This window comes from Stenella coeruleoalba, assembly GCF_951394435.1.
Source record: "Stenella coeruleoalba genome assembly, chromosome: 10".
Lineage (NCBI taxonomy): Eukaryota > Metazoa > Chordata > Mammalia > Artiodactyla > Delphinidae > Stenella > Stenella coeruleoalba.
Genome location: NC_137156.1, coordinates 68,696,374 through 68,916,659, shown reverse-complemented (window position 1 = coordinate 68,916,659; position 220,286 = coordinate 68,696,374). Strand labels below are relative to the sequence as shown.

The window sequence follows — 220,286 nt, the reverse complement described above, 5'->3', positions numbered from 1 at the left end:
GAATGCTGGGACCCTTCAGAGCGAGACCCAGTCCCTAATTTTGTGGAATTTATAGTCAACTCAGGAAGACAAAGAGGGAGATGAGTGCAGTGAGGAAACCAACATAGTGCTAGAATGGGGACTGGAGAGGAGATGAGGCTGGTGAGATAGGAGAGAACCTGAGTGAGCAAAGGGCCCAAGGACCCAGGAGGGAAGGAAAGAGGCATTGAAGACAGCTGATGGCCCTGAAGCTGGGGAAATTGGAGGCCCCAAGGCCTTGGCCACCTGGACACAAGGGTTTCACTGGAACGGTGGAATGGGAGCTCAACTAAAAAGGGCCAAAGGAGTGAGGCAAGGTAAAGGGGAGATGGCAAATGTGGACAATACTGGTGAAGTTTTGCAAGGGCTCAGGGAACAGAGAGTTGAGCTGGAGAGGGGAGATGTGGAGTTCAAGGAAGTTCATTTAAGAAGGTGGGTCAGGGAGTGGCCTGTATGCTGATGGGCACAACCTAGTGAAGCTGGAGAAGGGTTAAAGCAAGATGTGGGGTAGAGCTGCACAGGGTGAGCAGCTAGGGTCTCCAGGAGTGTGTCAAGGGCCTGGTTATAGCTCTGGGACTGGACCCAAACTGGGCAAGGAGAAAGGAGGTCTTGAGGCAGGGAGGGAAGAATTGTGGCAGGGGAGATGCTGAGCACAAGGTGCTATAAGAGGAGGAACGTTCTGAATGGAGATGATGAAGGTCACGTCTTCATTGGTGGTGACTTGGAAGATGGGTGGCTGAGGTGGGGGGAGGAGGACAAGGACTGCAGAGGCCAGGGGTTCCCAGGGGGTATGGGATGCTGACGGGATCAGGGAAGGAGAAAAGGAAAGCCCCAAGAGTCAAGCCCTCTGTGAACAAAACAGGAGGATGACTGGGCCAGCTACAAAGTATAAGGGGGGCGGCTGGCTGGTGCCTTAAAGAAGGGGTCTACAGGTGGGAAGTCCTGTGAGATTTTCCCAATATCTCTGTTCCAGAATTAGGTTGGTGGAGGAGGGACTGAGGACATCCATTCCTTCCAGGCATTTCTACCCCAGAATTCTAGCTGGGAGAGGCTGGGCTGTGTCCCTTTCTTTATATGTCCACCTGGGGGCACATGGTGCATGACAGTACACATCACATATGTATACAGCCAAGGGCTGACAAGTTCCCACTAGCACATGCCATTGCGCTCCCCCCACATGCATCACCCAGTTCTGACTGTTTTGCTCTGTTCAGTCCTCTCCATTTCTTCTGGGCTGTGTCATCCTTTGCCTAGATAGTGCTTCCTCCATGAAGCCCCCCTTGATTTCCTCCACCAGAAGCAAGCACTAGATGCATGTAAATCAATGAAGTTAGAACACTCCCTCACACCAAACACAACAATAAACTCAAAATGGCTTAAAGACATAAAAATAAGACATGACACCATGAAACTCCTAGAAGAGAACATAGGCAAAACATTCTCTGACATAAGTAGTAGCAATATTTTCTCAAATCAGTCTCCCAGGGCAAAAGAAATAAAAGCAAAAATAAACAAATGGGGGGACTTCCCTGGTGGTCCAGTGGTTAAGAATCTACGCTCCCAGTGCAGGGGGCCTGGGTTTGATCCCTGGTCAGGAAATCGCAGACTGCGACTAAGAGCCCACATGCCGCAACTAAGACCTGGCGCAGCCAAATAAATAAATAAATAAACATTTTAAAAAAATAAACAAATGGGACCTAATCAAATTTATAAGCTTTTGCACAGCAAAGGAAACCATAAATAAAACAAAAAGACAACCTACAGACTGGGAGAAAAAATTTGCAAACGACACGACCAACAAGGGCTTAATTTCCAAAGTATACAAATAGCCTTTACGACTCAATATTTTAAAAAAATCAAAAAATGGGCAGTTCCTAGAGTGTCTTCCAGCAAACGATGGCAAACATAATATAAACACCACTTGCAGAAGAGATGGTTTTTTATTAGTTCTTAGAAAGGCCTTCATTTCCCTCCAGGCTCATCACTCTAAGTGGGAACCCGCTGATGGTTGGGAGTGAAGCAAATAGATCAGAACAGTAAACACCAGGTTTTCGAAATATGGTTATGCTTCTAATGGTAAAATAATTATAAGCTGGGACCTTAAAGCATGCTTCCATTTACCCCCAGGAAGAATTGTTCTATTACAGCGTGATGCTAGATTAAGACTGGAGTTTTAAAGGATTGAATTGTGTCTCTCTTGAAGTGGTGCCACTTTATCTCTAGAGATCGGGAGAAAATAAAATTTCATTTCATATTAAAAAAAAAATGGGCAGAGGGGGCTTCTCTGGTGGCACAGCAGTTAAGAATCTGCCTGCCTATGCAGGGGTCATGGGTTTGAGCCCTGGTCCGGGAAGATCCCACATGCCACGGAGCAACTAAGCCCACACGCCACAACTACTGAGCCTGCGAGCCACAACTACTGAGCCCACGTGCCACAACTACTGAAGCCCACATGCCTAGAGGCCATACTCCGCAACAAGAGAAGCCACCGCAATTAGAAGCCTGCGCACCACGGTGAAGAGTAGCCCCCACTCGCCACAGCTAGAGAAAGCCTGTGCACTATAAAAACCCAAAGCAGCCTAAAATAAATAAATTAAATGAATAAATTTTAAAAATAATAATAAAATAAATTTTTTTTAAAAAAAATGAGCAGGAGACCTAAATAGAAATTTCTCTGAGGAAGACATACAGATGGCCAACAGGCACATGAAAAGATGTGAAACATCACTATATTAGAGAAATGAAAATCAAAACTACAATGAGTTACCACCGCACACTGGTCAGAATGGCCATCATCAAAAAGTCTACAGGGCTTCCCTGGTGGCGCAGTGGTTGAGAGTCCGCCTGCCAATGCAGGGGACACAGGTTCGTGCCCTGGTCCGGGAAGATCCCACATGCCGCGGAGTGGCTGGGCCCGTGAGCCATGGCCGCTGAGCCTGCATGGCCGGAGCCTGTGCTCCACAACGGGAGAGGCCACGACAGTGAGAGGCCCGTGTACCGGAAAAAAAAAAAAAAAAAAAAAAAAGTCTACAAATAGTGCTACATGTATACAATGGAATATTACTTAGCCATAAAAAAGAACGAAATAATGCCATTTGCAGCAACATGGGTGAACCTAGTGATTGTCATAGTTAAGTAAGTCAGACAGAGAAAGACAAATATCATATGATATCACTTATAGGGGGAATCTAAAAAAATGATACAAATGAACTTATTTACAAAACAGAAATAGAGCCACAGATGTAGAAAACAAACTTATGGTTACTGGGGGAAAAGTGGGATGGGGGACGGATAAACTGGAAGATTGGGGTTGACATATACACACTACTATATATAAAATAGATAACTAATGAGGACCTACTGTATAGCAAAGAGAACTCTTCTTCTTTTTTTTTTTTTTGCAGTTCGCGGGCCTCTCACTGTTGTGGCCTCTCCCGTTGCAGAGCACAGGCTCCGGATGAGCAGGCCCAGCGGCACGAACCCGCGTCCCCTGCATCGGCAGGCGGACTCTCAACCACTGTGCCACCAGGGAAGCCCAAAGAGAACTCTTCTTAATACTCTGTAATGACCTATATGGGAAAAGAATCTAAAAAAGAGTGGATATATGTATAAGTGGTAGTTTCTGTACAGCAGAAACTAACACAACATTGTAAATCAGCTATACTCCAACCACAAAAAAAATTTTTTTAAGTCTACAAATAATAAATGCTGGAGAGGGTGTGAAGAAAAGGGAACTCTTCTACACTGTTGGTGGAAATGTAAAATGGTGCAGCCACTATGGAAAATAGTATGGAAGTTCCTTAGAAAACTAAAAATAGTTACCATATGATCCAGCAATCCCAATCCTGGGCACATATCTGGAAAAGATGGAAAACTCTAATTTGAAAACATACATGCAGATAGCTTCATCTACCAAAGGGCAGACAACAGAAGCAAGAAGAACTACAATCCAGCAGCCTGTGGAACAAAAACCACATTCACAGAAAGATAGACAAGATGAAAAGGCAGAGGACTATGTACCAGATGAAGGAACAAGATGAAACCCCAGAAAAACAGCTAAATGAAGTGGAGATAGGCAATCTTCCAGAAAAAGCATTCAGAATAATGATAGTTAAGGTGATCCAGGACCTCTGAAAAAGAATGGAAGCAAAGATCGAGAAGATGCAAGAAATGTTTAACAAAGATCTAGAAGAATTGAAGAACAAACAAACAGAGATGAACAATACAATAATGAAATGAAAAATACACTAGAAGGAATCAATAGCAGAATAACTGAGGCAGAAGAACGGATAAGTGATCTGGAAGACAGAATGGTGGAATTCACTACTGTGGAACAGGATAAAGAAAAAAGAATGAAAAGAAATGAAGACAGCCTAAGAGACCTCTGGGACAACATTAAACACAACAACATTCACATTATAGGGGTCCCAGAAGAAGAAGAGAGAGAGAAAGGACCTGAGAAAATATTTGAGGAGATTACAGTCAGAAACTTCCCTAACATGGGAAAGGAAACAGCCACCCAAGTCCAGGAAGTGCAGAGAGTCCCATACAGGATAAACCCAAGGAGAAACGTGCCAAGACACATAGTAATCAAACTGGCAAAAATTAAAGACAAAGAAAAATTATTGAAAGCAGCAACAGAAAAATGACAAAAAACATACAAGGGAACTCCCGTAAGGGTAACAGCTGATTTCTTAGCAGAAACTCTACAAGCCAGAAGGGAGTGGCATGATATACTTAAAGTGATGAAAAGGAAGAACCTGCAACCAAGATTACTCTACCCTGCAAGGATCTCATTCAGATTCAATGGAGAAATCAGAAGCTTTACAGACAAGCAAAAGCTAACAGAATTCAGCTTTACAACAAATGCTAAAAGAACTTCTCTAAGTGGGAAACACAAGAGAAGAAAAGGACCTACAAAACAAACCCAAAACAATTAAGAAAATGGTCATAGGAACATACATATTGATAATTACCTTAAACGTGAATGGATTAAATGCTCCAACCAGAAGACACAGGCTTGCTGAATGGATACAAAAACAAGAACCATATATATGCTGTCTACCAGAGACCCACTTCAGACCTAGGGACGCATACAGACTGAAAATGAGGGGATGGAAAAAGATATTCCATGCAAATGGAAATCAAAAGAAAGCTGGAGTAGCAATACTCATATCAGATAAAATAGACTTTAAAATAAAGAATGTTACAAAAGACAAGGAAGGACACTACATAATGATCAAGGGATCAATCCAAGAAGAAGATATAACAATTATAAATATATATATGCACCCAACATAGGAGCACCTCAATACATAAGGCAACTTCTAACAGCTATAAAAGAGGAAATCGACAGTAACAGAATAATAGTGGGGGACTTTAACACCTCACTTACACCATTGGACAGATCAACCAAACAGAAAATTAATAAGGAAACGCAAGCTTTAAATGACACAATAGACCAGATAGGTTTAATGGATATTTATAGGACATTCCACCCAAAAACAGCAGATTACACTTTCTTCTCAAGTACACACAGAACATTCTACAGGATAGATCACATCTTGGGTCACAAATCAAGCCTCAGTAAATTTAAGAAAAGTTAAATCATATCAAGCATCTTTTCTGACCACAACGCTATGAGATTACACATGAATTACAGGGAAAAAAACGTAAAAAACACAAACACATGGAGGCTAAACAATACGTTACTAAATAACCAAGATATCACTGAAGAAATCAAAGAGGAAATCAAAAAATACCTAGAGACAAATGACAATGAAAACACGACGATCCAAAACCTATGGGATGCAGCAAAAGCAGTTCTAAGAGGGAAGTTTATAGCTATACAAGCCTACCTCAAGAACAATCTCAAATAAACAATCTAACCTTACACCTAAAGGAACTAGGGACAGAAGAACAAACAAAACCCAAAGTTAGCAGAAGGAAAGAAATCATAAAGATCAGAGCAGAAATAAATGAAATAGAAACAAAGAAAACAATAGCAAAGATCAATAAAACTAAAAGCTGGTTCTTTGAGAAGATAAACAAAATTGATAAGCCATTAGCCAGACTCATCAAGAAAAAGAGGGAGAGGACTCAAATCAATAAAATTAGAAATGTAAAAGGAGAAGTTACAACAGACACCACAGAAATACAAAGCATCCTAAGAGACTACTACAAGCAACTCTACGCCAATAAAATGGACAACCTGGAAGAAATGGACAAATTCTTAGAAAGGTATAACTTTCCAAGGCTGAACCAGGAAGATACAGAAAATATGAACAGACCAATCACAAGTAATGAAACTGAAACTGTGATTAAAAATCTTCCAACAAACAAAAGTCCAGGACCAGATGGCTTCACAGGTGAATTCTATCAAACATTTAGAGAAGAGCTAACACCCATCCTTCTCAAACTCTTCCAAAAAATGGCAGAGGAAGGAACGCTCCCAAGCTCATTCTATGAGGCCACCATCACCCTGATACCAAAACCAGACAAAGATACTACAAAGAAAGAAAATTACAGACCAATATCACTGATGAATATAGATGCAAAAATCCTCAACAAAATACTAGCAAACAGAATCCAACAACACATTAAAAGGATCACACACCATGATCAAGTGGGATTTATCCCAGAGATGCAAGCATTCTTCAATATACACAAATCAATGGATGTGATACAACATATTAACAAACTGAAGAATAAAATCCATATGATCATCTCAATAGATGCAGAAAAAGCTTTTGACAAAATTCAACACCGATTTATGATAAAAACTCTCCAGAAAGTGGGCATAGAGGGAACCTACCTCAACATAATAAAGGCCATATACGACAAACCCACAGCAAACATCATTCTCAATGGTGAAAAACTGAAAGCATTTCCTCTAAGATCAGGAACAAGACGAGGATGTCCACTCTCACCACTATTATTCAACATAGTTTTGGAAGTCCTAGTGTCGGCAATCAGAGAAGAAAAAGAAATAAAAGAAATAAAAATTGGAAAAGAAGTAAAGCTGTCACTGTTTGCAGATGACATGTTATTATACATAGAGAAACCTAAAGATGCTACCAGAAAACTACTAGAGCTCATCAATGAATTTGGTAAAGTTGCAGGATACAAAATTAATGCACAGAAATCTCTTGCATTCCTATACACTAACGATGAAAAATCTGAAAGAGAAATTAAGGAAACACTCCCATTTACATTGCAACAAAAAGAATAAAATACCTAGAAATAAACCTACCTAGGGAGAAAAAACACTTGTATGCAGAAAGCTATAAGACACTGTTGAAAGAAATTAAAGATGATACCAACAGATGGAGAGATATACCATGTTTTTGGATTGGAAGAATCAATATTGTGAAAACGACTATACTACCCAAAGCAATCTACAGATTCAATGCAATCCCTATCAAATTACCAATGGCATTTTTTACAGAACTAGAACAAAAAATCTTAAAATTTGTATGGAGACACAAAAGACCCCGAATAGCCAAAGCAGTCTTGAGGGAAAAAAACGGAGCTGGAGGAATCAGGCTCCCTGACTTAAGACTATACTACAAAGCCACAGTAATCAAGATAATATGGTACTGGCACAAAAACAAAAATATAGATCAATGGAACAGGATAGAAAGCCCAGAAATAAACCCATGCACCTATGCTCAACTAATCTATGACAGCTACATGTAAAAGAATGAAATTAGAACAGTCCCCAACACCATACACAAAAATAAACTCAAAATCGATTAGAGACCTAAATGTAACACCGGACACCCTAGAACTCTTAGAGGAAAACATAGGAAGAACACTCTGACATAAATCACACATAAAAACAAAAATAAACAAATGGGACCTAATGAAACGTAAAAGCTTTTGCAAAGCAAAGGAAACTACAAACAAGACGAAAAGACAACCCTCAGAATGGGAGAAAATATTTGCAAATGAATCAACGGACAAAGAATTAATCTCCAAAATATATAAACAGCTCATGCAGCTCAATATTAAAAAAACAAACAACCCAATCTAAAAATGGGCAGAAGGGCTTCCCTGGTGGCGCAGTGGTTGAGAGTCTGCCTGCCGATGCAGGGGACACGGGTTCGTGCCCTGGTCCAGGAGCATCCCACATGCCGTGGAGCGGCTGGGCCCGTGAGCCATGGCCGCTGAGTCTGCGCGTCCGCAGCCTCTGCTCCGCAGCGGGAGAGGCCACAACAGTGAGAGGCCCGCGTACCGCAAAAAAAAAAAAAAAAAAAAAAAAAAAAGGGCAGAAGACCTAAATAGACATTTCTCCAAAGAGGACATACAGATGGCCAAGAAGCACATGAAAAGCTGCTCAACATCACTAATTATTAGAGAAATGCAAATCAAAACTACAATGAGGTATCACCTCACACCAGTTAGAATGGGCATCATCAGAAAATCTACAAACAACAAATGCTGGAGAGGGTGTGGAGAAAAGGGAACACTCTTGCACTGTTGGTGGGAATGTAAATGGTTACAGCCACTATGGAGAACAGTTCCTTAAAGAACTAAAAATAGAATTAACATATGACCCAGCAATCCCACTACTGGGCATATACCCAGAGAAAACCATAATTCAAAAAGACACATGCGGGAGCTTCCCTGGTGGCGCAGTGGTTGAGAGTCCGCCTGCCGATGCGGGGGACACGGGTTCGTACCCCGGTCCGGGAAGATCCCACCTGCCGCGGAGCGGCTAGGCCCGTGAGCCATGGCCGCTGAACCTGCACATCCGGAGCCTGTGCTCCGCAACGGGAGAGGCCACACAGTGAGAGGCCCGCGTACCACAAAAAAAAAAAAAAAAAAAAGACACATGCACCCCAATGTTCATTGCAGCACTATTTACAATAGCCAGGTCATGGAAGCAACCTAAATGCCCATCGACAGGTGAACGGATAAAGAAGATGTGGTACATATATACAATGGAATATTACTCAGCCATAAAAGGGAATGAAATTGGGTCATTTGTAGAGACGTGAATGCATCTAGAGACTGTCATACAAAGTGAAGTAAGTCAGAAAGAGAAAAACAAATATCATATATTAACGCAAATAGGTGGAACCTAGAAAATGGTACAGGTGAACCGGTTTGCAGAGCAGAAATTGAGACACAGAAGTAGAGAAAAAAACGTATGGACACCAAGGGGGGAAAGCGGCGGGGGGTGGTGGGGGTGGTGGGATGAATTGGGAGATTGTGATTGACATGTATACACTGATGTGTATAAAATGGATGACTAATAAGAAAAAATATATAAATAAAAAATAAACATTAAAAAAATGAAAAAATAAAAGAAAACATACATGCACCCCAATGTTCATAGCAGCACTGCTTACAATAACCAAGACATGGAAGCAACCTAAATGTCCATTGACAGATGAATGGATAAAGAAAATGTGGCATATATATACATATATATGCACAATGGAGTATTACTCAGCCATAAAAAAGAGTGAAATATTGCCATTAGCAGCAACATGGATGGACCTAGAGATGATCATACTGAGGGAAGTAAGTCAGACAGAGCAGGACAAACAATAATGATATTACTTATATGTGGAATGTAAAAAATAATACAGAGGAACTTATTTACAAAAGAGAAACAGACTCACAGACATAGAAAACAAAATTATGGTTACCAAAGGGGAAAGGGGGAGGGATAAATTAGGAGTATGGGATACACATTACTATATATAAAATAAACAAAAAGGATTTACTGTATAGCACAGGGAACTATATTCAATATCTTGTAGTAACCTACAATGGAAAAGGATCTGAAAAAGGATATATATATATATATATGTATGTATATCTCCAAATCACTTTGCTGTACATCTGAAACTAACACAACATTGTAAATCAACTAAGGAAAAAATAATTAATAAATTTTACAAATTTTTAAAAAGAAGCAATCACTGGAGCATCTCCCACTGTCCCTGCCTCTTTCTATTGAGGTTGCCTGGTTACTGCCTGCTGTCCTAAGAGGGTGTGGTTTCTGCTGGGTGGCCCTGCTGCCCATCACTTGGCCTGAGACAGCCGGCAGCTGTGGGACCTCCTGCAGTTCCTACTTTGTCCATTAGATGGCACAAGATGCCTTTGGCTGGGTCCATTGATCCAAGACACCAAGGGCACACATGGGGTCTTTTTCCCACCTGCAACCAGCAAGCAGAGATCTTAATTTTTTTTTTTTTTTTTTTGGTTGTGCCACGCGGCTCATGGAATCTTAGTTCCCCAGCCAGGGATGGAACCCAGGCCCTTGGCAGTGAAAGCACGGAGTCCTGCAGAGTCCTAACCACTGGACTGCCAGGGAATTCCCTGCAAGCAGAGATCTTCACAGAAGATTCTTATCCCCTTCCCAGACTGGGAACCAGACACAGAGAGGAAGAGCACCTGCTCGAGGCCACACAACAAGTTTAGCCCCTGCCACAGGCTGCTTTTCTGCGGTGTGGAACGGGCTGCCCCCACATCCTGTTCCAGTAGACCCAGGCCTCCCCTGCAGTCACAGCTGGGGGCTGGCTGAGCTTAGATCCCCAGGGTGAGCTGGCAGGTTGAGGAGTTGTTGGGCCTCCCACCCACAGCTGGTGGCCACATGCTGGTTGAGGGTCTGTCTGGCTCAATCTCTAGCCAGACATTGGCCCCCAGCCCGGGCTACTAGGCTGAAACATCTCCCCAGGGAGATGGACGCAGAGGGGCTCCACCCCTCCAAGGGCCTAGGATATGATCATCATCATGGCAGCTGCTGCACAAGCACCCCTCACCAGTTTATAGAGCCTGTTACACCTAAGGTGGCTGGTCCCTGGCTCTGGAAGGAGGAGACTGAGACCCAGAGAGGGAAAGGCCTTGGCCAAGTTTCTTCAGGGAATCCAGAGGCAAGGTGGCCTCCCTGAGTAGCACTTTGCCCAATCCCAGGTCAAGAGGCATGTATATTTTGAGGGGAGATGGGGACAGGGAGACAGGGCCCCAGGTCCCTGGGTCCTTCTCATGCTGATTCAGAGACTGAGCTGTTTCTCTTTCAGGAATGAGATAGGAAGGGAGGTGGAGTCCCAGTACCCTCAGGAGCCTGAGAAGCAAGAGAGGGTCCCAGGAAGGGGCAGGACTGAGCAAGAGCTGTTCTCAGGCTGCTGTGTGGCCTGGGCCACGTCCTTCATTCTCTGATGCCCCCAAGTTTCCTGACCACCATCTGAGGACCTGGGCTGGTAACTTGCAGGAGTTTCTAGAATCCTGGGAGTACCAGGATTCTTGCTCAAGGTGGAAATCTTAGCACCCAAGGCCTCAGATTCTGAGTGTAGGGGTCTGGAATGGGGTGGGGTGGCAGCTGTGGAGGGTGGAGACAGGGGCTGCTGTTGAGGGGGGGGAGGTCTCCCCACTTGCCCTACTCAACCCCTCAGCTCCATCTCCCGCCTTGTGCCTCTTCTGTGACTCTCCTGTCCCCTGGATCAGAGCTCAGAGCAGAGGGAGTTGGGGCATGAGCACCCACCCTTCACCCTTGGGAAGAACCCACCACTTCCCTGGTGACGCTCTGGGCCCTGAGGCTCAGTGAGGACTAGAGACTGAGGGAAGCAGGGCAATAAGGGCTTCTCTGGCACAGGGTGAATCCTGTTCCCTGCCCCAGTGGGCTGGGATGGGGCCTGGAGGCCAGACACGGACAGGCCTGAACAGCCGGCAGCCGTGGGACCTCCTGCAGTTCCTACTTTGTCCATTAGATGGCACAAGATGCCTTTGGCTGGGCCCATTGATCCAAGACACCAAGGGTGGAGAAGTCTGGGCATTCATCTATTGCCAATTGCAGATCTGTGAAGTGTGGCCAGACCTCAAGCCCCCATCCAGCCCCTTGGGCTGGAACGACTCCCCCCAGGCAATCGGGCCCTGCCTGGGGAACTGGGGAGCCTGACCAAGACTTCAGGGGGCTGGGCCCTTGGTGTCAGGGACCAGGGCCCAGAATCAGTCTGTAGGGGTCTCTTTCATGGGCACCAGAGGGGCAAGGAGCAAAAGAGAGCCCAGCTAGACCCCCCTACCCAGCCCATCAACCTCTGATTTCCCTTCCAAGCTATTTCCCCCCTTGACATTTTGCTAGAGCTTAGGGACTTGGGTTTGTGGACATTTCTGTATTAACCACCCACAGCGCAGCTGGGAAGGAGTCTCCCAAAATGGGGAACTAGCTATTGTGACACAGAGGCATCAGCTGGGCCAGCCGAGGTGGAATGAGAGGCTGCAGGTAGATGGCAGGGCACTTGCTCCCTCCCTCTTCCTCCCCGCCTTCCTGGCCTGGGACGGGGTGGAGCTGTTGCCTTATAAGTGGCAGGCCTGGCGGCGACGGAGCAAACTACAACCAGCAGCAGCGGCAGTGGCAGGACCCAGGGCAGCTCTACAAGCAGCTTGGTGCCCCAGTTCCCCAGCATGGCCCCCTCAGCCTGGGCCATCTGCTGCCTCCTGTGGGGCCTCCTGCTCCGCGGTGGCAGCCTCAGCCCTGGCCCCAGCGTGCCCCGCCTGCGGCTCTCCTACCGAGGTAGGGCAGTGCGTACCCTGTTTGTGTGTGTGTTCCTGGGAGCCCCAGACCCTGCCATACCCCAGCTATGGGACCCCAGCCAGCCCAGGGCAGTCTGTTCTGACAGCAGGAGGGATGCATTCACTCCCAGCACAGGCTGTGGGAAGGACTTTACAGTCACTCCCTGGCATGTGCTCCCCGCTGGCCGCCAGAGGCAGGAGCCTGGGAGAAAGGCAGGGGGAGGGGGACAGGTCCTGGAAGACATGGCCAGGGTGGAGGTGGGAGAGACAGAGACACACTGGAGGAGAAACTGAGGGGACTGCTGAGAAAAGGAGAGAGACCTCAGCAGAGATGGGCAGAGAGAGATGGGGAGGGGGCAGAGAGGGCAGGTCTGGAGCATCTGTCTGCTCTCAGCTGGGCCCCTTGCCCAGGGCAGACAGTGGAGAAGAGGGCAGCATCCTGTCCCTCTCGTCCGCCCTGAAGTGGGGTCCCTCACCCTATGCCCCAGCCCTGTTCCCCCTCCTGCCTCTTGCAGCCCACTTTGCAATGCTGGCCTTTCCTCTTCCCCTCCATCCACGAGGCTCTTTGTAGCCTCCCTTCTTTGCCCATCCTGGCCCAGGAGGTTCCTCTGCAGATCTAACCTGATATGTTGTGCTGCAGCTGGCACAGGCCTCTTCTGAATCAGATGAGACAAAGGCTCTCCACAGATTCTTCTTCCTGGGGAAACCAGAGGGGTGATCACCTTCCCCCAGGAACCCCAGTCCAAGGAGGGAGACCCAGGCCTTCTCTGGAGAGTCGGAGGCAGGAGACATGGCTCCACTCTGGAAGAGTCTGAAGGGAGTCACGGTGGGGGTGAGGGGGCTGGCGGTTGTGGAATGTGGTCCTGCCCTGGGGCTGTGGCTTTGGGCTAAGTCTGGCTACAAGAAAAGGTTCAAATAGGGCAAATCTCCTCCAAAGTACTGTCAGGCATGGAGGGCTTCCTGGAAGAGGCTGTTAATGAGTTTGGGGATAGAGTGAGTGTTTGGGGATAGAGAGGATGACCTTTTGGGCTTGGATACCTCACCTTCCCAGTGGTGGCCATCGCCCCTTCCCACCACATCCTGCTGCTCTGCCCTTGCCCACCCATCATCTCCAGCTACCTAGCTGGACCCCAAGGACCTACTTCAGAATCCCCACCTCCTGGGGTCACCATACCCAGAGAGCCACTCCCATCCCTGGGGCCTGGTGGGCAGCGTCTATGGAAGAGAAAACCCTCTTTAGCCATATCGCTGGACCAGAGCCTAGAGATCCACCTGGCCATACCTGGCCTCTCCCACACCCAGGCCTTAGCCAGGTGCTCCCTCTGATGGAACGCTCTCCCCTGTCCATCTGCTTGTCCCACTGAGTCAGCCTTGTACGCTTCTCAGACCACCCACCCTTGCTCCAGGCTCTCCCAGTACTTCACCCAGCTTGCTGCCATAAGTTCTGCCATGGGGCCATCTTCCCTAGGGACTGGGTAGAGCACAGATGGGCCGGGGGAAGGAGATGTTAACTGAATACCTGGGGGCCACGGAGTGAAGGTGTAGGGGGCAGGCCCCTGGGTAGTCTGGGCTGGGTGAGGGGCTCAGAGCCCCCTGTCCCACCCACCCCCAGGAGTCATTTCCCTGAAGCCCTCCAGCACCCCTTGCATGGAAACATTTTCCAGATGTGAGTGGGGGTGGGGATGGTGAATGCACAGCTGGGACACTCCACCTCCACAGACTGGCTAGAGAAGTGGGCTGAGCAGCAGGCCCTGACCCCCTCCCTCCCTCCCTCCTAGACCTCCTTTCTGCCAACCGCTCTGCCGTCTTTCTCGGTCCCCGGGGCTCCCTGGACCTTCGGGCCCTCTACCTGGATGAGTACCGGGACCGCCTGTTTCTGGGCGGCCGCGATGCCATCTACTCACTGCGGCTGGACCAGGCATGGCTGGATCCCCGGGAGGTGAGCTGGACTGACTGGGAAGCGGCTCTGTCTGAGAGCTGGGCAACTCCAGATGGGAGGCCAGCTGGGTCAACTGAGGCTATGAGGTCAGGGGTCATACAGGCTGTGTTTCAGGTGCTGTGGCCACCGCAGCCCGGACAAAGGGAGGAGTGTGTTCGCAAGGGAAGAGATCCTTCGGTGAGTGATGTCGGGAGTGACTGCCCCCCACCATGACCAACACCCAGCCCCTGATCCCCAGGAGAGCCTGGGGCTGCTCCCCAGGTGCCTGTTCTGGGGCCACTTTAAGCAGATCTTGAAGGCTCCTGATGGTGCTGAAGAATCTACCCCCCACCCCGCCCTAGATCATCCTCCCACCCCCCTCCTCCCCCTAGGTGGAGTGTGCCAACTTTGTGCGGGTGCTGCAGCCCCACAACCGGACCCACCTGCTGGCGTGTGGCACTGGTGCCTTCCAGCCAACCTGCGCCCTCATTGCCGTTGGGCATCGTGGAGAGGTGAGCCGGCGCAGCCCCGCAAGGGACTGGGAAGCAGTGACATTTCCTCCCTGTTGTCTGAACGCTCCCCATTGAGCCTGGGTCAGGGCAGAGGGGTCAGAGCCTGAAAGGCACCTTTGTGCCAGGGAGCTGACCCTGCCGGCAAGGTCCTGAATGAGGGCGCCTTCCGCCCACCCCCACTCTCCAGCCGCAAGCGATGGGCGATGGGCAGCAGCCGGGTTGGGGCTGGCTCTGCTTTCCTAGGTGACGCCTCTTCTCCCTCCCTCCCTCCCTCTCTCCAGCATGTGCTCCGTCTGGAGCCCCGCAGTGTGGAAAGTGGGCGGGGGAGGTGCCCACACGAGCCCAGCCGTCCCTTCGCCAGCACCTTTGTAGGTGGGTGATGCCCAGGTCAGGGCGGGCATGACAAGGGTGGGAGCCGGCCAATGTCACTGGGATGAGATGGGGTCTGGGTACAGGGCCTGGCCCTCCTCTCCTGACCCTACCCTCACCCTAGGAGGGGAGCTGTACACGGGCCTCAATGCCGACTTCCTGGGGCGTGAAGCCATGATCTTCCGGAGTGGGGGTCCCCGACCGGCCTTGCGTTCTGACTCTGACCAGAACCTCCTGCACGGTGAGCCCCGGGGTCTGCTGAGGGCAAGGCTGGCTGGGGTCTGCCCCTGGCACTGGCAGGGAGGTGGGAGAGCTGACGCTGGAGTGGGGACCAGAGGGGCAGCCCATCCCCACTCACTGCCTGGGACTCCGGCCTCCAGTGGGGTCCCTGCACCTCTTCCCCTCCTCACTGGCTCACCCCCCACCCTGTTCCTCCTCTGTGAGGCCCCTACCAGCTTCACCGTGTTAACTCACAGAGCCCAGGTTTGTGATGGCCACCCGGATCCCTGACAACTCCGACCAGGACGATGACAAGGTGTACTTCTTCTTCTCGGAGACAGTCCCTTCACCTGATGGAGGCCCGGGCCGTGTCACTGTCAGCCGCGTGGGCCGCGTCTGTGTGGTGAGAGCTGTGGCAGGGACAGTGAGGTTCACATCCTGGCCGTATGTGCCTTCCCAGACCTGTCCCAAACTGCAGCAGTAGGCAAACTGAGGCGAGGGTGTAGAGCCGACATCCATGCCTCCCCCACAAGGGTGAGGGTGGAGGAACAGGAGGAGGGGCCTGTCCTTGGGACACAAGGCTGACTGGTCCCCACTCCCCAGAATGACGCAGGCGGCCAGCGGGTGCTGGTGAGCAAATGGAGCACCTTCCTCAAGGCCAGGCTGCTCTGCTCCGTGCCTGGCCCTGGAGGTGCCGAGACCCACTTTGACCAGCTGGGTAAGGGCATGGCCAGGACAGCCTGGGTGAGGGCTGGGGAGGGCTCAGAGCCAGTGAGTGGCGGGCATTGGTCGTGGCCTTCTGTCTTCAGAGGACGTGTTCCTGCTGTGGCCCAATTCAGGGAAGAGCCTGGAGGTGTACGCTCTGTTCAGCACAGTCAGGTGGGCACACGGCCTCCCCTCCCCTCCACCCCGGCCCCGTCTCTGCACTGCAGCCTCCCCTGTTGAGCCCCTGCCTTCACGTCCGGCCTCGCCATGGGTCCCCGTCTCTGTCCCTGACTCGGTGACTCCGTGGCTGTACTCTCTGCCTGGGGGTCCTCGTTTTCTGGTCTCTGCTGACTGCAGGCACCATCATCCTCTGTCCTACCTATGGAACCAGGCTGCCCCCTTCCCGCCTCTGACAGCCTCCCTGGTCTGACTGTCCCTGTCCGCCCTTGGCAGTGCTGTGTTCCAGGGCTATGCCGTCTGCGTGTACCACATGGCTGATATCTGGGAGGTCTTCAAGGGGCCCTTTGCCCACCAAGATGGTCCCCAGCACCAGTGGGGGGCCTATGCGGGCAAGGTACCCTTTCCCCGTCCTGGTGTGGTAAGTATCTGCCTGGGACCAGGGCAGGGAAGAGGGCTGAGTAGATGCCAGGAGGGGCTCTGCCTGAGGACAGGCCTGTGTCTGCATGCAGCCCCAAGGCAGCGGCTGAGCTGGGGCTCCAGAGCAGCTGGGCTGGGTGGGGTGAGGATGGGAGCAGAGCCCAGACCACACTAAGGAGTCTCTCCTACAGCATGAAGGGTCCACAAGTGGTCCCTCTGAGGTTGGCGTGCCCAGCCAGTGGAGCCTAGAAACAGACTGGGGTGGGGAATGTGACATCACAGGAAGCTTCAGGCACTCCCTTTGCTGCTGCCCACAGTGCCCCAGCAAGATGACCGCACAGCCAGGACGACCCTTTGGCAGCACCAAGGACTACCCGGATGAGGTGCTGCAGTTTGCCCGAGCCCACCCACTTATGTTCCGGCCAGTGCGTCCTCGGCGGGGTCGCCCCGTCCTCGTCAAAACCCACCTGGCCCAGCAGCTGCGTCAGATCGTGGTGGACCGCGTGGAGGCAGAGGACGGGTCCTATGACGTCATCTTCCTGGGGACGGGTGGGTGGGCTGAGTGGGGTGGCCGGGCAGGGGAGGTGTGTGAGGACCTATGCTGCCCCTTCCTCTCCCACTGACACCTCCTCCCCTGCCCCAGACTCAGGGTCCGTGCTCAAGGTCATTGCCCTCCAGGTGGGGGACCCTGATGAACCTGAGGAGGTGGTTCTGGAGGAGCTCCAGGTGTTTAAGGTGAGTGGGGGCAACTGATGGGAAGGGTCCCCTCAAGCCCCGTCCCTGCGTCTAGGCCTGGCTACGAGAAAGCAGGAGCAAAGTACAGGAGGGAGATGGGCCTGCTGTACTGAACCTGCGGCCAGTGGGGAGTGAAAGTGATGACGCTCACTACTGCAGAGGCCTTGCCGATGCTTCAAAATGACTGCAGGGCCTGGAGACGCAGTCTGTGAGCTGAGAGCTGGGGGGCCCAGTGAGGGATGGCCAAGGCGATCACCCCTTGACAAAGCCCTGCCAGGGGCTGCCAAGTTGCACTGAGGGGCAGCTGACACCCCAAGTCCCCAAGGGGTTCTGTTGACCCCTCTATAGAGTCAGACAGGGGATCATCTGTGTTTGGGGAACTGTTGTGCTTTCCCGCATGGGATGGGTGATTTGGGACAGCTGCCTCATTGCTGGGGAACAGGACTGTGGGAGGGGACGCCAGAGCTTTGTGCTTGTAGCCAAGCCTTGGAGGCCAGCCAGGGAGAGAGGACCTTTCTAACGTAGGAGAGACTGTCTGGCCTTAGTTGCCAGGGAGTGCACTGACCTGGGAAAAAGATGGTTTCCACCCAGAGTCTGGAAGAGGCTGAAAACAGGGACGCAGGGGAGGTCTTCCTTCTTTCCCAGGTGCCAACACCCATCACTGAGATGGAGATCTCCGTCAAAAGGGTAAGAGTAGCTGACATCTCTCCCCACTCCTCCTTCCTCTCCACCTGTCTCCTGAAGTTTCCCTGAGCACTGCTGTTGTCTGATGGAAAGCTGAGTCACAGCAGGCCCTGGGGCTGCCTGATTAAGCCCTGCAATGAGGGTTGAGAGTTCAGCTGGGAGCTGAGATTCCCACGCATGAAACCAGTGGGAGTGGGAGGCCCGGAGTAAGTGAGCATGTGTTCAGATAAGGGGAGATCCACAAAGGCCGTTTCCTCAGGGGAGACAAAAACGTGCTTGAAAACAAGATGCAGATTTTAAATCAAATAGACTTTAGAGGCCTGCTGTGTGTCCTTTTGCAAGTGGCAAAATCTCCCCAAGTTCATCTGCCCCAGTTCATCTTTGGGTAAATCTCGACTTTTGTACTGGGATTGCTTAAAGCAGAGCTCACCTCCAAAGTCAGGGGCAAGACAGGATAAAGGCCATTGGGGTAGAGGGCAAAGGTCTGCTGCCGGGAGGGTCTGGAGAAGCCCCTTAGAGAAAAGACCCCAGGTGTGCCCCATTCCCTCCACGTCCTAACATAGGATCTGATGTAGATCAGGCGGGTGATAAACGTTTTTTCTTCTGGGAATGCACTCGGGAGGTTCTGGAAGACTCTTGCAAATGTCAGGGGTCTCAGGAAAGCCAAGGGAGCTGAGAGCCTAGCTGCTTGCAGGCAGAGCACAGGCTCACCTTGGGCTCTGCCTATGTTCCTCCCAGCAAATGCTGTATGTGGGCTCGAGGCTGGGCGTGGCCCGGCTGCAGCTGCACCAGTGTGAGACTTACGGCAGTGCCTGTGCAGAGTGCTGCCTGGCCCGGGACCCGTACTGTGCCTGGGATGGTGCCTCCTGTACCCGCTACCGGCCCGGCACCAGCAAGCGCCGGTTCCGCCGGCAGGACATCCGGCATGGCAACCCTGCCCTGCAGTGCCTGGGCCAGAGCCAGGAGGGTGAGTGGCAGCGGGCATGGGGGCGCCAGCTGGGCTCTCACAGGGCCCCCACTCACCCCTGTGGCCTGGGCTTGACCCCTGTGAAGTATGGCCTCAGGCCGTTCTTGTAGTAACAGGCAGTCCTCAGTTTCCCTATGTGGGCAGCTCCTGTCAGCATATAGGTTAGGGTCTTTGGGCAGAGTGAGCGGCTTAGGGATCAGTAGACACCTAGGTCCCTGTCGCATTCATGGGGGCTCCTGGACTGAGGGAGTCAGTGGGTGGTCCCAGGGGTCCTATAGTTCCTGAGCTGAGCCCACCTCCAAATCCTTCCAGACGAGACTGCGGGACTCGTGGCGACCACCACAATCTACGGCACAGAGCACAACAGCACCTTCCTGGAGTGCCTGCCCAAGTCCCCCCAGGCCGCTGTGCGCTGGTTCTTACAGAGGCCAGGGAACGAGAGGCCTGACCAGGTGAGCAAGGACCCTGGCTCCAGCCTGCCTGTGTCCTGAGGTCATACCCCTCCATGAACTCTGGGGGGAACTTGCCAAGATCAACTTAAGAAAAGTATGTATTAAAGCCCCTGGGGTGCCTAGAAGGAGGTGCCCCTGTTCCTGCCATCTGGGAACACCCAGGCCAGATGTGGTAGAACTTCTCCAGTGACAGGGAGCCCACAAACTCCTGGGCACTGAGCTAGGCTCTGTCTGAGAGCTGGGTAGCAGAGATAGAAGAGAGGGAAGGGGTCTAGGCTGGTCAGGAAGGCCCCCATGCTTACACATATGGCTCATCTTCGAAGGGGTCTCTTCCGCAGGGGTTCTTGGTCCTCCTCTGCCTTAGGCCTGGGCCCCTGATCACTGGCCGTTGCACACACACCTCTACCACACACACACACTCACACACTGCCTGGCCCCACACGTCCTCCCTGGAGTCCAGCTGTCTGCCTAGGCCCTCTCCTCCCCCATCCAGAAAAGTCTGTCAAGCCCAGAGATGGCTTCAGTCTGGGGCCTGAGGCTGGGTGTGGGTGGGGGCAGGGTGAAGAACCATTCACAAGCCACTCCCACGGGTAGGGAAGAGGAGGGAGTGGGTTGATTACAGGAGGGGCTCTCCTTCCAGCTTGAGAACTGGAGGAGGCCAGCCTTGGGCCAGCTGTTGGGCTGGGCACTGAGAAGTCTCCCCCAGTGGGGAAGGGGCAGGGGAGCGATGAGATGGAGTTACACAACACTCACCACCCAAGCAGTGCTGCCTCAAAGTACACATGTGCGGACTAAAGCCCAGACAGGGTCCAGGCCAGAGACAGGGCTGGATCGGAACCGTGTTCCACCTGTGATGGGGCTGTGGGCCCTGCACTGTGGGGGCAGTGGGCAATGCAGACCAAGACAGGGAGGGCTGTGTGTGTGTGTGTGTGTGTGTGTGTGTGTGTGTGTGTGTGTAGAATGGAGGGGAGCTCTTGTCCTTGGTCTGGGGGTATAGCCCCCCTGAGTAAAAGCCCATAAATACTCTTTAACACTCTGTTCCCTGGGAATATGTACCAGGGCCCCCCAAGGCCAAGACAGGGGATCCAGAGCTCTGAGTAGGGGAGAAACCAGTCAGTCAAATCTTTGAGAAGGCCCTATCCTGGATTATGGGAAGGTGAGTCCCTGCCTGCAATTAGCTCACGGTCGAGGATGCTGAGCCAGCCAAGCTGCTGGGAAGGGGAGAATGAGCCCTGAGATGGCAAATTTGGAAAAGCAGGGGCAGAGGAGCTGATGGTGCAGGCCCTGCTCCAGGCGCCCTCACGCCCTCCCACACCCCCAGCAGGTGAAGACAGATGAGCGCGTCCTGCAAACGGAACAGGGGCTGCTGTTCCGCAGGCTCAACCGCCTGGATGCGGGCACCTACACCTGCATGACGCTGGAGCACGGCTTCTCCCAGGTGGTGGTCCGCCTGGCTCTGGAGGTGATCATGGCTGCACAGCTTGACACTCTGTTCCCCGGGGAGCTGAGGCCAGAGGAGCCTGCAGCCCAAGGAGGCCCGGCCTCCACCCCCTCCAAGGCCTGGTATAAGGACATCCTGCAGCTCATCGGCTTCGCCAACCTGCCCCGGGTGGATGAGTACTGCGAGCGTGTGTGGTGCCCCTCCCGCAGCCGAGGCCGCAGCAAACAGGCCAAGGGCAAGAGCTGGGTGGGGCTGGAACTAGGCAAGAAGGTAAAGAGCCGGGTGCAAGCCGAGCGTAATCGGACACCCCGGGAGGTGGAGGCCACATAGAAGAGTGAGGAGGAGGGCGTGGTCGGGATGGGCCAAGCGGCCAGCAGCAGCCCCCAGCCTCTCCCACCCACCCAGCTAGGGCAGAGGGGGCCAACATGCCTGATTGCCTCTTAGAGATGGGAATCTCTGCCCCCAGACCCCTACCAGGCAACCCACAGGATAGGCTGGGGCCTGATGGAGGGCCTTATGTCCTGGGCCTGTTCCCTGCCGCTCTCTGTGCTCTCAGTCCCAGGCTGGAGCCAGCACCCTCGGGCTGCTGGCAACTCCAGTGGGCCTGCTGTTTGTTCTTGAACGAGGCCCCCAGAGCACATTTCCACTTGTGCCGGAGGCGAGAGGGCTGGGTGATTTTTACCCAGCCTGCAGAACAATGGCCATTCTGAGTGACTCTTAGACTGGGTGTGTGGGTGCAGCTGAGGAGGTGTCTGGGCAGGGGGCCCTCAGGCAGCTGAGGAGGGTGGAAATTGCCTCTAAGCTAGTACCTGCTAAGAAGACCTACCCTGACTGAGGTGGGGAGGGAAAGTGGAGGCGCTGAGAAGGTGGAACAGCAAGACCCCCTCACACTTTGTGCCCTGATATCTTGGTAGTTCCCTGCCACTCCACAACCCCTCTTCTGCATCTCAGAATCACAGAAGCATAGACTACTAGAGCTCCCTGGGACCTGGGGATGGTCTGGACCTCCCAGCCTGACATCCCTTCATCGGGTCTCGGAGCAGCCAGGCCAGGTTTCCTGGGATGCCCACACCCCCTGATGGGATTGCCCCTCCCCACCATCAGGGTCTCCATGTTGATGAGCAGGGAGGGGGTGAATTCTAGGAGAATGTTATCCCCCAACTCTGTGGACTAGAGATAGGGAGAGGGGAGCTGGGGAAGTGTGGGGTGTTTCGAGGAGTGGGCTCTCTTTCCCAGGGCAATGCAAGCTGACCCACAGCCTGGGAGGGTGGGGACGTGGCAGCTCTAGGAGCAAGCTGCAGCTGGTGGTCAGGACAAGGGGCAGGGCTTTGCCTGGGAGGCCACAGAAGACTGAGGCTTTTGAGATGGGGAGAGGGTGGGAGACCCTAGGACCGCCTATGGGACCCAGGGGCGGGCATTCTCAAGGACTCCAGAAGGCATCAATTAGCCCAGGAGCCAGATGTTTCCCACCCTGGGATCTTTGGTTTCTGCTAAATAAGGGTTTGTCACGGATGGTTCATTTATGAAGCCTTTTTTTCTTTTAAGGGAAAAAAAATGTAGGGGGAAGCTTCTAAGTCCTGCTGGTTCTTGGGGGGTGCTGCTGGCTCAGGTGGCCAGGATGCAATCTGTCTGGGCGTGTAGGGAGGTGTTTTTGCCATCAGCAGTAATGTGTTTCTTGGGCTGGGGAGCATGGAGGAGGAGGAGGAAGAGGACTAAATGAAAAGTTGTTCCCAGCCTGCATGTGAACAAGTCAGTGACGCACAAAACCGACAGGAGGGAGACAAGAGCATCAGGTTTGAGATTCCCTCCATTAAAAACCAAGATGAAGGAAGGAGGAAAAAACAGATAAAAAGCAAGACAGGGCTTCCTGCCCCACTGAACTCAAACCCAGACTCTGTCTGCCTTGGATTTTATCCGAGCCACCCCCGCACTCCTTCCCCCCACCCCCCCAGCCCCTACCACCTCTAGAGAACTGGAGTCCGAAAAAGGCCCCTCTTCCCATCTTTGCAGAGTGAGTGAACCGGAAGCACTGAGGTTAACCTGACAGCACTTTGGGAAGCCTCTGGCCTGGGGTAGCTGTGGCTGGGATGTCAGCACGTAAAAGCAGAGGAGGAGGACCGTGGCGGGGAGGAGGAGAGAGAGGCCATGGAAGAGGGTGGGGAGACAGCACAGAGCCCCAGGAATGGGTGTCAGAGCTGCAGCCAGCTCTGCCCCTCTATCCCAGGCTCTGCACTGGCCGCTAGGCTGGGTCCCCTGGGGAAGTTACTCTGGAAAACAGAGGGAGAAGGAGTTAAAAATCCTGAACAAGGAACACCTCCGCTTGGAAAATTGTGGACAGCTTCTACTGGTCCATACCCCACCCCCGCCCCGCTTCCACGGTACCGTGTGTTATTCACTCCTGGAAATGCTTCTATGTGTGAATTCTATTTTTGTATTCATATGTTGAGATGAGCCCTGTGGTTTCTCTGTCTTCAAAGCACGCTTCTCATAATTACTATTCTTTTTATCGTCACTACCCCTGAGAGCTGGTGAGGATAGCACAGGGGTTTTCCACACAACCTGCAAGGAAAGGAATGAAGTTAATACTTACATCACATAATTATTACCATTATTGTATCTGTGTATTTCTGTACTAAATTAACTGATGCCATTTGTGTGAGCTGGAAATGAGGGGCTTTCCCTGTCCTTTCCAGGAGGGAGAAACCACCCTGGGTGGCATTTTCTAGACGGGAAGGAGATGGGTATCAGAGGAAGGAAGGAGTCAGAGGGCTTTGCCTATGAAGCTGAGATTGCTTATTAAATTAGGAAAATCCTGTCCCGCGGGCTTCTGAGACTTCTTGGAACTTCAGGAAAACCTTGAGCCAGGGGTAAAAAATGCTGGCGAAGGGCAGCTGGGCACGTAGGCAGCACTGCTCCTTTTTCACAATAACACTTGACTTTGTGATAGCGACACTTGGCCTGGTGCCTGTCTTCATCAGCCACATACCAACGTATATTAAGACCACTGTGCTCTTGCCTGGGGGGCCAGGCTGTGCTGTGGGAGCTGCAGCTTTGGCAGAGGAGGGGGAGCCCCAGAGTCTGGCCTGCGGGGCAGGATGCAGGAGACGCCTCTCCCCCAGCCCCACTCCCCCAGTGACATCATGATCCTGCCCAAAGAGCAGACTCCACTGGTGCTGGAGGGAGATGGGTAAAGGCAGGGATGCTTTAAAGATGGGAGGGACATCACCCCACCTCACCACAGAGATTAGCCTCTTGCTTGGATGGCCTCCTCAATCTGTGCTATGGACTAGGGGGCTTAACAGTCATCAGTCCCATCTTGCAGCCCAGGCCCTGGAGCAGGACCCCTGCTTTCACCTCCTGGACCCTGCACAAGCACCCAGGCCTCACAGAAAGTGAAACCCTGTTGCCCGGCCTCGGGCAATCACCACCCATCTGAGAAGCATCATCAGAGCACCATTTGGTATGGAGTGCTGGGCTGGGAGGCTGTGTGAATGCAACCTCAGAGCCCCCTTCTCTCCTCGGGTGCACGGTGCCTCTGCTCCCACATCACCACCCCCCACACCCTGAAGACCCCTTGGGCATGGACTTCCCCCAGCCCCTCACCACCACCCTCATCTCCAGCCCTATTTCCTGCCTCAGGCATTTCACTCTATCTTCCTCTCCCAGCTTTTTCCTCTAAGTCTCATACTTCCCCTGGTCTTTGGTCCTGTTTCATGATTTCCCAAACAGGTTTAGAACTGGAAAGGGGCTTCGAGAAAGGGGCTAGTCAAAAGTTGTCCTTTGGAACAACTGTCTCATGAGATCCTCGACAATGGTCAAATAAACATGGGATTTCTCTCCCCTTAGCCCCTACAGAGCTGTGCACTGCCTGCTTGCTTGCCCTGTGAAAGCCCTGAGGAGCTCACAATGATTTCTCATTAATTGGCATGCCTACTATGTGCTACATGATCCTCCAAAACATGTGGCCCTCTATCCTTTTTTTTTTCCCATGGAGCAGTTACCACCTCATGTTTCTAATGTTTTGAAGAGCATACTTTGGGAAAATGCTGGTTAGATTAATTCCCTCCCTTTACATTTGAGATTAATTTATTAATCTCTGCCTTCTAAGCCTGTAAACTCTGGAGCCCCTGACTTCGCAGATGGAATAGCCACATCTTGGTTTCCCATGGCTGGCACCAGAGCAGGACCTGCCACCCCAGGACCAGGGCTGCCAAGCTGCCAGTCTGCTGTCCCTTGGGCCTGGACTCTGCCCTGCCTCTGGCTCCTGTTCTCCCACAGCCAGCCTGCCTCCCCAGCCCATTTCCTACTCCTCCTGTGTCTGGCATCATCCACTGTGGAGGGCTGGGATTTACCCCAAGCTTGTGGCTGTCCTGCAGTCCAAAAGACTAGTTTCTAAAGAAAGGTGAGGGGCAGGGTAGGGGCAGAATAAGGGCGGAAAACAGCCCTTTTCACTTTCTCAAATGGCTTCTGTGCTTCCCTTTCATTCAGCTAAACCTGGGTCAGGTCCCAGACACCCATAGAATCCTCCAGCTTCAGGAGTGGGCAGGCAGCAGCCATCAGGAGGCAGGTCTGTCTCCTGCCAGGTTATCTTCTCTGTGGGCTCACAATGGCCCCAGATGCAGCTAGAGCCAGGTAGGTCGCAGAGAACTCTCTCGTGCCTCTGCAGTCCAGCAAACTGAGGTGTCTCCAGCTAGCCACATCTCCTTATAAGTAGCAGACAGTTGCTCAGAAACAGACCAATTTCCACCCAAGTTAAGGATTAACCCCAGTACTAGTCTGCAGGGGCTCTGGCAAGGAGAAAAGTTCAATACACACCAGGACTAGTCTGCAGGGGCTCTGGCAAGTACTAGTCTGCAGGGGCTCTGGCAAGGAGAAAAGTTCAATACACACCAGGATCAAATCCCCAGGGATTTCTGAGATTATAAACTTGGCCCTGGTGTGCAGAAAGAAGGAATGAGTGGGGCTAGGTTTGGATATAATACCTGCTAAAGAGCTCAAGGATTGTTGGACCCCCACCCTGGCTCCTCTTCCAGACTCACCCACCCTCCTGGTGCACAGGAGATGAAGTAACAGCAGCTGTGGCCCTGTGTCCACTTCCCACTGCCCAGCCCCAGCCTGCCTTTGTGTGAGTACCACTGCTGGCCCCCTCTTCCTTAGAGGCTGTGTCCTAATGAAGCCTTTCACTTTCCCTGCTGAATTTTCATTAAGGAAACTCCTGGTTCCTCAATGATGCCTTTGAAAAAATCATTCTCCACTGAGGATTGGAAATGCTGCACAGTCTCTAGGGAGGCCTTGAAAGGGATGCCCACCTTCACCCTCACACCAGGCCCCCAGCAGTCAAATAGTAGCTTGTACTCAGGGATTCTGCTATGAGGAGGACTCAGGTGACCAGTCTTGACCCCTTTCCCCCAGGGACAAAGATGACTGGAGCACACCCTAATCCATCCCAATGGGGTGTGTTTCACCGCCAAGAACATCCCATTGGGCAGAGAGGGAAGACCAGGGCAAGGGGACAGTTGTGGGCTGGAGAGGATTCCGAAGTGAATCAAGAGACCTAAAGCAGAGTCCAAGTGTCTGCCATCAAATGGAGGAGACAGTATTAAGAGACACTTAAAGCCCAGATTTGCCTGTTAGAAGGACAAGGGGTCTCTGCTCTCACAGATAAAGGTATAGAAGAATGACATGGCAGACCAGCAGCTTGCTTTATGGGCATGACCTCATCTGTTCACTCTGCCCCCTCCCCACCCCACCCCCCCAGCTGATAAGAATCTGGTGCTGTTTCCTGTAGTCCAAGGGTCTCAGACAATGGTGTGAACGGCTGGCCCTACTGGAAAGGACCATTGTTCAGGGAAGAAAAAACAACACACTAGCACAAAGCCAGGGCAGGACCTGCCTAAATATAAGGGCCTGTTAACATATCTATGATTTCCAAGTGAGGGGACACAATGGGGAATTGTTTCTGGAGAGACTAGGTTCCCCTCCAGAATGCTCCTGGGGGCTGGGGATGGCTTTGATGGCCCAGACAGGTCTCAGATGCTCTGTGAGGGACAGACATTGATGGCGCAGATGTCTTCCTGTTTATTAGAGGTGCACTTCAGGGCAGGCCCAAGGAACAAGTTTATACCAAAGACAAGGGGGAGAAGCTCCTGGGCTTCACTCCCTCTGTGGAGGCCTCATGCTGTCACACTGCTCAGAGACCGCAGGGCTAGAGGTGGTTTGCTAGGGAAAAGTGAGATTATTTTCTGAAAAACATCAACTCTTTGGTTTATGGCCTGCAATTGCCATGTTGCTTTTTGGAAAAAATGTACAACGCATGAGACCCTTGCAAATAGCCAACGCCTCTGGAATGGGGCTCCCTGGCTTAGTCTGTTAGGGAGCCTTCTCATACCTAGGAGCCCTTGTGATACTGCAATTCACCTCCAGTCAGCCTGGAAGCACACAGGGAGCTGACGCTGTGTCCCTGGGGTCAGGGCCAATGGAGGTGCTGTTTCTCATAGCAACCTCCTGCCCTGCCAACAAGAAGTTAGAGCCTTTGAACCACCAACCAAAGTCCCTGATGTCAGAGAGAGAGAGAGAGAGAGAGAGAGAGAGTGTGTGTGTGTGTGTGTGTGTGTAGCAGGAGAGTAGGGCAGAAGAGGAACAGAATCATATTACCCATTCCCCTTGGGACTGGCAGTCCCCATTTTTAGGGGTGAGAGGAGGGCAGCTGGGGTTAGGAGGATCACTTTGGGTCTGGGAGACCATGAAGGCAGTCCTATCTGAGGACCTGACCTATGATAGAAGTGTCATTAGTAACATCTATACTAACCTCTAGATATAACAGGAGCACAACTCATGGATAAACTTGAATGGATGTGTTTAGAACAAGTGAATAGCAGTAAGTCCTGTGCAATCCCCAAATAGAAGCAAGTTTTCATAAGCCCTTCACAACCTTCCACACCTAAAGGGTTATAATCTTCTTCCTCAACATGCTCACAGTGCCCTCTGGTGTTTGACAGTAAAACATCAGGCTTATGAACGCAGGGTTTGAGCACATCCAACAATTCAGTAGACATCAGACTGCCTCTGCATGTGGGGTCCCGAGCCAGACACCATGAGGGGGAGAAAGGTTAATAAGACAGAAAGGTCCCTTCCCATAAGGGGCTTCCAATCTAGAGGGAGAGACAATTATGGGACCAGATGGAGAATGACATAGGCTATAATAGGGGTATAAGCAGAGCTCAGGGAGAGTGCCTAGGGATGAAGAAGTGGCCCTTATGCTGGATCCATCAGGCTGAGGATAGAGGTTATGGCTCTCCAGACTGCAAAGCTCATGCTCAGGGCCCAGTATTTCAGGGTAGCCATGGCAGAGTGCCCATGGAAGGGCTTAGATGTCCATCTCAGCGGGAGCCATCCTAAGTAAAGAGCTAGCAGATGTTTTATGGCAATTAACAGAAGAGTTAAGGATGGATATGCCAAGCAAAGCAAGTGGATATAGGAAACCATGCAGAGAGAAGGCTTTTGCTGCAGTCCTGTGAGGCACAGGGGTCTGAGCTCAACACTGGCAGTGGGATGGAGAGGAAGGCAAACATTTGAAAAATAGTCAAATTGACAAGAAAGAGGGTGGTTGAGCAGAAAAGGAAACATAAGGAGATTCTGAGGTTTCTGGCCCTAGTTCATGGTTCCCACAAAGGTAAGAATTAGAGGAAGCGGAGCAGGTGCTTTGGGGAATTTTTATTTGATGTCTATTCCTACCCTCCCCAAGTGAACTATATGTTCTAGGTCCTAGGTTATAAAATGGTAATTAATTCTAATAGACACATCATTTGTGAAAACAGGTATTTAAAATATACAAGATGAGGGCTTCCCTGGTGGCGCCGTGGTTGAGAGTCCGCCTGCCGATGCAGGGGACACAGGTTCGTGCCCCGGTCCGGGAAGATCCCATATGCCGCGGAGCGGCTGGGCCTGTGAGCCATGGCCGCTGAGCCTGCGCGTCCGGAGCCTGTGCTCTGCAACGGGAGAGGCCACAACAGTGAGAGGCCTGCATACCGCAAAAATTAATAAATAAATAAGTAAATAAAATAAAATATACAGGATGAGCCTGGGGCATCTTGTAGTGCCAAAAAGTAAAGAAGTGCTCAAAACCAAACCAAACCAAACAAAAATGAAACACACAATAATGGCAGTATGTGAAAAGGAATAGGAGTCCCAATGGCCAAAGCTAGAACAATCTGAGCAACAAAATAAAGTAGTATTGGATTATAAACCAAAGTATAATATACATATCCATGAGTCCACACTGATATACATGGTTGAATAAATAAATACGTGGGAGAGGATAGGTAAATCTCCCATGCTGAAGAATTCCAAATAATACATGTAGATAATCTGTCCTTAAAAAGGGAGGGGGCATAAATCCCCACTCATTAATTGTGGGCTGAACAGAGTGCCTTCTTTCCAAAATTTACAGTACATAAAGAGGGAAAAGGAGTAACTTTTTCTGGAAAAACTTGGCAAACACTAATTTGGCCAGATGACCAAGATCAACATCAACAGTGATAAGTCATGTTGATCGTATGTAACTTCAATTTGATGCGATGAAAATGGCACTTTACCTGTGTGGTCTTCCTCCCTCAAACCCAGAACTCCAGTCTAATCATAAGAAAAACATCAAGGACTTCCCTGGTGGCCCAGTGGTTAAGAATCCGCCTGCCAATGCAGGGGACACGGGTTCGAGCCCTGGTCCGGGAAGATCCCACATGCCACAGAGCAACTAAGCCTGTGTGCCACAACTACTGAGCCTGTGCTCTAGAGCCCATGAGGCACAACCACTGAAGTCCACGCGCCTAGAGCCCGTGCTCAGCAACAAGAGAAGCCACTGCAATGAGAAGCCCGTGCACCTCAACAAAGAGTAGCCCCTGCTCTCCGCAACTAGAGAAAGCCAGCATGCAGCAACAAAGACCCAATGCAGCCAAAAATAAATTTTAAAAAGAAAAGAAAAGAAAAACATCAGACAAATCCCAATTGAGGGGCACTCTACAAAACACCTGACCGGGGCTTTCCTGGTGGCGCAGTGGTTAAGAATCTGCCTGCCAATACAGGGGACACGGGTTTGAGCCCTGGTCTGGGAAGATCCCACATGTCACGGAGCAACTAAGCCCGTGCACCACAACTACGGAGCCTGTGCACTACAGCCCGTGAACCACAACTACTGAGCCCACGTGCCACAACTACTGAAGCCCGTGTGCCTAGAGCCTGTGCTCCACAACAAGAGAAACCACCGCAATGAGAAGCCCGCGCACTGCAATGAAGAGTAGCCCCCACTCGCCGCAACTAGAGAAAGCCTGCGTGCAGCAATGAAGACCCAACGCAGCCAAAAATAAAGTAAATGAATTTATTTTTTAAAAAAGGGAATAAACAATGAACAGGAGGACTTCCCTGGTGGCACAGTGGTTAAGAATCAGCCTCCCGATGCGGGGGACACGGATTTGAGCCCTGGTCTGGGAAGATCCCACATGCCGCGGAGCAACTAAGCCCGTGAGCCACAACTACTGAGCCTGAGTGCCACAACTACTGAAGCCCGCGCACCCTAGAGCCCATGCTCTGCAACAAGAGAAGCCACCGCAATGAGAAGCCCATGCACTGCAATGAAGAGTAGCCCCCACTCGTCACAACTAGAGAAAGCCCACGTGCAGCAATGAAGACCCAACGCAGCAAAAATAAGTAAATTTTTAAAAAAATGTACAGGTGAGGAAAAATAGTCATAGTGTACCACTTGACTCAGCACTGAAGGTTAATTTAACAAAAATTGTGATGCAATTATAAAAGATGGAAGGAATGGACATGGGAAGGTTTTAAAGGTGCTAGACCTTTATGTAATATGATAGTACGTCAAAAATGTCTAAGATTAATATATCAAGAAATGGCTAAAAAATGTGCAGAGTAGTTGCCTTTAGGGAATAGGACTGGGGGTAGTGAAGGATGAATCAAGAGAGTATTTTTCCTTATAATCCCTTTAGTATTTCTTGATTTCTTTTTAAAGTATTATTTTGACCCCCACCGCCTCCTTGTGATTCCAAATAAATCTGGTCAAATCCAAATCACTGTGCACATTCAGATGTAAGTCTCCGGGGGTCAGCAACATTTAAACCAAGTTCGCAGCGAGACCCTGCGAACTCGGCACCTGGCAATGGTCCTGAGTTTCCCCCACTAATCCAAATCCCACAAAATCATTAAAAACAAACAAATGTTCTATTCAATTTATCCCAAGACCTTCTGCCAGGTTTCTGTCCTAGCTGTCTTGCTTAATGTCCTGGCATGGCCCCCTTACCTGAGCTAGAAATGCCCGAGCCACCAGACAGGAGGGTGTGAGTGGAGGTGTGTTAGGGTTAGGAAGGTATGCTAAAGACCAGGCTGCCTGGAGTGAGTGGAGCCCCTTCTGTCTCACGTGAGCACGGCAGTCCCTGGCCTTTGAGTCCAGGGCGCCAAGCCTTGCAATAGTGGCCTATTCTCAGTCCAGTGTGTTCTCCTTTGCTGGCTCACTTTCCTGATGAGATCCTGTGTGTTTATTTGCACAACGATGAAATTTCTGTCCCCGCAAAGTCGATTTATCTGCAAAATACTTCCCTCCAAAGCAACATGTCTAATTGAAAGTTCTACACTTAATTCACTGAATTTTATAGAGTAGAAAGGTGCATTTTCCTATTCCTTCACTCTAACCTCCAGATTCCTTAGTATGCTAGATAAATTCCAGAGTGAATGCTTAAGGAGACACCAATGGAGAGAAAACGTTTATTTGTATAATAACAAACGTGGGTGAAGTCAGAAGAGGTATATGAGAACAAGATCAAGGTGGAATAATCTTGCTGGAAAAAGAAGAGTAGAAAAGGCCCTCTGGGAATCAGGCAGAAAGAGCAGAGGTGCTCTCAAAGCCACAAATGCATCCTGTGGTTGGCATCAGGACTCTGCTCTGAACTCAAGTTCCCCTGGGACTTCTCTTTCTTTGGTTCAGAGTCTCACTGCTAGCCCCCTTTCCTTGGCTCACAGTGCCAAAGTGTTCCCTCCCTCAAACCTGATGGAGGAACACAGCTTTGTACTCAAATGTGCTTGGCAGCGACTAATCAGAAACTGTTACTTGGACTTTTTGCAGCTCTTAGTGATCTTGACACCCTTGGATCGCCAGGAGTGGCCCCTCGTCCTGCAACCAGAGGACTCTGGTTTTTCTAATGAGGAAGAGCCTGGTCAGTCAGTCGAAGAAGGGCCCGGATTCTCTTCCAGGCTGGTGTCTCTGCAAAAATGCCCCCTGGAGTGGAAAGTGCTGTTGCAACAGGGGATGTCACCTGAGTTTTCAGGTGTGTAGTCTGTGGTGAAAGAAAGGTGGGAGAGGCAAACTCGACCCTCTGTCTCTCTCCCAGGCACAGGTCCTTATGCCCCTCCCTAGCCGCTTTCCTCCCCAAACTAAAGTACCAACTAAAAGTCCCCATCTGATAGCACACCCTCCTCCTTTCCCAGGCACCATAAGTCCCCCGGACCCCTGACCCCCACCCCAGTTCTGAGACCAGACCACCCCTCCAGTCCCACCTGTGGCTTCAGCAGCAGGCGCACACTCCTCGCACTCCCATTTCTTACAGCTGGATATGAGAGAGGAGCAGTCCCTATGGGTTCCGTGGGATCCACATGTAGCACACAGAATGAGGCTCCACCTCCTATAGGAAGAGCCAAGGGAGGGTTGTGGGACAAATTTAACACTCACTACCACTCTTGGAATGTTCGCTGCAGGCCAGGCCTTTGATGAGGGCTCCCTGGGTATCTTTACTACACATTTTACCCGTGACAGAGATGTGGCTGAGTGCTGATCCCAAGACCTGCCGTCAGGCACAGCCACTCGCAAGGTAGATCGTGGAAGGAACTGGCCCTGAGTGTCTCTCCATGGGGCACAAGGAGAGTAGACCCTGCAGAGAGACCTGTTCACTTGTACATGAGTGAGTCCTGAGCTGATTAAGGATGGGACTCAGCAGCTATGTTCATCCTGAGGTCTGTAGACAAAAGTAAATTTCTTGCGCTTGATAACTGTGCAAGATCTAAGATGGCCCTGATGAGAGATCTTTCTGGCTATGAGGCTTTTCCTACCCTTCATCCTCAAAGCTGTCTCTGCCTTGTTCATACACACAGATGGGGGCATCACAATGCTGATAGCGCTCATACAACTCCGAGAAAGCCCCTGGCTCAAGTTCCCAGGCAGCGTCTCTGCAGTGGGAGAAGAAACAGTGAGTAAGGGACATATAATCAGGTGGTAAAACTTTTGTTCAACAGAACAAAGAAGTTCAACAGATTGCCTGAATACTTTCAGCAAGGCGGGGCTAGTGGCCTGGCAGTGGGAGAGGGGTGAAGCAGATAAGTGGAACACAGGTGTTCCTTAGTTCCACACTGGAATTCAAGAACTCAAGGAATTCTGACCCCCAAAGCACCTTTTTCAGAAACACGCCCACCACCCCTGCTTCACCCTCCCCCCATTTCTTTTTATAATTGAAAAGCTCTCCCTCCACCCTTCCCTCTTCACTGTACATCAGTGCTTCTGCTGCTTCCTCATTCTCTGAACTATCTTCACACTCACCTTCTCTCTAGAAACCTAGGCAACCCACTTCCTGGCTCAATTCCTGCTGTAAAGTTTCTACTACCTGTCTGGAATATGAATTCCCATTCTTAGCATTTCTTGAGGAAATTCTTCTCGATTGTTGCAATGTGGACATTTGAAGAAATGCTTTGCTGATGTGTGGGCATATTTCTGTAAGATAAACATGGAAGATAGTGTTTGTAAAAACACTATCTTTGCACACATTCTTCCCACCCCGCACCCTCGTCTCACAAAGAGGATGTTGCTAGGAGAGCTTGACTAAGGGTTACAGGACAAGGAATATGGATGGGCTGAGGAGAGGGCTGCAAATCCAGGCGTCAGACCAGGGACCAAAAGCTCAAGAGAGTGCCCAGGAGTGCCTCAGCTGTCATCTCCAGTCATGGGGCCTGGCAGTGCTCGACCCAGTAGGGGTCAGGTACCAAGAATACACATTTCCCTTTCCTTCAATCCCAGGAAGCATGGCTGATTTTGAGGCTACTTGACTCATTCTAGGATAAACTCATTCGCTCCAGCCATCCTGAGGATTTTGTTCAGTCTAAATCTTATGATAAAGTCCTACAGGTCAAGGATACCCAGAGACCAGGCTAACTTTCCTCTGGAATCAGTCCTGTATACAGGCCTGCAGCACAGAGCACAAAGGCTGAGATTGCCTGTGCATTCCCAGGGTGCTCAGAACTGGGCCATTGTGGAGGGTCCCCAGTCCAGGGAAAGCCCCACCTGTATGCACTTGCGGTGGTAGATGGTTTGGCTACAGCACGGACTCTGGATGTTTCCAACACTTGCTTGGGCTAAGTCTTCGCAGCACAAGACACAGCTTTCCTCCCCCACATTCTCCCATCGGATGTCCTGTGTTGGGCGATGTTTCCCACAAAATGATCTGTGGTAGAGTAAATAGACTTGGTTTCTGGTTTGTCACTGATGCAGTTTTCCAGCTGCCCGGCCTAGGAAGGGCAATCAACCACCCAGGCCAGTGTCCACTGAACCTCCACGCTAATGGGGGAGGAGGAGAAGCAGGGCGAAGAACAGCCACATTCCTTCTCATAGCTGCTTTCCCACTGAGCAAAGCTCCCGGGACTGTCTCCACAGCCTCCTGCTCCTGAAAGCCCCACTTAGTTCTGAGCAGCTAAGAACCCCAGCTGTTTGTAATTTAAGGAGGGGATGGGAAGCAAGAAGCAACCCCTGTGAAATCGCCAAGTCAAGATACTGTTTCTCATTATTGAATGGAGGAACAGATTCTCTGGTGAATCAAAACATGAGAACTGGACTCTGATTTCATTAGATGCTAAATAACAAATAGCAAAAGGGCAGCCCAACTTTCCTCCTTCATCACTCACTTGTACTCTCCAAAAAATTGTGAAAGGCAACCCCTTTCCTGGCCACAAGGAAAATGGAAGTTCCTGAGGCACTGATCCTTCTGGCAGTTGATGGCAGCTCCCTTTTTCTTGCACACAAAGCAGATCTGCAAATGAGATCCCAGGCAGTGCTCAGGGCCCTAAAACAGACAGACATTCTGTGGCACATCATTCTACGGAACGGAAATTTTTTGAAGCAACAGCCATTCTTCTTCCTCAGTGGACCTAGAAGCTCTAGGGTATGCCGAAGCTGAGCTCCAAGCAGCACTGAATTCTTTTTGGCTTTCTCAGGATGTTGCTCCCTCTCCTCACTTAGGATACTACACCCTAGAGAAGCATGGAACTTAAGAGAAGGACCAGTGGGAAATTCAAGAGTCCTCTGACTTTTAAACTAGCAACTAGGGAAAAGAATAGAAACAGGGATGATGAGAGGAGTATGAGAAGAGGCCTACCCCAAGGCCCCCATTTCAGGGGATTCTAACCTTCTTAGAGGCCCGGGATGCCTCCTTTTTGATGTCCTCAGGCAGGAATCCATAGAAACCTCTATTGGACTGGCCCCTCTGAGGCAGCTTGCTAGATAGGATCTAGAAGGTCAGCAGAACCAGGCTGTCAACACTGATGATCAGTGAAACAGTGCAGTGAGTGATGACAGGGTAAGAGAGCTGAGAAACAGAGCTTGGTGGAATATATATGCATTTACAGGGTAATTTATTTACTTAACAAGCCCTTACATAGCATAAGTGTTGGGTGCTCTAAGTGCTTTTCAAGTATGAACTCATTTAATCCTTGTAACAACCTTAAGAGGTAGGTACTATCATCATCCCCATTTTATAGGAGAAATAACGTGACAGGATCAAGAGCCCAGAACCTGGGCTCTTACCCACCTTTGTGCTACTCTGCCTTTCATTCACTGAGCACTACTTTTGTGTGCTGAGCACTTTGGAGAAACATTCCCTGTGTAGTGACTCATTGTCTGCTCACCACAACCCTGTGATACAGATGCCATTGTGATCCTCATCTTAGAGCCCACTGAGGTGTAGCGCAGCAAGTGACCCGGCTGGGGTCACCCAGAAAGGAGGCAGCAGAGTCGCCTTCACATGTGAGCCCACAGAACCCACACTCTCACTCTCCCGCTGTACTGCCCCTCAGTACAGAATAAATACTCTTCTCAGAGTGTATTCTCCACAGAAAGGGAAACAGGGCTTTCAAATCTCCTGACTGTAGTCATTCTGCCTTATAGGGGAAGGGGAGGAATTGAACTTTTCTTTAAAAACATACTTTAAAGGACCTTTTGTTTCTGAAAAGCCCCCAAAGCAGAGTCTAGAATGGGAAATCAAGGGAAAAGAAGCTAAACTGTTAGGTACCCATGAACAATGAATGTGTACATACTTTGGAAGAATGTCATACCTGAGCCCCACCCCAAGAAGCTTCCAAAAATATTAAGGAGGGTGCTGGACCTACTGCAGCAGTTACATGTAATATGTAATGGGGGCTGAGGTTATCTTAACATTATAGAAAAAGTGAGCCTACGAGGTTATCTTATTTTAACATTATAGAAAAAGTGAGCCTACAAGGTTGGATGACTTGAGGATGCTTGAATTATATCCCAATCAGGCTTAAAACATATCTATGTTAACAGTCTCTCAAGGCTTTAGGACTATATGAGTCCTTTTAAGTGTTATTAATATTTTCTACAATGAACATGTATAATTTCTACAAACAGAGAAATCAGTAGTGAAAGATTAAAAATAATCTAAATGTCCTTTAACAGGAGTTTAATACTTTTTGGTACACCTGTACCATGGAATACCAATTAGCTATTAAAAAAGTGTTCTATATGGAAACAGCTCCATAAATATATGAGGTAAAAAAAAGTAAAATACAAAACACTGTGTATAGTATGTTGAAAATTATATGCTTATAAATGCATTGAAATTAAACAAGACCTGACACCAAAACAAGACAGAACTTACAGGAGTGTAAAAGCACACACCAATTTTTCTTATGAGCATAGATACAAAAATGAAACAAAATATTGAATCCAGCACCATATAAAAAGGATTATACATCATGACCAGGCAGAATTTGTACCAGAAATGCAAGATTAGTTTAACATTGAAGTATTCAATCAATGTAACAAACCACATTCACAAAATAAAGAAGAAAAATCATGATCATCTCAACAGATGCAGAAAAAGCATCTGACAAATTCAGCACACATTCATAATACCCTCAGCAAACCAGAAATAAAAGGGAACTTCTCCAATCTGATAAAAAGCATCTAAGAAAAACCTACAGCTGACATCATATTTAATGGTGAAAAATTGGATGCTGTCCTCTAATGTTAGGAACAAGACACAATATTCACTCATACAACTTCTTTTCAATACTAGATTGAAGTTCCCAGCTATTACAATAAGGCAAGAAGAAGAATTAAAAGACATAAAGATTGGAAAGAAAGAACTGCCTTTATTCACACGTGATTGTATACACAGGAAATCCTAAGGCATTTACAAAAAAATTAAAAAATAAAAACTACTGAACTAATAAGTGAATTTAACAAGATTGCAGATACAAAATCAATGTACAAAAATAAACTGCATTTCTGTACACCAGCAACAAACTTGAAATGAAATTTTAAAATACCATTTATAATAGCATAGAAATCACAAAATATTTAGGAATACATTTAACAAAATATGTGCAAGACTTCTTCACTAAAAAAAAAAAATTGCTGAGATAAATTTTAAAAGACACAAATTAATGGGGAAATATATCATGTCCATGGACTGGAAGATTCAATATTGTTTGTCAATTCTTCCCAAATTGATCCATAAATTCAATGCAATCCCTATCACTATCCCAACAGGCTTTGTTTTAAACGAAAAATTGACAAACTAAATATAAAATGTATATGGAAAAGGAAAGCACCCGATAGCCAAAGCAATCTTGGAAAAGACTGCAGAACAAGACTTAATTTCAAGATGCTGTAAAGCCACAATAATCAAAACAGTGTGGTATTGGTAAGGATCAACACACAGATCTATGACATAAAATAAATCATCCAGATCCACAGATACATGGTCAACTGATTTTGACAAAGGCACTGAGGTAATTCAATGGGTAGGCAAAGATTTCTTGGGACACACAAACAAGCACTAACCATAAAAGGAAAAATAGATAAACTGGACTTCATCAAAATTAAAAACTTTTGTTCTTCGAAAGACATCATTAAGAAAATAAAAAGGCAGGGGGAAGGGGCAGCAGGCACCATGTTGGGCCATGAAGGTGGCAAGAAGAAGTCCTTGAAGCAGCCCAAGAAGCAAGCCAAGGAGATGGGGAAGGAAGATAAGGCACTCAAGCAGAAAAAGGAGGAGGAGCAGAAGAAACTCGAGGAGCTAAAAGGGAAGGGTGCAGGTAAAGGCCCCCTGGCCACAGGTGGAATTAAGAAATCTGGCAAAAAGTAAGCTGTTCCTGGAATTCCTTGGTGGTCCAGTGGTTAAGACTTGGCGCTTTCACTGCCACGGGCCCAGGTTCGATGCCTGGCCAGGGAACTAAGATCCCACAAGCTGCACAGCGTGGCCAAAAAATAAGTAAAATAAAATTTTTAAAAAGTAAGCTGTTCCTTGTGCCTGAGGCAATGATGATTCCATTCCTGTTTAAACATCTGGATTCCCTGCCATAACATCTGTCACCACCTATAGCTATAGCTTGGAACCTTTTGTACATTTAAGAATAAATTTTTGTAAAAAAAAAAGAAAATCATACAGTGGCTCATCTTGTCTATAGTTTTTCTCAGCCATTTTCTACCTTAGCTATGAGATCCGCATAAACCCAGCGCAGAATCCTGCCAAAGTGTGTTCCTAAGTCCTTGTTCTATCCTGAATTCTGCATCACCTGGAATGAAACCAACTCATTTGAAAAATAAAAAGAAAATTAAAAGGCAAATCACAGACTGGGAGAAAACAGTAAAAACACACATCTCTGAAAAAGGATTTGTAGCCAGAATATACCTGTGCCCCCGGCAATGGAAGTGCGGAGTCTTGACCACTGGACTGCCAGGGAAATCCCAAAACAACTCAACTTCTAAAATGGACAAAATATTTGTACCTACACTTCACAAACGGAAATATGTGAATGGCCAATAAGCACACAAAAAGAAGCTCAACATTTTAGGTCATCAGAAAAATGCAAATTAAAACAGCAATGAGATACCAAAACACACTTAGTAGAATGGCTAAAATTAAAAAGACTAACAACAACAAGTTGGGACAAGAATATTGTGCAAACAGAAATCTCATAAATTGCTAGTGGGATTGTAAACTGGTACAACCACTTTGGAAAGTGATCTGTCAACTTCACACAAAGTTAAACATAGTTAGTAATTTCACTCCTAGACATTTGCCCAAGAGAAGTGAAAACATGTTTTCACACAAAAAATTGTACGTGAATATGCGTAGCAGCTTTATTCATAATAGCCCCCAAATGAAAACAATTCAAATGTCCATCAGCAGGTGGATAAATAAGCAAATTATAATATATTCATACAACAGAATATAACTACACAATAAAAAGGCACAAGCTACCGACGCATGCAACATGGATCAGTCTTCAAAACACTGTGTTGAGTGAAAGAAGCCAGACACAAAAGAGTACAAATTGTATGGTTTCATTTATATGAAGTATAAGAATAGGCAAAAGTAACCTATGGATCAGAACAGTGATCACCTCTGAGGGAACTGACTGGAAGAGGGTAGGAGGGAATTTCTGGCCTGATAGAAATAATTATTTTGATGGGGGTAGTGTTTACATGGGGACATACTTTATATCCCCATGATATATGAGTTTATCAAAACTCATCAAACTGTATTCTTAAATGGGTACATTCTATAGCATACAAACTATATGTAATTTTAAAAGAATATCAGGAAAAAATAGCTGGAAGAACTGTTGGTAGAATTTGCTGCTGGGGAGAGGGAGAAGGACTGGGAATACTACTAGGGGAAGAGACTTTCTATTGTACATACTTTATACTGTTAGGATTTTACACCAGGTACACACATTACTTTTTAAAAATTAGATTTTAAAAGAAAAAAGCCATTAAGAAAAACAAGCAAACAGGGCAATGGATCTGAGGCTGGATGCAAAAACAGAGCACAGACTGTACAGCAAAGCCATAGGACATTCAAAGCAAAGGGGGCCTTATACTCACAAGACAGAAATAATGCACACTGAGATTGTCTTTCTGAAGAAATTCCCCTAATTTTTCGGGATCCCCAGGTTCTTGAAGGCATAGCCGGCAAACTGGAAGAAAGGATGTTAGGAATTCATTTTGGGAGCATAACGATCTAAGTATAAGGAGGAGTACAGTACTGGGAAGAGGGTCATTTTGACAAGGAGGAAGTTGGGATGAAGTGTTATTTGATATCAGTTAGGTTTTCATATAATTTTAGCCACATCTGAGGGAGTTGGCTGCAACTGCTCACTGAGATAAAAGATATACTTTTATCTCAAGTGGCTTTAATTAACTTGTTCCTTGAACTTTGGACATGACATTTAAAAATTACAGTCTCTGAGTTCTTCAGGATCTTAGAGATTCTGGGAAGGAACTGACAGTGAGAAGAGCAAGTTTGCTGCCCTACACAAATGGCCTTTGCTGAGGTCGGGAGGCAGCAGCCAAACAGAACCTCCAGTCTTTCTTACCAGGCCCTGAAGAAGGCTTCCTCTGGGTTACTCTCCTTGTCTTGGCAGATTTTCTATACAAGAGATGGAAAAAGTACAAGGTAGTCTTTGAGGATCCTGTTGGCATCTCTTGTAACATTTCCCTCAAAATGCTATCCATGGGTCTGATGAAGGACCAAAATAGCTAAAGACTAAGACATCAGTTTTCTTCTTCCCTTTCATATTTTTTGAAAGCACAAAACATGCCCATGGAATTATGTGAATTAAGTGAGATCATAGCCATCTTTCTGTTCTAGTGCCTCTATTGCCTGTGTTGACTGAATGAATGCAAGAACAAACCCCCTTTTATTCTTTTACTGTTTCTCCTGTCACCTACCCTGAATCTCAGGTGGTACCATGTTCACAAGGCATAATAAAATGATACTAAAATTGATTAAGAATTTCCTATTGCTAGGCAATATTCTTGGCTCTTTATATGTATTAGCTCAGTGAATCTACAGAATGTTCTAAAAAGTGGGTGCTATTATTATGCATTTTCCAGATGAGGAAACTGAGGCCTAAAGAAATGAAATAACCTGTCCCAGGTCACCTAGTTAGCAAGTGTTAGAGCCAGGATATGACTCTAGGCAGAAGGGCTCCACAGCCAGGACTTTGCCAGTAGGGACATCCCTGGGAGGATAGGTTACTGGGCAGCTTCCCAGGGACCACTGGTGTATGCTTCAACACTAACCAACCTTAGCCTCCAAGACCAAGCAAAGGGGACAAAAAATGAAGCATATACTACAGGCCATTGGACAATTTCTCCCAAACTCTCTTAAGTTGCCTACTCTACCTCAATCTTTGATGTTGCTTCTTCTTTGCTTTAATAGGCTTCATTTGCTGCTGCCTATCTTGAATTCTTCTATACTATAATGAGAACAATACCGGCTCTTCCAGCTATAAGTATAAACAAGTCAGCAATTAATTCTACATTTGGTTATCAAGTTCCACAGGGTCAAAGCAACAGTGCGCTTCACCTCCCCATCCATGTGACAGAATAAAAGCGACACGCCCAGTATCAATGCCAGTAATAGCCAATAATTATTAAATCATGCCCAGAACTGTTCTGGGCATTTTACATTCAACTCGAAAACCCCCCTGGCAATAGGTACCATTTTATCCCTATTTTCAAGATGAGACTGAGGCACAGAGAGGTCACACAGAGGCATTTGCTCAAGATCACAGTTACTGATACACCACAGCGGTATGAGAACTTTGAACTATTGCTTGAACTGGCTAACTTGTTCTTTGTTCTCTTTGTGCCTACTAAATGTATGAGGTAGCACTCAGGAAAAATGCCTCCTTCTGCCCCCAAGTTTAAGTTCCTTAATTCCACCCAGGAAAAGCTAGATTAGGTAGCTCTTTCCTAGGAAAAGGAGCCTGTGAGATTCTGGCTGCCTAAAGCGAGAACTCCCTCTAGTGAGAGCCAAGATATAACCCTGACAAATCACCCCTTGGCTCCTATTGTTTCTTTTCACCAGGCTCAGATGATCACTGAGGTCTGGCCTGTTCTCAGCCTTCCTCTAGATGTAAACCAAGGTTAAAAGGCCCAGAAGTGGAAAAGACACCCTGCCACTCCTCCCCCGACCAATGTCAGCTGGCTATAAATTCAGTTTTCATTGGTTAAGGGGGAAATCCCTGAATGGGAAGGGGGACAAAAGAAATAGAAAGCACTCCTCTGAAAGAAGGACTGTGTCAAGTCAGGGGAGAGGAGAAGGATAGCATTTCTTAGGAGAATTGAGTGAATTAAGTCAGTCCAGGGACACACACTCCAGTACCCATGTCCTCAGGCCACAGCTGGAGAGCATGAACATCTTTAGGGACTGTCAACTATTCTGCATGAACGTAACTACTCTGGCAACTAGCTGTTCTGCAAACTAAGGCTCCATCTCCTCTTCTAACCCATGAGTTGCACTTGCATTGGTAATGACACTTGATGGCTTTTTACTCAACAAAAGCACTTGGACAGGCTGGAAGAGGAGAGAGAAGGGCGTGCACCAGGGGATCCACTTTAGCTGGCTACTGAACAGTTCCGAGTCATTGGGGAAATCCAGATCTAGCAATAGAAATAAAACCTTGAAACGTCAGTTCTTTGAATCGCTGGACCAAGACGTTCCTTGAGCGGGATCCTACACACAGTGGTAGTTACAGGAAGACGCAAGGATCTTCAAAGCATGCGAGGAGGACGTTGCAAATGCTGGCTTCCACAAGCTGCTCAGTCTGAGATTTCCTAACCGAGCGGATGCTCCCTTGAAACGATTACCGAGTTGTTTCACTGGGTAAGTGCTGGGTAAAACTTGTCGAGAAAGTTAAAAATAAATAAGCGTGTTCGGCCCCGCCACCGCAAGAATAAACAATGATTTATTTGGAAAATACGAGTCGGTGTGGCCACAACCATCCCCCAGAGGTAACAGCCGAAGAAGGGGCTCAAGGAGCATCCCGCAGATGCCAGACCAGGCTCATGTCGCGCCTGCCGGGCTGCTGGTGCGAGGCCGGGCCGGAGGTCGCCTCGGCCGCTCACTCCTCACGGTAGCGCACGGGCGGCCGCTCCCGGCCAGGGCCGCCCGCCCAGCTATCGCCCAGGGCGCCGCTGTCCCGGAGCTTTATTCGTTGCCGCAAGCCGTGGTAGCTACCTCACGGGCCGCCGCCCCGCGCGGTGACTGCGCCGGCAAAGGGAGTGACAACGCAAACGGACACTGGGTCACGCGGACTGCGACCCACAGAGCCTGCAGCCGCGGGGAGCACAGCGACGCTGACAGCTGCGTAGAGTGGGACCGCTAACGGTAGCGCGCTAACGGCCGCGCGCCTGCCCCGCCCCTTCTCGCGCCACCGGCGCTCTAGCTCCGCCCCGACCTCTCGCCCTGCACTCCCGCGCGAGTTCGCCGGCGTCTGGAGTCGAAACTGCAGAAGACGAGGCCAGAGGCGGGGCGGCGATCGTCGCGCAGAGGTGACGTAGTGCCGCCGGCGCGGGCGGGTGACGCGCGGGGCCCGTTGTCTGTGTGTGGGGCTAGGGGCCCCGGGGGCGGCGGGGGCTCCCGGCGGGGGGCGGCGGTGGGTCGGGAGGGCCTGGACATGGCGCTGAGGGGCTGCCCCGCGGGAAGATGAATAAGGGCTGGCTGGAGCTGGAGAGCGACCCTGGTGAGGAGGGGACCGGGCAGGCCCGGAGCTGGGGAGGCCGGGTGGGTCCGAGACGCGCCTTTCTGACCACTACCCGCTCCTCTTGTCGCCCCACCCAGGCCTCTTCACCCTCCTGGTGGAAGATTTCGGTAAGAGCCTCTCCTACGCGCCGGAACCAGGCTGTGGGGGCCCACTCCTGGGCCCTCGCTCCACAGCCAGAGGCTACCCTTCCCGACTTCTTTCCTTACCTGATCGCAGGTGTCAAAGGGGTGCAGGTGGAGGAGATCTATGACCTTCAGAGCAAATGCCAGGGGTGAGTGGCTTGGCACGCGGCGTGGCTTCGGTCGCCCCTTACACCCCGAGGGCTAGGGAGGGACCCGGGAGAGAGTGCTCCTCAAGGGAGGAAGTATCAGAGGCTCCAAATTGTAAAATCTCGTATAAGGAAGCATCCCTCCTCTTTGGGTGCCTTCCTGATGAAGCTGGTGCTGTGCTTTTGCTTCTCCCAGTTTTCCCTCAACACTTCCCTTTATGTGGTAGCCTCTTCCCCTCAATACAAATTCTAACCATCTCTTGGATTAAATTCATCTGCTTTCTGGGGCCTTCCAGCCAGAAACCCCCTGCTCTTGACTCGGGTCACACTGTGCCTTTTGTGCAGCTGTAATTTATTAATGACTGCTTTACTGTGCCCATGTGCCAGTGGTTTTAATCCCCATACAGGGGTCTCATATTGATTGGTTGGTTTGTGGCATCTGACAAGGACTCTCTTGGGTGACCAAGGTCAGGGTCTTGTCTTGGTGGTCCTACAGAATAGAGGTGTGGAGGAACTGCTACAATGACTAAACGGAGAAGTCTGCTTCTTTCCCTTCAGGAAAGAACAGACTGATATGGGTGTTCATTAACTTCCCTGATTGCACTGGGGCCCAGGCCCTGGGCTTCACAAGTGAGAATTAGTGTTTAAATTCCTCATCACATTTATTGTTCTCGCCTTACCTTCTGTTCCTACCCGGTCCTGAGCCATCGTTCCAGCTTTTCTTATCCCAGAACCATAGACTTCATAAGGATACTGGGTGACTCCTGGAGCATCACAGCCAGAGGCTGATGCTTGACTCTGCCTGCAGTGGGCTTCTGGGGTGCGAGGGCGCAGGGCCACTTTGGGCAGCGTTGGGAAGAAGCCAAGGGAGAGGTGGGATCACAGGAAGGGCACCTGAGTGGTAACACAGTGCAAAGGAATAGGGGAGAGGAAAGGGAATGCAGATTGCCTACCCCCACTTGACTGGTCTAGCTCTGTCCCTTACTTTCCCCAGCCCCGTGTATGGATTCATCTTCCTGTTCAAATGGATCGAAGAGCGCCGATCCCGTCGCAAGGTCTCTACCTTGGTGGATGATACATCTGTGATTGATGATGATATTGTGAATAACATGTTCTTTGCCCACCAGGTCTGCTGGGCTCTGTGTTCTTTCTGGAGGGTGGGATGCTGCCGTTTTCTTCGCTTGGAAAGTGGAAGTGGGGAAAGGCAGAAGGAACTGAGCTCTTATTCACTAAAAAAGGGAGTCTCTTTAGAGCAGGGTGATGTCTGAGTCCATTCTCCATGTCCCCAGACTCCTGATGGGTACATAGTTGAGTGAACAAATGTTGGGTAAAGATGAGGGGAGTTGATGAGGATTGTCCAGACATGACTGTCCCTCTCTGAGTCCCCATTCCTGATGAGTATGGGCTTGGGGTGAGGGATGCTGTGGATGGGTGACTGTTCTTTGTTTCACAGCTGATCCCCAACTCTTGTGCCACTCATGCCCTGCTGAGCGTGCTCCTGAACTGCAGCAATGTGGACCTGGGGCCCACCCTGAGTCGCATGAAGGACTTCACCAAAGGCTTCAGCCCTGAGGTAGGCCACAGTGCCTTAATCCTGACAGCTGACTAGGCAGATGTGACCACCAGATCTACCACTGATAATGCCACTACACGGCATTTGGCACTATGAGGCTTTTTCAAATGATATTTACATTATACTTGACCTGTAAATTAATTGTGTAAGTCAACTTTTTTTTAAGGCCCAATTGTCAGAAAAGGAGATAGACCTAGGGAAGAGAGGAACGTTCCTTAAGTGACACCTTATTAGGACTTTATCAGGCAATGTTGTTCTCCAGTGTCCACTGATTACTGTGCAAGGCCAGTACAGCCCATCTTTTGGGGGCTCCAGAGCTCTTTTCTGCCCCCACTAGGCCTTCAGGAGAGGCCACCTGTGCTTCTTCAAGTTCCTGGAATGCCCCCAGGCCTGCTCTCCTGAGCTCTGTTTCCCACCCGAGGCCTGCCTGAGAAGTTGCTCTGATGTGGCCTTATTTTCTTCCCTCTAGAGCAAAGGATATGCGATTGGCAATGCTCCAGAGTTGGCCAAGGCACATAATAGCCATGCCAGGTGTGTGGGAGCTGTGGGAACTGATGGGGGTGGGGGCAAGGAAGGGGGTTGTACCATTCTGGGCACTGACTGTGTCCTTCCGCAGGCCTGAGCCACGCCATCTCCCCGAGAAGCAGAATGGCCTTAGTGCTGTGCGGACCATGGAGGCATTCCACTTTGTCAGCTATGTGCCTATCACAGGCCGGCTTTTTGAGCTGGATGGGCTGAAGGTTTACCCCATTGACCATGGTAGGCACTCTGAGCTGGGGGCCCATTGGATTTCTCTGCTTACCTCCTAAGGAGGTGGGGCTCAAGGTCCTCAAGCACTTGGGACCCAGTGGTGGGGCGTGGCGGGGGTGTCTTGAAGACGTGGTTCTGGCAGGATGGCACCCTGTACTGCATTGTCCAACTAGCCCCTGATTCTCTGGGTCACCTTCTCTCCATCATCCTTCCAACTCCTGGCCTGCCCGAGCTCCGGGCTTCCTACCTACTGACTCCTTGTCTTGGTTTCCCCAGGGCCTTGGGGGGAGGATGAGGAGTGGACAGACAAGGCCCGGAGGGTCATCATGGAGCGTATCGGCCTCGCCACTGCAGGGTAAGGGCCCTGAGCCTGCCCTAACTTCTGGAGCTGTGCCCCCATTGGGAGGGACACAGAAGAGGGAACCAAGGCAGAGAGAGGCCAGATGGCTTGTGCAAGGCCACGTGATGAATCTGGCAAGATCAGGATTAGATCTTGTGCTCCCAACTCTTTGCCCTATTTCCCACTCAGGCTGCGTGTGGCCTGCTTCAGGATAGCCTGGGGAGGGGCAGGCCCTGGTGGAGCCCCGGGTGGCCCACGTGTGCTGGCTCACTTCCTGACAGGCCCCTCAGGCAGCTTGTTGGAAGGCACCAGCTCAGGTGCCTGGTGTGCATGGCCAGCTACTGCCCGCCTGTTGGGGTGGGGCCTGTACCTGTGGCTGCAGGTGTGACTTCAGGGAGCCCTGCCAGGAGATCTGCCTCAACCTGATGGCGGGGCCAGGGTGAGAGCTGCTCTCACGGCCACGGCTGTGACTGCAGGGAGCCCTACCATGACATCCGCTTCAACCTGATGGCGGTGGTGCCCGACCGCAGGATCAAGTATGAGGCCAGGCTGCATGTTCTGAAGGTGAACCGTCAGACAGTACTGGAGGCCCTGCAGCAGGTGGGTACCCCTCCTGCCCAGGCCCTGCCTAGCCCAGCCACCCACTCCTTCCCTCCTCTGGGTCATCGGTGTCTGATTCCTACATTACTCTGTATTGTGGATCTGGGCTTCAATTAACCACTCCTTTCCTTTGCTCCCTTTGTGGGAAAGGTGATAGGACTTGGCATGGGGAGGGGGAGAATAGCCTCTGAAAGGAGGTTTGACTGTTGTTATTTCCCTTTAAGTGAGTGAGTAGAGCCAAGACCCTTAGCTGTCCAAGGTAGAAGCTAGGGTCTGCCTTCACTCCTCCACACCTTGGATTTTGATTTCAGCTGATTAGGGTAACGCAGCCAGAGCTGATTCAGACCCACAAGTCTCAAGAGTCACAGTTGCCTGAAGAGACCAAAGCAGTCAGCAGCAAGTCCCCTCTGGCCCTGGAAGCAAGCAGGGCCCCAGCGGCCTCTGAGGGCACCCACACAGGTATTGGAGCCTCTCATGGGCCTCAGAGCCACCCCAAGCAGAGCAAGTCTTTTTCTGTGGAGGCACTTGGGCAGTGGTTCAGAGGCTCCTGCAGGAGGTCTGAAGCCTGGTACCTACAGCCCTCTCCCCTCGGAACATGGAGGAAGAGCAGTCCCTCCCTAAACAAAGGCACCTGGAAAGGGCTGCCATTACCACAGTCCCCAAAGCCTTCTCCTTAATGTATATTCCCTTTCTAGCCTCTCTAGAAGTTTTTTTCTTTCTGCCTCCTTTTTTTCATCTCATCCTTTTCCTTTCTCACTGTGGCCCCATGACTTAGAGCTTGCTGACTCCACCCATCAGCTGTCTCTGCTGTTCTTCTCTGAGAAGGGAAGGGGAGCAGTACTGTGCCCCAGGACTGGGGAGACAGTGGGCTGAGGACAGCTTTTCTTGAGGGTCTGGCTGAAAGTCCTGCCCATGCCCCTTGCCCTCTCAGATGGTGTGGAGGAGGTGGCTGGTTCGTGCCCACAAGCCCCGACCCACAGCCCTCCCAGCAAACCCAAGCTGGTGGTGAAGCCTCCAGGGAGCAGCATCAATGGGGTTCCCCCAAACCCCACTCCTATCGTCCAGCGGCTGCCAGCCTTTCTGGACAATCACAACTATGCCAAGTCCCCCATGCAGGTAAGCTGGGAGGATTCCCTCCAGGATTCTTTTGAGAGGTTGCAACAGGCACTTTCCTCAGGTGATTCATTGGTGTTTGCCTTCTGTCGGGGCCTAGGTAACCACGTTCCTCTGTCTGATTCTCAGAAGCCCCTATGATGGCAGGGGTTGAGGGAGGCAGAGAGAGCTCCTCTGACTTTAAACTCAGTCTCATGGCTGTGGGGCTAAATGTTTAGGGCATGGGGTTGGATTCAGCTCTGTGGGTTGGGTTCTACTGGCAAAATAAATGCAGGTGTTTCAGGGCACTCTGTTTCTCTTAGAAGCCCTATGTAGGCAGGTAGTGTGGGTGGGCTCTGGAGCACCTGGAGGGAGTCAGTGGACTGAACCCGGAGAGCCATGTTGGCTTCCTGGCTGTGGCTGCTGTGTCCAGCCTGGCTTATGGCCGCCCTGGGTCTCTGCCCCAGGAGGAGGAAGACCTGGCAGCAGGTGTGGGCCGCAGCCGAGTTCCAGTCCGCCCACCCCAGCAGTACTCAGATGACGAGGACGACTACGAGGATGACGAGGAGGATGACGTGCAGAACACCAACTCCGCCATCAGGTTAGCCCCAGCTCTGTAAGGCTGGAGGCTGAGTGTTGCAGATCCTATCTTGAATCTTCCAGCCCAGAAAATGCCCTTCAGCAGATAATGCTGAATGCCTGCTGAGTGCAGGGCCCCGGGGAGGCTGACGTGAAGGGGCCGACTCCAGGTCCCAAGAAATTTTTGGAGGGCTTGGGCGAGGGCCGTGCACATTTAACCAGACATCAAGGCCTTTTGTCTAGGCCTTGGGAGATGGGGTGGGGGATATCTTTGCTGGAAGAACTGGCATTGGCAAAAGGCCAGAAGTGAGACAGCTGGAATAGAGGAGGTGTCCTTTGAGGACACCTGGCTGCAGCTGTCGAAGCTCAGTGTGCCAGCCTTGGCATGGCCAGGTCAGGCTGCTGGAGCTTCAGGGTCAGTCCCTGGAGGCCAAGATGTGTTCAGGTCATTCTGGGCGTTGCTGAACGTGGTCACCTGGCCCATTCCCTTGGCTTACCTTTCCTTGGGCCCCACAGGTATAAGCGAAAGGGGCCGGGGAAACCAGGGCCATTGAGTGGCTCTGGGGATGGGCAGCTGTCGGTGCTGCAGCCCAACACCATCAACGTCTTGGCCGAGAAGCTCAAAGAGTCCCAGAAAGACCTCTCAATTCCTCTGTCCATCAAGACGAGCAGCGGGGCCGGGAGTCCAGCTGTGGCAGTGCCCACGCACTCACAGCCCTCGCCCACCCCCAGCAATGAGAGCACTGACACAGCCTCTGAGATCGGCAGCGCTTTCAATTCGCCACTACGCTCGCCTATCCGCTCGGCCAACCCCACGCGGCCCTCTAGCCCCGTCACCTCCCACATCTCCAAGGTGCTTTTTGGAGAGGACGACAGCCTGCTGCGTGTTGACTGCATACGCTACAATCGTGCTGTACGCGACCTGGGTCCTGTCATCAGCACGGGCCTGCTGCACCTGGCTGAGGACGGTGTGCTGAGTCCTCTGGCACTGACAGGTGGGCCTTGGGCTGGCTCACTGGCCTCCCAGTGGCATACTGAGGAGGGAGGTGGCCAAGTGACCACCACGTGTCCTGCACTCTGATGGGTCTTCTCGTGCCTTCTCTTCCCAGAGAGTGGGAAGGGTTCCTCACCTTCCATCAGACCGAGCCAAGGCAGCCAGGGGTCTGGTAGCCCAGAGGAGAAAGAGGTGGTGGAGGCTGTGGATAGCAGAGAGAAGCCTGGGCTGGTCAGGCCTAGTGAGCCCTTGAGCGGGGAGAAGTACTCACCCAAGGTGAGCCCCTCTGCAGCTTTCTCTTCTAATACTGACAAGGGAAGGGCCTAGGGCACTGCTGCCCAGGTGCTGGGTTCCTAGTTGGTATTTTGGTGTGAAGGGTGGTGGCTGAAGCCAGGTGCCAGGAAGCCTGTCTGGGTTGGGTGGTGGCTGGGGCCTCAGTAGGCTCCCGGGACTCTGGCTGCTCGTCCTTGCCTCTAGCTGCCTGCTGGTAGTGGGGCTTTGGTGCTGGCCAGCCCCTGCACCACGGGTGCAATTGTTGGGTTTTGGCAGGAGCTGCTGGCACTGCTGAAGTGTGTGGAGGCTGAGATTGCAAACTACGAGGCCTGCCTCAAGGAAGAGGTGGAGAAGAGGAAGAAGTTCAAGGTGGGCCCTCTCTCCAGCTGCCTGGTCCTCTGCCCACCTGTCTTCCCAGAGGTGCGACCTGCTGGGGTCAGCTGGTGGCTGCTCTGGGGAGATGGCTGCAGCGTCCTCATGTCCTCACTCTTCTCTCCCACAGATCGACGACCAGAGAAGAACACACAACTACGATGAGTTCATCTGCACCTTCATCTCCATGCTGGCTCAGGAAGGTGAGGGGTCTCGCTGCTGCACCTTACTTGGCATGCCCTGCTCAGAGCCCTGGCCCTCAGGCCCCCTCCTTCAGGCCTCTGCTGGGGCTTGAGCAGACTGTAGTCTCAGGGAGGGCCGAGAGACCCTCAGCTTCTGACCGGAGGCTGTGGCCCGTTGAGCGAGTGGCTGCTGGGCATCCAGCCACCCGCTCAAGGGCCTGCGCCTCTCCACAGGCATGCTGGCCAACCTGGTGGAGCAGAACATCTCGGTGCGGCGGCGCCAGGGGGTCAGCATTGGCCGACTCCACAAGCAGCGGAAGCCTGACCGGCGGAAACGCTCACGCCCCTACAAGGCCAAGCGCCAGTGAGGACTGCTGGCCCTGACCCTGCCGCTCACTCTTGCCACATGGCCCTCACCAGGGCCCTCCCCTGCCCCACTCTCCCTCTTCCCAGTATTACCGAATAGTTCCAGTCAGAGAGCCCAGACCCTGGGAATAGGAGCCAGGCCAGGATTCTCTGCACGGTACCCCAGTGCCTGCCAGGGCAGGGCTGCCCCGTCATGCTCTGGAAGCAGGAGCTGGGGCACAGGGAGGTGCTGCAGCTTCCTCCACAGCCGGCTGTGGAGTGGCAGGACCTGGCCTTTCTGCCTGGGCAGCAGAATATATATTTTACCTACAGAGACGTCTATTTTTCTGGGCTCTAACCCATCTTGCCACCACTGTGTTGACATAGTCAGCTTCCTGACTCTGAGTTCTCTCCTAACAGCTGTCATCCTGGAGGGCCGGGGTCACTCCTGCAGGGTCACAGCTGGGGGCCCTGCTGCTCTGGCCCCAGTTGTCCCTGTTGCGAGAAAGCCAGGTCTGCTCTCCGTTCCTCCTGGGAGAGCTCCAAACTCAGGGACCTGGCTGCTGGGCTAGACTGGGAGTGGGGTATTCCAGCGGGGGCAGGGTGAGCAGCCTGCTTGGGTCCCATGGCCTGAGCAGAGAGGAGTGTTTGAGCTGTTTGGTGGCCTGGCTTTGGCCAGGCTTGGTAAGACTGCTCTCTGTGGCAAGGCCCTGGGCTCTTTGTCTTCAGTGTTGTGGCCCTGGCAAGGGGCCTGCTTTGGGCTCCTGGGCTCAGAGGAGCCTCTGCCCGCCCCTCAGTATTACCACGTCTCCCTCTTCTTAGAGACAGCAGAGACAGGGCTGCTTGCAGGAAGCTGGCACCACTCAGCTCTCCCTGCCATGCCAGCTTTCTCAGCTTCTGCAAGGCACTCAGGGTGGGGGACAATAGGACCAAGACAACCAGTTGGAACCCCATGTTCCCAGAGGGCCTGATGCCAATGGCTGATGGGCCCAGCACTGCCTCTGGAGCTCAGGCCCCAAACAGCCCCATGGCCTCTTCTAGGTGGCTTTGAAGGTGATCCAGGCGGGCCCCTTATGTGTACATAGTGACCAGGGTGGGGGCCAGCTGCCTCTGCGCTAAGCATAGCCCGACCCCTCTGGCCCCTGTAAATATTGGACTAATGAATGAATAAAACTCTCCTAAAAAATTAGCCCTCCTGTACTTGCTGGCCTGAGGTTTGTAGGCCAGGGCTGTGGTGGGAGTGAGGACCTAACCAGACCTGGGCCCAGCGCCCTGTGTGTGACCAAAGAGGTAAGGGGAGTGCATTCTCGGGCATTCAGCCTTCTGGGGCAGAGGTTCTTGGGACCCTAGGCCTGGGACTTAGGGTCTGAACTGAGGAGGGGCTTCGGGTGGGCTGTGGAACCTGAGGAGTTGTGTGCAAGGTGTAGTGTGGGAGGAGAGGGCCATGGCTTTCACCAGATCTGACAGCTTTGCAACCTGGAGAGGTGTTGGGACTCAGTGGAGGTGGCACCTCTGTCTCTAGTCCTGCCTGGTGTGTAGTCCCTGGAGGGGCCCTGGGACCTTGCAAGGCTCACCTCTCTTCCCTTGTTGCAGGTAAAAGCTGCCAACTGTGCCACTCTTCCCCCTGCTAACCACATTTTCTCTTGAGGCCCCTGTAGCCTCTCACCCGCACCGTTTCCCTGGCAGTGGGTTCTACAGAGGGGGCCTGGTGTAAGCAGCTAAGGCTCAGCTGGACTGTTTAGGAAATGCAGCTTTAATGGCCCCAGCCCTTCTGTCTGGGTCTAGTAGTCCAGGGCACAGATGAGGGCCACACCACGCTTTACCCAGTGTCGCTGGGGCTGGTCGGTGGGGATCTCCACAGCAATGACGTAGTTTGTGGAGTGGCCTGTGGTTGATAGTGTTCCTAGAGCAGGCAAGAAGGGGGAAGGTTAAGTTGTCTGCTTCAGCTAGGGCAGGAACAGGGTATAAAGAAAGGCAGTGGACTTGGCAAACTGAGCTTGGGACAAGGAAGGGGACCTGACCCAAGAGGAAGCCTGTCTGGGGAGTGTGGCCAAGGCTCAGGCCTGCCCTAAGTTACTGCACTGACAATTGAGGATGGGAATGGGAGAGTTGACGCCCCTGCTCATTCCCTGTGGACCCAGCCCAGGCCCACCCCACCTCTCCAGGCCTCAGTTACCCCCTCTGAACCTCCATTGGCAGGCTGGGCCTCCCAGGACCCAAGGTGGGTCTGCTAAGGGAAGCAAGAGGATGGTGAGCTCAGGGGCCACTCCCCACAGACTGGGCCCAGCCCCTGGGCATCACCTTGCCTACTACTGGCCCAGCTCTGTCCTGGCCCAGTCAGTCTCAGGAGTGAGTGCTGACTGACCTCTGTCAGCCATCCTGTTCAGCTAACCTGGGTCAGCCTAACTGGCCCAACCCTGGGCCCTCACCTGTGGTGTAGGCTCCCCGCCCTGGGCCCCATACCAGCACGGGTCAGTGTCTTGTAGATGGGGCACAGGTAGAAGTCCTGGTTCTGGACCTTGCGGTTGGGCGTTGGCAGGAGCCAGATAACGGCCATCTCTGTGTATAGCTCCTTGGGCCGAGACTCAGCCAGCTGGAAGGCCAGAGGGTCCCATCGGGCACCTTCCAGGAACAGTCCATGGATGAAGCACCCCTCTTTGGGTCTTGTCTTGAGCTCTGATACCGACTGGCGCATCACCTGTGGTCGGGCACACAGATGCCCCCTCACATATAAACACCCAGAATCTCGGTTAGGATTTGGGTCAGGATGCACAAGCTCCCTCCTGAGGGCTCTGCCTGCCTCCCCCCTTCACCTGCTGTTTCAGCTGGTAGCCTACAGTCTGTGCTCTGCCCCTAGGGATTTCCCTGGGGCTTATGGTCTCTTCTGGCTCTCCCTGTCCCCCAACCCCCTCTCAGGGGCTCCCCTGATTCCGCCAGCCAGCTGTGGCCTCCGTGCTCCTCCTACCTGGGCCACACCCCAGCCTGTCACCTGACCTGGCCCTGGCTGAGTCCAGACCTTGAAATCGAAGGAGATGGTGTCGATGGAGATGATAGACTTGCGGGCATAGTTTTGCAGGGTGCCTGTCAGGAAAGCCTGGGGGAAGAAGAAGCCGCTGATCCAGAAGACGGCTGGGATGCCCTTGGAGATCCAGGTCTGCAGGAAGTCCAGGCGCTGCAGCAGGTCCATGACCCATAAGGACAGTGGCTTGAGTGATGGGTAGGCCTTGGCATTCCAGAGCTCGGGCACAGTGTTGTTGTATAGGCTGGCAGCCATCAGCTCCAGCTGCAAGGACATCACCACCAGCCCTTTGAGTGCTGTGAGCAGGTCTCTCAGCGTCTGTGTGATCACTTGCAGCAGCCGGTTGTACCTATGGAGGCAGTGGCAAGGAGAAAGGCAGTGGTCTGGGGCCGTGTGGCCATATCCGCACTCCCCAGTTGTAGGCAGTAGACAAAAAACCAATGGCAGAACATAGGGGCTAAGAGCATAGAGTGGGGTCGAGTGGCCTGAGTACCAGTTCCAGCTCTGGCTGTTAGTAAATGTATGACCTTAGACAAGTCATGTAACCTTTTTGGGCCTTGGTTTACTCATCTGTAAAATGGAATAAAAATATGGCTGAGTTAGAGAATGGGTTTATAGCACTTGGTGTAGCTTTTACTGTCATTACTCTACAGCCCAGTGGCCTGCTGACTCAGGGCTGGGGGTGGCAGGGGATTACCGAGTGACCTCCTGTACTAGCACCGTGTTCATTGACTCCTCATACAGCACAGGGTACTTGGTCATCACCCGCTGCAAGCTGATGGGCTCAGGCACCTTGAGCAGAATGTTCTGGGCCACATCCTCCACTATCTGTGGGCGCAAAGAATTCTATATGCACAGAGTTCCTTCCCACAGGGGAACAGGCATGATGGTGGATAGGAGACTGGTCCTGCTCAACCACTGGGCCCTTTCCCCTGCTGCCACTAACCTCCTCCCGGTGCTGGCCGCCTGCAGAGGATGATTTGGGTTGCAGCTGGACAATGGTGCCAAGCAGGGTGTAGGTCTCATTCTGGGCACAGGTGATATTGGCATTGTCATGCAGGCCAAAGATCTCAGGCATGTCGTTGAGTGGAAGGCTCTTGATGTAGGAGAGGTAGCCCTGGAGGGTAGGAGCGCTGCGACTGAAGCCCCTGCCCTGCTCTACCTCCAGCCTGCGGGACAGCCCTCCAACTGAGCACATCCACTACTCGTCTCCCCTGGTCGCAAGCTTTACGCATGTCCCTCTTACCGTCAGGACTCCATGGCCTCTGCTCCCTCCTAGCCCACTTCTCCCTGCTGCCTAGCTCCCTGCTTCTTCATTCAGCTGCTCAAACCTGTCACAGCCCCTCCTGCCACAGGCCCTTTACACTGTTGACCCACACTCTGGGGTGCTCCACCCAGCCCCTGCCTGCTCCTCACACATCTTAGCTGAAGCATCATTTCCTCAGGGAGCCCTCTCTGACTGTGGTCTGGGCTGCTTCCCGCCTCACCGCCTCACCTGGCAGCCTCAGAGGAGCCGCCCGGCCCCTCCCAGCCTCACAAAGTCCTCTCGGGCAGGGGCTGAGAGGCGGGAGTTGGCCTCTGCCCACAGAACCTGAGCTCCAGGGCTATCTTTGTGGGATGGATCAATCAATGAAAAGGAACTACTGGCCGGTTGGGGCCAAGTCTTCCAGCACCCAGGTGTTCACGGCACCCCAGGACCCCAGCCTGGCAGGCTGCCTAAAGCATAGCCCCGGTGTGTGCTCACGTTGAGGTCGTAGGTGGGTTGGATCTGGTGGTAGACGCCCGAGGCACTGTAGCTGTGCTCGGGGAAGAGCACGGCGGGGCTGTAGAAGTCCTCCAGGATGTTCATGACGCAGCGGCGGTCCCAGTCGTCAGTGACGCGGCCCCCGTAGTTGATCTCCCCTGCCGTGTACTTTAGGACCTACGGGGTGGGTAGGTCAGGCCCCCACAGGCGCCCAGCTCCCCGCCCTCAGCCCATCCCCAGCCCACCTTGTAGGGGATGTGGTCATACTCGTCCAGGAACATCTTGAGCTGGCTGATGCAGATGCGTAGGTCCCCGTCCGTGAACTCGTAGGGTATGTTGAAGCCCAGGGGCCCAAACTTACGACGCTCCAGGGCATTCCCATGGAACAAACACAGAGACAGCAGCAAGGACTTGAACTCCATCACCTGCCAGAGGTGGGGGCGGGGCGGAGGGGTGTGAAGGGTGGTGATGGAGATGGGGCAGGTTGGGGGTGCATGTGCCAAGTGTGTCTCACCTTGTGACAGGAGTTGAGGAAGTCATCGCTGAGGCTGCTGTAAGACTTGAGCAGGTTGGCCTTGACCCCGCGTGGCGGCTCAATGGTCACCTTGGAGCCATTCTGTAGGATGGACACTGGGAACTTGTTGCTGGGCAGGCTGGTGAGCCACAGGCGGAAGTCCCGGTGCACCTGGTGGCCACGCTCCACGTGAGCATTGAGACCCGTACCTGGTGGCTGCCCCAACACCAGGCTCCTTCCTACCCAAGGACCTTGAGCCACCCTCAGCCTGACTCCACCCCTGGGTTGGGCTGGGCCAGACCAGGCTGCAGGGACCACTGGTAAAGAACATGGGCTTCAGCAAGTTCCAGGGTCACCCGTCTGTGCTGGGTGGCCTTGGGCGAGTCACTGGTAGCAGTTACTTGAGGGGGCCACTGGGAAGATTAATCTAGTTGATACGTGTTACATATGTCACTTCCTGAGCGCCCACTGTGTGCTGGTGGCTGGGCTGAGTGCTCTGTGGGACGATCTCATTTAGCCTTGTCAGTCCTGGATGGATGTACTGTATTCCCTTGGTGTACCTTGTCGGGATTGATGTGCTCGATGAGGCGCTCCAGGACTGGCATCCAGCTCGGTGCCAGGTGGCAGTTCTGAAAGAAGACCCACTTGCCCCTCTCTATGGAGCTGCGCATCATGGCTTCCGCCCGAGGGCCCTGTGGGGACAGGAGTGCTGAGTGGTGGGGGACCAGCTGGCCCAGCCCACCAGCTCCCTTCTCCCCCACCCCCTCGCCCTTACCTGGTCCTGGCCCAGGGAGATGGCAGAGAGCTTCTTGGAGAACTTCATTTCTTCGGCAAACTTGTAGAGGTCGGCAGCCGGGTCAGTGCCAGGCGATAGCACAAAGATGAGGGGCGTGGTGGAGTTGGAGTCTTTGAACACCAATGACAGATTGGCTGTCTGCAGGGCAGGGAGAGATGCTGGGGCCACCTAGAGCTTCTCCTCAGGGACAGGCGACCAGGGCAAGGTAGGGGGGTCCTGGGGCCCCCAGAGTAGTCCCAGAGGGGCTTCCTGGTGGGACCTGGAACCTCTCAGAGCTTTTTGGGGTGGTTAGGGGTCCTGGCCTGACCAAGGCTGCAAAGTGGTCTGTCCAGGTACAGCTAGGATCCTGGGACCCAGGGTGGGGATTAGCCCAGGTGCTGGCTGACAGCACTTGCCTGGGGCTCAATGAAGCGTGGCTCCAGGTTGGTGGCCACGAAGTCCTGCATGGCATTGGTAACCTTGTCCCCACGTAGGCAGCGGAGGACCAGCAGCTTCTGGAACTGGTCCAGGTACTGGTCCCAGATGCCAGGCAAGGGCTCCCTGCAACAGTGCCCACGTCCCCCTGAGAGCCAACCTGTGGGAGGGCACTGGCCACAGGGTCTCTGCTTGCTGGACAGCAGGGGAGAATGGGGTGTCCAGGGGTACATGGCCGGGGGCATGGAAGAGATGTAGTCACAGCTGCAGGGCAACCCTGTGTGGCCCCTCAGAGAAGGCTCCAGGGCAAGCCTGTTCCTGGGTCTCAGCCCCTGGATGTGCCCACCCTGCTGTGCCCCGGGTCCCAGCTCACCGGTGGGGCTCAGGGCTATCAAAGATGGCCTGGAATTCCGACAGATGCTTCGTGAAGTCAAGGGCGAAGGAGGAGAAGGCCGGCAGGTTGGAGAGTGCCAGGATGTCTCGCCAGGCCCGGTCTGACAGCCAGTCCGGGGCAGGGTTCTCACTCATGACAGGGACAGAGCCCCCGGACAGGAGGTAGCGCCACTCGCTCTGGCAAGGGACAGGGGAGACTAGTGCCCAGGCCCTGAGGCCTGTCTCCAGCGCCCCACCTAGCAGTGCCTCCCCTACCATCCTCAGCCAGAGAAATGGAGTTCCCCTTAGGGGTGGCAGTTGCACAGGTCTGGGTTAGTGTCACCTCTTTCCCTTTCCCTGGCTGTGTGACCTTAGGCAAAGGATTTGACCTCTGAGCCTCTGTTTCCTCACTTGGAAAGTAGGAAGAATCAGAACTCTGCTTCCCAGGGGTTTTGTGGGGGTAGGTCAGAGGGTAGCTGTGATCCCAGCACCCGGCACACAGTGAAGGCTCAAGCAGTGGTGGCTGTGACTTTCAGTGCTTTCCAACGCACCAGGAAATACCTGGGGCTCATGAGACCATGAGCCGGGAGGCTCAGGACTGTCTGTGCTCACCAGCACTCTCAAGGCTCTGAGAAGACATGTGCACAGGAGCTGCTGGGCCATAGTTAACCCAGAGCCTCCTGGCTGTTTTCAAGAAGGGACCTGGCCGCCCCTCCATCACGCACCTGGTCAATCTTGCCCTGGTTCATCATGATGCGGGCACACAATAGGAAGGCGAACATCAGCTTGTGCTTCTCGAAGAGGCTGCGGCAGACATTGCTGTAGAGGTTGTAGGTCAGGTAGCGGTTGATGTTGGCGATGCGCTTCTTTAGGTTGTCTGCAGGGCAGAGGGGTGATGGCAGTGCAGGGAGAAGGGAGGGAAGCAAGATCCCTGAGGCCCAGCCCAGCCCATCTCCCCAGTAGCCAAAGGGGCAGTCTGGGCACCCGCTTGGGGCATTTGCTCCGAGGAGGGTAGGAGGGGCGTGTGTTCTTACGTAGTGTAAGCCTGACGAGGATGTGTATGAGTGGACATGGGTGTGAGTCTACGTGTGTGTGCCCGCTGTGGAAATGCATCCAGGTGTGTCACACCTGTGCCAGGGTAGAGCCTGGTGTTTATGTCAACATGTGCATCTGTGCCAGGGCTACCTGCCCTCTCTGAGTTGGCGATGCCTGAGAGGAAGATGTTGAGAAACCACTCGAGGGAGTACTGGTACATGGGGTCCACGTTGGCCAAGTCAGACATGCAAAAGAAGAGGATCTGGGTGCGGATGGCCACGGGAATGTACTCCATGCGCGTGAGGTCAATGTCCTTCTCTGTCTGCTCTGCAATCCTGACCTTGGCCTGGGGGTGCAGTACAGGGGGTGCTGGTCAGGCCCAGGTAGGTTGTCAAAGGGCACCAGGCAGAGGTGGGTGGCGATAGGGGGCAGGCCTGGGGCAGGTGGGGAGAGGCAGGCAGGGGTGGGCCGGCAGTTGCTGACCTGGATCTCAGCAGCCTTCAACTTGGAAGCCTCCAGCACCTTGATGAGCTCCACGTCATCCACAGGGTTGCCCTCAGAGGAGCTGAGCCGGTACAGGATCTGGTCTTCAATGTCCTTCAGCTCCTGGCGCATCTTGGCATTATTGACAATCAGCTGGTTCTTGGCTTCCTCAAGGTCAGGCCGCTCCTCAGCCACTACCTGGCCCAGCAGCTGGTCCTCTAGGCCACTGCCAGGGGTAGGGGACATTATGTCTGTGACACCTGGTGGGCCCTGGAGGGCCAGCCTTGAGCCTGCTGACCTATGTACCTGTGCTCCTGGGGCTCCAAAGAGCCTAGCATCCCTGTTGGTGTCAGCCTGGGAGGCCTGGCCTCTGTCTCAGGCTGCAGGGCTAAGGCAGAGCCTGGCTTCAAAGTGACCAGTTCTCAGCGAGACCTCAGGTGGCAGCTTGGAATCCCAGCAGGGGCCAGGCAGTTGAACATGTGAGTTGCTGGGGACTGAAAAACTCCCTCTCAGCAGGAGGGGGCTGGGGGTGATGGGGAGGGACAGGACTTAAGGATGTTTTCACCCCCTTGTCTGTGGAGAGGTTCGTAGTGGCCACTGGCATGGAGGCCTTAGCACTCTCTGTGGGTGGTCAGCAAAAGCTATAGTGCCTGGGCTTAGGGCAGCAAGGGCAGGAAATGGCTTGGGTGCAGGGAGCCAGAGTGTGCCCCCCACAGGGCTCCAGGACAGCTCTGGGGGTGAGTACACAAGGGCTCAGCAAGGGCTGTGGGGAAAGGGTATCCGGATGAGGTGGGGCTAGTGCTGGCCAGGCAGGCTGGGGGAGGGGTTCCTGACCAGGGATCAGGATGATCTGAGGGTGGGGTTTCTCAGGTGGAAACAGTGGCAAGTAAAGGGAGTTCGTGGAGGGGCTAGAAAGACCTGAAATGCAGAGTGCCTGGGAGGAAGCTGGCGGGGCCTCAGGGGGAAACCCACTGAGTCTCTGCCTGGGGGTGGGAGGAGGCGGCCAGGCAGGATGAGGCAGAGCTGATGTTGGGGGTCCCAGGGACCAAGGGCTTACCTGGGAGACAGGGTGAAGTTGATGAGGGTGAGCTTGGTGGAGATCTCGGGCGTGTAGTGTGGGTTGGGCAGCTTGGTGGTGATGTACATCCTGAAGTCCTCGTGGTAGGGGATCACCGTGTCTCCCAGCTTCAGCACCTTGTTCCCCTGCTGCTTGTATGTCTGTGGCAGGTGGGATGGGCAAGCGCTGTGGCTTGGGCTTCACCAGTGAGGCAGGGGAAGGGGGCCGCCCCCACCCCCACTGCTGCAGGCCCACCTGCTTGAGCAGCACGGGCTCCAGGGCGGGATCCAGCTCCTCGCCCACGTTCTCTAGAAGGCAGGGCTTGCCAAAGCGGATGGCATTCTCCATGCTGCGCAGGAAGTCGCGGTCGCTCAGCTTGAACACGTCCAGCCCGCTGTCCTTCTCCTGTGGGCACAGGGGGCGGGTGGGGGCCGCGGGAGCTGAGAACCAGCCTGAGGCTCAGCTACTCCCCCTACACCTGCTAAGCCCCGCTGGGTGGGGTGGTGGCACCCGGTGGGTAGGCTCACCATGTTCTTGATCCATTTGTTAGCCTGGCTCTGAGGGTCAATGAAGTGGGTCCAGCGCTGGGAGAACTGGTTGATGACCCCATTCTCCACTGACAGTGTGTCGTTGGGGAGGCCAGCAACCTGTGGGGGACCGGGCTGGGTCGGGGGTCTCACACAGCAGGCTCAGCTGGGACATCAGCCACTCCCAACCTTGTGCTTTGGCTGTGTTTCCCTTCTCCTTACTGCACCCTCTTGAGGGTGAAGGGTGGTCCTGAGGTCTCAGCCCCCAGGACTGGTCTCCCTCCTATTGGCTGGCTCCGACACCCTCCTTCGCTGGGCCAGTCGTTCCTCATGCCTGTTGAGTCCTTGCTCAGTCAGACCATCTTCACGGAGCCAGTAAAGCCCATCAGCCCTCCCGGACTGTGTTCATGCTTAGCCTCTGCCTGAGCCTCTTGGTTCTCTCCTTGCGCCAACTCTACCTGTCCTCCAGGGTCTAGCTCGGACACGATCTCGTGACCCTCACTCTGGACACTGCTCTCCCACCCCACCCCCACTCTCATAAGCACCCCTTGACCTCTCTGCCCACAGTTAGCCAGCATCTGTACCACTCGCTCGGCTTTCTCCTCTCCTACCCACCAGCCTCTGACTGGCCCCGGGCGGGCTCAGGAGACGCATCTCTAAGCAGACCCAGGAAAGAAGGTGGGAGGGAGGCAGGAGGCTCCTGGCCCAGCCCGACCACACTGCAGGCCCAGCCCAGTTGCTCCAGCCCCCCAGGGTGGGCACCTGCCACGAGCGGATCTTCACGGGGTTCCCCAGAGTCCCGATTAGCGTGGGCTCGGAGGTGTGTGGGACATGGTGAGTCGTGAGCTGCTTGACCCAGCTGTCGTAGAGCACCGTGCGGTACTGGCCCTGGGGAGATGCCAGGCTCAGGGCCACCCCACTGAGACAGCCGCGATGCCCTCCCACTTCCCCCTGCACCCCAACGCTCAGCAGTTGTGCAGAGGTCAGAGCTCAGACATGGAGACAGAGGCCTGAGCTCTAGCCCCACTTTGGGGAACATCCTTGGCCTCCACAATCCTCAGCCCCTTATCTGTGGAACCAGCATAAGAACAATGCCCACCCATCAGGGCAGCTGTGAGGATTGAATGAGAGGCGCACAGCAAGCACGGCAGTGTGAACTCACACTTCCCTCTAGAAGGCCAGCCCCACCGGAGCAGGTTTTCTGGCTGTTTTGTGAGCTGCCATATCCCCAGTGCCTGGAACAGCACCTGGCTCAGACGGGGCGCCTGAGAAGTGCTTGTTGAATGAGTGAGAGAAGAGCCGCCCCTCAGGCCACCCCTCATGGAGGTGAGGCCTCAAGGCGGGGCTGGGGGTTCCTTACCGTGAAGGGGCCCAGATAGGCTACAAAGCCTGCAGCCACCAGCACGTCCCCGAAGATGTTGTCGAGCGTGTGTTCCAGGTTCTCCACCGTATCCTGCCAGCGCACCCTCTCGTCCGACAGCCCGTTGATGAGCTGCAAGGACAGCCCATGGGGTGGGTTCTGGGAGGCTGGGCCAGGGGCCTGGGTGTCCCTGCCTGGCGCAGTCCCCGAGGTGGCCGGTGTGGGGGGTGTGGACAGCCACCCTGGGACCCCCCCTACCACCCGGGCCCTTCCAGCCTGTCGGGGGCAGGCCACACCACAGGCCCTCACACCTTGTCGGCGCGGCCCAGCCGCTGCTCGCACTGCTCACACTTCAGCTCCAGTTCCTCCTTCTTGGCAATGCAGTCTCGGTACTTGGCCTGCATCATGGCAATGCCATCCTCCACCTTGTGCAGGCGCTGCTTCGCCTCCTCCAGGATCCTCTGTGTCACCTCCAGGTCGTCCTGGGCCTCCCGCAGGGCTTGCTGCGGGCAGAGGGCGCAGGACCAGCTTTCCTGGTGCCCAGAGGAGCCCACGCCCTCTCCCCTGCCCCCTAGGTCTACCCAGCCCTCACCCGCTTGGGCTCCACGGCCTTGGCCACGAAGTGGTACTTGTGCATGGCGCGCACCCACTGGCAGATGGAGGTGCAGGCCTTGGACACCTTGGCGATGGCGGCCGGCTGGAACTCTTCATTGTCGATGTATGGCTGGATGGCTTTGATCACCGCCTCCCCAATGTTGTCCTGGGGATGGGAACCATGGGCTCAGGGGGCTGCTTCCCAGGGAGGACAGAGAAGGCTCTGCAGGGCTGAGGGGCATCCTGCTCCTGCCACTATGCCCCGTGTAGGCCTCAGTACAGGTGTCCTCCCTAGGGAATAGACACAACCCACAAAAGCTGGCCAGAAGAGGATCTTCTGTATTCTAAGATTTCAAATAACATGATCAGAGATTTTTCTTTCTCAAGAAATGACACAACCTCAAGATCTGATAATACAGGGACTTCCCTGGTGGTCCAGAGGGTAAGACTCCGCGCTCCCAATGCAGGGGGCCCGGGTTTAATCCCTGGTCAGGGAATCAGATCCCGGACGCATGCCGCAACTAAGAAGTCCACACGCCACAACTAAAAAGATCCCGCATGCCGCAACGAAGGTCCCGCGTGCCGCAACTAAGACCCGGCGCAGCCTAAATAAATAAATAAATATTAAAAATTTTAAAAATGAAGACCTGATAATATGCAGGCCCCATTTAAAACCCATTTAGAGACAAGGGCTCCTTCTTGGCTGATGTGGAGACGAGTGAGTGGTTCTGATGCCCAACCCGGCTCACGTTCAAATGTAATAATCCCTACCCCAAGAGCTCACCATACTCTTGGAGCACTTGTCCTACCCTGGGAGAATCCAGCTCTGTAATTCAGGATGAGCCCAGGAATCTGTACTGTTCATGAGCTCCCAGAGGTCAGCGCTTGGGACCAGGGGAACCTGAGTGCTGGCCATGAGCCTCCTGATTTGGGCTCAGTTAGAGGGATGGGGAAGCCCATAGAGTCCAGCTGTCACTGAGATGGGCCATTGCCTCTGCCCTCCCAGTGCAGTCTGGGACGTGCCCAGGGCTCCAACACTGACACATGGTGGGGGAGGGGGGGAGCGGCCCGCGTGGGACTAATTTCTGGGCTGGAAAGGGGCCCTCCAAGAGGGCTGCAGGCTCCAGGCTGACCTAACCCTAAGCAGCCCCATGAGAGAGCATGCCCATGGATACTGAGAACCCCAGATAGACAGGAAGGCAGAGAAATCCAGAGACAGACAGGCACTAAACCTCAGGTGTTAAGGCTGAGGGAGAGGCGATGATTGAGCAGCCAGGGAAGGTCTTGGCCAGCGCCATGGGGGTTTCAGGAAAAAAAGAGCAGGAGAGAGAATCTCCAGGCTGCGGAGCCTTGGAGTGACTGTGGGTGATGTCCTATGGGCATAGGAGCCTTCCCAGGTCCTGATTTCCTCAACACCCATCTGTTGGTCGGTCCGTCTGTTTCCCCCACCAGCTGGAGAGCTCCTCTGTGCCAGGATCTGGTCCCATCAGCTCTGTGGCCACAGGGCTGTGTGTGTTGCAGGCAGAGTGAGATAGGATGGAGGCCCCAGCGCTGGTGGCGGGGAGGGGGCCGGTTCCTCTCCTCACTTCTCTGCCCAGCTGGGTCCTGCCCTCACTCACTCCCAGCTGGCTGGGTGCCTGGCACGCTCACCTTGTCAAACTTGAGGAGGCTCTCCAGGAAGCGGCCGGGGTCTTGCAGCAGCCCCTTGCCTGGCTCCCAGTAGTCATCCACCTTGGAGCCAGGCTTCTCTCCAGGGACCTTCTTGGGCTTGATGCCCTTCATAATGCACACAGCTTCTATGACCAGCTTCACACCTGGGGGTGGCCGCTGCATGGCACGCACCTGTGGGCCAGGCCAAGAGTGGGGAAGGGGGAGGTCCATCACGGAGTGGTACGGTACCTCCAGGCAGGGACAGCCACCAGACAGGGTGGGCCCCACCAGCCAAGTCCCTACCACTACAGACCAAGGGCACACCCGGGGATCCCCCAAGGTCTGCCTTAGCCTATGGCAACTACTGCTCCCCCATATACCCAGGCCTGGCCACGAGGTCCTGTACGCTCATTTCTCAAGGCCCAAAGCCCTCCTCATGCACCTGCCCGGGCCCTGGGGGCTGATACAAGGAGGTAAGGGCAGGCAGCTGGATTCAAGCCCTAGTTCTGCCCTCATCTCTTGACATATGACCCTCAAGGGATGTGTAGAGGGAGGGCCTAGGGGCCAGGACCCAAGAGGGCTCCAGGGAGGGATGTCAAGAAAAGCCTGGGAGGTGCCTAGCCACCCACCTCGGTCACATCATTCTTGTTGAGGTTGCGCAAACTGGCCAGGGCTGCATCCAGGGTGGGCAGAGCCTCATCCAGATCCTTCTGGGCATCGTCAGCAATACCTTGTGCCTTCCTGGCCTTCTCATTGGCCTTGATCTCCTCTGCTTGCACTGAATTCCGGGACTCCTCAGCAATGGTTGTGTCCACCTAGGGACCAGAAGTAGGGAGGGCCCAGGGATGGCCCGTGTCAGGGACAGGTGTGCCCTCCTCCCCTTTCTCCTCTCTGTGTCTCAGTCTCCCCAGGTGGAAGGAAATGAGGGTTGGGATGCCCCATTCTGTAAGGACCATCTCGGCTGTGACAGCCCACGGAGACCTGGGAGTGCTAGGAACTCCTTCCAATCCTGAATGCTCATCATGGGCCTGGCATGGGGCTCAGGGCTTTACATGCTTGAGCATAACTACCCCATGGGCAGGACCCCCTAAACCCACAGGGCACCTCCATGCAGAACAGAGAAAGGCACTCTCCTCCCACAAGTCACTTTCTTTCCATCTGCTGGAAAAATTTTCAATACCACTGCCTTTGTAGAGCAGGACATGATTGCTTCTGCCAGAAAGCTGCCATCGTGAATATGCAAACCTGCGGAGGCTGCTGTGACGACCGGCCCTCAAATGTGGGCCCTCTTGTAGACTCAGAGGATCTTAGAGGGAGACTCAGGCAGACTCTGCACCGCTACCTGTGGCTGCCCTGCTGCTCAGTCCGTGTTGTGATTATCGGGTTTGGATTTGTCTGTCTTGCTCATCACCATATCCTCTGCCCAGTGCAGCGCTTGGCATAGAATAGGTTCTGAGCAAGCATTTGTTGAATGAACACATGACTGAACGAGGGAACTGGGCACCAAGAGGCTAAGCAACCTGTGAGGCCAGGCAGCTAGGGATCTTGTGGCTGCATGGGGGTGCCGAGCATCCTCAGACACGGTCAGCCGTCAGGGAGGGGGCCAGGAGCACTCCCAACCTTGATCTGCTCCATGGTGAGCGTGGTCTCCTTGGCAGCCTCCTCCAGCAAGGGGCGCATAATCTCCAGCTCTTCCTGCATCTTGGCCACGTCCTCCGAAGTGCGCAGCAGCTGCGGGGTGGGAGGTGTGGGGCACAGAGAGGAAATCCGGTGTGACAGTGTGATGGGGACCAGAGAGTGAGTTAGGCCTGGAGGGGGCAGGGGAGAGGTCCCTGCAGGGCCGCCCTCATTCACGAGAGGCTGTGGCCAGCAGCTTCAGTGGCCCCCAGGTTGCCCAGTGGACCCCAGAGGAAGGGAGCAGTCCCCTAAAAACATTTGGGGTGACCTGCTTTGGCCTTGCCCTTGGCCAGCAGCTCTTTTGGTGAGGGAGGAAGCCACCCATTTAAACACTATGGGCTGCCAACTGAAAGGCCAGGCTGGGCCTCCGGGGTCAGGACTGAAACTGCATGGGCAGAACCACGGGCAGCTATACGTTGCCCATAAGGCCCCACCCCAGCCCACCTTGTCGAGGCCACTCTTCATGCGGTTCCTAGCAGTTTTCAGCTCCTGTTTCTTCTGCCCGATGAGGATGGAGAAAATATTGAGCAGCTCCAGGTAGCTCTTGGGGGTCACATAGTTGTGGCGGGCCAGCTCGGCCAGATACTCAACACACTTCTTGGCCACCGACTGGTGGATATACACACAAACCTGAATCTGTGAGGGAGCAGACCACTGATGCCAGTCTTGTAGAGCCCCCAGCAAAGATGGGGCACCAGGGTGCCCTTGAAGCCACTGAAGCCTGGTTCTGCGGAGGGAGCCACGTGCAGGAACCTCAACGGCCCTCACACTCACTCTCTCCTATGATCCTCACGACCTCCAGGTAAAGGTCACCTATTCTGCAGATGAAAAATCCCACGACCCAGAGAAATCAAGGGGCTTTTTCAAGTTCACACAGTTGTCAAGGGCAGAGTTCACTTTGAACTTGGACCCAGGTGTGTCCCAGCTCTTGGCCCAGTGCTCTTATCACAGCCCCTATGACCTGCCTCTCTCAGAAAGCCCTAAGGTGGGGCCCCTCTCGGAGGCTGTAGATGTGGGGAGGGAGGGCCCAAGGCCTCAGCACAGCTGGGCAGAAATGGGCGCACCCTAGCTCTTGGCCCCCAGGTGACCATCACTGTCTCAGGCTGGACCAGGCAAATCTACCCCCCACCCCATCTGTAGTCTCTGGGTTGTATCAGGGGGCTCTTTGTTTGTTAATGTAGACCATGTTTTAAAAAAAACTCTTTACTGAATTTGTTACAATATTGCTTCTGTTTTACGTTTTGGTTTTTTGTCGCCAAGGCATGTGAGATCTTAGCTCCCCGACCAGGGATTGAACCCTCACCCCCTGCAGTGGAAGGTGAAATCTTCCCTGGACTGCCAGGGAAGTCCCTATATCAGGCGACTCTTTAAAGAAAGTTTCCGTGGAGCCCTCAGAGAATAAGATAAACAGTGACTGTGTAACTGTGTGCCCAGCCTCCTGCGTCACCGTGACAAACTTGTGGCATTCCCATTATACAGGTGAGGAAACTGAGGCTTAGACAGATAAATCTGTCTGCCCAAAGGCTTCCCATCAGTGGTGGGCCTGGGAATCTTACCCAGGCCTTGGTGACCCCAAGCCCAAACCTACACAGTCCCCCTCAAGGTCTTGCTCCTCACCAAGATACCTACCAGTCCTTCAATTACTTTGGGAGTGGCGTCCAGCTCTGGGATCTCGTTCAGGAACATGGTGGCCACAGACTCCAGGGCTTCTGCCGGCCACTCATTAAACCAGTCGATGGTACAGCAGTTGACCAGGGAGGGGAACTGCCTTAGGTGAGCTCGGAAGACCTCTCCAATGGGGCTGGGGAGGTGGGGGTCCAAATGAGGCCCTGAGACACTGACTTACACCCCCCAGGAACCCAGGACCCAGGGTCATTTCACGGCCCTGTGGCATGGCAGCCTGGACCCAATGGCACGGTGGCCAGGCCCAGGCCACTTCCCCTTGTGGCAGGCCCAGGTGCTCCCCCACCTAAAACCCCTGTCCCTGCGAGGTTGCAGTGGCCACCTGTACCTCATGCACAGCACCAGGTGGATGCTGCTGCGCACACGCCCAGTGTAGGCAGCCATGAGGTTGGTCTTGGTGGGCTGCAGGCCCTGCTCCTGGACGTAGGGCCGCATGGTGTTGACAATCTGGTCCTGCTCATCCGTGTTGTAGAGGTTGGGAACGTCGCCTGAGTTCAGGACATTGTTAATGTCCTCTAGGAAGGACTCGTTCTTGATCTGGGGGGAAGATGGGGATGGAGGAGCTGAGTCTTGATGATGGCCCCTGGGTGTTGGGCTCCATGACCATGGTCTCACTGGACCTTCACAGGAGCCCCATTCCACAGACCATGCCACTAAGGCTCAGAGAAGCCCAGGGTCACACAAGTGACCTCACAAGTTGTGGTCCAGGACTCACACCCAGGCCTGCCCTACAGCAGAGACTCTGAACATCACTGCTGGGCTGTGGAAGGGCCCTGGGTCCTGGGTGGGAGATGTGGTGTCTTCCTCCTCTCTTGCCAGGCCTCTCTACGTCTCAGTTTACTCACAGGAGAAAACCAGGCCACAGGCAGAAACGGGTCCTTGCCCATCTCATATGGCCAGGGCCTAGTCAGTGCCAGAGGGCACCCTCACTTGCCTATGTAAGGGGAGCCTGGGGGATAGGAGTAGGGCTGGAAGCCTTCCAGGGCTTCAGCTTCGGCCCAGTCCTGACCACCAGTCAGGTTTAAGCACTGCCCTGTTTGTCTTGAGACCCTGGACCCACGACCTCTCCTTCTCTCAGACCTGGGGCGAGGCCTCATCTAGGGAGCTCCAGACGGAGCAGCCCCAAGAAGGGGGCCATAGTCACAGCACCTCAGGCACAAGTCCTGTGGTCCTTGAGGTAGGAAGCCGTTGGCCAGTGAGTGTGGTGCTGCTTGTGGTCAGCCATGGTGCCAGGGGCCTTCTTTACCCTCGGGGCATAGTAATGATCTATGCCCCCCACCAGCCCTGACAGGCTAGGTTTGGCCCCCTCCCGCTGGTCCCAGCCATTCCTCCCAAGATCCACCCCAACTGACAGTGACGTGGGCATGAAGGACTGACCACCTTCCAGGATGCCACACTGGGGTGGGTTGTACCCAACCCACCCTAGATCCCCCTCACTGCCCGTGTGGTGGTACCTGGGTATCTGAGAACAGGAAGGTGATGGGCAGGCTGTGCAGGCCAGCCTTGAGCAAGACCTTCTTGACATCATCACGCCACTCGGTCATGCCATAGTTCTTGGACAGCTCAATCTGGAAGCACTCATACTCGGCCCTGGAGACAGGTGGTTGGGTGGAGGCATGCCAGAGCTTGAGGCCAAGCGCCCCACCCCAGCCATCTGCTCCCATCCTGGGCAGACCTGCTGACTCCCCCAACCCTGAACCTGCTCTCTTGCCTCCAGACATTTGCTGAGGCTGCTCCCTCGGCCTGGAATGCCCTTCCCTTCCATCCTCCCAGCCTTGATTAGAAGAGAAGGTCCATGGCCACCTCCTCTAGGAATCTCTCCTGGATGCCTGCAGCTACCCCTCCCCCATCCCTGCAGCATCACAGGGCACTGCTGCTGTCTCTCCTTGGACCCCAGGTTACCCTCCCAGGTTTAGAAGCCCATGGGCCAGGTGCGTCTGCCTCAGCATAGAACATGTGGAAGAACACGAATGGAACTGAGTCTGCCACCGGCCGCCCACTGCCCACCACGCCTGGGGGCCCTCACATGTGCGAGGCCAGTCTCGTGAGGGACCTGCGGCCACTGCCGCCCACACCCAGCAGGAGCGCGTTGCCCAGCGCCTGGCGCAGGGTGCGGCTGATGCGGCAGACGTGGCTCACGGCGTCCATGAAGAGGACCAGCCTCAGCTTGGCTGTGCTGATCTGGTTGTAGTCCTCCATGTACTCCTCAATCACCTGCATCATCTGGCAGCGGGGGGTGGGGGGGCACGGGGAGAGCTGGGTCCTCCCTCTGTCCCCGTGCACTGTGCCCCCCCGCAAGGGAGCACAACACCCCATCCCCCCAGCCAGCCCTGCTCCTCTGTGCACAGAGGGATGTTGGCCTTAAGATGCCAGGTCTGCCTGGATGAGGCCTGACCTGCTGGACACGCCAAGGCCTGAGGGTCGGGTCAGAGACCTGCCTGCTGCCTTGAGGGCTCAACAGGATGTACCGACCTGGGGCCCCGTGGGAGCTCCTGGGAGCTAGGAGAGGGTCTGTGTGAAGAAACCAACAGGAGGCCCCCGCACTCCAGCTTCATCCTGCCACCCTGGGGTCTGACTCAAGACTCGCGGTGCCCAGGGCCCTGCCGTGGCTCTGTGGGTGGGATACTAGTCCCTCAAATGGGCATAGCGTGTTCCTGCTTACAGAGCCTGTCTCAGTTGAACGTTAGGCTTGTCCTCAGGAAAGGGCCAAGGGGGGCCTACTGTGCCCACTTGACAGGCGAGGAGATGGGACTCAGAGAGGCAACTTCTGGCCTGAAGTCCCTGAGCTGGCCTTCCAGACCAGTGTCCGACCCTCTGGTCAGAGCATGGTGGTCTCTTAGCAGTGGCTGCAGAGGGCTGGGGTCTCGGGGGTCAGGGGTTGTGGGTCAGGGGTAGGGCCCCAGCAGGCCCCTTCACCTTCTTCTTGCTGGTGATGAGCTCATAGGACTTGACGTCGGAGCCTGGCGACATGAAGTCCCCGTAGAGGATGGGCTGGAAGGGGCAGACCTCTTCGAAGGCCACCTCCCACTGCTCCATGCAGCTCTCCAGGAGCTTGTCAAACCAACTGCGGTCCTCCTCGTTCACCAGGCGGTCGCGGAACACACGGCAGCTCTCGTGGTACCACAGGCGCAGCAGTTGCACCTTGTCCTGCGGCCGCCCCAGCGTCAGGGCCCGGTCTCGGCCCCGCACCCTCAGCCACCTCTCAAAGCACCTGGGCCTGGCTCTCCTACCAAGACCCTGCCAGGGCCCTGGGTGTCTGCTGTCTCCACAGAGCGTGGAGTCCACACGCTGACGCCTGGGCCTCTCCACCCCCAGCTCCAGGCGCAGCTGTGCCTGCAGGGCTCCCAGCTCAATTAGCTTCTCCCCTCTTAGGGTCCCCACAGCTCCCCAAACCCCAAGCCCGAGAGGAATGCCCGATTCTCCTTATACCTTCCTGACACCTCACATCTAACCACTCACTTGACCCCAAAGCTCCCTCTGACTCTACCCCCATCCTGCTGCCACCTCCATGCTGACCTCCCTGCCTCTCCCTGGGTGACAGGACCGCCCTCAGGAAGCCCCAAAGCTCTTCTCTCGACTCCTTTGGCAGGGCCCTAGGCAGGGCCAGGGCTGGCATCTGTCCTATTCACACTATGCCCTTGACGCTGGGCCCACACACTGACCCATCCGTTCCCCATCCCAAAGTGCAAATGTGCCCCCTACCCACCCCCCAGCTCCCATCACCTTCAGGACTCTCTGCCCCTGCAGCCCCCAGAGCCTGCCCAGCACAGCTGACACTGCTCCGTGCAGCACTCCTGCTCCTTCCACCTGGTACCATTCACTCTTCCCCTCAATCTTCTCACACACAGGGCTTCCACCAGGAACCCTCCCTCCCTTGCCATGCCCCGGCTCCTGCTTTTGTGTGATCCCATCACAGCCAGCATTCTAGGTGTGGATTTCACCTGCAAGATAGGGCTCAGCTGCATGAAGGCAGGGCTCCTGGGGGCTTGGTACCTGTTGCCGTGTCCCCAGCTCCACCCCCTGCCCGAGGGCCTGGCCAGATGAAGGCTGAGGAGTGTTTGGGTAGGAAGGCCTAAAACCAGGGAGGACTGTGAGGGCAGTGTGGGCACTCCACTGCTGGACACTGGGGAGGGGGCCCACCGGTCCTCACCTCAACCTTGGCCGGGTCGGCCATGAGCATGCCCTGGAAGACCTTGGAGAGATCCCTCAGGTTGAAAGTGTAGTGGGATTTGGCTGGGGTGGGCAGCAGCTGGGAGGTGATGGTGGAGTACACCATGATGGTGGCTTCCACGAGGGGATCCGTGAAGTGGGAAATGTTGGGGGCACCGGCTGTGGGAACAGGAGAGTGGCCCTGGGTCACAGCCCTTGCAGATCCGGTGCTGTGTTCTCTGCACATACCTTTCCCCAGCCTGCATGCTTGGATTCTGCCCACTCTGCAGCCCTCTCGGATGCTACTTCCCCAGCAAGGTTTTCCTGGTATCCCCCACCATGGGGTGAGGAATCTCTCACCCGGAGCTCCCCCCTTTTACATCCTTATCACTGATATAGCCTGTCCATATATTGGGGCACTGGGACACATTCATGGAATTGAGAACACTAATGGGGCCAGACCTGAAACGTGCCACTCTGAGCTGTGCATGGGGAGGGTTGCATGGCCCACACGGGGTTCAGGAGTGCACCACAGTGGACGTGGAGGCCTGGGACTCAGCCATGACCTTGGGGGCTTATCACCCCCTTGCATTTTCACCATTAACATAACCTATTTGCTTGTGCTTTGAAAACAATGCAATTCTTTGCTGGGAACCAAAATTCTGTCAGTGGGAATTTGGGGCAGAGGGAGCCCCCAGAAGAGGGAAAAAAGCAAAGAAGGGGCAGGACAACTCACTAGCCCCAAAGCGGGCTCATCCATTAACACAAGGACTGTTCTAGGTGCTGGGCACAGAGGGTAGCCCCAGCAGACACGCTCCTCACCCCCAACAAGTTGACTTTCTTTGGGGGACTGACAGTAAACTGGGGATGGAAAATGTGTGGAGAGAGGTTTGGGGAGAGCCAGCGTTGGGGGATTTGACATAAATGCTGGGGAGGCCTTGCGGAGGAGGGCACTTGAGCAGAGACCCAAAGCCTTGAGGTGCCAAGCAGGTTCAGAACTGGAGAAGGTGTTCCAGAGAGGGCGTGGCCAGGGCGAAGGCCCTGAGGCAGGCATGTCTGGGGGGGTTAAGGACTTAGCAAGGGGGTGGTGAGAGCAGACAGTGATGAGGGGTGCCCACCACTGCCAGGACCTGGGCTCTAGTCTGCATGAGATGGTTGAGCACAGGAGGAATGTGATCTGATTCAGCGTTTGAATGGGTCCCTCTGGCTGCAAGTGAAGGATGGATAGACCTCCAGACAGACAGACAGATGCAGGGGGTGAAGACAGAATCAGGGAGACCGGCGTGGGGGGGGCTGCTGCAGTGGCCTATGAGTGAGGGCTGGGGTGCTAAGCAGCGCAATTCAGGGGGTGTTCTGGAGGGAGAGGCAGCAGGACCTCCTGAGAGAGAGACAAAGAGAGCGAGCAAGTCCGGATGGTGCCAAGGCCCTTGTCCTGAGCGAGTGGAAGGACACAGTGGCCATCAGCTGAGAAGAATGGAGGGCCAGGTGCTGGTGGGTCAGGGGCTCGGGTTTGGACATGTTCAGCCTGAGACGCCCAGTGGACATTCAAGAGGAGACATCGGTCCGAGGTTCAGGCAAGAGGTCTGGACTGAAAACACAGACTCAGCGGCATCCGCACTAAGGGGTTTATCGCCAGGGCAGGATGATGATGTCCCAGAAGAGTGTGTTTAGAGGGAGTAGAGGCTGAGAGTAAGCCCTCCGTCCACCTAGGAAGGCGACTGGGAGGAGGAGGGGTGACCCCCACAGACAGCTGACAGCCCGGGAAAGGTGAAGACCCAGCTGACCTTTGGTCTGGACGCTGCGAGGCTGCTGGTGACAAGAGCCCTCTCCGGGGACTGGTGGGGCTCAAGAGAAAGTGGGAGGGAGGGCTGGTGCCCGCAGGAGGAGAAAACGCTCTTGGAGCGTTTTGGTCTCAAGGTGACAGAGAAATGGCGCCAAGGCTGGGGGGGGGGGGTAGGGAGGGGAGAAAAGAGGGGCTTGTTTTGTGTTTTGTTCTTAAGATGGGAGAAATCGGGGCGTGTCTTCGCTGATGGAATGGCCCAGTGGAGAAGAGAACACTGATGTCGGTGGCTGTCAAGCAGACAATAGGGGATGGGACTCAGGCCTAAGAGGAGGGCTTGGCCTCATACGGGAGCAGGGAAATCTGTTCCCAGGAACAGGAGAGAAGACAGGGCCCAGGGAGGCCTGGGTGCAGGTCAGCAGTGGACACGGAGGCCTGAGGAGGTCTGGAGCAGCCAGTCACCCTGCTGCAATGAGCAGCAGATCCGCTGCCACACGGGGGACGCCCGACACGAACTCAGGTTGCTCCTGGCTCCAGGCTCATGCCCTCTCCTCAGAGCCTCTGCTTCTTCACACAGGGTGGGACTTTGTTGGATTCCTTATTCATTCATTCAACGTGCATTCACCTTGCTTCTACTATGGGTCGGACACTCACCCGGGCACTGAAAGACTGACTGGCCATGTAACGGTGAGTGAGCCATGCAGACCGTCGGTGCTGGGCAACCTTTGCTCTAGCAGTGGCCCGAGGTCCCCTCAGGAGTCTGAGGATGGTTCACTGTGGCCCCTGGGACCCGGCCTCAACGACATCCAACTGGAGTCCAGGGCTCCCCCTGGAACCAGTGCCCCTGCCCCATCCAGGCCTTCCCAGGCCCTGCCCAGGCCTGCACTTACGCACGGGCTCCCGGTAACTCTTTTCTCCAAGGAGTCCATCTAGAAGGTTGAGGGAGAGACACGGGGCTCAGAGTTAGGTGGGTCCCTTGCTGCCCACCTTGACCGGCTGTGCTCAGCTGGGCAGCCCCAGAGCAGCCACTGACCATCACCCCCCTCCTCAGAGCCACATGGCCCCCACCTCCAAGCTGGGCATGGGGGCAAGTTCTGGTCTATAGCCCCTGGGGGCAGGGCAGGCCAGGCCAGAGGAAGGAAGGCCTGACTCCCATCACCCACCACCTGGCACAGTGCCAAGTGGAGTTTAAAGGTCAGAGTGTGTGTTATGTAAGAAGTGGACTGGTTGGGGAAAACTGCATCCTGGAACAGACTTTTCTTCAAGCTCCATGGAAAATCAGGGCCATTTTGTCCATTCTATCTTGGTGGCACTTCCTGATTTACAAAAGTAACATCCTTTCACTAGCCTTTCTACCATATATGCGCGTACTTATACGGATGAAAATACATGTATACATATGTATAAATCATATATTCCACAGTTACCACATGCCGGGCTTCTTGCTAGATGCTCTACATGCAGTGTCTTATTTAACCTTCACAACTCGGGGTATTGGGCACTGATATTATCACCCATTTCAGATGAAGAAACTGAGGCTCAGAGAGGTTCATGAATTGGCCAAAGGTAACATAGCTGAGTAAGGGGTGAAGCCAGGGCTGATGTCAGTGGTTCAGCCACTCGGCCCTTCCCAGTGCTGCCCAGCTGTCCTTGGTGTGGCTTACCTGGCCGGGGCTTCTGCCCTAGCCCGTGGCCTCCTACCCCACTCCTGCCCGATACTCACCCATCCAACTGCCCAGGATGGTGGAGAAGATGCGCTTCTTGCTGACCTCATCCATCTCAGCAAAGGACAGGTAGTTGAAGTGGCGGGTCAGCCGTGGAGTGATAGCATTCCTGCCTCCACCGGGGGGGCCCATGGCACAGACAAAGTTGATGTCCACCAGGCTCTTGAAGGCTCCTGGAGTCAGGGCAGGAAGTCAGAAGGCCCTGCCCAGGGCTACATTAAGACTTCTGTAGGCCCTGGGCACTTTTGCCTTCTTGGGCCTCCTCCTCCATTAAAAAATATATATATTAAAAATTATAATTTACCACAGTATTGGTACATAGACAAATATATTAATATTATGCATTTTAAATGTTCTTTGACCTAGAAGTTCATTTTCCCCTTGATTTTAAAAGACATTAAAACACTTCCATGGACTCTCTGTGAGTCCTGTGGGCCCAGGCCCTGTGCCTACTGTGCCTAACGGGTGAGGCCCTGGCCCTGCCCAGCACACCCAGCCCTGCCCCGCTGCCCCAGGCAGCCAGCACGCACCGATGATCTTGCGGTCATACCAGCCGCCGTGGTCCATCCACTGGCGCAAAAGCTCGATGGGCGGCTGGGCGCCATATGTCTCCAAGGCCGGCATGTTCAAGTCATCGATGAAGAAGATGAAGTTGCGCCCCAGGGGCGGCCCGAACACGCCCTTCCGCCTGTGGGATGGGGCTGTGTAAGCCCAGCACCCACAGGTACCAGGTCCTCAGGGAATCCAGGGTGGCAGGATGGCAGCTTCACCTCTGGGAAGCCCTCACTAACTTCAGGCTCCCCCGAATTGCTGAGCCTCTTGAGCAACTCCTTGTCCCATTCTGAGCGTCCTGGGACATCACACCTGGCTGCTCTGAGCCTTGCCTCTAGGCAGATAGATAACAAGCCCCTCCCGAGTGCTCAGCCCAGGGAGAGCACCCACAGAAGGGCTCGGTGGGAATTCCTGATGGAAGAAGGCTCCAGAGCAGTTTGCAAGGGAGCCCAAGGGCCACCCGGGAGGGGAGGGGGGACAGCAGCTGGCCGGGCCAGGCTGGGGGACATCGGACCCAGGAAGGAGCCAGGGTGCCTGCCTCTTATCCAGCTTGCTGTCGATGAGGTCCTGGGTTTGGTTGGCTGAGGTGCGGGCAGAGAAGGTGAGGAAGTGGCTGATGTATTCCAGCGGCAGGTTCTTGAGAAGCTTGTTGGAGATGGTGAGGGTCTTCCCTGTGCCCGTCGGCCCGATGCACAGCACCTAGGAGAGCAGGGGACACAGGGTCAGAGCGCTCTCACAGGGCCCAGCATGCAGCACGAGCTGCCGCCCTGTCAGTGTGGGAGCCAGCCACTCCTGACCTAGGCCTTGGAAGTGTGGGGCACTTGGAAGCAGGGCATGGCAGGGGCACTCACGGGCTTGCGGTTGGTGAGTAGCATGTCTAGCAGGTAGGACATCTGGATGGTGTCCATGGTTGGCACGATGATGTTGCAGTAGTTGGTATCTGGCATCATGGTGAACGAAGCTGAGGAGTCCATCCACTTCACCCAGGCAACCTGGAACCACAGGTGGCACAGGGTGGGCCTGGAACCTTCTCCCCGTCTCACCCTTGGCCAAGTGCACCAGGAGGGCAAGGAGCGGCACTGCTGGGACTCAGCAAGAGGGTCCAGGTGAAGGGCTGCTTCTGACAGAAACAGGAATCCCTGTGCCCACTCTCCACACAGGGTGGGGGACTCCCAGAACAAACCTCCAGGAATGGGGGGCTCTCTGCACACAGCTGCCCAAGTGAAGGCTTCCCTGCATCCAGCTACCTCAGTGGGGCCAGTCTCTGGGCCTCTGCATGAAGGAAGTACTCTGGGAACTGGACAACCCAGAATGCAAAGGTCTCTGCTGTTTAGTTTAGGCTACCCAAGCATGTGAGGGCCAGAACCATGGGGCTGGCATCGCCTAGACACTGAGAGGTCACCTGGCCCGCTCTCCCCCACCATCCCCACCTGCATGCACCCCTTCACCCACAGCCCTGACTCAACTTGCAGACCTGGGGGTGTTCACTGTGGTCAAACCCACATGTCCCACTGGGAACGGTACTGATGTTTAGACTCAAACATGCCCCGTGAGACCCCCAGCAGGACCCTGTGCAGTAACCATCTCTATAGATGCCTCTCTGGCCCCTCCTCCTTCTGGGCTAGAGTCCTGATCCCATGAGGGTAGGCTAATGGGACCCTCGCTGGCTAAGAGGAGAAATGGGGACATCAAGACAGGCCATGGGGGCTTACTCCCCCACCCCTGAGGAGCCCAGCCCCTGGGCAAATGGGGCTTTTAAGTAGAACCGAGTTGATTAATACCTGGGCTCAGCATCAACACAGGGGAGGCAGTGTGTATGGTTGGGAAGGGAGGCACTCTGACATCTCCCAGTCCCAGGTTCAAGTCCAGCTCTGCCACCGACTACCTGGGCGCGACAGTTCTGAGCCTCAATTTCCTTGTTTGGGAAATGGGCACAATAATAACCACGCTGTGGGTCTGTGAGGATTCAGGAGATGATGCAAATAACCCCAGTCTGAGACCTGTGACCGTCAATGCAGCCTCTTCTCTGCAGTCACTATTCATCGAGGAGGACAGCCGCCACCCAGTGGGGCCCTCCCTGGGCAGGTCTGCAGTCACCTGCTTGCCCTCATCATCGTCCTCATCGTCAGTGGTGCTGCTGATGCCGCCGTCCTCTAGCCTGTAATCAAACACCAGCCCCTCCTCCGGAAAGAGCAAGGTCAGCTGTGAAGGACCAGGGGGAAAACCAGGCGGTGAGACCCGGTGGCTTGTGTGGCTACTTGTTTCTGGGGGCCGGGGCCTGGGGGACGGCCCCAAAACACCCAGCATTCAGCGTATGCATCCCAGACCTTGGACCCCAGCCCAGGAGCTGCCGCCTCTCACGTTTTCTGTCTTCATTTTGATCCTGAGCCAGTGGCTGAAGCTGATGCGACTGGCGCTGTCCCCTGTGGCACCCACACTCCAGATCAGGGAGAAGATGAACCAGGGCTCGATCAGCTCTGGGATGCGACTCAGCTTTTTGGGAGGTATTTTCTTGAGGCCCTGGGGACAGAGGCGGGGACAGAACTAAGTGGCCTGAGGAAGCCAGGGGGTGGGGGCCATCCCTTGGCCTCTGCCGTAGTTTTGTGTCTGCAGCAGACTGGACAGGGTGTCCCATGACCCATGTGAGCCAATCTGATTCTCTCTTCCAGAAAGCTGGACTTGGGATTCAGGGCCCTCAGATGAGGAGAGAAGGCCCCCAGCCCACTGCTCAGAGCCGTACCTCTTTAGGCAGGAAGGGCTTGAAGAAGCAGTCCAGCAGCTTGAGGAGACTCATGGTCAGGTTGCTGTTGGTTGAGGTGATCACCTCCTTCACTGAGGACCGGACGAAAGTGATGGACCCCTACAGGGGATGGACACCCAGCTCTTGTGGCTGGTGGCCATAGCACCCGGCTGCCCCACCTGGGCCGGCACACCGTAGTCTCACTCACCTCCAGGAAGCTGACAAAGAGGGCCTTGAACTGCTCCGCAAAGGGCTTGAGTAAAGCAGGGAGATGCCTCAGCCAGCACTCGACAAAGGGCATGAGCCCCAGGATGCTGGGCTCCAGGTACACCATACCGCAGCGGGATACTGTGGCTGGGGAGGCCACTGCCAGGTCCTGCACCTCAAACATCATGGTCATCGCCTGGTGCCAAGATGAACTGCGTGAGTGGGCCAGCCGCCAGCCTCCACGGCAGGGGAAAGGGCTGCGGGGCCATGGGGAGGTGTTGCCCATCCTGCAACTCTGGGCAGGCCACGGGGCAGGCGCTGGGCCAGGAACAGGGCTGGGGTGGGGGCAAATGCAGGAACCTTTTGGCCCTCAGCTGATAACACAGCCCTCCCCAGAGGCCAAGAAGGAGTCTAAGGAGATTCCTGGGAGCCCTCTGGCCAGCCTCGGGTCAGGGCATTTTGGGGTCCCTAGAGCCCTGGGGATATCCAATGGGAGCTGTGTGCTCTGCTCCAAAGCCCCGCACCTGTGTACATGGACACAGGGTCACACTGACATCCAGGTGTTCTCAGAAGGACTCAAGAGACTGGCTGCTCTTAGGCTCAGGCAATACCCCTCCTTCTCTAAGAACTGCCCCACACTTCCCACCAGGCAGCTGTTCCCATGTTCTCCAGACTCCAGGCACATTGCCAGTATGCCTAACCCAGAATGGGCCGATATGACTGCAAATAGGCCTGGGAGGCACAGCATCAACCAGGAGCTGGGGTAGTTGTCCTGGCCCTAGGCTCGGAGCATCACAGAAAGTGGGTCTGCCGGAAGGGCAGCACTGAGCAGCTGTGTAGGACGTGCCTGCGGTACAGGAGCCTGGGGATGGGGATGGCGCTGTGGCCCCAAGAGGGAAGGGTGGAGGGGGATGAGGCTTGGCTAGCGTGGTGTGCCCTGGGCCACCTGGCTGCGAAGGAGAGCAGAGTGAGCAGACAGGCGGACACACCTCTGTGAGCTTGATTATCTCCCCGGAGCTGAGGCACAGCTTCTTGTTGTCGTCCAGCACCGTGTTCATGTTCTCAATCCAGATGGCGTCTACCGGCCCATCGAACACGTACCACTTCTTGTTGTTGTCAGAGGTGATGGCCCCCACCCGGATGAGGGAGGAGAAAATCCCATCTGTCCTGCAGCCACCAGGGTGGAAAGGGCTGTAGGTGCAGGGGAGGCAGGGCGGCAAGCACAGCTGGCTCCCAGGGAAACCTGGATCCATGCTGGCCCTGCTCTGCTTTTTTTTTTTCTTAAATATCTTCATTCATTTAAAAATTATAGCAGGGAAAATGGGACTTTTTGGTATAATAAATATAATGAAAATGTGTGCTTATATTCTCTCCCTGCTGAGTCCTCACTAAAGTTCTATTAAAGGAGAATGAAAAGTAATATCCCCAAAAGAAAAGGAAGATGAGGGGACTTTCCCAGTGGCGCAGTGGTTGAGAATCCGCCTGCCAATGCAGGCGACACAGGTTCGAGCCCTGGTCTGGGAAAATCCCACATGCCTCGGAGCAACTAAGCCCGTGCGCCACAGCTACGGAGCCTGCACACTACAGTCCATGAGCCACAACTACTGAGCCTGCATGCCACAACTACTGAAGCCCACACGCCTAGAATCCACGCTCCACAACAAGAGAAGCCACCACAATGAGAAGCCCGCACACTGCAACGAAGACCCAACACAACCAAAAATAAATAAATTTACAAAAAACAAACAAACAACAACAACAAAAAACTATAGTGTCCTGGAATTTAAGAAAAAAAAGAAAGAAAAGGAAGATGGGGGAGGAGGCAACACAGAAACAGAGGTCCACACAGTCCCGGAAGATGGACAGAGGTGGAGAAGGGGTAAATGACCTCGTAGAGAAAGCAGGGTCATGAGATATATCTAGTCCCTGCCAGAGAACCCAAGAAGCCTCAGACTTCAGAGGCACCAAATGCCAGGGAAGGGGGTGAGTAGGAGGGCATTTTTCTGGTCTGATCCCCAGGCCGCCACCTAACCACACAAGAGCCTGGAGTAGGCATGGGTGAGGCCCTTTACCAGAAATGGGGGAAGCTGGACAGGCCCACATTCAGAAAGATGGATGACTGCCCCTCTCCAGTGCCCATCCTCCATTGGGTTCCTGAACACTGGGACCAAGAAGACACCCCAGCAGGAGACTGGAGACTTCTCTGGAGAGACAGAATAGCCCTGGAGAAAACCCTCAGGTGCTGACATCTCTCCCAGTTTGGTGCACTTCCCCTAAAATGCACATCTCAGCCCAGGAGCAGAGGCCCCAAGAGAGACCACCAGCCTCTCGTGGGTACTAACAAAAGTCAACATGTACTGAGAGCTCAGCATGTGCTACACTGTCCCAGCCATCTTCCATAATAATGGTGTCATTTTTTTCCCCACTTTGCAGATGAGGGACAAAGGCCCAGGGGGTGAGGTGGGTCACTCAGTGAGGAAGTGCAGTGGTGGGTAGAGTCCCAGGTATTTGGGCTTCAAAGCCAGAGCTCCCGACCTTCCACTTGGCTCAGGGAGGGAGGCGGCCCACGGCCCATAGCCTGCAAAGGTCTGGGAGCAGGGCAGTCACTGGAGGGGTCCCGGGCCACTCACCACTCATGGGTGAGCAGGTCAAACTCCCCGTACAGCTGGCCCATTGTGATGGACTTGGGGTTGAGCACATAGTAGTTGACGGCCTCGTACACACCGCCGCTGATGGATGGCTGCCCTTTCAGTGACGTCATGGCAGCTGCCAGGACTCTGTAACACTGTGGAGAAGGGCCAGCCAAGAGTGAGCCTCCAAGCTCGCTGGAGAGAAGGGCTGAAGTGGGCTGTGGGCCACGGCGGGCAGGACGGTATTCTAAAGGCCAAGGAGGCACAAGTGGGGGCCAAGACCCCTGTTGAGGCTGCTCTACCCTCAGGTCCACTGTCTGGGTACTGGGCTGCCCAGCTAGGCTCCACTTATATTAGTCTTTTTTTTTTTTAATTTTTATTTTATACTGGAGTATAGAGAACAAACTTATGGTTGCCAGGGGGAAAGGGTGGGGGGAGGGATAGATTGGGAGTTTGGAACTGACATGTACACACTGCTGTATTTAAAATAGATAACCAACAGGGACCTACTGTATAGCACAGGGAACACTTACGTTACTCTTGCCAGAGCCTGTGGGCCCAACGAGCATGAGGCCGTGCCGCACCACCATGGTCTCATACAGCTGGATACACTTGGTCAGGAATCCTGGAAGGACATGGCAGGGAGCCCAGGGATCAGAGTGGGGGCTTAGATCCTGGTCCTGACACTAGCTTGCTGTGTGACCTGTGATGGGTTACCTCACTCCCTGCACCTCAGTTTCCTTATCTGTAAAATGGGGATGGTGGGGATGGCAGTAGTACCTACCTCATAGGTAGAGGCAGGTGAAGCCCTGAGCACACAGCCTGGCACAGAGCAGGAATTCTCTGCTAATGGCCAGCCATTATTTACATTGTGACTATTACTCCCTAACATCCACTAGTCGGGTGTCCAGCTGGCACAGGCTTGCTCAGTGAGGAACTGTCACAGGCCTCAAAATCAACTTCAGCTCCAAAGCTACCACCCAGCTTACTGAGAGCATGGCCCCAGGGAAGTGCTGGCCAACATGAGGCAAAATCCCAGGGACAAGATCCAGGGTCAGGGGCTTCCCTAGTGGCACAGTGATTAAGAATCCGCCTGCCAGGCTCCCCTGGTGGTGCAGTGGTTGAGAATCTGCCTGCCAATGCAGGGGACACGGGTTCGAGCCCTGGTCTGGGAAGATCCCACATGCCACAGAGCAACTAGGCCTGTGAGCCACAACTACTGAGCATGCATGTCTGGAGCTTGTGTTCCGCGACAAGAGAGGCTGCAACATTGAGAGGCCCACGTACCGCGATGAAGAGTGGCCCCTGCTCGCCGCAACTAGAGAAAGTCCTCGCACAGAAACGAGGACCCAACACGGCCAAAAATAAATAAATAAATTTAAAAAAGAAAGAAATCCTGAATGCTAAAAATAACTTAAAAAAAAAAAAAGAATCTGCCTGCCAATGCAGGGGACACGGGTTCGAGCCCTGGTACCACAACTACTGAGCCTGTGCTCCAGAGCCCGTGAGCCACAACTACTGAGCCTGCATGCCACAACTACTGAAGCCCACGTGCCTAGAGCCCATGCTCTGCAACAAGAGAAGCCACAGCAGTGAGAAGCCCGCACACCCAAAAGAAGAGTAGCCCCCGCTCACCACAACTAGAGAAAGCCCACGCGCAGCAACAAAGACCTAATGCAGCCAAAAATAAATAATAAATAAATAAATAAAAGATCCAGTGTCGGTCAGGGTCTCTGACTGACCAAGACCAGAGCTGTAGGGGCAGCTGCCTGCTGCAGTGGCAGGCCAGACCCACACAGGTAGGGAATGAGCACATCACTTTAGCCCAAGAAGAGGGGTCCAGGAGAGCGATGCAGGTCTGGGGGCCCCTGCCAAAGGGACAAGATCCAGTTATTTGGTGCTGGCAAAGCTGCCCCAAGGCCGTGAGGGAGAGAAGAGTTTGAGGCTTCATTCAACTCGCCTGCTGGGGCCTCAGCAGGCCAGGGGGGTGCTTAGGGCCGCATATTTAATGAAGAACGGTGAAGGGCAGGGGTGTGGATAGGCTCACCATCTTCCCCCATCCCAGACATCAAACCCCATTCCCACCCCAAGCAGGTGAGGATGAGGCAGAGGAGAGCCTCTGTCAAGGAGTAACAAGGCCAAGGGTGTGGTCCAAGCTGTGACTGCTCCTCCACGGGGAGGAAGGGCAGCACCTGCTTCCCCACTGTGAAATAATAGGCAATCTCTGTATCGTCTCTGTTCCTGGTTCCTGATGCATAGCTCCTCAAACCCTTGTAAATAGGGGTGCTTGGAGAACCTTCAAGTTCCAATATTTAGTCTCTGGTTCCTGACACAGAACTCCTAACTGTGTAATTTCCCAAGTGTTAGGAACATCTTATGTTCTAATGAGGCAACTCTTGGTGGTGAACTCCTGGGAGGGGACTGGTCACCGGAAGAAGCTTGGAACTTTCAGGCCCACCCTCATTCTCCGGAGATGGGAGAGGGTCTGAAAGTGGAGTTAATAAGTGACCATGCCTGCATGATGAATCCTCAGAAAAAGATCCCAAAAGTAAGGGTTTGGAGAACTTCTGGATTGGTAAACACATCCACGGGCTGGGAAGGTGACTCACCCCCACTCCACAGGGACAGACCTCGCCCTATGTATCTCTTCATCCCGCTGTTCATCTGTATCCTTTTTATCACATCCTTTATTATATAATAAATCAGCAAGCGTTCGTGTTTCCCTGAGTTCTTTGAGCTGTTCTAGCAAATGATCAAGCCAGAGGGGGGCGGGGTCATGGGAACCTCTGATTTGTAGCCAAATAGGACAGAGGTTGTGGGTAACCTGGGGACCCAGTACTTGTGACTAGTATCTGAAGTGGGGGCAGTCTTGTGGGACTGAGCCCGTAACCTGTGGGGTCTATGCTAACTCTGATTAATGTCAGGATTGAATTGAATTGTAGAACACAGCTGTGTTCGAGAATTGATGAGCGTGGGTAAAACCCCATACATCTGGTGTCAGAAGTGTTGATGTGAGAGTGAAGGAGAGTTTTTCCCTAGACTCCCACCACCTGAAGTGTCCCAGCGGAGATAGGGGCAGAGAGCCCCAGCCTGCAGCATGCCTGGCCAGGCGGGAGGGACCCTGAGGCTGGACTGCAACCTGGGGTGGCTGGACCCAGCCCTCCTCTGGCACCACAGGACGGTAGGGCCAGGGGCTCACCATCCACATCCTTGAGGTTGTTCTTCTCACAGGCCTTGCGTATGGCCTCATCTAGGTTGCCGTAGTCAGTCACCTCCTCCTTGATGGTGGGGAACAGGTCAGACACGATCCCAGAGAAGAGCTTGAGGTCCTCCTGCAGGAACTTGGGCACATTCACGTCTCGGATGGCCCGGAGGCAAATCAGCTCCTGCAGCAGAGGCCCAGGTCAGACACCCCTCTAGCTGCTCCAGAGCCTCCCTAGAGCCCCACTCCCCAGACACCTCTTTGGATGCAGCTCACCTCATCCATGCTGGGGTTTTCTCGCTTAAGGTTCCCGGCAGCTGAGATCACAGTCTTCACAGCTCTCATCCCAAAGTCATAGTGATCCTGTCACCACCATACAGGAGGAGGGGTGGGTGAGCATTGTCCCTCTCGGGTCTTTTGTCTGGAACACTGTCTCCCACCTGACACCTGGCCGTGCCTCATCGCCTAGCTCATAGCTGAAGTGTCGCTTCCCCTGCAGGCCATCCGCACCCACCTGCATTCCCCAGCCTGGGCCAGGTGCCCCACTTTGGGTTCCTGTGGTGCCCTCTACTTCACTGCCCCAGTGGCCCACTCCCCTTACCAGGTTACCTATCCTGCACCCCTGCTTGCCTCTTGGCCCCTGAGGGTGAGGAGTCTGCCTTGGTCATGGCTCAATCCCTGTGGTCCCAGCACAGCGCCAAGGGCAGGGAGGCACTCAAGTTTTGTTCAAAAAGGGGATGAAGGAGTTTCCCATCTGTGCCACAAGCAGACTTGCCTCGATGGCCTTTAAGCTTCCTTCTAACATTCATCACATCTCTCCAGACCCACCCTTTCGGCCGTACTACCTTGGCTTTCCCCGCTTTTGCCTCTGGTTCTGTTTCTCTCCATTATATAGCAGGTGTGTTGGAAATAGTTAAACTTATCATTTTGCCTCATGGTGCCAGACCCGGAAGCTACATCTGGACCTGACCCACAGACCAGCACATTTCCCAGAAATCTTGGACTTGGAGCTGGATGAAGAGACTGGGCTTGGCTTTGGGTCATCAGCACTTGGGAAGGGTTGATTGCATTTCCAGAACAATGTGGGGATAGCTGCTCTATTGAGGGGGTACATTGTTGAAAGTGGATGGTTAGAAAGAAGGGTGTGTGGAAGCGCTGGCACCTATGGCGCACTCTGTGGACAGCTGCCGTTTTTCCCAGTAACAGAATGCTCCTCTAGCCCATGGGTTTCGGTGGGCCCCACCTGGTCAAAGGCAGTATGGTCTCCCAAGCCACAGTGATGGGTGTTCATGCATGAGCAGGTCACCTAAAGAGGGCCCATTAGGGTGACACCAGGGACCTTTTTGGAACCATTAAGAAACTAAGCTGGGGGGCTTCCCTGGTGGCGCAGTGGTTGAGAGTCTGCCTGCCGATGCAGGGGATGCGGGTTCGTGCCCCGGTCCAGGAAGATCCCACATGCCGCGGAGCGGCTGGGCCCGTGAGCCATGGCCGCTGAGCCTGCGCGTCCGGAGCCTGTGCTCCGCAACGGGAGAGGCCACAACAGTGAGAGGCCCACGTACCGCAAAAAAAAAAAAAAAAAAAAAAAAAGAAACTAAGCTGGCAGCATGTAAGCCCAGAGCTAGGGCTCATCTCTGCCACTGCAAAGGGGGAGCCTGCCTGAGACTGGAGCCAAACAGGAAAGCTCATCCGCCAGTGCTGGTGCCTATACCAACAGCATATGCCCTAGAACCTGGGCTCAGCTCACCGAGGGGAAGGCCCTGGTGTTGGGAGGTTCGGGTGGAGCGGGTGCTGGTTGTCCCACTCTGGTCCCACGAGACCTAGGTGCACTTGCTATCCAGCCTTGGATTGTGTGGCTCTTGGTCTCTTACTGGTTGACCCTCATTTGCACCTGAACTGGCCCAGGTGGGCATCTGGTCCCAGCTCCTGTTCCAGCTCCCCTGTGCACCACATGAGCCTGGCCAGGCTCCTGCCTACTTAGGACCTCAGTGACCTCAGCTGAGAAATGGGGATGTAATACCTATCTCCTAGGGTTGCTAGGGGAAGGCAGCAGCTCTCAGACCCTGGAACCTGGTTAGGGCATGACCTCACCTGGGAACTGAGCTGCTCGGAGGATAGCTTGAAGGTGGTCGTGATCTTCTTGGCCAGCACATTGGCCTCGTTGAAGCCAAAGGAGTAGAGGGAGATCTCAGCGATCATGGCGTAATCTGGAACCATCATGGCTACAGGCCGGAACAGTGCCTGGGGCACATGGTGTACGTGTGAATGGAGAGGCCAACCTCCCCTCCCAGAGCACCACCTGCTCTCTGGACTGTCTGGTCCTCTGAAGGAAGCTTCACTGCCCTCCTCCCCCACCGACGCTTGGATCCTCCCTCCACTGCGCCTACCACAGCTGAGGCTTATACGCCCCTATGAGTGGATCCCTCTGCCCGTTAGAAACCAGTCCTTTGTGTTGACTTGAACCCGCCCCTTACCTTCTGCCAAGCCCTGAGGACAAGCCTGGGCCCTCCTCTCCATGGCTGGGGGTGGGCTTCAGGGCCCCTGGGCAGGAGGGCTGCCATGGGGAAGCACAGTCCCTGATGTCCAGCAGCTGTGTGTACTTGCATAAGTGCTTTAGCATCTCTGAGCCCAGGCCACAGCTCTGGTGTTTCCCAATACCCTGAGCAGCCTCCTGGACAAACCTAGGTCCGAACTCACCTTCAGGTTATCGGGCAACTCCGTGCGACCAGCGTATCCCGGGTTCATGGTGATAAACACAGCGCAGGACTGCACAAGTGGGATCTCAACACCTTCAAACATGAAGCGGTCCACCTACAGGGGTAGGGAGGGATTGGCTCACCTGCCGCATCCTCTGGATGTTCCCCCTCATCCCCTCTTGATGTCCCTGTCCTGACTATAACCGGTCAGCCTGGACTGGACCCCTGACCATGGGTTGGCTCCTCTCTCAGGATCTGCCCTAAGACCTCTGGTCCCACTGGCTACCCGTGGCCTCCCAGGTCCCGGCTCCCCTTCCCTTCACATATCTTCTTCCACCCCCATTTCCCAACACTGATTCTCCTTAGACCTGGGCAAACTCAGCCCTTACTAGGACCCAGGGCCTTACTGGGGTTGGGACACCTGCCATCCTCCCAGCTCTTATCCCCAGGAGAAGACCTCTGACCACCCTGAACAAAACTAGAAGGACAAATGGCTGGGACTTTCCATAACGGTCAGGATGTGGGGAGGGACCGCTTCATCTACTGCAGCTTGGCCTAGGAGCTGTACCCAGAGTGGGGTAAGGATATGGGGCTCCCCGACTGGCTTCAGAAGTCCCCCAGAGACAGCTCTTCTGGGGTGGGGGGGACTGCCCAGTTCCCTGTGAGATGAGAGAGGCTGGGCTTAGGGCAGGCCTGAGCACCTGGCTTCTCACCCCACCAGTGTGGGGGGCTGCAAGGCGGCATGGGCGGGACGGGTATAGCTGAAGGGAAAACGTGGTCAGTTGCGGGAGGCGTGGACGGGGGTGGCCCCCGGGAGGCTCACCCGCTGTTGCTGCGCCTTCTGGATGGTGGTGATCTGCTGCGCCACCACAGACAGCACCTCGATATCGATGCGATTGAACTCATCGAAGCAGGCCCAGGCCCCAGCACTGAGGGGAGAATGTTGAGGGGGGATATGAGTTCAGAGCCCCCTGGCACCTCCAAGGGCCCCCGCTGACTCTGCTGGGGAGGAAGCCCTCAGTGGCGCTGTCAGCTCAGCCACAATCCCACCGCCCACCACCCCGTCCCAGTGGCCGCCAGGGGCCGAGCCTTTGACTCCTGTTATCCCATCCCCTCCCCTCCACCAAACCGTGAGGCTCCTCTCGGCAGTGTCCCAGGAGAGCCCAGCCTTCTTGCCCTGTCTGTGCCACCTGCACACCCAGCCTTACCTGGCCAGGCCCTTGAAGAACTTGCCCATGGCCATGACGTCGAGCTGGTCGGAGCAGTTGAACACAACGGTCTGGATGGCCAAGGCCTTGCCCAGGTCTTTTGTGGTCTCAGTTTTCCCTGTGCCAGCTGGGCCAGCTGGGGCACCCCCAAACTTGAGGTGCAGGGCCCCAGTCAGGGTCAGGTAGCACCTGCGGGAGTGAGAGGAGATGGGTGTGGGCCGTGCACCTTCCTCAGGAGTCCCACAGGCACGAGGAGAGACAGCCCCCATCCCCCACCGTCTTGGACCCTGTGGAGGGGCAGCTCCTGCTCCTCCCCGTTCTCAGGGCCCCAGGCGGGCCCAGCCCTGGCTGCCAGGGTCAGGACTGGAGCCCTCAGCCACCTGGCCAGTGCTCCCCCACCCCATGGCCCTGCAGCGCTTGGCTCAGGGACCTGCCAGGATGGCTGACCTGTGGCCACTCTTCCCTTCCTTTCCTCAAAACCCAATTTGAAAATCCAGCTGCTACTAAATACAGACAGCCAGAGGAAACAAATGATTGCTTTAGAAGAGAAGTGTTCACTTTGTAAAGGGACTCGCCCATTGTTTCTCTCAAGATCAATTCCTCTCTCGTGTTGAAAGGAGGATCTGACTGATAAAATCAGTAAAGCCCACACCCATTAGATGCTTACTGAGCACCACACAGGTGCTAAGAGCTTTACACATCAGCTCACAAAACTCTCATAACCACCCTGAGGAAGCTGCAGAGGAAACTGAGGCATAGGGGGCGTTGAGCCACCTGCCCAAGGTCGCCCAGCCCATGACAGGCGGAGCCAGTTTTAAACCCGAAAGCTGAGCTACTAACCTTTGATGGACTGACTGCGCCTTGTGGGCCCTGGACTCCTGGGCCAGTCAGAACTGGAGGGAGGGGCCCAGTGTGGGAGGGTACGTGGGGAGGGGGGCACTCACCTGTCTGTGAGGGGCGTGATCACCAGCCTCCCACTGTTGCCTAGGTACTCGTAGCCATAGATGAACTTGGCATTCACAGCCCGGGTGTACAGGTTGTTATTCATCCAGTAGTACCTGGTTTTGCAGGGAGATAGGTTCCCAGGCCATGTGGACCACGGGCCATTGTGCAGGGTATGTGGTAGGGGAGAGGCGGTTATTTTGGGGAGTGAAGTCATCTAGGCGCTCAACTTGCCCCAGGGCCCCGAGGGCTGGGACCACCCTATTGTAGTTGACTCCCCACGTCCCTTGACCCCTCCTGCTGCTGCTCTGGCCCTGGACGTGGCCACACCACCTGCCTCCTCACCTCAGCTGTGAGATCCACTCGAAGTCATTCACACTGACCACGTTCTCCTGAATCAGCTTGTTCACCACATCCTTGGCGTGGACCTCGATGACGATTAGCGCTGACAGCACAGCTCGCTGCATGGGGGACAGCTTCCCCCGCACCAGTGCCACCAGGTCACTGAGCTGCAGGAGTCAGGGGACACCATCAGGAATGGGCAGGGCCACACTGCAGGCAGGCTTCCCCTCCCTTGTTGAGAGGGTGGGCTTCCGCCAGGAACAACCCCTCTATTCTGGGGGCTTCTGATGGTCTGGGATGGGTGGGGTGCAGTGACCAGGCAGGGGGAAGGCAGGCAGGGCACTGGTCACATGGGAAGTCTGGCAGGGAAGTGATAAAAACGGAGGCACATGCATGGCATCTGCCTCCCTGCAGCTTATGGTGTCAAGGGCCAGGTGAGGTGGTGGGGCCTGGCGAGGAGCTTGAGGAAGGAGTGTGGTGAGGAGCTAGTGCACAGAGTGAGCGCAGGCTGCGGGGTAGCCCAGGAGGGCTCCAGGAGGAGGCTCCCACTGTGACCTTCGGGAGAGGGGCATCTGCCTGTCCTCAGAGCTCCCCTCAGAGCCCCAATACCTCCCACTTGTGGCTGGTCATGAGACACTCATTTCAAGGGTGTCTAACTTTCTACTCTCTGGCTCCAACCACAGGCCTCTTCCAGGATCAGTACACAACAAAGCTCCTGGAGGGCCTGGGCTCTCCCAGGGTGTGGGGTGTTTGTGGGGAGCAGATGGTGACCCCCTTGAGTCTCACCTGCCGGGCAAGCTGGGGGAACAGCTGGGTAGTGAGGTTGCTGGCCTCCAGAGCCTCTTCCACCTCCATGGTCCAGTAGGTCTGGCACCCAGCTATGGTCACCTGGCCAGGCCAGTTGAGAACCCACTGAGTCCTGAGTATCTGGGACGATAACACAGACGGGGCTGACCCAGGAAGCTGCCAGCCCCGACCCTGCACACTGTTTTTCCCTCAAATGTCATCTGTGCTTCTGGTCTCAGGTTGTTAATTCCACCTCGAAAGCAGAGAAGCCATTAAGCTCTGGGCCTCTCAGGGCTGGGCAGAGTCATTACTTCCTCTGCAGAGGAGACCTGGAAGCAGAGGGGTGGGAGCCCAGGACTGGGGAACACACAGTCCTGGGTTCAAATCCTGACTGCCACCTATGAACCACATGCCCTTTGGGCAGGAAACATCTCTCGGCTACTTTGTAGGATAAGGCTTAACACCCAGGCTAGCCACTGATTGTGGGGCTGAGAGAGGTAATGGGGGTGAAGTTCCACCCCAGGGCCTGGCACACAGTGAGTACATGAAACATAACCATAGCAACTGATTATCACTAGGAGCCAGTCTCACTTTTTAGAGGTTGTTTTCAGATTCCTCCCTGAGTGGGCCCCAAGGACCCTTTGCCCCCAGAGACACTCTGGCTGACTGAGGATGAGGTAGACAGGTAGCCCAGCCCCCGTGATAGAGCACAGAGGCACTGAGAAAGGAGCAAACGGAAGAACGAGTAGGTTGGGAGACTGTGCTGGGAGGGGAGGCATGGCTCACTGTGGGGTAGGCCTTGATGGCTCTCTCGATGATGTCCCGCACACTGGCCTTCATGCTGTGTTCCACCTCCCGCAGCCAGTCCTCCACGTTGCTGGATGGGTAGATGGAGAAGGACAACTGCACCTCCTCACCCTCTGCCGAGTACATATGTGTGATCTCCAGGTCCTCCTGGAAGAGCAGCTGTGGGCAGGGGGCAGTTAAGAGTGGGGTTACCCTCAGTGTGCCCAGAAGCCCTGCCCACCAGAGCCCCAGTGCTGACCCCGCCTGTGCCCTCCACCTTCAGAAGGTGGCTCTCACATTTGGAAGAGAGCTCCACCTTGGCTGGGCCTTCCCTGACTGCTTGTGGGCAAGATGGGACTGCCTTGTCCCCAGCTGTGGCACAGCCCACTTGGGGAAGGAGACTAAGCCTGCCCTGCATGTCCCCCTCCTGCGCAAGCCTGTGTGGCCTCCCTCGTAGACGAAGATGAGGGCAAGGAGAGTCAGGAGCCTCTGGCCTCATGGGTTTCTCAGCCTAGCCAGAACCTCAGTGTATGGCAGGGGCCAGGGATCCCCTGGGTGAGCTGGGAGCAAGGGTCCCCCAACCCTGAGCCAAGGGCTCTGCAGCTGACCTTCCTCCCACAGGCCCCAGGTATGTCTCTAAGAGCCAGGAATCTCACTTGCCACCTCATTTCCTGCTAAAGAGACTTGAGGTGAGAGAAGAGGTGTGCTCCCTGGGAAGGTGCCCCAGTGCTCCTGGCCCTGAGCCCTTGGCCCAGTTACCCACCTGGGCGATGTTCTCAAAGCACTTGCGCAGGTGGGGCTGCACAGCTGTGGGGTCCTTCGTCTGGGACAAGATCTCGAGTAGCTCATCGTCAGACAGGAAATAGAATCTGCCAGGGGAACAGGGGTGAGGGAGTGGGTCAGGCAGCCACTGGGTCCCAGCTGCCCCAGTACCACTGACATCCCCTGCACCCCAGCCTGGAGGGGCACTGGGGCCCCAGCCTCGTGGGCAGGCACTGACACAGTGGGCATGGGCCAGTGGTGCCCACCTGGGGAAGGCGCTCCTCTTGGTCTCCAAGTACTTGCTGAGGCCCTTCTGCACCATGTCCAGCAGCTTGTTGCAGTCCCGCAGGCTGTCCAACAGCCTCTGGTCAGAGCACACATTGATCACCTGGATGGCCCGGGTCAGAGAGAAACTGGAAGTAAGAGCGGTCTGACTGGGAAACAGCAAGGTGGGCTCAGAGAGGACCCATGCCTGCCACGTAGAGACCTTCAGTGGGGCCCGTGAAGAAATGGGGGCAGGAAAATTGCCCCGAGCCAGGGGCTGCCTCCATCACCCCTGTCAGCCCCACAGAAAAGAAGTCTATGATCAAAATAAATAGGGTTAACCAATACCAAGTAATTTGATTTGCTGTAGGACTTGTCAGGGTCTTTAAAAATACTAATGTGGGGCTTCCCTGGTGGCGCAGTGGTTGAGAGTCCGCCTGCCAATGCAGGGGACACGGGTTCATGCCCCGGTCCGGGAAGATCCCACATGCCGCAGAGCGGCTAGGCCCGTGAGCCATGGGCGCTGAGCCTGCGTGCCCGGAGCCTGTGCTCCGCAACGGGAGAGGCCACAACAGTGAGAGGCCCGCGTACCGCAAATAAAATTAATTAATTAATTTAATTAAATAATAAAAATACTACTGTGGACTGCAAATCTCCAAGGGGAAAATCATCAACTGCTGTGTTTCTGAGGAATGTCTCTCAAGACTGGGGAGCCCACCCAGGGGGACACGGGCCAAGACCAAAGCCCTGGACTTGTCCTCCAGTCTTTCTTGTTCAGTAGAGACAAGACCAGGAGGCTCCCCGGTAGTCCCAGCTTCCCCCTCCCATCCCCGGGTGAGCTCGCCTCCCGGTTCTCGTAGGCATTCTTCATGATCTTCCTCCAGATCCGCTCCATGGTCTGGTAGCGCTTGCTCTCTACCGGCAACTGCCGGTTGATGTCTTCAGAGCTGAAGATGGGTTCCAGGTAGAGCCAAGCCCGCTGACAGTTCAGCCACTCCTCTAGCACCTCCTGAACAGGGCATGGACTGTCAGGGCCTGGGGTCCAAGTTGGGTCCTGTCCTCCATGACATAGACATTCTATCCCACTAGAGTTCTAGGCAGAGCACTGGGCACCAGAGCCAGTGTCCATGGGAAAATTTCTAGATGGCGCTGTCAGCCACGGTACTCCAGGGAACAAAGAGGCTGCATGGATGTCTGCCCTCCAGAGAAACCGCAAATCCCCCACAGGATGCCCAACCCTCCAACAGAGCCAGGGGAGCCACTCTTCTTATGAGAGAACCACGCCCCAACCAGCAAACCCTAAAGTAACAAGGAAAGAGCCCAGTGCATGGAAGACCAAACCAGTCTTCTCTCCTGGGAGGACTTTGGGTCTATGACCCCTCGATTCTTTGAGGTGTACTGGGACTTGAGCTTGAGATCCCCTAAAATACTCTGTGAAACATCAGTCCAAGAGTGAGACCTCTTCAAGCCACTTTCCCCTCTGCCTCCAGATTCCCCTTTCCAAATTTATCTCTTGCCATTTCCTATCAGTGCAAACCCATTCATTCATTCGTTCATTCTTTTCTTCATGAGACAGTGTGCTGTGGCCAGCCTGTGTCAGGCCCAGGTCAAGTCCATGTGGGCTCCAGAGGAAACAGAGGAGGGTGTGGTCCCTGCCCTTGAGGAGCCCACAATCCTCTAAACAGCCAGTTCTGCCTCTGAATCACCAAGGGCCCAGTGTGTGTGATGGGTTCTGTAAGAGGCACCGACCAAGGGCCTCGATGGGAATACCTTGCAGGCAGGTGTGGGGGAATCAATGAGGGCCGCTCGATGCTGAGCCCTGGAGGAGATGGAACTCCAGGTAGAGAGGACAGTGTGAGCAAAGGACGGAGACCCAGGGACAATGCTGATGAGCTCAGGCCTCTCTGGGTGACCCAAGGAACATACAGGCAGGCCCTGCTCGCTCAGCTTCTGGTCTTCACTGGAAGTTTCTGAACAGCTCCCAGAAAAGGGGCTGTCAGAATCATACCAGTAGGCCTGGCCCTGGCACTGACCTCAGGGTGCTGCAGATAGTGCCGGCCACTGGCCTTGAGAGCCCCAAAGAGCAGCGGTCCCTAGTGCCCTGGCTCTCTTACCCCAAGCCAGCTCCAAGTGAGAAGCTGCGAGTGAGAAGCTCAGGGCCGAGTAGGAGGGGACTTTGAGGAGCCTCAGGGCCTTGTGGTGTCCAGCCCAGAAAGTCCTGAGACTGGAGGTCCTAGCTGTCCCAAGCCTAGGCATCACTTTGGGGGTCTGCTGGCAGCTCTCACACCCCTCCTCAGCTGCAGCTTTGGACCAAACACTGGCCCCACCGGCACGTTCTGAATTGCCTCCTCCAGCAGCCGAACCTGAGACGGAGAGCGCCATTCTAGTCCCCCTCCTCTTTGTGAGGGGACTGGCAGAGAGCCAGGAGCTGTGCAAACCTTCAGCAAGGCACTCCAGCACTTCCAGCCCCACCCAGACACCATAAAGAGCAGCCTTGGGACAGGGTGCTGCGAGGGTGGGGGGATGGGGGAGGGGAGGACAGGAAGGGCCCACCTGGGTCAGCTTCAGCTTGTTCTCCCAGGAGTTGATGCGTTGCTCGAAGGGCTTCTTGTAGGGCGAGAAGGTCATGCTCTGGGTCATGACGATGTGGTCATCAAGCAGTTGAGAGGCCTCATCTGGGCTCTTGAGGATGTAGGTCTCTGTCTCCTTGTAGGGCATCACGTTGAACAGGATGGTGGACCACTCCTTCTCCATCTTGTCCAGCGCCTGGAGTAGGAACGAGTCAAGGCTGGGTCCCGGGAAAGAGCCGGCCCACACTGAGCAGCACTGGGCGGGGAAGGGCAGGTTCTACCCGGCCATGATCTTCACTCAGGCCCCCTCAACAAACCCTCAGCTTGTCTGGTCAACAAATCCCCCATGGACCCTCATTGGAATCCAAGGCTGACTCGCTCTCACATGTGGTGTATGTGTACAACATGCATGAACAAGCATGTTGGGAGGCAGCTAAGGCACTGGTTAGGAGCTCTGGTCCCAGTTCCAGCCCTTATTGGCTATGCCACCTTGGCCAATTGCTGAACCTCTCTGAGCCTTAATTTGCTCATCTGTTAAATGAGGTAATGCTATCAGCACCTTCCTGAGAGAGGAATAACTTGAGAGGAATAACTGAATAATAATAGGGGTGGTAGACACCATGCCAAGCACTTCATATGCATTATTAACGCACTTAATAGGATGCACCTCAACCTCTTGGCCTGGTGAATGGGGCCCCAGGGATGGGGCCCAGTACTGTCACATTCCCACACCATTGGGCAGCATGTGGGTGGGGCAGGGCGGGCCTGCTGGTGGTGGCCCACCTGCTCGATGGCATACTCCTTGCCAGCCACCTTGGCCACCTTGCTGATGCTCTCAGTGTGGTCCTGCAGGTTCATCTCAAGGCAGCGGGCGAAGGTCAGGTTGGCCTTGGGCCTGACATTAATGTTGATCTCATTGGACAGCATGTCCCAGTGGTGGGTCCTCATGCCAGGGTTGCGTAGCCCCTGGATCAGCGGGATGTACGGCTTGAACTCCTCAATGCGGGCCTGGATGTCTAAGGCCACATCCTGGCAGGCTGCCGGGCAGGGCAGGCAGGGGTGAGAGGCAGCTGGCACAGGCAGGGAAGGAGGGGACGGGCTGGCTGGGCTGCCTACCTGGGATGTCCTTGAACTGCTTCACGCACTTGTGCATGGTCTTGAACGACTCGATGACGTTCTTCTCCAGCTGCTCTGCGTCGATGGCTGACAGGGGGTCGTTCATCCAGCTCTCTGACCAGCGCAGCCAGTCGGAGGCTGTGGTCCAGAGGTCCAGGTAGGGCTGGAACTCCTTCACCATCCTGGAGAGCTTGTCATACTGCAGGGGCAGAAAAGCTGGGGCTGTGTCGGGGTGCTCCCCAGTCTCTCTCCACGCTGCTCCTTCTGGGGCCCCTCCTTGCTCCTGGCTGCTGTCCCTGATCCTGTCCCCATGGACTCAGGCCTGGCCTCCCTTCTTCCTTCCCCCCATGGGCTCTGGGCTCTGAGTGGCTGAGCAAGGCCTGCACTGAGCCTCCCGCCTCCTGCTTGGGTCCAGGCAGCCTCCTCGCCCTAGGGGCCAGGAGACGGGGGTAAGCTCTTCTCTGCAGCCTGCTCAGTCCTGCACCCCCCCCAAATGCCAGGGCCCTGCTACTTGGCAGCTGGCTCCAGATGTGGCCGCAAATGCCATGGGCTCCTCCTCAAGCCCTTCTCAGGGCTGGGGGCAGTGCACCCAGAGGAGGCCTACGTTGGTGATGGGCAAGCCAAAGATGTGCTCGCGGTTGTTGTAGAGCATCGCCAGCTGCTGGCAGTCCTTCAGCTGCTTCTTGACCCGGCGCACCTCGTTGGCAATCTCATGCGCTCGCGCAATCTCCACGTGGCTGGAGAAGCCAGCTACCACCAGCTGCAGGCCAAGGAGCAAGGGATCAGAGGCCTCTGTGGGCCCACCTATGCTCATGCATCCCTGTGCACACCCAGGGAAACTGAGGTCCCCAGAGCATCAACATCTCCCAGTTCTGAGGGGACTTTCTCCTGGAGTGAGAGGTTCCTGGCCTATCACAGGCAGCTGACCACCCCAAGGTAACACAGCAAGGTCCGATGGAGACACAATGCCCATGAGGACACAACAGAGGGGTTGGGGCTCTTTGCTACTCTGAAATTTCCTGGAACTTGCTGCCCAGGCACCTCTCTGGCCTTTCAGTTCATTCTTTTAGCTACTTGTTCACTCGCCCAGCAAACATTGACACAGCACCTCCTGACTGCAAGGGGCAAGTCCTGGCCCTGGAGAGCTGTGTGGTGTGTGTGTGTGTGTGTGTGTGTGTGTGTGTGTGTGTGTGTGTGTGTGTGTGTGTGTGTGGTGGGTGTGGTGGGTGTGGTGGGTGTGTGCGGTGGGTGTGTGTGGTGTGTGTGTGTGTGGTGTGTGTGTGTGTATGGTGTGTGTGTGGTGTGTGTGTGTGTGTGTGGTGTGTGTGTGTGCGTGTGTGTGTGTGTGTGTGTGGTGTGTGTGTGTGTGTGGTGTGTGTGTGTGTGGTGTGTGTGTGGTGTGTGTGTGTGTGTGGTGTGTGTGTGTGTGGTGTGTGTGTGTGTGTATGGTGTGTGGTGGGTGTGGTGGGTGTGTGTGTGTGTGGTGTGTGTGTGTGTGTGTATGGTGTGTGTGTGGTGTGTGTGTGTGTGGGGGGTGTGTGTGTGGTGGGTGTGGTGGGTGTGTGCGGTGGGTGTGTGTGGTGTGTGTGTGTGTGTGGTGTGTGTGTGTGTGTGTATGGTGTGTGTGTGTATGGTGTGTGTGTGGTGTGTGTGTGTGTGTGGTGTGTGTGTGTGTGTGTGTGTGTGTGTGTGTGTGTGTGTGTGTTCTCAACCCAGCGCCACCTGCAGCCCTTCCAGCTTCTCCTGGAAGTTGTTCTGATCCATGATGTGGATTTTGCGGAACTTCTCCTCATCTTCCATGTGTTGCTGCCGTACCATCTCTATCTGCCCGAGGATCTTAGCAGGCCAGTTGCTGGCAGCCCATCTGGATGGGGAAGGGATGGGTTATGGGGGGGAATGTCACACTGAAATCATGGGGTGTGCAGGCCAGGGTGAAGGGGAGAATGGGGGATCCAGGCGGCAGCTGGAGCAGCCGGGGCTGGGCAACCGGGAGGTAGAAGTGAGCCTGGAGGCAGCCACTGCCACCACTGCAGTGTGGGGCTGCCTGGCAGGGAAAGCAGTCCCCGCCCTGGGATTGTGGGCAGCTTCCAAGGAGATGCACACCCAATGTGCCCAGCGCAGTGACAGGACAAGAAGGGAATGGTGTCCAAAATGAGAGAAGCGATCCTGAGTTCCCCAGGTCTGTAAAGGGCCTCAGCTCAGATGAGGCAAAGTGACAGCCTCTGGCCTGCATTTCCTTGGTGACCAGACAGGGCCACCAGACCAGCTTCCTTCATATCAACTCCCTCTGCCTGGCTGACCTGGTGACCCTGTGGGCTTCAGAGATTCTGCTTGCAGTTGGCCTTGGGCTGCAGATCGTGGGGGAGGCCACCCTGAGCACCAGGATGTCCCATAAAGCAGGTGACTTAGGGCTCCTGGGCAGGGTTCCCAGGAGACAGTGCTAGTCTCTGCCAGACGCTGGCAACCTGGAGCCAGCCCCAGGCTATAAGACAGGCTGGGCAAGGGGTCTCTTGGCCTCAGTAAGGCAGTCCCAACCTGAGGCTATTTCCTATGAGGCTCTCGAGCTGGGTGGGGACAAGTGCTCCTCCCCAGGGACCGCCCACCATGCTGGGCTTTGCCTTCTCGCCATGCTCCCAAGGACCCCCAAGGGCCTCAACCACAAACAAGGGGATCCCAGGCCCGGTGAACATGTGTGTGTCAGGCCAATGATGGGATAGAGAATGGAGACAGAGTGGGGGGCAGCAGGGTCCCTAGACCAAGAGGGCCAAATGATTTCCTTCTGCCCCACTGGCCACGTGGCCCTGGCCCACGTGGAGACGTGTGACTGCACAGCCTGCAGCCGCCATGGCTCAGCACCTCCTCCCCCACCTCCCGCTATCCACCACCTGCCTGGAGTGAGGACCGACCTCACACTCACTTGTCATTGAAGTCATCTGTGCTGAGGTTGTAAAAGAACTCGTCCATGACTTGGTAGTCATCCATGACCTTCGCAATCCGATCCTGCATGTATAGGCATTGATGAGAACTATGTGTACCTGGGAGGTGGGAGGGTAACTGGGACCAGGCTCCCCAAAGTGGTTGGGTGTTAGGGAGAGGGTGCCCTCTTCCAGAGAGGGGAGACCTGGGGTGGTGGAGGAGGTGCTGGCATTGGGCTCAGGGCTCCAAGGGCCTGGGCCACCACACCTCCAAACTCCAGCCCCCCACTCATGCCCTCCTGACAGCCCAAACAGCATAGCTCTGAATCTGCATCGTGCACCCAGCCTCATAACCCTCCGAGGCCAACTGTCCTCCGTGTGTCTACCTCACTCCCAGCCTCCCGGCTCCTGCTCTCCCAGCCCCTGCCTGTCCCCAGCCCCCAGCCCCCCGTGTACCCGCCTCACCTCCAGCCCCACCAGCTTCTCGGGGATGCCCTTCATCCACTCACGAAGCTCAGCCAGCTCCTCAATGCTGTTGGGCTTCTCGTAGATCTTGCGGCTGATGCTGCGGAACTCTTCACAGATCTGGCAGGAGGGGGAGGGTGCTGGGGAGGCCGTGTGCCCCTCCCTTGCCTTCCCAGGGGCCTGCTCCTCCTTCTTGGTCCCAGTATCTCCCAACAGGGAACTGCCCCCACCCCACCACATCCTACGGTGCATTCTGAAAAGAGGTGCTCCCTTCCAGCACACTGGGGAGCTGAAGGTCACCCAGTGCGTTTCCCCCTCCCCAGCCGCCTGCACCTGCACACCCTCAGCTCTGCGAAATGATCATCTCAGGGTGTTCTTTGTGAGGGGTTCCCAGCTCTTTACAAGTCCAGGGGAAAAGATAGAAGCCCCCACTTCCTGGGACCTCCCATATGACCCCAGGCAGGGTCGAGGCAGGGTGACTTCCAGACCCTTCCATTGGCCTGGATGTCTGCAGACACCTCTGAGCCTCACTCATGGGAGTTCACTACATATGCACGGTGTGTGTGCTGGTGCGGTCTCTAGGGCCGGGCAGGTGGGCACCTACATCATCCACCTCCTTGTGCAGGTTCTTAGCCAGGATGTCCAGCATGGAAGTGGCCAGGGCCTTGCACTTCTTGGACAGGCTCTGTTTGACGTTGTTGACGTTGACGTAGAAGGGACCAATGATGATGATGCTGGGCAATGAGCTGTCCAGGATCTCTTTCTCCTGCAGGTGGGTGAGCACCACCTCCCGCACCTCCTTGGCCGACGGGCATTGCGTCTGGAAGGCCCTGTGGACAGCGGGCACCCACGAGGGGCAGAGGGTGGTGAGAGGGTGAGTGGGGGTCACACAGACAGGCAGACACACTCTGACGCACCCACGCACTTGAGGAAGGTGCCAACATCATTGTTGTTCAGTTCCAGGTACTTTCTGTACTCCTTGGCGTAGGCCTGCAGTGGGATTATGGCCTTGCACACAGCATTGGCGATGACGGCCCGCAGCTCCTCCACCAGCAGCTCATGAAGCCCCACCGACTCCAGCAGGGGGTCACCACTGATGAAGATGTCCTCCATCACCAGCTGTGGGGCAAGGTGGGGAGGCGCACAGAGCTGGATGAGCCACAGGGCAGGCGGGCAGAAGGGTTGGAGTGTGGTCCAAAGACTGAGTGAGCGGCAGCGTGGCCGAGCATAGACAGCATGGTGGGGGCAGGGCAGAGGGTCTGCTGCCACGTCTCTTAGATGAGGCTGTGGACTAATACAAGGCGGGAGGCCCAGGTGGCCCACCAAGGGACAGCATCTTCCTCTGCCTTGCCTGGCTCAGCTCAAGGCCAATGGGACAACCAGGTCACTGATGTCTCCGACTGACCAGCAAGGGACAGAAGAGGGGACTAGAGTTACAGCAGCTGTGGGGCCTGGGGTAGCAGGCTGTGCTGTGGTGACGAATGAGGACCTTTGAGAAGGGGTCCCGCGAGTGGAGGTCAGTCTCTGTCTACATCTTGAGTGGAAGAGAGAGGTCAGGAGCTGGATGGGATCTGGGTCAGACATGGCTGTGGCAGGAGTGGGTGAGCAAGCCTAGTTCCAATCGCAGGTCTGACCCTTAGCAGCTATGTGACTTTGGGCAAAACTTCTCCAAGCCTCATCTACAAAATGGGGATGTTAATGGTACCCAGTTCAGCTTGTGGTGAGGACTAAATGAGCTATTCAAGAATTAAAGGGCTGAGCACACTGCCAGCCATGATGAAGTTGAACTGCTCTGACACTGCGGCAGCACCCTGGCATAAGTGCCACTGTACCTTCTCCAGCTGGGGCACCGTGTGGGTGGCCAGGATGCCCTTGTCAAAGAGGTTGAGCAGAGAAGTCTCGAACTGCTCCAACGGCGTGCTGTAGTGCACCCCTGAGCTGTCCAGCACCAGGTCCACGATGAACAGGGGATTCTTGCGGGGCCTGCGGGGACAGTGGTCGGGCGGATTGTGGGCAGGGGCCTGAAGAGGGCTGCGCACAGGAAGCCCAGTCCCTGCCCTTGCTGCCGGCATTACGGCTCTGGAGCTTCTTCATGCACGAGACTTGCCTCTGCCCTCTTCCCAGAAACCTCCAAGTTACCAGAGAGAAAGACCCACACCAACCAGACAGGCTCCTCCATTCCTGCCACTTGCCCAGAGGCCCATGGGCACCAGGGAGAGGGAGAACAACCTCCACGCGGTCCTGAGGTCATCAGGGAAGGTTGGAGAGGCCCTGGGCACTTGTGGCGTCCATGCTCTCCCTGGGAGCCCACCATCCTTGGCTCCAGACACCCACTACATGCAACGACCTTCAAGCCTAGATCCCAGCCGAGCCTCCTCCGCACTCTGGATTGCCAACCACCCTGACCTCAAATGAGCATTTCAGACATTCCATGTTCCCTGACTCCCACCAGGGCTCAGTGGACCCCAGGAGTCAGCCTGGTCTCCTCCCCTGCCCTCTTCCTCCTACACATCCTCTCCCCAGCACTACAGCCTATTCACTGCCCCAAATCTGCCCTACCCAGCCCCATCACCCCTTTTCTAGACAATGGTAAGAGCCTTGGTCTCACTTCTCTTCTGCCTCACTCATCCTCACAAACCCAGAGCATGGTTTTGGAATATAATTTGGATTGTTACTCCCCTCTGATGGCTGCTGACCACAATTGGAATAAATCCAGCCCCCAACCATGACCGCAGGAGGCTCTACATGGTCTGGCCTGGTCCTCGCAACCTCTCCCGAGTCATCCTGACCAACCCCCCCTGCCTTTCCCTCTCCAGCCATAGCCACTGGCCTTTCCTTCCATGACGGCCCCAACTTTTCTCTTCCCTCCGTGCCTCCAGGCCCTCCAGCTGGTGCCCCCTCCCCACCATCCCCTCATGGCTGGTTTCCTCTGTCTCAGTTCTTGGTTCAGATGCCACCTCATCCCTGACCCCCTTGGCAACGTCCCCTCTCCTGGATATGTCAGAGCCCCTGCCGAGATCAGCAATGACTGTATCTGTTTATTTCTTTGATTGCTGTCTGTGCTCATGTGAGAGCAGGGGCCGCACCCCTCTTGTTCCCCTAGAACCCCACCTGGTTCATGGCAAGTGCTCAAAAAACATTTCTCAACTGAGGAACTCAGTGACAGAGATGGAAGTCACCAGAAGATATGCCAGGCAGAGCTGCTGGGACATTCCCCAGCAACCAGGGCAGGAGCCAGGCCCACCCTTGTGTCCAGGACCCAGCAGTGCTGGGCACCCTGCCCCTGGCTGCCCTGGCCCCCTGACCCTGTACCGCCCTAGCCGTCAGCGCCTGACAAGGAACAGCTCTGGTGTCGACAGGTGCCTCTGCCCAGCCGAGCCCCACCTATAGGGGCTGTTTATGAAGTCTTCGCCCCAGACCATGTCATCGGTGCAGTCGAGCACGCTGCAGCAGGCATCGCTGATGAACTGCGCGAAGCTGGCGAGAGAGTTTTGCACCAGGAAGCGCAGTGTGTCCTGCAGCATGTACTTGAGCAGCTCCATCAGCCTGTGCAGCTTCGACATGAGGTACACCTCCCAGTTGGTCTCGTAGAGGTTGTACCAGCCCTTGCTCATGTCACGCAGGCTGCTGCGCATGACCACCTTGAGCGTGGTGATCCAGCTGTCCTTGAGGAACATCTGCACCTGCGGTGGCCACAAGTGGCATCATGTGGCTGCCTGCGGGGCGCACTGCCCACAGCCACCATGCTCGGGCACTCTCCAGACTCAGATGACCATGAAGGGATCTCCCCACAACCCCAACTTACTGCCAAGCCCTGCCAACCAACACCCCCTATGACCCCCAGGGACCAGGGCTTCTGGAGGTGGGGGGACGAGGGAGGGAGGGGCAGCAAAAGCAGGGCTTTCCCTCCAGCCAAGGGAGAGACACAGAGATACAGAGAATGAGGCAGAGAGAGAGAGATCGAGGCACAGAGTGGAGCAGAAAGGAGCTTTCCTCCTGGGCCCACTGGTGCCTGTCTCCCATGAGGCTACACCTCTCCCCCTCACACTCCCATGCTCAGGTAGATATGGGGGTGCATGGGGTTCCTGCTCCCCTTTCCAAGACTGGGAGTCTGCTTCAGAGGCCACCAGTGTTGGGATGGAAAAGGACTAGAAAGGGAGCCCAGCCTGGTTTTCCTTTTCTCTCTAAGATGAAACACCCAGTTGGCACCCGCCCCAGCTTCCCGCAAGGTCTAGGAAGAGGCAAGGCCTGGTTTTAAGGAAAGCAGGCGCTCTTGGCTGATCAACTCCGGGCTTCCCAGGGCCCCTGTCTGTGCCCATCAGCTCCGAGGCCCTGGCCCGCTATCACCCTCTGTGCCCTGGATGCCCACGCACCTGGGAGTAGGTCTGTGACTGGATTTGTTCGAACTCCTCTAAGCGGCTGTACTTGGAGAGGCTTGAGTGGAAGAGGGACATAGCGGTCACCTTGCTGCACTCGGCCCGCACTTTGCTGAGGGCCGTGATGACCTCCGACCGTGTGAGCAAGGACACGAAGGTGAAGTCTGCCTTCTGTTCCTGGAATGGGTACTGGGGGACACTCACCAGTCCTGCAGGGATGGGGGTCAAGGGCCAGTGTCAGATGGGCCTTGGATGTATCAGGGGTCAGGGCAGATCTACCAGGTATTGATGGAGGGAACAACTCCTGCCTCCTCCCTGGAAGAGACACCCATGTCCCTGGAACCCCTCTTTCCCCATGGCCTACCTGGGTGACCCCAAGGCTCCACAGTGAAGTGCCCACTCTGGGGTGGGTAAACCAATTCCCTCCAGGTCACTCTGGATCACAGGCCCCTTGAAGGTGGGTGAGAACCATGGGCTCCCTCCTCACTCCCTCCCAGCCAACCTGCACACAACCCCTGGGGCCCATCTGGGGCCTGCCCTGGAGCACCAAGAAAGGAAGACATGGGCATCAGGCCCCTGGGAGTGCCCATGGTCTGCACCCCACCCCAGTTTCCTGGGTACCTCACACACATGGAAGCTGGGGCAGGGATCAGAGAGCTCCAAGCAAGGAGCTCTGAGACTCGGTCTGCCACATATCAAATGGAGCTGCAGCAGTGCCAACCTACTCTTGCTACTGGAGGAAGAAAAGGACTGCATGTCCCTAGGTCAGAAAATCAGAGCACTTTTCATCCACTTCTGGACAATTGCTTTCCTAGTCCATGTTTACCTTGCCACTTCTGCACTGTTCAGACTACTATTTTTAAAAGAGCCTTCGGGGACTTCCCTGGTGGTCCAGTGGGTAAGATTCTGCGCTCCCACTGCAGGGGGCCCAAGTTCGATACCTGGTCGGGGAACTAGATCCCACATGCGTGCCACAACTAAGAAGTCCATATGCCGCGACTAAAAAGATCCCACATGCTACAACTAAGACCGGGCACAGGGCTTCCCTGGTGGCACAGTGGTTGAGAGTCCGCCTGCTGATGCAGGGGACATGGGTTCGTGCCCCGGTCCGGGAAGATCCCACATGCTGCGGAGCGGCTGGGCCCGTGAGCCATGGCTGCTGAGCCTGCACGTCCAGAGCCTGTGCTCCACAACTGGAGAGGCCACACCAGTGAGAGGCCCGCGTACCGCCAAAAAAAAAAAAAAAAAAAAAAAAGACCGGGCACAGCCCATATAAATAAATAAATAATAAATATTTTAAAATTAAAATTAAAAAAATAATAAATCAAAGAGCCTTCTTCTACCCCACCCCCACAACCCCAACCCCCAGCTCTCCAGACAGGTAGGAAAAGAAGGTGATGAATGCTGGGGACAGGGGAGGTCCCAGAGGGAGGGGCAGGAGGGGCTCTGGCCGTGGGTGGCCGTGGGCCTGCCTCTGTCTAGCCAGCGTCACCTTGCTTGGGCACCTTCTCCTCCTCTTCCTCAGGCAGGGTCACATAGAAGAACGTCTTGGGCTTGGAGGAGACGATTTTGTCAAAGCTGATCTTGTTCATGCTGCGCTCGTAGTCCAGGTTCACTTCTCTCGAAAGATTGCTGAAGTGCTCCAGAACCCTGCCCATGTGGAGCAGAGAAGGCGGAATCAGGAGGGCTCCACCCCCCCGCCACAACACTGTAGGCCAGCTGGGCCCCAGGCTCTGGGGACATGAGTTTGGGGCATCCCTTCTGCATTTCTGGGCACACCTCCTACCTGGCCCCCAGCCACCAGCACCCGTCGTGCCTCTTCTATGCCACCCCCGCCCCCAGGATCACATCAGTCCCTGAGTCTGCCCATTTTGCTTCCCACTCTTCACTGACCTCTCTGCCTCCCCCTCTTGCCCCCTTAAAACCCATTTTCCACTTGGCAGGAAAAAAAAAGATATTTTAAACATGTAAATGGTCAAGCCGGTCCTCTGCTCAAAGCCCTTCCCTGACTCCTCTCACACTGCAGGCCCGTGAACGCGTTCCTTCTTAACACCTGTGCCTGCCTCATGGCGTCCGGCCTCCGTCTCCAGTGTCTCCCAGGCTACAGCACCCTCTCTGGTCCACTCCGGCTGCATTAACCCCCTACTGCTCCTCACATCCCCCAGACGTGTCTCCACCTCTCAGCTTCAACACCGTTGTTCCCTCAACCAGAATTCTCTTCTCCCCTTGCACTGCAGGCCTCAGCTCAAATGTTCACCCCAGCGAGGCCTTTCCTCACCACCTGATGTAAAGCAGCCCCTCCAAGACATCTCTATTCCCTTACCTTGCTCTGTCATCACAGTACCCATCAGAACCCAGACACCCAGCTTTCTCACTGCCTGTCTTCCTGGCTAGACCGAGAGCCCTTTGTTGGGGGCGCTCACCACTGTGCCCCAGTCCTGGCACAAGATAGGTACCTGCCACACACGTGGCTGGCCGCCTGAGGGATATCCATTGCCTCCTAACTGTACCTCACTTTTGCTCCAGATTTATTCCTTTCTCACATGACTCAGGGGAAGATGAACCATCCCCAGCTCCAGGGGTATATCTCAACTAGTCTACGTCAATCCTGGTGGGGCTGGGTCCCGACTGTAATTGTTTAGGAGTGGCTACAGGACCCAGTTGTGACTGACCAGTGACTGATGCAGAGATATAGAATCAAGCCCCCTTGTCCTGTCTCCCTCAAGACAAACTCTGTGTTGTCATTCATGCTCCAGAATTCCCTGTGGGATCAGAGGCTAGCTTCTCCTAAAACCCCACCTCTGCCTAGATGCTTCCTCCATCTTATCCTACCTCCTTCACTTGCTTGTAGATTCTCCTGAGAGGACTGCATCAAAAAATCACTTGTACGTGAATCCCTGAAACAGGCTCTATTTCTAGGGAATCTAATCCACAGCAGGAGTCAATGGACTCTGGACCTTGTGCTTCTGAAACTGCTGCTGCCATCTTCCCTGAGAACAAAGCCAGCAGACACCAGACAGAGCCCTGAGGTCCAAGCCTGAGATGTCCTGCATCAGATTTCTTGTTACATGTAAAGAAATGAATTTCCCTGTTTTCTAAGCCAATCTCAGCCAAGCATCTTTGTAATTTATAGCCAAAGATACTCTAAATGATATAAAACTCAAGAAATGGAATTCTGGACAACCATGATAACAATGGCCACATCAATTCAACTCTCCCAGCACACTTTTTAAAAAAAGAGAAGAGGAAAAGAAAAGCAAGAAAAACAAATAGCACTACCCAAAACGTACACCTTTAGCATAACTAGAATAAAGAGAATGTCCAAACTCACATTATCTTCAAGTAGAAAAATAAACATCAACTCCCAGTGCACTCTCACTCACACTGCAGCTACAAGCCTTCATGGAGAACAAGGGCAGTCTGGGAAAAACTGTGCAGAAGAGTGGTGTATGGTAGCCCCCATATGGACCTAAAATCCTTCCAGAAAGAGAAAGTCTCTCCTAACTGCAAAAACAAGAGTCCTGGTAAATCACAGCACTTACTAAAAGGAAGGGATTTAGCTGCATGCGTTCAAGGTAGGATTCTCTGAAAGGCATGACTTATGAGGGGGGAAGGTAAAAGGAAAGAATAGGAATCCTTTGGAGATTGGAGGGTGAGGGAGAAAGAAACAAAAGTGAAAAGTAGAGTCCTGCAAGAGAGAACAAAAAATTTGGAGGACACATGACCCTTCTCCCCAACACCCACACCCCTACATGGCCATTTATTAAAAAATAAATAAATAAATAAAAACAGTTTGCTATACTAACAGAGGAGGGCGCCCTGGGACTAGAAATCTTGTAAATCTTTACAAATCAATGAAATAGGTAGGTGAAAGGCTACATTTATATAAAGCTACTATAAGGAAAAGAAAGAAAACACCTTAATTGATGAAAATTCTCACACCCCGCAAAAAAAGACAAAGGAGAAGAAAACTAACACAACACTTCAAACTAAAGTAAATCTCTTCAAAGTATTTGGGCATATGAAAAATAAAACATAGAAATAGGCAAATAACAGGAAGAAAAGAAAGGATATTTAATTGGACTCGGGAAAAAAATGGAAGAAACTAAATTATCTTATGAAGGAAAGCTAAATTACAAGTTGGCCATAGAATAATACAGTCAAATTAAAAAGTTAATAAAATACATTTAAGAAAGTCACGAATAAAACCAAGAGAATGAAAATTAGAAAAAGAAAGAACAGAAAAGGTTCAGAAAGTAGTTGAATTAGAAACAAAGAAGAAGCAACACAACAGATAGATAAATGGATAGATAGATAGTATGGAGTCTCTGATGAAGAGAAACAAAACAATGGAACAGAACTAATATTTAAAACTACAATTCAAGAATATTTTCCAGAAATAAAAGAATATCTGAATTTATACATTTAAAAGGCCCATTGTGTACTTGGGAAAAAATATCAGAATGATCAACTCTAGGACATACCCTAGTAAAATGATTAGACTTTAAAGACAAAAAAAAAAAAAATCTCCAAGGTCTCCAAGAAAAAAAAAAATCAAACAACTTACAAGAGAAGGGGACTTTGACATCAGATGTCTCAAAAGCAACATACAAAGCAAGACAACAAGAGTTGTCTATGCAAATATATTTTTAAAACTAGGTAACATGGATAATTTTCTAGAGAAACAAAGTATACCAAAATTGACTCCATTAGAAAAAAGAAAGCTTAAAAAGATCAAATACCTGTAGAAAAATAAAGTTATAGAAAAACTAGAAAAGCCCCATGTCCAAATGGTTTTACAAAAGAATGACCACACAGCCCCAATGCAACATAAATTGCTCCAGAGTACTGAAAAAGATGGAAAATGTCAAAATTCTTTATATGAAGCAAGTATAACTTTGCTTCAAACCTGTATAAAGAAATACAAAAAAAAATTGCAAGCCAGTATCACATATCAATGATAAAGTTCTAAATAGCATATTAATGGACAAAATCTAATACCACATTAAAAATGATACACTAGAGGGGTGGGATAGGGAGGGTGGGAGGGAGACGCAAGAGGGAAGAGATATGGGAACATATGTATATGTATAACTGATTCGCTTTGTTATAAAACAGAAACTAACACACCATTGTAAAGCAATTATACTCCAATAAAGATGTTAAAAAAAATGATACACCATGGCTAAGTGGGATTTATTAAAGGATTGCAAGGTTGTCTCAATATTAGCAAATCAATTAATATAATTCACCATGTGAATAGATCTAAGGAGACAAACATATGATTATCTCCACGGGTACTTAAATAGCCTGTGACAAAAAAAAAATTTAAGAAAATAGAAATCAACAGCTACATTATTAAATAAACAAAACCCTAAAGCTAGCATTTTTCTTAAGGCATAAACACTAGAGGTATTTCCACTAATTTTAGGAACAAGGTAATGAAGCCTACTGTCTCCACTACTATTCAATATTGTACTGGAGGTATTAGAAAATGCAATTAGACAAGAGAAAGTAATTAGAGGAATAAGAATTGGAAAATAATAAGTAAAACTATCTCTATTTACAGATAGTGTGCACTTAGAAAGTCCCAGAGAATCAATGATAAACTCAAACATTAAATGATTTTAGGAAGGTAACAGGATGTAAATTGGCATAAAGAAATCAATCAATAGATGTAAAAGTAGAGAAAGCCCATTTATAATAGCAACAAAGAAGATAAAATACTTAGAAATATGCAAAACCTATAGGAAAAAATCTTTAAAGCACTACTGAAAGATACAGAAGTAGACTTGAACAAATGGACAAACATTCCTTGTTCTTGGATAGTACAATTCAGGATCCCAAAGATGTCAGCTATACCTAAGGTAATTTAAAAATATAATGCTATCACAATAAAAATACCAAGCGTTTTAAAAATACAGCTAGACAAGTTGATACTAAAGCTCACATGAGGAAATAAGCGTGCAAAATCCCTATCAAAATCCCAACAACTTTTTTTGCAGAAAGAGAAAAATTCATCCTAAAATTCATATGGAATCTCAAGGGACCCCCAAATAGCCAAAACAAACTTGAAAAAGAACAAAGTGGGAAGACTCACACTTTTCAGTTTCAAAACTAATTACAAACCTACAGTAATCAAAATATGTGGTACTGGAATAAAGACAGACTGAGAGACCAATGGAATAGAAAAGACAACCCAAAAATAAAACCTCATATATATATAGTCAAATTATTTTCAACAAGGGTGCCAACATCATTCAATGGGGAAAAAGACAGCCTTTTCAACACATTGTCCTGGGAAAACTGCATATTCACATGCAAAAGAATGAACTTGGACCCCTACCTAAGACCATATGCAAAATTTAACTCAAAATGGATCAAAGATCTGAACATAAGATCTAACACTGTAAAATTCTTAAAAGAACACATGGAAGAAAGCTTCACGACATTGGATTTGGTAATGATTTCTTATACATGACACAAAGTCACAAGCAATAAGGAAAAATAGACAAATTGGATGTCACCAAAATGAAAACCTTTGTGTCCTAGTTACACAAAGGACACTATCAACAGAATAAAAAGGCAACCCATGGAATGGGAGAAAATATCTTCAAATCACATATCTGATAAGGGATTAATATCCAAAGTATATAAAGAACTAAAATGCAACAACAAAAAAACAACTGGGGACTTCCCTGGGGGTCCAGTGCTTAAGAATCCACCTTCCAAAGCAGGGGACATGGGTTAGATCCCTGGTCAGGGAACTAAGATCCCACATGCCACAGGGCAACTAAGCCCGTGCGCCACAACTAGAGAGGCCGTGTGCCACAACTAAAAAGAAGCCCATGCGCTGCAACGAAAGATCCCACGTGCCAAAACTAAGACCCAACACAGCCATAACTAAATAACTAACTAAATAAATAAATAAATACAACTAGATTTGAATATAGGCAAAAGAATTTGAATACACATTTCTCCAAAGAAGAATATACAAATAGCCGATAAGCGCATGAAAAGAAGTGCTTAACATCACTAATCATTAGGAAAATGCAAATAAAAATCACAAGGAGATACCACTTCACATCCTTTAGGATGGCTACTCTAAGGAAAAAAAAAAAAACAGAAAATAGAAAGTGTCAGTGAGGATATGGAGAAATTTGAACCCTTGTGCCCTGCTGCTAGGAATGTAAAATGGTACAGCTGCTATGGAAAACATGTTGGTGGTTTCTCAAAAAATTAAAAATAGGGCTTTGCCGATGCCACCCGAAGCCACCCTGCACTACCCCACCATGGTCAACCCCACAGTGTTCTTTGACATTCACTGTTGATGTCACCTTGGACCATGTCTCATTTGAACTGTTTGCAGACAAAGTTCCATAGACAGCAGAAAACTTGAGTGTTCTGAGCACTGAGGAGAAAGGATTTGGTTATAAAGGTCCCTACTTTCACAGAACTATTCCAGGGTTTATGTACCAGGGTGGTGACTTCACATGCCATAATGGCACTGGCAGCAAGTTATCTACAAGGGGAAATTTGATAATAAGCATCACTCTGAAGCACATGGGTCTTCACATCTTGTACATGGCAAATTGTGGACCCACATAAATGGTTCCCAGTTTTTCATTTACACTACCAAGACTGGGTGGTTGGGTGGCAAGCACGTGGTCTTTAGCAAGGTGAAAGAGGGCATGAATATTGTGAAAACCATGGAGTGCTTTGGGTCCAGGTTTGGCAAGACCAGCAAGAAGCTCACCATTTCTGACTGTGGATAACTAATAAATTTGACTTGTATTGTATTTTAACTACCAGACCATTCCTTCTCTCATTTGCTCATGATAGCCTATAATCTTTGTGTTCTCACTGCAGTTTTTTGGGTTCCAAGTTTTCCTTACCCCCTTCCAAGTCTAGCTGGATTACGGAGTTAAGTTTATGATTATGAAACAAAAACTAAACAACAACAAATAGAATTACCATATGATCTAATAATTCTGCTTCTGGGTTTATACCCAAAAGAACAGAAAGCAAGGACATGAAGTTATCTTTGTATATCCATGTTCACAGCAGTATTATTCATAATAGCCAAAAGATGGGAGCAATCAAGTGTCTATCAACAGATGAATGGATAAACAAAATGTGGTATATATGTACAATGGAATATTATTCAGCCTTAAAAAGGAAGAGAATTCTGACACGTGCTACAACATGGATGATACTGAAAGACATTATGCTAAGTGAAGAAAGGATTCGCAAAAGGATAAGTATATATGATTCTACTCATATGAGGTACTTAGGGTAGTCAAATTCAGAAAGTACAATAGAATGGTGGTTGCCAGGAGCTGGGGGAGAGGGGAATGGGTCTTATAGTTTAATTGGTACAAAGTTTCACTTTGGGATGATGAATATTCTATGGATAGATGGTAGCGATGGTTGGACAACAATATGGATGTACTTAATGCCACTGAGCTGTACACTTAAAAATAGTTAAAATGGTGAATTTTATATTATGTATATTTTACCATATACATAATGGCCCTACAAGAGATTAAAATATACTGTAAAATATCTATAATTAAAACTGTAGGGGCTTCCCTGGTGGCGCAGTGGTTGAGAGTCCGCCAGCCGATGCAGGGGACGAGGGTTCGTGCCCTGGTCCGGGAAGATCCCACATGCCACGGAGCGGCTGGGCCCTTGAGCCATGGCCACTGAGCCTGCACGTCCAGAGCCTGTGCTCCGCAACGGGAGAGGCCACAACAGTGAGAGGCCCGCGTACCGCAAAAAAATAAAAATAAAAAAACTGTAGTGGACGTCCCTGGTGGAGCAGTGGTTAAGAATCCGCCTGCCAATGCAGGGGACACGAGTTCGAACCCTGGTCTGGAAAGATCCCACATACCACGGAGCAACTAAGCCCGTGCACCACAACTACTGAGCCTGCGCTCTAGAGCCCACGCACCACAACTACTGAGCCCGCGTACTACAGTACTGAAGCCTGCGTGTCTAGAGCCTGTGCTCCACAACAAGAGAAGCCACCGCAATGAGAAGCCCTCACACCGTAATGAAGAGTAGCCCCCGCTCACCGCAAATAGAGAAAGCCCGCGTGCAGCCATAAATAAATAAATAAATAAATAAAAACTGTAGTACGAGGACTTCCCTGGCAGCGCAGTGGTTAAGAATCCACCTGCCAAAAAAAAAAAAAAAGAATCCGCCTGCCAATGCAGGCAACACGGGTTCAATCCCTGGTCTGGGAAGATCCCACATGCCACAGAGCAGCTAAGCCAGTGCACCACAACTACTGAGACCGCGAGCCACAACTACTGAAGCCTGCGTGCCTAGAGCCCGTGCTCCACAAGCCACTGTAATGAGAAGCACGCACACTGCAAGAGTAGCCCCCACTCACTGCAACTAGAGAAAGCCCGCACACAGCAACGAAGACCCAATGCAGTCAAAAATAAATAAATAAAAATAAATAAATCTATTTAAAAAATTATAGAAAAGAAAACTGTAGTACGAGTGCATAAATGGACAAACAGAACAATGGAATAGAACAGAAAATCCAGAAATAGACCCAAGTACACATGGAAATTAGTGTATGATAAAGGTGGCCTCTCAAATCTCTGTGTCATAGATGGAGGTTTCAATAAATGTTGATGGGTAATAATAAACCATTTAATAAATGTTAGTTAGCCATTTGGAAAAAGATAAAATTGGATCCATACCACATACCATACATAAGGATGAATCAAGGATATAAAAGGCAAAAACATGAAACCATACAAGTTCTAGAAGAAAACCTCAATATAGGGAAGGACTTTCTAACTATGACTCAAAATCCAGATGCAATAGAAGAAATGATTAATAAAACTGTTTACGTACTTTTAAAGTTATATTGCAAAGATTACTATAAGAAAAGTCAATATACAACTGACAAACCAGGAGAAAACATTTACAACATACATCACAGATAATGAACCAATATCCTTGGGACTTCCCTGGTTGTGCAGTGGTTAAGAATCTACCTGCCAATGCAAGGAACATGGTTCAATCCCTGGTCTGGGAAGATCCCACATGCCGCAGAGCGACTAAGCCTGTGCGCCACAACTACTGAGCCTGTGCTCTAGGGCCCGTGAGCCACAACTACTGATCCCATATGCCACAACTACTGAGGCCCACGCACCTAGAGCCTGTGCTCCACAAGAGAAGCCACCACAGTGAGAAGCCTACACACCGCAACAAAGAGTAGACCCCGCTCGCCACAACTAGAGAAAGCCTGCGGGCAGTAACGAAGACCCAACGGAGCCCAAAATTAATTAATTAATTAATTAATTTTTAAAAGAACCAATATCCTTAATATATAAAGAACTCATAACATTAGAGGGAAAATACCCCAAAAACCTAAGAGAAAAAAATGGGCAAAAAATATGGACAGGTCACAAAAAGATATAAAACTTGTCCTTAATCATATGAAAAGATTGAAAAGACATTCAGCCTCATTTATAATACTTACAGACTTACCTTCCAGACTGGCAAAAAATTAAATTGTATAACAACGCACTCTTGGCAAGGGGGTAGGGAAACAGGCACTCTCACACATTGCTGGTGGGCATGCAAAATCCTTATGGAGGAAAATGTGGTGATACCTAACAAAAGTACAGTGAGTACTCATCTTTTGACCTTGCAATTCCACTTCTCAGAATATACACTATATAAAGCTATACCTCCATCAATATGAATATACAAGTGCACAAAATTATTCATTGTAGCATTGTTTGTAATTGCAAACTACTGGAAATTACCTAAATGCCTATGTATTAGAGAATGGTTGAATAAACCATGATACATGGTACATCCACACAATAGATTACTATGCAGCTATAAAAAAGAATGAAGACTCAATGAACTGATAAGGATTGATTCCAGGATGTATTGTAAATGAAAAAGGCAAAATAAAAAGAATATCTAGGGCTTCCCTGGTGGCGCAGTGGTTGAGAGTCCGCCTGCCGATGCAGGGACACGGGTTCGTGCCCCAGTCCGGGAAGATCCCACATGCCGCGGAGCGACTGGGCCCGTGAGCCATGGCCGCTGGGCCTGCGCGTCCGGAGCTTGTGCTCCGCAACGGGAGAGGCCACAACAGTGAGAGGCCCGTGTACCGCAAAAAACAAAAACAAAAACAAAAACAAAAACAAAAAAAAAAGAATATCTATAGTGTACTACCCTGCATTGTAAGAAGGGGGATAAGAAAATATACATGAAAATATCATTTGTGCAAAAAGAAACACAGAAAAAATAAACCAGAAACTAGTGATATTGGTTACCTATGAGTGGGAACAGAGTGGAAAAGATGGGAGATGTGGATAGGATAGAATGAATGAGAGTGAAGAGGGACAAATCTGAGTATACCTTTTTGAGTAACATATATTAGTGAGTATGTTTTATATATGTGTGTATATATTATACACATAGAGAAATATTTACATATGTATATGTATTCTCTCTAAATTTTATACATACATATTATATATAATGTAATATATAACAATATACATGTATCTATTACAATATAATACACATATTATATGTATATTTTACATGTATTTTCTATATTTATACACATATATTTATAAAACAAACAGACCAAGCTATATATATATTCATCAATGAATATATCCCACTGAGCAGGGTGGGAAGAACTAAACCAAGTAACTTTTGAACATAGTATTTGGACTATATACTCCCTCTCTTTTTTTTTTTTTTTTTTTCTTTTTTGCGGTACGCGGGCCTCTCACTGTTGTGGCCTCTCCCATTGCAGAGTACAGGCTCCGGACGCGCAGGCTCAGTGGCCATGGCTCATGGGCCTAGCCGCTCCGTGGCATGTGGGATCTTCCCGGACCGGGGCACGAACCCGTGTCCCCTGCATCGGCAGGCGGACTCTCAACCACTGCACCACCAGGGAAGCACCCCCTCTCTTTTTAAAGAGAAAAAGAAAACTAAACAAATATCAAAGATTACTTTGTAGAGTTTTTCCTCCAAAGGGTATGGATAAGCAATTGAAACTACTTTCTGTGTATTCCAGGACTGAGCAAATAAGTAAATATACTATGAGGAATAAAAGCCAATTTTCTTTTAGAAAAAGAAGTACCAAATATGTACAAGTGAGAATGAGCCCTGTGGTTTGAAGTCAATATGAAGATATCAGTATGAACTCATGTTTTTTAACAGATAGATATATAATAGATAAAGACATGTGCATGGAGGTTATATGTAACATAATGTAATATAAGAATATATGGTATGAGGGGCTTCCCTGGTGATGCAGTGGTTAAGAATCCGCCTGCCAATGCAGGGGACAGGGGTTCAAGCCCTGGTCCAGGAAAATCCCACATGCAGCGGAGCAACTAAGCCCGTGTGCCACAACTACTGAGCCTGCTCTCTATGGCCCGCAAGCCACAACGACTAAGCCCATGTGCCGCAACTACTGAAGCCTGTGTGCCTAGAGCCCGTTGCTCTGCAACAAGAAAAACCACTGCAGTGAGAAGCCCGCGCACTGCAACTACTGAAGCTGAGAGCCTAGAGCCTGTGCTCCGCAATGAAGAGTAGCCCCTGCTAGCCACAACTAGAGAAAGCCTGCGCACAGCAGCAAAGACCCAACGCAGTCAAAAATAAATTTTTTTTTTTTTTTTTTTTTTTGCGGTACGCGGGCCTCTCACTGTTGTGGCCTCTCCCATTGTGGAGCACAGGCTCCGGACGCACAGGCTCAGCGGCCATGGCTCACGGGCTTAGCCGCTCCGCGGCATGTGGGATCCTCCTGGACTGGGGCTGGAACCCGTGTCCCCTGCATCGGCAGGCAGACCCTCAACCACTGTGCCACCAGGGAAGCCCCAAAAATAAATTTTAAAAAAAGTTTAAAGAATATATGATATGATATAAAATAAATAAATAACGTATATATCTTAGATCTATCTGCTCTAAGGACTTCAAAGTGTTGATTTCCCAGTAGCAATGAGCACATCTTAATGTCAAAATCTTAGCTTCTAAATACCATTCCCCACCAAGAGGAACCAGGGTTCCTTGGGAAAACAGCTGATTTCAGGGCTGGGTCTGGGAAAGTAAGATGAGCCTGGAACTTCTTGCTGTGCCAGAAAGTAAAAGCATACTCAATGAACAATAAGAACATATCAAATGGACACAGGAATCAGCCTGAAGAGGCTCCCACTGGCCAAAGCTGGGACAATTTGATCATCAAAATTAAAAATGGTAGTAACAGATTATAACCCTTGGAATAAAATTAAGAATCCATGAGTCCATATTGATATGAGAGATCTGGAGATGAACAAGAAATTGTTTGGGGCCCAAGAAATCCATAATGCAGTGGGCAAGACAGCCCCAAACAGATGAGCATGGAGGGAGCATCCCCCCTCCCCCACTGGGCAGCACTACTTTTCCACTGGACAGCTCCCTGGAGGAGGTGCTGCTCTGGTGTGGGAAAGGGTCTGGGGGAGGTACTCACGAGGGCCCTTTGCGCATCCGAGGTGTGCTCATGGCCCACTGCTTGATCTTGCTCAGGCTCTGCTCACTGATGAGCCACTGGCCCTCGGAGGGCATACAGTCCACATACAGGTTGTATAGCAGCAGCGCCTCTGTGTTCTTGCGCAGGGCGTTGGCCTGGACCACACGTTGTGTGAACACACGTGGGTCCTCAGCACAGAAGAGAAGCTGGATCCTTGGCACCCAGTACTGGCAGATCAGGAGGGGCGGCCTTCCTGGGGTCGGGTGGAGGGAGAAAGGAACATGCAGTGGGGCCCTCTGGGCAGGAGCACTGGGTTCCAGGCTGGCTCTGCCACTGATGCATGGTGGCTCTGAGCAAGTGACCCCATCACATCTGTGAAATGGGTATGACAACACTCCCTGAACTGCCCACGTCACAGGTTGTCATGGATGGATGTGAAAGTTCTTTGTAAACTGTAAAAAGCTGTGTACAGACAAGGAGTTATATAGGGGTGGCCATTCAATTGCCCATTCCTGATGCGACACCCAGGGCAGACATCTTTAATTGTTGGGCCTCAGGCTCCTTCTCAAGATGACACTGAAAGCAGCACTGCCAGCTGCTCAGAGTTGGCATATCAAATAATGGCCAATTGCCCTTCCTGGGATCTCTGAGTGATGCGTCCTCTGGTTCTCACTGGTTGGGGGACACACAGCCCCAGGACAACAGAGCAAGGGGCATTCAGACCCGAGCTGGCTATACCCTGCGCAGGGGTTGGCCTCAGTCACAGGCCAGGCCGGGCCTGAGCTGGGGGTCTGCCTGAGGCAGGGGCAGAGACCTCGTACCTTCGGCCGTTACCCCTCCATTCAGGATGGGCTTCCCCATCTCATCTCGCACCAAACCATCCTTATTCGTCTTGTGCACTAGGTACAGCTTCTTCTCCTCGTCATAGTCCAGGACGCCGACATCGCACCATTTGTACGTCAGCTTCTGACTCTTGGGGTCCTCTGAAACAGGAGGGGTGCCCATCAGTGCTCCCTGCCATAGGGTGGGAAAAGGCCCCTGCATGTGGGCAGTGGATGCTAGGAAAGGTCTCAGTGGTCACTAGTCTGGCCTCTCTCCCACCATGCTGACCCCCACCCTCTGGCTGCAGCAGAGTGGGGAGCCTACTTCCTTCCAGCTGAGCTTGACTCTTGGGAACCAGGCAGGTCTCTCTGCCCTGATGCTCTGCATGACTCCATCAGGGCAGAGAGAGACAGGCCAGCAGGGCTGGGACAGGAGGCAGGAAAGCCCCAAGCAAACAGGGGCTTGTTTGCTTAGTCCTTGTTTGCCTAGCCCTGTTGAGGATCTAGGTGTAGAGCTCATCACGTCTGAACTGGACCTCTTCAAGGCCCGAGGGAAGCCCTTAGGCTGCATGTGGCAGCTGAGCCCCCGGGCTGCTCCCATCAGGGCAGGGCAGGGTAGAAGACTGCTTCCCTGCAATGGCCTCAAAGCGGGCCTCAGGGGCTGTTTGGCCAGGATGGGCCTCCCACCCTCTCCCTGGGCTGAAAGCCTTTGACTACTCCAGCTCACCTCTTGCCACTGCCTCCCTCACTCATTCCTCTCCAGCCACACTGGATGTCTGGCTATTCCTATGACTTTGTAGCTTGCTCCTGCCTCAGGGCCTTAGCATTGGCTGTGCCCTCTGCCTGGAACAGTCTTCATCCAGGTCACCTCGATGCTGGCTTGTTCCCTGCTCAAGCGGCTTCTCCTTGTAGAAGCATCTCTGCCTAAAATAGCACCTTTGCCCCAGGCACTTTCTGATTTGTTACCTTGCTTGTGTGTCTCACAGAGCTTAAAGTCATATTGTGTATGCATCTTCTCCAGGCTGGAATTCCAAAGAAATGCTCCCACTGACTGATGCCAGGTAGATAAGTAAAGGAGGCTGCTGTGGGATATACCTCACCAGCTTTGGCTCTGTTTTGCTTTTCCCTCCTCTTCCTAATTAGTTTCCTTTTTGAAAATGCTGACCTTGTCTTGACTCAGCTTAAAGGAAAAGATGTCACAGGAAGCCCCTAGCAGAAAGCAGAGTCTGGCAGAAACGCTCCACCATTAGTGCTGCCACCCAGGGCCAGGGCCCATATGAAGCAGTGCAAGCAGAAGCACTTCAGGGAAGCCACTACCTGGTACATTTAAGGTTAATACAGCCCCAAACCTTCTGGTTTTATCACCAGGAATTGGAGATCTGGGAACAATTGAGTTAAATTATTTTTGTAATTAAGTCCAAAGTAAAGGGAACATTCTGGGTTTCTTATCTAGTTCAAAGAAATTGATTCTAGCATTTACATGTTTTTAAACTGAAACATAAACTTACAGCTTGCACAACGGACTCGCTGTGGGCCCCCTGGAGGCTGAGCAGTCTGAAAACCAGCATGGCTCTCACAATCCTATCTCCCGCCTGGGCGCTGGCCCACTGGGCCCACTCCCCACTCCACAGCGGCATATCCATGCACTGGGCAGGGAGCAGAGAGGCCTTCGCCCTGCACATGGGGACAGCCACCTCCAATCTCATAACCCAGACCTTCCTAGGATGCCTACATAGAGAGTAGTCATGCCAGCCATGGTGGCAGGCCAGGGTGGTGACCGTGGAAGGTCAGCCTGGCAAACAGCAACAAACTGGAGAGAGCTTCCACAGCCCCCAGGGCAGACCTGGGGCCAAAGGAGGGGCAGACACAGACAAGGGCAAGATTTGGCAAGTCTGTGCAACATCAGTGTGAGGATGTGTATGTGGGTGTGATAGCGGTTGTGAATGGGTGACAGTAGGCATGTGTGTTTGTGTGCTTAAAATTTGCATATGAGTACAGCTGTGTGTGTGTGTGAGGGATGGTGGGTGAGTGTGACAGTGGACTTATGAACGTGTGTGTTTGAAAGCAAGTATGTGAGTGTGAGTGTGTGACAGTGTGTGTGTTGTCCACGCAGAGGTGAAAGCCAAGAGGCCACAGTTATAGGTGGAGCAATGCGGTTTCTGGGGCACGGGATGGAACCGCTTGAATTGTGCCCCTTATACACATTTGAACATGTCTAATAAGCTTGCATATTTTTCATTGCCAATAAATCAAAGCATTTTTTTTTAACATTAGACACCATCCAGCTGTTCCTTCCTCAGCCCACCCACCCATGTCATCCCTGGTCCCTGCATTTCCTTCTATGCGGCCAGCCCGCTGGCCTGTATCCCAGCTGCGAGGCCTCAAAAGGTGGGGCCCCCACCTCCCATGGTTGAGGCCCCAGGGCAGTCTAGGAGTCTATGGCTGGGCTGCCAGGACAGGATGGTGCAGACAAGATCCTGTCCCCCTGCCCTTGCTGGCCCTGCTCACCGTGCCCCAGGAAGTCATTGATGGGCAGGAGGGCTTTTCCGGGGACAGGTTTCCTGTTCTGAGACCCTGGCTCCAAGCCCATGTTGATCCACTCACTGGGAGTCCGGCAGTCAAACTCCTCATTGTCAAATACCTGGAAGAAAACAGTAGATGCTGGGAGCAGGCGGCTCACCCCTGGTGGACCCAAGTGGGCTGGGCATGCCAGAGGGTAGGGGTGCCTGAGTAGGCTCCTCCCCAGATGCAGAAGCTGAAGACTGGGGCCCAGGGGCCTGAGTGCCTCCTCTGCTGTTCACAGGGGTCTGTGGAGTCTGGCTCTATGAAACCCTGTCCAACCAAGCCACACTGAGGTTCAGGCAGAGGGGTATCTGGGGACTCAGAGCAGGATATGGGCTCTCCCCCACCACTGGCCAGGATCACCCAGCTCAGGTCCAAGGGAAGTGGTGGCCCTTGGATTTTCCTGAGCACCCACCCAGACTCAGAAACAATGCAAGTTCAGGTTGTCAGAAGGCCATCTTTAGTAGGGTGATATGCAACTCTGTCTCCCCATAGGGACCACCAGGCAAGAGATACTCAGGACCATGGAGAGGAAGGGCAGGGAAGTGGGTGAAAACCAGGGCAGGCTATGCTCCCTCTTTCTCCTCTGGACTCAGTTTCCCCATTGGTACCCTAAAGGGGCTACAATGGTGCCTTCCTCCACCACAGGTCTCCCCATCCCAGTGACACCAGACGCAGTAGTCAGGGAGGCCTGAACACTACTCCACAGTCCAACTGGGCTGCTTCTTGGTGCCCGTGGGTGGGGTGGGGACAGAGCTCATGTACACAGGGTTCCCAGGCTCCCAGGGAAGAAGCAGGGAATCAGCGTCCCAGGGGTCCTGGGGCCCCTCCTGCCCCAGCCTAGGATGCCTGAAACCCCAGGAGTGGGGGTAGCACCCTGACTATGCAGTTGTCCTGTCTGACAAGTGAGTGCTTGTGATTGCCATGGGATCCCCTTTTGAGTCTGATCCCTCCGCTGGAGTCCTTCACCCCCATCTCCTGACCACTGGCCCTCTGTGGAAGCTGGACTCACCTTCAGTGGGAGATAGATGGGGAACAGCGGGTCATGACCCTGCTCAATGGTCTGGGGGTGGTGGGGGTCTGGGTGCCTGGGCATGAGCTTGTCGGAGTCAATGCCCTCGCTGGCCAGCAGCTGCTCAATGTCCAGGCTCAGGTACAGCCGCTTCCTCCTGGCCGAGGGAGACAAGGAAATCTCACGACAGCTCGGCGCATGTGAGGTGTCTCCATGGGGGTCAGCAAGGGCCCAGGGAGTTAAGGCAGTAGGGGTGTGGCCCAGTGACCCCCTCCAGGGCCCTCTGCCCTTCTGGGACTTATCAGGAAGTGGAATGGTGGCTGGGGCTGGTGTCCTGGGCTCCAACTGCCCTTGCATCCTGCCTGTCAGTTTCACCACGTTGACTTAAATGCCACCCTCCCTGATTCCACAGCAAGGAAAGTAACTCGTTCCTATTAAGAAACCAAAGGGCTAGAAGATTTGAACACTTGCACACAGACCCATCTTAGTAACCTCTGCCATGAGGATGATCACCTAGTTGTCTACTATCCCTCACTCTTTGAGGTGGGTGGATGCCACCTCCCAGAGGGCAGGCCCTCCCACTGCTCACGCAACCATACCTACCTCTCAATCTCAATCTTGCGGGGGCACTGGCCCGGCAGCACCAGGTAGGGCACCTGCACCTTGGGCTCGTAGGCCTGCAGCGGGAAGTCAGTCTGGGTGAGCAGCTTGGTGGTACACCCGATGTGCTGATGCTCCAGGCGCTCCTCGAAGTCCTCAGGAACCTCAAAGGTTCTGACTGTGGGCAGGGGCAGGGGCAGGAGCTGCAGGGGCTCAGGCTGGGGCCCAACACCCCCAAAACACAGTGCTAGGCAGGTACCAGGCATGCAGCTTTGGGGCATGGGAAGCTCAGAGCTGGCCTGTGGCAGTGAGAAGCCAGATGTGCACCGGGCTCCCAAGGGGTCACGAGCCTGGAGGACAAGGGCCGCCAGAAGGTCTGTTTTGGTCCTGCTCGCCCTGCCCAGAGCCAGCATGCTCGACCATTCCCCTCCTTTCTGCCCACAGCCCCGGTGCCAGCGGCTTTTGCTCAAGCCAGATGCTGAATCAAACTACCAGTGAGGATTACAGCTGGATAGGAAGGTGAAGTGGTAGCTCCCTGCATGTCTGGGATGGGTTCCTGCCATCCCTACCCCAGAGGCCCTCCCAAGCATCTCGGGGTCTGAATGCCATTCACTCACTGGGACTGTTTCCAGACTCAAGACATCCTGGATACTGTAGGAGTGGGTGGCACCACCACCCCACCCCCAGGGGACCCTCAAGTCACAAAATGGCCACACCTCCTTAGACAGGCTTCCATTCCAGGTCTGAGGGCAAGGGAACTGGTGAAGAGAGGCCCATTGATAGGGTGACATTCCAGTTTCCTGGGACTCAGGATGTTAAATGGGAAGGAAAGTCTCAGACAAGCCAAGACCATAGTGGTGGGGACGGGAGTGCAGGAAAGTGCTTCGGGGATGAGCCACCTTTCCCAGGGCCTGGGTGGGCTCTGGACAGCTCAGTGATGGCTCCGAACAACTCCCCTGGGAGGCCCTAGTAACCCCCTCCTTGGGCCTCACGTCTCTGGGGTCAAGATGCAGTCACACCAGAGGAGGGTCTACCTTGGGGGTACCCACTGGGGCTCTACAGAAGCTTCCAGAGGCTGAGCAGAGGCCATCCACCTGCCGCTAAGTCGGCTCTCTTACCAGAGCTGTCAGGTGCTCGGGGAACCCCACGCTACCAGAACGGTCTGGCCCAGGGGCAGTTTTCAGATCCCTAATCATCTGCTCTTGAGCCTATGGATCCATAACACATTCCACACCCAGGATCATGAATTCCTGGGCCTGGCCCTGCGTCTCAGGAGCCAAGAAGGAGCCAGGGTGAGGACAGCAAAGCCTGGCCCCCGCCCCTGCTGGTCCAGGAGCCCTAGGCAGGCTTCCCAGGCCTTCACGTAGCCTTCTGCCAAGAGCTCTGACGGCCATGAGTCCTGACTGCCGCCACCCTGTGACCCTGCCGGGCTGTTCTTCCTCACTTGGGTGGGGCCACAGAGCTGCTGACCAGCCCTGCCCCCCGCCCCTGCCATGGATAGCAGGAGCCCCATTCCCAGCTCCCCCGCAGCCCTTGATCTGTGGTTTGTAACCATTTTCTGGGCCACAGATACTTGTGAAACTGCTGACCACAATAGGCTGGATCCTCAGGTCACTGCACAGAGGCATGTACATGTGATGTTTCCTGTGCCACTTTTGGGGATTCACAGGCCCCCAGGAGGACTGTGGGTCTCAAGAAGACAAATCTGGACAGTGCCAGCACAGAGCCAGGCCTCTCCTGGGGGTAGAGTGGAAAGGCAGACAGCTGGGACCATGGAGCTTCTGGACCTGATCGAAAGGGCGTCCTGTCCACTGGCCAGCCAGGAGGGCCCCCAAGGTCTCACTGCCTCTCAGGGCCCCAACCAGTTCGCTGCCTTTCTTGGAGCCACCCTCTCCTCCCCTCTGCCACTGGGGACTGGTCTGTGCCATGCAGACCTGCCCCACACCTTACAAGACTCACCATGGAGCCTGAGAGGAGCGTCTTCCTTCCCCTCTTTGGCAATGAAATCCTGGGTACCTTCCTGCTCCAAGCCCTGTTCTAGGTGCTGCAGCCCGAGCCAGGTAACAACAGTCCTGACCTCCTCCAAGCCCACGTTCCACGTACCAGAAAACACACATGTCAATGTCCTACTGTCCCCAGCCAGGCAGAGGGAACTGGGGACCTGGCCCTCAGCAGCCCCACCACACCACAGTGCCCTTGTCACACACAGCTCTGCCGAGAGTCACAATTAAGCAGCTGTGCTTCACCGAGCACTCACCATGAGCTGGGGCCCTGCAAAGCACCTTGTTTCTTGTTATCCCCATTTCACAGTTGAGGAGATTGAAACCCTCAGCCAAGAGGAGACAATCTCCCTAAGGCCAGAGGCCCTGCTTCTAAAGGCACCCTCCCACCCAGCCCCCTGGGCACTGACCTCTTGGGGTGAACTTGTCAAGGTTGGCCTGCCGCAGGAGGTCCTGGTTCGTGCAGGGGCCACGACACACCTCCTGAAACCAAACCCCATAGCCCTGAGGGAGCGTAAACATCCCAAGGACAGGCAGGATCTGGTAGGGCCCCCAAGGCCAGGTGTCTCCCCCATGCCCACCAGAGAGCATCCCAGGGGTGCACAGGGACAGGGATGAGGAAGAATCAGTGAAGAGGAATTTGCACAATTCCTCATTCAGAGGCCACAGTAGGTGACAAGCTGTGGCCACCTGGGACACCCCTGGCCCAACCCCATTCTGGTCGTGCACAGTCCCCCTCCTCACTCTGAGAACACTCTTGGTGTGTGTCCAGGGGCTGAGCCACAAGACAGAGGTACTGTAAGGTCTGCAGGTGCCTCTGTGTATTCCTCCACTGCCAAGGGCACTCTGGGACCTCTGGCACAGTGGGTATCAATGGGTCATTGCCCTATCTCTATTGGCCCCTCCCCTGCCTAAAACCATCCTAAGGCTGTCCAGGACGCACAGGGCTCTTTGAACTCTCCCCTAGTTATATCCCTTCTCCGTCTTCCCCTGCCCTCCATCTCTCTCCTCTTATTTCTACTCTCCTCCTCCATGTGGGCCATGGCCTCTGTCAGGGATCTCAAGGCTCTGTATCTTCTGTTCCCCCTGCCTGGAACACTCCCCCCAGCCCCTATCTTACCCAGCAAATTCATACCTATCTTGTAAATCTCAGCAGTACACCACCTTGTCCCAGGACCCCCTCCCCAACCAGAGCTGGGGCCGGGGGAGGGAGTATTTCCCCACCAAAGCCATTGCCCCATGACAATAGGCATATGGATGACAATCCTGGTGTATTGTCACTGGGGCTTAGCCCAGGGCCTGTCACATAGCAGGTGCTCAGTAATGAATTTTTGAATGAATGGACAAAGATGGATGGGCAGAAGGATGGGCAGATGGGTGAGTGGGTGGAAAATTGCTAGACAGATTGGTGGATGGATGGATGGATAAAAGGAAGAAAGGGCAAAAAGAACCCACAAGGAAGGCTCAGGCTTGGTAGGGTATGGCTGCCACACTCACCCCAAGTTTATCCAAGCTTCCAGGGCTGAGGATGTCAGAGTAGAACCCACGCTGCTTCATCAGCGGGTACTTCTTATCAGTGCCCGTCAGGGGCAACTTCCGGGGCTGCCCCAAGTCTGAGGACGTGGATGGGGCTGCAGTCAGGTGCAAAGGTGGGGTCTTGGGGTCAGGGCTTGGAGGAAGCTTCTCCGACCCAGAATCTGGTCCCTGAAGAATGCTCCCCAGGTTATGCTCCAGGTCTCTCAGACTACACTCTTGGCCCACAGGAGTACTGCTGCACTCTGGGCCCTGAGGGGTCCTTCCTGGGCTGTGGCCTTCTCTGTTAGGCTGCTGCTCCATGCTGCTTCTCAGGGTGATGTCCCAGCCAGAGCTCCTAGAAGATACTGGTGTCACTGGGCCCTTGCCAACCTCTGCTCATCCCCCAGGGCCACCAGGATACAGGGATGCCTAGTCTGCCACCCCACAACAAGCCCCAGCCCCCAGGCATGGATAACGGAGGGAGGGAGTACTCTTCTAATATGAACAGACACAGAGTGCCAGGAAGGTCCTGCCAGGAGACAGCAGGGCCTTCCCTAGAAGCTATGTGAGAAATGAGACCCCAGAGTCAGAGGTTGAACACTCTATAGATGCCCCCAACCCCGTGCATCCTTCTGTACTTTCCCACCCTTCTCCCCTGTGTTACAGAGTAAGGCCTGGCTTCTCACAAGGGGAGATAAAGAGGGAGGCCCAGAGTTCACTCACTCAGTGAAGAGCTCTGTTTGGTTTTCTCCAAAATAACTTTCATCCAGTTGCAGCCTCAGTGCCCCTTACCCCCATTCCCCCAACCCCAGCCCCACCCCACCCAGTCCTGCCGGACTGCCCTGACTCTTTTTTTTTTTTTTTTTGTGGTACACGGGCCTCTCACTGTTGTGGCTTCTCCCGTTGCGGAGCACAGGCTCCAGAAGTGCAGGCTCCGGACGCGCAGGCTCAACGGCCATGGCTCACGGGCCCAGCCGCTCCGCAGCATGTGGGATCTTCCCGGACCGGGGCACGAACCCGTGTCCCCTGCATCGGCAGGCGGACTCTCAACCACTGCGCCACCAGGGAAGCCCTGCCCTGACTCTTCCCAGTGTGGGGCTGGGGATTCCAGAAGGAGAAGAAAGAGAAAGGAGATTGAAAATGTATTTGAAGGAACTTCCCTGGTGTTGCAACAGTTAAGAATCCACCTTCCAATGCAGGGGACATGGGTTCGATCCCTGGTCTGTGAAGATCCCACATGCCACGGAGCAACTAAGCCCATGAGCCACAACTACTGAGCCTGCACTCTAGAGCCTGCAAGACACAACTACTGAATCCATGTGACACAACTCCTGAAGCCATGCCCTGCATCCCCCATGCCCATCTGCCCATGCCCATCTCCCTTACCTTACCCCAGGAGCCAGAGGACTAAATCACCTCCCGAGAGGGACCCTGACCTTCTGTTGGCCCACAGATACCTCTGCCAGCAAAGGAACTATTCATCCACACCCTGGCTCTCAGGATCAACTCAGCTAATGAAACTGACACCCTCTTGTCTCCCCACAGGGAAAAACAGATGCACCACTGGATTGCATGCACATCCCAAGGATGAGGGTTTGCCGAGTTTTTATTGTGCAGCAAGCAAGCCCTTGCCAAGCCACTGCTGCTTTTGGCCACCTCAAAATGCACCACCAGGGGAAACCCTTGGTCAGGGGAGCACTATAAGAAACTAGAAAAGGGTATGAGGAAGAAGAGGTTTGTGTGTAATGCTGGTGCAAAAATAAAAAAGTTAAGTCAGGGAGATCAGATCAAGATGGCAGAGCAGTAGGATGTAGAGCTCACCTTCTCCCACAAATGCATCAAAAATATATCTACATGTGGAATGTTCCTCACAGAATATCTACTGAATGCTGGCAGACCTCAGACTTCCAAAAGAGCAAGAAAATCTCCACATAACTGGGAAGGACAAAAGAAAAAAGAAAAAATGAGAGAAAGGAAACAGGACAGGACCTGCACCCCTGGGAGGGAGCTGTGAAAAAGGAAAGGTTTCCACACTCTGGGAAGTCCCCTCACTGGTGAGGAGATCAGCCTGGACAGAGGGGGAGCTTTGGGGGAGAACGCAGCAAGCAACGGGTTTTTGGAGGACAAAGCGGAGAGAGATCTGCATAGACGGTCAGGGCCATCACCTGGCACTCCCCAGCCTGAGATGCTCATCCACTGAGGCGGGCCGGAGCGGGGGCTGGGTGCTGAGGCTTGTGCTTTGGAGGTCAGACCAGGGAGAGGACTGGGATTGGCTGTGTCAGGAAAGCCTGAGGGGGCCAGGGTGTGGTTGCCACAACCGAGGGAGTCCGGGGACGAAGCCTGGGCCCGACGGAGAGGCAAGGCTGCGGGCTGCCCCCGTGAGGAGACGGGGCGGGCCGCCATAGGAGCTTCTTTCTCCCAGGCTCACTATGTGGTGGCAGGGCACCGCCTACACGAACTCCAGGGTTAGGTGGAGGGTCCTCCTTCCAGGGAGCACATGGCCTGCCGCGGCCACCACCAATGAGGGTCCTGCCACTGGGAGCCAACCTCTGTCCCCACCCTTCTGGGAGCGTGCACGGGGGCTGGGCATCTGCATACCCCCTATCAAGGGGATAACGACCAGCACACCCTGAGGAAAGAGACGGCAAGCATCCAAACCAAAAACAACCTTCATGCCAAAAAAATATTAAACCCACACAAGCTATCAGGGACGCTCCCATACATAAATAGCCCTCCAAGACTATAGCAGATAATTGTTTCTCCTAAACACACAGAGTAAGGGAAATATAAGCAAAATGAAGAAGCAGAGGAACCACCACCAGTTAAAAGACCAAGAGAATTCCCCTGAAGGAATAAACAATGAAACAGACCTCTTCAGTCTTATAGACACCGAGTTTAAAAAGGAGGTAATGAAAATACTGAAGGAATTAAGAAAGGCTATCAACAGAAATGCAGATTACTGTAAAAAAGGGACTAGAAAACTAGAAACTATAAGGAGGAGCCAAGAAAAATTAGAGAATTCATTTGCCAAGACAAAAGCTGACCTAAAGGCAATGAATAGCAGAATAAATAATGCAGAAGAAAGAATAAGTGATCTGGAAGATAGAATAATGGAAATGAATGGGATGAATTGGGAGATTGGGATTGACGTATATATACCAATATGTATAAAATAGATAACTAAAAAAAAAAAGTCTCAAGAAAAACAGTAGACACAAAGCCAATGAAAAACATATATAAGATAATATAAAGTGTGCCAAGCTACGCATAATAGGGATTCCAGAAGGAAAAGAAAGGAGATTGAAAGTGTATTTGAAAGGACTTCCCTGGTGTTGCAATGGTTAAGAATCCACCTTCCAATGCAGGGGACATGGGTTCGATCCCTGGTCTGTGAAGATCCCACATGCCACGGAGCAACTAAGCCCATGAGCCACAACTACTGAGCCTGCACTCTAGAGCCTGCAAGACACAACTACTGAGCCCATGTGACACAACTACTGAAGCCTGCACACCACAACTACTGAGTCCATGTGCCACAACTACTGAAGTCCACGTACTCTAAGTCCTGCCTGCCACAACTACTGAGTCTGCACACTGCAACTACTGAAGCCCATGCAGCTAGAGCCCATGCTCTGCAACAAGAGAAGCCACTGCAATGAGAAGTCCATGCACCACAACAAAGAGTAGCCCCTGCTCACTGCAACTAGAGAAAGCCCGTGCACAGCAACGAAGACCCAACGCAGCAAAAAATATAAAAAATAAATAATTTTTTTTAAAAAAGGCAACAGAGATCCTAAATGATACAATAGAACAGTTAGACTTGATATTTTCAGGACATTACATAAAAAAAAAAAATACACATTCTTTTCAAGTGCACATGGAACATTCTCTAGGACTGACCACATACTAGGGCACAAAACTAACCTCAACAAATTTAAGAGTATAGAAAGTATTTCAAGCATCTTCTTTGATCACAAGGGCATGAAATTAGAAATCAATCATAGGAAAAGAAATGAGGAAAAATGATTACATGAAGACTAAACAACATGTTACTAAAAAAGACAATGGGACGGGCTTCCCTGGTGGCGCAGTGGTTGAGAGTCTGCCTGCCGATGCAGGTGACACGGGTTCGTGCCCCGGTCCAGGAAGATCCCACATGCCGCGGAGCGGCTGGGCCCGTGAGCCATCGCCACTGAGCCTGCGCGTCTGGAGCCTGTGCTCCGCAGCGGGAGCAGCTACAACAGTGAGAGGCCCGCGTACCGCAAAAAAAAAAAAAAAACCCTTGAGACAAACGAAAATGAAAACACAGCCATACTAAATCTATGGGATGCAGCAAAAGCAGTTCTTAGAGGGAAGTTCATAGAGATACAGGCCTTCCTCAAAAAACAAGAATAATCTCAAATAAACAGCCTAATCTACCACCTACAAGAATTAGTAAAAGACGAACAAACAAAACCTCAAGTCAGCAGAAGGAAAGAAATATTAAAGATAGGGAGAAAATAAATAAAACAGATTTTAAAAATATAGGAAGAAATCAATAAAACCAAGAGCTGGTTCTTTGAAAGGGTAAACAAAAGAGACAAACCTCTGGCCAGGCTTACCAAGAAGAAAAAAGAGAGAACCCAAATAAACAAAATAAGAAATGAAAAAGAAAAATATCAACTGATACCGCAGAAATACAAAAAACCATAAGAGAATACTATGAATAATTATATGCTAACAAATTTGGCAACCTAGAAGAAATGGACAATTTTCTAGAAACATACAGACCACCAAAACTGAATTGAAAAGAAATAGATAATTTGAACAGACTGATCATTAGAAATGAAATAGAATCTGTAACTAAAAACAAAAAACAAAAAAACTTCCTACAAACAAAAGTCCAGGACCAGATGGCTTCACAGGCGAATTCCACCAAACATACAAAGAAGAACTTATACTGATTCTTCTCAAACTCTTCCAAAAGAGGAGGGAACACTCCCAAAAGACATTCTATGAAGCCACCATCACCCTGATACCAAAACCAGACAAAGACACCACCAAAAAAAGAAAATTACAGGTAATTTCTGATGAATATAGATGCAAAAATTCTCAACAAAATATTAGCAAACTGAATCCAAGAACACATAAAGAAGATCGTACACCGTGACCCAGTTAGATCACCTGGTAGCCATTTTGGTTTGCATCAGAGGACGCTTCAGGTTGGATTCACTGACATTCAACCCCATGTGACCTGACCACCCACGAGGCACTGGGCTGGATGGACACAGATGAACAAGGGTATTTGATCCTCACTACAGGTACTACTAGAATCACCAATCCACAAACAACGAAACTAAGATCCAGAGACGTCAAGAAACTTGGAAAAGACACATAGCCAAGAAGTGGCAGAACCAGAATAGAAACTGAGGTGTCCACCTCTGGCTGACCCAAAGATCGGTCCTTAGCACCACAACAGTGGTTCTCAAACTGTGTGCCAAGGAGCCCTGAGGTTCTGCAAGGTGAGTGCCTAAGCAGAAGGGCTTCTGAGCCACCCACCCCTGATTCAACAAGGATCCTGCACCCTTATCTGTTTCACATATTCCGTTCGTGCTCAAATGCAGCAATTTTCAAGTAACACTGATCTCTGGAACCTCGACACCTAGCACGGGACTGGCATGGGCTTGGCACATGGTAGGTGCCTAGAAAGTGGTGAATGATTGTGAGAATGAATGAATGGGGTAAGTAAAGGAAGGAAGTTGATCTCTGTAAGCCCTGTGAGACAGATGCAGCAGTACTCTGCCAATTTACAGATGGGGACCCTGAGGACTAAGAAGATTGGACATGGTCGGGCTCAGGGGAGGCACTGGTGGCTGATGAGGACCAGAATCCTGGCTTTTTCCCTGCATGGGAAAGGACAGGGAGAGGGCTACACTCTCAGCATGGGGTGTGGTCAGTATGGGACTTATCTGCAAGGTTGTTTAAAAGTGCACCCCACTCCCTTCCCACAGGCCAAGGCAGAGAAACGGCACGGGGGCTCGCGGACAGGGATGTGGACCCGGGGCCGGGAGGACGTCCTCCTTTCTGTGCATTTGCCCTCTGAGACTTATGGAGGTCCCCCTGCAGGCGCTTGCCCCGCCATCCCTTGGGCCCACCGACCTACCGGCTCCACCGCACACGTTGTGGGGTCCGGCTGCCCGTTTCTAGGGAGGGACGCTGGGCCCGTTGCTAGGGGGCGGGACCATCCGGCAAGGCTGGCGGGAGCTTCCGCCAGTGAACCTCCGCAGGTCTGCACTAGCCTCCCTACATACTCCTGACTTGGCTCCTCCCGCCCCTACTCACCCACGCGGCTTGCCCCACCCAGGGCTGGGCCACCTCCGAGCGGTGGGTTGGAGGCCAGCGGGAAAGTGTCAGCCGTCTAGGCTTTCAAATCCAGGCTCCATTATCCATCTCCCCTCCCAGAGTTTTCTAGAGAAAGAGACAAAGCAGCCAAATGCTGTTTTCAAAGTGCGACAACTCTGATTGAATCCTGTTTTAAAAAAAACAAAGCTATGTAAACAACGTGGGAAGAAAACTTGGGGAAATTTACCGGAAAGGGTCGTTTCTGTTCCCCCGGAGGCTCAGCTTAAACACACACACATACATACATAGCCGGGCTGCAACTCCACCTCAGGCCTCCGCCGGGTGGGCAGTGGATGAACCTCCCCCGCCCCCGCCAGGTGCCCATCTGCTCCAAGACCTGGCATGAGTTCAGGCTTAGATACTCCTTCCTGCCCTGGATATTACTGTTAATTTTCTCAGATGTGATAATGTTACTGTGGTTATACAGAAGACTGTCCTTGTTTTAGCTGATGTGCAGTAAGGAATTTAAGGACCAATGTCAGGATGTCTGCTGCTGGGACTTCCTTTCACATGGTTCAGCAAAATTTATACATAGATAACTATATATAGAAAGGAGATAAAGCAAAAGTGGTCCAATACTGATAATTAGGGGATCTGAAGGTATACAGATGCCCACTCTACCCACCAGTCTTTCCATTTTTCTATAAGGAAAAGAGGTGGGTTACAAACCAAAGAAAATGTAAAAATCACTCCACCTTAACCTGAGAATCCCTGCCCAGAGCCTTCTCAAAATTGGCCTCATTTCATAGATGGGGAAAATGAGGCTTGGTAACACAGGTTAGTGTTGGGGGAGGTGGTAGGACCTGATGCTCATTATGCAAATGCCCGATTTTATTTGACATTTTAGTAATGCTGACTTGGTGCCAGCCCTGTGCTGGGGACTAAGTGTCCAGATTTGAACTGGACGCTGTCCCTACCATAAAATGTCTACTAAGTGGGAGAGAGCCAGAGAGACCAGGCCACAAAGAAACCAGAGGCAGGGTATAAGCTGTGACTAGAGATAATGATTCAGCCTTTGCACTGACTTCTGCTTCCTCTGTCCAGAACATCTCTCTCCACCAACTCCCACTCCTGGCCAACTCCTATTCATCCTTCAAGACCCAATGCTGATAAAACCTTTCCTGAGCCTGAACCATAGTTTACTTTGCTTTTCTTGTTGGCATTCACACAATAGGTACTTGGTGACCATAGCAGAAGGAAGGAAAGAGTATGAGGGGGATTGAAGGCAAGAATGGCCACAGCTCTTCGAGGGGATAGAGACCCCCAAAGCCCTGTTTTGGGCAGCTTGGCTCCTCTATAGGTCTGGAGATAGGCTGTGTACCCCAATCAGCCTGTGGAGAGGCACCTGCTTCCCCTCTTTTGCCTGCCACTTCCCACACTGGGTACAGCTGTCCAAACAGCTGCAGTACCCATCCAGTTGCCAAGGCAACGTCAGCCCATGGCGGGACGTCAGGGATGACAGGGGCAGAGCACTAATCCTGGAAAGTTGCCAAGCAACACAGCGGGTTGGTGACATCACAGGCACCATGGCTTCTGGACAGATGGACAGGCCACTGTGGAAAGGGTCCACTCTCAGGAGATCTAGCTTACAGAGTCACTCATCCTCTACTTCGCAATGGTTACTGCTGTGTCCCTCAACTGGAGGTGGGCTTGAGTGGCAGGGACCAGTGGGTGCTGCTTTCCCCAGCAGCCCTGCCAGCTCCACCTTGCCCCTCTACAGGTGTGACAGTGGATGTGACTGCCTCCTTCCTCAGCAGGGGACTGTGGGTCAGTCCCCACTCTCCTGAGTCTCAAGTGCCTACTTTCAAATGCCATCTTCTGCAATGGCAGGGCATGCAGGCTTTGATCTTCCTGCCCTGCCCTAGAAGTCACCATGCCTACCTGTTCCCTGGGAGAGGAACAAGGGGGCTGAGCCATGACCTCACCCTGGGCTCCTACCCCTCCTGTGGTGGGAGGGCAGTCTTTTGCCCTATATGAGCTGGGAGGCCAGTCTTGCTCTTGTTGAAATGGGGAGAAACTGGCTTCCTGAAAGAGTTGGCGGCGGGGTGGGGGGTGGGGTGGGGGACGACTTGGGCAGACAGGCTGCTTAGGGCACCCTGGCCCAGGCCCATGCCTTTGGACCAGGGGTCTGAGGGGCATGGCAGGCCTGGGCTCCCCTCTCCCCTGTGCCTTCCTGCTGGCAGCACTGAGGCCCGGAGGAATGCTTTACTAGCTGCAGAGATGAAAGCCTTGTGTGAACATGCAGCAGAATGGGCCCTTCACGTGGCCGACAAGCCAGAATGGAGGGCGACAGGCATTCAGACAGGGTGGCTGGAGCTACCCGCTCTCCACCTGCCCCCAGTTGGCCTCTTGAACCCCAGGATCTCTCTCTGGTTTGCTAGGCCAGGAGCTCTGAGCTGCTGCCTAGAGAAACCAAGTCACAGGCATGGAGGGTATCAGAGAGAGCCGGGCAAGGTCTGAGGCACGCCTTCTCCCCAGGCCTCCCCTGATCCTCCCCTTCTCTGCCATTGGCCAGCTGGCCTCAGCAGCTCTGACAGCATTTTCTCTGATGAATAAAAATGGAGACAAATTAATTCTCCTTTCATCCACGCGGTCAGCTTGACAGACAATACCTTGAAAGCCCAGAGCTCAGGGAGGAAGAGTGGAAAGGAGTTCCTGGGGGGTTGAAGGATTGAGGACCAGTCACCCATGAATGCTCAGCCCCCAGTCCAATCCCACTCCCACCTACATCCATGTGGAGCTTCGCAGACAGAATCTCCTCCCTCTTTTGGTTTATCTACCACTTTCCATCTCATCTCAAGCTACACCTCCTCAGGAAGCCCTCCCTGATTGCCTCAATCCACAGAATATGCTCACATTCTCCTCAGGGGACCATAGTCAGTACCACTCAGCAGGCAATCATGCAATGGTCACTGCTGCATCCCCCCAACTGAAAGATGAGCTTGTGTGGTAGGGACCAGGGGTGCTGCTTTTCCCAACAGTCCTGCCAGCTCCATCACTCCTGCAAGAAACCATAGGAAATGCTGAGGAGACAGAGCAATCACACCAGGCCATCACCCTGAAGATGGTGGCCACCAACATCTGCCCAGCTGCACATGATCACACTTTACACCCTCTTCCCCAGCCTACCTCCTCCCTCTGACCTGCAATTCCAGACCACGCCAGTGAACAAGGTCCAGGATGCTAAGGTCTGCTCACCGGGAGTGGCAGCCAGGAGGAGTTCCCACCGGTCCCTAAATGCCTGGGCCAAAGCTCCAGATGACAAGCCCCAAGACAGTGATATCTTGCACAAGACATTTCTGTGGGGCCTGAGGAGCTGCAGAAAGCTGCTTATTGTAATTAGGCTCTGAGCGCCTCTGATTTCCCCTTGGCCCCAAGCAGCTCATTGAGCATCGGTGGAATGATCTTTTTGCAGGGTGGGTGGCCTCATCATCTCAGCCTTGTGACCCACTAGGTACCCCCATCCCACCCTTCCTGGGAGCCTGAGTTTGCTGAGTCTGGGGACCAGACTGCCATTCTGACTTTTTCCCCACCTCTAAAAAGGTCTATGAACAGGGCAGGAGGCCTGGGTTCTGCAGCTGACTCACTGGGCAAGTCTCTTTTCTTGCCAGGCCTTAGTTTTTCCATCTGCATATTGGAGAACACAAATCTTGCCCAGCCCTGAACCTGGGCCTCCTGTACAGAATGGTCTGAGGTACACCAGGACTGTTACCCTACCCCAAATACCTCCATTCTTGGCAAGAGCTTTGCCTTTGCCAGACCTCTGGGAGGAAGTGTGTAAGAAATTCCAACAGTCACAGCAGCACTATTCACAATAGGCAAAACATGGAAACAACCTAAATGTCCATCAACAGATGAACGGACAGATAAGATGTGGTACATATACACAATGGAATACTACTCAGCCATAAAAAAAATGAAATAATGCCATTTGCAGCAACATGGATGGAACTAGAGATTATCATACTAAGTGAAGTAAGTCAGAAAGAGAAGGACAAATACCATATGATATCACTTATATGTGAACTCTGAAATAGGGCACAGGGACTTCCCTGGTGGTCCACTGGTTGAGAATCCGTTTTGCAATTCAGGGGATGCCAGTTCGATCCCTAGTCGGGAAACTAAGATGCCACATGCTGCGGGGCAACTAAGCCCACGTGCCACAACTAGAGAGCCTATGCACCGCAACAAAGAGCCCACGCGCTGCAACTAAGACCTGACATAGCCTATAAATAAGTAAATAAATAAATTAGTGTTATAATAAAATAAAATAAGGCACAAATGAACCTATCTACAAAACAGAAACAGACTCACAGACATAGAGAACAGACTTGTGGTTGCCAAGGGGAAGATGGGGAGGGAAGGACTAGGGAGTTTGGGATAAGCAGATGTAAACTATTATACATAGGATGGATAAACAACAAGGTCCTACTGTATGGCACAGGAAACTATATTCAATATTCTGTGATAGCAACTAGAGAAGCCCACATGTCGCAATGAAGATCCCGCATGCTGCAACTAAGACCCAATGCAGCCAAATAAATAAATATTTTAAAAAATATACATTCTGTGATAAAACAATGGAAAAGAATATTTAAAGAAAGAATGTCTATATGTATATAACTGAGTCACTTTGCTGTACAGCAGAGATTGGCACAACACTATAAATCAACTATACTTCAGTTTTAAAAAATTAAAAAAAAAAGAAAAAGAAAAAGAAACTCTGACCGGTCAGCAAAAATAAGTTTGTTCAAGAGAGGGAGTTCCTCATTATCAGAGAGGTGGGGCCACAGTTAGTGGCGAAGGCCTGGGGGTGTTCAAAAACCCAGGGCGGCAGCTGGAGCTGGCAGCCTCCTCGGCAACCTGCTCCCACACTCCAGGTTGGCAAACTGAGGTGGCAAGAGGGGAGAGGGCCTCACCCAAGGTCACAGCAGAGTAGGATGGGAACCTGGGGCTGGCCTGCAGGGTGTAGGGAGACACTAGAAGGGGGAGACGACACAAAGACCAGTGACCACAGGCATCTCCTTCCCTCTCCAGGATGGGGAGGGGCATCCTCCGGAGCTTCCCACTTCTCCTGTCCCCTTGTCCCTCCTCCATTCCACCATCCGGTTGCGGGGGAGGTGGTATCAGACAGCCAGATACAGATCGTTCCTAGGATCTCAGTGTCCCCACCTGAACTGGCTGTTGGATCACCAGGGACCCCCAGGCCATCCTTTCCTCATGGAGGGTCCCTGCCCCAGTGTCCTCTTTCCCTGATACTCCTAACAAGCCACTCAAGAACCTGGCACTGGGCCCAAAAGACCCAAGATGGACAAAATATTGGAATCAAGCACATTCCTGCAACCCAGTGTGGCATCTGGGTTCGAACCAGCAACAGAGGTCATTTTGCTTCACCAAATTATCCTGACTCATATCCACCAAACAAGGAATGCATCTACATTTTGGAAGCTGCTCCACGTCAAAGAATAGAGTTGACCTTTGATAAACATTATTATATAGAACCATCATTTGAATGTCGGTTTGATCACTTGGGAGTTCAAGATGGGCCATTTGGTTTCTCTCCACTTATGTATATAGATTGTTACTGTGGTGTGAAAAGCCCTCCATTAATTAGATCAACAGGGAGATTCATGTGGATTAAGTTTAGTTCTGATGAAGAACTTGAAGGACTGGGATTTTGAGCAAAATATTCGTTTATTCCAGATCCAGACTTTACTTACCGAGGTATTTTAAATCCCATCCCAGATTGCCAGTTTGAGCTGTCAGGAGCTGACAGAATAGTGTGTTCTACTCAGGTAGAACAAGAGGAAAAAACAAAACCCAGCCAAGCAGTTGACTGCATATGGACGATTAAAGCTACTCCAAAAGCTAAGTTGACGTGGAAAGCTGATCAAGGGACTTCCCTGGTGGCACAGTGGTTAAGAATCCGCCTGCAAATGCAGGGGACACGGGTTCGAGCCCTGGCCTGGGAAGATCCCACACGCCGTAGAGCAACTAAACCCGTGCGCCACAACTACTGAAGCCCACGCGCCTAGAGCCCGTGCTCCGCAACAAGAGAAGCCACCACAATGAGAAGCCCACGCACCACAAGGAAGAGTAGCCGCCACTTGCCACAACTAGAGAAAGCCCATGTACAGCAACAAAGACCCAGTGCAGCCCAAAATAAATAAATAAATAAATATATTAAAAAAAAAAAAAGAACCTGGCACTGATAGGTCCCTTGCTCAGTTCCCCTGTACCCATGATGGGCCTCTGGGAAATGTCATCTCCACCTCTAAACAGTGACTCTTAGGAGGCTTTCAGGTCTCCACATGGTCTAACAGAGGTGGCCCTGAGAGTGTGACCCAAGACAACCCCCTTCCCTCTTCTCTCTCCAACTGTCCACCCTGACCCAGCTCTGGGGACATCCTGGCCTCAGATCTCCTTGCAAGCAGAAGGAAACTTACTCTTGGAGACCCTGAGGGCAGGAATGGTTGCTCCCATTTAATAGGTAAGCAGACTGAGGTCCTGGAGTGGAGGTCTTGTCGTGGACACACATGCTACTGGTAAGGCAGAGCTGGCTTGTCAGCTGGACCCCCTGCCCTTGACCAGGGCCGTCCGTCCCTGCTACCCCTCCCGGTTGCACAGGCCCTCTTGAGTGGCCCTCAGAGCAGGCAGCTGGGCCTGGGGATGGGCAGAGAGTGCCTTGGGGAGGACGCCTGGGCTGGGGAGCAGGTGTGGTGGGGGGCAGCAGGTGCAGGATAATGGGGCCACCAAGGGAGGCCCAGGGAGCAGGTGCCACCGTGGGGGGTGAGGTTGTCATTGTTCACCCGGCTCTTGTGGGCCCCGAGCAGGAGGGGCATCTCTGTGAGCCCCTGGGCCACCTTGGCTCATGCTCAGAGGTTGTCCAGATGCCTGGGCTCAGGCACACAGCCAAGCCCCTCCCCTGGGTCCCAGCAACCCACCAGGTTGCCATGACAACCAGCACTTTCATCCTTGTCCCTTTGTCTGGTCATGGTCCAGCTTTTGTGACCAAGCCATAATTCGGGGGTGGAGAGAAAGGGGCCTTGCCTCCAGACACACTCAGCTGGGGTAGAGCTGTGAACCCGAGGCAGAGGGGACTGGAGGGCACGTTAAAGGAAACTGGAAAAGCTGGGTTTGCTGGCCATCAACCCCTGCAGCTTCCTCCCTTGGCTACTGACCACACTCTCATGGCTGAGTCTGTAGGCCTGGGAGCGACCAGGGCCCCAGGCTCTCCTGTCCCCTCCCTGTGCCTCATTTTCCCATCTATAAATGGACCACCCCTCTCCACTGATGCACCATGGCTGAACAATTTGATGACTTCCCTGTATAACTGAGGAAACCAAGGTACAGAGCCAAGCTGGGCCTTGGCCTGGATCACGCCACAGAGAGCAAGAGGAAGAGCCAGGCCTACTGGGGATCCAGGACCTCAAGCCATTAGGCCCCCACGCCAAACGACAAATCAAGCCCCACAGTCGTCCCTTCTCCTGACACCCCCATCGGGAGGAGCCTAGCCACCAGGATTGGACAGGGCTGGGAGCAGGCTGTGGCCGCCCTGGCCCCACCAGCTGTGTGACCGTGAGCAAGCCCTTTCTCCTCCTGGAGCCCCAGTCTGTAAAATCAAGGGGTGTTGAGAGTAATGGAGGGCCCTCCCACCCACAGCTGGGGTGAGAATGAAGCAAGGCGCACTCTGCACAAAGCAGGCTCCATGCCCACCCCACAAACATCACACATCCTCCACTCCCAGCACCACCTTGGCCTGCCCAGAGGACTTGGCATCCCCATGTGTCCACCCTGCCACCCTGCTCCAGGCCTTTGCACCTGTGGTCCCTCCCCTGTGGCGCACTCTCCGCCTCACACAGGAATCTGGAAGTCCCAGGTCACCAAGAGTTGGAGAGCATGACCACTGCTTAAATCTACAGGAATCCCCTAGAGACAAGTTGTGATGTTCAACAGGGAAACCCCAAGCAGAAGCAGAGCGTGCTCCTGGGATGTGGACCTGGCTCTGGGGATGGGATGGCACAGAAGGGGAGCAGGATGGCTTTAGAGACTAGGCTGTAGCAACTTTTGTCCTTTCTTCCTTTTGTCCTCCTCTTTGAGAGAAGCCAGGAGTTCCTACAAGCCCCTGCCCCAGGCTTACCACCCCAGTCTCGTGGGAGGAGTCTGGGCACCCCAACAATGATCAGCACAACCTTGAGGGTTTGGTGTGAGCTTCTGTAGGGTCTTCCACCTTCCATGGGATTCAGGGCTCTCTCTGCAGGCCCCTTAGGCTCAGGACAGACACCCACCACCAGGGCAGCTCCACAGACATGACAGGGTCTGGGGATGTGCCCCAGAGACACCTCCAGGCAGACACCTCAGTCAGGGTGGGTCTGCACCCCCCCTTCTCAGCCACCACTGGTCCCCCTGAATGAGACTTGACGAGCAGAGGGCCACAGGGGAGGGTCTTGGGCTCTCCTGCAGTGCAGTGAACACTGAGCAGAGAACCGATTCCAAACAGCAGGGCCCCGACCCCATGTCTCAACACGGCACGGCCATCTCAAGAAAATGTCACTTCCTCTTCCCGTGAACATCTTCCTCTGGGATTAGCTCTGCATCTGTGCTGGATGTGCTGGGGTGGTAGCAGAGTCTGCTACCTGAGGCCATCAGGTGGGTGTTGGGGCCTGGGCTGAGGCTGCACCACTGGCGGCCCATGCCAGCAGGAGGACCATGTCCGCCTCTGTAGTTATTTATTATCACTATGGGTTAGGAAGCTGTTACTGAGGAACTAGAATGTGTCATGAGGTTTATACATCATGTCATTTAATCCTCACACCAGCCCTGGAAGATGGTGGCTATTATTGTTTCCCCTTTTACAGGTGAGGACACCGAAGCTCAGAAATGTTAAGCTTGGGAAAGGGGATCAGCAGACCCACCTGAGGGGTGGGAGAGGGTAGGAGGGCATAGCTGAGGCCACTGTTAGGTAGAACACGGTGCAAGGCAGATCTGGGCTCAGGGTAAAACATTCTGTGCAATGGCCTGAGCCAAGGGACTGGGCTATCCAGGTCGCAGGGAGCACCTGTCATGAGAGGCATGCAAGGAGAAGCTGGATGGGATACCTGTTATTCAGGCATCAGGATGGAAACAGAGTCCCTGTCCAAAGCATGTGAGAACCTAAGGTATCCATCCTAGCCTCACCCCAGTCCTGGAGGGTGCAGAGAAGGCAGCACCTCCCACGTAGGGGTTGAAGGATGGAGGGGGACACACTGCCCAGACCATCCCCCTGTTTTCTCATCTCCAGGAGTGGCTTCCACTTTCCAAAGTATGTTTTAGTGAGAAGTTTCAGGGACAAGGCACAGGTGGAAACACAAGACTGGGAGTGAGTACCCCAAATTTTGCATCCCATGCACTTGACTTGCCTCATCCTAGTGCCAGCCCTATGGGGACATTTCAGAGCTCAGTCCCACTCCCACGTCCCCTCCCTAGGGAACTGACAGCTCTTCCTTCCCTACCCCTCATACCAAGCCCCATCAGTTCTACTCCTAAACATCCCTCAAATCCCCTCTTCTCCAGATCCACAGCCATGGCCCTGGGCACCACCTCCCTGACCTCCCAGCCAGCAGTTACCAGTTCCTCCTACCCAGAAGCCCTTCTTAGACCCCTCCATGGCCCCTCCCTCTCCCTACTTGGCACCTTGTGCTGCCCTCTGGCCAGAGAGAGGCCCTTTTAGTTCCTGGTAAAAATCAGGTGCCTGCCCACTTCTCACCTGGATCATATTCACTGCAGCTCAGGCATCTTTCCTCCCAGGTCTGGGTTAAGCACCCCCGTGCTCCTACAGCCATGACAAAACTGTGTAGCCATGACCATTAATATGTCTGCCTTGGGAATTCCCTGGCAGTCCAGTAGTTAGGACTCTGTGCTTTCACTGCCAAGGGCCCGGGATCAATCCCACAAGCCATGCAGTGCAACCAAAAGAAAAAACATATATACATATATATGTGTGTGTCTGCCTCCTCAGAGAGACCAAAGGCACCATGGGGCAGGGTCCAACCTGTCTCACCCAGCCTTGCATCCCCAGCCCTGCTGCCTGACACAGAGGAGATGCTCAGTGACCGAGAGACAAATGGATGAATGAATGAGAGTGTGGCCAAGGCTGGGAGGGCTGTCCTATACAGGCAGGTCCCCGGGGTCAGCTGGGTGTAGAAGCCAGAGCAGGAAGTGGGCTCGGGGAGATGTCCAGGGCAGGAGACTGACTGAGCCAGCAGGTCCTCTGCAGAGGCCCCAGATTTGTGTGCCCCCCCTACCCTGAACTGCAGAGAGGGGGCATCTCTAACAGCTACACATCTGCCAGAAAGGGACAGGAATTGGTGCCTTATGCCGAAGGGAGAGGGTGATTTAGGTGGATTCCTAGAGGTCTCACCCACTGCCTCTGAGCCACATCTTCGCTTTCAGCAAAGCCATTTTACAGTCTTCCTAGGGACCACCACGGGTGTGAGGAAATCCAAAGGTCCAGCCGCGGTGCACCCACGCTGCTCAGCTGGAGGGGGGATGCCTGTTGGTGGCTTTGTACAGCCCCCAACCCCAACCCCAACCCCAACCCCTGGGCAGAGAACAAGCAAGTTTGAGAGGGCAGAAGGTTTCCCTGGGCTTGGCTGACCTTGAAACTCCAGCTACTGCTCTCTGTGGGTGGTCCCGGGCCAGCCTTCTGCTGCTTCATACTCCTCTCAGCTCAGTGGCAGCCTCCTGGACTTCCTGGCGGGCTTCCAGGCCTCAGAGGAAGCCACCGCCTCTGCCACCACTGCTACCGCTGCCACCACTGCGGCTGTGAAAATGCAATTACAGCAAATAGCCGCTGCCTCACTTGAGCCTCACCACCCACACCTGGAACTAATTAACTTAATTAGGCCTTAATGAGCTACACTGGTCAGAAGGCCTATTTTTACTTAATTATCCCCTAATGTGCTTGGCATGGAGGAGCCCGGGACCAGGAGGATGGCTTTGGTGGTGGCAGCCACCTCTTCTCCCTGCAGAAGGGACACCCAGGAGTTATGCCTGCAGGCCAGGAGTGAACCTCAAAGCTGAAAGTTGGCGAGTGGGGGTGAGCCAGGGGACACAAGCCAGACCCGCGGGAACAGCGCCCCTCTCCCAGCCCCATCATTCTGGCCACCCTGCCTCAGCTGGGCTGAGGGCCCCCCTAGCCCTAGCACATCGCCCTGTTAGGATCTTCTGCATCGCCCGTGCATCACACTATTCTCATTTTCCTGACTCCCACTAGAGTATAGGTTCCACGAGGGTAAGGATTTCATCTTGGTCGCTACTGAATCTCCAGCCTAGAACATGTGCCTGGCACATAGTAAGGACTTTTTGTTGAATGGATGTTGAGGGAATGCCTTGACCCTCCCACAAACAGCCAGAGTCCCCAGCCCCTTCCTCGAGCTCCCCAGAACCCACCCAAACACCTCACACCTGAAGATGACATCCCCACATCCTACTCTGGCCTCCCAGCCTCTGCTCACACTGGTCCTACCATCTGAAGTACATCCTCTGTGAACTGAAATTCTTGCCTGTCCCAGGCCCTGCAGGTGCCGTGTCTCCTGACCAGTGAGGGAAAGGGTTGGGACCTCTGCTTGTTTGAACTTGGCTCTTCCTGGCACTTATCTCTGCCTACCCTTTGGAGGACACTCCTTGGGGCTGGGTCTGTCTGAACCCTGAGACCATGAGCCCCTGGAGGTAGTGACCCTCATCTTTGCCTGCCCATCGCTCCCCATTTAACCCCAGTAACCAGGCCCAAGGTGGCTGGCCCATAGTCAGCAATTAGCAAACAAGTTGGCCTCACCTTGATCATATGCCTCCAGACCCAGAGAGGGGCTTGGATGAAAGCCAAGTCCAGCCAGTTGCGGGTATTGCCTATAAGAGGGGGCACCACTGAGTGGGAAGGTTTGGGATGGCCCCCAGAGCCCATGCCTCCCAGACAAGATTCCCCAGTTCAGAAGGGCAGGGGGCCCAGCCTGGGGCAGTTGGAATTGCCAGTCAGAGCTGTCTCCCCAGGGGCCTGACCCGCATGCAGGGCACAGGTGGGACAGAAAGAGGAGGGACAACTATGACGACATAATTTGGAGAAAGGGAAGAAAGATGTCACATTCCTTAGGTACCTCCCTGGGGACTCTGGACAGTGTCAGGATGTCTGAAATCATAGACTCTCCCTTCACACAGGGATACGGAGGCCTGAGAGAGAGAATCCGCCCAGGTGACCCAGCCAGACAGAAAGTAGAGTTGCTGGGACCTGATTTTGGCTCTAACAGCACCTCTTGGAGGCCCTGGAGCCTCGGCTTGCCCATCTTTACAATGGTAGCACTGATTCCCATCTTCCCTCACTTCCTTCCCCCTGCCGCCACTCCCCCGACCCCTGCCCAGGAAAGCTGTGAGACTCACTGAGGGGAAGGCTGTGGATGGTCTCAGGCAGGTCAGGGCCCCACCTCCTGGCCTTGTGGAAGGAGGCAGGGGGTGGGGAGTGCAGAGGAGGCTGAGGGAGCAGGACTCTGGGGGCCCCCCAGTGATTCCCTGCCCCCTCCTAGGGGAAAGAGCCATGGGGCAGGAGACCTTCCTGAAGCTGAGGGGGAGCTGCCTGGGCTCGAGGAGTGTCTGGCCATGTTGGGCTGCCTCTTGGGTCAGCAGCACTGCCACCATCAGATCTAACACCTTCCTTGCCCCAAGCCTCAGTTTACCACAAGTCCAATGAGGATAGCAGTAATCAATCCAGTCCTTCCAGTCTGTGGCCTCGAAGAGCCACCCTGAGGGGCCAATAAGCTAGTGGCTGGTGTGAGCATCAAAACCCTGAAGAGAGAAGAGACAGCCTGCAAATGGTAGTATTTCAGGCAGAGAACCTGGGGGCAGAGGGGCCTAGACTGCCCGGGCCCCTGATCTCAGCCAGACCAGCCTAGCCAGGGCCCTGGCTGTGGGGACGGCAGTGCCCATCTGTGATGGGAGAGGCTTGGTCAGGGATGCCATCAGCCCTGGAAACTGCCTTTCTGCTCCTGCTGACTCTTCTGTCCTCGCCTGTCTGTCAGCTTCTGACAGTCACCGCGCCTCACGCACACAGCGGCCACTGCCTCCAAAGCAGAGGCAGCTGCTGCGGCCTCCATGCTGGAACCAAAACTGAATGAGCATTTTCACAATGTTGCCTCCCGCTGAGGGCTCATAATTGCATGTTGAAGCCATGTGATGGAGCCCAACTTACACTAATTATGTCATTACCCTAATTAAGTAAATACTGTATGTGCTAATTGGCTGAAATCTCTTCGGGGGGGATGGGCAGGGTGAGAGGAAGCCCGTGTCCCCTAGGCTTTCACATGGATGGGCTGGGGCTAATAAATTCGGGGGGGGGGGGGCATTCTTCCCTCAGTTTTGCAGGTTCTGCCGTCACCCAGGTGGGATGCAGGGAGGACCCTCGGCCGCTGCCCTGAACAGGCTTGCCCATGCTCCAGGGGAGAAAGCAGAAGGTGCTGGACAGGTGGTTAGAGATCCAGGCTGGAGGCCTGCCTTTGCCCTGACAGGCCAGTGGTCTTAAACAACCTTCTACCTCTCTCCAGTGGGTCCTCTTGCCCACCCCCCACCTCAGCCAGCCCAGAGCTTGTGGAATCTCAGATGTACGGGGCACAGTGGCATCAGAGGGACTCAATGTCCAGGAAGGACTAACCAAGCCACTGTCATCCACCTATATAGGACAATAGTTACATGCCCGGCCTGGGACAGCAGGAGGGAGAAAGGCTGATGACCGAGCAAAGCCCTAGGCCCAGGGGACAGCACCAGTGTGAGCCAGCAAAGGAATAAACAGAGCTGGCATGTAAGGTGGAAGACAGCCTGAGGAAGTCAGGAAGGCTTCCTGGAGGAGGAGGACCTCAACTGTGAGAGAGGACATAAGGGCCTCAGAGATCAGATAATCTTTCAAGGTGTGATTTTTTTTTTAATGCCAAACTTTTTAACCATAACCTTCAGGTTGGGGTTACGAGAGAGAAGAGAGCAGCCATCTGGAGGACGGTCCCAGATGGGAGTCCAACCCATTTGGGGGTACTGAGGGACCAGAAGGAATGCCAGCCCTGTGTCAGGGACAGTTGTGTCCAGAATGACCAGAGCCCTCATCCTTCCCTCTCTAAGTCTATCACCATGGACCAGCTGTCAAGCGAGGGCCCCCATCCCTGCCCTGTCTCTCATGAGGCTGTGGGGAGGGTCCCACAGGCAAGAGTTTGAGGCCTCAGCACTGCAGCTGGGGCCTCCAAGAGCTGAGTCTTCTCAAACCCAACAGAGCCAATCAGTGCCCAGTCTGGCGAGTGTGCCCAGGTGCCTCAGTGTGGGCATCCCTGTTCTCCCAGCTCCACCCCACCCGCCTGCTGCCACCTCCATAGACATATGCTGCAGCTCCACACCCGGCAAACACCACATGCTCACTTTGGTGGGCAATGGCTCCCTGCCTCCCAGGCTGGAGGAAAGAAAAAACAAGAGGAACGTGAGGCCTAGCCCTGGACAGGCCCAACTCCCAAGGCAGCCTTGGCCAAGTCTCTCCAGCTCCCAGGCCTCATGCTCCCAATAGATGATACACACTCATTCATTGCCTGTCCCAGGCCTCCATTCATTCCACACAACATGGTCTGGGCTCCCCTACACTGGCTCCAGGAGACAGAAACAGATAAGAAACCATCCTTTTATCCATGACATCTGCAACTTACTCTCAAATGGCTCAGGAAAAAAAATACATATAACTATGCACACATACAGAGCAAATACCTATATAGAGAGGGAGAGCAAGTGAGGAAAAATATTAACAGTAGTCGACGTGGCTAGAGGGTATATGGGTGTCTTACACTATTCTTATTGACAATTCTTCTGTAAATTTGCATTTATTTAGAAGTAAATGGAATGAAGGAAGAGAGGGAGGGAGGGAGGGAGGAAGGAAGGGAGGAAGGGGGGAGGAAGGGAAGAAGGGAGGGAGGAAGGGAGAAAGGAAGGAAGGGAGGGAAGAAGGGAGAAAGGAAGGAAGGGAGGGAGGGAGGGAAGAAGGGAGGGAGGGAGGGAGGAAGGGAGGAAGGGAGGGAGGAAGGGAGGGAGGAAGGGAGGGAAGAAGGGAGAAAGGAAGGAAGGGAGGGAGGGAGGGAAGAAGGGAGGGAGGGAGGAAGGGAGGGAGGGAGGAAGGGAGGAAGGGAGGGAGGGAGGAAGGGAGGGAGGGAGGAAGGGAGGGAGGGAGGAAGGGAGGAAGGGAGGGAGGAAGGGAGGGAGGAAGGGAGGGAAGAAGGGAGGGAGGGAGGAAGGGAGAAAGGGAGGAAGGGAGGAAGGGAGGAACGGAGGGAGGAAGGGAGGGAGGAAAGGAGGAAGGGAGGGAGAAAGGGAGGGAGGAAGGGAGGAAGGGAGGGAGGAAGGGAGGGAGGGAGGGATGTCCTTTCCTTTTATGGGATTCCAGGCTATGAGAGGAGGTAGCTGGAACGGTGGCAGCCCGGTTGATGTGGCCCTCCTTGGTGGCGCTGGGACAGCTTCCCTGAGGAGGTGGAGGGAGTTGGGCTAGGCAGAGTCTAAGGGCATCTAGCTCTTACCCTTCCACGCAGGGTGGGATGGAGGCTGACTCCTCCTCTCCCTGTCACAGCTTTAGGCAAGCCCACAGCTCCCTCCCCTCTTCCTGCTCTCCAAAGCATGTTGGTGTGCTGGACTTTCTATAAGGAGTCTCCAGTGGGATGAGAAGGGGAACTTCCCTTGGTCGTAAGCTTAGGACGGCCTCCTGTGCCTCTGAGCATGGGAGGAGACTGGACCAGCCCGGGGTGCTGTGCCTGGGACTAGAGAGGGATAGGATGGTTCTGATCAAGGCCACCCTACCTCCCCTGCCCCTCACAACACTAACACAGACTTGTGCCGCAGCGGCCCAAGCCCAAGTGGAATTCCCTCGTGCCCTTGCCTGTCACAGCAGCACTTAGCAGCAGGAGGGAGCAGCAGGAAGTGGTTCATTATTCCATCCTTCATTAGGTCTGCATTAGGCAGCCCAAGAATCGTGGGATGTGCAGGAGGCCTCTGCTTTAGATGGGCCTGTTAAGGGGCTGCAGCTCTGGACACGCCCCCTGCAGCCTCCTTCCCAACTCACCCCCCCCCATCCCCTGCTTCCCCACTCCCTTCATTCTTCCCCATTGTGCCTACCATCCTCCCCACCTCCCTTGGGGCCCCAAATGCTCTTCCCTAAAAGGGGACTTCCCCTACCCAGTTCTCAGTCCAGGCTTTGGACCCCATCCACCATCCCCTCCCCCAAAGACACAGTGACAGTGGCATCCCGATGTGTGGTCAGTCTCAGCAGAATGAAGGGGAACCCTGGCCGCTTTCACAGCCCATGCCCTCTCCCCTTGACCTCAGGCTGACACTTCAGAGCCTAGACCGCCCCAGAGTGGACCTGCCCTCCATTCAGGAGACTCTGTCCAGGACGCTCCAGACTGCGGCACCCAGAGGTCAGCAGGGGCCCATTCCTCCATTCGGACACCTTTGTTCTTCTCCCGCCTTTGTCCCTGGCCCATCCTCCTAGCCAGCCCACAGCCCAGAGCCTTACCCCTCGCCTGGCGGCTCGCCTCTCCCTCCCATTCCCCTTCGTGGCCTTTTGCCCACTCAAGTAGCAGAGCCTGGCATGGGATGGGGTGGAGCCTCTCTGCCCACCCTGCCCAGCCCCCAGCCCGCCCGCCCCCTAGAGCCCTTCTCTCCACTACTCCCTCTCCTGCCCACGCCCCCTCACTTGCCCCACGTCCCGCCCCTCTAACAACCTCCCCTCTCTAGGTCTGGCCCCCTCACCTCCTCCGCCCCCTCCCCATTTCCTCTTCCCTCTTTCCTTGGCCCTTCGGTCCCTGGAAGTCAGGCCTCCTCCCCTCCCCTCTTCTCTCTCATCCTCTCCCTTCTTTCTTCCCCCTCCAGTCTCCACTCCTTCGCCTGCTCACTCACCCTCTCCCTCTCCTGCTGCCCCCCTCTCTCTCCCCCACCTCTTTGTTTCAGCTGAGAACCGGCTCCTCGGGACAGTTCCCACACCGCAGTGCCTCTGGTGAGGAGACAGCGCCGCCGAGGTGAGCTGAGCGATCGGGCACCGGCAGGCGCGGGCAGCCGGAGCTCCGGGGGCAGGTGGGTGGGGAGACGGGGCAGTCCAGCCCGCCGCTTCTCTGCCCGGACCAGTGGGAGCAGCAGTCGGACTGCCAGCTTCGGATTCCCCGGTGGTTAGCAGGAGCCAAGGACAGAGGGGCAGCCAGTTGGCCACGGGGGGGGGGGGGGGGGCAAAGCTTGTCAGGAGCTGGCAGGCTCTGTCCCAGCCCTGGTGCCTGGCTTCTGTGGGTGGCCCTGGGTGGAGGGAGACCCTCAGGGGGTACCCGACTGGGTGGGCGGGGGGCTGGGCTGCCAAGAACAGCCATCCCTGACGGTCTGAATGTATGCCCTGTCCTAGAGTCCAGAGCTCAGGACCCAGCCTCTGGCTGGGCTGCGGCTGCGAGGTTGCTGGGTGGCAGCAGCGGAGCTGTCCGTGGGGCTGTGACCCCTACAAGTGTCCATTCCTGGGGGGCTGTGGTTGCTGGTCAGGTATGTGCTGGACCACTCCCATTGCCCAGGTGGGGGGTGTGGGCGAAGGAGAGCTCTGCCCCATGCTACAGGCTGGCTGCTTTCACCCCAAGCTACTGACCACCAGACCCAGAGAGCCACATGGAGGGGCACTTCTCCCTGCCCTATGGGTCTCTGACCAGCTCCCCCAAGATGGGGTCCCCAGGACAGCTTTACCCAGAGTTGCAATCAGTAGGGATTCAGGTCCAAGCTCACATGTTCCTGCGGTCAGCTTCCTGGGGTGAACTGAACAGGACAGGGAGGAATGCCTTGATGGGGGTGGTGGGCAGCTGGGAGAGAACAGGTGGAAACGGAGCCCTGGCTCTTGAGTAAGGCTTAAGTGTGAGTACTGGACATGACCCAGGGCTGCACAGTGATCCAGAGACCCTGACGCTGGGTAGGTGGGTGGGAGTGGATGGAAGGGGCAGGAGCCAGTGCCATGGGCCCCACCCCCTTCTCAGCTGGAGCTGGGGATAGAGAGACAGCACTGGATGAGGACAGAGGGTGCCTCTCACACTTCCCCAAAGAGGCGAGCAGGGAGGCTCTGCAGGCTGCCAGAGGAGGGGCAGGAAAGGCCAGGAGTATGAGGGAAAGGGTGGGGGGATTCCCACTGGGGTGCATCTTGGGGGCCAGACCCTGGCTATCTGGCTAGGGCAGGGCCAGATCCTACAGCTCCTTGAACCCCCAGGAGGCAGCAGTGGACAAGATCATGGTGGGTAGTGATCCCATGAGGCAGAGCTGTGAGGGGCATTTTTCCCACTAGGACTGGGTAGATGGGGCACTTGTTTCTGGGGGCAAACTCTCCCTGGACAGAGCCTCCTTAACTGAGCTGGCAACAGCCCCTCCCAGACGGAGCAACCCGTAGAGAGAGGGGGCATCAGAGCCGGGGGCCCCGAGCCCACCCCACACAGCCTCTCCAGAACAGGGCAGCCTGAGCCAGGGAAGCAGGACGGCAAAGCTTCACGACTGGCCTTCAGGTTGCCTAGGGAGGGGTTGACCGTCAGACATCCCTGTCTCAGGGAGAAAGGCCAACCCTCCCAGCCTGGGCAGAGCTCACCCCAGCTCTGTGGCCCTATCTCTCAAGCGACAGCCCACCTAGGCCACTGGCTTCCCCACCACTCAGGGCGTGTCAGTGTTCCCCCCGCCCCTACTCAACCCCTGTCCTCCCCTAGCACACAGGATTCCTCTCACCCAGCTAGGGACTCCTGGCCTGGGGTCAAGCCAGTTCTCCCCCACGCAGCCTGGACCTCATCAGGTCCCTCACACGTGATCCAGACCCAGAGGGATCAGGCTGCCCCACCTGTTTTTCTAAACCCTGAGGGGCTCTCTCTCGAAGGCTGAGTCAGCTTACTCTAGCTCTAGCTGATCCCCCCCACTGGCTCTGTGATCTCGCATGGCACTGTGCACCCCAGCAGCCATTAAAGACTCAAATACCACATCCTGCCAGTGCCAGTCCAGTGCCAGAGGGCAGTAGTCACTCGCTCGGCCTCAGTCAGTGAGCACCAAGGCCTCGCCGGCTCAACCCCGACCCTGTCTGGAAGAAGGGGCCTCCCTGAGCCAAGAACTCCCTGAGCTTCTCCTTGGAAGAGGCCAATACCTCTCCCTTCTCTCCCTCTGTCCCTGACCCCCTTCCACAGAGCATTCTTACCTACATCCATCTGCTGCCGACACCTCCCCAGAGAGGTAAGCAAGATAAGGATGTTGTCCCATTAAACAGAGGGGAAAACCAAGGCCTGGAGAAAGGAGGCTGGCATGGCCAAGACAAGGACCTAGGACCCGACTCCCACTCCAGTGCTCCTTCCAGGTCTTTTAACTGCTACCTTGGTGAGACCCTACATGCGGTGGGGTGCCTATGCTCACCAAAGTCCACTCGCTGCCCAGGCTCTCTGCCCCACAAATCCTCATGCCCTGAAGGCATTCCAAGCAACAGAGGGGCTAGGTTACTCCCAGGGGTGTTTGAGCCAGGGCTTCCAACCTTAGTTCCAAAGTGGGCATCCAAAGGGATGCCTGGCCTGGCTGAAGGCTGCCGGAATGAGGCTGCAGAGGAGTGGGCAGGGCGGAGGTGGGAGGGGGTTGCTGGGCCTGGTGATGCACCTCCCTCCTACATGCCGCACCTCTTCCACCCACCCCCCACCCCCATGATAAGGATGGCCTCAGCATCAAAGTCCTAAGACAGCCTCCTGGCATCACTCCTTGCCAAAAACTCCTTGTGGGGCCTGCCACCACTGTCAGTGTGAAGTGCAACCCCTTCAGCCAGGCACACGAGGCCTTTTGCCAATTGGCCTCTGCCAGCCTTTATGGCCTCCTTGCGTTTCTTGCATCACCGTCTCCCCAACATTCTAACCACACCAAACTGTGTGTGTCCCCCACCCCACTCAGAGCATGGCTCTGAGGCCCACTCAGTGACCGTGGTTGAACTGGACACACACGCCGACACGTCTCAGAGCACACACACAGGTGTGCACACAGATGCAGGCACACACCTTTGTGTGGAAACCCACCACACGTGGCTTTTTGCCAAATCACACACACAATGGAGCTGTGAAATCTAAGCCAAGAGGGACTGACAAATCTGTTCTAAGGACCCCTAAAGAGACCAGTCATGGTCACGTCACCATCCCCAAGCCCTTGGCAGGGCAGCAGGGAAGCAGGAGTGGATCTCTGGCTCTGGCTGAGCCCTTGACAGGCCCCAGGGTCTCTAAGCCCCAGAGGGTAGGAAGAGGATAGTCAAGCAGGTCCCAACCAGGCTCTCATTCTGGTTCTGTGGCAGACTTGCCATGCAGCCCCAGACAAGCCACCTTCCCTCTCTGCTTCACCAGCTATAAAACAAATGGATTTGGATTGGCAGACACCTAAAGGCTGGCCAGGCCCATTGCCCAGCTGCTCTCAGTTCATGTCAAGTGCAGAGAATGGAAGGGCCTGTGAAGGCAGCAGCCAGGGAAAGCTGCTGGGGATGGAGATGAGGTGGGAACGAGGGCAGCAGGAACCCAAGTGGGGACAGACGGAAGCCAAGAGCCACAGGACGGGAGCAGTTATTGTGACACATAATTGACATTTATGGAGCAAACAATAAGTCCTACAGAACACTCGCTATGTAGGCTTTATCTCATATTTTCATCTAGATTGCAGCCAAATATATCCTTTCTCATCTTGGGGTTACCAAATGGGCAAATCTAATGGGTTAGGCCCAATCCAGCCTCTGGCCTCCAGCCCCCACAAACACAGGCCCAGGGCAGGGGCCAAGGTGGCAGGGGGAGACTCTGGCAAGACCCCACTCTCTCACCCCTCAGCAGGTGTGTAAGCAGCAATGCGCACAGGAAGCAGCACAGCACACCCCGTGCTGAGGATCTCCGTGTACACACACAGATGCGTTCCCCCTCCTGCGATGCCAACACCAACACCTGCATGCTCACATGCCACCACACATACACATGCACATGCTGGGGACATGGCAGACAGGCCCTCTGCCACAGCCCCAACCCTCTTATCCTGCTGTTGCTGGGAACTTGACACCCAGTGCTAATCCTCATGCCCCAGAGGGCAAGGACTGAAGCAGGAACAGGGCATATCTAGAGGGTGCCAGAGGAGCACCGGGGCACAGGCACAGCCATGCGGGGACAGTAGCCCCTAAGACTATGACATCCCCACCCCTGCCGGAAGAAACCTCCCACCAGGACAGAAGGAAATGGAGCCCCTGCATCACAAAGGGGTGTGAATTCCCCTCTCCCCTAAATCTCCCTGGACCCCAGCACCCGGCTCACCTGCTCACCTCCCTCCCCATCCCCAGCCCCCCAGGAACCATCTGCAAGCTGCATCATCTGGAGCCCAAGTAGAGAAGGGAGGCTCTTCCCAGGAGCAGGGCACGCCAGCCCTGGCCCAGAGCCCCTCACACCCTCAGAGAGGAGGGCACGGCTGGGATGGAGGAGGAGGCCAGCAGGAACAGCCCCAGGCCTCGCTGTTCTCTATGGCTTTTTATTCCTATGTGATTCTACTGCTCACTCATATAGGGATTGGAGCCGTGGCGCACGGTGGGGGCAGCCAGCGGAGGGCTCGAACACTGAACAAGGGGGCCCAAGGAGAGCCGGGACAGTGGCCCCACCCTCTCCCAGGGCAGTCTGCTAGCCTGGCTAAGGAAGCCCTTCCTCTGTTGCTCCCCTCCCCACTGGCCTCTTCCCAGGCAGCCATAACAGGAGAAGGGGAGAGGGGCTGCTGGACTCCACCACTGCTCTGACCCACCATCCCAGCACTGGAGACCCCCACTGCAGGCTGGCACCAGGAACTGGACTGTGTTCCCAGAGAAACAGCTAAAGGCTCTGAGGGTAGGGAGTGGTTCAGCCTGGGAAAATGGGTCTGACACAAGGAAACAACACCCAGTGTCCTGTGTGGCTGGGGGTAACCCCTGGATAAATAGGGGTTTATCAACCAAAGAAAGTACAGTCTGGCTAAGGGCTGTCCAAAGACAGAAGGAAGTCCTTGGTGGCAGGCAGTAAGCATGTGCCCAGAGAGGCACTCCATCACAGGGTGGAGAGACCTCAGCAGGGATGCCACAGGGGAGAGTGACAGTTGGATGGGTGGCCAGTCCCTCCCAGACCTCACAGACTAAAGTTCTTAGGCCTGTCCTCCCTGGGGTCTCTGCTCACCCACATCAAGCATGTTGGGAGCCACGCTCAACCCTCCCAAGCTCCTGTTTAAGTGAAGCAAGTGCCCTGCAGAGATGGGTACGGAGAACTCCTGCAGGGCCCTGGCACAGGGGCTGCTGCCCAACACCATCCCCTTCCCGGCAGCTCCCCGCTAACCTTTGCTGTGAGGGAAGAAGCACTGAGAACCCATAGTGTGGTCCTTTTTATTTTCAGTCCTTCCTGTTTCACCCCACAGAAGAAACATGCTCAGGAGCTGTGCAGAGGGGCTGCCTGGGGTAAAACAATGGGAGCAGCAAATTGGCCTAGGGGCTGGTCCTGGGCCTCAGGGGTACCTGCTGCCACAGCTGAAAAAGTAGGGGTGGAAGAGAACCCCCATCTGCCTGTCTGGTTGAGGAGTTGGACACAAAGCAGAGACCCTGGTTGGGAGGTGTGAGGGACAACCATGTAGCTAGGGCCAAGGAGAGGAGAGGCCCTAAAGCCTGGGGAGGCCCTGGGGACCAAACCTGGTCTGCTCCAGGACGCTGCCCTGCAGGTCTCCTCTAGGTTCCCAAAACATGACCTACAATATCACCGCGGCTGCAGGAACAGGAGGTGGGCGTCCATGACATTGGTGCCAGTCAGCCCCGTGTGCAGCAGGTGTGCCCCACCCTGGAAGCGACAGAAGAAGGTATGTGAGTCATTGTGGGCTAGGAAGGCAGCCACGTCCAGACCCTGGGCGGCGGCCTGGCTGGTAAGCTCAGGCCTGACCCAGGCCCCGGCTGCCTCTGTGGGCCCATCCTGCCCATCAGTGCCACCGCTCAAAAACAGCACATCAGCAGGCCCCAACGGCCACCGTCCCAGCTCTGCTCCAACACGCAGGGCCAGTTCCTGGTTCCGGCCACCCTTGCCTGAGCCCTGCAACTGCACTGTGGGCTCACCACCAGCCAGCAAGCAGACCGGGCCCCGAGTGCCCACCATGGCCTCCAGAGCCTCCTTCAGCTGCAGGTCTGGGAGCTGGAGCTCAGCCGCCAGTTCATAGAGTTGTTCATCCTCCTCCACAGAGGCTCCAGCCCCAGGCATGGTGAGGCGGGTTCCAGCCACTCGGGCCAGCAGTGCATAGAACTGGGCTACACTTTTCACATCTCCCTGCATAGCTGTGCTCAGCACCACAGCCCTGTATCCCAGCGCCTCGGCCTGCTTCTGAGCCTCAGCCAGTGCCAGTGCATTGGAGCCAATGATCACATTGAGGACATGACCACAGGTGTGTGGCCCATGGGGGTCAGAGTCAGCCCGTGCCAGCACAGTCTTCACAGAACGTGGCAGGGCAGCACGAAGGCCATAGCGATTGAGGATGTGCAGGCAATCTTGCACACTGTGGATGCTGGCCACGGTGGGGCCGCTGGCAATCACCTCCACAGGGTCCCCCACCACGTCTGACAGAATCAGGCTCACCACCTGGGGAGGGGTCACAGAGGCAAGGCTCAGTCCCACCTGATCCTTGCCCCAGGGCCCATGAGATCAAACTGCCTCCACCTATCCACACGTCCTCACACCACCCAGTGCACTTCCTCACCCACTTCTAACCCCTCTCAAGTGGGTGTGCAAAACACCTAGCCCTGTGGACTCCTGTACCAGGCCTCTGCCCTTCATCTCCCTGGCACACGTGGGCCTGGCTCCACCAGCCCAGAGCTGCCTGGGGAAGAAGAGACCCACGCACCTGGGCAGGGTAGGCCGCCTGAGCCAGCCCCCCACCCTTGAGCTGGGACAGGGCCTTCCGGATGGTGTTCAGCTCCTGGATGGTGGCTCCACGGGCCGCCAGCAGCTTGGTGAGTGTCTGCTTCTCCTCCAGTGTTACAGGTGGAATGGGGGCGGGCAGCAGGGCCGAGCCCCCACCTGCAGATACAATGAAGACACTGGGCAGAGGGGATGGATGACAAAGGGATTTCCCTACTCGGGGTGGGGGGTGGGGGTCAGGCAGTCAGTGCTCATATTAGGCTAGAAAAGAGGAGGCTAGAAAGAGGGGTTAGGGTGCCCCCGTGTGGACATACAGTGAATGTGTGCACAGTCACCACACCCAGGTTGAACCCTGCTTTGGGGTAGCCCAGGTCCCAACAGACACTGGAAGAACTATTCCTTAACAGCTTGGAAAAGAAAGCAGACCTAGAGGAGACAGCGGAGAACGAGGGTGGAGACTCTGAGAGAGCTGGAAACCAGGGTTCTAGCCCCAGGTGACAATGGTACAGACAGCAGCAACAGAGACATTTTCCTGGCAAGGCCTGAGTGAGGTGCTCCCTGGGTGCCCTCTCACGGTTATCCAACAAGGTCAGTCAAGCGGAGGACTCCACAGCTCACAGGAGGCCACCAAGGACTAAGCCATCCAGGCTCTTTACTGCTCCCTTGTCCTGTGACCTTGAGAGCTCAGACCAACAGCTTCTTGCAGGGCTGATACTTGGAAACCCCCACCCCCCATCAACACACTGTCCTGAGCCAATCTGGCACCCACACCTGAGATGAGCACGAGCAGCAGGTCATCAGCTGTGAGGCCTTCAGCCAGCTGCCGGATGGCCAGAGCAGCCCGCAGGGCATCTCGGTCCGGCAGGTTGTTCTCTGCGCCCTCGAATACCTGGACACGGCTGTGTGGCTTCAACAGCATCTCCCTCAGGGGAGAGAGAACAGAGAGCAAGATATGGGGTGGGTTCCTCTTCCCACCTGATTTCCCAGATGTACAGGTGAAGGGGACATTAAAAAGGACACCCACTGACACCCACCCTGGAGCCAGGCCAGTCCCAGAAGAAAATGGAAGCTGGTGAAGGAAGGAAGCCCCGATCCAGCCTGAGTCTGGGCCCAGGTTCCCCTCCACATAGGAGCAGCCCCCCAAGGCTCCTTACTGCTTGCCAGCACTCTCCATGGCAGCACGGATCCCCTTGGGAACGCTGATCACGCCCTGCACAAGATGCTGGCCCAAGAGCTCCTCAGCTGCAGTTGCCATGCCCAGGACAGCCTTGCCAAAGCCCACCAGGTAGAGGTTTTGCTGCAGCTGAAAGCTCCGGTCCCTCACCTTCAGCTGCCCACTGTCAGGATCCAAAGACAGTGCCCGCTGCAGCATGGGGCCCGGCAGCACGGCACCCACAGTGCTCTCAAACAGCTGCTGTGCCTGCTCTGCCAGGGCCATGCTACTGGCCAGCCGGGCCAATGGGCCCCCCCAGAGGAGCGGGCTCAAGGGGGCTCGGGCCAAGTGACGCAGGACCTGCAGGGCTGCAGCCATGCCCCACTGCTCTCAGCACCACCTGGCATCCATGGCTGCCTAGGGGGAAGAAAGCACTAGTTACACCGTTGCAAGGCCAGACAGGAGGCTCCCCACAGCCACGGCTCTGAGGGCTCAGGGCCAGTGGACCCCACAGCTGCTGCTGCAAGAATAGGCCATCTGCCAGTCCAAGGAGATTTCCTAAGGCCCACAGCTGCCTGATCTCACTCCAGTCCAGTCTTCTGAGCCCAGGCCTGCCACCCAACCATGTCCTCCTCTTCCACAGGCCACATGCCAGCCCTCTGGACACTCTGCCCAGAGTCCAGAGGTCCTGTTAGCTGAGCCCTCCTCCTAGATCACCCCCTTCAGCTGAGAGCTAATCATTCACAGAAGAAGAAATTACTATCAGTAGGCTCCCACCCCACCCCTTTTCCACCCCCTGCACTTCTGAGCCTTGCCCGGGGAACACCCCTTTCTGGCACTCCTTCCTTGCCTCTTTACCACTTCTGTTGCTACAAAGCTGCTGGCTGTCCCACCAACTGACCTTGAGCCCAGTGACCTCCAGCCTGCCCTCTTTTTTTAAAAATTAATTAATTTATTTTTGGCTGTGTTGGGTCTTTGTTGCTGCGCATGGTCTTTGTTGCGGCGACCACATACATGGTCTTTGTTGCAGCGAGCGGGGGCTACTCTTTGTTGCAGTGCGCGGGCTTCTCATTGCAGTGGCTTCCCTTGTTGCGGAGCATGGGCTCTAGGCACGCAGGCTTCAGTAGTTGTGGCTCGCGGGCTCTAGAGCGCACAGCCTGCTCTATTTCATTAGCTCATGGGTCTGGGCTGAGGAGCCTGGAAAGGCTAGGTCTGTGTAGGGAGGCTGTAGGTTTGCTGGGACACCGACAGGCAGGTCCAGGCACATCCTCGGGGCACACAGCCCAAAGAATCCCAGCACTCAGGGTGAGTCCAGCAGCAGGTTCAGGTTCAAATCAGAAGTGGCAGCAAAGCCTGGCCCATAGTAGAACCCTGAAGAAGTCCTTAGACGCCACATGACCCCACATACCATTGGGCCCAATCTGCAAGACAGAAAATGACGCCCTTCCACCTACACGGTCAGACCCACCCATGCCAAGAACATGCCTTTGGCTCTGCATAACAAGTCTTGGCTCACACCACCCACAGGGGTGAGAGCAGCATGGCTGGAGTAGGCAAAGGGCAGGCTTCCCCAGCTGAGGCCAAATAGTCATTTTCCCTACTGGGCACAGTAAAGGCTGAAAAAGCTTTAAGGTGAAGGTCAAGAGGCTGTAGCGGAGTTTAGGGACAATAAAGCCCCCAAGAGCTCATCTGTAAAAAGGCATTACTTTAATAAATGCCCACCATAAATGCTGCCAGCTGACTGCAGCAGCAAGTATGGACAGAGCAGGGGAAGGAGGCTGGGAATCAGGCTCCAGCTCTACCACAGGGACAACTCCATTTCTCTCACTGGGTCTCATGAGCAAAACGAGAGGTGAGATGAGACTAATGCTCTCCCCTTGACATCACTGGGCTCTCTGAAGCTGTCCACTGTTAACACTGAAAATCTGGACTCCAAACATCACTTTATCCCACACTCAAAAAACCTGGCAACTTCTAGCCTCTGGCCACTTAGCCTACATGGAGCTCAGCTTTCCCACAAGAGAAGACAAACCGCGCCTCACTCCAGCCGTGAAAGGGAACACAGCGGGCGCTGCCATGGGGACTCAAAATGGGCCCAGCTGTTGCCGGGGTGTCTTGAGGCTGGCCCATTAGGATTGGCGCTAAAAGCTGCATAGGTAGCGATAGCTGATTCTGACAGTCTGGGCGAAATTTGTTACCTGTTTCCCTGATGGATACAGGCCTAGAGGATACCAGCTTTGCCACTGGATATTAGAGCCCAGGGCAGGGGGCGCCCAAGAGTAAGGTAGCCAGATAAGATACCGGACGTCCAGTTAAATTTGAATTTCAGATAAATTAGGAATTTTTTTAATGTAAATACGTTCCGTACAATATTTGGGGCATACCTATACTAAAAAATTATTTGTTGTCTATCTAAAAATTCAAGTTTAACTGGACGCCCTGCATTTTTTTTTTTTTTTTTTTTTTTTTTTTTTTTGCCAAATCCAGCAACTCTACTCGTGACACCGCCTCTACTAAGCTCCCCGGCACTCCAACAAGAAACCCGGAAATACCGAGCGGGCCCTCCTTGACTCCTCCCACCCACAAAGCGAGGCTGGAGTCCTTTCCGGCCTTCGCCTGCTCGCCCAGCCCCGGAAATGGCGTCACCCTCAAGCCGGAACCTCTGGCTTTCGTGAGGTAAATGGCGGCCGCGTAACGTCCGGTGTAATGTCCGAGAAATAAGGGCCCGCTGACGCCTGGGCCCGCTGTTGCCGGGCCCAGTAGTTCTAAGGGCCCTCGCTGCGCGGACTTACCGCAACACCGTTCAGGGCCGCGTCTTCCAGCCTCGGGAACCGGAACTGCTTTGAGGGGGCGGAGCGGAATCCGGAAGTATGGGGTGGGTGGGGCGCTTGTGGCGGGAGGCCGGTGGGAGCGGGGGCGGATGGCAGCGGGAGCCAGGACGGCGACTAGGGCATTGACTCTGCCCTGACCGCCAAGAGGCCTGGTTAGAGTCACCTTCAGGACTCGGTGTCTTCATCTCTACAATGGGATAATAATCGCCGATTTCTGTAATCCGTCCCCTCCTTTATTCTGTAGGATTCAACCAGTCGCAGATACATTCCGACCTCTTGTTAGGTGCCAGGCACTGGACTAAGCAAACAGGCTGAGAATCACTACTTACCCACAACACACCCCTCCTGGGGCCAAAGGAAGTCATCCCCGTCCCTCCTCACCGCTGTAATTCTACAATTCATTCGTGTTCCCCGCCTTCTGTCTTGAGCGACCAAATCACAGCTCTGACTCAGCAAGAGAGTTCTAGTCCGTGATTCTCGAACACGCAAGGTGCATGTAAACACAAAGGACCCTAGGCCTCCCACACTGTCCCTGCTCTCACGCTGGGCCCGGCTTGATACCTTCCCACATTGAAAAGACAAGTCCTGGGCTTCCCTGGTGACCCAGTGGTTGGGAGTCCGCCTGCTGATGCAGGGGACACGGGTTCGTGCCCCGGTCCGGGAAGATCCCACATGCCGCGGAGCGGCTGGGCCCGTGAGACATGGCCGCTGAGCCTGCGCGTCCGGAGCCTGTGCTCCGCAGCGGGAGAGGCCACAACAGTGAGAGGCCCGCGTACCGCAAAAAAAAAGACGAGTCCTGACCAGACACAGAAGAGTACATTGTTTTTACTGATGTCTTCTTGGGAAGATAACAAATAACACAACAGATCTGCTAAAAGTCTTAAAACATATTTCTCCCCACCTGCTCTTTTTAGTAGCTGCCACATCTCCCCTTTCCTCTCCAAACCATGCTCTGCTCTTGTCAAGAACTCCTCCTCCCCCCTTCCTAGCTGTCTCCCCAGATTTTTCTTTCCTGTTGTAATAGAGGACCTTTCATTCCCTATCAGTTTCTCCCAAGTGCTTCCCCACCCCATCATCAAAACAAAGGCAACTTCAGGAGGATCTGCCCTCTTTAGGCATGGGGAGATTGTAAATACTTTAAATTGCAGTTTTTCCTTGCTTATAGTAAGCTGTCTTCATCCATCCATGCATTTATTAATTTCTCCAACATTCAACAGATATTTCCTGAGTGCCTTCTAGGTGGGCCAAATGCTCTAGCTGCTGGGATGAGTAAGCAGTGGTACTTTTAGTTGGGAAACTTACTCTGCTTTTGTAATTACATTCCCACGCTTGGGAGGGTGGGGAGTGTAAATTTGAGCACCTCTCATTATTAGTCCCAGGGACTCATACACAGACACCATTTACTGTGCCGGTGCTGTTCTGTCCGATTGTTAACAGGAGAATAATTATATCCATTTTTTAAATCCCACCCCACATCCCACCCCACAGCTACTCACAATATGCATTTAACAACAAGGTTTAGATGCCCACTGGACTGTGAGCTCCTGGAAGGTGGTAATTTGGTCTAATTAATATTTGTATTTCCACTGACTTGCATAGGACCAGGCACAAATACAAGCTGGAATTTTTTTTTTTTTTGGATGAATTAACGGTGGGAATTCCCTGGCAGCCTAGTGGTTAGTACTGAGCGCTTTCACTGCCAGGGCCCAGGTTTGATCCCTGGTTGGGGAACTGGGATCCTGCAAGCCAAGTCCCTTGGCCAAAAAAAATAATAATTTTTTTTCAAGAAAACAGTGAAATGCTCAGCTACAAAGTGCTGCAGACCCTAGGTGGAAAGGATTGCACAAAAGGGAAAGAGATGCTGGTGCGTGGGAGTAGAAGACTTCATGAGGCAGTGGGATTTGGGTCTAAGAAAACAATTAGGCACATTAGAATGCTTAAACATACTTTGATAGTAGGCATGAATATGTCTACACTCTTTGTACACTTGGCAATAAGTATCAATGTCAAATGTGACAGACATTTTCAGTCCAAGGAAATAATTGGTTATGTGGACAAAGATGGTGTAAAGGAGGAAAAAACATTTTCCTCTAATCTCTTAGGTTTATTGACTGAGGCCCTACAAATTAAACTGACACATGACAGATTAACAACAGAAAAAGGTTTATTTCATATAGATAGGAGAGGCCTCACAGAAATGACATGAAAACCCCAAAGAAGCCATTAGGCCTGAGAGCTTATGTACTATTTTTAACAAAGAGTGATATTTTTTGGAGATGTGATGAGACAAAAGGGGTTTGAGCTTCTCAGGGCAGTAAATTACGTGAAGGTAAATATGTGAGGGAAACTAATGGAAGATAAGGATTGCTGAAGTGATATTTGTCTGTGAATATTCACCTCAGCGATAGCTCCCCACCTCCTAGTATGGGGAGGGTGCCTTTCTCATGAAACTGAGCCCCCCAACAGTGGGTTCCCTTTACCAAGTTTATGATTAATCTCTCTATCCAAAACTTTATTCCCTTTCTTGTCCCTTCTGACCTCTATCCCTCTTTTGTCCCCTTTGACCATAATCTTTTGCTAACTGAACGCTAATCAACCAGAGTCAGATGACTAAACTGTTGTAGATAACATAGTTGTAGATAACATAGTTGATGTAGATATGTAGATAACATAGTTGATGTACAAAAATTGCTGTTGTAAATATCATCATTAACATACAAACTCAGGTTGTTTCTCCAGGGCAAGATGAGCTAATAGGCCCCTGAGCCATGAACCACCGGGCCAGAGAATTGTAACCCAGAGATATCTTGTCTCCCAAAATATGCTTACAAAATGTCATAGAAATGTCCCAAGACGATAATTAATCCCAGATGATAATTAATCCCAGCTTCTTTGTTCTTTCCCTCTAAAAACACCCCCAACTCAGAGACCAAGATGGACTGGATCTGAGACTTGTTTCCCACTCCCTTGCTTGGCGCCCTGCAATAACCCCTTACTTTGCTGTAAACATCCTCTGTCAGAGTTTGGCTTTCTGTGCCATGGACACAGGAGCCATTGCTCCATAACACTCACAGGAAATTTGTCCTGCTTTTAGGTAAAAAGGAGGAGGGCACAGAGCCCTTCCTGCATCTGCTGTTTCTCATATTCTTTCAACTCAAAATAATTCTTATGCCAAAGTGGCATATTTGGGGGTGGCATACCCTGATCCCCTTCAATGGACATGAAGAGATATTCAGCCCAGAGATTTTATGAGTATAAAGCAATCTGAACATCCATTGATAAGAGAATTTATACAAATAAGTTATAGTACTTCCAAACAGACATTAAAAATAATATAAATTCTAATATTATTAAGGCTATGTACATGCTACTTTTTGTAGCATGACTATTTTATGACTAAAAAGACTGTTGAAAAGGCCATTTAGGTAGAATTTAAGCCTTCCTCATTATTCAGGCAAGCCAAAGGAAAGAAGGCTATGGATTGGGGTACATTACTTGTACCCTATTAGGGGATGGTTTACTGAATTGATTAATTCAGGGTAAACTTTAATTTAAAGGTTCCCTTTTAGAAAAAAGGAGGAGGTCATGTCTGGGTGATGTTGGGTAGTCAATGACCAGGAAAAGGTGGTGTGAATGAAAAATATTGCCTGTCATATTAGTAAACAAAGGATGTTGCAGCCATCAAGCCATCACATTACAGGTGCCCCAGCCGTGAGCCCTGAGGGAACTCAGGATAGAAAAATAATGCCCACCATCAAATCATCAGACACTGCAGCCCCCCCACCCCCCACCCCATGGTGCACCTTGAGGAAATTCAGGATGAGAAGACACAGGATACTGGCCCCAGGTAGCTGAGGTGCATATCAAAGGAATGATTTCAGTGACCCCAGACTCTTGCATCTTCCCATACATAGAAAAATGCTAAATTCCTTAACTTGAGATATCTGGGTTTCTTTAATTAACAGCACTCTTTTAATGTTCCAACTACCTGGTCTTTGTTGCAAAAACTCTAACATCCTGGCTCCGCCCCTGCCTTTTCAGAGCAGTCTCTCAGATTTATCTGAGGTGCTGTGTCCTGGGCTTAAGTCCTCAGTTTTGTCCACCGAATAAAACATAACACTCAATTTCAACTTTTAGGTTGTGCATTTTTTGTTAGTCAACGGTGGCAATAATGGCACCCACCCGCACTAACAGTGATGAATCTCAGGAATTCATCGTGGATAAAGTACTAGGTCCCTGTAAGTCTGAAATATCCCCCTACCCCTCACACAAGCTCAAGGGGGTCACCAGGATTAGTGAAGGGTGCAAATTTAGGAGAATGGTGCTAAATCTTGGGCTTTCTGACCTGGAACTTTGCCATAAATAAATCCTGCTCATTAAGGAAGATGATCACAGATGATGTGCTGCCATTTGAGGTTTCAGATGCCTGTGGAGGTTTGAGGTGTTAGTCCATGTCATCAGCACAGCAGAGCCAGCAGTCATACCCCGAAAGCACCCACTTCTCTATCGAAATTTGTCCTGTTGTCCTCCAACCTCAAACCATGGTGGTGGCTAATAGTGTGAACTAAGAATGCCACTACCATATCAGTAAACAGGATGTTGCAGCCATCAAACCACCACATTACAGCGACCCCCGATAGTGCAACCTGAGGAGACTCAGGATGAGAAGACATAGGATACTGGCCCCAGATAGCTGAGGTGCATATCAAAGGAATGATTTCAATGAGCCAGACTTTGCATCTTCCCATACATAGAAAAGCACTAAATTCCTTAACTTGAGATGTCTGTTTTTCTTTAATTAACAGCAATCTTTTGATGTTCCCACTACCTGGTCTTTGTTGCAAAAACTATAAATCCTGGCTCCTCCCTTACCTCTTAGGAACGGTCCTTGAGAGCTGTCTGAGAGCCTGTCTCCCACGTTTAAGTTCTCAGTATGTCCACCAAATAAAACAACTCTCGACTTCTAGGTTGTGCATTTTTTTTCAGTTGACAGGTATATAACAACATTGAAGAGGTCAAGAACATTTTGCTGTGCGTATTGACAAACTCAGGAGAGTGTTGTGCACTAATCAATACCGTGAAGCAGGAGCACGAAGCAGAAAGCAGCTTCCACAAGAAATTCTTTGCATTGTTGCAAAAATCTTGGCTCCCTGTGCACTGATGCCGAATAAAAATATAGAGACAGAGATTTGGAAGATAAGAAATAGAGAGGGGACTTTCCTGGTGGCGCAGTGGTTCAGAATCCATCGCCGATGCAGGGAAAACGGGTTCAAGCCCTTTTCTGGGAAGTTCCCACGTGCCACAGTGCAACTAAGCCCGTGTGCCACAACTACTAAGCCTGTGCTCTAGAGCCCGCGAGCCACAACTACTGAGCCCACGTGCCACAACTACTGAAGCCCGCACACCTAGAGCCCGTGCTCCGCAACAAGAGAAGCCACCACAATGAGAAGCCCGTGCTCCACAATGAAGAGTAGCCCCCGCTCGATGCAACTAGGGAAAGCCCGTGAGCAGCAACGAACACCCAATGCAGCCAAAAATAAATAAATAAATTTATTAATTAAAAAATCAATAAATTTATTTAAAAAGATAAATAGGCTTTTTTATTTTCTTTGCCAGGCAAAAGAAAGACACAGTAGGCTAGTGCCTCAAGAACTGTGCCTCCCTTCCCTAGGGAATTACAGGGATTCTTATACGGGAAGTTCTCAGTCCGAAGTGAGTGATTGCATTATTTCAAAACAGTCACCGCTGGCGTCAGGCAACCCGGTAATTTGGTCCATTAGTCTCTGGGTTATCAACCTTCGACCTCCTTTCTGAAATGCAAACAGCTACAAGGGGTGATTTGCTACAAAGGAGTGCAGGATGTAATTCACACAATGTTAAAGAGTGATAGGTTAGCTTTGTGAAGTACAAATCTAGTTACAGACACTACAAGATTAGCAACAGTTAAAACTAGGAGTGATTAACTCTTTCAGGCCAGGTTATGTTTCTTTTCTGGCCTGTTAACTGTTCCCTTCATTTTCTTTGTTCTTAGGAGAGGGAAACTTCATTTCTATTTTTGCTGCAACAGCATCCGTCTTGGGTTTCTGTGGCGGGGCAGATTTTTCTTCCATCAGTTCACGTGTCTTCTGGCTAGGGTCTCCCTCCTTTACTGCATTTTAATTATGACTGGACAGAGACAAATGATAGTAAGAATTCAGGACCAGCAGGGGATGTAATATTGATATAAAACCAAAAATAAAAATAGTGAATATTGGGGCTTCCCTGGTGGCACCGTTGTTGAGAGTCCGCCTGCAGATGCAGGGGACGCGGGTTCGTGCCCCGGTCCGGGAGGATCCCACATGCGGCGGAGCGGCTGGGCCCGTGAGCCATGGCCGCTGAGCCTGTGCGTCTGGAGCCTGCGCTCCGCAACGGGAGAGGCCACAACAGTGAGAGGCCCGCGTACCGCAAAAAAAAAAAAAAAAAAAATAGTGAATATGAATGTGTTCAGACTTTTCTTCAGTAAGGTGAACTCAGTTTGGTTACTTTAATCTGAAAAGTATTGTGAGTTGTTATAGTGCCTTCATAACAGAACCTGCAAAAAGTTCTGCCACCTTAAAATCCACTGTGAAAATTACAAAGTGATTTTTAAAAAATGTTTTTTAAATTTATTTATGGCATGCGGGAACCTTAGTTCCCCATCCAGGGATCGAACCCATGCACCCTGCAGTGGATGTGCGGCGTCTTAACCGCTGGACCACCAGGCAAGTCCCTGATTTTTTTTTTTTTTTTTTTTTAATGAAAAACCTGAGATAAGTCAGAGGATGTCAGTCATCAACTCCAAACTGGAGACAGTGGCCTTCCCGGGGCGGGGTGCTCCTGGTCTCCGTGGCCTCCCTCCCCTTGTCCTTGACATCCTGGACCTGGGGACTCAGTGCTCTCTTCCTTACCATTCAGCCCCTGATGGCTCACAGAGGCATGGAAGAACTCCCTTGGGGGGCTGCCAGAGTCATCTCTGAAGTGAGCTTTTAGGAGCCCCCTCTCTCACCTCCCACTCCCCCACCCCACCTTTGTCTCTGTAAGCCTGGACGCTTTTCCAGGACAGGCCCAAGGTGGGGTGCTCAGGGGACCCAGAGCTCTAGTGAAGGAAGATGTCGGTGGAGGGTTGCTCAGCAGGAGGGAGAAGGTCAGGCAGTCTGGAGGCGGGGTGGAGTGAAGCTGTCCTAAGTAAAGGCTTTAAAACACCCTAGAGCTATTTTTCTTGGGAGGAGGGGTGGAGGAGAATACAAACAAGCACCAGGAAGCCGCTCAGCTGTGACTGATGAGGGTTAGGAAAGCAAGGGAGGTCGGAGTGGCAGAAAGGGTTTTTAAGCCTTTTGAAACAGTTTTATAGTATTAGAGGCAGTGGCTTTAGGCAGTTCTTCCTGGCTGTGGGCAGTCCAGGCTTATCAGGGAAGATTCCATCCCGTCCTACCAGAACAAGAAGGCATTGTTTACCAACAATGGACTTTGTTAAATGTGAAGATTGTCTACCCTTTGCCCTGGAAACAGAGCTGGCGCTTTCCAGTTTAGAAGCAGAGTGTGAATCCAGACTCAAATCGCTTCCTAACTGCATGACCTTGGGAAAGTTACTTAACCTCTCAGTCTTCATCATTAAAATGGGGTTAAGAACATTAAATAAATGATGTGTTTAAAGCACACATAAAGGGACTTCCCTGGCGGTCCAGTGGATAAGACTCCACGCTTCCACTGAAGGGGACCCGGGTTTGATCCCTGGTCGGGGAGCTGAGATTCCCACAAGCTGTGTGGTGTGGCCAAAAATAAAAATAATAATAAAAATAAAATAAAGTACACGTAGAAAGGCTCACAGTTGTGGCTGGGCCAGCTTCACAGGTGTGTGAACTGCGCAGTCACACAGAGAACCAAGGTCAGAAAGGTCCTGCACTTGGCTGAATATTCTGCTGCTGCTGTCTTGCAATTCTTAACAATTTGTTGAGGAGGAATTTGTAAATTCTTAAGAATTTGTTTTATTTTGTACTGGGTCTGCAAATTATGTAGTTGGTCCTGCTACCAGGGAAAGATGCTGTCCTTTCAACCAGGCCTCCTGGTCCTGGAGTTTCAGGACCTCTCTGAGAAATTCCAGACACTAGGAGAGCCGTGCTACACCCTGGGAGAGGCAGAGGTGGCACTGTAGTTCCCGGGCAGGACTGAGGCTGTAATGAGAAAGTTTGAGGCCCCTTCTATGACAGGCATGTCCTGGTCGCTTGGCCCAGAAGAGCTCTTTATCAAGGGGCGTCGAAACCCTACTCTTGGCTGGCTAACTCAGTATCTTAAGGACACACTTTGAGTCCTACACAGGCTGATTCCTTGGGGAAAGTGAGCACAGTATGTAATTCAGGAGTGGTACAGGCTGCATGAATTAGATGAAATCAGCCACGGGTTCCTTGCAAAAAAAAAATAATTTTTTTAATTAAAAAAATCAAATGTTCTAATCTTTTAAAATTCTTTTGGGACTTCCCTGGTGGCGCAGTGGTTAAGAATGCACCTGCCAATGCAGTGGACACAGGTGAGAGCCCTTGTCTGGGAAAATCCCATAGGCCTCAGAGCAACTAAGCCCGTGTGCCACAACTACTGAGCCTGCGTTCTAGAGCCCCTGAGCCACAACTGCTGAGCCCGCATGCCACAACTACTGAAGCCCGCGCACCCAGAGCCCATGCTCTGCAACAAGAGAAGCCACCACAATGAGAAGCCCACGCACCACAATGAAGAGTAGTCCCCGCACTCGCCACAGCTAGAGAAAGTCCATGCACAGCAATGAAGACCTAACACAGCCAAAAATAAGTTAATTAATAAATTAATATTTTTAATTTTTTTTTTTTTTTTTTTTTTTTGCTGTACGCGGGCCTCTCACTGTCGCGGCCTCTCCTGTCGCGGAGCACAGGCTCTGGATGCACAGGCCCAGAGGCCACGGCTCACGGGCCCAGCTGCTCCGCAGCACGTGGGATCCTCCCGGACCAGGGCACGAACCCACGTCCCCTGCGTCGGCAGGCGGACTCTCAACCACTGCACCACCAGGGAAGCCCTAATTTTTTTAATTTTTAAAAAAATTTTTTTTAATTTTAATCCTTTTATGCATATATTAATTCCATCATCAGAAGGAAAAAAACAGAAACCAAAAAAGCCAAGAAACTAACAAAAAAAATAGAAATATGTTTCAATAAATAAAACCTTGCTGAGGATGCCTATAACTCCATAGAAGAGGTTTTTGTAACTTCCGTTTGATGTAAAATGTTACCTCTGCTTATGGCCACCGTTTATTTCCTCTTGGTGGTAAGTGAAATGAAGCATTCATTTAGCAAGTCAAGCAATTTGTCAGGTAAGGAGTGATTACATGTGAACTGGCAATTGAAACATGCTATACAAAATTACCAAGGGTTGGGATTGTGTTCCAACATTCTGTTTTCCCACTTCGGCAATTAAGCTCACACACACACAGCCTCCCCAAAGAAAAGAGTCATCTGACTCTGGTTACTGTGAGGGCTTGTGTAAAAAGTTGAGGGGGTAGCAGAAAACCACCCCAAAATGTGCTACTTTCATATGTGGATTGTTCTGAGTTGAAGGCAATTAAGACCCAGCAGACTCAAGAAAAGCTTTTTACCTCTCCCTTAACTGCCTAAGAGAATTTAGATAGGGAACCTGTACCAGAAAGAGAGAGATAATTTTTTATATCAGAAAGGCTTACCTGTGTGGCATGACAAGCTTTGTTTACCAGACATTTGCTCTTCTCATCTTCCTGTGAATTGTCTTCCTCCCCTTTGAAGCCCCAGACCACTTCCCCCTTCTTAGCTCAGGATGGTATATAAGCCTTAATTACCTGACTGCCTTTGAGTCTGTCTTTGTGGGGCTGCTGTACATACTTAGGTAATTGAATGTGATACTTACTTACTCTGTCTTATGTCAATGTAATTATTAGACCAGCCGATGAACCTAGAAGGGAGGAAGGGAAAATTTTTCCTCCCAAACAAATTTATTCAACCTCCAGGGAAGCCCCACTGGGCATTCTAACTCAGAAATTTATCTCAAAGAATTGGAATTCGTAAGGAGTTCTCAGTTTTGGAAAGAAGATATATTGTTTAGGTCACTTTAAACTGCAGCATGAAATGTAGAAATTTAACAAATGGGCCAATCTCTATTCTATTATGGTAATCAGTTCACATTTTTGTATAAGTGTATCAGATCATTCTGTTGTACACCTTAAACTTGACACAATGTTATGTCAATTATCTCAATAAAGCTGGAAATAAAAAGAAAACAAAAACCCTATCCAACTAGCTTAAACAATAAGGAAAAATTGTTATTTTACATAACAAGTGATATCAAGGTAGAATGGCTGTATGGTTAGCTGTATAGATCACAAGGACCTTGTGTTAGTGTCCTAGGGCTGTCATAACAAAGTCACACAAACTGGGTGGCTTAAAACAATGGAATTGGGCTTCCCTGGTGGCGCAGTGGTTGAGAGTCTGCCTGCCGATGCAGGGGACACGGGTTCATGCCCTGGTCTGGGAAGATCCCACATGCCGCGGAGCGGCTGGGCCAGTGAGCCATGGCTGCTGAGCCTGCGCGTCCGGAGCCTGTGCTCCGCAACGGGAGAGGCCACAACAGTGAGAGGCCCGCATACTGCAAAAAAAAAAAAAAAAAAAAAGGAATTTTATTGTCTCACAGTTCTGGAGGCTAGTAGTCCAAAATCAAGTTGTCAGCAGGGCCATGCTCCCTCTGAAACCTGTAGGACAGGCTCCAATCTTTGCTTCCATTGTTACATGGCCATCTTCTTTGTGTCTTTCATCCTACAAGGACACCAGTCATACTGGATTTAGGAACCACACTACTCCAGTATGACCTTAACTGATTATATATGCAACAATCCTATTTTCAAATATGGTCACATTCTGGGGTACTGGGGGTAAGGACTTCAATATATCTTTTAGGGGGGACACAATTCAACTCGTAACATTCCCTGTCCATCTTTCTGCTCTGCTATTCTCAACATGCTGCTACCTTTAGACTGCTCTCTTCATGGTCCAGCCTGGCTATAGCACTCCCAGGCATCACATCTAGTACAACAGTGTCTTTCAGATGAAGAGGAAGCATCTTTTCCTTTTACCTCTTTTAGAAGCAAAGAAATCTTTCCAAGACCCCTCCCCCAGCAGACTTGCTCTCATGTCTCATTAGCAAAAAGTTCATCATATGTGCATGCCTGATACCATCACTAGGAAGAGGAACAAGACCACTCATCGTGATTGACTTGGACCAGCAGTTCTCAGATTTGAACCTGTATCAGCATCACCTGGAGAGCTTGTTATAACACATTGCTGGGCCCTATCCCCAGAGCTTCTGGGTCAGTAGGTCTAGTGTGAGGTCTGAGAATCTGAATTTTTAAAAAATTTTATTGAATTATAGTTGATTTACAATGTTAATTTCTGTTGTACAGCAAAGTGATTCAGATGTGTGTGTGTGTGTGTGTGTGTGTGTGTGTGTGTGTATAAACTTCTTTTTAATATTCTTTTCCATTATGGTTTATCACAGGATATTGAATATTGAGAATTTGAATTTTTGATGATTGGAACTCTTCAGGTGAGACTGCTGCTGCTGGTCCTGGGACCACACTTTGAGAACCAGTGGTTTAGATTAATCAGGTTTTATCTCAGAGGTCTGGGCTTAACTCTTGGGAAAAGCATTGCCACTCAGAGAAGGGAGGATATCTTGGACAAAATCAAGATTCATCAGAAAGGAACAAGAGGAGAAAACTGTTGGTTAGGCAACCAGTAGTGTCTGCCATACAGTGGCCAAAGGACAGGCAGAAAGAGAGTAGGAATGTGTCCAGACAGGTGGGAAGAAAGTCAGAATGGAATGATGTCAAGGGAAGCATGGAGAAAAGATTCAGGGAGAGAATGATCAAGACTGTTAATGACACAGATAGGGTCAGGAAGGAAAGCACTGTAAAGTGACCACTGGATTGGACAACCAGAAGATCTTTACTGATCTTAGCAAGAGCAATTTTATTTTGTAGACAGCACATGAGAACAATTATACAAAATACGAAGTTATTTATATATCATTATCTGCCACTGATGCCAAGTGCTAGAGCTAATTCCTAGCATTGGGATTGGTTTTCCTGGAATCCAGGTAACTAGGTGACTGATAAGAGGAGGCAATGGGGTTTTGATTTATTGCTGAACAGTAAAGTTTACTGAGACAGAACCCAGTGTTCTGAGCTCAAGTTCAAACACAGCCACATCCTGAGACCTAAGTTACAGACAGACAAGAGGTCATGATTATGGGACAAATGTTTACATATCCTCATCTATTTGCTGGTCCACACATGTCTCCACATACGTTCAGATATGTCTACTTACCCAATCAATTCCCACCTCCTCCTCTCTATCTCGGCACATTTACTATCTAGCTTTGTAAGCAACTGTCTGCAGGAAGCAACTCTGTGCAGGAAGCAACTCTTTGCAGGAGGCTTTTTGTCTTGTCACTTTAGCAAAACTATATTTTAACTAACCTTTACACCAGGTGCCCCCCATGCTTAACTAGCCTCCAGCCCAAACATACCTTTTAAGTCTTTTGATCACACAATGCCTTGCCTAATCTATTGACTCTTTTCTTAGGTTAAAGAAGTAGAAATGGGGCTTCCCTGGTGGCGCAGTGGTTGAGAATCTGCCTGCCCCTGCAGGGGACATGGGTTCGAGACCTGGTCCGGGGAGATCCCACGTGCCGTGGAGCAACTAGGCCCGTGAGCCACAACTACTGAGCCTACGCGTCTGGAGCCTGTGCTCCCAACAAGAGAGGCTGCGATAGTGAGAGGCCCGCGCACCGTGATGAAGATGGCCTCCGCTTGCCGCAACTAGAGAAAGCCCTTGCACAGAAAAGACCTAACACAGACATAAATAAATAAATAAATAAATAAAATTAAAAAAAAAAAAAGTAGTAGAAATGAAGAATAATGAACAGATGACTAGGTCTTTTCCCCAGCCTTCCCTTCAGTAATCCTGCAAGCAAACTACATGAACAAGATAGCATCTAAAAGGGGACTTCACTGGCAGTCCAGTGGTTAAGACTCCACGCTTCCACTGCAGGGAGCACGGGTTTGATCCCTGGTCCGGGATTTAAGATCTCTAGTCATGAAACTAAGATCCCGCATCCACATGGCACGGCCAAAAAAAAAAAAAGATAGCATCTAAAGGAAGATCATGGGGAGTCTGCACACAGCGGAAAGTGACAAAGAATCTGACCCCCTACCTTAATGATGGACTGAGATTATTTCCCGTTTTTCTCTTTAAAAACTTTCATGGCCTAGGGACTTCCCTGGTGGCACAGTGGTTAAGAATCTGCCTGCCAATGCAGGGGACATGGGTTCAAGCCCTGGTCCGGGAAGATCCCACATGCTGCGGAGCAACTAAGCCCGTGCACCACAACTACTGAGCCTGTGCTCTAGAGTCCGTGTGCCACAACTACTGAGCCTGCACTCTAGGGCCTGCGAGCCACAACTACTGAAGCCCGCGCGCCTAGAGGCCATGCTCCACAACAACAGATGCCACCGCAATGAGAAGCCTGCGCACCGCACTGAAGAGTAGCCCCTGATGGCTGCCCACGTGCAGCAACAAAGACACAATGCAGCCAAAAATAAATAAATTTAAAAAAAAAGGAAAGGAAATATTAAAAATTAAGGCTGATGCTCTTTAAGGCAATATGATTCACTTCTGACTGCAGTTGTCCCCTCTGTCCACCCCCCACTGGAGCCAGCCTTTCTGGGTCACTATTTATTTATTTATTTGGCTGCGTCAGGTCTTAGTTGTGGCATGCAGGATCTTCGTTGCAGCATGTAGGATCTTTCGTTGTGGCATGCGTGCTTCTCTCTAGTTGTGGCATGCAGAATCCACAGCGTGCAGGCTCAGTAGCCTTGCAGCATGTGGGATCTTAGTTCACTGACCAGGGATCAAACCCGCATCCCCTGCGTTGGAAGGTGGATTCTTAACTGCTGGACCAACAGGGAAGTCCTTCTGGGTCACTTTTTAAAGTCCAGCCTGTAAGGCACTGTTGGATTGGAAGCCAGGAGAGCCCCACTGTAACAGGCAGGGAGCCAGGCTAGGAATGTGAAACAGTGAGAATGTGAAAAAGGCTGAGCCATTTCAGGGTGCTCTTAAAATATGAAAAAATGACTTTTTCCATTCCAAAAATAATTCAGGAAGTCAAGTCTTGGGAGGAAGCTTCAGTCTAACACTGAAATCTGGGAAAGGTACAGGAAGTACACAACTTGAAAGATATATTGCAAAGATTTCTTTTGCCTTACAACATTCAGCAGACTATGGCTGTTTCTGTGATTATTTTTATAGATTAAGAGGGCCCAAAAAATAGTATCTCATTGGGTACATTCATCTTCCCAACCATTCTAAGACTTGGCACCAGATCTGTCTTTGTTGCTGTCGAGCCATTCAAAGCAGACTCTACATTAGCCTTTCTAGCCTGTGAAATAAAAAAAGCAGGAATTGCAGGGAAGTTTGTGCTCTGGGGGGCACAGAGGACTTTTCTTCCACTGCTTTGCAATTTGGAAAGTTGCCATGCATTCGGGTTCTACTCAAACAAGCTTTTTCCAGACCCCAGAACAAATTGTAGCCAGAAGCTCTGCTCTTTGTCAGGAGGCAATTGCAGCCCAGACTTAGCCAGGATCTTGCCCTCTACTCTCAGAGAACAAGTTCACTTTATGTGCAGGGATCCTGGTTCTTCTTTTACCTGGGGATGGGACATAGCCCCTGGTTCTTTCCAGAAAGCCCCCAACTGTCCTGAGGTTTCTGTTTTGTTTTGTTTTGGTTTGGTTTTTAATAAATTTATTTTATTTATTTATTTTTGGCTGCATTTGGTCTTCATTGCTGCGCGTGGGCTTTCTCTAGCTGCGGCGAATGGGGAGCTACTCTTCGTTGTGGTGTGCAGGCTTCTCATTGCAGTGGCTTCTCTTGTTGCGGAGCACAGGCTCTAGGCACATGGGCTTCAGTAGTTGTGGTGCGTGGGCTTAGTTGCTCCGAGGCATGGGGGATCTTCCCGGACCAGGGCTCGAACTCATGTCCCCTGCATTGGCAGGAGGATTCTTAACCACTGCGCCACCAGGGAAGCCCAAGGTTTCTGTTTTGCTTTCATCATTGTCCAGGTTATATCTGATCTCCGGATATCACTTCTTCCTAGTATCAGTGATTGAAATGTTTCAGTCTTTCCTCTTCCCCTTTCCTTCTCTTTAGCCACTGTAGTTTAGTGAAGCAAAATAAATAGGCCTCTGTCTCCATTGTTGGAGACCCAGGCAATTAAACGTTTGAGGGGCTGCACACAAGTTAGAGATCTATGAACCCTTGTAGGAAGTTAAAGCCAAGGCGCATGGTACCTATTTTGTGATCAGATATTGTTTTCCTTTGTTAGAGATCAACTTTCCTTCCTTTTAAGGCAAAGAATTCCTTATGGGAACCATCACAACAATCCCGATGACTACAAAGAGGATAATGCAACTGTTCTATATCTTGAATGTGGTGGTTCCACAACTGTATGGGGATTTTAAAACTCATAAAACTATCTCTGAAAAAGGCCGATTTTTACTATACATAAATCATACCTCAATGGAGAACACCAACAACAATCTGGTTTAAGTAACATGCAAAAATGTGTAAGATACAATGCTAAAGCAGGGGGGAAAATGACAGCATCTACAGCTTATGTTGATATATGAATAAGGAGGAGGATATCAGGAGAATTTAAAACTGTGCTTTGTTGAATAAGGAGATAATTTTCCCTTTCAAAAATTTACTTGTGGGCTTCCCTGGTGGCGCAGTGGTTGAGAATTCGCCTGCCGATTCAGGGGACACGGGTTCGTGCCCCAGTCCGGGAAGATCCCACATGCCGTGGAGCGGCTAGGCCCGTGAGCCATGGCCGCTGAGCCTGCGCGTCCGGAGCCTGCGCGTCCGGAGCCTGTTCTCCGCAACGGGAGAGGCCACAACAGTGAGAGGCCCGCGCACCGCCAAAAAAAAAAAAAAAAAAAAAAAAAAAAAAAAATTTACTTGTAATTGATGCTATGAGTTTTTTGAGCTGTAAATATGTTTTAAAACTTAAAGATGAGTGTTCATAAAATGTGTGGAGCTGAACACTTAAAATTAGTTCATTTTATGCACTTTATATTATATATCAATTACAAAGTTTTTAAAGAAGGCTTAAAGAAAAGTTGCGGGTGGTGGTCACAAGAGTGTACATCCACATGAAAAAAAAATTCACCCAAATGAAAAAAAATTCATCCACTTAAAATTTATTCAGTCTACCGTATAGTACACCTTAATTTAAAAAATACATAAATTTAAGTCTTCTGGCAATGTGGTGGACACGCGGTCAAAGCCCGATGGCGATGACTCATACCCAGAACAGGCCTCCTGGAGCGCAGCCCACCCCCGCAGTACCTGCTCTCGCTCTGCCTGCGGCCGGGGAGCCTGCAGGGGACACCCGAGTCTCTCGGGGGAGTTGCGGCCCCGCACAAAGACCCGTGGCTCCCGGGAACCCAGGGCCTTGGGGCCCAAGGCGGGGAAGGACGTGGGAATCCCCGCCCCTCCCGCCCCCCAGCGGGTCGGGGAATCGCCGCCTCTGGCCACCCAGCCACACCACTCCCCGCCGGCCGCGCTGACGTCACCGCCCCGCCACCCCGCCTCGCTTCGCCGTTCCCGCCCCGCCCCCTTTCCCGGCTGGCGCCGCGGTGAGGCTCCTCGCCCTCGACTTCTGCCTGTCGCCCCAAGATGGCGGACACAATGAGCCGGTGCCGCGCCGGTTGGCCCTGAGGCGACCGTGAGGAGGACCGGTCTGCGAGACCCCATAGTCCCGGCAGAAGAGTGTTGCACAAGCAGGAGGAGGAAGCGGAGGAGGCGGCCCGACTGTCGGCCGCTCTCCAGTCCGCCGCCGGCGCGGCGCCCGCCCCGCCCGGGTCGGCCCCTCGGCAGCCCGCCCGTTCGCCGGGCTCCGCCCCGGCTCTGCGCCGCCGCCGCCGCCGCCACCAGCAGCCGCCGCCATGAAGCTGACCGACAGCGTGCTGCGGAGCTTCCGCGTCGCCAAGGTGTTCCGCGAGAACTCGGACAAGATTAACTGCTTCGACTTCAGCCCCAACGGCGAGACGGTCATCTCGAGCAGCGACGACGACTCCATCGTGCTCTATGACTGCCAGGAGGGCAAGTGAGTGCACCGGTGGCCTTGGGCCCGGGTCTGAGTCCCTCCCGCCCTCCCTGTCGTGGCCCTGCGCTCCCCCCGCGGCCCGCCCTCTAACCCGGTCTGGCCCGCGGCCTGTATTGCACACGCTCCCGCTGGGGCCGCGTCCCCTCAGAAGCCGTCCGGGAGACCATTTTTTTTTCTTTTAAAATAACGATAGCAATAACAGTAATCATATATTTGTTTTGTCTGCCTTCGGTCTCCTCACAGAGAGCCTTAGCATCTCTGACCAAACCACACCTTGACCTTGACCTTTAAACGCAGGGTCCGCCCACCGCTGCCCCAGCTGGTAGCTTTAACGCTCCTCTGACTCCGAAGGTGCCAGTCGGCTGTGGCCCCCGCGCAGAACCGCAGAGGCTGCTCTGCTGCTTCGTTCAGCAGCGGCAGCTCGCTCTCTCTGCCCTCTGCTCGGTCACCTCGATTCAGCCCTGGCACTTCACCCGACCCCTGCCCCTCAGCTTCCCGCCGCCCTTCTGCCGGAAGGCCGCGTGGGTTGCAGTTGTTAGCTGTAAGGATTTATTTGTTGCCTCTTTGGGCCCCCTGACATTTCCTTTATGGTCCAAATCATTCTCTTGCTCCCTCAGTCCTGATGCCCATGTTTATAGTTAACTTTTTACCTGCATCCAAAACTTTTCCTTTTTGCCAGACACACCTGGCTGTCGCATCCCAACCTGAATGTGAACCTCCTAGTAGAACAAAGAAAGCATCGTCTGACAATTTCGTGTTTCTTCTTGTACTTTTTTTAAAAATTATACTTTATGGTCCTCTTGGACTTATCATAATTCCGAGTCTGATCATGACATTTCTAGGTTGTCCCAAGTCCTATGGAGACTCACCACACCTGTATCTCTGCAAGATCTTAAAAGCACAGCTTTTTGCCTTTTTCCCTGGGGACCTGTCAGCTTCCCCTCACCCCTGCCCCAGACTTGCTTTCTCCAAATCCTTGCTAAATTGTGATCTTCTTTTTGAATCCTTGGGTTTTTCTTTACCTTCTCCAGCTGTTCCTTTTGTCTGTTTTGCTTAAACCAATGTTTTCTATAAACTTTCTTTTGGAACTTGTCTCTTCATTTGTGAATTTGGTTATCTGAAGTAATGCTGTATTGGTCTGGGCTATATTGTTCTGCCCAATTTTTTCCCATTTGGGCTGTGGAAAAAGTATTATGTAACTGGCTCTGGATCTGCTTGCGGTATGTGGAAGAGTGGCCTATAGTGGTGGTCCTGAGGGAAGAGAGAATTGTTAGCTGGACTGATGCTGAGAGATGTGAGTCAATGTTATTCATTTCATAGATGGGTTTTGGTCCAGGTCCGGCCACTTGCATTAGCCTGGAATAGAAAGTAACGTATAAAGCTAGGGTGGAGATTGGGGTTGTGGGGTACTGGAGCTAGAAGTAAATTGAAGCTGACTTGCTTGAAATGTTTAGTGCTTGTGCACAGATTAGAACTTCTCCCTGGATGAATTTGAGGATGGAGATGTATATCCTCATTCAAAGAAAATGAAGGTTGTGGCAGCATTTCTTCACAGTTTCTCTCCAAATACTGCATAATTTCTGCGGTTGGTAGGAATGACATTGACTTGAAGGCTGTCTTGTTAAAAGTAAAATGTTAATTTTATAACATAATGCAGTTTATTCATTCATGTAGCATTTTTACATAATTACAAACTTGCAGAAAAGTTACATCATTGTTTCAAAGAACTCCAGGACCCAATAATTGGTTATATTTTGCTCTGTTTGCTTTGTCATTCTCTGTAGATACACACACACACACACACACACACAATTTTTTCTTTCCCTGAGCCATTAGAGAGTAATTTGGAGGTATCAAGCCCCTTTATCCTAAACACTTCAGCATGGATTTCCTAAGCACAAGGACGTTTTCTTAGGTAACCAGAGTACAGTTATCCAAATTAGGGAATTTAACATTGATACAATAGTATACAGCACGCTCTTTAAAATATTCGTATGGATTAATTGTGACCTTGTTTCATTGTGATCTGTGATCAGAGAGCAACCTGATAGGAGACCTGGGTTCTAGTTTGGCCTTGTGACCAGGTATGTGACATTGGTCAGATCACTTCGCTGGCCTCTAGGAATCTGTGATCCTAAGTGGTAATGTGAAGAAAAAATTTGCCACTAGTGTAGGTCAAACCAACATTGGAAGAAAATAACATTTTCTTGGAAGGCACAGTATCTTTATTAGATGGTACTAATGTTGGGAGTTTGAAAATGGCTAAAATAAGATTCTTTATGCTTAATATTTTCCATGTGTACTGTTCACTTAAACTTCCTTTGTAATAGAGTTCATCCATTGAGTGATTTTTTTAATTTTAATTTTTTGGTTGCACTACATAGCATGTGGGATCTTAGTTCCCCAACCAGGGATTGAACCTGCAGTCCCTGCATACAGAGTCTTAACCACTGGGCCTCCAGGGAAGTCCCGAGTGTTTTGTTTTTTGTTTTTTTTTTAATTTGAAAGTATACAAAGGATATTATCTGTGGTAGGTGATGCGAATTATTCAGAGAGAAGGATTTAATATTATTTATTCGTACCTGATCACCAGAATCATAGTTTGTGCAGAGAAGCTTACCACAATATTCGTGAAAGAATGTTATGCATAAGCTCTGTAAGATCCTCTGAAATGGATGCATTAGGATCTTGCTTTCAAACTAGGAAATGATATGAGGTAAAAGATTTATGTTATTAAGAACAAAATCTCAGGTTAATACTATGGATATATTTGAGACAAATAGGCCGTATATAAGTGGAACTGAAAATTTTCCTTTAACATTGGTTCTTCAGGCTCTGTCTTCATTATTGTAGGGTAAATACTGAGATAAGTAAGCTTCTGTTTCCATTGGTAGGAGCAAAGTCAACTATCTTTTGAGAGCAAGCACACATTCACACGCACGTTCACTCACTCACTGGTTACCACACAGTAACTACATGGCAGAACCCAGAGTGGTGGACTTAACAAGGTAGCATTTGAGCTGTTCTTTTTGTTTAGTTGATCTTTCAGTAAAGGTAAAAATGTGGAAAATTAAGTGCATTTGGAGTGAGAAGTCTTGTTTGTAAATAGGTTTAATGTAGGGAAACCCTTGACGTCACAAAAATTGAAAGTGCAAATGATTAAAGTTCCCTGAGTCATCTGATTGTTTAGCATCTAGGTTTCAAGAGGCTTTTACATTGAGAGGGTGAATTTCCTTTTCATAAACTAACTTCTTGATAAACATTAATATAGGATTTATGAAATTCTCCTATACCTAAATGTAGAATATTATGAAGTTTTTGGTTAAATATTTTGCTGAGATCAGTTTCAGCTTGATCTTCAAGGTGCTATAGAAGAAGATAACATTTAAGGAACTTCAACAAATGGACTGATAACCTCTAGCTTAGAAATATGTGATTTTACATTTAAGTAAAGAGAAAAGAATCAATGACTAGTTTTGTTAGGGAGAGTGAGGTTTGTCTTGTAAAAGGCTCAGTAAGTGCTTTGGACCTGTAAGAGAGGATGGAAATATTAGGTTATATTAGGAAAGGCAGTTTTGCATCTGGTTTCGGTTTTGATAAATCATTTCTTCTTAAAGAAAGAGCTTCTTTCCAAGTGAATGGCTTAAGTTCTGGCCTCATTGGTCTGGCGTATTCCCATTTTCCTCTTTCTTGGAAGTTATGACTTGTTTTGTGTGTCTTTCTTCCCAAATAGATGTACTTCTTCTCAAAGCTTACTTTTGAACATTGTAGTAAAGGCTGATTTGAGCCCTCAGATTTACTTCCACTTCCTAACTTCGGCATTTGGTATCCAGAGGTGAAAGCCTGTTGCACTTGATTGATTCTGTTTGTTTCCACCCTTTTGGAAGAAATTCTGTTTCTTTTCAGTGTTAGAGGTTACCAAGAATCTTCACCCTTCCCACATCATTCAAGTGCTTCTCTTTATATGAAGATCCAAGATTTTGGTGATGGAGGATTTTGATGGTTTTCTTTCTCTGTCCATTTCCTCATCAGACCAAAGAGAACCCTGTACAGTAAGAAATACGGCGTGGACCTCATCAGATACACTCATGCAGCAAACACAGTCGTTTACAGCTCTAACAAAATAGACGGTAAGCAAGCCTTCTTTTTAGGAAGTTATGGTCATGGTTTCCTTTGTTAAATTGTTCACGGAATCTTTGTGAGTACTTCTGTTTGGTTATAGTTACTTTAAATTTTCCTATGATGTTAGCTGTGCTAATATTGTTATGACTGAAGGGATGCTGGAAGCAAGCAAGCCATTAGTACTTTTGAAGGACTTGAAACTGAGTATGAAAGGTCTCCAGTTTAGAGTAGAGAGTGGAAATAGGAAGCCACAAATTGTATTTACGGTTTGAACTTCTTGAAACGAATACTTTTAGAAGAAATAAAAGGAAAGAATACTTGACAGCAAGTGGTAAACAATGCTACCTTCCTGTTCAAAATATATAGATTTGAGAATAGTTTTACAGATGCTTGAGTTATGGTAGTTTAGCAGACCTTAGAAGAGTTTTTGGTGTGTGCCCAACCATTTATGGTCTGTGTCACAAAGGACAGTATACTGACTTTAGTTATCTTTGATTCCAGGGACACTTTTTGATTTGAATTTTATCCCTTTTTCCTTTTATTTATTTATCTTATTTTTTTTGGCCGCACTGCACACATGTGAGATCTTAGTTCCCCAACCAGGGATCAAACCCGCGGCCCCTGCATTGGTAGCATGGAGTCTTAGCCACTGGACCACCAGGGAAGTCTCTCCCTTTTTCCTTTTAAATAAAGTTAATGTCTTTGAAGAATAAAGACTTATTTTTAGAAATTAAACTTGTGAATTTCTTTCTCTAATAAAGGATCTCTGCCTTTACCTGCTTTTCCCCTGGGATAAGTCATTCTCAGTTGACAGATTGTCTTGGAATTGAGCTATAACACTTTCATGTTAGGACTTTTTTTTTTTTTTTTTAACTTATCTCACTGATTTGTTGATTGTTTCATTTTTAGCAGTACAATTTTTCTAATGTCATTCAACAAAGATTTCTTAGACCGCTGTTTTGGTTATGCCTATCTCAGAGCAGATGGGTAGAAGTCTTTTTTTTTTTTTTTTTTTAAATGAGACTTTTCTGCCTGTACTTGGTTTTTAGTAAGTATATCGTTTATACTTTTCATGCCTCTATTTCAGAAGTGGTTTTCTAAGTAAGCAGTGCAATTGATGCTTTTGGACAAGAATATAAAACAGGATCTTGAGGAAATATATCTCTGTGATCATCTGAATGAATGGTATATTTCTTCTATTGGGGTATATTTCTTCTGTTGGGGTGTTTTTCTGGGTGATTAAATGAGGATTCTCCAAATATGGTGCAAGATGAGGCAAATGTGTGGCACTTGCAGCTTTGCTGCCAGGCCTCTGCTGTGAGGATGTTGCCTTTCCTGTCTCGAGTGCATCCATCCTGAAGAGTTCCTCCAACGCTCCGTATCATTTTGCCTGATTCCAGGCTGAGGTAGTAGTTTGTACAGTTTGAGGGTCTATGATACCACCCGGTACAGGAGATAACTGTACAGGCCACTGCCTTGCCAGGAACAGCGCGCCAGCTACCGAGTGGGGCGGAGAGGATGGCGACGCCCTGCTCATCTCTGGGAAAACCAGGTAATGGGGAGGGAGTCTTTTTCTGCTTAGGGCAGGTGAGTAGTTCCTAGCAATAGAACAACCAGGAATACTTTATAGTTGTCATTCGAGAACTTTGAACATGTTTTCAAAGAAAACCATATTTAGTTTTGGAACATACAAAGAGTGCCTTTTTCCCTCTCCCAGGTTAAATGCCCTCTTATTAGTACCCCTGTGAACCACTGGGATGACTTGGTGCTTTCAGCCTTTCTGTTTCTGTGTTGTGTTTGCCTCCAGAATGTTCTTTCTATGCTTTCCTTTCTGTATTTTGGCCCCATTTCCTATAACCTTTTTCTCAACAATTGTTTCTTATTCCTAGTCTTTTCAGGGGCATTGTACTTTCCAGTTCTGTTCTTATGGCACTTGGTTCCCTTCCCACCACCATCATTTTTTGTTTTGCTTTTTCAGAGGAATCATTTGGTTTTTAAGAGTATTTGTCTTATTTGCCCCAAGCACAAATCTCTGTGATTATTTCTTTCTTGGATATTGTCAAATTCTCACTGCTATGACTTGGTATAGTTCATGACTTTGATTTTTAAATGTCTTGTGATCTTTTTAACCTAAATTTTCTCATTTCCTTTGGCCACTTTATAATTCACTTTTCTGCATAAGGGACCATTGGATAGTTGGTTAATTAGAAAAGAAGTAGTAGAACATTAATTCTCTTTCCATTTTATTTAGTTTTAATGTAAATTGTGTACCCAGTTTACATTAAGATGAGGTGAGGGTTGGGTTGACATGCTGTTGGAGAACGCTGGACAAAAGTATCTTATGCCAGAATCCAGCCTGATCCTCAGCTCAGCATGGCTGTTTAATTCTTTGAGTCTATTTCCTCAGTAGCCATATGTTTTTCTTTAAGGTTTGCCATTCTGTGGGCATTAAAATTGTTGTGAGTTTTTTTTTTGGGGGGGGTGCATATTTGCAGGACAAGTTTCATTGTAACTATGCAGAAGCCAAAGATTGGCAGCAATAGTGATTTTAAACATTGCTGTATATGCTGTCAACTTGAGAACTCTGCTTTTGAATTACGTGAAATCTCTAGTCCCGTGAAAAGTAGTTATTCACACCTTGCTTGGATTATGGAAAACAATGAATTCTTTGACCTTGTCTTTTCAAGATGAAAATGCAAAGTAAATTCCTTTAAAAATAGTAGGATATCGTCATGCCTTATTTATCTTCTTACAGATACTATCCGTTACCTGTCCTTGCATGACAACAAATACATCAGATACTTTCCTGGACATAGCAAAAGGTAAGATGCACGTGTTACAGAAGTAGATAGTTCTTTTATCCCTGAGGTTATCCAGAGAATGAAAGAGTGGAGAGATTTTATTAGTGAACTGAAGCTAGTTTCTCACCGCTGTTTGGCATACCTCTTAATCTTCTCTTGTTAACCTTCCCTAAACAGTCAACTCATGATTAATCGAGGTTGTAGAGGCCAGGGGTAGGACTTCATAGATAAACCGAAACCTCAGTTAAAACATTAATAGGAAGAATGTGGATTAAAGATATTCAGTGGAAACCTATGTAGTAAAAATAACATTTGGCATTTAGGGATCCCAAATATCAGACATCCCTTAATGAAAGTACATTTACATGGTTGAGGCCTTCCAGTATAGGTGGCCCCCATTTCAGCATGACCCTGCTCTACATAAATGTGTTCCACATGAAGAGCTTAATGAATATGTAAAAAAAATTAATAAAATTGTTGGCTTCCCTGGTGGCACAATGGTTAAGAATCCGCCTGCCAATTCAGGGGACACAGGTTCAAGCCCTGGTCTGGGAAGATCCCACATGCCGTGAAGCAGCTAAGCCCGTGCGCCACAACCACTGAGCCTGCACTCTATAGCCTGCGAGTCACAACTGCTGAGCCTGCGTGCCACAACTACTGAAGCTCATGTGCCTAGAGCCCATGCTCCGCAAAACAGAAGTCACCGCAGTGAGAAGTCCGCACACCGCAACAAAGAGTAGCTCCCGCTCACCGCAGCTAAAGAAAGCCCGCATGCAGCAACAAAGACCCAACGCAGCCAAAAATAAATAAATAAATTTATTTTAAAAAAATAATAAAATTTTCCTTTCGTACTTTTTGAAAGTCAAGACACTTGTTTCCTTATTTTTTTTAAAGGTATATATTTATTTTTATTTTTTTTGGCTGCGTTGGGTCTTTGCTACGCGCGGGCTGTCTCTATTTGCGGCGCTCGGGGGCTACTCTTCCTTGTGGTGCGCAGGTTTCTCATTGTGGCTTCTCTTGTTGAGGAGCACAGGGTCTAGGCACATGGGCTTCAGTAGTCGCGGTGCATGGGCTGTAGGGCACGAGGGCTTCAGTATTTGTGGTGTGCAAGCTCAGTAGTTGTGGCTTGCGGGCTCTAGAGTGCAGGCTCAGTAGTTGTGGCACATGGGCTTAGTTGCTCCATGGTATTTTGGATCTTCTCAGACCAGGGATCGAATCCGAGTCCCCTGCATTGGCAGGCAGATTCTTAACCACTGAGCCACCAGGGAAGTCCCCCTTATTCTGTTCTGTAATGCAGGTTGCTTCTCTCTGTCTCATCCCAATTCCCCTGTTATTTTTCCTCCAGTTTTTCGAGTTTGGGCTGAATGTTAAACACATTTTCCCTTGGATGATATATTAATCATAGGTGCTTTCCTTTGCAAATGTACAGTAACCCTGTGTAGCTTGGAGTGGTTCAGAGCCCTGACAGGAGGTAGACCAAGAGCACTGTTTTCAGCTGCACTTCTGATTGGGCAAGGGCATTTCTGTGTTGCTGAAGATAAGAGGTGGCAGCTGTTGGTTACTGTGTAGTTCAAAGAATGGCTTGTGACAAGTAGATGTTTTTGCTTGTTTATAGTCAAATTAATGTTCACAAATATACTGTCTGTAATTAAGAGTTGATTGCAGGGCTTCCCTGGTGGCGCAGTGGTTGAGAGTCCGCCTGCCGATGCAGGGGACATGGGTTCGTGCCCCGGTCCGGGAAGATCCCACATGCCGCGGAGCGGCTGGGCCCGTGAGCCATGGCCGCTGAGCCTGCACGTCTGGAGCCTGTGCTCCGCAACGGGAGAGACCACAACAGTGAGAGGCCCGCGTACCGCAAAAAAATAAATAAATAAATAAAAGAGTTGATTGCAGTTGTTTGAAATTCTTTCCAATCTTCCCAGTTGCCCAATCTCTTGACCTCCTGACCTCCTGATTCTTAATAGATGACTTTGTCCCTCCTTTTTTGAGAAAATCAAGGCCATCCAAAATGAGTTCAACTCCTCTTTCACCTAAACTCCTTTCTTCCTTAGAACACTTTCCCTGAGAAAGAAGTAGCCTTTTCTTCTTTGAGAAAACCAACCCCTCTGTTTTTACTTCCGTCTCCTTACTGGACTTTGCTGCCCACAAACTTAGTTGGTCTTCTAAATTTATTTACTTTTATTTATTTTATTTTTGGCTCCGTTGCGTCTTCGTTGCTGCACGTGGGCTTTCTCTAGTTGTGGTGAGCGGGAGCTACTCTTCACTGTGGTGCGCAGGCTTCTTACTGCGATGACGTCTCTTGTTGTGGAGCACGGGCTCTAGGTGCACGGGCTTCAGTAGTTGTGGCACTCTGGGCTCAGTAGTTGTGGCTCACGGGCTCTAGAGCGCAGGCTCAGTAATTGGCGGCACACGGGCTTAGTTGCTCCATGGCATGTGGGATCTTCCCCGGGCTGGGGCTTGAACCCGGCAGGCGGATTCTTAACCACTGCGCCACCAGGGAAGCCCTACTCACCAGGGGAAACCTACTCGGTCTTCTTTATCTTCCTTATGGTCTTCTTTATCTTCCTTATATTAAATTTATCTCTTGAGCATGTCACCCACTTCTTTTCGCCATCAAAGATAAAAGAATAATCTGCATATTCCCTTCTCCACCTCCTCATACTCATTCACTGTTTAACTCACTCATCTAAGCCAAGCTGTTTACTCCCCTTTCCCTGCTGCCTCCAGGTAAAATCCACTGCCTGGGACTCTTTGGTGCTTAACCTCTCAGTAAAACTTTTTTTCCTTTGGCTTCTCATCTTGGTTCTGTTTTTGCTATTTTTTGCCTCTCTTTCTCTTTTTGACTCTAAACAAGGTTCTACCCTAGCTTTTTTCTCCTCCTCTTGGTATTTGGGCCATCACTGATTTCATTCACCTCAGATAGCTTCCCAAATCAGTATTTTCAGCCCATAATTTCCAGACTCAACTTCTACCTACAGGTCCAATACTCCATCCATCGTTAAATTCCTTGGGCCAGCTCCTCTGTCTGCCTCATGTTTCTTCACCTCTGTCCCTTCCAATTCTCCCGACTCAAAGTCTCTGTTACCTGTTCACTACTTTTTCCCTGCCTTCACATCCGGTGAGTTGTTAAATCCCGTTGATTCTACTTAGGTTTAACCTCATGTGTCATTGTGCTCCATACTCCTTTGCTTCTGTCCTAGCTCAGGTAAATTATTGTCAACTCCTAATCTCCCCGTCCCTCAGCATCCTGCTTCTGCACCCTGTTTTTACAGCTCTGACCACAGCCTCCCTCAAGAAACCTTGGAGTCAAATTCTTTTCCCTCTGCCTGACCCATTTTCCCAGTGTTATCTCCTACCACTCCAGTTGAAGTGAACTCTGGGCTGGTTCCTGAACTGCCTCATGCCTTCCTATCTGGCAACTTCCAGAAAGGCCACTCCCATTGAAACCCTGTTCACCACAGGTGCTGCTTCTTCCTGAAAGCCTTCTCTGACCCTCTCTTGGACGTTGTCTGGACTAGACAGTTAAGCTTCCTTAGAGTTGAAGTCTTGTTCCTCCTTGTATTCCCTCTACCTCTCATCGTAGAGCCTTGTGCCAAGATAGACTTCCTCTGAACTTTTGACCTGAATACTGTGATGTAAAATTACATGTTCATATGCATTCTGCTCACTCCGTTTTATTACCACCTCAGCATTCCCAGGAAATTTTGGCTTATAGTATCTTTTAAATTTTTAAGTTGATGATCTAGTGCAAATGTTAATTTAGTTATATTGGAAGAATTTTTTTTTTTTTGGTCAAAAACTTTAAGAAAAAGTACATTTTTCCATTTTTTACTCATGGCATACATTTTAATTCTTTCTAGTGGAACCAAAACTTCCTGAACCCCTTTCAGAGTCATCCAAAATTTGAACTTCTTCTATTTCTACATTTAAAAAACCCATTCACAAATGAGCTGTGCAATTTGATCCACTTTTTTTACTCCAATTTTTTTTTTGTCAAAATGAGACAGTATAGCACCAATATTTCCTCTGTAATCTTCACCTGTGACACCAGCTCCTTTGTCTGTGAAGCGTTTTTTAGCCAAGGCAGAATGTGGAACTACTCTTCCATAACACCCAGAAGGAAGAGCCATCTGAGTGTCCATTTTCACAAGGGCTTCCTCTGTAGATGGTACTACAGACTCATAGGCACTGTACAGGTCATAGCCCACGGACCTCAAGGATCCCTCTGGTTAGGGCCGTGGCATGCTCCAAGAGGCAAGTAAAGTGGAGCCACATGCCATCCTTCTCCACGGGCTGGGCCCAAATGCCGGGGAGATGATGGGTGTCCTCAACGCAGAGCGTGGCAGAGCAAGAACATGAGCAGAGGGGACAAGAGAGCTCAGGATGAGGCCTTGGAAGAAGTGTTTTTCAGTGAGTGACTGGTGTAACCATAAGAGGGGACCCATATCAGAAATACAGCATAGGCTATTAGCATAGGGCTGTGGCTCTCTAAGTGTGGGGCCCAAACCACCAGTCTCACCATCACTGAGGAGCTTGTTAGAAACACAGATTCTCAGACCTCACCCCAGACCTACTGGATTAGAAATTCTGGCAGTGGATCCCAGCAGTCTGTTTTAACCCACCCTCCAGGTGATGCTGGTGCCACTCAGGTTTGAGAACAACAGTATAGTCCACAAACCTCTAGTTAAGGAATCATGCTTTTTTTTTTTTTAATTGAGATATAGTTCAGTACCATAAATTCATCCTTTTAAAGTGTACAATTCAGTGGTTTTTAGTATATTCGCAGAGTTGGGCAACCATCACCACTATCTAATTCCAGAACATATTCATCACCCCAAATAGAAACCCTGTACCCATTAACACTTCCCATTTCCCCTCTTCCCAGCCCCTGGCAACCACTAATCTACTTTCTGTCTCTATAACTTTGCCTATTCTGGATATTTTGTATAAATGGAACCAGATCATATGTGGCCTTTTGTGTCTGACTTCTTTTCACTTCATACATGTTGTAATATGAATCAGTACTTCATTTCTTTTTTATTTATTTATTTTTGGCTGCGTTGGGTCTTCATTGCTGCGCGCGGGCTTTAGTAGCGGTGAGTGGGGACTACTCTTCGTTGTGGTGTGCAGGTTTCACATTGCGGTGGCTTCTCGTTGCGGAGCACGGGCTCTAGGCTCGCGGGCTCACTAGTTGTGGCTCGCAGGCTCAGTAGTTGTCGCTCGCGGGCTCTAGAGCGCAGGTTCAGTAGTTGTGGCGCACGGGCTTAGTTGCTCTGCAGCATGTGGGATCTCCCCAGACCAGGGCTCGAACCTGTGTCCCCTGCATTGGCAGGCGGATTCTTAACCACTGTGCCACCAGGGAAGCCCCAGTACTTCATTGTTTTTTATTGCCAAATAATATTCTTGTATGACAATAACACGTTTTCTTTATCCATTCATTAGGTGATGGACATTTGGGCTGTTTCCACTTTTTAGTAATTATGAATAATGCTGTTGTGAACATACATGTGTGGGGGATTTTTTGGACATATGTTTTCATTTTTCTTGGGTATATACCTAAGAGTGGAATGTTTGGATCATATAGTAACTCTAACTTTTTGAGGAAGTATAAAACTTATTCAAAGCAACTGTACCATTTTACATTCCTACCGGCAGTGTATGAGGGTTCCAGTTTCTCCACATCCTCACCAACAGTTGTTATCTCTCTTTTTGATTATAGCTTTGCTAGTGGGTATGAAGTGGTATTTCATTATGATTTGATTTGCATTGGAATCATATGTTTTTATGCTGTAGCTTTAAGTTGCTTTTTTATACTAATTGCCTTTGATTGTTCCGGATTGCTTGTGTATGTGTTTCTTAAAATGGAGTTTTTAGGAGAACACATATGTATAGGTAGGTAAAGTGGTTTAGAGTTCATATCCAATTCTTGTTAATATTTCGCTTCAACTACTATTTATCTTGATGCATTGCAGGGTGGTGGCCTTGTCCATGTCACCTGTGGATGACACTTTCATTTCTGGGTCTCTTGATAAGACCATTCGGCTCTGGGATCTCCGGTCTCCTAACTGCCAGGTAATGTTGCCTCACAGTTACACTTTAAGCGTTTTCAACTCTCCCTCTCAAGGAAGGGGGAAAGCAGTGATTCTTTCCTGGGATCCCAGAGTCTTTAAATTTTGGAGAAGATCTTTTACTGGTAGGTAGCTGGTAATTAAGCTAATACCTTAATCCGGTGCATACTTATTATGATCTGTGGCTTAGTGCTTTAAAAGCAGTTTTCCTGGAGCCTTTGAGCTATATATTTTAGACTCCAAGGATTTGTTTTTATTTGAATTCAGTGTCTATAAAATTATACAGTTAGGGTTGATCTGAAATCAATTGCATGGAGACCAGGTTTTTTTTTAACTTCATTTTAGTTAGTTTTGTGTTTGCTTTTGGTAGGATCCTGGGTTCATTAACTTTTTTAAAATTTCTTTTTTCTCAGGGTCTCATGCATTTACAGGGCAAGCCAGTTTGTTCTTTTGATCCAGAAGGATTAATTTTTGCTGCAGGTGTCAATTCTGAAATGGTCAAACTTTATGATCTTCGCTCTTTTGATAAGGTAAATCTTTGAATCTTTGAACCGTCTTGATATTATGGAAGTTTTGAAGGGTGAGATGGACATTTAAGAGCCTTTTTCTACAGTAGAGGAGGTATGTGGTAGATATTAGAAAGTGTCAGAGCAGTACTTCATCTTCTGCTTTCCCTAGTCAAAAAGGAATCTAAAGGGATAGAATGAGATTTGGCTCTGGCAGAAGGAATTATTGATGTGCCTTGGGCCTAGGGCTGCTGTCTGTCTTTTGCAGGGGCCATTTGCGACATTTAAGATGCAGTATGATCGGACTTGTGAGTGGACAGGGCTTAAGTTCAGCAATGATGGCAAACTCATCCTCATCTCCACCAATGGCAGCTTCATCCGTCTGATCGATGCATTCAAGGGAGTGGTGATGCATACGTTTGGGGTGAGCTGACAACTTTTAACCATGTTTTTCTCCCCATACTCTACCTTTTTTCCATGCTCATCCCTTCTGAGAATTGTGTTAGCTAGTTAGTGGAGACCGGCAGTTGTCCTTGGCTCACTCATCGAGGCATGGACTTGCATTTTCTTCCTGCACGTGGCATTATTTCTTTTGGATTCTGAGAGATTCACTTCTCACCCAGTGACTCAAGTTTGGTGTTTAGATAATATAATAAACTTCTGACCATAAACATTTTCTTACCCCCTTGAATATGGAGTTGGGGATAAGGGGGTGAATTGTAAAGGGTGGTAGCCAAATTTGAAACCTTCATAGCACTGTGCATGAGGAAGAAAGGGTTTCACAGAAAGGAAGGTGATGTATGTACTACAACATGGATGAACCTTGAAAACATTATGCTAAGTGAAATAAGCCAGACACAAAAGAACAACTGTTGGACGATTCCACTTTTATATTAGTTTCCTAGAATAGAGATAGATAGTAGAACAGAGATTGCCAGGGAGCAGGGGAAGAGGGAAATGGGGAGTTACTATTAAAGATTATGAAGTTTCTGTTCAGAATGATGAAGAGGTTTTGGAGGCAGAAGATGGTAATGGTTGCATAGCATTTTAAGTATACTTAGTGCCACTGAACTGTACACTTAAAAATACTTAAAATAGTAAATTGTTATCTATATTTTACTGTAAAAAATTTTTTTCATCAAAAAAAAAAAGAAGAAGATGTATGTGCTGGGGTCAGTGTTTGTAGGCCATTATTTTTTGTTAATGGCACTGTAATGAGAATTGTTCTGCTTGTTTTAGGGTTATGCCAACAGCAAAGCCGTCACACTGGAGGCCTCGTTTACTCCAGACTCGCAGTTTATTATGATTGGTAAGCTTCCTTTATCCCCCCGCCCCTTGGGTGTTACTTATCTGGTACTGTGCATTATGTTATTTCTGTTAGTTTTAACTAATTTAAGATATTATTTATTATCCTTTTGAGATAGAGTTTCTCAGATTTCTGTGTAGCACGTTATGTCAAAGGTATAGTGTCTTTAAACTGTCCTGACTTTGCTTTCTTTTCTGGGAACGGGCGTTAATGTTGGTCTTCCCTGGACCATCATAGAGTTAAACTCTACAAGCACTGATGTAACCCTTCATTCAGTCACCTTAGTGTAGATGTTCGTAGGGTGGTCGTATTCAGCCCCCTTTTTAAATGAGAAAACTGAAGTTAGAGGGGAAGTGACTTGCCTAGGAACAAATAACTAGGGTCTAGATCAGTTCCCAAAGTGTCTTTTCTTCACTGCCATTACTCCCTCTCCATTTCTGCTGGTGGCTGGGTCCTGAAGCTTGGCCTCTCTCCAGATGTCAATCCATGTCTGTTTGCCACTTGTCTTTGTATTGTGCCTTGAGCTGTTACATTCCTTGATCATTCTCTTCAGGTTCAGAGGATGGCAAGATCCATGTCTGGAATGGAGAGAGTGGTATAAAAGTAGCTGTGTTGGATGGTAAACACACAGGCCCCATTACCTGTTTGCAGTTCAACCCCAAGTTCATGACCTTTGCCAGTGCTTGTTCCAACATGGTATGTGAACAACGGGAGATGTCCTTCATCTAGGGGCCCTTTCCAGTTGGGGTGGTGGGTCCTTCAATGAGCACAGTGAGCTGTGTTCTAAATAGGTACAATTACAAGCACCCAAGTTCATGTTTCTCAGCTGGTGGCTTCCCTATTTCACCTCTATTATCTGATCTTTGGTTGCGCTGGTCTTTCACTTTTGCTCTTCTTTCCATGACCTGGGATCGCGAGCTCCCAGGAGATCTTAGGCCAGTTTTTTTGCTCTGGTCCTGGTTTTATGCCCAAACTACCTGGGGCTATGCCTCACAGCTTTTTGGCTTCTTAAAATACTTTGAACCAGCCTTTTGTGGCTGTACCCTTTCAGTTTTCCATTCTTCTCAGGTTATGCTGAGTTCATCAGAAATTCTTACAGTTGATCACAACTCACCAGTTAGAGTTTTCTCCAGGCCCCTGTCTCTTCCTAGACAACACTAGCAGAACAAAACATCAGTGAGTCTCAGCCTCCAGTTTCCTCTTAGCATCTCCTAAACCTACCTGGGTATTTAGGTATGAGGCATTTCATTACTAGCCTCCCCAGAACACATTGCTCCATTTCTTTTTTTTTTTGTTTTTTAAACAAAGAAAACAGTGTCAGAAAAAAATGCAGCAAAACCATCCAGTCCAGTCCCTCACATTTTTTACAGCTCATGAATGAGAGGGTCTGTCTGAGGTCACCTGGTAGATTAGCTGTGAGGCCAAACACCCACCTCCCCAGACAGCACTTCTTCTTTTCTTTACCACTGGACCACTATGGTGGAAGTTAGACAATGTTTACTTTCACATAGATGGGGGAGTGTTTGTCCACAGATTGCCAGAGTCAACTGGTCAGGAGGGAAGGCCACCAGCCATAACTCCTCTAACTTTGGGGTTGGGTGCCTTGATGGTTGGGGAGGGGTAAGAAAAACCCTCAGAAATGAGAGGGGCTTGGCTTTTTAAAGTTGACTTATGTTCTCCTTCCATCCAGGCCTTCTGGTTGCCCACCATTGATGACTGACCTGCATAGTGCTTGGCTGTTTTCTGTACAGCGAGGGTGGCCAGTAGGAAAAAACTCAGAGGGAACTAAGATAATAGTGAGATTGGATCATTTGACTGGGCTGGAGAGCATCCTTCCACATGGCCTTCCCAAGGATGTGCTGTACATTTGCTCAAAAGAAAAAAATTACTTTGTCAAGCTTCTTCAAAAGGACTCTTGGTGCGGCAGATTCAATCAGGACTCAGATTTTCCAGCTGTCACTGCACCGAGCTCCTCCAGAGGAGTGACCAGACTCGTGACTAGGGTATAGTGGGGCCCTCAAGACACCTTCAGTTTTGAATGTATTTGCTGCTGAGGAGTCGGTGAAGTTGTTAATTCTGCACATCCCTTTGCCCACCCCCATAAATGCGTGGGAAGCCACAGTTCTGGTTTTGAGATGCTGGGGCAGCTCAGTGCCCCTTGCCCTCACCCTGCATGTCTTGTTACTGGTTCTCCCTGTGTCATTGTGGCATTATCCACAACCATCATGTTACTTAGGTGCCAAATATTTACAGAAATAAGTCTCCATATATCTTAGGGTCAGAAAGGGACAGATACAGAAGGACCTTGCTTGCCAGGAAGCCTTGCAAGTTAGTCATGTGAGGGTGGATGATCTGGGTGTGCCTCAGGCTCTGGGTGAGGGAGGAGGGGTAGCAGATGAGTTCCTAGGGCTGGGAGGTTTAGCAGCAGCTTGGTGTGGTGCCCTGTCATCAAAACTAACACACAGTCCTTCTGGGTGCCTGCCAAGTTTGGTTGTATACAGAAGCAAGGTGGGCGTCTATTTTTGTACATGAGATACATCACGCTTTTCTGTGGGCCAGTATTGTGGAGTGAGTCTGAGTTGTTTACACTGATGCCTTCCCTGCCCACTGCAAGTTGTGTACATAGTCTCCAGATGATACCACCCCTTCCCCAGCTGCCAACCAGGAGCTGGCTCTAGGCTTGTGTTATATGTTATATGTTATATTCAGCCTTTTTATATATGACTTGGAATTTCTGTTGTTTGTATTTTAGCACAGTGTGTGTACACCTTCATTTAAATATATCATGTGTGTGCATACATATATACATATATGTATGTATGCATATGTGTGTGTGTGTGTGTGTGTGTGTGTGTGTGTGTGTGTGTGTACACACACATATTTTAAAAGTATCTGAAGGAGATAGAGTCCTCTGCCCCAGGAGAAAGACTGCATTCTTGCTAATAGTGTTTGTCACAAGTGTTAGTCTTCCCTATTACCTTTTTCCCTTTGGGAGACTGAACAAAAGCAAAGCTTTTGAGTGTTTGCTGTCCCCATGGCAGCTAAATGAGGGTCTTGGAATGACTCCCTTGTGTTCCTCAAGCCGCACTTTGGGGCCTTCTCTGCAGTATTAGCCCCCTTTTTGCCCAGTGATGCTCTGTCTGCGCCTGTATGTGTGTGACAGTCACTTTTGCATGCCTTTTGTGTCTGGCTCCCAGCATTTGGGGACAGGATGCTGGAACCAGAGCATTTTCAGCTTGTCTGAGGCTTCTTTGCCAATTATAGGTCATTCCTGTTTACCTGGTATGTCTGCTTTCTTAACTTCTTTTCCTTGCCTTCTCCTGGGAGAGGGAGGATTCCTGATCGGGGTTGAGGTGAGCTGCACGTAGCTCATTGCCTTTTCCCCTGCATGGCCTTCTTAGAGCAGGACAAGTGGCATATTATTTCACTAAGTTCCCAAACATCTAAGCAAGTAACACATTCCCTGCAGATCCAGAAACAGGCTCAACAAGGTTATGTTTGACTTGCCCAAGAGTACCTAGCTGCTAGTGGGGAAAGCAAGCCATTACTGCCTCTGTTTAGCAGCAGGAATAGGCTGTGAATTGCTAGCAATTACTGTTTTGTTTTGCTTTTTTAGCAGTTACTTTTTGGCTTGTTCCGTAACCTTAAAAGCAAGGGGCCTACGTCTTTCCCAGACATAGGCTGGAATCTGCAGCTTCTGAGGTGCCACACACCGTATAGCTCTGCATTCTCAGCGTGGAGGGACTTTTAGAAACCAAGTGATCTGAGCTGTTAACTGCCCACCCCTGGCTTTCCAGGATAGAAAATTCATGGTAGGAATAACTGTTCAGAGAAAGTACTTGGAACTACAGGTTAATAAGAAAGCCTGCATAATTAACATATCTGTACCCAGAGCAGCCACCATGACTTGTCTATCAGCAGGAAAATGATTTGTATTGAGTTCCTGTGTGTCCAAAGCTGAGGCACCATGTCCTTTGAAAATATGCACTGCACTGCACTGCTTCTATTTATGGGGACCTGTGGCTGCAGAGCTGGCTCCTGAGTTGGGAAGGAGAGGGAAGGATGCAGCTGGAAGTGACCGAAGATGATGTGGTAGTGGGAAAAGGCAGAATTAAGGGAGAAAAGAGTCTGTGGGTCAGAGAGGCTGAGGAGCACCAGGGCTGCCAGGACACCCTCAGTAGGAGCCAGAGGTGCTTAAGCTCTCCTGGGGGTGGGGGGCGCACCACGCTCTCAAGAGTCAGGGCCAAAGCCTCTGATTTATATGTGACAGTGACATTGCACTGCTCAACCACCAGCCAGTGGGGTATTTTTTTTTTTTTTTAAGAAAACCGTTGCAATCATAATTAATGCTTATTAAGAAAAATCTGGGACTTTTAAAAAGAATCAGTTTGCCACCAAAATGTTACCACTGCTAATCTTTTGGTGTTTAGTGTTTCTCTAGACATTTCTGTGCATAGATTTTTGGTGTGTTTACATAGTTGTTATTCTACTGTATATACAATTTTATGTCCTTTTTGTACTTAACATATAAACGTTTTTTCCATGTTATCTGTCTTAAACAGAATTTTATGGCTGCAGCCTCTTCCATTGAGTTTTCATAGCATTGTTTGCCTGGTTCCTAGAGTTGGAGGGAGGGGGTGGGTTGTCTCCTGTTAGTCCTCCTAGCTCACACTGGGACTCATTGTAATGCTGTGTGGATGGGTTGTTGGGCTCCCTGGGACTGCCTCTGGTGACTAAGGCCTGTGGGCTGGTGGGAGGAACCCCTAGATCCAGCTCTCAATGCATAGCAGCCTGGGTCTCCTCAACTCCATGTTCTAATAAGCAGCCATAGGGCCAGAAATGAGTGACCAGGAAAAGGCCGGCCTGAGATCCTCAAAGACTGCATCTGGCATGTACCTCAGGCTGCCTTTCATCCCCCACTGTTACCTCAACCCTTGATCAGATTGGCAGCCTCTAGCTGGAATAAGGTTCATCCTCCTAGGCCCTGGTTTGTGGGGGGCAAGGATAGTGGGGTGCCTTTGAGGCTCCTGTACCAGTTCTGGCAGAAGGCCTGGCCACTTGCTTGTAAACCCATTGCCTGGCCGGTGAGTTGATAACTCACTAGTAGCATCCTCAGCTGCAACACCTTTGGCCTGCCACTTTGCGCATGGTCATTAGAGGTTGGCCAAGGACTCTGGAGGTCAGCAGAGGGAGCGTCCCGGCTTGTGAGTGGTAGGCCATGCATAGGCTCTCAACACGACTGCCCAAGCAGGAAGAGTCCCCCCCTCACGGCCTGGTGGGAGGGCTACTGCAGCGTTTGGCTCTGCTGAGAGACATGAACACGTAAGTCAGTGGCTGCCCCTGCAGTGGTCACTCCTGTCAGTTTGGCTTGTTCGCAGTTGAGAGACCCACTGTTGCCCACTCCCTGGGTTTCAGCCTGGTGGTGTGAGGAGCAAGACCAGGCAGTGGGCCGGATCAGAAGGAAAGCAAAGCAGACTTGGGGCAAGCAGGCTCAGTAGTTGATGTGGGTGATTGGTTGGCAGGCTCAGGATACTGCCTACGCTTTGCTGGGGTGCGGGGGGAAGGAAGGTGAGTGGTGGGGGTGGGGACTGCTGAGGAAAGAGGAAGTAAAACTGCAGGCTGGTAGGGCACACTCTTGTTCTTGCCAGCTGCCTAATTAGAGTCCTGGAGAGGCTGCCCAGAGCTTCTGGGGCCAACCACATTTTCTCAGGACCAGCTGCGGACAGATGTAGGCCCAGAAGTGCTGGGCTATGGAATATGACTAGGTAAAAAATGAGTAGTTTCGTAGTTTTTCCTATCTCTTCCCTAGAGAACATGCAGGAAGTAGAGTCTAAAATGAGTTAATGGGCAGGAAAGGAGGTCTGAAAGTCTCCCCATTGTGTTAAATAAACAAGTTTAACCATCAGTTTTGTGGCCTACTGGCCCTTGTCCTTTCTGGCTGCAGTTTAGGGCTATGAGTTGCCTGGTAAGAATTAATCTCAATTGTAGACCAAAGTAGGAGTAGATCAGGGAAGAGTTAGGAAAGGCTGAGGTCATGAAATTCAACAAATAATTCAACAAACACTGAGCATTTGAGCCTTGGCAAGTGCTGGATGATAAAAACAGTCTTGTGAGGAACATGAAGAACTAAGCTACTCATCAAACAGCAAGCTCTGGAGCCCCAACTGACTTGCTGTCTCCAGTTGGTAAATCTAGCTTTATTATAAATTTACTATAAACTTTATACTAAAATCACTATAATTTGCCTTAAAAAAACAAGGCATCCCTTCCGATACCTCAAGCCCAGAGCCCACAGATGGTGGTGGAGACCTCCTTTCTGTTCCCTGGGCAGCAGTTCTCTCACTGGGGCTCACCCCAAGCTGCGAACTGGGGACGCCCCAGAGAAAACACAATGCTGACTATAGGCAAACTTGTAAGATGGAGCTAAGGCTAAGAGTGATTTTTTTAGAAGGGAACAAGAAAAAGCAAAAGGTATACTGTAATGTCAAGCTATACAGCAATTCACAATTCACAAGGGTTCTTCTGCACACAAACATTTAATAGGAAGGTGATGGGGAACAACAAAACGGTGTTGTTGAGGCATCAGCCTAGGGCAGGGCTGGAGCCAGAGAGGAGCAATCGGGAGACTGGGCTAGAGGCAGCAGCAGTAATCGGGGCATCCACTACTCAGCCAACTCTGGGGCTCCTTCTTGGCCCTTAGTTCTCCCCCAACTTTAGTCCCTGGGCCTGTGCCTCTCCTCCAGCACAGAGGGGAGCAGGGTAGGACTTGAACTGGTCTCTCTCCAAGGGCTGCTTCAAGATGGCTGTTTAGCAGATACGAGGCTTCCCATAAGACACTGCATGGGCTTTGGGGGGTTGTTTGAGTAGACAATCTGACATTCATGCATTAGAGACCTGGATCCAAGCACAGGCTGTCTGCCCTTCCTGGCATCCTTGGCCAATGCCCTTAGTCCAGCTGTCCCCATCTGGGAATAATATAGTGGGCTGTTAAGGATCCTATCTGAGGAGGCTTACATGGATTCCTAAGTTGTAAAGTGACTCTGCCAGACATTATTGATATTAGCGCTCTTTCCCTGCCCGCCAAAGGGGGACCTGGGGAGCTGGACTCCCTGCGTTCTTCCAGTTCTGCCTCGTAGAAATGCTTCCCTTGAAGTGGGTTGGGGGGTCAGGGCTGGGTCTGGGGGTGGGGCAGGCAGACCTGCTGTTGACCATGGTGGACGCTCACAATGCATCCGGCCCGTAAGTGGTTCTGGGATGCGATGTTTGAATCCTCAGTGGCTACTGCGCCCTTGGCCCTGGTTGTGCAAGGGAATCACGAACACAGAGACGTCGTCGTAGGACACCTGCCGTTCCTGTGTGGGACTGTCGTCCTTCCCCTGTGTGCTGTGTATCAGCATTTGGGCCAGCTCCGAGAACCTGTGGGGACCATCCTGCAGATGTACTTCGGGGCCAGAGCAAAGAGGCAAGGCCAGCCCTCAGGGAGAACTTGCACAGTGCTGAACACTGAGGACCCAAGCAATGCAGTCTAACTGTGGGGCCAAGCAAGCCACAAGCCTGGGAAGGCCACAGGTTGGACCATGGGTGTCTGGACTCAGAGATTTTGGGGACCCACAGTCACCCCCAGGAAGCTTGAGATAGCTCTAGTCCTGGCCAACTGTTCTTAGCCGGACTCATCTGCAGTGTTGTCTTCTCAGCCATGACTTCTTGGTGTTTCTGCTGGCACCAACTCAGGCCCAGGCAGATCCCCAGCAGCTATAGTACCTGTGTGGGTCCTCTCGGTTGCCAGGGAGGAAGCTCCGCACCAGCCGTGCCACCTGCTCACTGGACAGGACATCCCAGAGCCCATCAGTCGCCATGACAACTACATCCTCTTCCTGCGGCTCCAGCTGGTCCATATCCAGCACAGTCACCTGCAAGTTAAGCCTAAGGTTTCCTCACTGGCTCCCTTCCCAGCTCCAGCCAACCTTGCGTAGTCTGCCTTTCTGGGCAGATAGAAGCTGGTGTAGGCTATTGCCCCCTCACCTGTGGGACAGAGAGCAAGAAGGGCTTGAGCTGAATATTTGTGTCCAGGACTTTGAGCTGATGGTCTCCTAGGCCCCGGGAGACAGCCAGTGTTCCCAGTAACCGAGCCTGGAGACAAGGGAGGTATGAGGTGACAGCAAACAGCCCCAGCAAATGTACAAGTAAAGCACACAAGAGGTGGACTGTGGCCCTGGGCACCTGGGCTGAGGGAGAAACACCCTCTGACCTCGGAGCAGTACCTAGGACCCCAGCTAAAGCTCCCCACAAGGGACAAAGGAGCTCCCACCTCTACAGGGGGCAATTTAAGAGAGATTCTTGGAGGCGCCATTCACTGACCTGCCTACCCTGTCCATGAATCAGTGGGTACTTGAGATCCGACTGCTCCACGCACTTGTAGCTCCTACCAGGAGCAAACCCAGTATCAACCCAGGCCCTACTTACCACCTCACCACCCCCAACACAGGGCCCACCCTGCCCAGGTAGAAGGGGACTGCCCCAGGCCACACAGCTGAGCCTGGACCCCAGGGCTCTCCCCACTGTGTCCCCCAACCCCACCTCGCTCACCAGCCGCTCATGTGGTGATCCCTGAACAAAACCTTCTGCCCCAAGTCATCCCCCTTCAGTCGCCGAGGGAACTCCAGTCTGGTGAACTCACCAGCCAGAAGCTCAGGGTAGAGAAAGGCCTGGAATAGGGAGGCCATGCTCAGATCAGGCTCCCTCTGGTGGCCCAGGAGTTGGGGCTGCACAGCCTCCCTCTGCCAAGGGCACCTACCAGCTGCTGGATCCGCTGCCGCTCAGTCTCCGGGGTGAACTCAGAGCTCAGGGGCCGTACCTCATCCCTCCGCACCAAGATGGCCCTGGATGAGGTTTTAGAGGAGAGAGAAGTCTGTGGGGCAGCCTCCATCCTTACCCATAGCCTCCCTCCTGCCGGCCCCTTCTCCAACCACCAGGGGCCAGTTCTGCCCATAACAATCCCTTGCTCAAAGGCCCCCATGACTGCCTAAGGCCTGCAGGGTAAAGCCGCAGCCATCTGGCCTGGCCCCTGAGGTCTCTGCCCTCCCTGGCATCTGCTGTCCGCCCTCACACTCAACACATGCTAAGTACACATGCTAAGTACACAATTCAGCCAATCTTCCCCAATTCTGTCTCGACTTCCCCCTTTCACTGTCCCCACTGCCTCTGCTGCCTGTCTGCCCACCCCACCCTACCCACCCTCTGGGCTCACTCACCTGCTATCCCCAGCATTGGCCACATACAGCTTTCCTTGCAGGGTCACAGCCACCAGGGCTGTGCAGCCACCCACCTGGCCTGAGGCCTCCAGCTCTCGCCCAATCACCTCATCCTGGAGCAAACCAAGGCTACTTTAGCTGCTGCTTGTACTGCCAGCATACCACTGTCCCCAACCCTCACCCTACAGTTTACTTCCCCACTAGCAAGCAGTGGCAGTCCCAGCGCAAAGTCTAGCTATGACTCCAAGATCCCTGTGGTCAGGAGATCTAGACATATCCCTTTGGAGGTAGAGAAGTCCTATTCAAAACAGTGAGGAAGGGAAACCAAGGACCAACAGGGTGTGCAACAAGATGATACAGGTAAAAGCACCTAGCATATAGTAGGCGCTGGATAAATGGGTGGGGTTATGATAACTGTTTAGTAACAAACCAACCAACCCAATCTTGTCCTCCCAATCCAAAGATCCAGGGTGATCACCATCATGTGCAGGGACACCCCACAACCCAGAGTCCCTCAGGTCCCTGAGGGTAACACCTGCCCTCCTTTCCCAGCCAAAGGTCACACTCACACACTCCTGGAAGGCACTCTCCAGAGCCCCGACCACCAAGTCTTCTGCCCTAATGCCCTTTTCTTCCACAAACTGGGGGTCACTAGGGCGGATGCAGTGGCCACTGAGGTGCATGGGGGGCTGAGTGGCCACCATGCCCTCTACCACGGCCTCCAGCTGCCGGCGTAGGCAGGAGTGCAGGGTGTTGGCAGCCAGGATAGCTGCAGCTGGACCACCGTGACCATCAAACAGTGCCCAGTAATGACCTGTCAGGAACTGCACAGGAAGGGCTTGGCGTCAGGCTCTGCCTGGCCTCCCCAGTTGTCCCCTGGCTGAATGTAGGGCACTAGGGCAAGAACCTCAGTCTACAGTCCTGGCCCCAGTCTTGGCCCCAGCCTGTAAAAGGGGCTCAGGCCCAGCTGCACTCACCTCCTCTGGGCACAAGGTCAGCCATTCCTGGTTCTCTTCAACCCCAAACTCAAATCTCCGGATGCACAGCTTCCCACAGGCCGCCTGATCCTCATTGAATTCAGATTTCTCTGCATTGATGATCCTGAGGCCAGGAAGTGATCAGTGACCCTTTAGGGACACACCTATGCCCCCATGGGCACAGAGAACAGATTTGGAACACAGAGAGGAACCCTCCCTCGAGTAACAGCCCCCATGCTGTCCCTGACACACACCTGGACAAACAAATGCTGGAAATTTGCTAACTGTTCAGTAACCTCACAGCTAAAGCAAAACTCAGGGCCCAGCCCATCTGGAGCTTACCTGCTGACCTGGGCCGGGAGGTAAGGGCAAGTCTGCCTGCGGAGGTGTGGGGCTTCCTTGCCTACCCCCTGTCCCACCTCAGCCAGAATCCCTGTCCAATGCTGCACAGGCCATAACCCAGGGTGAGATGTGTGTGCGGGGGTGGGGGGTGGGGGGGGTGGTGTCTCCAAAGCCCAGAACGCTGGAATTCTACCTAGTATCCCTACCTCTTTTGAAAGCCCCAGGGGGGCAGGTCCTTCCCGACCTGAGGTGGAATAGGGGAGGTTGTCAAGAGTGCGGAAGTGCCGACAAGAGGGAGATATCCACAAGGTTGGGGAGGCGGGATCCCTCACTCAGCTTGGCCTGTTTTCTCGGTCAGCACGGGACCCCAGGCAGGATCACAGGGTGGGGGTCGGGGCCTCAGGATTGAAAGTCGTAGGGAGCGGGGAGTGTCGGGGGCAGGGGGGCCGCTCGGGGCCGGGCACTCACTCGGCGTAGCCTGCGTTCCAGGGCAGCGCGCGGCCCCGCACCGGGCTGCGCACTGGCCGGGCGTCCGGGCGGCACGAGGCGTCGGCGGTGCTGGGGCTGGAGCCTGAGCCGCGCAGGAAGCGGGGCCGCCGGTAAGGCACGGGGCTGGCGCGGGGCCGGGGCGGCCGCGGCGCGGGGAGCGGACCCCCCGGCAGGAAGCGGCGCCGGAACCAGTTGGCGGACATGGCGCAGCGGCCCGGGACTGCCCGCGGGGCGCCGGGCAGAAGGCTGGGCCGACGGCACCGCCCGCCCGACCCGGGAGGAGGAAGCGGGCCGGGGCGGGGCGGGGCCGGCTGGGCGGTGACGCCCCCAAACCCCAACCTCCCGCCGCCCCGGAGTCTGTGGGCGGCCTGGGTGCCGTCCGGCTCCTCAAGCCTCCTAATCAGCCAACGCTGTTATCAACCCCACTTTACAGGCAAGAACACTGAGGCCTAGATAGACGAAGACGCTGGCCCGGCTCACACAGGAACCTGAGCAGGCTGACATTCACCCACACGTAAGGGGCACGAGTCTTTGAGAGGGAAAAGTCCCTCCTCCCTACCCAGGGAGGCTGTAGGGGTCGATGAGAGCACACCTGGGCCTCCGGGCTGGATCAGTGTCCATGGCAGAGCCTCAGGCCTCTTCTTGCTGGGCCCGGACGTTACGCAAGGGTAAGATGGGAACAAGATGTCCTTGGAGGTGTCAGACTGACACATTGAGTAAGAGTCTCAGAGCACAGTGTTCCCTCAGGAGACCTCCATGCCTCACCCACTCGGCCTGGCACCCTCCACTCCCAGATGGGGCTTGGTGGTCACCCTGGCCTTCCTTATCCTGAGAAGCAGCTCCCGCCCTCAAGGCCAGTCTCCTAAACAGCTGCCCCTCCAATCAAGATGTCCTCTCTAGACAGACAGCAGGGGCCTCACTAGAGTGCAAGTGACTGATGGACAAAAGGAATCCATGGTCCCCAAAAGACTCCAACTGATCAGAGTTCAGACTTGCGCCTAAGGGAAGTGAAAGACTTTCATCTGGGTTGGAGGCAAGATGTTGCAGCCTCTTAACTCCTGGTTACCTACCACCACTGGGTCAGCGGGGTCAGCAGCATGTTAACAGAGTGCTTTGTCACCCTCTGTCACTGAAGCCCAACTCCCTATGCAGGACTGTTATTTCCATCTCATAACGAGGAGGACTCTGAGGCCCACAGAGGGGAAGTGTCCTGACACCCAGGGCTGTGCTGTTTCCATTATGACAGTGCAGCTGACTCAGAACCCCCAGAGGGTATTTCTCTTCCCCTTCCCTCCTCCAGGAAGGCAGGCTTGACAACTCAAAGCCCCGAGGCCCCACAGCCCAGGGCCCAGGGAGGGCTGCAGGAGGAGTCCCTACCTTCGCCTCCACACCCAAGCCCAGCATATGCTCACTAGGCCTTACTTCCTCCAGGAGGCCAGCCTTGCCCCATTGGGAGTTCCCTCCACCCAAGGAAGAAGGTTCCTGGGGCAGGGAGCTGTGCCCAACAGCCCCTCCCTCAAATGACTCAGTTCCAGGGTAGCCTGGGAGCTAATTTACTGACCCCACCATGTGTGTCAGGCCCCAAGCACTAGGCACAGGAGTACAGTACTAATGGAAATGAGCTCCCCTGCAGTGATGGTGGAAGTCCTGGTGGATGGTGCTTGATCCAGCTGGCAAGGGGGAGGGGGAGAAGTCAGAGAAAGCTTTCCAAAGGACACCTGAGCTACAACCTGTCATCAGGACAGAAATGGACCAGGGACCCAGAGTGGGGCAAACCCAATTCTATCAGTGGGGTAACCTCCTCATCCCACCAGCCAATGGCTCAGAAGCTGTTAAAGTCTAAAACTAGAGGAAACAATGCAAACACAGTTTATTCCCCAAACTCACCATCTTGGACTCCCCTGGGTAGATGAAGATCTTGTCCTCTAGGTGTATTCAGAGAAGCTCCTGGCAGCCAGGTGTCACAGGTGGTCTGTTGCCCAGCTTAACTATTTTAAGTTTTCAGAGCCATGTGGAGCTCTATGGCAATCCCATCCTCCCTGTTCCAAGCTGACCTAAGTGTTCCTCCAGTGCTACCAAGGCTCCTCTGGCTCCCTAGGCTCCTGGGAGCCTCTGCTCTTGCCTGGATCCCAAGCCTGACTCTCTTGGTTTACTCTGTCATTTTGCTGAAGCACATCCTCTAACAACTTTCCAAGAAAGGATGACTGGGTCCCGGTAATTTTCTGGGTCCTTGCAATTCTGAAAGGGTTTGTATTCTGCCTTTTTTTGTTGTTTTTGTTTTTTGTTTTTTGTGGTACGCGGGCCTCTCACTGTTGTGGCCTCTCCTGTTGCAGAGCACAGGCTCCAGACATGCAGGCTCAGCAGCCATGGCTCACGGGCCTAGCTGCTCCTCGGCATGTGGGATCTTCCCAGACCAGGGCACGAACCCTTGTCCCCTGCATCGGCAGGCAGACTCTCAACCACTGCGCCAAACAGGGAAGCCCTGCCTTTGCTTTTGATTGATATTTTGGCTCAGAATTCTTTCTGACTGCTCTGTTCATTGTTTTTTGGCTGTTGCTGCTGCTGAAATCCAGTGCCCCTGTCATTCCCAGGCCTTTGGATTGGCTTCTGTTTACCTTTTTTTCTCTCCAGAAGCCTCCAGGCTCTTCTGTCTCCAGTGCCTGAAGTTGTAGGTGAGGTTCCTTGGGGTGGGTCTGTCTTCATTTCTGGGTAGAGTCCTCCCTGGGGGCCATGCAACTCCTCACTTTCCAGTTATACCCTTATCCTGACACCCTTCTCTCAACTGCTCGAAGGAACCCAAGCCTGCCCCCTCCTGGCCGGAGACCTTGCCTCAGCTAACTCAGTCAGCATGTGAGGGATGGAGGCGGGGGAAGGAGCAAGCTTAGAAAAAGGAAAAAGATTTTTATGCTACGTTTTTTTCATGCACCGTGAAAATAGCTTTTGTTGAGTCCCATATCTGTTCTTGACAAGATTTATTTTAGATTTAATTCAAAAAATTTAATACATTTCACTATGGCTCAAACAGTTCCTCCCTCTGAAGACAACCAATATTACTAGTTTCTTGTGGATCCTTCCAGAGATGTCAGGGGTATTCTGTGCAAGTTCAAGCAAAAAAACAAAAACAAAAACAGAAACATGTAAGACCAGAAATAACATGTGCTGGCAAAAGAATGTGGAGAAAAGGGAACTGTTGTGTATTGTTGCGGGGATGTAAATTGGTGTAGCCACTATGGAAAACAGTGTGGAGTTTCCTCAAAAAGTTAAAAATAGAACTACTATATGATCCAGCAATTCCACTTCTTGATATTTATCTGAAGAAAGCAAAATCACTACCTCAAAGATATCTGCCTCCACCATGTTTACTGCAGCATTATTTACAATAGCCAAGACATGGAAACAACCTGTGTGTCCATCAATGAATAAATGGGTAAAGAAAGTTTATATATGTGTGTGTATATATATATATATAAATATAAAATATAGAATCTATATATTATATAGAATATATTTATTATATAGTCTATACACTATATAGAATACATGTTTAATTTATTATATATATTCTATATATTTTATATTTTCAGCCATAAAAAAAGAAATTCGGCCATTTGTAACAATGTGGATGGACCTTGAGGGCATTATGCCAAGTGAAATAAGTCAGAGAAAGAAAAATACTGCTTGATTTCTCTTATACGTGGAATCTACGAAACAAAAAACAAAACCCAAACTCATAGATACAGAGAATAGATTGGTGGTTGCCAGAGGTGGTGGGGCAGGAGGTGGTGGGAGGTGGAGGCAAAATGAATGAAGGGGGTCAAAAGGTACAAACTTCCAGTTATAAGATACGTAAGTCCTGGAGATGTACTGTACAGCATGATGACTATAGTTAACAATACTGTATTGTAGGGCTTCCCTGGTGGCGCAGTGGTTAGTAGTCCACCTGCCAATGCAGGGGACATGGGTTCGAGCCCTGGTCCGGGGAGATCCCACATGCTGCGGAGCAACTAAGCCCGTGCACCACAACTACTGAGCCTGCACTCTAGAGCCCGCGAGCCACAACTACTGAGCCCATGCTCCACAAGAGAAGCCACTGCAATGAGAAGCCTGCGCACTGCAACAAAGAGTAGCCCCTGCTCGCCACAACCAGAGAAAAGCCCGCGTGCAGCAACAAAGACCCAATGCAGCTAAAAAAAAAAAAAAAAAAAATACTGCATTGTATATTTGAAAGCTGCTAAGAGAATAGATCTTAAAAGTTATCACAAGGAAGAAAACTTGTAACTCTGTGGTGATGGATATTAACTAAACTTATTGTGGTAATCCTTTCACAATATATACATATATCAAATCATGTTGTACACCTTGGACTAATACAATGTTATATGCCAATTATATCTCACTTTAAATAAATGGATAAATAAAAATTATATAGATATATATGTTAAATCTTTCCTCTTCCCCTCCTTTTCTTTACCCAAATGATAGCATACTCTACACTGTATACTGCACCTGAAGTTTTCACATAAGATACCTCTATCTTTTTGTATCAGTCTTTGAAGTGCTGCCTTGTTCCTTGTGAGGGCTGCAGAGCAGTCTCTGCAAATATGCAGACTTTATGTAGCTAGCCCCCCAATGATGAACATTTAGATTGTTTTCAATTTTTTGCGTGGGCATATAATTTTTTGTGTGGGCATATTAGTAGGATCAGCCTAGTAATGGAACTGTTGTGTCAAAGGCATTCATTGTTCATAGCAACACTATTCATAATAGTCAAAAGATGGAAACAGGGGCTTCCCTGGTGGCGCAGTGGTTGAGAGTCCGCCTGCCGATGCAGGGTACACGGGTTCGTGCCCCGGTCCGGGAAGATCCCACATGCTGCAGAGCGGCTGGGCCCGTGAGCCATGGCTGCTGAGCCTGCGCATCTGGAGCCTGTGCTCCGCAACGGGAGAGGCCACAACAGTGAGAGGCCCGCAAACCGCAAAAAAAAAAAAAAAAAGATGGAAACAACCCAAATATCCATCAACTGGATGAATGGATAAACAAATTGTAGCATATATGCACAATGGAATACTATTCAGCCATAAAAAGGAATGGAATGCTGATACATGCTACAAGGTAGATGAACCTCCAAAACGTTATATTAAGAAGCCATATGCAGGACTCTCCTGGTAGTCCAGTGGCTAAGACTCCATGCTGTAAATGCAGGGGGCGCAGGTTCGATCCCTGGCCAGGGAACTAGATCCCAGATGCTGCAACTGAGAGTTCACATGCTGCAACTAAGACCTGGTGCAGCCAAATAAATAAATAAATATTAAAAAAAAGAAGCCATACACAAAAGGTCACATATTCTAAGCTTCCATTCATATTAAATATCCAAAATAAGTAAATCCATAGAAAAAGAAGAGTAGCCCCTGCTCGCCTCAACTAGAGAAAGCCCACGTGCAGCAACAAAGACCCAATTCAGCCAAAAATAAATAAATAAATAATTTTTTAAAAAAAGAATGTTTTGGAACTAGACAGAGGTGGTGGTTGTACAACACAGTGAATGAACTGAATTGTTCACTTTAAAATGGTTAATTTTATGTTATGTGAATTTCACCTCAATTTAAAAGGGGGGAGGGAATACACATTAATAATTTTGTAGATATTGTCCTACATGAAGTTTGCACCAGTCTATTTCCCCATCCTTTGACCATTGCAATTTTTTATTAAAGTTTTGTTTGTTTTTCTTTTCTTTTTTTGCGGTACGCGGGCTTCTCACTGATGTGCCCTTTCCCGTTGCAGAGCACAGGCTCCGGACGCGCAGTCCCAGCGGCCATGGCTCACGGGCCTATCCGCTCCGCGGCATGTGGGATCTTCCCGGATCAGGGCACGAACCCGTGTCCCCTGCATCGGCAGGCAGACTCTCAACCACTGCGCCACCATGGAAGCCCATTATTAAAGTTTTTAATCTTTACCTATAAGTAAAAAATATGCAAGTTTAGTTTGATTTCCATTTATCTTCTTTAAAATGAATTAATTATTATTTATTTATTTATTTATTTTTGGCTGCGTTGGGTCTTCGTTGCTGTGCGTGGGCTTTCTCTAGTTGAGGCGAGTGGGGGCTACTCTTCGTTGCCACATGCAGGCTTCTCATTGCAGTAGCCTCTCCTGTTGTGGAGCACAGGCTCTAGGCAGGTGGGCCTCAGCAGCTGTGGCATGTGGGCCCAGCAGCTGTGGCTCGTGGGCTTTAGAGCACAGGCTCAGCAGTTGTGGTGCATGGGCTTAGTTGCTCTGAGGCATGTAGGATCTTCCCGGACCAGGGCTCGAATACATGTCCCCTGCATTGTCAGGAGGATTCTTAACCACTGTGCCACCATGGAAGTCTCTGATTTCCATTTATCTTAATAGGAGAGGATAACCAACTTTTCACAGGTTTGAGAGACATTATTTGTAGTTCCTTTTCTGTAGATGGTCTTTTTGTATCTTGTGCCCAGTTTTCTACTGGGCCATTGGTCTTTTTCTTATTGATTTATGAGAGCTCTTTATATATTAGGGAAATCAGCTCTTTATTTTGAAATGACTTGCAAGTACATTGTTTGTAGCCAGTTACAGTTTTATGTTTGTGTTTTGGTTTTGATCGTGGGTTTTTCCACATAGACTTTTTTTTTTTTTACATCTTTATTGGAGTATAATTGCTTTTCAATGGTGTGTTAGTTTCTGCTTCATAACAGAGTGAATCAGTTATACATATACATATGTTCCCATATCTTTTCCCTCTTGCGTCTCCCTCCCTCCCACCCTCCCTATCCCACCCCTCCAGGTGGTCACAAAGCACCGAGCTGATCTCCCTGTGCTATGTGGCTGCTTCCCACTAGCTATCTACCTTACATTTGGTAGTGTATATATGTCCATGCCTCTCTCTCGCTTTGTCACAGCTTACCCTTCCCCCTTCCCATATCCTCAAGTCCATTCTCTAGTAGGTCTGTGTCTTTACTCCTGTCTTACCCCTAGGTTCTTCATGACATTTTTTTTCTTAAATTCCATATATATGTGTTAGCATATGGTATTTGTTTTTCTCTTTCTGACTTACTTCACTCTGTATGACAGACTCTAGGTCTATCCACCTCATTACAAATAGCTCAATTTTGTTTCTTTTTATGGCTGAGTAATACACATATGCAATGGAATATTACTCCACATAGACTTTTTATTTTTAATGTAAATAAATGTTTTTTTTTCTTATGGTTTCTGGGTTTGGTGACATACTCAGAAGGACTTCTCTACTCTAAGATTTTACAAACTTCTCCCTTTGTTTCTTCAGTATTTTTATAGTTCACTTAAAAAAAACATTTAAATATTTGATCCACCTGAAAAAAAATATGTATGTTTCAATAATTTCAATGGCTGACTCTTTGTTGAGAAACATCAGCAAGAAAGGAGCAACCAACCTGCTCCTGGACACTCTGATCATCCCTAGACTCATTTGAGGAGCTGTGTGCAGCTTTCTCATCTTTCTGCCTGAAACCAGATCTCAGCCAGAGATGCTGTCTGTTTGGATATTCCACTGGTCCTTAGGCTCCTCGCTTGCATCCTAGGCTCTGAAACTGCGCAGGACTGGGCCCCAATCCCAGTCTCCCAGGAAGTTCCTTTCTCTGGTTAAACCCTCATCACTCAGGTGTGAGACAGTGATGGAGGCGATGAGGGCCACTGCCCAGCAGGATTTCTCATCCTTTGTTCCAATTTGAGTAAAGGAAACTAAGGTTCTTGGGGACACTCACTACCTTGTGACTTTGATCAAATCACTTTCTCTCTCCAAACCTCATATTCTTCATCTGTAAGGAGACAATAACACCTACCCCGTAGGGCTGTCATGAGGATGAAGTAAAGGTGCCCAGTCATAGTTAGTGTGCAACACAAAGACTCATAGTTCATTCAGATACTTTTTTTATTTGGCAAATATTATTGAGCACCTACTAATCCTGGGCACTGTTCTAGGTGTTGGGGATAGAGCAGGGGCAAAAATTTAATGACTGGTGGGGGGAAAGACAATAAACAAATAAGCAAGTAAATATATGAATCAGGTAGTGATAAAAACAGAGAATGAGACAGGGTGGGGCCGACCAGGTATCAGGGGAGACCTTGATGTTAAGGATGCCATGTAGTTCACCCAGTGATGGACATTTTAATAGGGAACATAACCTTATTATTTTTCATCAATCTGTTTTCTTGGTTAAGTCCTGTTTCCAAGAGGTCAAGGTTCTTATGGTTCTGTGGAATTGCCAGGTGTTCTTGTGGAGGTGGCCAGGTCTGAGAGTTGATGTAACCAGTGGCTCTGTGTTGCTGGCCTCATCTGGGCTGTGACAGATCTCAGAGTTGGGGGCACTTACCTACGAACCGTTCTCCCAAGGGCTGGCTGCAGGGCCACACATGGTTTTTATGTTCCACTGTGAGTGCTAGGGTGGCCACGGTGAGCCTACTACACAGGCCCAGTCCTCAGGGCGTGCACAGGAAGATGAACAAGAAAACCTTTCAATTTTGTGTGAGTTGGACTCTCAGGAGACAGGAAACCCAGGGTCTGGGGCACACAGAGGAGGGCTCAATTCTGCCTAGTTAGGGTTGGGTAGAGGGACAGGGAGCAGGGAGCTCAAGCTGGGGCTAGATACCAGGCAGGCCACATCATCCATCATCAACTCTCAGCAACCCCAGCCCCCAAAGCCCACCTCCTTTCTAATCGTCCCATCCAAAGTCCCAGGACAGGCTCTGACTGGACAGACTGGGGTCATGTGCTCATCCTGACTCAATCACGGTGGCCTAGAAGATACATTATGTTGGTAACAGCAGGCAGGGGCTGATGCCAGAGAAGGCAAGTCTGCTGTGTATGGAGCCAGAAGTTGATTAGGAGTTGGAAGTTTCTCAGACTCACCAAGCTCTGACCCTCCTTTGCGCTTTTGCACACGCAATTCTCTCTTCTCAGAAAACTTTTCCCTCGCTCTACCAGGCTTTCCTCCAGGTCTCCGCTCAAATATCACCTCTTCCTAGTGGTCTCTTACTCTGCACAGGGCGCTCGCTGCCACAGACACAGCTCATTTGCTGACTGCCTAGTAGAAAGTCGGTCTGGGCTCCCACTGCTAGGGCAGGGCCTGCGGGCCGGGACGCCTCGAGGAGCCCAGGCCCCCCAGGAGGCGCTCAAGAAACGTCTCCGAGGAAAGGGATGCCACTCAAACACACGCACGCCCATCCACACACAGACCACACCCGCCCCCCGCCCGCTTTAAGGCCACAGGTTGGGGTATGCGTGGATCCCACCCACCTACAAACCCACCTGGCCGGAACTCACGGACACACCCCAGCCATAGACCACTCGGATCATGGTGCACAGGCTCAAACACGCGTGCGCCCACACACGCTCGGCCACACGCAGGCCCTGTTCTCGGCTACAAACAGGGCACGCGCAAGCGCGCGAACAAGGCGATCAACTCAGTCGTGGGCCCACCCGAAACCAGGAGCCCACTACGCGCACGCGCGGCCCCGAGTCCCCGCCCCCTCCGGGTCTCGCCCGTCAGGGGCGGGGCGCTCTGGGGGCGGGTCTGCGGCACCGCCCGGGAAGCTGCGCGAGGCTGGGCGGCCGCCACCACATCCCCCTACTTCTTTTCCTTCTACGAGTCCAAGCGAGCCGAGCCGGGCCGGGGCCAAGCCGAGGGCTCCGACGGCGCGGGCGGAGCGGGGCACAGAGTCATGGCGCACCAGACCGGCATCCACGGTGAGGGAGGATGGCGGACGGGCAGGGGGCCGAGGGTCAGTGCTCGCGGCTGCGCCCCCTTGCTGGCTCTCGGCCCCTGTTTCCTCCTCGGCACCAGCCTGGGGAAGCTTCCTGTTCTCTTTTGCAGCCGCGGGTCGCCTGGGGTGGGCACATCTTGGTGGGATGCGCACTTACTGTGCATAGTTGAGGGTGGGCGTACATGTACGCACACAGCTGGGGTGGAAGTATCGGTGTTCCCATGTGGGGGTGGATGTGCCTGTGTGTGCCCATCTATGTATTTTTGTTCCTTTCTGGGGGTGGGTGTACCCGGATGTGCACATCTGAGGGAGTGTGCACGCATGTGCATTTGTCTTGTGTGTACAGTCCTGTGTGTTCACATCTGGATCTGACTGCTTGTGTACATCCAGTGCACATGCACTAATGGCTGATTGGACACTGTCGCATGGAATCATCTTTAGACATCAGTGTTTCGTGACTGTGTGCACATGTCTGTGGGTGTCTGTGTGCGTGTGCACAAGTTGGGTGCATTTCAGTGTTCATTTGTTACCATGGATGCATGTATGGCTCGTATTGGTTTGTGTCTGTCTGAGGAGGGGGCCCTGACCTTGGGCTCCTCCTGGGACCCTCACAGACTAGGCTGGGAAAAACCTGGGACAGGTTTTTTTCTAAGTGGGATGTGGAGAGTCGCCAATCTGACCTTGACCTCTGATCTCCCTGCCATTTTCCACTCTGATCCCCTGAGTCTGCCCCAGCCAGTGCTGGAAGGCTCCTGCTCCAAGCTGGAGGCAGGGAAGGGGGTCTTGACCCTAGAGATTCTAGGCCAGCTTCCCCCACCCCAAGCTTCTCCAGCCCAGAGCATCACCCTCCTCCCCCAAGGGGCCGGTTTCCTCCTTATACAGGATGGGGAAGAAGCAGTGGCCAGGAGCCAGGTGTCCTGACCCTACCTGGGCCTCAGTGTCCTCCTGTGTCACTGGCCTGGGAGGGCTGCCTGGCCTGTGGGGAAGGCCCAGATAGCCCAGTGGTTTGGCTGTCAGCCACTCCTCCCACCACATCAGGATCCCCTGCCCTGGGCCATCACCATCAACCAGCCTGACCGCCTGGATCTCTGCTTGTGGTTGTGGCCACTTGGTGGCTGGCCCTGAGAGGGTTTCCCTGGCCACACCCCACAGGACCAGAAAAGGCAGGGGCCTGGGTCTGGGCCAGCCATTCTCCAAGAAGAGCTGGAGGGGCAGCTTCATGACTCAGCCCCACAGAAGGGAACAGCCCCTCACCGGACCTGCCCCTTCCTTCCCCTTTGTCTGATCATTGCTGCTGCCTCCAACTGAGAGGGGATCAGAAGTTAGGGCTCCTCCTCCCCACTGTAGGCTGACCTGTCCTGTGGCCTGGGCCTTTCCTCACTTCCTCATTTCCCATATGCTGCAATGGGCCTGCCTAGGGGAATCTGAGGGCCGAGCCCCCCTCCCAGCCCTCCTTCTGCCTGGGAGCAACCCACTCCTTCCCATTTCTGTCCTGAGGAGGCCGCAGGAGAGATCACCCTGGATGCCCAGGTGCCAGCCTTGACCTGGCCATAGGTGTGGATCTGCTGCCTCAGAGCTGGGCAGGGGAGAGACCTGTAACCTGAGGCTTACTGGGAGGGGGGCGGGAGGTAAGGCGGGGGTGGGGGACATGAATCTTTGATGATAGAGGCTCAGGTGTCCCAGGCCTGGTCTCTGGATTATTGATGGTGGCTGAGGAGGCATGGAGGGGGATGTCTCTTCCACTACCGGGGTGTCACTTTGTCCTGGTAACACTAGAAGGGGCGTGTCAGCCTCTCCCTGGGAGAGGTCTGAGCAGGTGGAAGTGACAGCTCAGCACGGCCTGTCCCGCCGTCATTACAGTAATAAAAATTAATAATTTCTGGGACTTCCCTGACAGTCCAGTTAAGACTTCACCTTCTGCTGCAGAAGGTGCAGGTTCATTCCCTGGTCGGGGAGCTAAGATCCCACATGCCTCAGGGCCAAAAAACCAAAACATAAAACAGAAACAATATTGTAACAAATTCAATAAATACTTTAAAAAAATGGTCCACATCAGAAAAAAATCTTAAAAAAGTATTAGTAATTGTTATTAGGAGAGGCTCTAACCATGTGAGGGGTATTAGCTCCATGTTATAGATGAGCTTGAGGTTCAGTGAGGTCAGAGGTCACAGATAGCTATGGGAAAGGTGGAGCCCCTGAGGTAAAGCTCTTCATCAGGGACCTGCTTGGGGTCTGGGGAGGGGCAGCTCTGTCCTGGTGCATTGGGGCTGTGTCTCCATGCCATGCTGCTCTCAGCCCCAAGGGCCTGCCAGGCTTAGCTGGGACCCTGCCCACCCAGTGGCCTTGGAGGGTGGTACACAGCGTGAGGTCTCAGGCTCAGGGTCACCCTGCATGATGGGCACCTGAGGACATGACCAGAGTTTGTTTTCCTAAAGGCCCCCACCCCCACCCCGCCCTCGAGCTGCCGGGTCTGGGCCCTATAAATATTCTCTGACCTCAGCCGTCCAGCTGTGTTCCTGCAGAATTCTCCTGACCCCTGGGCAGCCCCAAGGTCATGCTGGCCTGGCCCTGTGCACCCAGAGACCCAAGTAGGTCCTTCCCAACTTGGACCTTGGTTTCCCTCTCTGAACCACCAGTATATCTGTGACTTCCAGAGCTAGATCTTCCCTAGCTCTGACCATGATCCTCACTTCTGCACTTGGGTCCTTGGTCACTGGCTGTCACCTTTCAGGTCTGTGGCTCAGGGACCAAGACAGGGTCTGTTTTGGGGAGACCCTGAGAGTCACTCCTCTTTCCAGCTGCCTGGGGGTGGAGGCTTATCGCCTCCTGGCAGGGCTGTGCCAGAGCTGGCCTGGCTCCCCAGGGCCTCTCAGGGTTAGGCAGTGTGGCTGGTGGGCTGGGGCTGGGTGTGCATGCATGTGTATTTCTGTGTACACTTTGTACAGCCACTTGCCTGTACAAACATGTTAGCCATGCTCTGCATTTGCCTGTGTGTGAATTTATTAGCACCCTGGGGACTGTATCTGTGTGTGTGTGTCTGTGTGTTTGCACGTTTAAATGTGTGCGTCCATTTATGTTTGACCAGCTGAGTGGTGTGTTCATGTATGAGGGCGTTTGCATTTCTGTTCCTCTCTCTGTCACATAGTGTTTATATATTTCGTTCACACATTCCTGACTGAGTATGTACCCATTGGCACGTGCAACATGCAGTGCATGTGTGTGTGTATGCATGTACACGTGTGAGTAGACATAGTGGGCAGTGTGCATTGGGAGCAGTTGTTCTTGTATTTCTGTCTGTGGACATGACGGTGCTGGGAGTGTCCCAGGCCAGTTCTGTGCTGGGCCTTCTTGGGGGGCAGGGGACAGGAGGGGGCCGTTCACTCTGGCTGGTTTGGCCTGTCCCAGAGCCCGCCCCATTCTCGGGTGGGCTGTCCCATCCCCGTGTGCCCTGTCAACAGAGCCATCCCAGCCAGCAGGCCGCCCGCCTGCCACCTCTGCTGGCTAAATTTGGGAGCTTGTGTTCAGCGGCTGTCTCAGGTTCCCAGTCACATGGGGGGCCGTATTTAACCCGACTCCCAGCTCCGCCACCAGACCCCCAGGACAGAGTGGGCCCTGAGTGTGTTCCTGCCCACCGTGCTCCCTCTGTCTGCTCATCCTCCACCATGTTTCTTGTTCTGGTAGCTACCGAGGAGCTGAAGGAGTTCTTTGCCAAGGCGCGGGCTGGTTCTGTGCGGCTCATCAAAGTCGTCATTGAGGACGGTGAGTGCTTCCTACAGGCGAGGGTACAGGCTGGTGGCTGGACCCCGCTGCTTCTCTGAGAGGTGGGGGACATTGGCCTCCAGCCCCCTCAGGACCTCAGTTTCCCATCTGGAAATGGGAGGTGTCTTGTAGGAGAGGGCTGGAGGTGGGCATGGTCATTCTGCCTGTTACACTGAGCAGGAGGCTGAAGCTGGGGGGATAGCAAGGAGAGCCCTCCCCAGAGGCTCTGTAGTTGGCCGTTGGCCTAGTCAGGGGGCTGGGCTGGGTTAGGTAGGGTGGCAGAGGATGAGTGAGGCCAGGCACTGCCCCGTGTGGCTAGTGCCACTCACCTCCCTGTGTGGTCGGCAAGCCTGGCCTCGCTTGGCCACTGGCTCGGGGAGATTCCTAAGGAGAAGCCAGGGCCCTAACCTTGGGAAGTGCCCTCACAATGGGGAGAAGGGACTCGTGTCAGCCTCTTTGAGAGCAGGACTAGGGGATTCCGGGCTTGGCTAGGCCTTGACCTGGACCCGGGATACCTGGGGCTTCCACAAAGGGAGGTGCTGGGGATATAGGGGTTGGGGGGGCAGGTGAGCTTGAGCTGAGGCCTGAAGTGGGGAGGGGCTTTGAGGAGGTTGAGGATTAGACTGAGGCTTGGGGGGACTTGGAGTAGAGGAGTCCTGGAGTAGAGGACAGCTGAGGGGCTGGCCCTGGAAGTAAAAGGTGCAGACTCCAGGACTGGGGGTGAGCCGGGCCGCCACGAATCCTTCCAGCCCTTCTTGGTAGCCATGCAGTAGTGGGCCCTGCTGGGGGCTCCCCGCATGGGCTTGGTGCCCAGCTGACTTGTCACACATTGAATTGGGTCAAAGCAGGGTCTTCCCAGACCCAGAATTCACCCCAGGCTTTACGGCCAGAGTTGTGCTGGGCTTTGTCCAGGGTCCCCAGATTCAGATGCCCTCAGAGGCTGGGTTGGGGTCATTGGGGTAGGTCAGCTCCCTGGACCCCTCCGAAGAAGTAGACTCATGGACCCCAGTCCTCAGCCTTCCCTGTCGCCTCCCAGACAGGTCGTCCCTGTAGACGTTTACCAGGAGGAGTCTCTAGGTGAGCCCTTACCTGCATTCAGCATTACAGCTGTTGGGGCACCTGGGAGCGCCCAGGAGGGTCCAGGCCTGCTGACAGGCAGCCATTGCCCAGCTCCCACTGAGTGTGGCTTGATTTCCTGATTTTTCTAGAGAAGCCATGAATTCCACTTCTTATTTGAAAGTTCCCAGTTTGAAAAATGTTGGCAACACATTAAACAACTTGGGCAGTGCTGTTGGGGTCCAGTCGGCCTGTGACTGCTGGGTTTCAGCCTTGATCCCATCTAAGCTCTGGGAGGATAGGTGAGGAGGCCGAGGCCAGAGGGAGGCGACCTGGCTTGTTGGGACTCCTGGACAGCCAGGCCCCGTGCCCCCATCAGGAGGGCCTGGTAGTCAGGTGCCGGTACCCCCTGGCCAGGTGGTGATTGTCCCCTTGCCCTAGTTCTTCCTCTAGCCTGGGCCTGTGCACATCTGGGCTGGTGTTCGGTGCCACACTGAGGCCTTGTGGGCTGATAGGTCAAATGTATGTCCAGCCTCCATACCCCATTCAGCCACTCGGCCCCAGGCATTTAGAGGTTGGCTGCTTTTGATTTGTTACTTTTGGGGAAGCTGCAGCTGGTCGGGGGCAGCAGGGTAGCTGTTTATACAGCGTCTGGTTAGAGCCCCGTCTCCCTCTTGCCCATGTGCCTTTGTGCCTGCAGATCCCTGTGGCCTGAGGCTGTGATCCCACTTCCCATAGCACATTCTTTCTGAGAAGGGTGTGCTGGGGGGTCTGCTGGAGCCCCAGGCTGAGGGAGGAGGGGGCAGTAGGTAGCCCAGTGGGGCTGTGTGCTGAGGAGCTGTGCGGTGGGTCTGAGTGTGTGGATGTCTGTGAGGGGTCGCGTTGTCGATGGCTGTGGGCATGTGGCTGTGTGTCTTGGTGCGGTTGCCTGTGCTGGGTCAGCTGTGGACATGTTCTCGAGACCATTTCTGTGTGTGTGTGTGTGTGTGTGTGTGTGTGTGTGTGTGTGTGTGTGTAGAAGGTGCAACCTCGGGCTGGCGGCTGTGTGTCCTCATTCACTCATGACTGAGTCACACAGACAGCCTTCAGGGACGTGGTGGCTCCAGGGGAAGGTGGGGTGGGTGGTCAGTGGGTCTGAGTCACCGCCAGAGGCTGAGGCCCACAGTCACAGGTGGGTGTGGGACATGGCTACTCCTTGGCTCACCTGGCCTCTGCCCCCAGAGCAGCTCGTGCTGGGTGCCTCGAGGGAGCTGGTGGGCTGCTGGGACCAGGACTATGATGGGGCCGTGCTGCCGCTGCTGGATGCCCAGCAGCCTTGCTACCTGCTCTACCGCTTGGACACGCAGAACGCCCAGGGCTTCGAGTGGCTCTTCCTCGCCTGGTCACCTGATAATTCCCCTGTGAGTCCTAGGGACCCCTGCCCAGCCCCCAGATTGGAGGAAGGGGGAAGCTGGGTCTGATTGAGATAACACGGCCCTGCCCCAGGGAGTCTGAACGGGGGAGACATCAGATCCTGCTCTAGAGGGTACGAGAGCAAGGGATGAGGTCCTGCGCTTGGAGCCTGGGGTCTCTGAGAGCCTCCTAGCCAGATCAGCCTGGCTCTAGGAGGCAAGAGGTTGGGCTGGACAGCGGCTCCCCCTGCTGTCTGAGCCGCCCTACTGCAGCCTCGCCCCCTCTGCTGCGCCCTCTGCTGGGTGTGTGGGCACAATGAAGTGACCAGGTCCTCACCCAGAGGCTCCTGTCTGCTCCTGGACGGGCAGCCCTGCCTGGAGGGGTCTCATGGCTTGGCCCCCACCCTTCAGGTGCGGCTGAAGATGCTGTATGCAGCCACA

General features: G+C 52.0%; 9 protein-coding genes, 1 long non-coding RNA gene and 2 pseudogenes across 24 annotated transcripts in view; 7 read left to right on the top strand and 5 right to left on the bottom strand.

Moving 5' to 3' along the window:
• Positions 1-12,435: 12,435 nt before the first annotated feature.
• Positions 12,436-21,895, top strand: SEMA3G (semaphorin 3G; the record flags this gene model as incomplete). The annotated part of the gene is made up of 16 exons (XM_079934091.1): positions 12,436-12,544; positions 14,322-14,482; positions 14,597-14,659; positions 14,854-14,973; positions 15,255-15,345; positions 15,467-15,583; positions 15,819-15,964; positions 16,165-16,279; positions 16,371-16,440; positions 16,720-16,864; positions 17,181-17,412; positions 17,507-17,598; positions 18,244-18,285; positions 19,021-19,249; positions 19,562-19,701; positions 21,026-21,895. The coding sequence occupies 16 exons, from the start codon at positions 12,436-12,438 to the stop codon at positions 21,470-21,472; spliced, it is 2,319 nt and encodes a 772-aa protein (XP_079790217.1). The 3' UTR covers positions 21,473-21,895.
• A 10,096-nt stretch (positions 21,896-31,991) lies between these two features.
• PHF7 (PHD finger protein 7) lies at positions 31,992-43,581 on the bottom strand. Its single transcript, XM_079933541.1, is given in 12 exon segments — positions 31,992-32,362; positions 32,366-32,481; positions 32,702-32,826; positions 33,251-33,367; positions 33,799-33,905; positions 34,473-34,632; positions 35,090-35,214; positions 35,590-35,691; positions 40,320-40,411; positions 40,811-40,863; positions 41,622-41,725; positions 42,904-43,581. Coding segments are annotated over 11 exon segments (1,152 nt in total). The 5' UTR covers positions 41,666-41,725; positions 42,904-43,581; the 3' UTR covers positions 31,992-32,251.
• Positions 37,244-38,574, top strand: LOC307192793 (translation machinery-associated protein 7-like; the record flags this gene model as incomplete). The annotated part of the gene is made up of 1 exon (XM_079934090.1): positions 37,244-38,574. Exon 1 carries the CDS (start codon positions 38,227-38,229, stop codon positions 38,572-38,574), a length of 348 nt encoding a protein of 115 aa, XP_079790216.1. The 5' UTR covers positions 37,244-38,226.
• A 299-nt stretch (positions 43,582-43,880) lies between the features above and the next one.
• On the top strand, positions 43,881-52,551 carry BAP1 (BRCA1 associated deubiquitinase 1). Of its 3 annotated transcripts, none has more exons than XM_079933626.1 (17): positions 43,881-43,966; positions 44,065-44,094; positions 44,204-44,258; positions 45,250-45,382; positions 45,709-45,828; positions 46,298-46,359; positions 46,445-46,587; positions 46,855-46,933; positions 47,395-47,518; positions 47,830-47,977; positions 48,450-48,634; positions 49,078-49,211; positions 49,706-50,184; positions 50,299-50,459; positions 50,733-50,876; positions 50,959-51,031; positions 51,245-52,550. In XM_079933626.1, the coding sequence occupies exons 1-17, from the start codon at positions 43,930-43,932 to the stop codon at positions 51,376-51,378; spliced, it is 2,241 nt and encodes a 746-aa protein (XP_079789752.1). In that variant the 5' UTR covers positions 43,881-43,929; the 3' UTR covers positions 51,379-52,550. The 3 variants fall into 3 exon arrangements, with proteins under 3 accessions (XP_079789752.1, XP_079789753.1, XP_079789754.1); XM_079933627.1 differs by having other exon boundaries at positions 50,733-50,825; positions 51,245-52,549; XM_079933628.1 differs by lacking the exon at positions 45,250-45,382 and having other exon boundaries at positions 43,936-43,966; positions 51,245-52,551.
• Positions 52,552-52,731: 180 nt separating this feature from the next.
• Positions 52,732-132,727, bottom strand: DNAH1 (dynein axonemal heavy chain 1; the record flags this gene model as incomplete). Its single annotated transcript, XM_079933625.1, is given in 79 exon segments — positions 52,732-53,258; positions 53,819-54,053; positions 54,372-54,723; positions 55,072-55,198; positions 55,317-55,491; positions 56,119-56,295; positions 56,364-56,543; positions 56,633-56,803; positions 57,193-57,324; positions 57,408-57,562; positions 57,820-57,968; positions 58,216-58,412; positions 58,940-59,091; positions 59,400-59,595; positions 59,733-59,958; positions 60,790-60,950; positions 61,045-61,194; positions 61,317-61,436; positions 62,079-62,204; positions 62,677-62,808; positions 62,988-63,179; positions 63,269-63,436; positions 64,921-65,112; positions 65,550-65,735; positions 66,541-66,651; positions 67,042-67,233; positions 68,227-68,398; positions 68,609-68,817; positions 69,735-69,870; positions 70,307-70,503; positions 71,197-71,427; positions 72,431-72,609; positions 75,100-75,138; positions 75,933-76,106; positions 76,464-76,621; positions 77,024-77,184; positions 77,337-77,477; positions 78,583-78,687; positions 78,847-79,005; positions 79,226-79,345; positions 79,434-79,628; positions 80,422-80,599; positions 82,063-82,217; positions 82,596-82,687; positions 85,262-85,448; positions 85,541-85,627; positions 87,353-87,502; positions 87,959-88,072; positions 88,781-88,886; positions 89,166-89,354; positions 90,110-90,223; positions 90,453-90,616; positions 91,236-91,376; positions 92,022-92,201; positions 92,785-92,890; positions 93,050-93,171; positions 93,892-94,056; positions 95,601-95,813; positions 96,401-96,654; positions 96,734-96,932; positions 97,338-97,493; positions 98,456-98,597; positions 99,651-99,733; positions 100,114-100,233; positions 100,718-100,943; positions 101,039-101,232; positions 101,946-102,096; positions 103,498-103,796; positions 104,487-104,698; positions 105,982-106,139; positions 117,994-118,246; positions 118,815-118,976; positions 121,323-121,455; positions 122,389-122,545; positions 122,992-123,166; positions 125,399-125,471; positions 126,486-126,868; positions 132,646-132,685; positions 132,689-132,727. Coding segments are annotated over 79 exon segments (12,924 nt in total). The 3' UTR covers positions 52,732-53,136.
• Positions 111,332-112,264, top strand: LOC307192587 (peptidyl-prolyl cis-trans isomerase A-like; annotated as a pseudogene). Its single transcript has one exon. The product of its transcript is annotated as a peptidyl-prolyl cis-trans isomerase A-like (transcript).
• Positions 132,728-154,287: 21,560 nt separating the features above from the next.
• Positions 154,288-161,467, bottom strand: GLYCTK (glycerate kinase). 7 transcript variants are annotated; one of them, XM_079934875.1, is made up of 6 exons: positions 161,357-161,467; positions 160,757-161,093; positions 157,966-158,381; positions 157,583-157,734; positions 156,795-156,970; positions 154,288-156,532 (listed from the first exon to the last, which is right to left on the bottom strand). In XM_079934875.1, exons 3-6 carry the CDS (start codon positions 158,340-158,342, stop codon positions 155,666-155,668), a joined length of 1,572 nt encoding a protein of 523 aa, XP_079791001.1. In that variant the 5' UTR covers positions 158,343-158,381; positions 160,757-161,093; positions 161,357-161,467; the 3' UTR covers positions 154,288-155,665. The 7 variants fall into 7 exon arrangements, with proteins under 7 accessions (XP_079791001.1, XP_079791005.1, XP_079791002.1 ...); XM_079934879.1 differs by having other exon boundaries at positions 154,288-155,746; positions 156,016-156,532; positions 160,757-161,357; XM_079934876.1 differs by having other exon boundaries at positions 160,757-160,982; positions 161,125-161,357.
• LOC307193235 lies at positions 160,603-173,797 on the top strand. Its single transcript, XR_013830258.1, has 3 exons — positions 160,603-160,640; positions 172,355-172,402; positions 173,443-173,797. It is a non-coding gene; the product is annotated as an uncharacterized lncRNA (long non-coding RNA).
• A 3,760-nt stretch (positions 173,798-177,557) lies between these two features.
• Positions 177,558-197,378, top strand: WDR82 (WD repeat domain 82). Its single transcript, XM_079935771.1, has 9 exons — positions 177,558-178,021; positions 182,054-182,151; positions 184,899-184,965; positions 190,917-191,016; positions 191,426-191,542; positions 191,787-191,942; positions 192,758-192,827; positions 193,378-193,520; positions 194,515-197,378. The coding sequence occupies exons 1-9, from the start codon at positions 177,861-177,863 to the stop codon at positions 194,542-194,544; spliced, it is 942 nt and encodes a 313-aa protein (XP_079791897.1). The 5' UTR covers positions 177,558-177,860; the 3' UTR covers positions 194,545-197,378.
• On the bottom strand, positions 187,929-190,866 carry LOC307192734 (deoxyuridine 5'-triphosphate nucleotidohydrolase, mitochondrial-like; annotated as a pseudogene). The gene has a single exon. The product of its transcript is annotated as a deoxyuridine 5'-triphosphate nucleotidohydrolase, mitochondrial-like (transcript).
• A 1,032-nt stretch (positions 197,379-198,410) lies between the features above and the next one.
• Positions 198,411-204,935, bottom strand: PPM1M (protein phosphatase, Mg2+/Mn2+ dependent 1M). Of its 5 annotated transcripts, none has more exons than XM_079933536.1 (10): positions 203,863-204,935; positions 203,053-203,176; positions 202,645-202,899; positions 202,076-202,188; positions 201,619-201,703; positions 201,411-201,529; positions 201,183-201,246; positions 200,847-200,954; positions 200,586-200,734; positions 198,411-200,119 (listed from the first exon to the last, which is right to left on the bottom strand). In XM_079933536.1, the coding sequence occupies exons 1-10, from the start codon at positions 204,084-204,086 to the stop codon at positions 199,990-199,992; spliced, it is 1,371 nt and encodes a 456-aa protein (XP_079789662.1). In that variant the 5' UTR covers positions 204,087-204,935; the 3' UTR covers positions 198,411-199,989. The 5 variants fall into 5 exon arrangements, with proteins under 5 accessions (XP_079789662.1, XP_079789664.1, XP_079789661.1 ...); XM_079933538.1 differs by having other exon boundaries at positions 198,411-199,789; positions 203,863-204,934; XM_079933535.1 differs by having other exon boundaries at positions 198,411-200,240; positions 203,863-204,931.
• An 8,488-nt stretch (positions 204,936-213,423) lies between these two features.
• The window catches only part of TWF2 (twinfilin actin binding protein 2), a 9,884-nt gene continuing 3,021 nt past the window's right edge, over positions 213,424-220,286 (top strand). The window contains exons 1-4 of the mRNA XM_079934390.1: positions 213,424-213,622; positions 217,321-217,398; positions 219,676-219,854; positions 220,257-220,286. The exon at positions 220,257-220,286 is cut by the window's right edge and continues 66 nt beyond it. Coding sequence (XP_079790516.1) covers positions 213,598-213,622; positions 217,321-217,398; positions 219,676-219,854; positions 220,257-220,286 — 312 coding nt within the window. The 5' untranslated portion in view covers positions 213,424-213,597. The remainder of the gene's footprint in view (positions 213,623-217,320; positions 217,399-219,675; positions 219,855-220,256) is intronic.

Bases quoted from the DNA above. Each gene is read 5' to 3' on its own strand.
- BAP1 (XM_079933626.1), top strand. From the start codon at position 43,930: ATGAATAAGGGCTGGCTGGAGCTGGAGAGCGACCCTG. The intron at 43,967-44,064 runs GTGAGGAGGGGA...CGCCCCACCCAG, and splicing joins GGAGCTGGAGAGCGACCCTG to GCCTCTTCACCCTCCTGGTG. The intron at 48,635-49,077 runs GTAAGCTGGGAG...TCTCTGCCCCAG, and splicing joins ATGCCAAGTCCCCCATGCAG to GAGGAGGAAGACCTGGCAGC.
- GLYCTK (XM_079934875.1), bottom strand. From the start codon at position 158,342: ATGGCTGCAGCCCTGCAGGTCCTGCGTCACTTGGCCCGAGCCCCCTTG. The intron at 157,735-157,965 runs GTAAGGAGCCTT...CTCTCCCCTGAG, and splicing joins ATGGAGAGTGCTGGCAAGCA to GGAGATGCTGTTGAAGCCAC. The intron at 156,533-156,794 runs GTGCGTGGGTCT...ACCCCTCCCCAG, and splicing joins AGGCGGCCTACCCTGCCCAG to GTGGTGAGCCTGATTCTGTC.
- WDR82 (XM_079935771.1), top strand. From the start codon at position 177,861: ATGAAGCTGACCGACAGCGTGCTGCGGAGCTTCCGCGTCGCCAAGGTG. The intron at 184,966-190,916 runs GTAAGATGCACG...GATGCATTGCAG, and splicing joins TTTCCTGGACATAGCAAAAG to GGTGGTGGCCTTGTCCATGT. The intron at 191,017-191,425 runs GTAATGTTGCCT...CTTTTTTCTCAG, and splicing joins TCCGGTCTCCTAACTGCCAG to GGTCTCATGCATTTACAGGG.
- PPM1M (XM_079933535.1), bottom strand. From the start codon at position 204,086: ATGTCCGCCAACTGGTTCCGGCGCCGCTTCCTGCCGGGGGGTCCGCTC. The intron at 201,247-201,410 runs GTGAGCGAGGTG...TGCTCCTGGTAG, and splicing joins GATCACCACATGAGCGGCTG to GAGCTACAAGTGCGTGGAGC. The intron at 200,955-201,182 runs GTCAGTGAATGG...CCTTGTCTCCAG, and splicing joins TTCATGGACAGGGTAGGCAG to GCTCGGTTACTGGGAACACT.